General features: G+C 41.5%; 1 protein-coding gene and 2 non-coding genes across 3 annotated transcripts; 1 reads left to right on the top strand and 2 right to left on the bottom strand.

Moving 5' to 3' along the window:
* Window positions 1–92,908: 92,908 nt before the first annotated feature.
* Window positions 92,909–215,136, bottom strand: LOC126181417 (ATP-binding cassette sub-family D member 3). The gene is made up of 15 exons (XM_049924769.1): window positions 214,882–215,136; window positions 206,851–206,890; window positions 181,820–182,007; window positions 181,437–181,506; window positions 160,650–160,676; window positions 160,296–160,366; window positions 153,285–153,465; window positions 141,229–141,441; window positions 140,891–140,960; window positions 133,721–133,818; window positions 129,529–129,742; window positions 114,832–115,046; window positions 110,062–110,337; window positions 97,715–97,876; window positions 92,909–93,958 (listed from the first exon to the last, which is right to left on the bottom strand). Exons 1-15 carry the CDS (start codon window positions 214,992–214,994, stop codon window positions 93,881–93,883), a joined length of 2,016 nt encoding a protein of 671 aa, XP_049780726.1. The 5' UTR covers window positions 214,995–215,136; the 3' UTR covers window positions 92,909–93,880.
* Trnas-cga (transfer RNA serine (anticodon CGA)) lies at window positions 208,095–208,168 on the bottom strand. The gene has a single exon. It is a non-coding gene; the product is annotated as a tRNA-Ser (tRNA).
* On the top strand, window positions 208,308–208,381 carry Trnas-cga (transfer RNA serine (anticodon CGA)). Its single transcript has one exon. It is a non-coding gene; the product is annotated as a tRNA-Ser (tRNA).
* Window positions 215,137–288,358: the final 73,222 nt, after the last annotated feature.

Genomic DNA, 288,358 nt, shown 5'->3' with positions numbered 1-288,358 from the left:
TTGCTTAAGTTGCAGACTTAAAAAAAAAAACTGTTGCCTTTTAAATCTCCACAAATATTACACTCTTCTGCATATTTCAGGTGGCAAGAAATACCAACGTTTGGTTTGGCTTCGATGTACAAAGACTAGAACAGTGAAAACGGTCAGCATCTGTATTACATCTTTGGGCTTAGTTTCTTAGGTGTTCAAGATGTTCCTGATATTTTTGCTGACCGTGAGCATACAACAACAAGGCCTAAAGTTCCCCAAATGTAACGATTGTGTAATTGAAAATTACATTGATGACGAAGAAGATGCGCTGTTTTCACCTCACATTTCGGCAGCAGACTGCGCTTATTTACGGAGAACGACTAAACGCTTGTATAAGCTTCCATTTTAGTTTCAGTGCTTCTTGTGAATCTCCTCACCCAGACAGCTTTAAGTGTGTGATATGTCTGAAACATTCTCAAATTGATACTTTCACAAGAATTAACTCTGCAAAAAACGGTCACATCGCCAAAGAGGACGCAAAAATCAGGAAGAGGTAAGCTTTCCTACAAAAGAAATTAGATTTATTCAGAAATTCATACAAAGCAACAGTGAGCAGAACATAAAATATAGAAGCAATACAATTGTTTTCAGGAAAGATTTTGTATGTGAAATATGTAATAACTTTTTTATCTTTATGTATGATTTGTTACCTTTTATATTTTGTTTACAGGTCTAATATTTGCAATATTCTGTAAGAGCTTTGTAAATAATGGCGGAGTTCGTGCACTTGCTCTTTTCAAATTTCGAAGAGTTTGCCAAGTTTGTGCAGTTGGTCTGGCACGAGCATGTAGAAGTTTCCGAGTTCGTGCGTGAGCAAAGGAGGCGCTTTGGGAAGAGTTGCGGAATTTGAGTGTTCCATTTCCCCCCAGCAGGTACAAGTCGGCGAATTCGGGTAAGCCATCTTTTTTCACTATTTCGTTCTCCTCGACAGCTTTCTTCTCGCTACCTCAGAGTTAATTTATAATGAATGACAGCTTTCCTTGGCCTTCATTCTCTTTTCTGGAGATCAGCTTATTCGTTTTGAAGTGTCCGTGTGATAAAACGAACGACTGAATTAATTGTCTTTTCACGAAAACCGACACCGTGCGAGAAACAGCGTACCCAAATTTCGCTAAAACACATTACATTAACATATGACTGAGATTCAGCCAACAAGTTATATATTTTGGGTGCCCTTACTGATCGGAATTCAATTTACGAGACGCATACTACATAGCTTCTTAAATGCAGAAGTCAAAAATATTTTGTATTTCGTATCACTGCCAGTTTTGGAAGAAACAACATGTTGCCGTATTTTTTACTACCTCCACCCTCTTGTGGTTCTGTGTTAAACATGAATGTCAGTTACATGCTCGAAGAGGTATAAAGCTTGTAGGCGATGTAGTTACTGGCACCTCACAATACAATTCATCACTCATAAGGATTACCAGAAATAACACAATCCAGTCCTAAATACGCCCACAAAGAGAGAGAGGGAGAGAGAGAGAGAGAGGGACATTTCTTCTTGGCTGTCCGGCATACCTGTAATAAAAACAGGGTTGTCACCTTTCGGGGTACAAAAATCGGGACAATTGCTTGCAGGCTCGGGGGAGGTGGGGTGGCTATGGACCATCGAGTGTAGGAAAACAAACAAAACGCTTTTATACTTATTTTATTATTACCATTATTACATAAACATATTTATTTATTATTTTTGCATGAATATTTTTTGTTACTACGAGTCGCTTTCCACAATGTGGCGTCATTTCTGTAGATACTAACAAATTCCGAACATGTTATGTCCGTATTAAACGAAATTTGCAACTCTGATTTTATTAAGTCCACAGTTAACAACAGTTACGGATATTTATCCATTTCATCGTCATTAAAGAAAAAACCCGTTCCAAATATGCATTTGAGGGTGGTTTAGTCAAAGCGCGAGATACAATACCAAATAACATAAAAATTACGATCTTTTGCGGTTTTAATATTTGTACGCATTTTTATTTACACTTTGATTTTGATCGATGTGAGTCAGTATTTTCTTTAAGTCACTATATTCATCAAATAGCTCATCGGTTGAAAATCCTTCATCTGAATCGAATCCTAAAACAGAAGCAGTATCATAATGTTCCTTAAACGTCAACCCACCATTGAGTTACAACGGTTCCGGTTATTTGAATGGATTTGATTCATTTAAATCAAAGTGGCTTTGGATATAAGCAAGTACATTTTGATAAAATAATTTAAAATCTAAAACAATGTTTGACAAGCTTTCTCATCAGCACGGTATCGTTCAATATGTAAATGTGACCCTAAAAAATGTTCATCAATTCTTGTCTGCAAACCTTCTGCCACATTTTCTAAAATTCTATGCAACTGGGCCAAGCGGTTGTCGTGTCCTCCAACGCCAAGATTTTTCATAAATTGTGTACACATTTGCACAAAAATGTAAGTATAGAAACGTCTTACTAAACGTATTGCACGTCGCTTTCATCGTATGTTGTAATGGATATCAATGCATTAATGGCTTTGGGACATTCATTACCAATCGTTATGAAATAGGAAATTTTTGCTGGGTAAATCTTCTGTACAGTTGTTCCAAAGAAAGAAGCCTTGTAGTCACATGGTTATTTAGTTCCGTCCATTCCAATTGCGCAGAGGCTTCAAACTTCTTCAAATGTTCCCTTCTTCTGGTGGGAAATGAGAAATGACTGTAAATTTTGAAAAGCATAGATTCCACATCGAGTTACAATTGATCCATAGCGTGTTTGAATGTATTCGAAACATAAGCCAGGCACCCAACTTTAAATATATTTGGATTTTTATCCTTCAGCGGGGTAAACGCAGACCTACTTTTTCCAAAACTGGCGTTCGTATTATTTGCACTGAATGACGAGACACATGCCATACCCAAATCAAACTTTGAAAGCATGGCTACAACAGCATCGCTTATAGCATCAGCAGTTTCGAATGGACACTAAAAAAAAAATCCAATAATTTTGTTTGACATCCGTCTCCGTGGGATAAATATCGAATACAAATGGGATACATTTTTATACTTCCTTTATTAGATGTATCTGTAGCGATAATGAAGTAAATTTTAGGATATCCGTCACGGCCACAAGATTTGAGAGCAGTCACTGCAATTTCTTTAGCTTTGGGGCCGAGTACATCTTTGACTATACTTTCAGACTTAGTTCTACCACAGGACTTCCTTGGATGAGCATGAAATATTATGTTTAACACAATGATATGTTTCCGTTAATTCAGTTAGGGTTATCATATTAATTTCTGCTCAATTACATTTTGGAAAAAAACTTGTCATTAAGTTCGATGTGCTTCCCGAAAGCTGTTTCTTTTTATATTCATTTTCATTTGCGACATGTTTAAGTCTCTCAGTCCGCCGTGAGATATGGACAAATCCTTATCGCAAACTTTGCATCGTGCGTAAAAAATTGAACTGCCTTTGGCTACCCATGAATTTCTTCGTTACCATTCATCATGAAATTTGCATACACGGTTTGCCTTTTACTTGGGAGTAAACTGAAATATTTTTGCAATTTCTCCATTGGGTTATCATAATTATTGTTACTTTCAGGATCACTCATCGTGGCAAATTGTTTTCTGAAAAGAGAGAAAAACATCGCGCTTTTCCATGCCCAGCCACACCACCATGGTGTCATAAAATAAAGTTCAAAATATTACAAAACTAAACAAATATACGTATAATATTTATATGGCAATCCTGGTAATCCTATCCCTAAAACCATACTTAATCAAAAAGAATAAAACGAAGCTAGATCAATTAACACAAGTCCTAGTGTCACGTTAGTTTAGAAAGATTTGTTACTTTATTAGGTACGTGTAAATGCAAATTACATGTTATTACTTTTAATGCAAGGAGTGCAACATAGGAAGAAACTGATAAGTAAACCATTTGCACTCCGTAAAGCAGACTCCAGGGCAGCATCGCGCACTCTTGTTTAAATCGCCCTGCCTGGGCGGCAGAGCGCCCCAGAGAAATGCGCAGATTTCTTTGTGGAAAAAAATGAGGCCACTGACCAACTATTAGGGTACATGTCAAAACAAAAAGTGCCCTTTCATTCAAATATATTTACAGAAGTATTACAGCAAGAACTCTTCATGGTGTGATATTTTTAAAGGAGCAAAATCGCTACCGCAAAAATGACGGCCTCTCATAAACACTTTTCACGCGGTTTTAAGGAAACTATTCAATATATAAAAAAATTAAACTTAAAACATCTCATATTCAAATATATTAGCTAGATAATGAACCGACAATCTTTTCGTAATTCGTTACGTTTATTGTTCAGGTTTGAAATAAAGTAAGCCATTGCATGTGCTTACAGCGAATTTTTCGTGTTGCTACTAATTTACTTGTGGTCTACTTCAGGTTAAACATTATTCGCTTTGAAATGTAGCTATCATATAAAAGTTTTATTTAGGGTTGACCGTAATGCGTCATCTATTTTCGCTCTCGGGTTATTCGTTTGTGTGTGTGGCATAAGGGCAGCGCGCGGTTCATCCAATGCTGTAACGCAAAAAAATATGGTTCGACAACGGAGAGGAAAAAAAATTTGCAATGTGCAGCCCCACTCACCATTGACGTGGAAAGGGTTAACCTACTTGTTTGAAAAAGCTCCGAAGGCCTGCGAACTGTCAGACATCACTGATCACACACGCAATACTATATACTATATAATGTTTATTGTTATTTATGAAATGATAAATTACGTGTAGTTTTGAGATACTCGCCACAAACAATTAGCAAATCAAACAATGTGAATATAACACAGTTGTAAATTTTCCGAACACACGCAGCATTACAGCAAGAACTCTTCATGGTGTGATATTTTTAAAGGAGCAAAATCGCTACCGCAAAAATGACGGCCTCTCATAAACACTTTTCACGCGGTTTTAAGGAAACTATTCAATATATAAAAAAATTAAACTTAAAACATCTCATATTCAAATATATTAGCTAGATAATGAACTGACAATCTTTTCGTAATTCGTTACGTTTATTGTTCAGGTTTGAAATAAAGTAAGCCATTGCATGTGCTTACAGCGAATTTTTCGTGTTGCTACTAATTTACTTGTGGTCTACTTCAGGTTAAACATTATTCGCTTTGAAATGTAGCTATCATATAAAAGTTTTATTTAGGGTTGACCGTAATGCGTCATCTATTTTCGCTCTCGGGTTATTCGTTTGTGTGTGTGGCATAAGGGCAGCGCGCGGTTCATCCAATGCTGTAATGCAAAAAAATATGGTTCGACAACGGAGAGGAAAAAAAATTTGCAATGTGCAGCCCCACTCACCATTGACGTGGAAAGGGTTAACCTACTTGTTTGAAAAAGCTCCGAAGGCCTGCGAACTGTCAGACATCACTGATCACACACGCAATACTATATACTATATAATGTTTATTGTTATTTATGAAATGATAAATTACGTGTAGTTTTGAGATACTCGCCACAAACAATTAGCAAATCAAACAATGTGAATATAACACAGTTGTAAATTTTCCGAACACACGCAGGTTTTTGTATTGTCTCATCCAAACTGGCCTGTCTATGCAAGTACTGCGTCGAGGCGGGGGTGGTAGGAAGCGCGTGTGGCGGGAGCGGGACGGCAAAATTGAATCGAGTGCGAGTTTCGTGCGTCAACGTAAGACAAACAAATTCGCTGAGACCTTACCAAAATTCAGGACGAAACAGATGTGCTGTCGGGGGGCGAGACAAACCCAAGATAATCTTGACTGTCCCGGCGAAGTAGGGACAGGTGGCAACTCTGGATAAAAAGTATGTTAATAATGCCTTTACAAATTTCTCATTGCTGTATGTAATAGTCTAACAATCATCATTCGAATGGATCATGTGTATATACAGGGTGTTTCAAAAATGACCGGTATATTTGAAACGGCAATAAAAACTAAACGAGCAGCGATAGAAATACACCGTTTGTTGCAATATGCTTGGGACTACAGTACATTTTCAGGCGGACAAACTTTCGAAATGACAGTAGTTACAATTTTCAACAACAGATGGGGCAGGAAGTGATGTGAAAGATATAGAAGACAACGCAGTCTGTGGGTGCGCCATTCTGTACGTCGTCTTTCTGCTGTAAGCGTGTGCTGTTCACAACGTGCAAGTGTGCTGTGGACAACATGATTTATTCCTTAGAACAGAGGATTTTTTGGTGTTGGAATACCACCGCCTAGAACACAGCGTTGTTGCAACAAGACGAAGTTTTCAACGGAGGTTTAATGTAACCAAAGGACCGAAAAGCGATACAATAAAGGATCTGTTTGAAAAATTTCAACGGACTGGGAACGTGACGGATGAACGTGCTGGAAAGGTAGGGCGACCGCGTACGGCAACCACAGAGGGCAACGCGCAGCTAGTGCAGCAGGTGATCCAACAGCGGCCTCGGGTTTCCGTTCGCCGTGTTGCAGCTGCGGTCCAAATGACGCCAACGTCCACGTATCGTCTCATGCGCCAGAGTTTACACCTCTATCCATACAAAATTCAAATGCGGCAACCCCTCAGCGCCGCTACCATTGCTGCACGAGAGACATTCGCTAACGATATAGTGCACAGGATTGATGACGGCGATATGCATGTGGGCAGCATTTGGTTTACTGACGAAGCTTATTTTTACCTGGACGGCTTCGGCAATAAACAGAACTGGCGCATATGGGGAACCGAAAAGCCCCATGTTGCAGTCCCATCGTCCCTGCATCCTCAAAAAGTACTGGTCTGGGCCGCCATTTCTTCCAAAGGAATCATTGGCCCATTTTTCAGATCCGAAACGATTACTGCATCACGCTATCTGGACATTCTTCGTGAATTTGTGGCGGTACAAACTGCCTTAGACGACACTGCGAACACCTCGTGGTTTATGCAAGATGGTGCCCGGCCACATCGCACGGCCGACGTCTTTAATTTCCTGAATGAATATTTCGATGATCATGTGATTGCTTTGGGCTATCCGAAACATACAGGAGGCGGCGTGGATTGGCCTCCCTATTCGCCAGACATGAACCCCTGTGACTTCTTTCTGTGGGGACACTTGAAAGACCAGGTGTACCGCCAGAATCCAGAAACGATAGAACAGCTGAAGCAGTGCATCTCATCTGCATGTGAAGCCATTCCGTCAGACACGTTGTCAAAGGTTTCGGGTAATTTCATTCAGAGACTACGCCATATTATTGCTACGCATGGTGGATATGTGGAAAACATCGTACTATAGAGTTTCCCAGACCGCAGCGCCATCTGTTGTTGACAATTGTAACTATTGTCATTTCGAAAGTTTGTCTGCCTGAAAATGTACTGTTGTCCCAAGCATATTGCAACAAACGGTGTATTTCTATCGCTGCTCGTTTAGTTTTTATTACCGTTTCAAATATACCGGTCATTTTTGAAACACCCTGTAACTTCTTTAAATAGATATGCTTGACATAGTTAACGAATGCTAGGATTATTCAGAAAGAGACTTCCTCTAGCGCTGCAAACAAACACGGTTTCCTGGGAATTTATTGGAACAGCTCCATCTATTGTTGGGCTACTTATCAAAAATTTTCGTAGTATAATTGGGTCACTGTTTAAACCCTGGAGTCAAGCCTTGTATTCCTTATTATTCCTATTATTGCCACCAAAGGCATTTCAGAACACCGTTCAATCCATATATTCAATCTCTATAAAAGTTATTATTGTCAATCAAAGTGATACGAACTTAAATGTCGCAACTCAAGGTCAAACAATAATCATAGTATTACGCAATAGTTACTACAGCGCCACTCAGTGTCAGCTGGCATACGTTGGCAGCAGTGACAAACACAGTGGCAAGCGTCATGAAAACTTACGAATTCTATAGACAAATACCAAGAAGTAGACGGGGGCACTGCCCCAAGAAAAGTTGGACAAGCTATAATAATCTTTTTGTTGTGTTGGCTTATTTTCTGTTATTTTAAATTTAAAATTTTTTTGGACAAGCTATAAAATCTGTGTCGGCTTATTTTCTGTTATTTTAAATAAAAAAAAAAAGACTGGACGCGCTATAAACGTACGTTCTTTAACGATCGCCCAGCACAGACAACCCGGTGAAAATTTCAATCATCAAAAAAATCGCAACTGAATTAAGAAAAGAAATACATATAGAGATACTCTTTCACATGCACCCCAACCCCTTCCGCCTTATGGACGGCCCTCATCTCAACGTAACTTCTGCACAGAACTAAGTGCTCTGAGCGACGAATGGGGAATCGTTCTTGAGTATCAGCATAACATTCATTCATGAAATACCATGTTCCGTGGATCCAGTCAAGAATCAGAATCTTCTGAGATGTTGAACAAGTTAAGCTACGTAGTAACAAAAGACATGGTCACTGCAGCAATGACAAAATAAGACAGTTACAAAAACACTTGTAATTACAAAGGAGATGATTTACCTTACTCGTCGTCGATGTTGTTGTCATGTGACGTGTACGCTACGGGAACAATTCCCTTTTTGCCATTAATTCGCGAAGGTATGCAACTTAGAGCAACGAAGGGAATGACGGAAAACAGATAAAAATGACGATCACAAATAATTGATCATAACGCCCGACACCAGAGTCGCATGATCGATTTCCAATCGCACGCTCGATATGTATCGTTTGGACCCCGTGACTTCGATAGGCAACCATTCCTCGAAATTACCCACGGTTAAGTTTCACTTAGAGCAGCAGCGATGTAATGTGCCGATGACGGCAACGACCGTTAAATGCTGGGAATTAAGTGACGTCCATATTAACGCAAAAGTTTTGTTATAAGATGTACGCTTTACGAGGATAATTAATTTACTGAGCAGACAAGTGTACATACAACAACCTGTTAACCACAGAGCAGGAACAGCATTAATTATTTACTTCACGGCAGATCATTGTCAACATCAGCTCACCACGCCACCGCTGACGTAAGCAAAATTTTACATAAACGAATAATAAACTATTTCTATACTGCTTACATCAGTAAATACAACCTAGTAACACAGGAAGAATGCCACTACTTCTGCTTCCTCAGTTAAATTAAACAGATGCTATTTATCGACTATTGGTAGCTCAACATTTACTTGATTACATTGATAATTTTCAGGAAAAATAAGTTCCTACAACTGTAACAAAACTATATGGAAAATTATATTTATTTGGTTACCAACCGGTTTTCAGCTTATCACGCCATTGCGAGGTGACAACTGAATGTCGCAAACACAGATAAAATGACGTGCAACGTACACGGATATTATTTATGCAGAAGATATAAAAATGATGGCATACAGAGCGTTTAGGCAGGAGAGTATTACTTTTTTATGTCGCGAATAAGTAATTGTATTAACTAAAGAAGAAGATATAAAGGTGAGTTATGTGAAGATATGCGTTCAACAATTAATTAAAAATGTAGTAAAAATTACAACTTCAATCTAGTATTTGTATATTAACCAAATCTTAATTTAACAAGCACTGAAAGACCTAAGTCGAAACAAGGCCACAGGAGTAGACAACATTCCATTAGAACTACTGACAGCCTTGGGAGAGCCAGTCCTGACAAAACTCTACCATCTGGTGAGCAAGATGTATGAGACAGGCGAAATACCCTCAGACTTCAAGAAGAATATAATAATTCCAATCCGAAAGAAAGCAGGTGTTGACAGATGTGAAAATTACCGAACTATCAGTTTAATAAGTCACGGCTGCAAAGTACTAACGCGAATTCTTTACAGACGAATGGGAAAACTGGTAGAAGCCGACCTCGGGGAAGATCAGTTTGGATTCCGTAGAAATGTTGGAACACGTGAGGCAATATTGACCTTACGACTTATCTTAGAAGAAAGATTAAGGAAAGGCAAACCTACGTTTCTACCATTTGTAGACTTAGAGAAAGCTTTTGACAATGTTGACTGGAATACTCTCTTTCAAATTCTGAAGGTGGCAGGGGTAAAATACAGGGAGCGAAAGGCTATTTACAATTTGTACAGAAACCAGATGGCAGTTACAAGAGTCGAGGGGCATGAAAGGGTAGCAGTGGTTGGGAAGGGAGTGAGACAGGGTTGTAGCCTCTCCCCAATGTTATTCAATCTGTATGTTGAGCAAGCAGTAAAGGAAACAAAAGAAAAATTCGGAGTAGGTAATAAAATCCATGGAGAAGAAATAAAAACTTTGAGGTTCGTCGATGACATAGTAATTCTGTCAGAGACAGCAAAGGACTTGGAAGAGCAGTTGAACGGAATTGACAGTGTCTTGAAAGGAGGGTATAAGGTGAACATCAATAAAAGCAAAACAAGGATAATGGAATGTAGTCGAATTAAGTCGGGTGATGCCGAGGGAATTAGATTAGGAAATGAGACACTTAAAGTAGAAATGACTTTTGCTATTTGGGGAGCAAAATAACGGATGATGGTCGAAGTAGAGAGGATATAAAATGTAGACTGGCAATGACAAGGAAAGTGTTTCTGAAGAAGAGAAATTTGTTAACATCGAGTATAGATTTAAGTGTCAGAAAGTCGTTTCTGAAAGTATTTGTATGGAGTGTAGCCATTATGCCAATGAAACGTGGACGATGAATAGTTTAGACAAGAAGAGAATAGAAGCTTTCGAAATGTGGTGCTACAGAAGAATGCTAATGATTAGATGGGTACATCACATAACTAATGAGGAGGTATTGAATAGAATTGGGGAGAATAGGAGTTTGTGGCACAACTTGACCAGAAGAAGAGACCGGTTGTTAGGACATGTTCTAAGGCATCAGGGAATCACAAATTTAGCATTGGAGGGCAACGTGGAGGGTAAAAATCATAGAGGGAGACCAAGAGATGAATACACTAAGCAGATTCAGAAGGATGTAGGCTGCAGTAGGTACTGGGAGATGAAGAAGCTTGCACAGGAGAGCTGCATCAAATCAGTCTGAGGACTGAAGACCACAACAACAACAACAACGATTTAACAAAGAAGAAAAATGATATTGAGTTTGGTTATTTAACACTAATATAATCTTTCCGTTTTTTTCCTTTTTGTTAATAAAATGCAAAACTTCACATTCTGCATCACGTGAGTGGATTTCTGTTAAAAGATGATCGGCAAACGTTGAATCTTTCTTTCCTAATCTGCATCTTCTCTCATGTTCAGATAGCCTAATTGAAACAGCTCTGCCTGACTGACCAATACATACTTTTCTATAGTGCATGCTGTGCCAAGGTTGCACTTGCCCCTGACTACTGGACATAAATTTTGATGTGCCCTTTGGTATTATAAAATGTAGTTTTGCGGTTGCGAGGCTTTAACTTTTTTGTGTGGTTATCTAAAATTTTGCGAACACGTGGGTAGTTTTTGTAACTACTCGCTGGTTCCAATTGGCCATCGTAGGAAGTGGTATAATTTTCGGCTTTGTCTTTTTTCGTAGTACGTCATCAAATAGGGCTAAGATCAGACGAAAGCTTACGGAAAAGTTCTCCACCAGAGTACATAACTCCACTTTGGATTCAAGACAAGGGGACAAAGTATAAATGCTCCTTGCTACCGTGACGTCACCATGACAAGAATCGGCTAACTAAAGGAAACACTACGCGGGCTACAGATGAATCTGACTATGACGAGTAAGGAGATCGTTAAAAACGTGGAGGTTACATACAAATCTAAAGGAGGAAGAAATCTGTGAAAAATTTTTGCAAGAAAGCGAAAACCGACGTTTTCACAAAGCACTACATGCTTACCCATGCCAGTGAAACACAGGTAATGCTAAAATTCCAGCGGCGTTACTTGCTGTGTGCTCAAAAACTTTTACAGAGCTATCTTCGTAGTTGAGAGGAGAAAGAATCAGAACCACAAATTTAAGTTGGCATAAAGATGATACTACCAACGATCACGTAAGATAATCACGTCCGGTATTTGCCACACAAGCCTTTTGCCAACGTGGGGAGTATTTTATGGTTAACCATCTGAAAGAAAGCATATATGATATACGAAACATGCAACTAGATACTCTTCTTCGAGCTGATCGGTAAATGAAGCCATCTTTTGTAAAGTAAACGTTAAAAAGAGCTCGTTTAAAGGATACACACAAACAAAATACCCATGGTATTTAAGGACTCAACTGTGATAGTAACCCCAACACCATCGAAATAATTGGTGTGATGACAAAATGATCTAAAGGTAGCACAAGGTCTCGGTGAGGTTGGAAGGTTTTGTTGATTAATTAATTATTTCAATCATTCATTACGTTCTGCAGGCCCCATCACGAAGGAGAGCTATCGACGAAGAACGAGTCAAGACAAACATTAAGAAGAGAGAAGCAGCTCTTAGAAACTTAATCTGCACACAATATTTACAATAACTTTCGCTATACCGCTTATTACTATTAGTGCCTCATCCAATTTCTTCTCCATACGGGTGTTGATAGCTTCGTGTTGAGATTTGAACGAAAGGAGAGTCTGGACCTCTTCATTGTCTCTCCATGGAGTTGCAGTTGTCACGTCCGAACCAGTCCCTAATTTGCGCAGCTCAGATTCTAATTTGTCCATGGCCGCTGTCGCATAAAAATCCGTGGCTTCACGTATTTTCGTGTCGATGCGCTGCTCTGCGTCATTTTGCCGCTTTTCCACGCTTTCGACCTTCTTGTTCAAACTGACTACTCACTCTCGTCCTTGCTGTTATGTGTGTTTACTCGCTTTCGATGCTTCAGCTGCTGCTCGTCTTGCGAAACTTACTACTATCTTGGCGCTCTCTGCCATCTTCTTAGCATCATGTACAATATTCAAACTTTTGATTGCTTTGGTGTTTACGTAGTTTTTCCTGCAGTTTATTTGCCCATGACATGCGTCCCTCTCGCATCTGATTTACCTGAGCACCGATATTTTTGATGTCCGTCCTCGTCTCGTTATAATTTCGTACTAACTCATTAATTTTCTCCTCCATTCCTCTTAGTCCATTAATCTTTTCCTCCACTCCTTTTGGTCCAGCCTCCATTCCCTTTAGTCTATCAAGTTCTTCTCCATTCCCATAAAAAATGTCATCAGATTGAAATCCTCCTTCTTACCCTCGGTATAGTGATCGGCCGAGCTCATACTTGGTTTCTACGGTGTTGCATCCCCGTCACTGCTTTCTGATACCGCCCCGTCTTCTCTGTCCGGATTTTTAATAATCACCTCTGCTTCGATATGTTGTGGTACGCTCACATGTTCCATCAGGGTGTATACGGGGACAAGGAAAAAAAATTCCCGGATTATTCCCGGATTTCTCCCGGATATCCCGTTTAAAATATATGCTTTTTCCCGGGCGAAAATACAATTTTTCTGTGCTAAGTGACAGTAGGTTTTCCGTAGATTTTCCCTCGGAACTGTAAAACTTGTCAATTCTTTGAATGGTTAACGTTATATTAATCGCGTAGAACTTCCCGGAAAAAAAAAACCGGAGCAGAGAAGTTTTGGAGAGACTTTTAATTAAAAAAAAAAGGAGAGAAGTTTTGGAAAGACCTTTGATTTGCAGCAACATATACGATGCATAATTTCGTATTACGAAAGTATAAATTCGAATTGCACCAAACACAGCGCGTTAGTTCCCGGAGCGTTGCAACCGAGGTTGCGATGTTCTTTTGTAAGCAAGTCATATCTCAAGCCACGAGTTCTCGCCAGCCGATGACATCAGCTATTCAGAGCATAGGACACGTGTTATAGTCAGCCAATAGCAAGATTACTGGTTACATAGCGCGAACACACAAGAGGAAAAGTTAACGGTTTACATTAATGTACACAGTACCGTATATCTACAAGAAAAGCTAAGCTTTCACATATAATATTGGTCTCTAAGATTAACACGCTACAATAGAAGCTAAGCTTTCACATGTAACATTGATCTTTTTTGCGTGTGTTATACTTTAAGATACATCACACAAATGTGCCAGTAAATTTAAAATTATGACATAAATGCCTAGGCTCGAAATTCTTGTAAGTGGCTGGTCCTCAAACTGTTCAGTTTCGAACGCTCTGTGATTTAGATATCCATCCCACTTTCTCACACGAAACATAATTCATCTTGCGTAAAAAGAAATTTACTTTGAAAGTAACGCTTTTCTAACCACCGTTCGCAATACTGTTAGAAATAGGTTCGATTTACCAGTTGCCAGAGAACGCCAGAAAACCCATTATTGGTGCGTGTGCAACTGCAGTGGTGTAGGAAGCCCGCATGTTCGTGTGTATAAAGCACTAAGAGCTTACATTACAGCATAAAAGAAACAGGGCATCAGAGGATACTCCAAGAGCATCGAAATTTCGTAAACCATACTAAAATGCATAATTCGGCTTGAAGTGCAAATAGGCTTTTTCCAGATTCACAATGAAGTAGGTTACATCTGATATTCAGCTTTTCAGTGTGGTTTTTGGGATGTAAATTTTCTTGGAGTACCAGTACTCTACGATCTCATGTTTGGTTCTTTATCATGGCATAATGCCATACATGGCAGAAGATGATAACGTGCATTTGAAATTCATCGAACAGTTGGAACTAGCCAATACTGTAGAATGAAACACATCGTTTCAAATAAAATGATTGCCTCAGCGGAATTTCTTTAGCAAACTTGCAAAAATAACTTCATTCTTCTGCAAAGCGATTAATGCTTGCCTGCTACTGACTTGGAAAGAAAATAAAATCAGAAAACTGAAATTAATAATATATTTTTGCCCTCCGTAATTATCTGAATGTATTTTAATTCACTTGATAGCTCCCGGCCACAGAAATCCGTTTTGTTTTCATTTGACGTAGGAGCTGTACACGAAGAGAAGCGGCGAAATCACTTAACGTAAACACGGGTCACGTGGGGACTAACCCGCTTCGGGACCGATGACCGTAGCAGTCTGGTCCCTTTAATCCCACAAACCAACCAACCAACTAACCCCCACCCCACTACAACTCAGACAACTCTGTGCAAGAGCGAATCTGGCAGCTAGGGCGCGCGAGAAAAAATTTCCTCGTTGCATCTGGTTGCATGCTGCTACTACCGATACAGCTAACAGCCAAACTTCAAGTAGCGGGAAGCGGGAGGAGGTACTGCTTATACGCGAGTCAAATGCGCATGCGCAACAGACCGCTGGCAACTGGTCAAACTAACCTAATATAAACAGTTGTGACGTCATGCTCATAGCAAGCAGTTTTTTGTTACGAAGAATTACAGTCTGCGCCCTACGGCCTTTGATATACTTTTGCTATCTGCAGACGTTTGTGCGTGCACGGTGTTTTGTTGCCGTAAAATGCACATTTCCTTTGCCACTGAAGTTTTATTTTTTCCCCCTAGTTTATATTTTATTGCTGCAGTATCAATTCTGCAGTCGAAATTGCAAAAATTTAACTGAAAGCTAAAACAATGAAAAATTCCCGGAATTCCGAAAAATTCCCGGGTTTTTCCCGGTTTTCTCCCGGATGAAAAAATTCCCGGGTTTTTCCCGGAATTCCCGGTTGTCCCGGGTCGTATACACCCTGTCCATCACACGCGATCTGAACTGTCTGTCCCCTCAAGAAAAGCCATATCGCTTTCGTCTCCCTGATTTCCTTGTTGCACGACATCGTTGTTGCTAACACCGTTCAACTGCAACGCCTCCCCCTACGTTCAAACTGTGCCTCCACCGTTTCATTGCGCTCTTCCTCCATGATGTACACTTTATTTTCCCGCTCCCAGTCTACTTGTCTCCGTGCCTTACTTCTCGTTATCATTCGAATTCTCGATCCACAACAAACTTAAATTATCCGTGCAACACAGGGAGAACCGTATTATCTAACTCACAAGATATACACAGTACAATACAATGACGCAAAAAAAGTAGCAAACCTGTATGCAGTTCGAGACTACGACAATACTACACGAGATTCAGAATCAAACACAACCAAGTACAAAACAAATACAATAGTAAACACTGTCAGTGTGTGAGTGTTATGTTGACGAGTTGTGCAATGGATTGATCTGACAAATACCCTTTGGCTCCCGCAAGAAGTAATTTCCACCCAACACCACTACAGAAGTCAGACAGACGCTCCTAACGTACCAAAAAGAAATGCCTGAAAAACTTTCAGCAATAAATATCTTCTGGAGTCGTCAGCTGTAAGGAAAAGACACAAAACTATTCCATTGTCTTACGTAACTAGTGGGATTCTTGGGTACTGGAGTACTGCTAGTTAGCGTAAGAAAAACATTAAACGAACAGAAAATATTATTTATAGCAAAATTTAAGAAAAATCAAATGAAACTTTTATTTATAAACTGATACACAGATTTCCGGATTATTTTCAGAACAGGAGGTTACCTCTGATGGATAGGAACCCTGTTAATGACATTTATATGACCTCTGATGGATAGGAACCCTGTTAATGACATTTATATGACCTCTGATGGATAGGAACCCTGTTAATGACATTTATATACTAAGTGTGGGAAAGCTCTTTTATCCCTTTTCTTTAAGAATGTTATTTACTCGGCAGGATGGCTGAGAGCCACGCCTACTCAGTTTGAATAATTATCCAACTGAATTTTTCTAAGTACGATCGAGACTGTCACATGAGAAATGTAATGGAGTGACGTGAATGAAGTTTGTTATTTCTAATGGAGGAAAGATGGGGCTCGCCTACGCTGTAGTGCACAATACCGTGAGCTGCGACGACTGCTGCCTGCATCGTTTGCCACTGAAAAATTACAAAACTATCTCTTTCTATCTGGATTCATCTTCACCTATCGAACTCTCACTACACCTTGATGAAGTCAAGGACTCCTATCTGCCCCTAGTCTAACTATTGGCGTGGTACACCGGTCAGATAACCAGTCCACCGTGATGCCACTCAATGTTCGCTTGCAGGCGCTAACTATGAAACGTCCCCTTAGAACAATTTATACACGACTGTGCTTAACCTGACACACAATATTATTTAGCGCAACGCAATCTGACTTTCAAAAATCCCTACAAAAGAATGGCCCTGACTAACATTAAACTATACCTTTCACAAATAACTTACCTCACAAAATTCTTCATTACTCGAACTACTGCAATACAGCGAGCGCCACTATTGCCAGCTAAATAAAAGATTCAAACTACTGAAGGCACTAACTACTGATAGGCATAGTTAGCAAATGAAAGATTTTAATAGAGAACAAACAATGTATTTACCTTAACAGTGTTGAAAAAGCATAATATACATAGCAGTTCATAATATCCATTCTGTACTCAAAAATCCGCCATCTCATTTCCCACATCCACCACTGCTGGCGGCTCACCCCCAACTGCGCAACGCTACGCGCTGTTCACATCCAGCTGTCGCTGCCCAACACTACAATGGCAGACAACAATGCGAACTAGCCACAGGCTGCACACAGCACAGCCAGTGATTTTCATAAGAGCGCTACGTAACGTTGCCAATAAGAAAATATAAACAGCCTACTTACATAGCCCCCATGCTCCCCACAAAAAAATTTTACAAATCGTTTTGGGCAGTGGCCAATAATGATTTGAAAAAAATTTTCATAATTACAATAACAAAGATATCAAATGCACACACTTATTTATACAATGTTGGTAAAAAGCTAAAATTTTCTCACAGTCCATAAAGACAGTCCAGATTGTTCATCACAGTAAAATTTCAGTGTTTTTTTTTTCTAAGTCTGAGCAGTAAAAGACAATGCACACGGAAGTAGTGGATTTCCATGCAGTCTTGAAGAAGTAGTGTTGTCCTTCCAACTGAAAGACAGTGCTGACTCTTGACATGCTGACAGGTAATGGGCCACAACAGAGCAAACCCACAGCAGAGTCATTCGACGTTTTGAAGAAGATTGTTAGGTAGGTCGTCACAGAGCAGACCCACTGTAGTCCTGGTAGAGAATATGGTATTGGTGGGCCACCAGAGGCGCAGACCCACTGCAGTCCTTGTAGAAATAATGGTATTGGTGGGCCATCAAAGATGCAGACCCACTGTAGTCCTTGTAGAGATGGCCAGCAGCCATCTGTTGTGACTGTGCAGGTGCACAATCACCATTGAAGAGTCTTGAGTCCATAACCACCACTTGTGCACTCACAAATTTTTTGGAATTGTCCTTATATGGTATTTGCTTATACAAATTTACACATCGGTACCATATTTCTCTAACACACAAATTACACAGCTATCTGATCATTTAACTGAGAGATAAACACTTTTTTTACTACATCAGTGACAGATGTTTACGTAATTACACAGTTGGATAACTTCACACTTATGAAATTGTATTTTGTTTGTACTTTGTGAAATGCTCATATTATGAAACGTCCACTTAGAACAATTTATACACGACTGTGCTTAACCTGACACACAATATTATTTAGCGCAACGCAATCTGACTTTCAAAAATCCCTACAAAAGAATGGCCCTGACTAACATTAAACTATACCTTTCACAAATAACTTACCTCACAAAATTCTTCATTACTCGAACTACTGCAATACAGCGAGCGCCACTATTGCCAGCTAAATAAAAGATTCAAACTACTGAAGGCACTAACTACTGATAGGCATAGTTAGCAAATGAAAGATTTTAATAGAGAACAAACAATGTATTTACCTTAATAGTGTTGAAAAAGCATAATATACATAGCAGTTCATAATATCCATTCTGTACTCAAAAATCCGCCATCTCATTTCCCACATCCACCACTGCTGGCGGCTCACCTCCAACTGCGCAACGCTACGCGCTGTTCACATCCAGCTGTCGCTGCCCAACACTACAATGGTAGACAACAATGCAAACTAGCCACAGGCTGCACACAGCACAGCCAGTGATTTTCATAAGAGCGCTACGTAACGTTGCCAATAAGAAAATATAAACAGCCTACTTACAACTAATACTCTGTCTGCGTTCGCACTGCACATTAAGTGTCGCGGCCAACATAGTGAACAAACGCTTAATCACGAGCGACTCAATATTGAGTATCACTCCGAATCGCTAGCGACAGAGGTGCTCTCTCAGTGCAGTACTGAGTAGAGACTTTGTTCCTCACACTCTGCGTACACGCACGAGCGCACTTGCTCCTGCTACGTGTTCCCGCTACAAGAGTGCACCGGACCAACGTCCCTCCATGCAAAAAGCGAAAGGGTACATCATCCGCTGTCTTTCCCTCACTCTTCCGGCTCATTGCATCAGAAATAGTCCACCCATCAGCGTTACTCTTACAAACAGGAGAATGGCTAAGCTGACCAATCCGGAAATATATAGCATCTGCGTTAGGCGTTTACTGTCCACTTGTGAGAACTCTGAAACTGTGCACTAGGTCTGTCAAAAAAATGTGTATGCTGGGGCTCTCCCAAACAATAAGGTGAACACGCAGGCCATTATCCCTTTTCTTTGGCAAAAACTGTTTTGGTCCGGGGGCGGTCAGCCGGCCGGCGCAGCTGCGTGCTAACCCACCCTCCTACGGACTTTCCAATGGCTGGTTGCCTCTGCTGAACCAAAACTCCTGTGGCCGTTGTGTCTTGAATGTTTGTGTGCGCCAGCCTCGACTTTTTAATCTCGGTGCGCACTTGCGATTTATTTATTATATTTGCATATCCACTAAATGGAAATATGTAAAACTGACTGTACCCTATCGAGTTTGGGCTCAAATGACACGTGTTGATACCCAAAATACGATAGTGAGGTCGGAATATGTATGAAATGAAGGTCAGCAGACCATGCCACCTTACAACACCACAAAAAAAATACAACGCCGTTAGCAACGACGGGAAAATGGTCGACATGTGACAAAGAAGTCACTGACACAAATACACTGTAAATAAAACAAATAAACACATAAACAACACAATCAGAGAATAAAGTATCTACATCATACTAATAGACCATATTTTTCCTTTTTTTAATTTCATTGTAATGTGGACCTGTGTCGCAAGGACGCTAAATGACATCATCACATAAGTGCCGAGGACCTAGATCCTGGCAGCGGCTCACCAACTGTAAGCTTCCAACTTTCAAGTACAGTCGAGACGTTGATAAAAATGGCAATGGTAATGTTAATCATAACACTGGGAGGAGTTATGGTCTAAATAACAATAGATTTATTTATTCTTAACATCATAAGACAAAAAAAGGCTAAAGAAATGGCACACAAACATTTTTTTCTTTTGGTCAAACGCTTTCAATGATATGCGGTCTATGGTGAACAAAGTGATCAGCTGGGGATCAATACATGACACTAACCAGAGCACTAATCGCTTTACCTGACTTCATACATGTGAATCCGTGGTATGGCCCAAAAACGACACTAAAGTCAAGCATCTGTAATCTACTATTCCATAAAGAAAAATGTGGTTCCAAAGAACAGGGTGCAGAGAAGCATATGTTGGAGCCCTAAGCCGTAGCAGTCAATACTTTACCCTCCTGCTGGTCAGGGCAGCACACCACAAAGCATCCGGCGATTGGAGTCATGGACGGCAGCTGTTTGTTATTAATGGGACGCGCAGAAAAAAAAAATGCAAGTACATGGTCTCGTGTTCGGCTAATTCGGAACACAGATACTTTGCTATGAGCGTCTGAAACGCCGGTGGATTCCAGTGTGCAGGTGGACACATTTGTTGGTCTGCCAAACCAATCTGACTCCGTGCCACGACTATGTGTGACGAAATATGTCAAATGTTTAGATGGCCAACTCAAAACAAATAAGTATGCCCATGCATCACTCGTTGTGTGCATGATGCTAGAAGTAGTACCTCTGATGGTTCGGATGGTGACTGGGACATACTCTAAATGGCACACTAGCAAATGACACAAGTATCACCGTTTAGGTAAAGACCTACAGTTTTTTACTAGCGAAGTGCCAGTGCAAGAGAGTGTTCTTCTCTGTCTCTCAGCTTTCCTCACATAGCACATTTACATGCTTAGAATACACCCACTCTTGCCCAGGCCAGTCACGAGCTGGAGTGTGGCATTCAAAGCCGGGAGACCGCCCTTTGCTCTGCATACCCAGATTTGACCAACCAGCGACTTTAAAACTTAACTGGGAGAAAAAGAAGAAAGATTCAGCTTCGCGGCCTGTTTCCCACGCATTTACACTATGTCTTTGCTAAAAGCTTGACCTGTATGGAACTACAGGTCTCCATAAAAAGATCGTTATCTCCCCTGTTGCGTCCATTTCGAATTTTCAAAGAACGACCATAAACTCGCTAAAAGCCACACGCCTTCACAAACATGTTTTGTAGCAGAGTCTGGGCGCCACTGACCTGTCCCACAGAAATTCGTAAAAAACACACAATCCTCTCAACGGCTTCCTGCGTAACAAGGGCCATTCTCTGCTTTACTGCTCGTCATCAATGTTCTGTCCATAGCTGCAGCAACTCCTCGCCGCTAGTTACACTACCTGGACGCGGCCGCCGGCCGGCCGGCGCCATCCATGTGTCTGCACAACGAGACCGTGGAACTGGGCAGTCCGCAACGCTTTCACCCAGGTTGTGCAGAAAAAACGCACCCCTCGGCCGTCAGGTTCCGTATGCTTTTACTGCAGTCGTTTAAATAGACATCCTCTTCCATTGAATGCAGGTAAGGCTTACTGTTATTCCTTCACTAGAGCACACAAGCAAGAGCGTTAACTACTGACAACCTTTTCATCATGATGTATGAAGTCAGATGCCCTGCAATCTCTCATGGAAGCCAAATGTATCGTGCTAAATTAGCAACGATACAGTTACGATGAAAAATCTGTTGCTTCCTCATTTATATGAAATAGCAAGGGTCTAACTCCTGGTAGTTTCGTAGCTATATGAATAGATTGGTGTTTTCCAAATAAAATAGTTCCCTACATCTCTATCATCAGCGGTATATTTACAATACACTACTATTTGTAGTTCAGCTTCAACAATCAGCACTGTTACTTATGACATACGGTAGTTAAAAGGTACGTTCTACCCACGATTTTACTACCGGATAATTTGCTACAGGTACTGTGTAATAAATATGAGCCAGCAATGATGAACATAAACATCGGGCTACACTACAGTTAGGAAACGAAGATTCGGGTCTAATATCCCGTCGACAGCACGGTGATTAGAGACATTTAGCATTTTACTAAACGCAGGCGCACCTTGAACACAAAAAACAGCGCCATATGACACCACCTCCACCGTACTTCATTGTTGGTACTACACATGATGGTAGGTGGCGTTCTCCAGGCATTTACCAAATCCAAATCCTTCGATGTGATTGTAACAATGTACAGTGCGATTCATTGCTTCAAATAACTCGCTTCCAGTCATCCACTGGCCAGTGGCGCCGCTCTTTGCACCATCTCAAACGTCACTTAGCACTGACTAGAGAACTGTGTGGTTTATGGTCGACAACTCGATCACTGTACCCCCCTGCCCCCCCCCCCCTTTTTTAACTCCTTGCTCAGTCATTGAGCTACCTGACCCGCTAGTAGGACTCCCGAACTCACTAGTGGTTCCTTCAGCGGATTTCATGCGATTTTTCACACCCACACTTCGTAATGCTCAACCATCCCTGTCTGGTCTTGGTTTAATTGCGGTCGTTTCTTCGCACACTTCACAGTCACATCACCAATAGTCGACTTGGGGAGCTTTAGAAGGGTTGTTGAAATGTCTCTTATTGTTTTGTTTCTGAGGTGACATGTAATGATTAGTGCACATTCGAAATCACTGAGCTGTCCTGGCCGACCCATTCTGGTGTTACAGCTTCTCTGCTGACAACAAGACGAAGACGGCGCGAGCTTAACATCCAGTTTCAACACTTGATGTTTTGCCTGCAGTCCTCTTGCGCGGTTTTTATGTCTGGCTCTTACGTGTGGCTGCCATGACTCGTATCAATCTACTGAGAACTCGATACTTCACGCATCGTTTTATACTGGCGGGTGCGCGTCTCATGACGTCTAGTGGTCAATTCCGAATTACGAGGGTCACTCCAAAAGAAATGCACACTATTTTTGTAAAAATACAGTTTTCATTCTGCATGTGTGAAAGTTTTACAGTGTGTAGATACATCCTTCCCGCTTGTTTTTAAACTTAGTTCAACCGGTTCCCGGGAGTGGCGACGTCACAACATGTCTTCAAGATGGCTGTTACTGTTGACGTTCGTCAGAAGCAACGTGCTGTCATAGAACTCTTGTGCTGTGAAAACAAACCAGTGGGAAACATCCATAAGAGGTTTAAAAATGTGTATGGAGATGCTGCTGTCGATCGCAGTACAGTTAGTAGGTGGGCAAGCAGGTTACGTGATGAAAGTGGGCACAGCAATATTGAGGGTTGTCCTCGCAGCGGCAGGCCTCGTACTGCACACACTCTAGACAATGTGCAGAGAGTTAACGAATTGATGACTGCTGACAGACGCATCACAGTGAACGAATTGTCATGCTACGTTGGGATAGGGGAAGGAAGTGTTTTCAGAATACTGAGTGTTGGCGTTAAAAAAGGTTTGTGCCAGGTGGGTTCCCAGGATGTTGCCAGAGGCTCACAAAGAAACAAGAAAAACGGTATGTAGCGAACTTTTGGAACAGTACGAGAATGGTGGAGATGAATTTCTTGGAAAAATGTGACAGGTGATGGAACGTGGCTCCATCATTTTTCACCACAGATGAAGAGGCAATCAATGGTGTGGCATCATGCAAATTCACCCAAGGAAAAAAAAAATAATTCAAAACCACGCCTTCTGCTGGAAAAGTTTTGGCTACGGTGTTTTCGATGCTGAAGGACTGTTGCTTGTGGACTTCATGCCAAGTGGAACCACCATAAATTCTGATGCACATGTGATGACACTGAAGAAACGTCAAGCTCGACTGAGTCGTGCTCGACCACATCGGTAAAAGCAGGATGTTTTGCTGTTGCACGACAATGCACGGCCACATGTCCGTCAAAAAACCATGGAAGCGATCACAAAACCCGGATGTACAACACTGAAACACCCGCCTTACAGTCCTGACCTGGGTCCATGTGACTATCATCTCTTTGGGAAACTGATCTTCGTGGAACAAGGTTTGAAGATGATGACTCCCTTGTGTATGCTGCCAAACAATGGCTCCAACAGGATGGTCCAGAATTTTACCGTGCGGGTATACAGGCGCTGGTTCCAAGATGGCGTAAGGAAGTTGAGAGGGATGGAAATTATGTGGAGAAATTAAAATATTGTTCCTAAAGGATGTATCTACACACTGTAAAGCTTTCAAACATGTAGAATAAAAGATGGATTTAAAAAAAAAATATTGTGCATTTCTTTTGGAGTGACCCTCGTACGTAGGGTGTCCAGATATACACTCCTGGAAATTGAAATAAGAACACCGTGAATTCATTGTCCCAGGAAGGGGAAACTTTATTGACACATTCCTGGGGTCAGATACATCACATGATCACACTGACAGAACCACAGGCACATAGACACAGGCAACAGAGCATGCACAATGTCGGCACTAGTACAGTGTATATCCACCTTTCGCAGCAATGCAGGCTGCTATTCTCCCATGGAGACGATTGTAGAGATGCTGGATGTAGTCCTGTGGAACGGCTTGCCATGCCACTTCCACCTGGCGCCTCAGTTGGACCAGCGTTCGTGCTGGACGTGCAGACCGCGTGAGACGACGTTTCATCCAGTCCCAAACATGCTCAATGGGGGACAGACCCGGAGATCTTGCTGGCCAGGGTAGTTGACTTACACCTTCTAGAGCACGTTGGGTGGCACGGGATACACGCGGACGTGCATTGTCCTGTTGGAACAGCAAGTTCCCTTGCCGGTCTAGGAATGGTAGAACGATGGGTTCGATGACGGTTTGGATGTACCGTGCACTATTCAGTGTCCCCTCGACGATCACCAGTGGTGTACGGCCAGTGTAGGAGATCGCTCCCCACACCATGATGCCGGGTGTTGGCCCTGTGTGCCTCGGTCGTATGCAGTCCTGATTGTGGCGCTCACCTGCACGGCGCCAAACACGCATACGACCATCATTGGCACCAAGGCAGAAGCGACTTTCATCGCTGAAGACGACACGTCTCCATTCGTCCCTCCATTCACGCCTGTCGCGACACCACTGGAGGCGGGCTGCACGATGTTGGGGCGTGAGCGGAAAAAGGCCTAACTGTGTGCGGGACCGTAGCCCAGCTTCATGGAGACGGTTGCGAATGGTCCTCGCCGATACCCCAGGAGCAACAGTGTCCCTAATTTGCTGGGAAGTGGCGGTGCGGTCCCCTACGGCACTGCGTAGGATCCTACGGTCTTGGCGTGCATCCGTGCGTCGCTGCGGTCCGGTCCCAGGTCGACGGGCACGTGCACCTTCCGCCGACCACTGGCGACAACATCGATGTACTGTGGAGACCTCACGCCTCACGTGTTGAGCAATTCGGCGGTACGTCCACCCGGCCTCCAGCATGCCCACTATACGCCCTCGCTCAAAGTCCGTCAACTGCACATACGGTTCACGTCCACGCTGTCGCGGCATGCTACCAGTGTTAAAGACTGCGATGGAGCTCCGTATGCCACGGCAAACTGGCTGACACTGACGGCGGCGGTGCACAAATGCTGCGCAGCTAGCGCCATTCGACGGCCAACACCGCGGTTCCTGGTGTGTCCGCTGTGCCGTGCGTGTGATCATTGCTTGTACAGCCCTCTCGCAGTGTCCGGAGCAAGTATGGTGGGTCTGACACACCAGTGTCAATGTGTTCTTTTTTCCATTTCCAGGAGTGTATTTGATAAGATAGTGTGCATCATTACCATTATATGTGAAATCTGCCATTTGGTTGGTACAGCAATTACTTCTAGCGATGTACTATCGTGGACCATTCTCGCCATTGCTACTCATCTCAAATCGACGTCATAAGGACTGGCAGCCTGCACGAAGCGGGATGAAAATAGCCACTTCTCCAGTGCCAATGATAATGGCTATCAGCAATCAGTAGTCCAAACATTTCTAGATCCGAACTCTGGTCTGGAAGAAGAACACAAGCAACAGTCAAACCGACGCATCCAGATCATTACTTGCGACCTTGGCAGAAATCTCCGAAAAGATAAAACCATTCACAGTAGCTTAGGTCAAGAGCCACACACAAAATAAAGAAACAACTCAAGTTTCCATGGGAACATTGACAGCTTCGTCTTTTTTTCGTCAACACTACCCCACCTATTTAAGCACTCCATCTTCCGACCGCGAGTGCCCTACCGGGACCATCCGGCTGCCGTGTCATCCTCAGAGGAGGATGCGGATAGGAGGGGCGTGGGGTCAGCACACTGCTCTCCCGGTCGTTATGATGGTATTCTTGACCGGAGCCGCTACTATTTGATCGAGTAGCTCCTCAATTGGCATCACGAGGCTGAGTGTATCCCGAAAAATGTCAAGAGCGCATGGCGGCTGGATGGTCACCCAACCAAGAGCCGGCCACGCCCAACAGCGCTTAACTTCAGTGATCCACTGCGGCAAGGCCGTTGCCACCAGCTATTTAACAGTTCCGCAATTTTACGTGAAGGATTACTTGCTCATGCATTAAACCTTAGCACTCACCTACAGAAATCGGAAATGATTAACTACACTGACAGAAATGGCAAGTGTTACATCATGAAGTTTCAGTCTCACTGTCGTGAATACACCCCGTGTTTGTCTTTCCACAGAAGCAAAAAAAAGCTCCGAATGTCATCTTGAGGAATTTTTTGCCACACCTGAGACATGTGCCTTATCAGTTGATGAAGACTTTGACTGGAGGATAGTGTGAAAGTGTACATCTTCTGGATGCACCATTTACATACTATATGACAGGGCAGGCCAGTCAAGCATCTATAAGGCGGTTAGTCTGTGTTGTTGCCCCGGATGATGATTGCACGAATATTTTGTCAGGATTTGTAAGCAGTGGGTCCTTGAGGTACGGCAATACGTGAACACCGAGAAATAAGTTTAAACAGCTTTACTAACAAAGGCTGATTATAAAACACACATTACGCTCACCCATCATCACTGTGTCTGACATCCTAGTTACAGTTGTATCGAAAGGTTCCATGGTGAGCTAAGAAAAGGGACATATTCGCGCCCGAGGCCGTGCTAGTTAATATTGCCTCTGTGAACGGCGGTCAGTCACGTACTCTCCGTCGCAGTGCGACCGGACGCGCGTCTACTGACCAAGCAAATTGTCAGCATTCCAGACAGGTCGGCTGGCGAGCGCGTGTTAACGCACCGTATGGCTGCGCGCAATCCGTAGACCCTTACACATCTGTATAATCCTCTATTTCCACTACAGTGTGGAATGTAAAATCTGGTAACCTGGTCATGAAGGGTAGAAGAACAGGGTTTAAAATGCTCGGCACATACTGGGAAGAATTGTGCCCAGCTTCAGCAGTGTCTATATACAGACCTGTTGCCATACCCAATGACTACACACACCATTACCGGTTAAGTAGGAGGGCTCTAGGTCTGGAAAATCGCTGCTTACCTTTCACCAAGTCCCCTACGGACACAATGACGTCGATAAGACCTCCAGAAACAGAAGTGAGACTCATCACTGAACACGACAGAGTGCTGCTGCTGACTGTGTCTCTACACCATGCGGGGCTCTTTTGCCTGTCGTACGGTGTCAGCAACAAACGCCACATGGCAACTAAAGGTCTCAGTCCAGCTTCCAGTAATCTGTTCCCAATAGTTCGTGGCGGCGGTGTGTCTGTAATCTCTCTCTTGGTTTCAAAGGTTATCTGCCTTTTCTTCAAAGTCAATTGATTGATTTATTACCCCCTCCTCCTCCCCCTGCCCTTCATTTATTGTTCTGCTAAGTGGTGTGCGTCCCTGTGGGAATAATCCATCCTTATAAGAAAGCCTCCCCATCTCTCCCCCTCCTCCCCCCACTACCTCTTCTCCTCCCCACCCGTCTGGGAACGTCCATCGCCAGGACATGCACTCTATCAGGCCTGAGTTCCTCGAAAAAAACCCTCCCACTCTATCTATTTGATTGACTGATTAATTAAATCGATAAATTAATTAACCCCTCCCCCTCTTGGAAACCCCCTAGCCATCCTCCTCTCATCCTCCACCTGGAAATTGGCAGGGAAAAGACCAGTTGATTGGCTGTTTGGCGAAGATTCGACTGCAGTGTATGGAGTGTTGTTTAAACAATTTAGACAACGTGTGGAATATTGTTTATTTAAACAATTTATTGGATACAAGGTGTGCATGGAATATGGGTTATTTATTTATTTAACCAATTTTGCGAGAAATCGATTGCAGTATATGGAATTTTGTTTACACAATTCCTGGTAGACATGACAATGTATAGATTATTGTTTATTTAAACAGTTTATGGGATTCAAAGCAGTGTCTAGAATGTAGTTTATTTATTTAAAGAATTTATCGGGAAATAGACTGTTCATTTAAACGTTTTGAGGGTTACAAGGCAGTATGGAATATTTATACAATTGTGGCGCTTTTTTATTCTGACCGCACAAGGAATACCGTCAGCACAACTCACGGGACATAATGACACTGTTAAAAATTTGTCGATCGCCAAGTACACGCCGTCCTCCGGGTCGACCACACACGCAGGCCCCGCGAACCTGTAGGCCGCAACGTGCACCAGCCGTCTCTGCGACATTCTTCCGGATGTCATGCGAATCCCCAAACAAATGGCGGTAACCCGTTGATATTTGATACCTGAGAATTTCCCGTCGAAACACATGCTCTCTCACTTAAGTAGCCATGACACACACACACGGACACAGATATACAGAAAACAGAGCGAATGCACTGCAACTTCAGAATATGTCGTTGGAGGTGACTGGTTGCGTTCGAGTACAGTGCTGTACTGTACCGTCCAACGAGAAAAATTGTGTAACTGTGGTAGGTGTTGAAACTGTACTACATTTATAAGTAATTTTAGAATACTTGGCGAGTAATGATGTCATGATCGCATGGGCAGAAGAGACCAAAAACCGATAAAATTGCGGAAATTGACGGAAAATTTGTATAAATTGAGGGGAAGTACGCCAAAATGCTGGGAACCTGAGGGGTAATGAGGGGGCACTTACATGTCTTCGGCTTGGTGCAGAAAAATTATTGTACATTGGGACGAGTATGCGATAGCAAGAGAAATACGAGACAGTGTTGACATGGAAGCTTCAGGAACTAGAGAATTTCGTCGATGGGGATGGCATGACAGAAATAGAATGTTCAATATGCATGACCACCTAATATTGAGTAAGAAATTTTCATATGTCGAATCACAAGCCCAAGTGTGACCCCAAAGTTATCGGCAACCACCTTACAGATTTTTATACAGTGTCGTCAGCTAATCAGTGTTGTATTACCAGCTAGGAACTGTAATATACGAGGTGCATTCAAGTTCTAAGGGCTCCGATTTTTTTTCTCCGGACTGGAAAGAGATAGAAACATGCGCATTGTTTTAAAATGAGGCCGCATTCATTGTCAATACGTCCCAGAGATGGCAGCACCGTACGGCAGATGGAATTTTACGGCCAGCGGCGAGAATGAGAACTGTTTTAAATACTTAAAATGGCGACGTTTTCCTTACTTGAACAGCGTGCAATCATTCGTTTTCTGAATTTGCGTGGTGTGAAACCAACTGAAATTCATCGACAGTTGAAGGAGACATTTGGTGCTGGAGTTATGGATGTGTCAAAAGTGCGTTCATGGGTGCGACAGTTTAATGAAGGCAGAACATTGTGTGACAACAAACTGAAACAACCTCGGGCTCGCACAAGCCGGTCTGACGACATGATTGAGAAAGTGGAGAGAATTGTTTTGGGGGATCACCGAATGACTGTTGAACAGATTGGCATTTCTGTGGGTTCTGTGCACACAATCCTGCATGACGACCTAAAAATGCGAAAAGTGTCATCCAGGTGGGTGCTACGAATGCTGACGGACGACCACATGGCTGCCCGTGTGGCATGTTGCCAAGCAATGTTGACGTGCAACGACAGCATGAATGGGACTTTCTTTTCGTCGGTTGTGACAATGGATGAGACGTGGATGCCATTTTTCAATCCAGAAACAAAGCGCCAGTCAGCTCAATGGAAGCACACAGATTCACCACCACCAAAAAAATTTCGGATAACCGCCAGTGCTGAAAAAATGATGGTGTCCATGTTCTGGGACAGCGAGGGCGTAATCCTTACCCATTGCGTTCCAAAGGGCACTACGGTAACAGGTGCATCCTACGAAAATGTTTTGAAGAACAAATTCCTTCCTGCACTGCAACAAAGACGTCCGGGAATGGCTGCGCGTGTGCTGTGTCACCAAGACAACGCATCCGCACATCGAGCTAACGTTACGCAACAGTTTCTTCGTGATAACAACTTTGAAGTGATTCCTCATGCTCCCTACTCACCTGACCTGGCTCCTAGTGACTTTTGGCTTTTTCCAACAATGAAAGACACTCTCCGTGGCTGCACATTCACCAGCCGTGCTGCTATTGCCTCAACGATTTTCCAGTGGTCAAAACAGACTCCTAAAGGAGCCTTCGCCGGTGCCATGGAATAATGGCGTCAGCGTTGTGAAAAATGTGTACGTCTGCAGGGCGATTACGTCGAGAAGTAACGCCAGTTTCATCGATTTCGGGTGAGTAGTTAGAACTTGAATGCTCCTCGTACAACTACAGAATGGGTCGCGTGTTTGACCCAGTGCAGAACTGTTTAGATGTTTTAAACTCTAACATACAGTACTTACAATGTACTTTTCTGTGCTCTTCACCAACCACAACCTTGCGATGTTAGCTAACAAAGAGTTACCGTACGGCAACATTCTACCACATGTCTATTGAGGTAATTATAAGGGGGTTGTTTGTGTTGTTGCCCCAGATGATAATTATATAAAAGATTTGTCAGGATTTGTAAGCGGTGGGTCCTTGAAGTACGGCAATACGTGAACACCGAAAAGTAAGTTTAAACAGTTTTATTAACAAAGGCTGATTATAAAACACTTACCCCACGCGCACCCATCATCATTGTGTCTGACATGCTAGTTACGGTCATATCGAAGGGCTCCATGGTGAGCTAAGAAAAGAGAGATATTCGCGCCCGAGGCCGCGCTAGTTAATACGGCGCGCTGTGGGCGACGGCTGGTGCTTACTCCCTGAGTCGCACCGTGGCCAGACAAACTGGTACTGACCAAGCAAATTCTCAGCGCTCCAGACAGGTCGGCTGGCGAGCGCGTGTTACATACCTTACAGCTGTGTGCAACCCGTAGACCCTTACATCACTCTCCCCAGAGAAAAAGAGCAACCATAGGTGACTCAAAACGACCTCCTGAGCGTTATGAATTTGTGGCATCAGAAGGCATTGCAACATGTCTTTCATTTGCAGACACAATAACGTTCGGTACAGAGAAGGTTGCCTTCAGGATGACAGTTTCATTCATGACAAATGCTGTTGACAGAAGACAAATTAATAAAAGCAATAAAAACACAATACTGACAGTCAAGTAGGCATTAACATTACTGGATGAATCGAAGGACTTAATTCTAATTGCTGCTTCAATGAAGTTTAACTCATTATTCAAATGGTTCAAATGGCTCTGAGCACTATGGGACTTCACTGCTACGGTCATCAGTCCCCTAGAACTTAGAACTACTTAAACCTAACTAACCTAAGGACAGCACACAACACCCAGCCATCACGAGGCAGAGAAAATCCCTGACCCCGCCGGGAATCGAACCCGGGAACCCGGGCGTGGGAAGCGAGAACGCTACCGCACGACCACGAGATGCGGGCTAACTCATTATTGGAAGAAATCAAATTTTCATGGATATCCGTAATTAAATTATTGTCTTCAGAAAAACTTGAAAAGGAATGCTTTCCATATGTTCATATGTCTGAATCATTGTAATAAACAGATAACATTCTCGTTAATGGCAAATGTCCAGTTGCACGAAATGTAGTTGGCAACACACTAGGCATATCAAATAGTTCACATGATAAATCATAATTTGTGGCATTCAAGATTAATCCACTATTATTCAGTTTGAGTGTAAAGGGTAGCTTGGGTGTATCATAATTTTTACATGTAAATGTAACATCAAGGGTGGAGTTAAATGAGAATATTATACCTTCAGAACATCGTTTATGAAATGGATGATAAAGATGTGTTAAAATTCTAGGGCAATCATCTCTTCATAAACAATTCTTTCTCACAGCTGATTACTCTACTATCTAAGGATACTGCCGATTCAGGGCAAATTAACTTATGATTACATTTACACATATGCAAATCATTTTCACTTAAGGACACAAAATATCTTCGATCCTTGCTGATCCGTAGATAATCATTCAGCACGTACTTTACATTAATACCTGTCTGTCTCCATTTCACAGGTTACGTATAAATCTTATACATTTCAAAATTATGCTTTGATCTGGCAATGGGAATGGAAACAGTAACGGTTAATTAATCTTCGATAATTAAGGAGTGTGTGGTGGTTAACTTATAGTAAGGATATAAATTGTAAGAGTTAACAGGGTAAATCATGGTATAAGTTGCATCTAGCTTTCGTTCAATTGATAGTAGGATCTGTAAAAATTGTTCTGGATGTAGTAGTATGCTGCTCAGACAATCATTTGAACTACTTTCTAAGGCTGTTCTTAAGATAAGGGCATCAATTCTAGCATTTGATAAACTATCAGTAATCCTTAACTAAAAAGTGTTTAAATCTAAGTGTGCACTCACAGCATTTAATCCTTGGAATAGTTCTTGGATATTTACATTCGTTTCATTACGAAGTACGTGGAAATGTGAGATAAATTGCTTTACAATCTGTTAAATGAAAACTGCGTTGTTAGTAATGGTTCTTTGTATATTCTTTAATACGATAATTTAATTAGAGAGGTTAGTTGAATCTGTACTGGACTGTTGTTCAAGAGTTAATATTTTGCCTTTAACTTCCAGTAGATCTAGTTATAGTACCAAATATATTACGAAGGATACTCGCTCCAAAATCAAACCAGCCTCGTTTATGTCTAATTAAAGTTTTATGTGGCAAAAGCTTTAAAAAACAGTAAATCTCTTGTTCTTAATTAGCAAATGTAGACTCTAACTGCACTTTGACTGTGATCCAGTTCTTATACCAAGATGTACCCATTTACAAATTTGTATCATTACCCTTAACAGAACGAATTAGATCAATTTTCTTCTTTCCAGAATTGAACTGCTGCTGAATTTCACTCAGATAGTACTTGAGGACAAGTTTTGCATTACTTGTTGAAACTACAATGTCTGATCGTGGTTCAAACGAAACACCTGTACTCTGTGGTACTATTACTACTGCATTAGTAGAATTCGCTTTCATTGCAAACATTAGAATAAAAATGAATATGGTTAATTAGTTATAAATACTAGAGTTAACAATGAACATAAAATAAATGAGTTTCTTGTGGTAAATTGTGGAATAAAAGTTTTAGTTTTTACTTGTGCACTCATGCAATAGCTTCAATACTAAATTTTCACAACACATCCACATAAGCACATGGCTGAAATAAACACACACATTGCACTCTCACACACTACACACTACACAGATTTTAGGAGTGTCTGGAACAGGATCGCTCGAAAAGTGGCGGTGCCTCGGCCTCGAAGTCTGGACTGCGACCTCGCGATTCTCGCTTCCTGGGTTTGAGAACAGCAGGTTTGCCTCTCAGTCGGTCCTCGTCGTCTTGCGAAACTACAGGAAATCTAGCCAGAAATTCCTTTACACAATTGACATGAACGACAATCGAACGAAAGGGAAGTTAAGAGTGACTGACGACAACACCTCCATGATTGGATACGGTCCTTTCCAAATCTTTTTAAACTTTTTGACTTGACTCTTTTTTAACACCACGTTGCTCAGATACACAAGATCTCCAACTCGATACTGTGGTACTGCTGCTTGGCGGTCGTGTTGTCTTGCTTGCTGAAGACAGGGTTGATGATTACGCTGTTTCGCTCCCCTCCATGCTTCCATTAGCTTGCGTGCTACATCCCTTATGTGTTCATTGCTGATTCCAGAAGTCGATCGTGCAAAGTCCAAGGGTGAATGCATTCTTTTTCCGTAGACGATCTCATATGGACTTAGACCAGTTGAGCTGTGGATTTTGGCATTGTAACAACTTACCAAGTACGGTAAACAGACATCCCGATTGTTGTGTTTGCTGCTCACATAATGGCTAACCATTTTAATAATTGTGCTGTGGACTCGCTCGACTCTTCCATTTCCTTCAGGGTGTGCTGGTGTAGTTATTAACTGAGTTATTTACATGAGCTTACAAGTCTGTTTAAGTAATTCACTCATAAAATTCGTTCCTTGATCACTAATTATACTTAATGGTGATCCAAACTTAAGAATCCATTCTTTTACAAAAACTTTAGCTATAGTCTCAGCGCTCTAACAAGGTACTAGTATCATAAGAAGGTATCTAGAGAATTGATCTAATATCGTCAATATGTATTTGTTTACATGTTTAGTCTTAGGCAATGATCCTACGACATCTAGTCCTGCTCGTTCAAATGGTTCACTTGTCTCTGTCAGTTCTTGCAATGGTGCTCTACTTTTTCTACGTTATTCCGTGTGTTACAGGAATCACATTGTGAAACAAACTCGAAAACGTCAGCTTTGCAGCTCGGCCACCAAAATGGTTCAAATGGCTCTGAGCACTATGGGGCTCAACATCTGAGGTCATCAGTCACCTAGAACTTAGAACTACTTAAACCTAGCTAACCTAAGGACATCACACACATCCATACTCGAGGCAGGATTTGAACCTGCGACCGTAGCAGTTATGCGGTTCCAGACTGAAGCGCCTAGAACCGCTCGGCTACAACGGTCGGCTCGGCCACCAAAACATTTGAGTTGTTTTAATGTTTGGTGCTTTTTTACTGCAATGTCCTGATCATAAAGAATCGCGTTGTTCTCTCACGATTTGCCCTTTCATGCTTTCTGGAATAACTAAGCGGTTTCCTTTACTAGTGATTTTGTACAATAATCCATCTATTTTGACAAAACGTTGATCATTTTTTAATAATTTGCATTGTGGATCTTCTTCTTGAGCTGCCTTTAACTCTTCTTCTCGACTTATTGTAACACAAACATTGACTTTTTGACTCATTGCATCAGCATTCACATGTTGTTTACCAGATCGGTGAATAACCTTAAATTGGTAATCACTCAGTCTTAATGCCCATCTTGGTAATCTTGAACTTGCATCCTTTAAGCTCAATAACCATTAAGTGCGGCATGATCTGTAATAACTGTAAATTCTCTTCCTGTTAAGAAACATCTGTTATGTGTTATACCAAAAACCAAAGCACAAAGCTCCTTCTCAGTGGTAGTATAATAACATTCTGCTTTGTTTAATTGCTTGGAAGCAAATGAGATTGGATGTTCATGACCATCAACTTCTTGAGACAAGATTGCACCTAAGGTAAAATTGGATGCGACATTGAAAGAGTAAAAGATTTACTGAAATCAGGATAGGCTAACATTGGGGCTGTGGTTAGACCAGTTTGAAGTTCTTCCATTGCCTTTTTGCACTCTGTTGACCAATTAAATGTGTCTCCTTTCTTCAGTAGCTGTGTCATTGGACGTACTACATTTGCATAACCGGCTATAAATCATCTGTAGAAATTTGAAGATCCCAAGAATGATTGTAGTTCTTTCAAATTCTGTGGTTCAGGAAAATTCTTTGCATCTTCAATTAATTTTGGATCAGGTCGAACACCTTCACTGATTATAACATGATCAAGATAGTTAACTTTACTTGGTGGAAAATGACATTTATCTATTGATAAAGACAGGTTTGCTTTTCTTATACGCTCAAAAACAGCTTGTAGTCTCTCAGTATGCTGCTTCACGTTTTCACCAAAAATTATTACATCATGAAGGTAAACAACTGCTTGTGTTAGGGTGAGCGTAAAACTTAATCCATCAGGCGTTGAAATGTAACTGGAGCATTACGTAGTCCAAACGGCGTACGAAGATACTCCTATACTTCTGTTGTCGTTACAAATGAAGTTTTTGCTTGATCATCTGGATGCAGTGTTAACTGGTGATAACCACTTCTAAATCACATACTGAAAAAATTCATTTGCCCAAGTAATCCAAGGTTTCCACTAAATTTGGTATGGGGTAAATGTCGTGTGTGGTCACAGCATTCAAAGATCGGTAACCGACACAAAAACGGAACTGTGGTTCTCCTGAAATTGATTTCTTTTTTGCAAATTATAACAGGCGAATACCACGGCGGGTCTGAAGGATCTCTTGGTTTTATAATTCTGGCTTCTAATTGTTCTTTAACCATGTCTTCTACCAACTCTCTTTGACTAAATGGTATTCGGTAAGGTTTCTGTGTGACTGGGGCAGCATTCCCTGTTTGAATACGATGCTGAATTAAATGAGTGACAGGTAAATTTGCACGTTTGAAACGTCCCCTTTGAACAATTATACATGACTGTGCTTAAACTGACACACAATATTTTTAGCGCAACGCAATCTGACTTTCAAAAATCCCTACAAAAGAATGGCCCTGACTAACATTAACCTATACCTTTCACAAATCACTTACCTCACAAAAATCTTCATTACTCGAACTACTGCAATACAGCGAGCGCCACTACTGCCAGCTAAATAAAAGATTCAAACTACGGAAGGCACTAACTACTGATAGGGATAGTTAGCAAATGAAAGATTTTAATAGCGAACAAACAATGTATTTACCTTAATAGTCGAAATATATATAGCAGTTCATAACATCCAGTCTCACAAATTTCAAAACTCCGCCATCTCTCTTCCCACATCCAGCACTGCTGGCGGCTCACCTCCAACTGCCAACGCTACACGCTGTTCACAGCCAACTGCCCAACACTACAATGGCAGACAACAATGCAAACCAGCCACAGACTGCACACAGCACAGCCAGTGATTTTCATACAGAGCGCTACGTAACGTTGCCAATAAGAAAACATAAACAGCCTACTTACACGTTCTCGGAATAAATCTGCATACTCCAACAAAACAGGCGCTAAAATCTTCTGTTTATCACCTGTCAAATGTTCTATCTTCTTCCAAATCTTGCGCTTCAGTTCATTATTAAATTCGTCTCCTCGGTGCAGTTTTGCTGTTACAAAAATCTGTGTTTATAACTGCAGCTTTTATTACCTCATCTGGAATCTGTATTACGTCACTTTTACTTACAGTCGACACTTCAGCAACTTTCGTTCCTCGTGGAAAAACAACATCCTCATTGCTCATATTCGTTATTGTAATTTGGACTTTTGGAGTATTCTGTCTCGCCATTGTAGCGACACCTACACTTCTAGCAACATAACAATGCATTTATCCAGTAACTCACTTTTCGCCGGCCTTTGTGGCCGAGCGGTTCTAGGCGCTTCAGTCTGGAACCGCGCGACCGCTACGATCGCAGGTTCGAATACTGCCTCGGGCATGGATGTGCGTGATGTCCTGAGGTTAGTTAGGCGTAAGTAGTTCTAAGTTCTAGGGGACTGATGACCTCAGATGTCAAGTCCCATACTGTTCAGAGCCATTGGAACACACTTTTCTAGGATCGCTCAATTAATAACAAAGTTCCTTCCTTGCATCGGGGTGACTTAAGTTCAACGTAGATTGTCTTTCCTGCTCCCTAGGGAATTTGCTGAGGCTGATCAATTTGAACATCGACTCGGACGGTTTGAACTGATCCATCATTTGGGCGGTCCATTCCCACGTCGTCAGTATTGCTGCTCCTTTGAGTACGATCTGAAGAACGATTTTCCAGGTTGTAGTTGCTACGGCCTAGTCTGATCTTTCTTTCTGCGACAAATATCTCTGCCTCTTTAGCGGACAAGAAATCAAATCCAAGTGCACTGTCATAACACGTTTCGTCATTTGAAACTACTTTGCTGTGTATTTATCTTTATCCTTATTTTCACCTTCATCTTGGCCTTGGCTAAGAATTAATTCTACGTCAACTTCTCCATAGTTGACGTAGCTTTCCTCCGTTTCACCCTCGCACTTTTAATAGCGGCGGTTTCAATTTATCCCGTTTATCTATGCGACTCCACATTAATGAGGTCTATGCTCCTGTGTCAATAAGTAGTTTGATGTTTCTCCCACGATGTATAGCACCTACCACGAATTCATTTCCGGTCTGATTTTCACTGAAACTAACAGGCATCACTGCCTCTGGCAAGGGGCGGACGGAATGGTGGCCCGTACGTCCCCGTACTCGTTCAAAGATCTAGCAGATTGTCTGTTGTTCGCATTACCTTTCGTCTTGTTGCGACTATCTCTCGAAACATGACCCTGCATCCCGCAATGATAGCAGGTTCGATTCACTTTCCAATCCTTACGCTTGTGACCCAGCTTACTGCATCTGTAGCACTGTACTGTTGTTTCTGCATCTCATTCTGTCGTCTTAGTACTTCAACGAAACCAACAGCTGATTCTACTGCTTCCAGAAACGTTTTACATCGTGCCAATCTAACAGACTTGCTTACTTCCTCTCCGTGCAACCCATTAATGAATGTGTCCAAGGCTCTATGGTCGGCTTCGAACAACTGAATGCGTTGATGTTTCGAATTCTGTCTGCAAACTGCTCGATAGATTCGTCTCGTCGCATGCGAAAAATGTGAAGCTGCTCTCTATAAAATCTGATCTCGTTTTTACGTTTATATCACTGAACAACAATCGTTCTAAACTGATTGTAATCTTCTGTTTTCACTAAGTTGGCTCGGCGCTGATGAAATCTTGTGTTGCTCCCTGAATTCTTAATTTGGCAACCACTAGCTTATCGAAATCTGTCCAGGATCCTAACAGGGCGACACCTCCAAGTTTACTAAAAAAACGCTTTCACATCATCTTCGGGTTTCCCGCTAAACACTGGTACTGATGGCAATAATGAAAAATTCTTTATTGCAGTTGTACCTGTACTGCATGAACTATCATTTGACAAGTCTTTCGGAATGTTACGCTTGCTTCTTTCTGTTTTTAACTGCCGAATCTCTTCTTGCAGTTCATTAATAACAGTTTGTAGATCGACAACGTCACTCTGACTGGATTGCGACATTTCGGCTAATTTAACGCCAATGAGTCACTCATTGCCGTTCGTATTCTAACCAAACTGGAGTAGACCAACCTGAATTACAGCTTTGGATGCCCCCGCATAGTCGGAAGATGTTCATGCTGCTGCTGCTGCTCGAAGTTCACATTCTGCTGCACCTCTTCAGGACTGTAGATTTTCCATAATTATCCCCATGCTGACACCACTTCTATAAAGGGGTTGTTTGTGTTGTTACCTCAGATGGTAATTAGACGAAAGATTTGTTCAGGATTTCAAATGGTTCAAATAGCTCTGAGCACTATGGGACTTAACATCTTAGGTCATCAGTCCCCTAGAACTTAGAACTACTTAAACCTAATAACCTAAGGACATCACACACATCCATGCCCGAGGCAGTATTCGAACCTGCGACCGAAGCGGTCGCGCGGTTCCAGACTGAAGCTCATAGAACCGCTCGTTCACTCCGGCCGGCAGAAGTAAATTTAAACAGTTTTATAAACAAAGGGTGATTATAAAAAACGCACGCTACGCGCACCCATCATCACTGTGTCTGACATGCTAGTCACGGTCGTATCGAGAGGCTCCATGGTGAGCTAAGAAAAAGACACACATTCGCGCCCGAAGTCACGCTAGTTAATACAACGCGCTGCAGATGGCGGCCAGTGGTTACTCCCTGCGTCGCACTGCGGCCAGACGCATGTGTACTGACCAAATTGTCAGCATTCGAGATAGGTCGGCTGGCGAGCGCGTGTTACGACGTACTGTATGGCCGTGTGCAACCTGTAGACCCTTACATAATGGTGATACATGCGAGTTGACTGCTTTCTTTGATGCTTTCCTGGAAAACAGAACAATTTGCCTCTAAATAACATGGATCTGCGTTAAAGGGTGATAGAAAGTGGATGAAGTGATCGGTTGCGACGGTTTGTAACGAGGTATGATTTAATGGTAGACTGATGATGCAGTCTAGAGAGAGGGTAGATGTTGCTGCAGGTCATTTATCACGCATTTAACCATTTTTTTCGCTGTTCTCTCGGGGTCCATCAGTTGTGTGTGATGAAACTTGAGATCGATTTATATATAGCTGTGTGTTCTGTGTATGACTTAGAGTGCTATCTACCTGCCATCATTAATAGCAAATGTCTCCATTATCACAGTCAGCAGAGGGCTTCCAACACATTTGTGACGAATCATGTCCATTGATGGAAACCCCGTTTCGACACCCTCTCTAGATGAATGAATATGTATATGAAGTACCTCACTGGACATAAATCAAGTCTTCAGTTTCATAACTGCAGTCATTCTAAGCTTCTGACAGTTGTTTGTCAGGTGCTGCAAATTCTACATATATATTTGCTTGGCAGTTATCCTGTTTAAGGAGTTAGTGCAGCATGGTGTGGAAATTAACATGTCAAACACTGCTGCTGTACCTTTGTCTGTTTCCTTGTAAGAGACATTCTCTGTTGCTGATGATCATTTTATACAACTGATGAACCATAGAACAATTTCTGAACCATAAACGGATGCGAACAGTGCGTGCTATACACCTCCAGAAAGCTATATTGTGCATGTATCACTAAGACTTTATCTTTTTATTTGGTGTAGAAGGAAGTAGTTATATCATCTTAAAGTTTATCACCGCAGTGAGTGGGATAGAAAACTTGCAAGGTGGATGTATGTCATGCATTGGAGTATTAAGAGCATTGCACTCCACATGACTAATATGGCTTTAACATTATAGCATGTTTAAGTGCAGAACTGTGTAGCCATAGGAGTGCAAGTGTTTATGTTCTATGATCATTTCTGTCTTGCAAATACCTTCTTGGTACTGACCCAAGACACTAGAATACTTCTTTAGAATTGACAGCACAGCTGATTTACATAAAATGTTTCAAACTCCATCCATCTGTAGCCCCATCATGCACAAACCACATGTTTCTTCTTAACCATTTGTTATATCATCACAGCACCCTCTTATCTCCTATACATCGATAATGGGCGCTAACCTTCTAGACATTCGCGTATCTGGAGGGATCTTGTGCACTTGGATGGGTGCTATGAGTAAAATTGGTGTGGAACAGTCTTCGCTGAACAGGTTATGGAGTCAGCATGCTCTGTTCCTTCATGAGATGTGGAATATAGTGGGTATAGCACTCTCCTACTTCTGGTCAATTGCAAATTAAATCAGTGACAGTGCTGTAGGGAGGGTTAGTCAAATATAGTGCGGGGTGATCTTTCAATCTCCAGCTTTATCCTAAGAATGCGAGAATGATTTGTGACTCCCGTCCACATAGGGAAAGATGGACAGTCATAATCATTAATTATGCACTATGATTGAAGTACTAGAAATATGTGGATAACATAACTGCATCAGTATAGAAAGCTGTCTAATATACTTTGCTATATATGTTTTGAGAATTAGCCATGAATGGACATACTGCACAGTCATCTATCTAAATTCACAATATAGAATATGGTGCATGCAAAGTAGCGCAGGGGTGGTTTAGTGATGATACTGACAATGGGAAGCATGCTGCTGTGTCATTGGTCGGCATTGAAATTACGGAAAAAGTGGTAAAATTGGAAAAATTGACCACACTATCAACTGTGGTGTTTATTACAGTAAAGTATCCCAATCGACAGTGTCCTTTTCACCTCATATGTCCACTCGTACGCTCTTAATTACCACACAGTGACTGGCTGATACCACTTGTCTGACATGGAGAGAGCCTTGGCAGGAACAAGCATTCTAGGCATGGGCAGCACCAAAACAGTGATCACGTACATAGCTCCAATATAAGGAATCAATGCTCTTTGCCTCTTCAAAGTGGAACCACATCACTGTGAAAGATGAGATTAAATGTAGAGGTCATCACTTCCAGGCAGCTGTTTGGAAATGCTCCACAATGTCGCATGGTGTTCCAGTTTCCATAAACTGCAATGTCTTTCACATTTTTGTCAATAAGAAACATAATCTCTGTCTTTTATTTCAAGTATCCTGTATCTTTTGGGAGCAACATAGTTTACAGCATGCAATATCCAGCTTTCTGTGAGAGTCAATGGATCAAAACACATTAATGTCGGTTTAGCACTGGACGCAGACCTCCAAGTCGTGGTGGAAAAACAAAATGTATGGCGGTGTACAAAGCTCTAGTCATACACTGCTTGGATGTGTTACAGTAGAAAAACAATGTATCAAACTACTTATGAAACGGACCCTCTCTTGTGACTGATAGTCTGTGGGGTAGGATCCTCCTACAGTACAGGTGATGAAACTTCACACTGGTCTGTGCAAGTGATTTCGATTACTGGCCACTTGCTCCAGTGGAGCAGTACCTGTATATCAGTACGATCACGTGGAGAAAGCCGCAGGGAGGGTGAGGCAGAGACTGAGAAACAGTTACAAAATGCAGAGGGACTGTCTAAAACCATGTTGGAGTTTTGCTATGTGGGGTCCTTAGCAGATAGGTTCGAAGAAGGAGGCTCGTTTCCACATATGAGAGTGCCACAGCTATGATTCATCAATGGCTGTAATAATTCGAAGACATTGAAAGGGTCCTGTAGCCACCTTTCATTGCCAACTCTCGTAGAGGTCAAGTCGGCAAAGAGGTTTCCGCTACTTAGGAGAAATCCACCTGCGTTAGGTTGGTGGCGGAAATGGCATCCTGGGGTTTTCCGGTCCACGCGGAGCGTGGAAGAGGCTGGAGAAGCGGGAGGCAGTCTGCCGCCGGTACGGGAAGCGTACACAGCTGTGCTCCAGTCGAAGAAGGGTGAGTTGGACTGACCGCGTGGCGCGTTGTCATATAGAAAGGGGAGCTTTTAGCTTTTGGTCTCGAATTTCGTCTTATAACGATTTACTTGCTGGGTTGCAGCAGGGAATGCAAGGCTTTTGTAGACTTTCAGTTTGATTCCCAATGCAGTCCTGACTTTGATCCGTGAGAGGAACGCGGCACAAAGGAGTTGCATATGTTGAAGTGCCCTCGGTTCAGTGTGAATGTTTATGTGCCTACAACTGTGTGTGTATGCTTCTAATCTTTTCCGGATCTTGGTAATTTTTGTGCATTTGTGAATTTTCTTTGTCTCATGTGATTAAAATTTGGCCACGGTCCATAGAAATTGTCTCCGCGGACCGAGTGGGCACGCGAGTCTGTTATGAAACGTGTAGTATTTCACAAGTAATTGTACACAGTTAGCATGCAACAGCAGTCTATAGATGCACTACATCAATGTTTTAAGGAATAAATAATTTTGCCTTCAATCTTATCTTGTGTACCGATGTTACGTCGCCGCTACCTTCGCCATTTACCTTTTAGTTTTCCTTGTTGGCCCACCTATAGCGTTTCCATGTGTACAGGTGTAGTGATTAGTGTCCCTTTTTTTATCTGAAACAAATGCTCTGGAATAGATCGTGTTTTCACGAATCTTGCTGCAGGCTGCACTTACGCATGGTGTTCACGCCCTCTTTACTTTACTCAATATTTGATTCACGGGAAGAATGCCTGGATCATATTAATAACTACATCCCATTCTTTATCAATGACTTTACAATGAATGTTCTTTTGTGAGTTTTTCTTATTAATAAATTAAGTAATTTTCCGACTCAGTGCTACCTCTTCTTTGTCGTGTGGCTAGAGTTGGTGGCGACCCTATCTTTTATATTGATTTCAGTGTCAAGTAGCATTTTCTTATTCAAAGTGCGCGTGGCTCTTTTAGCTATCAGGATACATTCGAAGGGCGCTTCATGCTTCTTGCACATAGCGTCCTTTTATTCACGCCACTTACAACATCTCTATAGGACCCAATGCAAATGTGTGGTTGAATGGAGATTCTTGATTCCAAATCGCAGACAGTATTTCCACCACAAAGCATAACACTATAGATCTTGAAAGCCAGTGTATTGGTCATAGCATTTTGTACATTTCTTACAACTTCAGTCTAGCATTGCATTTTGTAAGTGATTCCTCACATTGCATACCAAGTGCTGTATGTGATCATTCTCAGTCAACCATCATCCTCCCTCATCTGTAACTCTAGCCGGCCGTTGTGGCCGAGTGGTTCTAGGCGCTTCAGTCTGGAACCGCGCGACCGCTACAGTCGCAGGTTCGAATCCTGCCTCGGGCATGGATGTGTGTGATGTCTATAGGTTAGTTAGGTTTAAGTAGTTCTAAGTTCTAGGGGACTGATGACCTCACATGTTAAGTCTCATAGAGCTCAGAGCCATTTGAACCTGTAACTCTGTAGATATTTCACAGAACCTCTGTTAACACTGTCTATACAGTATTGAGACAGAATACGTTACAAATACTGTTTGTTAGCTTGGCTAATATCTACCAGCGACATGCGGGGCTTGCAAATATGGGTTTAATACTACATTCCTTAGCCAAATCACTTTCTAAATTTGGTGATAAGGGTGACATTATTCGAATTTACGCCACTGGCGATGTACACCCGCACTTTCGATCTGTTAATACACACCCCGCCATTACCGTCAATATTCAGCATCATGGTATTTGTGCAGAAGACCACTTCATTTGGCTTCAAATGGCTCTGAGCACTATGGGACTTAACATCTGAGGTCATCAGTCCCCTAGAACTTAGAACTACTTAAACCTAACTAACCTAAGGACGTCATACCCATCCATGCCCGAGGCAGGATTCGAACCTGCGACCGGAGCGGTCTCGCGGTTCCAGACTGCAGCGCCTAGAAACGCTCGGCCACACCAGCCGGCCCACTTCATTTGGAAACAATAACATCTCCAAAGCATGTATAGCTTTTTTCAACATGGATATCGTTAGTGATACTAGACATGGTCGTTGCGATTGTGTCTTCAACAGCTGGTCGCTTACAAGACGATTGCGTCTTTCTTCCTTAGACACACTGGTACCACTCACAAGAGAAACAAGTGAGGCATTTCCATCCATTACGGATTTTCGCTCAGTATAATTTGGTCCCATCAGCATACAGTTATCGACGAAGTATTGTAATTAGTAGGGGATGCGTGATGAATTCACTGTGATCGGCAGACTTACAAAGTTTGTGTTGGGGTGTAAAGTTACTGTTGTTATTGTTCTGACATGTACAACAAAAATGACTGTCCAGTCATAAGGAGGTATGGATTTGATGAGGGAGACTGCGATTTTATTGCGACGATAGCTTTAAGGGGGATGAAGAATTTTATATGGAAAATAATGTCCAGTCATAAGAAGGATATAGATACTTATATTTCCAGAGCCAAAGCCGTCAGGAGGAGGTATGTCTGATACTTTGCTCATTGTTGAACGTCATCAGACTGGGGCTGCAATCGTAATATTTAATTGTAATTACAGTGATAAATATGTGGCTTGTTTCCTAGGACGACATTGTTTGGTATGCAGGGCTCTCGCAAGCAGCGGGTACAAAGAAAAGTTCCGACCGGCAGGCAATTTGGTTCTTGCCCACAATTGCAGGGGCAGGTCCCAGCGACGGCACTCTGTGGATAGCTGAATAGCCAACTAATACTCAGTATGTGTTGGCAGCCTTCGCGATCGCACGTGTTGGGATATTCTCTGACTTTTATGTGAATGTTTGAGAAGATTCAATATCGATCACTGTCAAGTGTTGACACTCGATGTATTGATAACATTCGAATTCCTACCACTACAGTCATCGCCAGGTGCCCTCCATAGCTGAGTGGTCCTCTCTGGTGGGCCGAGTCCGGCCGCCGACCTGGTGCAATTGCTGAGACATGCATACACTGTGGCAACTGGTGCTGCATGACTCTCTGGTCTTTGGCACTGCATGTGGACATTGGGACATGAATGTTTCAGTGATCTCTATCTAGCCATAACAACTGCTACTATGGAATGGGAAGAGATTTAAGTGTGTGGTGTTTACTGCTTCTCAATAGAGTCCAGTGGACTCAGTCTTGCTGCAGAAAGGTGGCAGTGGTATACATTGTTGTTACTGTCCCAACACCTGGTAGACCCTTCTCCTCCTCCTCCTCCTCCTTCTCTTACGCATTCTTCGTCCTGCTGTAGCTGAAAGGAACAATATAGGGGTTATAAAGCGCTTTAAAAGCCCAGTCGCAACATCAAATTCCCTGTTGATCAATTTATTGTTTCTGATAGTGGTACTGCGAGCACACACAGCCGTTCAACCCACTTGCTGACTGAAACTTCCTGGCAGATTAAAACTGTGTGCTGAACCAAGACTCGAACTTGGGACCTTTGCCTTTTGCGGGCAAGTGCTCTACCATCTGAGCTACCCAAGCACGTCTCATGCCCCATCCTCGCAGCTTTACGTCTTCCAGTATCTCGTCTCCTACCCTCATATCAGCACACTCTCCGCTGCAGAGTGAAAACCTCTTCCTACCAAATGACCTAACTTTGGCCACGCGGGATATCCGTGCAGTCAGAGGCGTCCTGTCACAGTTCACACGGCTCCCTCTGTTGGAGGTTCGAGTTCTCCCTCGGGCATGGGGGTGTGTGTTGCCCTTAGCGTAAGTTAATTTAAGTTAGATTAAGTTGTGCATAAGCTTAGGGACAGATGACCTCAACAGTTTGGTCCCACAGGCTCTTACCACCTTAACTGTGCCAGTGTCCACTAATAGGAGGCAAGGGGGAAAAAAAACTAGTAGGGTATGGAAATGGGGTGGTTGTATGATCGAATATCGCCAAATATTTAAGTCCTAGTATCCACCAATATGAAGCAAGGAAAAAGTGTCCCACACAAATGATATCGATTTAATTAATTTCTCGATCAATGTGATAAGGTATGGGAATATCTCCAAAACATCCACAGCTAGGGGTTTACCAAATAAACACTGTTTTGTTTGCGGTTCAGTATGAATGCAGCCACAGCATGTGCAGGCCTGGCAGTGGCACATGGCTCGATGTGGCCGCTTGAGAGAGAGAGCATATGTTTCGACAGGAATTTCTCAAAGCTAGTGAAAATGAGACGCTGAGTATATGAGAATGACATTGTGGAAGAGAGAGGTAATGACAATGAGAACAGACAGCAGCTGTAGGAAGGAATGAGATATTAGCAGCCAGACAGAGAGAGATGGGACAGAGGAGACAATGACAGACACAAAGACATAATGACAATGAGTTGGGCTAAATGAGTGACTGAGAAAGGGCAGCTGGGACTGTATGGGCATGAGAGACTTGAGAGTGATGGATTAGTGGGTGGGAGTGAGTTACAGTTAGGGAGATTCTGGCAGCTTGAGGTGCGTAGCGTTTTAAGAAAATTCGCGAATATGTTTACATGCCAAAGGTTTTGGGAAAATTTGTAAAGACGCTGAGGAAGGTAGAATGAAGCAGCTGCTACCCCGGTTTTCAATCAGTCTTTTGTGCTCCGATAGGAGAATTTTTCCAACGTGTGTAGATCTTCAGAAAATGCAACGAAAAACATTAAAACCGAATTACAAACAGGGATATTAAAGACCGTATTTCCTCCATCAGACAATACATATTTTAAAATAAAACACGGTATATACCCATGGATCAGCACATGGCACATGTCATGTACGGAAGATGCGTTGTCATTCAAACGAAAATGCCATTTTTTATACGTTCGGAGCGAACCAGAACTCCACCCACAAAATATCTGTTGTTGTCCATGATAATTCCCGAGCATTTTGCTATAAGGAATCTGTGGCCACCAATGGCTTGTTACACAGTAATTATATGTCTTTTAATTTCTTACTCCTTGTATCGGGTATTGCACTGAAAATATCTGCACAACAGTCAAAATGTCGACGGTATGATCTGTTTCCCTTGGTTGGAAACAAACTTGTTCCATTCACTCACTGTACTTGGCGTTGACAACAGTAAGGCCTACTTCACTCTTGGTTCTCAAACTTGTATTCAGTACTGCACGCCCCAGTCTCGGATCAGTTTTCCTGGCAGTGTTAATTGTATGTTAGCAGTGATGCCCAACCGTAAGAACTAGTCTACTGATTAAAAATCAGTCGACATCCATCTCGTCTATCTGTTCCACTGAATGCAATGGAAAAACGGCACAACGACGAAATGGAAAAACGGCACAACGACGATATGCTCAGCTGTTCCCGGAACGACGGCAACCTTATAGCAGCAGTTTTGAATCTCTACATAGGCGTTCACAATTAATGTGATCCTTTCGTGTTACTACGTTTTCAAGCTTTTTCGCTTTTGTGGAAACATTTTCACAAAGATAATTGTAGTAACAAAGTCTGTTCTGTCATAATTACGTTATTATTTCGTTACGCGTCACCGGAAACTGCCGGTCTTTATATCAAAATGCCCAGAAAAAGTCCCTGAAGAAACCCTGAACTTTTTCGGTGGTTTTCTGGTTCATCGTGTATAGGTGGCATGAACTGTCTCCCAATCCTGGCGCTACGTGTGCACATCCTCTATACGGGACTTAAAACCATGAAAACAACTCTCTTGATAACAATAATTGTACATCAACATGTATACTGTGCAAACCACTGTAAGTGCGTGGCAAACGGTACATACCATTGTACTATTAGTAAGGTTTCAGAACGTTCCATTCACGCATGGAGCGCGGCAAGAATGATCACTTAACACCTCACCTGGCGCTGTAATCAGTCTAAACTTGTCTTCGCGATCGCTACCGAACCGATACTTAGGGGGTAGTAGTATATTCCTACATTCATAACTTAAAGACGGTTCTGAAAACTTCGTAACTAGGCTTCCTCGTGATAGTTTGCCTCCATCTTCAAGCGTCTGCCATTTCAGTTCCACCAGAATTCCCTAACACTCTCACACTGGTCAAACGACCATGCCACCGTTAGCGCTGCCTTTCTCTTTATCGTTGAATATCCCCTGTTAGTACTACTTGTAAGCCTCTCACACACTTGAGCAATATTCTAGGACCGGCCGCGCGAGTGTTTTGTATGCAGCCTCCTTTGGTACTGACTGCATTTCCGCAGCATCCAACCAATGAATCGCAGTTTGCCCCTACCACTGAGCCTATGTGATTGCTCCATTTCATACCCCCACAAATTTTTACGTCGAGGAATTTCTCTGAGTTGACCGATTCCAATTGTGACTCGTTGATATTTTAGTCATAGGGTACCAGCTTGTTTTCGTTTTGTTAAGTGCACAGTTTCAAATTTCTGAACATTTAAAGCAAATCTTTTCACTACTTTGAAATATTATCAAGATCTAAGTGAATATCTGCGCAGTTTTTTCTCAGATAGTACTTCTTCATAGATAACCACATCACCTGAGAAAAGTCTAAGGTTACTAAAATGTTGTCTGCAAGTTCATTGTTATGCAACATTAACAACAAGGATCCCAACACACTCGAAGTTACTTGATGACTCTTCTTCCACGATAACTTCTTGCGCCCTCCCTATCAAAACTTTCTCAATCTAGTTACAAATTTCGCCCGATACCCATATGATCGTACGTTTGATAGTAAGTATAGATGTGGTACCGAGTCAAAAGCTTTTCGGAAATCGAAAAATACTGCATCTACCTGACTGCCTCGAGCCATAGCTTTCAGGACGTCAAGTGAAAAATTTAGTTTCATATGGTAGATGTTTCCGGAATCCATTTTGTTTGGCATGGAAGAGTTACCTCATTGCGTCTGAGCTTAGAATGTGTTCTAAGATTCCACAACTAGTGCCTCTTAAGAATACTAGACGTTATTTTGCGGTTCACATCTCATACGCTTCTTGTAGGTGGTTGTGACCTGTGCTTTTTTCCAACCACTGGACACCGCTTTTTGTTCGAGGGTTATGTGATACATTATGGTTATAAAGGAGCCAACTCGGACTGAAATCTGGTATAGAATCTGATAGAGATTCCGTCGGGTGCTGAACCTTTGTTAGATTTTAGCGACTTCAGCTTTTCTATACACCTCTGACACTATTAACAATATCACTTCTCTTTGTAGTGGTTCGAGAATTACACTCTAAGACAAAAAAAGGCGCACCATCAAAAAGGATTATGCGAATGAGACGGAAATCGGTAGACGTGATGTACATACACAGACAAACAAATTATTACAACTTCAGAAAAAATTGATGGTTTATTCAAGAGAGAGAGATTCACAAACTAAGCGAGTTCAAATGGTTCAAATGGCTCTGAGCACTATGCGACTCAACTTCTGAGGCCATCAGTCGCCTAGAACTTAGAACTACTTAAACCTAACTAACCTAAGGACATCACACACGTCCATGCCCGAGGCAGGATTCGAACCTGCGACCATAGCGGTCGCTCGGTTCCAGACTGCAGCGCCTAGAACCGCACGGCCACTCCGACCGGCAAACTGAGCAAGTCAATAACGCGTTGGTCCCCCTCTGGCGCTTATGCAAGCAGTTATTCAGCTTTGCAGTGATTACCAAATTCTGTCCAACTGGCGCGTTAGATCGTCAAAATCTCGATATGGTTGTAGGCCTTGTCCATAATACACCAAACGTTCTCAATTGGAGTGAGATCCGGCGACCTTGCTGGCCAACGTAGAGTATGGAGGCACGAAGACAAACAGCACAAACTCTCGCTGTGTGCGGGCTGCCGTTATCTTGCTGAAATGTAAGCTCGAGGTGGCTTGCCATGCAGGGCAACAATACGGGGCGTAGAATATCGTCGACGTACCAGTGTGCTTTAAGAGGCTGCGGATGACAACCAAGGGGCCCTGCTCTGAAAAGAAATGATACCCCAGAACATGACAACCAGTTGTTGGACCGTATGGCGAGCACAATATACAGGGCTATTACAAATGATTGAAGCGATTTCATAAATTCACTGTAGCTCCATTCATTGACATATGGTCACGACACACTACAGATACGTAGAAAAACTCATAAAGTTTTGTTCGGCTGAAGCCGCACTTCAGGTTTCTGCCGCCAGAGCGCTCGAGAGCGCAGTGAGACAAAATGGCGAAAGGAGCCGAGAAAGCGTATGTCGTGCTTGAAATGCACTCACATCAGTCACTCATAACAGTGCAACGACACTTCAAGATGAAGTTCAACAAAGATCCACCAACTGCTAACTCCATTCGGCGATGGTATGCGCAGTTTAAAGCTTCTGGATGCCTCTGTAAGAGGAAATCAACGGGTCGGCCTGCAGTGAGCGAAGAAACGGTTGAACGCGTGCAGGCAAGTTTCACGCGTAGCCCGCGGAAGTCGACGAATAAAGCAAGCAGGGAGCTAAACATACCACAGCCGACGGTTTGGAAAATCTTACGGAAAAGGCTAAAGCAGAGGCCTTATCATTTACAATTGCTACAAGCCCTGACACCCGATGACAAAGTCAAACGCTTTGAATTTTTGGCGCGGTTGCAACAGCTCATGGAAGAGGATGCGTTCAGTGCGAAACTTGTTTTCAGTGATGAAGCAACATTTTTTCTTAATGATGAAGTGAACAGACACAATGTGCGAATCTGGGTGGTAGAGAATCCTCGCGCATTCGTGCAGCAAATTCGCAATTCACCAAAAGTTAACGTGTCTTGTGCAATCTCACGGTTTAAAGTTTACGGCCCCTTTTTCTTCTGCGAAAAAAACGTTACAGGACACGTGTATCTGGACATGCTGGAAAATTCGCTCATGCCACAACTGGAGACCGACAGCGCCGACTTCATCTTTCAACAGGATGGTGCTCCACCGCACTTCCATCATGATGTTCGGCATTTCTTAAACAGGAGATTGGAAAACCGATGGATCGGTCGTGGTGGAGATCATTATCAGCAATTCATGACATGGCCTCCACGCTCTCCTGACTTAACCCCATGCGATTTATTTCTGTGGGGTTATGTGAAAGATTCAGTGTTTAAACCTCCTCTACCAAAAAACGTGCCAGAACTACAAGCTCGCATCAACGATGCTTTCGAACTCATTGATGGGGACATGCTGCGCCGAGTATGGGAGGAACTTGATTATCGGCTTGATGTCTACCGAATCACTAAAGGGGCACATATCGAACATTTGTGAATGCCTAAAAAAACTTTTTGAGTTTTTGTATGTGTGTGCAAAGCATTGTGAAAATATCTCAAATAATAAAGTTATTGTAGAGCTGTGAAATCGCTTCAACCATTTGTAATAACCCTGTAGTTGTTATCCCATCGCTGTCCGAGGCTTTTCCAGACACATCTTCGGGCTGAAATCTCATTGACAGGAGTAGAGTTGTTTTCAGTGATGTGTTCCTCTTCGAATTCTGCCCTGCTGATCACATGATGCCAACACACGGTGAGAGTTTCTACTGTTTGTCTTCGTGCTTCCAAGCCCTACCTTGACCAGTAAAGTCGCCGGAGCATTTTCCAATTGAGAACGTTTGCAGCAATATGGCCAGGATCCTCCAACCATCTCGGGATTTCGATGATCTCGCGCGCCAATTGGACAGAATTTGGCACGATATCCCGCAGAAGGACACTGAACAAGTCTGTCAATCAATGCCAAGCCATATAAGTGCTTGGATAAGGGCCAGAGGGGCCCCAACGCATCATTGACCTGCTCAATTTGTGAATCATTCTCTTGAATAAACCAAACAATTTTTCTGAAATTGTAATCATTTGTCTGTTTGTACATATACATAACAAATAACGATTTCCGTCGTCCCATTCGGATAATTCCTTCGTGGTGCGTCATTTTTTTTTCTTTTTTTGTCTCAGAGTGTATGCAGGAGCAATACTCCTGGATGTTTCTACACATCATTGTCGTTGTTGTAAGGTGGAAGACACATAAGCATTATAAAATGTATATTAAATAAGATGCTCTAAAAATATATTCATCACAACTAAGGAAACCACATAATTTACATAACAAAAGAACAAAAAGTTTTTAAGGTGACAAATCATAACGATTTTTCATATTAGGACACAGTATGCTTGGTAATGTCACCGATGATAGTAGCACCATAGGGGAGTTACCAAATTTACAAATGATACTGTCATTTACGGTCTAGTTAAGCCACCATTATACAGAAACCGATTGCAAAGTGATTTACACGAAATACTTGGGGCGTTCAAAAATCATTGGCACTGCGTTTTTTTGTATTCGTAGGAACCATTTACTGAACAAACGAATACAAATTATGCTGTTACTAAACATTTTCATTTGAAGGCTTGGACAGCAGCACAAATTAAAACGGAACTGGATGAAGCTCACACTGACTCTGCACCACCATTAAAGATACTCTCTTTTGGAGTAATGAATTTAAATGTATTCTGACAAGTATCTAAGACGAACTGCGCTTCGGCCGTCCATTTAAAATCATCGCGAAGAAAACCATTAACAAAATTCATACTGTGAGATCGCCGAATAAAAATTCGTGTCACTTCTGATATTGTAGAGACCTCAACTGAGTTAGTGGCCGCCCACTGTAACTGAGTGGTCAGCGTCACAGACTGTCAATCCTAAGCGCCAGGGTTCGATTCCCGGCTGGGTCGGAGATTTTCTCCGCTCAGGGACTGGGTGTTGTGTTGTCCTGTCCTAATCATCATCATTTCATCCCCATCGACGCACAGGTCGCCAAAATGGCGTCAACTCGAAAGACCTGCACCAGGCGAACGGTCTACCCGACGGGAGGCCCTAGCCACACGACATTTCATTTTTTCAACTGAGCTAGTGAGTAATATCCTGACGGAGAACTGGCTGTGACGAAACTGTGTGCGAGGGGCGTTCCCGACTGCTCACAGTCGCGCAAAAGCGCAACCGACACCACATTTCAACACAATGTCTGGCGATGTTTAATCGTAATCCACAAGAGTTTTTGCCCTGATTCGTGGCTGTTGATGAAATTTGGATCCATCATTACATACCAGAGTCAAAAGAGAGGGCTAAGACCATATTGTCAGCTGGTAAGGCGACGGCTTTCTTTTTTTTTTGGGGGGGGGGATTCCCACGGAATAATTCTCATATATTACTTGGAAGAAGCAGAACAATAAGTGGACCTTATTATGCTTAATTGTTGGCTCATCTGAATGTTGCGTTGGCTATAAAAATACTAAGGTTGACTTGCAAAAGAAATGCTCTTCACCAGGATAATGCGCCAAAGCACACTTCAGTGATAACAATGGTGAAAGTGCATGAACTGGATTGGCTAAGGTTATCGAGAAAGTTCAAAGAAGGGCAGCTCGTTTTGTACCATCGAGAAAAAGGGGAGAGAGTGTCACGGCTATGGTCGCGAGTTGGTGCGGCAGTCATTAAAACAAAGGTGATATTCGTTGCGGCGAGATCTTTTTTATTAAATTTCAACCTCCAGCTGTCTCCCGTGATTGCGAAAATATTTTGTTGGCGCCCACTTACACAGGGAGAAAAGGTTGCCCTCATAAAATAAGATAAATCAAAGATCGCACGGAAATACACTCCTGGAAATAGAAAAAAGAACACATTGACGCCGGTGTGTCAGACCCACCATACTTGCTCCAGACACTGCGAGAGGGCTGTACAAGCAATGATCACACGCACGGAACAGCGGACACACCAGGAACCGCGGTGTTGGCCGTCGAATGGCGCTAGCTGCGCAGCATTTGTGCACCGCCGCCGTCAGTGTCAGACAGTTTGCCGTGGCATACGGAGCTCCATCGCAGTCTTTAACACTGGTAGCATGCCGCGACAGCGTGGACGTGAACCGTATGTGCAGTTGACGGACTTTGAGCGAGGGCGTATAGTGGGCATGCGGGAGGCCGGGTGGACGTACCGCCGAATTGCTCAACACGTGGGGCGTGAGGTCTCCACAGTACATCGATGTTGTCGCCAGTGGTCGGCGGAAGGTGCACGTGCCCGTCGACCTGGGACCGGACCGCAGCGACGCACGGATGCACGCCAAGACTGTAGGATCCTACGCAGTGCCGTAGGGGACCGCATCGCCACTTCCCAGCAAATTAGGGACACTGTTGCTCCTGGGGTATCGGCGAGGACCATTCGCAACCGTCTCCATGAAGCTGGGCTACGGTCCCGCACACCGTTAGGCCGTCTTCCGCTCACGCCCCAACATCGTGCAGCCCGCCTCCAGTTGTGTCGCGACAGGCGTGAATGGAGGGACGAATGGAGACGTGTCGTCTTCAGCGATGAGAGTCGCTTCTGCCTTGGTGCCAGTGATGGTCGTATGCGTGTTTGGCGCCGTGCAGGTGAGCGCCACAATCAGGACTGCATACGACCGAGGCACACAGGGCCAACACCCGGCATCATGGTGTGGGAAGCGATCTCCTACACTGGCTGTACACCACTGGTGATCGTCGAGGGGACACTGAATAGTGCACGGTACATCCAAACCGTCATCGAACCCATCGTTCTACCACTCCTAGACCGGCAAGGGAACTTGCTGTTCCAACAGGACAATGCACGTCCACATGTATCCCGTGCCACCCAACGTGCTCTAGAAAGTGTAAGTCAACTACCCTGGCCAGCAAGATCTCCGGATCTGTCCCCCATTGAGCATGTTTGGGACTGGATGAAGCGTCGTCTCACGCGGTCTGCACGTCCAGCACGAACACTGGTCCAACTGAGGCGCCAGGTGGAAATGGCATGGCAAGCCGTTCCACAGGACTACATCCAGCATCTCTACGATCGTATCCATGGGAGAATAGCAGCCTGCATTGCTGCGAAAGGTGGATATACACTGTACTAGTGCCGACATTGTGCATGCTCTGTTACCTGTGTCTATGTGCCTGCGGTTCTGTCAGTGTGATCATGTGATGTATCTGACCCCAGGAATGTGTCAATAAAGTTTCCCCTTCCTGGGACAATGAATTCACGGTGTTCTTATTTCAATTTCCAGGAGTGTATTTAGGTGTTCGTCTTTCCCGCACGCTGTTCGATAGTGGAACGGTAGAGAAATAGTGTGAAAATATTTCGACGAATATTCTGCAAGCGCTTAAGTTTGAATTGGAGAGTAGTCGTATACATGTAGATGCACATGTGCATCATAAAAAAGGGAAGTAGGATATAAAAGTTAAGACAAGTGGAAGCAATGTCACATGCGTATGTAAGAGGGAATATCGTATAGAGCATTATGTCGACAACTGGCGGCGCTCTCGCTCTTCCTCCGGCGGTAGGATATTTTGTTCACATTGGTCATTTTCATGGCGGCGTCGACGTGGCTCGGACAGGGCCGCGCAGCACTCCATTTGCCGGCTTAGGGAGCGGATAAGCAAGGTCTCAGTGCGCAGGTAGACTGCGACGCAGAGGGTAGGTGTAGAACTCCTATATAATAGGATGAATCGTCCGCCATGTTCTCCACAACTCTGAGGATTTGGCAATGTTTAACTTGTGGGTGGTTACCTATTTACGCAACTTTTTACAATATGTCTTACAAATATTTGACATTGCATGAGTGAAGTGTAGCGAATGATATTTGAGAAAAGCTATCTACTACCATATATGCCCTAAGAAAACTGACACCTTTCTGTGACATTACCACTTTGAGGCAAATTTATTTTGCACTATTTGAATCCCATCTAAGCTATGGGATAAAGGTATGGGGACCCAGCAGTAAAGGTAACATGAAAAGAATACTTATCCCACAGAAGAAGGCTCTTTGAATTATGGGAAAGAAATGTGCCAGGGAATCCTGCAGGAATTTGTTTAAAGAATTTAAAATGCTAACTATTCATAACCAATATGTACTTAAGATAATCATTATGGCAATAAATAACAACAAAACACTTAATAAAGAAATATATGACCACAACACTAGAGGTAGAGACAGATCCCACAATATCTCTCATAGAACCACGCTTTATGAGAAAAGCCCTCACTATGCAGGCATAAAACTATTGAGTTGCTTCCACCCTAATATCTCCTAATTGCCTATTACAGAACTAAAGAAGGAATTAAAATTATGGCTCTTAAACAATCCTGTATATTCAACAGATGATTTTCTAGATTTAATACACTTGTATGATGGAAGACCCTTCTCCTAAAAATACATGAATCTCAGATCTTAAACTGTGTCACAAATTATAAATCTCAGATCTGAAGGCTGTGTCAAAAATTGTAAATCTTTTAATCTGTGGATTGCAATAGTAAATTGTTTTATGTACAGTCCATATATGTAACATTATTCTCATGACTAAATTTAGGAAAAAATGTGTAGATAATAATACCAGGCAATAATATGTAACTCTGGTAAGTAAGGCTCTGACTTATCCAGAAGACTGGAACAAAAATTTTTTTGTAGTCAGTTGGTGTTTGTTCAAAATAAATAAAAGAACAAAAATTATTGTGTATAGAGGTATTTAGAATGCCGTTTTCATACAACAAAAAAGTTGAAATGTAATATTGCACGGCTATAGAAATGTAGGCTTGGAACTTACATGGTAATTTGTAAACATTAAATGTATTGAATTATGCCTTTTAATAGTTTTTGTCCATGTATTGGCACTTGCAAAAGTGGTGTTAATTTTTAATCACAAGTAGGTATTTTAAGAAACATTTTGTTAATTTTTGTAAACGAGTACGTGAGTAATTCCCCCCCCCCCCCACCACCACCACCACAAACACACCCCAAACACCAACTGGAAAATTAGTGTATCTGAAATTTAGACTGTTATTAAATGTCTCTATCGTTAACACGAAAATAAGACAGAAAATGTGTTGCTTGTTGAATTGTGATCAAAACTTTATTCTTTGAAGGTTATGTTACTTGTGCAGGTTCCCTTACAATCACCATCCGCCATAAAATATCTTAATTACACTCGCCCTACCGTACCTATATAAAACGGCATTACCGATAATGACATATAAATACTTCACAATAAATGTTCCTTTCTACTTTGTCAATTGCGAAAATATCTCAGGATTCAAATGGTTCAAATGGCTCTAAGCACGATGGGAGTTAACATATGAGGTCATCAGTCCCCTGGACTTAGAACTTCTTAAATCTAACTAACCTAAGGACATCACACGCATCCATGCCCGAGGTAGGATTTGAATCTGTGACCATAGCAGCAGCGCGGTTCCGGACTGAAGTACCTAGAACCGCTCGGCCACAACGGCCGACTCATATCTCAGGAATAGAAAAATTTGGAGACAACTGATCCAGTGTAGTTTTCGGAAAGAAACTCAGTTGAGCCCCAGCACCAGGTTTGTAAACAGGTTCTGTTAGGGGTAAGAATTTTCGCGCATACAAGCTGGGACATGAAGAAAGTGAGCGTTAACTATTTCTGGGACACTATACAATTCCCGAGACGTCGACTTGGTTGATATTTTTTACAAAGCCATGTGACGTAAGAATAACATTGAGAAACTTTTAGATGGCGAGTTGCCACGCAAACGTTTCGCGGCGAGGCGAGGTGTGAGCCACGCTGGGACGGGTACGCATGGCTGAACACATCCCGCACGGTCCATTACAAACGCTAGGCGGCAAGGAACCTGTGCTATTCTGTCATTAGCAGTAAAGACAAGTGTTGCCTTGAGGTGTCTCGAGTATGAGACAGATATGAACGCACCTTGGAGTTCTGTGACGTCGATATAACCGTGACTGTATACTCAGAATTAGAGACAACTTTCCCATGCGTCTGGTGGCGGCTCGTGGCTGTGCGTGCCCACTGGAGTGTTGGTGCTCCCTCCCATTCGTGTCGGCCGCATCGACAACACGCGCGTGTGGCCCAGCTTGGAGCGCCTGCACTCTGTAAATAAGTCTTCGCGCATGTCCGATCACATCATCATTGGCATCTAGGTGAACATGTATTGCGATAGGAATTTCTCTGGTGTCAAGTATGAAAAGGCTGTCGCCGCCTCATGCCTGAGGGTACCTGTGTGTAGTTTGACAGCTGACGGCTGAGTCACTTCGCGGGTGGCCTGGGGGTGGCGGAGGGTGCTTGCATGTTTTGATTGCATTATTTTGCGAGAAGGTCTGTAGGCTGCGTTATGCGTTCACAGGTTACGAGTACTGAGTGTGTCTACACATCACTGTGCTTCATTATTTAGGATGAGTTTGCCAGTGTGTGCCGAAATTATTTCGTTAATTTTGGAGTTGTTTGCGTGTCTTGCGAGCGTTATTTAGAAGTAGTTTACAGGTCTGTGGGCTGTGTGACATGGCCCCAAGCACATCAGGGCTAGTGTTTTGTATCAGTGTGATAAATGTACTCCATCCCTACATAAAATGTTCCAAAATAGAGTGCACTCCTTCCTTACTCTATACAGCAGCCCTGCGCAGGCTGAGTCATTTTCGCGCCATTTTCCCCCTACAGACCACCATCTTGGATTATGTCACAAGAGGGATGACAGTACCATCTGGTGACAGACTGTGTACTCAGTCAGTTGGAGTCTAGATCTCGTGGTGGAGAGACTGCCTGCAAAATAGACTTGTGTCCAGAGTCGTTTTCCCGCCATCCTCCCCCCCCCCCCCCCACCATCTCGGATTACATCATGAAATGGACGACAGCACCTTCCGGTGGCAGTATTGTGTACTAGGCCAGTTTGAGTCTAGATCTCATGGTGGAGACATTGCCTGCAAAATAAAAACTTATGTCCGGCACAGGCAGAGTTGTTTTCCCGCCATTTACCCCCATTATCTTGGATTATGTCACGAAACAGACAACAGCGCCTTCTGCTGGTGGTACTGTGTACTAGGTCCAGACCTTGTGGTGAACACACTGTTTGATGCCATCTTGGATAACGGTACTTCCGTCATCACCTGACGTTACGGTAGCACCCTCTGGTGGTGGCGCTGTGTACTAAGTCATTTGGAGTCCAGACCTCGTGGTGAACACTCTGTTTGCCGCCATCTCGGATTACATCACAGATGAGAGCGCCCTCTGGTGGTGGTGATGTGTACTATGTCAGTTGGAGTTCAGACCTCGTGGTGAATACACTGGTAGGCCGTACTGCTTGAAATTTTTTAAATAAAGACTTATCTCCAAGTCCATTTCCCATGAATCCTTAGCAGGAGGTGGCGGTCGGTCGACTGAGGTTAGTACAAGCGTCCTTTCTTTTTGCGCCATTTTCGTAGATTAGCAGCAAAACCCCAAGTGACCTTTGTTTACTGCCAAAATTCAAACTTGGCGCCAGTTCATAGGAGGAAGTAATGGGCGAGTGACTTAGGTTAGTGGCGGTAACCCAAGTGGCCTACCTCCCTGCAATTTTCCTTGCGTAGTACAGATAACTGTGGTGTGATGTATTATCCTGCTGGAATTTTAACTTCCTGCCATTTTTTGGCGGAAGGTGGGCATGGCACTTTCCCACCAAAATTCAAACTTCTCGCCAAAAGCCGCCATCTTGAATGACGTCATGGCTGCCATCTTGGATGACGTCATGCACTATTGCCAAGTCTACATGACGCCATATTGGATGACATCATCACTGCCATTTTGGATACATCTGGCAACAATGCAGGCTTTGCTGGTGTCCCCTTTGTCCCAATGCTTGCGAGAAGTACATCACCTCCATTTCCCTATCCTTTCAATATACACTTAAATGTTCACCAAAAATCTCACTGCTATCGATTTCGGGTTTCAACCAGCTTTCTGTACCTAATATTATGTGAACTCCACAGCTTTTCAAGAGTGCCTCAAACTCTGGCATGTTGTAGCGAATCCTTCAGCAGCTTGTCATTAGGATTTTAATACTCTTACCTGTGGGATGCACTTCTTTCGATCTTACAGTGATACTTTTGGGTTTCCTACAGATATTGTTATTTGGATTAGCCAGAGAGTCACCTAATCTAAAAAATCCTTGTGTCCACCCCACACACAGTCAACTGCCAGCTGCCTTAGTAACAGCCTCTAATGTGTAGTGCATACCTGACCTATATAGGGGAACTCTATAGTTCTCAACCCTATGGGCCAAGTTCAGGAAGTCGCAGCCTAGCTTTTCACAGAACCTTCGGAGTCAGCTCTTCAACTCGACTCGGAACTGAAATGCCACGACCAGTTCTAAGGACAAGGCTGCAAATTGTGCGCTTTGTTGAAACTCCATGTGCAAGGCTGGTCTTCTCAATCTGCTCCTCCAGTCGCTGGAATAGCCCAAGAATGACCTTGGGGCCCAGACGACAGGCATCATTCGTTCCAACGTGCACGACAATCAGCAGCTGGCTGCATCCTGTTCTCTCAATGGCTCCTGGAATAGCATCTTCAACATGCTGAATGAGGCCCCCAGGCAGAAGCACTGAGTGCAGCTGGTGTTCTTTCCTGTCCCTTGCTGCCATTTACCTAAGGATTTCCGTCATTTGCTGTACGTTTGAACTGCCAACACTTAATATTTCCCTACCCTTTTGTGATGCCTCCTTCTGACTCTGGACAAAACAGGTTTCTCCGAAACAGGGGAAATGAGTCCCACTAGTTCAGTTTTAGTTTCAGTGCAAGACAGCACCTCAGACTGTTGGTTAGGGGTATCGGTACAACACTCTGAGTCCTCCCTCGTCCCCATCCACCTTGTAAAGGACGCCTGTATCTACCACTGACACGCCACTCGCAGCCAAGTAAACGGGTATAGCAAAGGATCCACAGGAGAGGATAGTACATGAGGTACCTCTGGTATAGGTATCACAGGAACTTGACTCTGTTTCAACATAACGATTCGCAGCAGCTGCCAATCGTTTGACAGTAATGAGTGTGATTTCCAGCTTCTTACGAACGTCAACAACTCATCACGTGTTTGAGAACAGCCGTTGCATTTTGTCCGGTGCAATGTATTACAAGGCAGTGAACAAATAACCTCAAACTAAGCCCGCCGTTTATCTATTAATCTGTGAAACTAAAAAATTGCTAACTCTGAAGAAGATACACAAAAACGAGGTTTCTATTAAGGCAACACAAAAACCTGTGGTAAAAATTACTAGTTTCCTAAAACGTTTTGATGTTAGTTGTAGTTGTTACAAACTCTAAAACAGAGTTAATATACGATAAATGCAGACAATTTATAGGGCTACTCCTCTTTAAGGGAAAACTAGATGTAACACAATATGTTAGCTAGAACATCTGCTACAGTTACTAAATCAAAAACGCCGATGTGCTACAAACTGCTCACAGTTTATGTAAAGGACAGAAAATTCTCAAAAACGCACGTTTATTTGCGTTGATATGCAATGTAATTCACGGGTGATGTATTCTTTGACTTAACTGTAAACCACAAACGCTGATTTGCGACGAAATAAATTACGTATCCAAAACACTTGTAACTGTAACTTACGAAAATATAGCGTCCGGAAATTCTCAAACTAACTTGTTCTTCACGTAATTGCACAATGAAATAAGAGAACGATTGTTTTGAACTAAGATAGGCCTACTATTCTGAATTTTTTTTTGAAAAAAGAGCACATTTAGTTGAAGCGTACCGTACAATTGACGATAGCAGTACTAGGTTATCTCGGCACTAGCGAATGTTCGAAATTTCACAATATAATACAAACGGGTATTGATACAATCAATGCAAGATCACGCAGAAGTGACGCGAACAGTAAAATATACGAATCTAGAACTTTTTTTCGGCTGTTATAAATAAAGATGCGTACGGTATTTCACGGAGTTTTCACTTAGCTGATTCACTGAACACTTCCGTGCCGAAGAACACTGCAGCGTAAGTTTATCTTGATCAAAATTGCTAAAATGTGCAGCAACGTCAACCTTCAATGTAGTAATTTTTTTAGGGGATGACGTGCCTTCCAGGGGCTTTTTCAGGGGACTGAAGACGTCTCAAAGAGGTGAGATTTGGTTATAAAAAAGATGATACAATACACAGGATGTTCGGACCTTTAGGCACACAATTGTAAGTGCCATCTTAGTAAACGGCTTACGTTCCACAGCAGACAACTGCGTCGCGCTTCGATATTGGTGAGGATGCCGCGAAAAACGATGCACAGCCGTCTGTATTGTATCCAAAGTGGAGTTTACCGGTGTTTACAGTTAACGACTGCTTGTCGTAGGATTACTCGTAACAGAAATCTGGAGACATGCATTTAATATACGTGCAACAGAACTGGTCAAGTTTTTTCACAAAGAATGATTTGCACATTAGAATTTGTGCAGCTGAAAATTGCTCGCATATGAGAAATTAATTATTGAACTGTATGAAGAAAAACGTAACTTATTTACAAACTACGGCTTGCGCACATTTTATTCAACAAGTAAACATCACTACCGATATTTAGATTTAGGTTATGCCTGCCATCAGTGGCGATGATGTGGAGCAGACGAATAGCGAAATTCTGCATGACCTGCTGAGGTGTTGGAACATTGATGCTGCTGATCACCTCCTGAGTGACTGTTTTCAGCTCAGTAATGGTTTTTGTGGTTATTACTTTACACCTTGTCTTTAATATAGCCCAACAAAAAGGAGTTGCATGTGTTCAGATCCGGCGAATATGGCGGCTAATCGAGGCCCATGCCAGTGGCCTCTGGGCACCCCAGAGCCAGAATGCGGTCCCCAAAGTGCTCCTCCTGGACATTAAACACTCTCCTGCTTCGATGGGGGCGAGCTTCGTCTTGCATGAACCTCATCTTGTCGAAATCAGGTTAACTTTGAATAATCGTGATGAAATCATCTTCCAAAACCTTCATGTACCATTCGGTTGTCACTGTGCCACCAGGGAATATCGCACCAATTATTTCGTGACACACAGAGTGTGAGGATCAAGAGACTTCTCGATCGCAGCATGCAAATTCTCAGTCCCCCCAAAATGCACCAATTTTGCTTATCGATGAACCCAGCCAAATGAAAGTGGGCTTCATCGCTAAACCAAACCATATTCACATCAAATCCTGTTCGTCAGTTCTGTGGACAACAGTGTTCACGAAACACAGCCGCTGTTCCATGGCTCTGGGGCTTAACGACTGATGGGTTTGAATTTTGTATGGGAAGAGATGAAGGCCTTCAAAAACAATTTGTCACAGTGTCTCCCAGCTGTTGTGCAGCTCATCTGATCGATTTCCTGAGGCTGGTTTGAAACCCAGCGCATGTCTTTTCGATCTTTTCAGGCATTTTCGCCATTTTTGGACCATCGACATTGCCAACACTGTCATCACGAAAACTACCCATTCTCTCAAACTTGCGAATCAAATTCTTGATTTTAGCACACTTGGACTGGTTGTCTTCAGCTTGAACTTGGTCGCAAACTTCCTTTGAGTCGCAGTTGGGCAGTTATTGCTCACGTAGTAGGCCTTCACCTGCACTATACACTCATGCACGCTGCACCGTGACATTTTCACATGCAAATGACCATTAACAACAAGGCACGAGTGCATGCGCGTACTAATTCTCACCATGCCCCACGGCCAACCATGCAATTTGAACATCCTAACGCAAACCTTTAAGAAGTTATGACGATTTTATTTTATGTAGTTCAACAACTGTCATCCTCTACATTTACATACGTACTCCACAAGCCAACATATGGTGCATGCCAGAGGGTACAATATATCATTTCCTTTCCTGTTCCACTCGAAAATAGACCGAGGGAAAAACGACTGTATAAAAGTCTTTGCACGAGTCCTAATTGCTCGTGCTCCTTACCCAGAATGTATGTTGGGAGCAGTAGAATCGTTTTGCAGTCGACTTCAAATGCAGGTCCTCTCAGTTTCCACAATAGTGCCTGGAGGAAACAGCATCATCTTCCCTTTAGGGATTCCCATTTGAGTCCATGAAACATCTCCATAATACTTGTGTGCTGATATAACTTAACGCTAACAAATCTAGCAGTATGCCTCTGAATTGTTTTGATGTCTTTTTTAATCTGACACACGAACAGTACTGCCACTTGCTTGGAGCTTATCCTAGGGTTTGTCTAAATATCCTGTAGAACCTCATCCTCCAAATCAGGTGTAGCACAGTCGGCTGCCTGCACGTTCATCTGCTTGAAAGGACCCATGATCACACAAACACCCAAAAAAGGTCTTCAAAGGTTGTGCGATACTGTTGGTGTCTGTGAGGGTACTTGTTTCAGTACAGCCACGCTGCCTCTCCACCATGTCCATCTGCTTGGCTGTACACAAGCACCATCTCAGCTTGATCCTGACATGAATACTGGTCCATTCTGCTGCTTACAGTACGCTGTGTCAATCATACAACCTGCAACACAAAAGGCACACATGGCACATGGTCAGAATTGTCATTCATCAGTGCCATCTACTGTGGCAACAATGCAGTTTAGGACACATGTTGACAGGACCTTTATTCTTCCATTTTCTGTCACAAATCTGTCCCTACAGTTTGACAGTTTTGTTAGTGTTCACCCTATATAGAGAATAAGGGTGGTTCTAAGCAGTAGGGTAAATATCAAATTAATTATGAAAATGAATTAATTTATCAATTAATTACCCCCTTCCCCCTGACAATGTCAAGGATTTTCCCTGGCAGGCACATGTCCTTTTCCTCCACCACCCCTGTGAGAAATCACTGCCCCACCCCTCCCCCTCTCGATATTTGTTGTTGAACATGAACTGCTTCTGTTCAGGCCCGAGTCATCTGAATAGTCCTCTACTTCATAAAATTGATTGACTAATCAGTTAAATCGAGATCCTCTTCTGTGGGACAATTTTCCTTGCATCCTAATGGTGGATACTGCTCCCTTCTGGAAATATTGATTAATTAGCTATTTGATGGAAATCTGTTGAAATGTATGGAATATTGTTTAAACAATTTGTGGTAGACAAGGCAGTATGTGGAATATTTTTTATTTAAACAATTTTAGTGGACAAGGCAGTGTGTCGAATACTGCTTGTTTAAACAATTTCTGGGAGACAAGACAGTGTATGGAATATTGTTTATTTATTTATTAAACTATTTGTAGGACATAAGTTAGCATATGGAATATTGTTTATTTAAACAATTTGTGAGTAACAAGACAATATGTTGAATATACGAGCAATATGTGGCACTTTCTTCTTATCATCGTCAACATCAATATAAAATATCCAACACATGTAATTACACTGTCACAAATTGCTCTAAATATATCTGGTGAAAAAAAAAAACTTTCCGATTCCCCACATATGCATCTTCATGCAAGCTGTCTGCAGAAAAGCAGGTGATGGCAGGGTTGCGGCTACACACACGGAGCAGCACTGCACACGTCACCAGCTGGGGATTGCCACAGCCACAGGTCCGTGCTAATCCACCGAACAAAAGCATCACCCAGACTCACTTCCTGTCTCTTTCTTTCTCAAGTGGTTACTTCCTGTTTCTGCGTGACCCTACCTGTCCACACCTGTAGACCGAGGTGTCCCAAAATACTGCATTCTGATTGGTTCCTGCCAAATTAGTGGGCAGAACTTGAATCTATTTAAGCCATACCCCCTCCACTTCTGGTCACATTCTGATATCATCCACAGTTGGGTGAGCCCAATTGTATCCTTCCTCACGCGTTAATAGTCTGTTCGTTTCATCGTCTTTCAGCTAACGTGAATTGTTCTGCAGAGTCCTCGAGCAGCAGCAGCTCCAGTGACAGCAAATGTCCGAGGCAGCCACAGGAATCGGACTAACTATGTAAGATCAGATCCAAATCAACAGCAATAAGTTTTCACAACTCTTTCATCAGAATTACATAGTAATGGTATTAAATACATTTTGTCTTATTGTTTCAGCATATATTTACCAAATTGTGGATGAGCTGGAGATGGAGAGGCTGCAGCAGCAGCAGCAACAACAGCATTGTAAGTAGTATATATTATCTTCTTCATGTACATAAGCTGCTGCTTTTATTTAGTGGTCAGTGAGTCTTTGCTGTTGTACATGATTTCGAGGTTCAAAATCGATAACTTTAATTTTTTCAATAAGAATTTCGTAGTGGTATTGAATACATATTGTCGTATTGTCTCAGTAAAAATCCAGCATATACCTGATGCCTTGGCTGTTGAAAGTCAGCAAGCAGCCTCAACAGCAGCAGCAGCAGCAGCAGCACTGCAAGTCGTGTGTGTGTGTGTGTGTGTGTATATATATTCTTCATAGTACTGTGTATAAGTAACATGTTGCTCTTTGACTAAAATCTCATAGTATACAAAATACGCTGCATATTCTTTGTTGTTGTTGTTGTTGTAGGTGATTTCCTGGCAGAAGAAGAAGAAGAGGGAGGGGCATGTGCTGAGTATAAGCAGATCCCATGTAAGTGCATATTCTAAAAAAAATTCTTTTACTAGTATGTTTGTGTGTGTATATGTTCTTATTAAAAATTAATATGTCATTGTAAGGGATATGAGTGAGATGGACGTCTTTACCCCAATTCAGGCAAATATCAAATGCCAGAGTGGGTGGAGGAGATGGAGAGAGACCTTTGTTGGCACGAGGAGATGTTGGATGACATGGTGGAGATGCCATGAAGCCAGAGAAAAACATGTAATTTATATACATGTATTATTCATTCTACTTACAAATAATAATTAGTGTTCTTTCTTTCCTTACAGCAGCTGTTGATGTCTGGAATGTCGCACTTAATTGTTTTCATGATTCTCCCTTCTCCAGTAGCTGCGTCTGAGTGACAGCCACTGCAGTATGCTATGGCAGAGGTACTGGGGATAGCGAAACCTATATTATTGAAGTGGGATCCGGTGAGGCACGCATCACCAGCAAGGGCACGTTTAGTCGCCATGTGGCTAGCTGCCACCACCATCGTCACCACCACCACTGCCGCCCCGCCACCGCTGCCCCAGCACTGCTCTGGCATCCGTGGGTCGTTGAAGAGGAACGGGCCCCCACCTCATGGGGAAGTGGTTCGAGGCTACAGCTGCAGCCACAGCCACAACCAGGCTTCTCTCACTGGCCCAGTGCTGCAGTGTCTCCTCCCCCACGTCCTAGCCTGAATCGACAATGACCTCGTAAGGTACATGCACCTCGATGCGTAACCCTCAGCACCTCACTGCAACTGCCTTCATCGATGTGGTGGAGCTCGTCATCCAGTTTTAGTATTAGTAATAGTGATAATCCTGTGGCTAGTGGCAGTTCCCTCTCCCATCCTTTTAGTGTTGGACGTCAGATCAGTGACACCATATCGCAATTAGAACACTCGGTGATTGCAGACACCTTTGAGGGCAAATTTCATTCACTAGTATCAAGATTCTGGCAGGATGGTACTGTAACCTCAAAGCATGCCTTCCTGTTGTGGAAACAGAGATCCTCATGGTTGCTAATGATCCACAGTGTCCCACCATTGAATATGGTACAGTGCTATGCAGTGAACTGTTGCACCCCGCCAAAGATACCATTGGTGTTGAAGATACATGTCTTCATTATGTTTGGGGGAATAATGGTATGATATTGTGGAGGACCTCAATTGCCAAGAGATTTTGTGAGTCCACCATGAGTGCTACAATAGAGTGGTTTTCTGGGATGGAAGTTAGAGAGTCAGCTAAAGCTCTCAGATGAAAAGTACATCTGGATCTCCATACATATAACTATGATCTGGTAAATGGAGGGTCAAGCTATCTCGAGCTTCCTAAGGATATGACAACCAAGTAGGCATGCATGAACATCAAAAATGAAAAGGGTCAGGCTTGTTTTGTGTAGTCTATCCTGGCTTGTGAAAGAAGTTACGAGAAACATACACAGATTACAACTTGATATGGAAAAAAACGAAACACTCATGGGTGTTATAACTTTGAGAGTATTGAGTTCCCTGTTAAGATCCAAGTACAGAATACCGGTATATCGGTTCGTGTTTATGACCTGGAGAAACGCAAGTCAGAGGAGCAGAATGAGCAGGATAAATATATAGTCATTGCACCCCTCCATTTCTCAAAATTTGCTGGTGAGCATAAGCTACATATAAATATGTTGCTATTCTCCAATGAGTAAAAGAAGGATAAAGGCAATTATTATGTTTGGGTAAAAGACATGTCCTGACTTCTTTCCTCCCAACTGAGTAAACACAGGCATAAAAAGTATATCTGCTTAAGATGCCTCAATCCCTTTGGAACAAGTGAGTATTTAGCAAAGCACCTAGTAGATTGCACTTCCAAAGACCCAGTACATGTTATTATGCCTACTGAAGACAACAAATTCATAAAGTTCAAAAATGCTCACCATCAGGAGTGATGCTGATTTGTGGTGTACACCGACTTTGAATGCCTCCTCACTCCTGTGACCCACTGTGAAGCTGACGCCACAGCCTCACATACTATGTTCACAGCAAAACTCGTACCATACGCAACTGCATTCCAAGTTGTATCATCCCATGACTCAAGTCTTAACCACTAAATTTCTTATGTCAGAGATAATCCTGCAGTTTGGCTGCTCACTGAGATCGCAAAACCTTCATGGAAAACTGATGAGCTTTACAGCACCAACATTCCCATGATGAAATTGAAGGAGAATGAAGATTTGTACAAGGCTGTGGTTGACTGTTATATTTATTAGTCACTGTTAGACTGGAAAGTGGAAACTGCTCACAGGGAATACTGCCATCTTACGGGGAAGCTCTGTAGTGCAGCTCACAATATGTGCAACTTTAAGTATCAATCACCACGACAAATACCTGTTTTGTTCCATAATTTAAATGGATATGACACTCACTTTCTTGTTGAGACTTGGCTAGTTTCATTTTGGAGGAAAATCAGGTCAGTGTTCTACCTGAGAATGTTGAGAAATGTATTTCATTCTCCAAAGGAATGACACCAAGAATTATGCTCTGCTTCCCCGACTTGCTACATTTTATGCGTGCACCACCCCAGAACCCCATTGAATATCCACCTCAGGAGGATATGCACATCACTTGAGCTGCAGTTCACAATGAGGAACAGTTCCAACTTGTGACTAGGAAGGGGCTCTTCCCATACGTGCATCTGGATCATATGGCCAAACTTAGTGAAACCAGACTACCCAACATAACTGCATTCTCAAGCAATCTTACAGGCAATGCCATATTAAATGCAGAGTATGAGCATGCTGTGAATGTCTGGCAGGAATTCATCTCCACTTTAGGGGAGTACGCACAGCTTTACATGGACACAGACATGCACTTGCTTGCAGATGTTTTCATGAAATTCTGGAGTCTATGCATGACCACATATTCTCTTGATCCTGCCTTTTATTACACAGCACCCAGGTTTGGTGTGGGATGCAGTACTCAAGAAAATGAAGTGGAGTATTGAATTATTGAAGAATCCTAACATGCTTCTTTTCTTTGAGTAAGGGATATGTGGGAGACAAAGGCACACTAAGGCAAATAACCTACGAATGGGTGACAGTTTTAATGCATACCCTGATCTAGTTATATTATGAACTTGGATGTAAATAACTTACATTGGCATGCCATGCAAAATCACTGCTGATTGGTGAGTTTTGATGGGTGTCCGAAGACAAATGCGAGAGATTGAGGGCATGATGGCTGATTCTGATGTGGGGTATGTGGTGGAGGCAAAACTGACATACCCTGGTAGTTTGCATGATGAAAATGCCGATTTGCCACTATGTCCAGAGCAACTAAATCCATGAGGCGGCTCCAAACCAAAACTGATGCTGGGGAATAAGTGGAGAAATGTTATTAATTATCGTAATCTCCAGCATTGTCTCAGTGTGGGGTTGGAGCTGGTTAAAATCACCTGGGCTATTTCCTTGATATATTGATTTGAATAAGAGACAGAAAGCTTCCATAATATGCAACTCTGAGAAAGATTTTTATAAATTAGTGAATAGCTCCATTTAGTCAAAACAATGGAGAATTTGAAGGAATGGTGTAAAATTTTGATTAGAACCAAATGAGATGGGCATTGGAGCATAAGAAAATGCATCACAAGATCAAATTTTAGGCAGGTCACCATATTCAATGAGAACTTTGTTGCTGTGGTGTTAGCAAAGATTGCAATAGAGTTCTCAAAACCTATTTATGTGGGGATGTGCTTACTAGGCCTATCCAACGTCCACATGTACCAATTCCACTATGAGTTTGTGAAAACTCATTTTGCATGTCCAAAGTTACTTTATGTGGATGCAGATAGCTTCATCTATTGGGCAAAGAACTGTGATCCATTTGAAATAATGAGATACTATGGTGAAGAATTCAATGCATCTGGATACACTACCTATAATCCTTACAGTGTTGTTCCACAGAACAAAAATATTATTGGACTTACAAAAGACAAGGTGAACAGGTTACCAATTCTGTGAGCAAAAATATATATGTATCACACATTGGAAGGGGCCACCCAGAGATGGGCTAGAGCGAGCGTTGTGTGGCATCAAGAGCCCTCTCAATCGGAGACTATTTGCAGCACCTGTATAGTGATGCACGCGGTGCTCCATTACAGCCACCTCACATGGTGTGGCAAGCTAGTATTCGACTGAGTGGACATAAGGTGTCACTGTACTGCAGTCTAAAATTAGCCTGTGACCCAATGATGATAAAAGGGTCATTTGTGATGACGGGATTGAAACTCACCCATACTTACACTATTCAGTTTTTAATATTTTTTGTGGAATCTAAAATTTAAAAACCTCTCTCACACCGGCCTGATTTAGCTTCACTGATCAGGATAGTAAAAACATGCGTATATTAAGGGAATTTTCATTGACAAAGCAGGCTTATCACATTCACACAGTTCAATACTGTTCTATCCTGATTAAATTTAGCTTAACTTAAATTCCATAAGGCAGTGAAGCAATTTCGAAGTCTCGGTGCGACAAAAATTGTCAGTCGATCTCCTGGAAACATTTGTAATAATTATTAATTTTCGGTGATCACATGGGGAAGACCGGAGATCTGCTGGTAAGACCGTGTTAGCCTATTTATTTGAAGTAACTGGATATCTTGAGCATACAAAATGGCAGGTTTGTCCAGTGTAAATCAGACGTTCCCCACTGATCCCGTGCAACACAGCGTAGTAAGCAGACACTGTCAATAATAAACAGTTAAATAATACGCGAACACACTTACTTTAGTTTAGTTCATGTATTAAATTCCTTCTCATACAGAATCTCATCAAGATGGCGACTAGCCCAACAATACATACATATACATCCTCCTTTCACGACTAATCAGCAAGAAGTCCTCATTCTTTTCATAAGAGAAAACATAGATAGCAAAGAAGCTATTCCATGGAGTAAATGGTCGCTCCAAGGAATAATTGGGCTTGAAACTACTTTGCATTGATAATCGGTAAGATAAGAAGAGATATTTCGAGATATGTACTGAGTTATATAATTTATAAAATTTCTGAAAATATCGCAGAGAGACCACTGCAAGAGACATTACAAGTTGTTGCAAGAGAAGGGGTGGGAGCCCTCATTGAGTGAGGGAGAGAATGAGACTGGTTGCAAATGTGACTGAATAGTATGGTCATTTTATCTTAGTGTAAGGAAGTGTGTGTGTGTCTGTGTGTGTGTGTTTTGTCTGTTGTGTAAATACTTATTTATGCACACTGTGTGCTGTTTTCACCCATGTAAATATATTTGCACACCATGCGTACTAACTGTAAATGTATACAACTGTCACAAAACAAACTTACCTTGCACATCGGAGAAAAAACAAATGTGAATCTTGTATCTTGTGTGTGTGTGTGTGTGTGTGTGTGTGTGTGTGTGTGTGTGTGTGTGAGTGTGCCATGTACATTTGTAAATAAAATAGTTTAGTTTCACCTTCCACTAGCTGTCCAAGTCAGACAAGTCAGATTAGTTTTTAAGTGTATGTTGTTCATCAGAATTATTGTTCATCCATGTAACTGGAGCTGTTGGGACCGTGTAATTTAGCTGTAGTAAAAGTATCTCTGCATTAGTTTTTAAGTGTACATACACTGAAGAGCCAAAGAAACTGTTACACCTCCCTAATACCGTGTTAGGCTCCCGTGAGCATGCAGAAGTGCCGCAACTAATGTCTGAAGTAGTGCTGGAAGGAAATGGTATCATGAATCCTGCATGGCTGTCGATAAATCCGTAAGAGTATGAGGGGGTGGAGATCTCTTCTGAGCAGCATGTTGCAAGGCATACCAGATATGCTCAATAATGTTCATGTCTGGGGAGTTTGGTGACCAGCAGAAGCAGTTAAACCCAGAAGCGTGTTCCTGGAGCCACTCTGCAGCAATTCTGGATGTGTGGGGTGTTGCATTGTCCTGTTGGAATTGCCCAAGTCTGTTGGAAAGCACAATGGACATGAATGGATGCAGGTGATCAGACAGGATGTTTACATATGTGGCCCTCTCAGGGTTGTATCTAGACGTATCAGGGACCCATATCACTCCAACTGCACATGCCCCACACCATTACACAGCCTCCACCAGCTTGAACAGTCCCCTGTTGACATGCAGGATCCATGCATTAATGAGGTTGTCTCCATACCCGTACATGTCCATCCGCTCAATAAAATTTGAACAAGACTCGTCTGACCACACAACATGTTTCCAGTCATCAACAGTCCAATGTCAGTGTTGATGGGCCCAGGCAAGGCGCAGAGCTTTGTGTTGTGCAGTCATCAAGGATACACGAATGGGCCTTTGGATCTGAAAGCCCATATCAATGATGTTTTGTTGAATGGTTCGCACGCTGACGCTTGTTGATGGCCCAGCATTCAAATCTGCAGCAATTTGTGGAAGGGTTGCACTTCTGTTATGGTAAATGATTCTCTTCAGTCGTCATTTGACTAGTTCTTGCAAGATCTTTTTCCAGCCACAGCGACTTCAGAGACTTGATGTTTTACCGGATTCCTGATATTCATGGTACAATCCTGCAATGGTTGCACAGGAAAATCCCACTTCATCGCTACCTCGGAGATGCTGTGTCCCATCGCTCATGCACTGGCTGTAACACCATGTTCAAACTCACTTAAATCTTGATAACCTGCCATTGTAGCAGTAGTAACTGATGTAAGAACTGCACCAGACACTTGTTGTCTTATATAGGCATTGCCGACTGCAGTGTTGTATCCTGCCATTTTACATACCTCTGTATTTGAATATGCATGCCTATACCAGTTTCTTTGGTGCTTCAGTGTAGTTCATGGCCTGTCCAAATTGTTACTGTATAATGACCGGTAACTAATGCTATTGTTACTGCAATTTAGTTGTAGTAAAACTATTTCTCTGAAAAGTGTAAATATTTCAAGCAGTAAATATTATTTTTATTTGTCAATGTTAAAAGAAAAGTATTAAGTAGAAAAGAATCAAATTGTAATTTCAGGAACTGAATTGTATTTGAAGAACTGAATTGTAATATTGTGCTTTACATATTGGGTTTGGGAGTAGGTAGCACGTAACTGCAACCCCTTCCAGAGACATAGTAAAAATGTCTAAAACTATATCTCCTGATCTTGAGGAGAACCACAGAAATAGTATCTGGGCAACTTTTTGTGTACTATCAAAGTGTGAGCAGGGTAAGATCAGTAAAAAAGTATACAGAATTTAAGGTTAAAATGTTCAGTTATTTCTCATCCAACTTAAAAGTAATTTTACATTTTCATAAGCAGATACAACACTATTTTCAGACGTCTTCTCATTCTTCCCGAGTCAATGAAGAGCAGGGCACCTGTGAAATTCCAAATCTTGAATAACAGCATACTTGAAAATTCGATGCATCCATGTGACTTCTCCTGCGCCATGACATAGATGATGGTATCCATGTTGTCGAATAATCAAAGTGACATTGTCATATCTTTATAGGGTATACCAGGACCATCCCAGTGAATTCCATGGTAGAAATGTGTTAACTACTCTGCACTCTTCTGTGTTTTAGCACATTGTCTCCTTGAAAGACCTTGGAGATGCAATGCTTGCTGAGGATGTCTCTATTATACCATTATCTGCTATGTATGAATGCAACATGTTTAAATATGAGCGGTTTGTACTCATCATCGTAGAAACCCTGAACATTTACAGTGATGTTCACAGCTTGAGATGACATTATGAAATGCTCCGGGTGTGACGCAGCAGCTGTTCATTTATATAGCTTGCTGCACAGCACCAGTAATAGTTAACCACACGGTCATTTACAACTAGAGCATATGTTGCTGTATGTCTGGGGAAACTTGTGAAAGATTCAAATTCAATTTGCACATCTATAGGTCCTGATTTTATTATGTCTTTCTGTTTTGAGCAATCTATTATGATGATTGGTGCAGCACCTTGAATTTCTGTGGGCTGAGTAGACATCCCTCAACATCATAGGCAGAATCATGGAACTTTGCATTGGGCTGAGTAGACATCCCTCAACATCATAGGCAGAATCATGGAACTTTGCATATATGTCAAATGCTAGACTGTATACGTTTTCATCCCACTGCAGGTGTAAATTGTCATATGTATAAAATTCTGAAGTCAAGTAGACTCTGACATTAGTTAACTTGCAGTTGTCAAATTTGATGGAATTTTTTGCTGTATTCCCCTTTCTATTGGTCTGAAATGCAAGTATGAATCTGTTTGTCTCCAATTGAACAAAGGGCTTAATAGCCCATGCTTGTCTGGTTGCCATCAGTAGCACTGGGTGTTCAAAAAGCTCCCTTGAAGAGAAACTTAAAGGTAGATGCACACCTGGATTCAGAACTTTTTAAAAGCTTCAATTGCTCCTCATCTGCTTCAGTGATGTGAGGCTTTTTTCATATTATTTTATTGATGACAATCTTGTCCTCCTCTTGGTGTCCTTGAATGTGTGGGTTGTTATCCATTGTACTCTGTATCAGAATAAGCTCCTCTTTAGCTTTCACAATAATTCGTTGCATCTCTTCAAAGTACCCCATGAGCAGTTTTAGAGGTACACATGTAGTAAATCTCATGTACTCCTCTGCTGTTCTATCCACTGGCACATCATGTATTTTCTAAATCAGTCAAATCTGATGATGAAGCAGAGAGATATGTTTTAAGAGTTGATAATACGCCTACATTATGTGTACGGTCAATCTCAACCCTGTTAAGTTGATAACATATTTCTTGAAACAACAGTGCAAAAGCATTATGCATGAGCTTGACTTCACTGTGGGAGAACCATCCTTTTTCTTAAATGCTCCATCCAAATATATAAAACACTTGCATGGGAGGTTCACAATGTCTTGGTGTTGAATGATGATCCTAATTTCATGGTTCTGTTAAGTGTGGTTGAAGCATAAGGTTTATACAAGAAGTATTCCTGGCATATGATTCACACATCATGTTCTACTTGGGCCATTATATTGAGCGATGTCATTGTGGGGCTTTAAGAAACTCATAGTTTGCATGTTTTGAGGTTCTGCTGCAAAGTGCAGTGCTGTGAGTTGGTGGTGGTTGCAGGTCACCAATGAGTCAAAATAGTAGATGTTATCTGTATTTTTCTTAACATACACCATCCACTGGGTTACAGGTCCCCAGCTACATCTCAATTCACAATTCTGCATTCTCTTTATTTCCACATAGTCTTTGTTAATGTAGCCTGTATATACACACCACCGAATCTTGAAACACTGAATATTTTCCTAATAAACTTGAGAAAATCTGTGTTTGTAAGATGTCTGTTCAGGAGGGTGGCTAATGGGTTTTTCTTCTTATATGTACATGAAGAGACTTAACCTTTCTTATGTGGATTCAGGTTTTCCAATAGCTACTGCTTGTATTATGCAGTTATGTCTTCTTGCTTCCTCTAGTTGCTCCTGGGAGTTTTGTGCATTCTTGGCTGCCTTGGCAATAGCTGCAGCACCTCCAGCCAGATAAACTTGCTGAGAGATTTGCGAGGGCAGGGATGAGGAAGGGAATGATTCCACCTGATGTCTTGGATATTGGTAGAACATGGGTGCTTTAATTGGTCCTTTATGTTTCAGAGTGCTTTTAGCTGCATGCATTACTGCCAGGACGCTATTTTTAAATGCTTTGGCTCCATCTTCTTCTTCTTCTTCTTCTTCTTTGGTGCACAATGTGCAGCATTCATAACTTGTTTGAAATGCATCCCCAAACCTAACTTAATTTTACCAAGCATCATTTTTTCAACTGCAACTGCTGCAAGGCACTGGCCTAAATTGATATCCCTTCTTGCATGTATTGCCTTGGCTTTATCGGCTAAAATTTGATCTGCGAGACATCCTGGGAGAATTTTATTTGCTACATAGGCAATGTCATGTTCCACACACACCTCGTTGGCAGATTAATCCCCTTATCACCTCGTGCTAACCATTTTTGAAGCTTTGTGCCAGGTCCACAATAGTTGTATCTGGGAACGTATAATTTGACTGGCAGTTTGTCGAGAATACCAGCACCTCCTCTAATGTGTCTCCTATCACGCATGCTACACTAATGTGATGGTTGCAGTCTGTGCATCCCATTAAACAGCAAACTGTCAGCATCAATCCAGCTATTTTGTGTTGCGGGAAAACCAAGCCATTTAACTAGTCCTCTATTCCTTCAGTGTCTTATGACCCTCTCTATGAGAAACACATCCAGTTCCAAGCTTTTCTCTAACTCTTCTGTGTAAAAGCATCCAGAAATTTCATTACCACCTCTATCTTTTAAGAGGTACATTCTAGAATTCATTCTTTGCACTTTGGAAACTGTAAACATCTCAGTTGATCAGTTTGGTAGGCATGACTTCTCAACTGTCATCTTTTGTTTCAAAATATGCACTAAATCACTCACATTAAACTTTTGTGTGCTTGGATCCAGCATTTGAATGTGATTGTGTACCGTATTCATGAGTCTGTTATCATGAATATAAATTGGTCTCATTTCTACTGAGCTGTGCTTGGTTCGATTATAATGTGCACTTCTTCATGGGAGGATATGTATCCATCTATATGAACCATGAGGATTAAATCACATTCACATTTGACTTTTTATTGTTCTGTTCAAATTTTCCATGATACTCACCTTTAGATGAGTGAATGTTGAGTGGTGATGTATTCCATACTACTGCATCACGGTCTTGCAATATCTATTGTGAAACTCATCACCATGATCTGTTTTATGGCAGTCCAGACAATGTTTTTGTTACTGTCTGCAACAAACTCTCAAACACCTCTGCTACATATCTCACCATTTTTGTTCTCACAGGTAATGCCCAGGCAAATTTTGAGTATGTATCAATTACCATTAAAATTTACTTGAAACCATTATTCATGAGTGAATGTTCCCTCATAACTACAAGATCCACGTGCTATAGGCCATCCAAATCTTTAATCATAACATGGATACAAGGGTATGTTTTGCATGCTAGTTTGTGCAGTTCTCGAACTACTGCCTCCATATACCTCTTTCTTTAAGGTCTGAAATTACTGAAATAACTTCATTTGAATGAGCTGTATTACCAGTGGCAGCTGACACCATGAGCACTAGTAGCCTTTTTCACCCTCTAATACAGGCTTTATAACAGTATTGTATTTCACACTTCTTTTGGCTTTTTGGTTTCCAATTTGCTTTCTTATGTAGCTCGATCAAATGCAGCATTTCACTACACATTTCTAGATCTTTGGGCAAATATTTTAAGGTTTTTGAGGGACTTACGAAAATAATGTTAAGTAGACCTGGTGTTCTATATGTTAAACTTATGAACTGTGTGCCAAGCACATAAGGCTTCATCTTACTGACTCTGAATATTCTATCTATCACAGCAATGCAGTGATGGTTAATGAAATCAGTGGTAGCATCCTGGTCATCATTGTGCAATTTTGCCAAGAGCTGACCAAGAGATACAGTAACTGGCTTAAAGGTTTCTCTCAGTGTTTGGTCCCACTCCAGATGTCCTAACCCTAGCAAGCATAATTTCTCTTGAACAGCCTTCCGTGCCTCAATGGCTTTTCGCTTAGCTGACATCTTGTTACATACTAACCAGAGTTCTGTGCAGGGTACACCTTACATACATTCCTTTCTACTGCATTGACCTTTACAGTTAAGTTGTTTACTTTGTTTTCAATTACATTAATCCTATCATTTAATGCACTGATCTCCCTCAGAAGGGATTCACAGTATGTCAGTGGATCCTTGCATTCACTCTCAACTCTACTTTTGAGAGCCTGGATTTTGCCATCCATGTATAAACTCTCAGGTTAAGTGGTCAACACAAATGCTAACTTGTCCATGGTGCAATATATACTGATGTAGTCACCCCTTTTCATAGCATTATATATATAACCTCCTGAAAGTTTCATCTATACCTACCATCATTCAGTTTTCTTGTTTTATCAATAACAAGAAACCTGTACTGCATGTGATACCAGCAATCCTCACATATATTTACAAATTCTTTGAATGACATATCAGTTCCTACAAGCACTTGGTTTTAACATGCTTCAACACATTATCAATCTCCATCAAAACATGCCGGTCACTGTATGCTGCTTCTATGCCTATATTCAGATGTTTTGATCCACTAGCAGTTAACTTATATGTAGAGCTGAATAGTAGAAACAGCACACTGAGAGCATCAATTGATATCTTTCCATTCACAGCCTGTCCATGCAGTATCACTGGAGTGTTCCTTGGTTCAATGGACGGTGCGTATGTTGGAGTCCAGTACGGCCCTTTAATGACTATATCCATATTTATCTGTTGAGTATCCTGTCCCAACATGCTGACCTGTTCCTCTAGAGGCTCACAGTCTGCTGCTGCTTCTGCAGGTCCTGACAAGCTGGATTTTGTCTCCACTGATAGTGGACACAGAGGAGGACCCATTACATATGGTAACAGCCCAATAGACAGACAGACGGATGCACATGTATTATTAAGCAAGGGGAACTTACTGTTTGCTTCTTACTCCTATTATGCTGCTTGGGAATGCTGCACGATCCCAGCTGCTTTTGCTGTTCATGCTTCATGATATGGCCACTGACTGTTGCTAGTGAGGTACTGCATTTGCCTAATATCCTCTAGATCATGATCCAGGCCCGGATCTAGGGGGAGGTAAACCAGGCTCTCTGCTTTGGGCGGCAATTACGAAGGGTGCCAAATTCATATTCTTGAAGAAAAAAAACCTTGTTTCACAAAGCACCTAGCATTCAGCACGCGTTGGTCTATTGATTATTCCTACGATTTTGAAACATACTGCAGTTTGTTTTTTGAACATTTTTGACACATTCTAAGTTGATTTCTGAACTAATAATATGTTGATTTTTGAATATTTGCATAGCATACATGTTGTCTCTGTCAGGGGAATTCCCATTGCATCTAGAAATAAAAAAAAAAATTCCTGCAGACGAGAGGGGATGGGGCTGTATGATCTGAGCCTAATAAACCCGAATGGGTTAACACCAATTGCTGTTTGTTTATGTGGTTGATTGGGTGTGCAAATGTTCAGCATTGTTATAATTACTAGCAAAATTCATAGATTCAGACTATTGGAGTGGAAATAAATGACCAACAGGAATAACAGGCACAAAAGATTACATATTATATTCTCAGCGTATCCGGGAAAGTGAAATTTTGACAGAAAATTTTGGCCATAATCTTCCAGTTGTACAGTCCCCAGTTAGCAGCTGCATAAGTTCTGTTCTTGGAATAGTGTGGAAAACACGTTGTATGAACATGTAATGATGCCCAAACAGAGAATAAACATAGGGTAACTGAACCAGTGATTCTCGCAGGGTTAGTGAAGTTAACTGGAGAATAAGTTTTGACAATGGCAGGAGTAGTTATAGAATAAATAACGACAAGATTCATTGTTAGAACGAGGAAGTAGACGATACAGGGACATCACACAAATTATATGGAAGAATATGATGATTTCAAGTTTATATAAAAATTTTGTAGCACTACTTTTTGATCTCATACTTGCTAAACTGGAGTGTGAATGAAATGTGAAACTATATCCCAACATAAAACATTTTGCTTGTAGTAGTCCTAATAAGCATTTGATACTGGTACTGCACAAATTGTATTCTGTCGTGCTATTTATGTAAATGAGGTGCATAAAAATGACCATTTGTGCGAAAACAGTCTCGCTTATTTGGGATGTGTTAAAATTGCTGAAATATTAGAAAGACCTATTTTGTTTTATCTAGCAGTGGCAGAATAGACATAATGAAATCAAGAAACCGCACCAGTCTGGGTGCTATTCGTATTAACAACTTTTTCAGTATTAGACTATGACATTTCAATTTTTCATGCAGCAAAACATTTGACAAACTTTGATGTGATAATAGAGTCATTAGAGAAAAGTAAGCTCACCATGTAAAGCTGAAGCAAGATTAGAGGGGAAAAAATGATGAGGCCTAAAGACAGAAGAAATGTGTACTGTCTTGTTTGTGTCTTGTCTTTACTTGTTTTACGTTTTCTATATTTAATTTTATGTTATACAGAAGAGAAAGTTATTAGTTAATAGACAATAAACAGTGCATATTTCCTGCAGAGTTCTTATTCTCCTGGTCGCAAATAACCCCACCCAGTATTAATTGTGAGTTTTTATTTATGGGGGTAGCATGTCAAAACGGCTGACAGGGAGCAGGAGAGGAACCACAGATCATTTTAATTTCCACTGTCCTAAAGATGTTTGAATTCATTTTAATTTCCACTGTCCTGAAGATAGGTTTGAATTCCACAGAGTGAAATACAGTGACATACAATAGAAGAATGGTGTGTGAAGAGGTGTGGCACTGCGTTTTGGCACACTTAACACCAAATAGCATGTCTTACATTTCCTCGAACATTCATGTTTTATATATAAATCTCTTCAGAAAGATGTGAACTGCAAAACGAACATACATTTGAAAAATTGTTTTTCTTTTTTAAGAATTTTTGACGTCCTATTTCAAACCTCGAGAGCACTTTTTTTAAGTTTTTGCCCCAGTTCAAAAATAATGTAGATCCGGAGCTGTCATGATCATGTGACCAGAAATTTATTAACCAGTCAATGTATTGACTTCAGCAGTATTTCTGGATTGAATCCCAGTAAGTTGCCTTGAAGAGATTTCTGGCATGTGCCAGTGTCCAGCAAGGGAATGCCAGGGGATTTCCCAGATATCCACTGCTCTGTTTATGAATTAGTGCAGCCCATTCCAGCTGTGACCCGTGGCACATGTGGACCCAGCAATGGCGCAAGACAGGAAGTGAGTCTGGCTGACGCTGTTCAAGGGATTCTGGTCTGTGGTGGTTGCTGGCTGCTGGTTTGTTGCACAAGCCCAGTATATGGCTCCAGAAGCCAGGATATGTTTAAGTGATCCATGAGTGTTTCATGATGGTATTCCTTGTGCAACCAGAAAAAAGCATCACAAATTGTTTAAATATTCCATATAATGCCTCGTGTCCACAAATTGTTTAAACAATATTTCACACACTGCCTTGTATCCCACAAATTGTTTAAATTAATAAACAAACAATACTCCACACATCACTTTGTCTATCTGAAATTGTTTAAACAATATTCCATACATTGCAATCAGTTTCCCACCAAATGGCCAGTTGAGTCTATCAATCAATCAATATTTCCATAAGGGGCAGTATTTACCAATAGGATGCAAGGAAAACAGTCTCACACAAGAGGTTCTTGATTTAATTGATTAGTCACTCAGTTTGATAGAGTGGGGGGGGGGGGGGCCTTATGTGGCCTGACCAGAAACAGCTTGTGTTCAATGACAGAACACCAAGAGGGGGAGGGGAAAAGTGTGCCAGACCTGAACAACAGAGTAAAGGAGGGGGAGGGGTGGGGCAGTGATTTCCCAGAGGGGTGGTGGGTTTCCCAGAGGAGTGGTGGGGGAAGGGGACACCTGCTGGCTGGGGAAGACCCATGACATCATCTAGGTAAGGGGGTAATTAACTGATCAATTAATTAATCTGCATTATTAATTTGATATAAAATGCAGATGTATTGGCCTTACCCTACTACTGTCCTATCACACTTGCCTGGGGCACTCCTGATGATACACGTGTCTTTGATGAACACTTGTTGTCGAGGACAATGTACTGGGTACTATTATTTAAGAAGTCTTCAAGCCTGTCACTTATCTGCAAACCTAAACCATATGTTTGGACCTTCGCCAACAGTCTGCAATGGAGCACTATGTCAAACTTTCTGTCTGCTGCCCTCAATCCATGGTTCGTAGGATATCACATGAAAAATGGGCAAACAGTTTCACATGAGTGCTGCTTTGTTAATCTGTGTTTATTTGTGGATAGAAGCTTTACTATCCCAAGGAAATTTATTATATTTGAATTCAGAATGTGTTCAAGAATTCTGCAGGCACAGAGATGTTAAGGATATTGGTCTGTAATTTTGTGGGTCTATTCTTTTGCCTTTCTTATGTTTAAGAATCACCTGCACATTTTTCCAGTTGCATGGGACTTTGACTGGGCTAGAGATTCGCATTACATGCAAGCTAAGCAAGGGGCCAATGCCACAGAGTACTGTCTGTGAAACTGAATTGGGATTCCATCTAGACCTGGTGACCCTCCCCGCACTGAAAGCTGCTTCTCTACACCATGGATGCATATTTGTATGTCCTCCATGTGGGAATCTGTATGACAGTCAAACTTATGTCTGTATGCTGCTCTTGTATGATTGCTGTCCTCTATTACCACCCCAGACTGATTGACGAGTGATGGGATATAAGTCTTCAATCCGCTTAATGATTTTACATATGTACCCTTGATCTTATGGAGGCACAAATTTATACTAACTTTTGCCTGTCAACATTTCTGTGTTCTATTTTGAACCGAGAGTGGAACAATCTATGTTTCCTCAACATTTCGCAAATTTGGTTATTAAACCTCTCCATCCTTCACTTACTTGGTGCATAGGTCTCCAGAGCACAATTTACATTCAACTTTGCTCATAATTCCTCTACGTCTATTATATTGGAGCTAAATGATGTCAGTTCATTGTCTAAGTGAGATACTAACAACTGCTTATCTGTTTTATCTAGTAAAAATACTCATCCAGCCTTCTTGACAAATTTATTAACTTCAGTAACCATCGTTACTATGAAATGATGATCAGTCAGTACCCGTCTCCACACTGGCACTGTCGATGAGGTCAGGCCTGTTGGTAGCTACAACATCGAAGATATTTCCATTGTTTATGGGTTGTCTAAATAGTTGTTCATGGCAATTTTCAAAAAAAATGTGTTCAAAAGGACTTCACCAGGCTGTCTGTCTGTACAACCTGCAGTGAATCCACAGAAGTTCTGGTCTATACTGAGTAGATTGAAGTTGCCTCCAACTAATGCTGCACGATCTGGGTGTTTCCACGCTACTGAGTGTAGACTTTCCTTGAATGATTCTACAACTGTTATGGCAGAATCAGGTGGCTGGTAAAAAACATCTACTCATGTCCAGATAACTTCAGTCACAGACAATTTTGACCTCAATAGACACAATATTTTTGTTGACTGCAATGAACACTCCATCTCCTATAGTAGGTATTGGAGGTCAGTTCACAGACAACAAAAGATACCCCCCCACCCCCACGACATCATCAAAGACGTAATGGGTTTTACCCATCCCCACCTGACAAAGGTGGATTTTCCTTTGTGTTGACTGGCGGCAATTCAAACTTTAACAGGAAATTCAAAATATTAGTGGGAAATACAGAAAACAGTCCAAGTCTGCTAGTGTGTTCCATGTGGGAATAGAATGGTTGTCCTAAGTATGAATTGGCAGGAAATTTAAAATGGTACAGTGTCATGCTGGCTGAATTGAAATATTGGGACAGGCTCTATGATTTCAGTACTTGGAATATGAGCACTAGCCTAACTATGATGTCAGAAGCAAGGTAGCTGACCTGAAACACTATATAGTGACTGGAGTATACTGGCACAGAGTTGGAATACTGGTGCTGGTGCTATGACATCCACTCAGACCTGCTGTGCTGTTTATAATAGTTTGGAATTGTTGCACACTGGCCCAGAGCTGAATTACTGGGATGGGTTCTATGACACCACAATTCTAGTTCTGGAATAATGGCACTATGACATCTGAGGTGAAGAATGTTTGCACAGGTCTAATCCTGCAACAAGTTTTCCCAGGCTACTGTTCACTCAGAGATCGCTGCATATTGTTTTGCCTGTTTCAATCTCTCCACATCAGAAGGGATTTAAACAAATACCTTACAACAGAGCATAGGGAACACTGGAATTGAGAAGTGCCAGAGAGTTGCTCCAGCCAAGTTTACTCAATAGGGAATGTGTCAGGACAGTTACTATTGAGAAACGCCCGATAGTTGCTCCAACCAAGTCTACTCAATATAGAATGTGTCAGGATAGTACCCATCAGAAACACCAGAGAGTTGCTCCAGTCAAGTCGACTCAGTAGGGAGTGAGAAAGGAATACTTCCACTGGGAAGCACCAGAGTCGCCCCAATCAAGTCTACTCAGTAGGGAATGTAAGAGGAATGCTGGGGCATTAGTGGGAAGCATCACACATGCAAGGGTTCATTTATATTTTAAATTACTTCATTGTCATCTTAAGCACAGAGTAGACTGTGAACCCCTGACTTGTTAAATATACTTGTTATCAGTAGAATAACTTAATTTTTTACTAAGAACCAGGAGTTTGCAACTCTGATCTTTTATGGCTTTCATTGCACCTTTGAACACATGTGTAAGATGATAAGTATCTTGTTACAGGAGACCTTGTAGGTAATGAATAACAAGATATTAACTTCTGGTCATTGGTATTTCTTGACAGAGTGGTTGGCGCAGAAGACTTTACCTGTGAAGACTCCAAGCACATCTTTAACTCTATTGGAACAACACGATGCCAAGGCAGGTACCTCATGCAAATAATAAAATACACGAAACAGGACTTGTCCCCTAATAAATCCTCTTACTTTGAATGCCTGTAATTCTACCAAAACACTTCTTCATTTATATTCAAATTTAGTGACAGACTTCACTTCCACTCATCGCAATTATTTATTTCAAACTATGACTACAAAATATCTGGAAAATCTCGTACCTTCGCAACGTACTTACTCCCTCTGGATGTAAATTGAAAAGCCAAGAGATGCACATTTATCCTCCTGATGGTAGACACTTATGTGCAGGGAAAGTATATTTTTTATGAGAGTAACGGACTACCCCATATTCGTACATAACACTTCCAGATGAAAAATTGAACTGCCGTGACCAACAGAGTGCAGCACCAGCTGATCGTTGGTGACTGGAGCTATCATTAGAGCACGGCACATGTTGCTAGCTCCATGTAAACGAAGGAATATGAACACAATAACTCAAGAGCGCTGTCAGAAACCTAACAGGGACCATGTGGTGAAAGCAGGAGCACTCTGTAAATACTTGTGGATCATGCACTTTGGTGTGCTGGTGATTGAGGCCTGCAAACAGAAATGCTGAATGGCCAGCACCACTACTGTACCCAAATCTATCAAAAACTGGTAGCTGACCGCAGCCAGCCGAATTTTACGTGCTGGTATACATTACAGCATTGATGCTGTGCTACACAAGAAGAGAATGTTCCTGCTGGCACTGACACATTTTCCTTTAATGCATATGGAGATCTAACTAAAGTATCATTACTAGATCTAAATAAGTGTACACTCACTCTCCAGGTGTGATCTTATGCACGCTACAATAAATGTTGTACCAACAGGCCTCACCTCACTGTCTCAGTTACAAACAAACTAAAATAATTTTTTGAAAGAGTCGTGTAGTACTGAAAATGATGAAAAGTTGCACCTACACAAGTGCAAACTCTCCCTCTCCAGATGAATTTGCGGGGATAACAATGTGATTACAGAGCTCCAACCATGATGTTCTCCAACTTTTAGAGGATGAAACTACTACTTTGTACATAAAATAAAATGTCGATTCAGTCTGACACAGACCATTTTACAGATTCCAGAGGGGTACATCATTCCTATACTGTTTGTGTAACATTTATGACATGAGTACATCCACAACCAAATGTAATCTAAATAACCCACACATATGTCCTGCTTGGAAACTGAAAATTAAGAGATGCACATTTATCCTCTAGCATGGTGGATTCTTGTGCAGCAGTTCAAAGACCAAATAAATAGACCGATATACTATGCCTGTAAAATTCACACTTAATTTGCATGGAATGGCACACAGCATGATCCAACACTTTTCACTGTTGAGATACTGTGTCACATGGATTGAACAAGCTCTTGATAGGTTGAAGGGATGGGATACATGTTGTTGTTACTCTGTCTCAGAAAAGCTTTAGTACGTTTGCCAAAACTAAGCTGCTGACTAGTGATACAGACCTTCAGTTGTGCGCTTGACAATACTTTGCGTGGTACATTTGAAATTTCTGCTATAACTTCAAATTTGCAGAACAGGCATAGTTCCGCTATCTTTGTGTTCCAATAAATATTTTACAGCAAAACCAAAGAGCACATGGGAACTGTAGAACAATACTAATCTAAGTGATTTTTCTTTATCAGAGCTTTTTGCATGGCTTAATGGGAGAAAATATAAATTTTGTAGCCACATTGATCCACATGCAAAAACCACTGTCTTCTGTAAGAATATCTCAATCTCCCACCTTGGAATTGATCTTCCCTGAATAATACACTCTGTCACACTGATCCATATGAGAAACCATGCTCGAATAGTTATGCCTCCAAGCTACGGCTCTGATTTAGTGTGAAAGCTAAAGTGATCCAAGTGCAAAATATGATTACAATTGTAATTTATAGTTTGGAGTGTTCATAGCCTTTTATATTAAAATTAAAACAGGTGCAAAACAAGTGGACAGACATCTTTACATCTCAGGTATGGACCTCATGCGTGGCTGTCAGAAATGTAAATCTTTCATGTTTCAAGACGTGACTGGCAAGTTCCTGGATTCTGAAAGCCTATCAGATCATGATAAAGATTACCAAACTGTTTTTAGAGATGATGCAAAGATATCACAAACACAAAAAATGAAATACTTCAAGGGCTCAATCCTTAAGCATTACTGTGATGACTATACAGAAGAGTACAAAGTAATTGACTTCAAACCTTATGAAGCAGATTTGCAGACATTTCTGCCAAGCCTTCAAAATTGCATGTCTGCACAGGCTAGGGCAGCAAAGCCAATACCACACAAAAAGATGTAAGATATAACAAAACGGTCTTAAATTTGTTCACCAGTTCATCATCCGTTCTACCTATCAGTTCATGTGTACTCAGATGAAAAAGTGGCAGTGAGGCCTAGGACAATGAAAATGTGCTACTCTCTGGATATGGAGACAAAATAATAAAAAGATTTCAATAAAACATTTTTTTAAATTTTTCTAACATATTAGTCAACATTTCATTGAGGATTAAACCAAAACCCAAACATGTTTCCCCAGTTTTCTCAAAATTATGTCATTTTGATACTGTTGCTACTTAAGATATGTCCTCTTCATAGCGATCCATATTGCAGAGTACAAGTCACACTGGTTCACCACAATTGAATGACTATAGATTTCTATCCACTACTCACCACTAGCACCCAGGCTTACTACCCATCATGAATGAAGTCTCTGCTATGAGTTTGTAACACATTATTCATCATCTGACTTGCATACAAGATTGTCAGTATTAAACCAGTCATCCATCTAAATGTATGTTGTTTGACAGCAGCAGGTATCAAGCCAACATGCAGACAAGTGCCCCGATGCAGCTCCCAACACATTGGAGTGGAAATCAAGTAGAATCAAGCAGCAGAAATAAAGTTAGCATGCAGACAAGCTCCCTGTTTATGATCTGTGACACAGCACTTTACTTCTATGCTCTTCATGTAACTGGTCACCATATTTCATTGCTGAACTGCTGACTACTGCTACAACATCTGAATCACTAAATGTAGTAGGATCTAAAAAAACACTATATCATCAGTATCTGTTGCATTATGTGCTTATCAAAACAGTCTACATCTACTTTATTAAGATTAAGATATTTCCTTCTGATGGCCTAGAAACTGTAAGTTCTATTATCTGTCATGACCAACTGTTGTAGCACTGCTTAAAACAGCTGTTCAACACAATATTCACTAACCTGAAGGGCCTGCGACATGTCTACATTTTTTGTATATACAGCCACTCTCCCTTTCCTCTTACTGATTCTATGGAAGTATGATACTAGCTTCTCTCTGTCAAGATGTATCTGATATTAGTGATGTTCTGGTAAGCACAACATCTGCTAACATTCCACCTGCATGGGTAAGAACATCAGCCTTTTTAGTTATGAGGCTTCTTGAGGAACGATACTAAATGAAAATACTTTAAGATCCATGACTTTCTCCAAGCAGTAATATTTTATTTTGCTAGTAGCTATTTCACATGTAGCTAGATTTATTCTGCAGTTCTGTCTTTTGGACTAATCGATACTAAAAAGAAGTTCCAGGAAACACATTGTAAATCACAGCAGTGATGGGACTAGATGCTTCTGGTAATTTGTTGTGGAAATAGTGTCTTGACAGTAGTATTCAGGTGTAAAATATGTCTCAGTGGTGCAGCCGAATGTGTGGCAATGCATCAGTCACACTCAAGTATAAACACGTCTCTCCTGAGTGATTCTCCAAGTTCTATATTACAACAATGCATTTAATTTACCCTTGCAAAGTCAATTTTTTATCTGGTTTCTTCTTAAAGGCTATGTTATTCTCAGCAGATTCCATTAATATCTCATTTTTGTTCTCATACTGGCTTACACACTGTTTGACTGAAATATCATTCTTTGTTCTTTTCTGTGCAAATCTTCCATCATCATATTGTTCTTTCATTTGTCAGACTCTGTACACTTTGTACAGCTCTTCAACCTCCTCTTCAGAATGTATGTTGGTGTGCAGACTTGAATGATTACCACTTTTTTTTGTTTTAAAACAAGTTTTGGCGTTTGTCTGAGATCTCTCTAATATATGTAGTATTGTTTTATTTTCTTATTTACTCATACAGTAAAGTCTACACTTGAATTTGCATTCAACCCTCTACCTGTTTAGCAGACCTGATTAAAATTCTATTTGCTCTTTATTTTTTCTGCACTTTTAATATTCCTACTATATCATGTTCGATATAATTTACTTTTTTATTTCGACACCAATAAGTATCTTGTGATCCTAAGGTCTTGAAACTTCCTAAATAAATAATAGTTGAGCTTCTGGAGTCCATGTTAGTGTCTATTTAACCAAACTTGATGTAGAATGGTGTGGGTGCAGAAGTAACACTACGTTGGGTTCCCTTAGTCCAATGTTTCCTATACTTTTCAGTATGGACAGAAATGGTAGTAAGACCTCTGACAATCCTAACCATAGTACAATAACCTGACAGAGCCCAAAACTTTGAAAACAAAAGTGACCAGAGCTAAGCTACAACAGATTTACTCACAGCAGTTTAAACCTAGGGCTGAGTATTTCCAAATCCTCTGATCCTGGGGTCAACACCTACCAGTTTACAAGCTGATCAGATGCCAACAATACGATCATTTACCAGTCAATCAGCATGCATGCGACACACAATGCATCTGTGTCTAGTGTGGTTTGGTGAGGAACGCATCCTTGTATGTTCTCCACAAAGCTATACCTCAAGATGGTTGCTGTTTGTTCAAGAACAGCTTTCCAATGTTAATTTCTGGATTGGATAGTGGGATGTACTCTGGTCGGTTCCCTTACACTCACTGAATTGTACTTAATGACGGTAAATAGCCATGTTTCACTTTTGAGATATAAAAGAACACAAACATCAATTTGGACTGTAAATATATAAATTCAGTAGACAGCAAAGAATCACACTAGGCAAAAAAATTAGTCACTTCCAGGAGGCATCCCACTAAAGCTGTACAGCACCGTCTATAGTGGTGATAATGGCCTTTGTTTGGCAAAGAAGAGAATTGAGAAGTTCCTTCAGACATGCCTTGTCCAGCCGAAGTCACTCATCTAATTAGATCCCACACAGCTACCAAATTGTGGGGTTGTTTATTCTATGTTTCACCCACTAATCCAAATCTCCCAGAAATTTTCTGTGGGATTAAGGAAACCTGATTTAGCAGGCTAGTTGTAATACAATAATGTGCCAGAGTGTTCATGAAATCAGGAACATAAGCATACACATCACTTCAATGTTACGGCTCAAGTCGATTGCCAAGGGTCACATGACGACCTGCTACCAGTTCTTCAAACAACAGTAGTCTAAACCAACCTGTGTGGCCTCTTAAGCAGAGCCAGTTTGTCACATGAAGCACTGGAAAAATACCCTATGATCATTGTAAACTGATCCCACAAACCTTTCGAATCCTAATCTGACTTCGGGCCTACAGAGTGACTGTATCACTACAATAATAGGACATTCAGGACTTTAATATTTAAATGTATAGTAGGGCAGATCACTACTCATTTATTAGCAAAGGTACTGAGTAGCAGACAGGCATGTGGAAAAATGTTTATCCTTTGTATTGTCTATTCCATTTGCTTTCTTTCTTTCTTTTCCTAACTGCCAGTCTGACGTACAATAGCTCCAATATTTAGTCAGTAGAGATGTATCTTCACATAGGTACCGAATGACCGTACTATCTAACTTTCAAACAGAAGTTTTCCAACATAAAATTATCCCAAAAGAATAGAATTACCCACCTTCTGCTTGCTTGTGGTAGTATTGTTGATTACATAAGTTTTGTTAACCACCAGCCACACAAATACTGTATCAAAATTATAATAAAATTTGAAGTCCTTTTGGCATCTTTGATTTATGTCAAATGTAAAGAACAGGACGCAAATTATCGATTTAGAAACTGGCAATCACACTTACATAAAAAATAAAATATTTTTTTTATTTGTAGCATACATATAAACACAGCCACACATATAATATTCTCTTTATATAAAATGGAATACTATGAAAAAATTATGCTGTCTTCAAGAGACAACAGTGCAGTGAAATGATATTTTCAACATCAATTTGATGTATCACAATTTGCAATTTATATATTACATGATGCTGATTTCCATAAACTTAATCAAATGTTGGAAACAAAACAATTTTTATAAATAAAATATATCTGTACAAAGATATTGCATAAAATTAACAAAAATAATAAATGTCAACAGAATCATGATAATTTACATAGTTCACTTATCAATGAGAAAATACACAACAACTGTTTGACTAAAACATTAAGGATCACAGCATCAAATACATCACATTAAACTTTGTTCTGCTGTATAAAAAGCACTAAAGACATATCAGAAATACCCCAGTCATCTGAATGACAGGGGGAAAAAAAGGCACACAATCTGATGATGGTTATCACTATGCAGTATTTCTCTGATGAAAAAAAAATCAGATTTCAGTGTACATAATCCTACTAACAGCAAATATGTCAATGATGTCTGCATTAATAAGTACCATTCTGGATAAAATCCGTCATATTAAAATTAGATGACATCACAACATTATGAGCCACATAAAAATAAGATTTCTGCCAATGATCAAACTTGCCCTTATAAAATATATGCTGCCCATTTCACTAAAAATGGTACTGGTCAGTGTAAGTGGTGTTTCTTTTTTGTTTTATTTTTTAAATCAACAATGTCAGGTAGTCATGGTAAGACCTGTGTCATAGTTTAACTCCAGGCAGCAACTGTGATAAAAATAAAAGTGAGTTCCAACTTTGTAACTGAATAAAAACTGAATTTGTGCTAAGAATACTTTTAAGTTTTAAAAGCACATGCCCTTCAGACAGCACTAAATTATCTAGTTTTGTTTGTCCTAAAACACACAATGCATCCTTTCACTGTTCATTTAAAACAGGCAAATGATGTTACACAATGAGGATGAAAGTAAAATAAGATGGCCTGTCAGTATAACTAATGAGCAAATTGGCACACCTAGCCTGCATTGTGAGCTGGGTAGCTATACAATCTCTAGCCAATTTTTTAATAAAAAATAAAAAATAAAAACACAGAATGGAAGTCCAAATTATAAAGTGTAGCAACTGCAAACCAATAAAAAAGTTTACACTGTGCAATATATCTAACAACAAATTGATTCCTTGTGGCAAGAAAATGCTCCGAATCCGTGGTGCAAATACTCTTACTTTAACAAAATCTCCATTCTCTCTTTAGATAACAACTGAGTTTGGCTGATAGCCCACTGAAATTCTATGCATAATCTTTTGAAGACAATTGACTGAGATGCAAAGTCTGTTTAATTTTTAAACAGATGCAAGATTTTATGTATGTATTACAAAATAAACCTTGAGGAATGAATGTAACACAGTACATAATGTTTCTCAATTGTGATAGTTAATACAACTTATTTTACCAATCATTAACTGTTTCAAAGGTAAACTCCTACAGCTTCTGTTCTCTTCTATTTACTATACCTTGACATTCCCCTATCACCATCCCTCTGCCAAGGAGAATATTCTTCAAGTTCAATTAGCACAACAGGAAAATACTGTAGCAATGTTACAAATAGAACAGGAAATCAGAAAGAGGAGAGCTTCAGTTATACAATGTGTATTAAAACTGAACTGAGCACTGAAAATGCATTTTCACTCTGAAAGTATCCTTTTCTCTTTTCTTCTCATTTAAAAAAAAAATATGGCAAGAAAGATGGCTACAATTACAAATGAGAAGAGCTGATCCTGTTGACACCTTTCTGTCCATCTGCACGCCCATGTTCAAAGTATACTGTCCCAACAACATACGTAATGAGCTCACTTCTTGTTCCTCAAGAATTTTTTCTTGTACATTCTAAAAGTTTAGAAACATTTGTTCCATATTGTAAATATGTTGTACTATCTTTGTTTTAGTGTTATCAGTCAGCTGAACGAAACCTTTCACTCCATAATACTTATTAGTTTCCTCATTAACAATGAATTTATAGCACGATGATTCTATCATTAAAGGGATTCACAATTATGCCAGTTCTTCCAAGCAAAACAACTATCCAAGATACTGCTGAATGAAGACTGATATAGAAGGCAACAGTTAAACAGCTGTTGAGAGTTATTTTACCCAAGCTATTTTTTTTATTTTGATCAGGTTCAGTTCTCCAACAGATGAAAGTGAAGTAGACACAATTAAGTAATTTCTGTAACAGAGTTTTTCCTTTGCATAGTTTCCTATTGGCACTCTTTGTATCCAAAGTTACACATCCAAACCAGGTCAAAACGTTTCATCACCAGTTTGGTGCATCCTTTCATGACCCAAATTCTTGTGTATCCTCTTCAATTGGCTTAAATTCAAACGATCCTCTGCCATCCATGTGTAAGTAATACTGAAAAATTAAAATGGCAAATGACAACAATTTTATTCCATTTACATTAGACACATAAGTGAAATCTGAATAAGGAGAGCTGGTAATTTTTATTACTGTTGTTGTTTTAGAGCATTAAATAACGATATCAGTGTCCTTGAATGAAATGAATTGACAAGTGCAATGAAAATCTATTACAAAAAACATTTTTTAAAACCCAGCTGTAACAACAAACAAGGATTCATTCAAGATTATCCATATAATTTTGATAAAACACAACAAAGTAACTAGATAAGATCAAGGATAAAATAACAATTCAGACAGAGTTAAAAAGGGGACAGATTACTGTGGCTAGGTGACTACTTAAAAATAATGGCCTAATGGGTGACCAAGCCACTCTGCAACACATTTTGGGAATGAGTCCTGATGACATACAAAACCTTACTCTTCTGACTACAAGTTAAAATACAGAGCAGGTCGCATGGAAGACCACAGTCTATTCTCAAGCCATCAAATAAAACACACACAGTTAAAATACATTGTGCAGACACCCATGTTCCACACTGTTGCCACATTGGTAGCTCTTCATGACAGAGGAGAAAGTTGTGTGTCACTGGGCAATGTACCAATCATGTAAGAACCTCTACTTCAGTTAGTCATGACCAGAAGCAGGTAGCCCATGGTCACACTGAAGGTTTCACAAATAGCAGCTTATTACTCCTCACTTCCAGTGATTGAGCCTCCGATCAACAAATAGTCTTACGTGGTGACAGCCTGCAGGAGGACTGAACAATGATCAGAAGGTGGAAGGGAGCAAGTCTTCTTGGCAGCGCATCAGTGGCCTGGAACCCAGCAGAAAACTTTCCTGCCTTTGCAAGTGAAAGAGAGCACACTGCACTTCTTATACTATTCTACTGGCTTCGTGCCTCTGACTAATAGCAAGAACAACATATTTGGAATGTTGCTCCAGTACCCTCATGATAGCAAACAACTCCACATAATTGGTAACTGCTCTGGGAATCTTACTCTAAGGGCAAAGTCAGGTAACAGGATGGAGCTGCTGATAGAATACCCATCTTTGTTCAGACTAATAAATGCAGAAGGTGATTTAAAATCCCGAAACATTTAAATTTACAAATATAATCTGGTGTACAACTCTTTTGTACAAAAAGTAACTTCAGCCTCTTTAGTACCCATGGAGATCCCCTACTCCACCCCTCACTTTGTACCCTAATGACCTCCACCTCTAATAACTGAAGACTCTTCCTCACATGGATCCCAATGGCCATGTTGCCCACTGAAGGTTGCAGAACAGATGTTCTTGTGGTGGCTGGATCAGAGGAGACCAGAAAGAGCCCAGTATGCTTTATGTAGCACAAAGAGAAGATATCTGAATGGAAAATGGACGTTCACCAGCCTCTGCCACAACCTAGGAACTGGACTTGGGTGATAAGCCTAATGCCCCCTTGGTCAATCATAGCCAGCATTTTGAGATATGAAGGTCTCACAAACCCATAAATCATAAAAAAAGAGTCAGTGTGTGTGCAGCTGTAATAATACTCAATGTAGAAAAAACAACAGATGTGCAGTTAAATATGACTTTTTTTCTTTAATCAAATTAATTAAATAATTACCTCAAAGTTATTAGAGTCAAAGTGCAATTATCAATGCACTAGAACGAGGGAAAGACTTAATCATGACATAGATAAGGAACCATCCTAGAATTTGCTTGCACCTTTTAAAAGAAATGAAGGCAATAAATAAATAAATAAATAAAAAAATAAAAATTAGCTTGTATAGGGATTTTAAGCCAACAAATTTTTGTAAAAAAGAGGGAAGCATCTTAATCAGAGCCTTGTTACAAATTTCACCACATAGGTCCATGCACAGATTGGTATTAAATTCAATTACACACAAGAGCCATGCACATATCTAAGGTATTTTTAAATTACAAAGCAGTGTAAGACAAATAAGTCATAGAAAAATAATGATAAATTCAAAACATCACTACATGTGCTTTCCTCAGGACAAGAAATAGTTTATAAAGAATTTTTATTTGGCTTCATTGTGAACTAACAAGATATAATCTGTGAAAAGGCTTACACTTGCTGCTTAACAACTGATGGGGGAAAAAGTGATTTCAACATTTGGCACTGTGTTGCAACAATGTATCTGGTGTAAGCTGTCACCAACACACTAGTTGGCAAACAAGAATCCAGAAGATCGATTAGAAGGTGCTGGATCAAGTGTGCCTATCACGAGGGAGGCCAGAGACACACCCACAAGCAACAGGCCCCCAACGCCCTCTTGACACCATGTGTTTAGGTCGCCGTTGCTGACCAGGCCTGCCTGCCCGCCTGTCCGCCAGGTAAGCCACTGTTCCACACTTTTTTTTTTTTTTTTTTTTCCAGTCCAAGTTCAAGAACAAGTGGTAGTCATAAGGTGCAAGATTGGGACTGTATGTTGGGTGATGAAACTGCTCCCAACCGAACTGTTTAAGGTTTTGAGTGACATCAGCAGAATGGGGATACATTGTCATGAAGCAACACAATGCCTTGATTGAGCATTCCGTGCCTTTTGTTTTGAATCATATGCCAAAATTTTCTTAACATTTCATAGTATCATACAACATTGATGTTTTCATCTTTGGGATGGAATTCAACAAGCAGAATGCCCTGTCTGTCACAGAACACAATGCACATAACATTTTTGCTGATAATATTGTCAAGAATCTTTGTTTTTTCTGGGGAGTGCCTCCACTCCAACTGTTTTGATTCTGGAGAGACATGGCCAGTCAAAATTCTGTTTAAGGATTCATCTCCCTCATCACTGTATTGGGTAAGTAATGTAAAAGCACTGTGAAGTCACTTTGTTTTGTGGACACTTTTTAAGAATTTTTGGAATGTAATGGGGAAACAATTTGCGAAAATTTAAGTGCTTTGTGACAATATCATGCAAAACAGTTTTTGAAATTTGTGGAAACTCATCATAAAGCATTCTTATTGTCAACTGCTTGTTTTCATGAATCTTCTCATTCAGTTTCTCAGCCAAAAAATCATGGGGAACAGAAGGCAGCCCACACTGTGCTTCATCATGAACATTGGTTTGTCCATCGTCGAATTGAATCACCCCCTTTCTCATCATTCCATCAGTCATCACATTTTCACCAAAAATCTTTACAAGTTGACAATGAATTTCAGCTGGCTCAACAATCTTTGTATTTAAAAACTGTATTACAGAATGTACTTCACAGTCAACAGGCTCAGAGATTATCTTCAAAGCCGGCCGCGGTGGTCTAGCGGTTCTGGCGCTGCAGTCCGGAACCGCGGGACTGCTACGGTCGCAGGTTCGAATCCTGCCTCGGGCATGGGTGTGTGTGATGTCCTTAGGTTAGTTAGGTTTAAGTAGTTCTAAGTTCTAGGGGACTTATGACCTAAGATGTTGAGTCCCATAGTGCTCAGAGCCATTTGAACCATTATCTTCAAACATTTTGAACGGTCACTAAGAAATGTAAACACAACAACCAGCTGTAATGGCATCAGTGGTAAGACAATGAACCAGAGAGATGAGTGTGAATGCATGGAACTGCAACACTGATGCTTTGGAGTGGAGGGGGCGGGGGTGTGGGGGTGGAGTGAAATGGTACTTACTTTCCAGACTTGCCTTGTATAGTGTTTATGGTTCTTTTATCAGTTACGCGAGAGATTTTGTTTTAAATAGTCACTGTCACCTATCTGCGCCAGAACTCTGATAGACTGATATGATCAGTAGATATACCTCATGGTGCTGCCAGAGCGATTTCCTGTGGCTAACAGTAAACAGTGTGATGCCAGTTTCTCTGCAATACCGGTACATAGATCCTTCAACATCCACACTGACAGCTGATGTGCACTCATCCAGTATGGCAAATTGGGGAGCATGATAGAAAAGACGAGCCATCTGAAATAACAATAGAAAATCTGTGAAACATGAATCAGTAAAATATATATATCACTCAGTTTCATAATTTACCAAGTAAGAAATTAAGTACTGTTGAAATACCTGTGCTTAGTACAAATAACACGAGAGTGGACAAATAACACAAATTACTTCAAAAGATTTGCAGCTTTTGAAACCACAGTTTTATTTTCTAGAGTTACAGGAAATGCTGACGCAATGAAAGCTGTCAATGAAGAACGTAAACACAAAGTTCACAGAAAATCATAGTTCGAGAAAAAGTGTACTGCAGTTTTTAGTTTTTTTTTGAAAATTATGCCTGTTTTGTTTTGCTTTATGATTGTTTGTTGTTGTGGCCTTCAGTCCTGAGACTGGTTTGATGCAGCTCTCCATGCTACTCTATCCTGTGCAAGCTTCTTCATCTCCCAGTACCTACTGCAACCTACATCCTTCTGAATCTGCTTAGTGTATTCATCTCTTGGTCTCCCTCTACGATTTTTACCCTCCACTCTGCCCTCCAATACTAAATTGGTGATCCCTTGATGCCTCAGAACATGTCCTACCAACCAATCCCTTCTTCTGGTCAAGTTGTGCCACAAACTATTCTTCTCCCCAATCCTATTCAATACTTCCTCATTAGTTATGTGATCTACCCATCTAATCTTCAGCATTCTTCTGTAGCACCACATTTCGAAAGCTTCTATTCTCTTCTTGTCCAAACTATTTATCGCCCATATTTCACTTCCATACATGGCTACACTCCATACAAATACTTTCAGAAATGACTTCCTGACACTTAAATCTATACTCGATGTTAACAAATTTCTCTTCTTCAGAAACGCTTTCCTTGCCATTGCCAGTCTACATTTTATATCCTCTCTACTTCGACCATCATCAGTTATTTTGCTCCCCAAATAGCAAAACTCCTTTACTACTTTAAGTGTCTCATTTCCTAATCTAATTCCCTCGGCATCACCCGACTTAATTCGACTACATTCCATTATCCTCGTTTTGCTTTTGTGGATGTTCATCTTATATCCTCCTTTCAAAACACTGTACATTCCATTCAACTGCTCTTCCAAGTCCTTTGCTGTCTCTGACAGAATTACAATGTCATCGGCAAACCTCCATGGATTTTAATACCTACTCCGAAATTTTCTTTTGTTTCCTTTACTTCTTGCTCAATACACAGATTGAATAACATCGGGGAGAGGCTACAACCCTGTCTCACTCCCTTCCCAACCACTGCTTCCCTTTCATGCCTCTCAACTCATCATTGCCATCTGGTTTCTGTACAAATTGTAAATAGCCTTTCGCTCCCTGTATTTTACCCCTGCCACCTTTAGAATTTGAAAGAGAGTATTCCAGTCAACATTGTCAAAAGCTTTCTCTAAGTCTACAAATGCTAGAAACGTAGGTTTGCCTTTCCTTAATCTAGCTTATAAGATAAGTCGTAGGGTCAGTATTGCCTCACGTGTTCCGATGTTTCTACGGAATCCAAATAGATCTTCCCCGAGGACGGCTTCTACTATTTTTTCCATTCATCTGTAAAGAATTGGCGTTAGTATTCTGCAGCCGTGACTTATTAAACTGATAGTTCTGTAATTTTCACATCTGTCAACACCTGCTTTCTTTGGGATTGGAATTATTATATTTCACCTGTCTCATACATCTTGCTAACCAGATGTAGAGTTTTGTCAGGACTGGCTCTCCCAAGGCTGTCAGTAGTTCTAATGGAATGTTTTCTACTCCCGGGGCCTTGTTTCCACATAGGTCTTTCAGTGCTCTGTCAAACTCCTCACACAGTATTATATCTCCTATTTCATCTTCATCTCCATCCTCTTCCATTTCCATAATATTGTCCTCAAGTACATCGCCCTTGTATAGACCCTCTATATACTCCTTCCACCTTTCTGCTTTCCCTTCTTTGCTTAGAACTGGGTTTCCATCTGAGCTCTTGATGTTCATACAAGTGGTTCTCTTATCTCCAAAGGTCTCTTTAATTTTCCTGTAGGCATTATCTATCTTACCCCTAGTTAGATTAGCCTCTATATCCTTACATTTGTCCTCTAGCCATCCTTGCTTAGCCATTTTGCACTTCCTGTCGATCTCATTTTTGAGAAGTTTGTATTCCTTTTTGCCTGCTTCATTTACTGCATTTTTATATTTTCTCCTTTCATCAATTAAATTCAATGTTTCTTCTGTTACCCAAGGATTTCTACTAGCCCTCGTCTTTTTAACTCCTTGATCCTCTGCTGCCTTCACTACTTCATCCCTCAAAGCTACCCATTCTTCTTCTACTGTATTTCTTTCCCCTATTCCTGTCAATTGTTCCCTTATGCTCTCCCTGAAACTCTGTACAACCTCTGGTTCTTTCAGTTTATCCAGGTCCCATCTCCTTAAATTCCCGCCTTTTTGCAGTTTCTTCAGTTTTAATCTACAGGTCATAACCAATAGATTGTGGTCAGAGTCCACATCTGCCCCTGTAAATGTCTTACAATTTACAACCTGGTTCCTAAATCTCTGTCTTACCATTATATAATCTATCTGATACCTTTTAGTATCTCCAGGGTTCTTCCCTGTATACAACCTTCTTTCATGATTCTTAAACCAAGTGTTAGCTATGATTATGTTGTGCTCTGTGCAAAATTCTACCAGGCGGCTTTCTCTTTCATTTCTTAGCCCCAATCCATATTCACCTACTACGTTTCCTTCTCTCCCTTTTCCTACTGACGAATTCCAGTCACCCATGACTATTAAATTTTCATCTCCCTTGACTATATGAATAATTTCTTTTATTTCATCATACATTTCTTCAATTTCTTCGTCATCTGCAGAGCTAGTTGGCATATAAACTTGTACTACTGTAGTAGGTGTGGGCTTCGTATCTATCTTGGCCACAACAACGTGTTCACTATGCTGTTTGTAGTAGCTTACCCGCATTCCTATTTTCCTATTCATTATTAAACCTACTCCTGCATTACCCTTATTTGATTTTGTGTTTATAACCCTGTAGTCACCTGACCAAAAGTCTTGTTCCTCCTGCCACCGAAGTTCGCTAATTCCCACTATATCTAACTTTAACCTATCGATTTCCCTTTTTAAATTTCTAACCTACCTGCCCGATTAAGGGATCTGACATTCCACGCTCCGATCCGTAGAGAGCCACTTTTCTTTCTCCTGATAACGACATCCTCTTGAGTAGTCCCCACCCGGAGATCCGAATGGGGGACTATTTTACCTCCAGAATATTTTACCCAAGAGGACACCATCCCCTGCTGCATGCCCTCTGGAAAAATGATGGCTGTAGTTTCCCCTTGCTTTCAGCCGTTCGCAGTACCAGCACAGCAAGGCCGTTTTGGTTATTGTTACAAGGCCAGATCAGTCAATCATCCAGACTGTTGCCCCTGCAACTACTGAAAAGGCTGCTGCCCCTCTTCAGGAACCACATGTTTGTCTGGCCTCTCAACAGATACCCCTCCGTTGTGGTTGTACCTACGGTACGGCTATCTGTATCGCTGAGGCACGCAAGCCTCCCCACCAACGGCAAGGTCCATGGTTCATGTGGGGGGGGGGGGGGGGGGGGGGCTTTATGATTATCAGTCAGCTTTATGATTATCAGTCAGCATTTCTCCAACATTACAGTAAAAAACATTTGGTGAAATATTAAATAAATTCCATCACATGCCTTAAAAATAATATATTTTATTAACCAAAATACACAGTCTGAAAAAGGGCATCTATACATGGTGCATAACCAGTGAAATTTAAGTCTGGATTAGACAAAGATGCATACAAAGGGGTATAGTAAATTATTGTCAAATAAACAAAATTAAGATCCAGAACATAAAAAGAAAGAAAATACCTTCACAAGGAAATTAATGGTGCAAAAATGTTGGTAAAACATAGGGGGAAAGAATATAAACAAATAGATTACGAACTAAAAATCTAGCAATAGTGAATGGAAAATGCAAAAATTTTCTTCTTCTCCGCAGGACGTAAAAGTGAAACGTTGCTACATATACAAATTTAATTGTGAGAATGAAGGCAAATAAATATTGAAGTAAACAATTTGCATTTTTGTGATACATGCTTAGGGGACAGGGAACTGAGCATGCAATTATTTGGAGAAATTCATATCACTTGCCTGTCCCAGCAGCAAAAATGAACTTTTGACATCTTTGATACAGCTGGACATCACATTTTTCAGGATTAACACAAATCTGATTGGCTTACTCATATATTCAATTCTTAACAACTTGTGACAGAGCATGACTGTTGCAGTTTGATCTTGGATTTGAACCAACCATGAGCACAGCTATGGAAGATTGAGACATACGGTGTGCCTTGCTGAAAAATGTATTACCTAACTGCACTACTAGGGAATTTTTTAATATCTGAGCACAATATTCTTTATTTGTGATGAGAGCTTTGTAAAATGCTTTCAATAACTCTCAGTAATTCCAGATGATAAGGCAAGCATGTCACCAATTACTTACTGTAATGACCTCTTATATAGCCTTTAAGGATTTCCATTTGAATATCAGATATGTTTTCCCCATTTACATATCCTAGAAACAACCTGGCCTCATTGTTGCTTACTAACTTACCAACACAGTAAAAAATCTTTCATTGTTACGACTTCTGGAACGTTTGCACTCTTGCCGGTTTATTCATTAGTTAAATTGTCTATGATCATATACAAGTTTTTTTTTGTACATTTCACTTAGATAAGCAAAGTTCCAAGCCATCCCTCATTACAGAAAACAAGAAACTTCTGACTAAGACTCCTACATAATATTCTTTGGTGAGGGCATGCACTTATGATTCACAGCTCCCTCCCTTCCTACAGAGATAATATTTTCACAACAAGGAACTGTATTGTTATGTCTATGAATAAAATGAAAATGCAACTCTTCTACACAGCCTGGCAAAGTGTCATTTTGTAAATGGCAGCTCTCTCTCCATGCACAGGGATACTACATTGCTCTTCTCACCGGAGTTTATCCCACAAATGCTTAAATTTATTACATGCACTTGCTTCCAAAAAATAAGCTTGGAGCCACTGTGAACTGTGTGATTTTTTGGCTTAAAGCAGTAACTGGAGGCATAGCAGAATTCCTCCCACTGAAAAATTTAAGAAAACCCAACTGCTATAAAAATGCAATGATGCATGATGTCAGATTCACTACATCTTGTAGAAATTTACATTATTAAAGTTGTGCTATAATGATACATGGCTGTGACAATTGCAAAATTTCATGGAGCCCAAACTGTAACACAAACAAACAAACTGCACGTGAAATGGGGCTGTTGATAAAATATCGATATTGTTCCCACAAAATATCAATATACAGGGTGAGTCACCTAACGTTACCGCTGGATACATTTCGTAAACCACATCAAATACTGATGAACCGATTCTACAGACCAAACGTGAGGAGGGGGGGCTAGTGTAATTGTTTAATACAAACCATAAAAAAATGCATGGAAGTATGTTTTTTAACACAAACCTACGTTTTTTAAAATTCCACCCCATTAGTTTTGTTAGCACATCTGAACATATAAACAAATACGTAATCAGTGCCGTTTGTTGCATTGTAAAATGTTAATTACATCCGGAGATATTGTAACCTAAAGTTGACGCTTGAGTACCACTCCTCCGCTGTTCAATCGTGTGTATCGGAGAACGGTGATGGGACATGTGCGTCAGTGAAAAAGACCAATAAAAAGGTGTTAGCATGTGGACGTAATGTGCTGTTCCAGTCTCTTCTGTACCTAAGGTCCATCACCGTTCCCTTTGGATCCCTATGTAATTCGGTGCTCCCCGATACACACGATCGAACAGTGGAGGAGTGGTACTCAAGCGTCAACTTTAGGTCATAATATCTCCAGATGTAATTAACATTTTACAATGCAACAAACGGCACTGATTATGTATTTGTTTATATGTTTCGATGTGCTAACAAAACTAATGGGGTTCCATTTAAAAAAAAACGTAAGTTTGTGTTAAAAAACATACTTCCGTGCATTTTTTATGGTTTGTATTAACCAATTACACTAGCCCCTCTCCTCACGTTCGGTCCGTGGAATCTATTTGTCAGTATTTGATGTGGTTTATGAAATATATCCAGCGGTAATGTTAGGTGACTCACCCTGTATATTGAGGTATTTTTTTCCTGATACATCAATATTGAAATGGTAATATCGAGTGCTGATATTTTTATCTTACTTTTTTTTTTGGTGAATATTTGAAGTAGTTCTTTTGCAAGTGTAGTAGAACATAATTCTACTTTTACTGTGAGAAGGTGCCTTACTACTTTTTGAGCTTTCATCGTGTCCAGTCTTTCTCTTTAACTATGTGAACCAAGTATAGGTGGCACAAAGAATAAGTCTGATTGCACCGGGGGTGGGGGGGTTGGGGGAGAGGTGAGGGGAGGTGGTTGGCGTGAATGGAACAACAAGTTTTTCGATGTGAAGAAATAGCACACCAGTTGCTTAAATTAAAAAAATAATTAACACAATTAGTTTGCTGTTTATTCATATTGGCATTCTTCAAAAACAGCTGCTGAAAATATTGAACAAAAATCTAAATGAAAAGATTAGTCCCTGCGGTGGGTGGAGATGTGCGAGAGGAAGTGCTGACGTAATCAGTGCTACCTCAGCAGGAACTGCAACATTTTATTTCACCACACAATTTTTACATTACCACTGCTGGGTCACTGGAATTTGCAGAAATGAAAAAACACGGAAGTTGATTAAGTGTTTTGGACAAATCCAATATGGACACTATTTATTATGCCACTTACATGCAGTTAGCATAGTTAGCAACGTGGTTATCGCCAAGCGCAAACAAGCATTGTTTTCCTTTCTATTCTTGCTCTAAAGGGGATAAGCAGGCTGCTAGCTGCTTGATGTAAAGAATATCTAACAATAAATCAATACTTAAACATACAGCTCTAAAAAGGCAGTATATTTACAATGTGCAGCCGATCTATTTATAGGCCGGTACACAGATATTTTTTCTGCCGCTATATCGATACTTTTTTTGATATATCTACTGTGTCATCTGAACAAGACACAGCCAGGGCAAAAGCATCACAGGCGCAAAGATGCGAGCTTCGCCTCGGCCAATTGCCAGCCGTGTACAAATCGCCAATGACTGGACGACAATGGACAGAAGCCTACTCAGAAGATAGAAGAGCAGCTCTTGCCCACGTTGTTATAGATCATCATCCAGGGCTGATTTAGACAGGCAATGTCATTTTGTGACCTCTTAGAAGTGAACAGACAGTAGTTGTAAATTGTATTTGGTATGTACTGTGAAGTCTGCCTACGATTATTTGCATTTAGCCATTGAGGGCCTTCCTTTTTGTGTTACTGTACAAGCAGTGCTGCAGACTTAATCCTTCAACTAGTCACAAAATAAGTAAACCTTTTAAACTAATTTGTATGACTGTTACTAATTTGCTGGAGCGTTGTAGAACCTTCATTCTCCTACCCTATTACTTGACCCTAGGGCATAGCTGTGTAATAGTGGCAGGGAGAAATTGTCTTAATGGTGTACTGCACCAGAAGCCATTTCACATACTCACAAACGCTGCCTACCTTAACAACAGTGGCCACTCGGCCTCCACAGCAGTAGTGACGAGGCCTTTACATAACTGGCGGCGATGATCTACAAATATATTGATACACCGTATTCCTGATATTTTTAAAACTATCAACAGACCTTGTGTGAAACATCTCTATGTTTTACATTGTGAACTGGTGGCATAAACACATTGAGTCATAATTCAGAGAAAACATTTCAGGTATAATGCCACACACTGAGCCAGACAACAAAAATTGTTTTTTGCTTGTTCATACGTCAAGAAATGAAATGTAACTAAATTTAATAAAAGTAAGAAACGTGATGCGAGATTTTGAGGGTTCTGTGCACTTGCATGAGCCAGGAGGGTACACAACACACACACACACACACACACACACACACACACACACACACACACACACACCAGTGCTGCCTGATACAAATTAGGACTTTGGTGTATCATGTAATGCATCTGTGGAAGATCTAAATATCCAAATTTCAGCCACTTCAGTACTACATTGTTGACTAACTTACTGGTACTTTATTTCGTAAGCAATAAATTCATGAGGAAAAAATAACAGTTTCTAAGTTATTGTGCTTAGTACACTTAATGTTTTTCCCTGTTTATGACTCAGCTTATACAAAGGTGCACCAAAATGTTAGATAGGAGTTATTCAGCTACGCGCCTTACAGCCTTAAATGAGCAAACAATTATTTCTCAGCATCTCCCACAGGCATCTGCACCTACGAGCTGATAATACAAAATTGGCAGATTATGTTGATGCAGTGAATATAACTGATTAAATACTGATTTCGAAAGGCACCCTGGACTAATAGCTGCTTCATACATAAAGTGCACTGCCAAATGGCTAGCTGAGCACAGATATAAATAAAGAAAAAAGCCAACCACCTTTAAAAAAAAAGACTCTTACTACACTCATCCTATCACCACCTGCAATGGAAGGAAGGAAGGAAGAGAGGGAGGGAGGTACGAAGGAAGGAAGGCTAGTGTTTAATGTCCTGAGGACAATGAGCCATCAGGGAAGCAGCACAAGCTCAAATTGGGGAAGTAAACTCAACTGTGACTTTCAAAGTAACCATCGTGGCACATGCTTTAAGCAATTTCGAGAAAGCACAGAAAATTCAAATCTTGATGGTCATACTGTGATTTTAAGTACTGTTGCCCTCAACTTAATAGAGGGCAAGACCTTAGCTAATTGTAGAGATTTCCTCTTGTCAACACACGAAGTACAGTGAACTAAAATGTGGTACACTAGGAATGGTATTCTATTAGGAAAGGAAAACTTGTTACTTGTAGGTCTGGTCAACATGTAAGTATTAGGAAGATGCTTCGTGAACTCAAATGGGAATCTCTGGAGGGAAGAAACTCTTTTTGTGAAACAAAACCAAGAAAATTTAGAGAACTGGCATTTGAAGTTGACTGGACACCAATTCTACTGCCGCCAATGTACAATTCGAGTAAAGACCATGAAGATAAGACAAGGCAGTCGAATGAAAATGAGACAGGTGGAAAAAAATAAGTAATTTTTTAATACTTCAAAAATAATCATCATCACTGTTAGTTTATTTATCCCCACTGTGAGACAAGATGGTCAGTGCCTTCCTGGTAAAGAAAAAAATTGCGGTTGCCTACAGACCACATGTTGCCAAGATTGTTTAGAGTATGCTGCAGATGTTTTGCTGGGAAGCCATTACACATCCTCCATACAGTTCCAAATCCTCCCCATTTCCATATTTTTGGAGTCCTGAAGAAAGACTTCCATGGCCAGAAATTCGTTTCAGATGAAGAGGTGCAAGTCTGGGTACAATCAAGGTACTATAGGCAACAGCAAACATTTTTCCCTGAAGGTACTGACCATCTTGCCTTGCAGTGGGATAAATGAATTAATAGTTATGGCGATTATTTTTGAAATAATAAGCAGTCTTCCACCTGTCTCAAGTTCACCTGTCTGCCTCTTATAGGTAGTTGTTTTTCCCTCACTCTATTAGCAAGTGGAACAGGAAAGGTAAGGACTAGTAGTGATACAAGGTACCCTCTGCCATGCATCATATGGCACTTAAGTATGTATGTTTATGCAGATGAAGCTGTCAGCATTGCATATTGAAGAGGCCTCTGGTGGTTTAACTCATGTCAATACACAGTGACCTATTCGGACGGCGGGTGACAGTTACTTCACCACATCTTTGACTGGAGAGAACTTTGTTTTGGGTATGTTGTTGATGTGACTGATTGCAGTTTGTTACAAGTCACTTTCTGCCACTAGGTCTCCCAATGACACACAACATTAACAGCAATGCCTCCAATCTTTTGAAGAAAATGGCTGACGATAGAATAATGACTTAATTTAACTGATTAAATCTTGTCAACTGCTCTCAGTTTGTGTTGTGTAAAGGACTCTCCATATAGTGCTAGCAGAGCTAAACAAGAAAAATATTTCCTGTTGGTATATTCTGCGACCTTGCAGAGCCTTCGATTGGGTGGATTACAACTTAAGTCTTTGCATGACACTATTTTAGGAGGATACAGATTGCTACTTACCATAAGGACGATTCTAAGTTGCAAACAGGAAAATTAAAAGGCACTTAGCCAAAGCCTTCATCATAAAAAGAGAAACACACACCATTCATTTCCACAAGGAATCACACCTCACACACAACAACTGCCAACTCCGGCAGCTCTTGCCCAAGCGCCTGGAGTTGGCAGTCATGTTTGTGCCAGGTGTGCTTCCTCGTGTGGCTGAATGGTGTATGTTCCTCTTTTTCTGACAAAGGCTGTGTCTGAAAGCTTATGTGTAAGTGCCTTTTAACTGTGCCTGTCCTTAATATGTCATCTTTATGGTAAGCAGCAATCTATCTGTTCCTACATTGTTGAGATTCCACCGGGAGTTCCCACTGTTTAATTCTGCATCATATGATTACTTTCCAATATGCCTTTTCTTCCTGACAAAAGAGTAATTACCAACATCCTTCATTCATGTGCACTATTGATGCACATGGACACTTTATGCAGCTGATTAATATAAACTGGAAGGGGGCAGGGGCAGGGGGAGTTTGATTGCAACATAAAGAAGGAGTTGTGCAACAAAAACGAATGTTTTTACATCTGAAAGGTGATGTAAATTCAAATTTCACACCAGCTGCATAAGAGTGGCCATAGTAGTACCATTATGAGGATGCAAATTAAATCTGCTTTACATGCGCATTGTAGTTACCTTTTATTGGATGTGTTGAGTCAGTGTTAGTCAAGAATGCCTTTAAGGTGGTAAATACACCATTATCAACACAGTGCTGAGTTTGAATGAGGTCATGTAATAGTGCTATGAAAAGATGGATGTTCCTTCTGCGCTACAGCAGAAATAAGTGGCAGGAATGTAGCCCTGTATGTGACTGCTGGCATTGGTGGTCATGAGAATGTATGGTTGCAAGAAGACCAGGCTCTGGATGGCCACATGGCTCTACCCAGAAGGAATACCACTGTGTTTGACATGGGGCTCTGGTGCATCATACTACATCTGCAGCAGCAATTTGGGAAATAGTAGGCACTACAGTGACAACTAACTGCTACAAATCAGTTACAAGGACAGCTCTGTACCAGACACCATGTAGTGTGCATTCATGACCCCAAACCATCACCATTTGTGTCTTCAGTATTGTGAAGCAATAGCTCATTGGAGGGCAGGGTGGAGGTCTGTTGTTTTTTCTGATGAAAGTTGGTTCTACTCGATGCCAGTGACGGTCATTTGTTGGATAGGAGGAGGCCAGTTGAGGGTCTGCAACCAAACTGTCTGCATGCTAGACACACTGGACCTAAATCTGGACTTATGATCTGAGATGTGGTTTTGTATGGCAGCAAGGGCACTATTGTGTTTATCTCACGCATCTTGACTACAGATTTGTACATCAGCCTGGTGATTTGACCTATTGTGCTGCCACTCGTAACTGCATTCCAAGGGGTATTTTCCAACAGCAAATTGCTTGCCCACATACTGCCACTGAACCAAACAGGCTCTATAGTGAGTCAACATGTTGCCTTGGTCTGCTCAAATCACCAGATCTGTCACCAATTTAGCACATCTGATGACAAGTCCAGCGTCATTGACAACCAGCAAAGTGAAACTGGCATGGAACTCCATCCCACAAACTCACACCCAGAACATATAAGACAATGCAGGCATGTAACATTCTAGCAGTTACACAGTTTATTAATGTACTAGCATTTTACATTTGCAATGGCATATACCATGCGTACATCAACCTTTGATCTTGCAATGTTAATCACTTACGTATGTTACCTAGGCAAATGTATTCCCAAAGTTTCATTTATCTACATTAATTATTTTTTGGCGTTACAATTTTTTTCCATCAGTGCAGTTCTTAAGAAATGGAATACAATTTGTACTACTCAGTTTTGAGGATTATACAGAACCGTGCTTATGAAGAGTGTGTGTATATGTGTCCACACACACATGCGTGCGTGCGCACGCACACACACTAGCCGTTATATCGTCTTTATTTACCCTTTGACCTAGAACTTTAATTACTGTAAGAAACAAGGAAAAATTAACATAATTACCGCAATTCTCTGTTTCTCTCCTCCTGAGAGCACATCAATCCAGTCAGCAATAGCATCCCACCCACCCTCACGAGTGAGCAGATATGAAAGCTGGACACGTTCCAGATGGCGTTCTAGGTCAGCGTCAGTTTTACCTCTCCGCCGCATCTCTTCTTGTGTGTGTGGGTATATCACTTGATCTCGTAGAGTTCCCAGTGTCATGTACGGCCGCTGAGGTATGTAGAAGAGCTTTCCACGTGGTGGCTTTGTCAGTGTTCCTCCAAACAGTGGCCAAAGCTGGCAAATATTTTAGGACAAACAATACAATATCATTATCACAAACAATACAGATATGATCTAAATTTACAATATGATGGTCACTTTGAAATTTTGCAAAAAGAGTAAAGGAAAGAAAGAAAGAAAGAAAGGGTAAAGCAAATCCCCAATTCCCCAAGAACACTAGCTTCACCTCTTCTTGTTTGAGCACCCTTCAAGCGCATTCAAACAATGCCAACAGATATTGTTTTTTTTGGGGGGAAGATCAGAAAATCTAGTGTGGCCAGAGCTATGGTTTAAGGTGACTTTGGAAGCGCAATTCTAGACTCCTCACAAAATCATTTGCTCTGATGAACAGTAAGCAAGCATGTGTACTGCTGAAGGACAAGATCCCACATATCTTTTATTTACCCACTGGGTTCTTTGTACGGTTGAGAATGTCATGGTTCAGCATACAAATCTGTACTAGTTGCCCAAACTTCTTCAAGTGATACTAGAGCAACAGGTGAGTCCCTGTGATCCAAGGTTCTGAGTGACCTGCCCTCCCTTTTTCACCAATCCCTTTCTCATCACCAAAGAAGGAACCAATATTTGCAAAAGCCAGCATAGTACTGAGTGCTTCTATGGGCGTGTCTCAACAATACTACATGCTTCACATACTGATGATAAATAAGTACTTGCTAGCAATTCTGTCTCAATTTTGTAATTGAATGGTTTCACATAATTCCTGACCAACAGAAATTGCATGTAACAATTAAAAAAGTGTAATCAAATGAAACCTTACATATATTCCAATGCTAGGCAGATTATTTTATATACACACTACTATTATTTATAGAAACAGATATGACACAGTATTAAGGGAAAAAGGTGTGTCAGCTGAATAACTGCTCTCTATCTGATGAATCTGTCATTTGTCCTTATTTGTATCTACTACTATGACATTAAAAGTTATATTTTCTATGCCAGTAAACTTACTGCAGACAATTTTTTTCTACATAGCTCTTCACATGCAAAATTAGTACTGCAGGTTAATTCACTAACACAAGTGCCAACTACTCTATTATTGCTACTAATGATTCAAAGCGTATGTATTTTAAAAACTGTTTTGGAAAGTGTGAGCTAACATCTATGGAATCTTGTGTGAGAGGTAAACGTTTTCTTCTGGAACTTCAGTTTCCCCTACACTTCAGTAATCCATTAAGAGTTAGTGAAAGACTCCAAAGTCTGAAAACATTAGAATTATTTTCTAGTGCTTTTTCTACTACTTTGAGCAGACACAATTACATTAACTTCAACTTGCAAAGAAAGCTCAGTGCAGTTAAACCTCTCCTGCCAGTTCAGTTATGCCTATGTCATTCTATCTATCTGTCAGTATCATCTCCATGCTCAATGATCCTGGTATGCTCTGACAAGGAATGTGTAGTAGATTGCAATTACTGCCTATCACAAGCTGAATAACTTACAATAATGCATTTGACATTTTAGTGATATAGCATGACAATTTTTGTTGTTACTTTATTTCATTCATATTGTTTGCCGAAGTGACATTTTAAATTTCATCATTTTATGTTGTTTAATGTGCTGAGATATTAGCAGTCCCAATCTGCTAGTAATAGTATGCAAACTATTAGGTTTGAGACCACAGTGTAGTTACAATGCTAATGAATATTTGATATAAAACCACGTTTAGGTATGAAGTATTTGTTAGTTTGCTCTACTTCTTTATGCAGAATTAAATTTTTTGCTTGAGTATGGATTGTAAAAACAACAATATTTTAAAATGCATATTGAAAATGCTGGACAGTATGATTAAAGGGAACAGGAAGGAAGATATATACAGACTGGCCATTCCATAAATCTAACTTATAGGATGTGGGATCATCCTGCACACTGCCAAATTAACACTGCCATGGAAGAAGAAACTTAAGGCTTATTGTTTAACACAATGCCAGTGATGATGTCATGAGCACTAGTTCAGAGTGGACGAGGATGGAAATGAAACCAGTGTAGTCCTTTTTTGGAGGTACTGTCCTGAAAGTCACCTTTTTTGTGGGATCCATGCGGATGTGTAGCCAGTGAGTGGGCAGGGGTGGGAGGGTGGGGGTGAGGCGGACAGCTATCAAATTAACACAGCAAATGGCTGGCCACCTTCAGGTAGGGAAATTGTTAGCACTGCCACCAGATACACAAAAGTACAAGAAATTATCATAGCTTTCCATAGTATTAGTTTATTTCTTGGGGTGGTGAGGGATATTCTGAAGAAAGTTAGAAAGGAGGTTGTATCCCTTGGACCCCAGGATGAGAGGAATTTACGTGTGTGTGTGCACATGCATGTGGTGTCGCAGAACTCTGCAAACTGAACGATCCTACACTGACTCAGAAACTTCATCACCTAATCTCAGATATAAGGGAGACTGAGGAAATACCATTATTAGACTGGAAATGTGCTCTGATCCACCCATTACATAAAAAGGGTGACAAGAGCGACAATGACTACAGAGGAATCTACCTACTCCCAGTGGCATACGAACTCCTCTCTGAAGTACTTCTAAACACAATAGAACCCAAGGCGATTCCACTACTTGGTGATTACCAGACTGGATTCTGAAAAGGGCGATCATGTGCAGAACAGATCTGGAGCCTAAAGGCAGTACTACAAATGAGAAAATGCAGGAATACAGTGATTACATTCATCGATTACAGGAAAACTTATGACTGACCACAAAACTCTTTGAAACCCTGGAAAAATTTGGGATCTACCAAAATACCTGGAAAGTCATAGAACACACTTACAAGAACAACTTCCAAAGCAACATACACAGCTGCAACAATTGTGATTGGCGTCACTCCAAAATTAGAGAAACAGGAATGAAAAAATCTTAGGAACGTTTATAAAGCAGTCAACAAAAATGGCATTTGGATGAAGAGACCTCAGAATGAACTCTATCAACAGCCCAACACAGTAACTGAAGAAATCAGGAAATGCAAAGCAAAGATATATATACACATCCATAGGATAGAGAACACCAGAACAGAAAAGAAAAGAAACTACTCAACATCATAACGAAGAGTAAATGTAGCACGGAGCAGCTAAAGGAGGCCCAGAGTGACATGCAACAGATCAACATAGGAAATCTCTAAGACCACAATGAATGGCAGAGTAAAATCATGAATGTGAAGTTCGAGCAAAGATCAACATAAAAATCCGGTAAAAAGTGGACAGATGAACAGAAGACAGAACATTCTGAGAGGATGAAAAATTTCTGGAAAAGGAAGAGTGAAAACATCCAAAAATAAAATCATGATATTCCTGAGCATATTTTTCTGTTGATACAATTAACTTCTTAACATAAAGTCATGAGTTATCTCTTTTTTATTATTTTGACAGAAATTTAAAATCCTGAATACACTAGGGCAACTTATAAACAAAGCATGGAAAAAATAAAACCCTGCATATGTGAGTTTCAGTGCCGCAGTAAGTGATCAGCCACTACAAGGCATCTGCTCCTACATTTGTAGACTGGCAGTGACATTTAATGTCACCTTTAGTCTCTGGGGCTTTCAGTACTTAACAAAACACACACTTTCCGCCTCTGGCCTGTAATGTTCTTTAGGCAGTAGTTCCAAAAAATGGATTCCAAGTTCGAGATTGAATTAAGTCGCTCAGAAAGTGAAGAAAAACGATGTTACTTCAGTGACTGAAAGTGATGACAATTTGTCAGATGATCAACAAGTGCTCATAAGTGGTATCAGATAAATATATCCACTGTGCTCCAGCCAGCTCCAAGATTTCTGTTCACAGGAAACTGTGAAATATATGGTGTGACTTAATACCTACACAGAAACTAAAAATAACTAAGTTTCAGGATACTTTAGTTGAAGTCCAGCACTTGAGTGTACTCAGAACTTTATCAACCTTAAAAAATTTGTAGCTCATTGTTTGAGCTTTAACAGCTATATTTATACGTCTACATGTAATTTCATTCATTAAAGAAAACTGAAATTAATACATTTTTTGAGAACATAATTTGTAAAAAAAAAAAAAAGTTAACTGGTTAACCACATTTTTGGATAATCTCTCTCTCTTTTTAATTGAGCCCTTTTAAATAATCTCCACACTCACTATTTTTTTTCCTTCCACTATCTTCACAGCCAGTCAGGTTTTTATTTTCCTTTTCCATCATTCTATTATAGTTTAGTACTTCTCTTGTAGTGTTTCTTCATAGTTTGTCCTATCTCACTGGCATTTTCTATGCAAACACATTCTACTTTATCTGTTCTCTCTTAAATCTAGCTTACAAGCCATTTTTTCTGTCACTTCTTAAATTCTCAGAAATCTATCATCTGTCTGGTGTTTCACTGAAGCTTTCCCTTCTGTAATGTTCTACCAAGTCTCCTGAGTGATTTTCTACCTAGCCATAGAAGGCAATTTCTTTTTATGTCCAATGAAATAGTCTGCTGTCATCCCTGTTTCCTTCACATGTGAACAACGTTAATGAGAAAAGCACTTACCTCACCAAGTACCCTAAATAGTGAGCTCTTGCCACAGCCATTTGGACCACACACTAAAACATTCATGCCTGATCGTACTTCAAAGGTTAACTCTTCAACAAGCATGTCTCCATTGGGGGTAACTAAAGGCACTCTGTCAAATCGTATAATATTGTCCTGGAAAATTATTCTTCCTGATCCTGGTATAAGTGGCATCTTAGGCTTCATTACATTCTCTGGAATATAGAAAGGTCATTATTACTTAAGTACATAAAATGTTTAGAATACACTGCATATGACAAAACACGTCAAATTCCTGCTTATATTTGAGACTTATGAAGCATATTGTTCATGTGTGTAAAACATCTACCTTAGCAAGCAATCTTTGTGCAAACTTTAGATCTAATACAACAAATGTAAAGATAATACAGACAAATGAAAAGAAAACAGTGACTTCACAACTAATCATCTCTATTCTGACAAATAATAGGTAGTACATGAGCCATACATACAATCTTAATTCTTCAATACTACATTGGTGTTGCAAGTTAATCACCCACAGGACAATATTCCTCTTGCTCAGTATATGAAAGTCTATCTTTTTATACACTTTCATGATTTCATTGTACCGTAAAACTGGTAGAAAAGAGTGAAAATCCCAAATATTAAGATAAAAAACCAGACACGACATGATTTTATCGCCAGTAAAATTTGATAAGTATTGGTCACGAGCCCACTAAACATTACATCCCACCCCATTACTCCAGGGCTTCACAACTCACCAATTTTGAGCGAGAGCACCTGCACATGCTTAGATTCTTGCTCGCAAGCAGAACAGTTGCTGTGTGGTGGAAAGCGAAGGGAATGTGCGCATATTATGTAGTTGTGACAACATGAGAGAAGTGCCAACTCAAACTGGAGAGGGTCAATTTTGATGTGCCAAGAATCTTATCTCGTTACACAAAAAGATGGCTTTGCAAAATATTTAGTTCATCATAAGGCAATGAGTACCTTCAGGAGGTTCAGTTTATATCATATCTTACTGCAATGAAGAATACGAAAATGGAAAATGTGAAGGCCCTGAGCATGAACAAGAACTTTTAAAACTGGAAAGGAAGCTCTCCAAAGGGGACAAAAAAGAGGGGGGGGAAATGAAGCGAGTGTGCCATTCAGATGAGCAAGAAAACTGTACTACTTTTAGCAAAGTCCTTGCACCCTTTCATGGGTGGTAATTTAATAAAAGAATGCTTGGTAGTAGCAACTGAACATCAGTATCATCATAACACGTGTCAGTCTTGAGTCCCATAAAGGTTATGGCAGATGATGTTCAGAGTCACATTGCAAAATATTTGTAATGAGTTTGTTGCATAATCATTAACACTCTTTGAAAGTATGGATATCACTGGTACATAGTTGCATGTAACATGTTTAATGATGGAGCACCAGTTATTTTGGGAAAAAACTCACAATTCCTAGTGCAACAGAACGGGAAATGAAAAAGCTTCCAGTGCCCAATATGCACTGACCTGCAGCTTGAAGTAATTGATCAGCAGTGTGACAGAGAATACATAGACTTTCTAGATTTCTCCAGGCATTTCACTCAGATTTGACTCCCTTGTTTACACATCTCTCTGTGATATTGGGAGGGGGTACAGTGCTCACTGCTTGCAGGTCAATGCCTTACTCGTGGAACACATTTGCTGTGAAGCTCTGTCCTACTCCTTCATTCTGAACAATGGGATGATACTCTTAGGACTGATACACAATGAAAAATCATACATTTATGAAGATGTACTTATGAGCAATCACATCTATATGATGTAATGTCATGTTTACTAATTGCTAATTAACATCAGTTAGACAATCATATGAAATGAATGAAGTTTTCTTGGCAAGGCACAAAGTTCGTTGAGAATTCTGTACAACTAAAATCAAGGAATTTTAAAGTTTTAATTATTTCAGCGTATTCTGTTATTTGTGACCTATTGCATTTCAGTAATATTATGAACATGTTTTTCAGATTTAAATGACTTCTCTTGAGTGGCAAAACACTGGTAACAGTCTCAGAGTTACAACAGAATTTAGACTTTCACCAACACTGAGGTTAATATACAGGGTGATCCATCTGAAGTTTCAGATGAGATTATCTCAAAAACTATACATCAGGTAAAAATAGTGGGTAGGACAAGTTCGTAAGCTCAAAGGAGGACATCAAATGATACTACACGTGACCCGTAGCCCCCACCCCCTTGGGTGGGGCGGGGGCAATTTCTAAATCTTAAATGGAAACCCCTATTTTTTATTTCAGATTTGGATTCTCCAGAAAAAAGTAATCAAGTTTTGTCTGAAACATTTTTTAAACCATTGACATATGGCACTGAAATCTATAAAAAAGTAAAATTGGGGAAGAATTCTGATTTATTTAGAATTATCTGAGAAACATGCATCAAATTGATAAAAAATGTGCACCAAATCTCTCATTACCCCAAATTAAGCTATTTTTGTACAAAATGTACTGTATACTACTTTTAGCATTACCCAGGAACAACGACATGGACGTAGTATAATGATGTTCCCATGAGGTGCTTAATTAATGAAATTAGCCATGAAGAAATTGTTCAAAATTATCCCCATTTTATTCAATACATAAAGTCAATCGTCTGCGAAAGCTGTCCACAGTTTTGAGAAGAACATCCCATGGTAAGGCTGCGCATGCTCTTCGAATGCGTTGCCCCATATCATTTCAGGTTGTGGGCTATCTTTCATAAACAATATTTTTTAAATTAACCCACAAGGAAAAAGAATCAGGAGATGTTAGGTCTGGTGAACGTGGAGGCCACTGAATTTATCTGCCACGTCCTATCCACCGACCAGGGTACTGTAAATTTAAAACGTTCTACATATTTTTAGCATACTGTATTTACTTGAATCTAAGCCGCACTTTTTCTCCGGTTTTTGTAAATCAAAAGACCACATGCGGCTTAGAATCGAGTACAAAGTAAGCTGAAGTTCTGAAAAATGTTGGTAGGTGCCGCCACAATTAACTTCTGCCGTCAAATATATGTAGCGCTACACAGGCACGCTTTGCAGGCACAAAGATAAATACTGGCGCCAAAACCTCTGTGTCAGTAAATAAATTGTGAAATAAATACTAACAAAGAGATAGAGGGGCTGGCCAGTACTTACCTCAGCTCAGTACAGCCGATAGATACACATAAAACAGAACCGAAAATTTACATTCCTAGTTTTCGGAACAAATATTCCTTCATCAGGGAGGAGAGAGGGGAAAGAAAGGGAAGAAGGGAAAGGAGATTCAGTTACTCACAACCCAGGCTATGAAGCAACAGGGAAAGGAAAATAGGGAAGGTAGCAAGGATGGAGGCATGGTTGTCAGAGGGAAGCCAAAGATATTCTACTGTAAGTACTGTGCCAGCTTCAAACCAAAGAGGATGCATACAGAAGTAAAGAGGTATATAGTATAAAGATAAACACAACTATGTAGGATGAAAAGATGCGTGAATGACTAAAGAGGAAAGGGAAAGAGGAGAAGACTGAAGAGTAAATGGGAGTGAGGTTGTTTAACGTAGGTTCAGTCCAGGGGGATGGCGGGATGAAAGGATGTGTTGGAGTGCAAGTTCCCATCTCCGCAGTTCAGAGGGACTGGTGTTGGGTGGGAGAAGCCAAATGGCACATACGGTGTAGCAGGTTCCTAGGTCCCTAGAATTATGCTGAAGGGCATGTTCCGCTACTGGGTATTGGGCATCTCCTAGGCGGACAGTTCGTCTGTGTCCGTTCATGCGCTCAGCCAGTTTAGTTGTTGTCATGCCGATGTAAAAGGCTGTGCAGTGCAGGCATGTCAGTTGATAAATGACATGTGTAGTTTCACACGTGGCCCTGCCTTGAATTGTGTATGTTTTACCAGTAGCGGGGCTGGAGTAGGTGGTTGTGGGGGGATGCATGGGGCAGGTTTTGCAGCGGGGTCGGTTACAGGGGTAGGAACCGCTGGGTAGAGAAGGTGGTCTGGGAATATTGTAGGGTTTAACAAGGATGTTACGGAGGTTAGGGGGGCGACGAAAGGCAACTCTGGGTGGTGTGGGGAGAATTTTGTCAAGGGATGATCTCATTTCAGGGGTTGACTTGAGAAAGTCATATCCCTGGCGGAGTAATTTGTTGATGTTTTCGAGGCCAGGATAATATTGGGTGACAAGGGGGATGCTTCTGTGTGGTCTGGGGGTAGGAACATTGTTGTTGGACGGGGAAGAATGTATTGCTCGGGAGATCTGTTTGTGGACAAGGTCTGCAGGATAGTTGCGGGAGAGGAAAGCACTGGTCAGGTTATTGGTGTAATTGTTGAGGGATTCATCACTGGAGCAGATGCGTTTGCCACGAATACCTAGGCTGTAGGGAAGGGAGCGTTTGATGTGGAATGGATGGCAGCTATCGAAGTGAAGGTACTGTTGTTTGTTTGTGGGTTTGATATGGACAGAGGTGTGGATGTGAGATTCAACAAGATGAAGGTCAACATCCAGGAAGGTGGCTTGGGTTTTGGAGAAGGACCAGGTGAAATTCAGATTCGAAAAGGAGTTGAGGTTATGGAGGAAATTAAGGAGTGTTTCTTCACCATGAGTCCAGACCACAAAGATGTCATCTATAAACCTATACCAGGCCAGGGGAAGCAGCTGTTGGGTCTTCAGGAAAGCCTCCTCCATGCGGCCCATGAAGAGGTTGGCATAGGACGGAGCCATCCTGGTTCCCATGGCCGTTCCCCTGATTTGTTTGTAGGTCTGGCCTTCAAAAGTGAAGTAGTTATGGGTGAGGATGAAGTTGGTAAGTGTGATAAGGAACGAGGTTTTTGGAAGATCTTCGGGTGGGCGTTGGGAGAGGTAGTGCTCAAGGGCAGAGAGACCATGGGTATGTGGGATGTTTGTGTAAAGGGATGTAGCATCTATGGTGACAAGAAAGGTTTCAGGTGGGAGAGGAGTGGGAATGGATTTGAGGCGTTCTAGGAAGTGGTTTGTGTCTTTGATGTAGGATGGGAGTCTGCGGGTGATAGGTTGGAGGTGCTGGTCTACCAGAGCTGAGATACGTTCGGTTGGGGCTTTGAAGCCTGCTACAATGGGACGGCCAGGATGGTTCTCTTTGTGGATTTTGGGTAATAGGTAGAAGGTAGGGGTACGTGGCTCAGGTGGAATGAGTAAGTCTATGGAAGCCGTTGTGAGGCCTTGTGAGGGACCTTGGATTTTTAGGATTTTTTGCAGCTCAGTCTGGATGGAGGGAATGGGATCCTGGGTAACAGCTTTGTAGGTTGAGGTGTCGGAGAGTTGACGCAGTCCTTCTGCCACATACTCCACACGGTCAAGTACGACAGTTGTGGAGCCTTTATCCGCCGGGAGGATGACAATAGAGCGGTCTATTTTCAGCTCCTTAATGGCACGGGATTCAGCTGGGGTGATGTTGGGGGTTGTCGGGATGTTCTTCAAGAAGGACTGGGAGGCAACACTGGATGTGAGGAATTCCTGAAATGTCTGCAAGGGATGGTTTTGGGGGAGGGGAGGAGGATCCCTTTGGGAAGGCAGTCGGAACTGTTCTAGACAGGGTTCAACACTGGGTCTAGTAATTGGGGGCTGTGTTTGGGTAGTGAAGTGATATTTCCAGTTGAGGTTCCGGGTGAATGAGAGGAGATCTTTAACCAGGGCAGTGTGGTTGAATTTAGGCGTGGGGCTAAAGGTTAAGCCTTTTGATAGAACAGATGTCTCTGGAGGAGAGAGGGATCTGGATGAGAGGTTTAGGACTGAATTGGGACTAGTGATATGTGGCATTTGACTGTGGTTATAGTTGAGATTTGGTCTGTGTGGGGTATGTGCTGGGATGGGGAGATTGAGTAGGGTGGCTAGGCTAGGTTTGTTGGCTATGAGAGGGGTTCGTTGAAGGTTCTGTTGTGGTTGGTGTTTGTGAGGGATAGGGAGAGGGACCCCACTTCTTAGGTGTTGCACTAGCACTGTGGATAGTTTTTTCAGGTGGTGTGTGGCATGGAACTCAAGTTTGCAGCTGGCTTCTAGGATGATGTTCCTGAGTGTGTTCTCCAAGCAAGGGTTTGAGAGGTGAAGGACTTTGAAGAGAGATAGGAGCTGTTGGGAGTGGTGGTTACATGAAGTAGTGTAGAGATTCAGGACAAGTTGGGTAAGGGCTAAGGATTGAAGGTTCTGGAAGTCCAGGAGAGACTGGTGGAAGGAGGAATTGCACCCGGAGATGGGAACTTTTAAGGTAAGCCCTTTAGGGATAATTCCAAAGGTTAAGCAGGACTGGAGGAAAAGTATGTGGGATTGCAGTTTGGCTACAGTGAATGCATGTTTCCGGAATGAATGTAAATAATGTGTTATAGGATTAGGGTACATAGTGGGTAACTGGTGGGTAGGGAAATTAAATAACTAAAGTTGAAATAGTAATCATAAGAAGGAATAAAACGGGGAGGGAAAGGACGAGAAAGAAAGAAAGAAATTGTGTAGGTAATGTTCAATACCAAAGGAAGACCACTAAATAAGAAAAATACGGAAAAAGTTGACCAGACCAAGCAAGTATGTCCAGATCAGGGGAAAAGAACACACGTTGCTCAAAAACAGAGATAGCGAGTGGCGAAAAAATATCGCGCGTGCCGCAAAAGCGATCGCGCGTGCCGCAAAAGCGATCGCGCGTGCCGCAAAAGCGATCGCGCGTGCCGCAAAAGCGATCGCGCGTGCCGCAAAAGCGATCGCGCGTGCCGCAAAAAAGATCGCGCGTGCCGCAAAAAAGATCGCGCGTGCCGCAAAAAAGATCGCGCGTGCCGCAAAAAAGATCGCGCGTGCCGCAAAAAAGATCGCGCGTGCCGCAAAAAAGATCGCGAGTGCCGCAAAAAAGATCGCGAGTGCCGCAAAAAAGATCGCGAGTGCCGCAAAAAAGATCGCGAGTGCCGCAAAAAAGATCGCGAGTGCCGCAAAAAAGATCGCGAGTGCCGCAAAAAAGATCGCGAGTGCCGCAAAAAAGATCGCGAGTGCCGCAAAAAAGATCGCGAGTGCCGCAAAAAAGATCGCGAGTGCCGCAGAATGTCCCAAAAAATTTTTTTGTGGCAGAGAAAGATAGCCAATGGCACAAAAATATCGCCAGCAACAAGAAATCGACGGAAATGAATGATACTGGTAGGTGTGGAAGAGATTGTTGGCAGTGATTGTTGGCTGGGAAACAGCGAATAACGAACGTTAAAACTATGGAATGTTGAATAAATAAATAAAAAAAGAGGACTATAAACGGAACAAGATAATAGGAGGAAGATGAAACTAGCACAGTTGGTGACGAAAATATTTATTTATGTATATACAAAACACTGAAGAAGAGAAAGTGTTAAGATGACAGACGTAAGTGATAGCTAACAAAAGGGACAAAACAATGAAGGATGTGGACCATATAGGTGATCTAAATGATTAATGGAAAATCTCATATAAAGATGTGAAATAAATACTAACAAAGAGATAGAGGGGCTGGCCAGTACTTACCTCAGCTCAGTACAGCCGATAGATACACATAAAACAGAACCGAAAATTTACATTCCTAGCTTTCGGAACAAATGTTCCTTCATCAGGGAGGAGAGAGGGGAAAGAAAGGGAAGAAGGGAAAGGAGATTCAGTTACTCACAACCCAGGCTATGAAGCAACAGGGAAAGGAAAATAGGGAAGGTAGCAAGGATGGAGGCATGGTTGTCAGAGGGAAGCCAAAGATATTCTACTGTAAGTACTGTGCCAGCTTCAAACCAAAGAGGATGCATACAGAAGTAAAGAGGTATATAGTATAAAGATAAACACAACTATGTAGGATGAAAAGATGCGTGAATGACTAAAGAGGAAAGGGAAAGAGGAGAAGACTGAAGAGTAAATGGGAGTGAGGTTGTTTAACGTAGGTTCAGTCCAGGGGGATGGCGGGATGAAAGGATGTGTTGGAGTGCAAGTTCCCATCTCCGCAGTTCAGAGGGACTGGTGTTGGGTGGGAGAAGCCAAATGGCACATACGGTGTAGCAGGTTCCTAGGTCCCTAGAATTATGCTGAAGGGCATGTTCCGCTACTGGGTATTGGGCATCTCCTAGGCGGACAGTTCGTCTGTGTCCGTTCATGCGCTCAGCCAGTTTAGTTGTTGTCATGCCGATGTAAAAGGCTGTGCAGTGCAGGCATGTCAGTTGATAAATGACATGTGTAGTTTCACACGTGGCCCTGCCTTGAATTGTGTATGTTTTACCAGTAGCGGGGCTGGAGTAGGTGGTTGTGGGGGGATGCATGGGGCAGGTTCTGTTTTATGTGTATCTATCGGCTGTACTGAGCTGAGGTAAGTACTGGCCAGCCCCTCTATCTCTTTGTTAGTATTTATTTCACATCTTTATATGAGATTTTCCATTAATCATTCAGTAAATAAATTTAAAGAATAAAAGGTGGAAGACGAGCTTTTTTTCTCTGCCCTGAGTTTTGACCACTGCATTTTCATACATTGTCCAACAAAGTAAATACAAATTTCGTATTGTTCATCTTCGAATGAAGCAGAATTTCAATGTACTATGAAAATCCGACTGGTAAGACTGTTTGGGATGTTTGTCAATATGGCCAACTCTACGTTCTGAATTCTTTCCTACCTGTGAGAAGAGATGGTTCCTAATAGGAACTTTTATGAATTGTGAATCGCATGCATTATTCTCTTCACCATAAGAATAATACGAATATAAACATTTTGCCATGTATTCTTTCGTGTTTGCTGCTATCTCATTTAAATCCTGTCTGCCTAATGAACTACACAACTAGAGTGAGACAACAGCAAACGCGGAAGAACATACATATAATGTCATGCTTATATTCGTATTATTCTTATGCCTAATAGTGATGCAGTCAGAAATGAAGCAAGGCAATTTACTAGATTTTTAAATCTAACATGACTAATTTCTGTGCAGAATGTAATGTACTGAAGAGGCATCTGCAAAGATTTTCAAACAGTGAAAAATTTTCGCTAAACTCTCATTCAGAACATCTTCTATCATACGCAGTCTATTATTTGGTTCTTGTTGATCATTATCAAAGAAAGCAGAAGTGTAAGTAACAACAAATAGCAGTCTCTTGCCATTGTTTCGCTAATGAGATGATTCCTCTCTCTTTTTTTAAAAAATTGTAAGCAGTGGTAGCGTGCACAAAAGCAAGCCATGTCGCGGGCAGCGACAGACCTTAAACACTCATTATCAGAATGCGACAAACAATGCAGGACACAGTACAGTAATGCATTTTCAGCTTAGAGTGACGTAAACCCCTATAACAAAGAGAACGGCACTTATCAGATCAAAGAAAAAGAAGCAATCAATTCAAACAAGACGAAGCCCGTGAAAAAGGCAGGGTACCCGTATAAATAAGGATGGAGCGCCTGATGCATAGCAATGGCTACCTGGCAAAGCTTAACTGCTAAGCTTACAACTCTAACCAAAGTGCTATAGCTGTATCGTCATTCAGTCGACCTAAATTGTGTCTCAGATTACAATGGACCAACTTTGTTTCAATTTGGAGATGCGGCCTAAAACTTTTCTCTCCCCTTGAATTTCGAGTCTCAAATTTCAGGTGCAGTTTAGATTCGAGAAAATTTTTTTTCCTTGATTTCGAGTCTAATTTTTCAGGTGTGGCTTAGATTCGAGTGCGGCTTGGATTCTAGTAAATACGGTAATGGGGCGCTGCTCTGTCCTGTTGGAACCACATTCCGTGCCTAGTTTCTAAATGAACATCTTCCATTAGCTCCAACAAATCATTGTGGAGAAGTTGTAAATAAGGTTCCCAGTAACATTTCGGTCAAAAAATACAGTCCTATCAAGCAACCGTTTAATATTCCACACCAGACCATTAACGACCATTTGTGTTGATTGTCAATGGGCCTGTGCCAGTGTGGATTGACAGGGGACCAATAATGACAATCCTGGTGATTTAATAGCCATTGTTTTTGAATGTGGCTTCATCGGTGACCATCACGTACCTTAAAAAAAATCACTGTCACCTCTTATTTTCAAGGCCAATTGCCAGAAATGCATGCGTATTTGCATATCTTTCAGCATTAATGCCTGTGTCAGTGTGATACGATACGCATGAGATTTGTGTGTCTTCAGAATCCTCAAAACAGCTGATTTCAGTATTCCAGTTTGTCTCTGAATCGCACGACTACTAATTTTGGGATATAGTTGAACACAGGTGAGAATGGTAACGGTACGAGCATCATTTTCATTTTCATTGTATTCGCGACGACAAGATGGATGGTGCATGTATCCATTTCGAGCTATTTCGAATAATGTTTTCGCTTGGATGTTGTCTGTTTGGGAAATGATCTGCATACAAACGTGCAGTTGCATGGTAATTGATATGGCATTCACCTAATATTAACATCATAGCAACAGTCTCTGTAGGAGGATAGTGAGCCATGTTTTACTAAAGAATAATTTACTTTCATCAGTTGATGTCTATGGTTTACAATCTGAAAGTGAAGTGACATCTGATCACATGGCACCGACCTTCATACTGAGCCATAGTTCACAGAACGGCCATGGTAGCGCTACAGTCAGATGAGTAATGCAATTGTGAAGAGTTCCCTAACGAGATTTTAATACCATTCCGCCTCCCTCCATCAAAAACTGTGGTGGGTAGGATACATTTTGTAATTAAAAAATATAAAAAAAAAGCTTAATTTGGCATAATGAAAGAATAGGAGCACATTTTGTATTAATTTGATGCGTCTTTCTCTGATCATTCTAAAGAAATCAGAGTTCTTCTCCAATTTTAATTTTTCTCGATTTCAGCGCCATCTGTCAATGGTTTAAAAATGTTTCAGATAACACTTTATTACTTTTTTCTGGACAATCCGAATCTGAAATAAAAAATGGAGGTTTCCATTTAAGATTTAGATGTTGCCCCCCACCCCACCCATGGGGGTGGGGGCTACGGGTCACGTGTAGTATCATTTGATGTCCCCCTTTGAACTTACAAACTTGTCTTACCCACTATTTTTACCCAATGCATAGTTTTTGAGATAATCTCATCTGCGACTTCAGATGGACCACCCTGTATATACTGCAAAAATAAATTTTTGTAAACTGGAAAATCGCAAGGTGTCCACACTTTGTTCAGCAAAGTAAATGTCATTTATGTTCAGTCATTCTGATCTGTGATTCTAATACATTACACTTTTTGTACTTTCGCAACTGATTTACTGCTGATGCTATGCTCGACTGACATTAGGTTTCCTTACCTATGTACTTGTATTTTTTATATTCATTTATGGTAGCTGTGTCACATGTTGCTACACAATGTATCAACTTTTTGTAATCATTCCTAGATTTTATAGCATTTCCCTGGAGGAAGAAAAAAAGAGGACAATGAAATCCATGAACGATCTTAGGTGGCTGCCAATTTGTGTGTAGTGTCAATAAGATACTCTAAAATGACACCATCATGTTATATCCTCTACAACAATGATGCACTGAGTTTGGATGGTCAAAATCTCAATATTCTGTTAGCATAACATCAGTAGTAAATCTATTAAGCCAGTAGAGTGAGACTATTAATTAGAATTGCTGGTTAAAGTAACTGAAGATAAAAAAGTGGACACTCTCACAGAACAGTTTTGAAGAAATTTATACATTAATTACACAGCTGGTTTAACTCCCTCATGACTAATGACTAATAGCTGCTGGTAAACCTTTCGCGATGTGAGGTCGTGGTCCAAGAAACTCTTCCGTTCCTGACGTTTCGTCCAGGATTGTGCTGGACACCTTCAGAGGCAGTCCTCCGCTGGGTCTTGCCGACCTGGCAAGACCCAATGGAGGAGTGCCTCTGTAGATGTGAAGTGCAGTCCTGGACGAAACGTCAGGAATGGAGAAGTGTCTTTGACCACGACCTCACATCCCGAAAGGTTTACCCGTAGCTATATCATCCAGTTGTGAAAGCCTTCATTCTGTAATGACTGTAATGCCTGTGATCCTCTGAAAGATCAAACTGCATCAGTGAATACCAGTGTGGTAAACTGATAAAAGAGATAAGCATAAAAAAGGGTTTACCATGGTATGTGAACTTCACACGTGCTGTTGGAAGCTCAGCCTGTCTTGACACTAACTGTCTCTGCTTTGTTAGGTCCTCCAACGCTTTACTTCGTTCTTCTTAGAACTACTCAGCATGGAATGACATTTCGTTTAAAAGTTCAATGTGACACTGTTTCGTTCGGCATTTGGGTATGGCATTTTTCAGCCAGCCTAGCCATCTTCGGGTCATCATAGTTGTACTGTTTATCCTTTGCGACTTCCTTGTGGCATAAAGGAATTTCAACAGTACAGTGACTGTTGCTATGGAACATACACTCAAAAAGAGCAATCTAGTAACTCATCATCACAAGCTTTTAAAAACTGTGGGAATCACAGTTCTTTTTTGAAGAGAATTATCAAGTCCTTTAAGCCGTCACAATCACCAGGCACAGTAAATTTGCTATAGAATGGCACTACAACACCATGCACAGAGAAGTTACACATTTATTTGTTGATAGAAGAGCAGGCAAGCTGGTGAACCTAAAAAGATGCAGTGCTGTCCAGTGAGCTGATTCCAACATGAGTACCCTATACAATTCATTTTGTTTGCACTGTTTAGCTTTGTATGTATTTGTATATTTACTTCAACTGCAGACCACAAAATTTTATACTATGTTATTAATTTCAGTTAGTAATGACGATCTACAGACCTGAGAACCAACAGATTTCTAATCATATTGAGCCAACATATTTAAATATAGTACAGTCAGTGTGATCAGAAAATTGTGTGTACTCAGACCTGAAGATGGTCATTACTGACCGAAATTAATAACCTGGTATAAATTTTTTTGATTAATAACTGGAATAAATATATAAATGCCTTCCTGGCTCACTGTGGTTTTCTGCTGTGACTATTTTGCAACTCTTGTATGTATTTGCTTGTAGAAATCCACTGTATTTACAGTCCATTGTACTGTTTCCTCTTTTTAGCCAGCAACCAACTATAGTGGCCTGTCTTTGAAAGTAAGATGCAACATAGTGTTCCAAATTGCCAGACCAAATAAACTGTTCAGCAATAGTGAATTTATCAAAGAGAAAATGGAATTTTGTACACACATTCAAGTAACTCACAGAATGTACTTTCTGCTAAATTTGAAAGCTGGAGCACATGATGAAATTGGTAGTACAAATAATAAATTTTTTCATGTCACATGGGTTCTTACATCTTCTGTTTCTACAGTTTTTAATGGAATTAAATGAAGAGTGTGGAGATGTTACCAGTTACTGTGAAATATGTTGGTTAATTTGAGGGGCATGTTGGGAATGATTTTTCAATTTAAGCCCCACTGTTGTTCAGTTTCCGAAGGAAAAAGGTAAGTAGGAACCAATATTGGCAGATCAAGAATGGATTGCAGATAATGTGTGTTTAGTGGACATGACTGCACACTTTTACACACTCTTAGTAGAATGTAGCAAGATGAGAAGCAACTATTTGTGTTTTGATGGGAAAAGTGAAAGCAGTTAAAAAGAAAATGCACTGTGGGGCAAGATAACTTCTGACAAACATCACCAACCATTTCCCTAAGCTCTCAGGTGTGAAGTTTGGAGAATTCATTGTGGTGTTGGAAGAAATATAGAAGAACAGTTTTCTGAACTGTTTTTAGGACACTGGCACCCTCATATTCATTTTTACCTCTTTTTGTATGTGTTTGCTGTTGTAGTTGAAAGCACCCTTTTGTATTTGCATATGGAACTTATCCCATTTGAAAGACCAATTCCTTCATGTTTCACCTGTGTAGGAGTTCTATAAGGTTTCCCTCTGGAAGAGTTTCCCCGTCTCTATAATGTGGTTGCAAAAGTTATTTCAATGTTCACAGCCTTATATGTGTGCACAATGCTTTTTTCAATTATGAAACTATATAAGTCATGATTGCATGGCAACCCAACTGATGAAAATTTACAGAATTGTGTGTTTGTCCTTGTGCTGACAGTCTGGCACAAACTTTGTTATAACTTCAGTGAACCAAAAATAACAACATAATGATGAAAATTTGCACTGTGTCACCCATGCTGTCCAGAAATGTAGCCACTGCAATGTTTGTAGAATAGTTCCAGATACTAAAATTTATTTCTTTACAACGTAGTTATAATCACTTATTCCATCCCTAACAATGTGCTGTACACTAGTTGTTTTTGCCTCTGTTTCTATATCAAAGCTTGAATAAAGAAAGAATTTTACAGGGAACAATGAAGTGTACACAATATTGCTGGTGTAACATAGTTGCAAAACTATGTTAATTTTTCTTAATTTTTGTAGGTGTATCCCCTCATAAGAGTAACAGTCGAATACCGCTCTTTTATTATGTGCTGTACAGAGCTTCAAATTTTCAAATTTCCTAATATAGCCTAACACAAAACCAAGCTGCATGCAAGTCATTCTATTTTCCTTGTGCGACTGCACTGCCATCTAACACAGCGTATTCACTAAAAGTGATACAAGGTAATAGGGGAAGTGACACACACACACACACACACACACACACACACACACACACACACACACACACCCCTTAGGGATGTGAGTGTTATCCATTAACTTGCAATGCAATTCATACATTTCTTGAACCTAGTGCTTACACTACAGTTTCAAATAATGTCAATGAACTTACTAATGAGACCATTGTCATCCCTTTCTGGAGTCTTGCGAGAGTCTGAGACCATTGTACGCTCATAATGTCCTTGGTTCAGGTCTTTAAGTACACCCATGATTTCTGTAACTCTTGCTGTGAAGCCTGCTAACCTTGTCATTTCTCTGCCAGCCAGAACCAGACGTCCTATGGCTTCAGCAAGTTTTACAAGCATCCGCCCATAAGTGTAGTACAGCTGTTGAGAAAAATTACCTAGTCAGAATAAAACTTTACAGTTTCCAAGCTGTTCTTAAAACACATATTTATTATACAGATACAATCTTTAACAAATATTTGGATCCTTAGCTGAAAAACCAATTAGATAATCAGGATCTACTTCAGGATCATTCTATGTCAAATCAGCACTATTTTGAATGAAAATTTACCTTAACCTCTTAGATTTCCATGAAATTTGGTGTACTTAGTGTCCCTACATAGTTGTGAATGAAAACTGTAAATTGTTTGGTATTTAATTAAAAATTAATTAAGACTTGAATTTTCAAATGTTCATTAAAAATTGCTACAACCCGGATTAGTAAATTGCCATTTTCTCAAGAACCAGATAAGATACAGATCTGCAAAATGTGTCATTTTAAAGCTCTTTAGACGGGCTTTCGTTTGGTATGCAACATGGTGTTTAAAAATGAAAATTATTTTGCAGAGGTAAAAATCACCCTGCATAAAGGGTGTATAGTAGATTTTAGCTAATATAATGCAGCAAATAAGATCTAGACAAGATATCAAAATTTATTTAAAATTGAGAGCAGAATGATATCTTGCTTCATTCTCAAGGTTCTGGTTTTTATATTCGACAGACAGTAATGCATGGTGTGGATCGGGAATCATGTGATCATCAAAATCATCATATTTCATAAATAGTTCAAGATACTGAAACAAGCTTTTTTGCAAATGACAGCACACAAAGAGAGACGTACATTGTATGATAAACACCCGACAATTTTTATTCAGCTAGATCTAAGAGTAGGTCATCCGCAGCAGAAAGAGGATCGGCAGAATGGCACAAGTAAACATGATAGAAACAAAGATGTGTCGATCTAGTTATACCATAGAAATTGCTCACTTTTCTATATACGATAATTTGCCTCAATTAACCTCACAAACAGCTCTATCTGAAAGTTCTAGGTCATAATTACACCATACTTGAGCACTTTTCTTGCTTTTATACGTTCTCGGCAATGTCCGAATCAACCAACACAGTACACATTTTTGTAAAAACCATTGTTATTTTATAACTTTACACAAAAACCTCAAAAAACTTGTACAGTGACTGTCTCAGTACTATAGGCTACTGATCTTATTGATAACTGCAGTTACAATACTTTTCCACTGGTCGCAACGACAGAAAGTTTCTACTTGATAATACTGTGTGAGCTTTCAACATTGAGGCTGTTCCTCAATGAATTTTCCTAGGTAAACATTCAACACCAAATAAAAGTCTCTGAATGCAGCAAACACAACCTCATGCTTAAAATAATTGGGACGTGGAGGCGAAAATTAGCGGCAATTCATTGCAAAGCAGCAGGAAAAAGCCAATAGATCATACTACTTGACAACACTGCAGTGCCCAAAATCACCCTGTTTGAGGAAGTAAACTTAAAGCATGGCTGGTCCCCTAGATCAGTTTCGTCACATATTGGCTTTGTTTGGAATACGTTGTGTCGACTGTCCTCTTTTTCGATTACTGCCAAAGCCAATAACCTAGCAGTTATTGTATCATAATTGTGTGGTGAAGATAAATGTTGCAAGTTGTGTTGGCAACACCGATTGTGGATTACATTGGCATTTCCTCTTTCACATCTCCCCTCTCCACAACAGTCTAAGTTAACTGCATCGCCACCCACAGTGAGAACAATCTCAAGAATGTAGAATCAAGGTAAGCCTTGGTAGGAAGAAACAAATTGAGGGAATTTTTAGCGTTAATCTTTTGGATTTTTCACAGGAGCTAGGAAATTATGGCATAGAAACATGGGGTTGGGTCGTTTGGGGGAGGAGACCAGAGCGAAGTCATCAGTCTCATCGGATTAGGGAAGGACGGAGAAGGAAGTCGATCGTGCCCTTTCAAAGGAACCATCCTGGCATTTGCCTGGAGAGATTTAGGGAAAACACGGAAAACCTAAATCAGGATGGCCAGACGTGGGATTGAACCGTTGTCCTCTTGTAGAATCAGAAAAGTGTAAAATCAGGGAACATAAAATCCAATGTCCACTGCAGTGATTTAATTTTTTCTCCAAATTCCAGATGTTGCTGGTTTAAGACATTATGATAACAAGCTGGCAAAAAGTGACTTGTAATTTTACATTGCTTCAATCCTTTAGGATGAGTGAACCATAGTTGGCAAACAAAAAGACTGAGAACTCTTTCAGAATGGATATGTAAACTTTTTCCTGGAATGCCAAAAACTACAAAAATTTGTGACAGCTGTAGGAAAAAACTTGATATACTTTGGAAAGAGCAGGAGGCTGAAATAGATGCTGACAACAAAATGGGGTCAGACTCCAATCAAGATCCCATTTTTACTTCTCAGGCACAGGTTTTCCAGTCCCTTAACACTTGTCTTCAAGAGTTAGGAGATCCTCCTGTAAACACAAGAAATATAGCATCTAGGAGATATTCTGCAGGAAAGAGAAAAAGAATCTATTCTTTTATGAACAGGAATTTTTGTGTCAACACAGAGTCTTCTGAAAGTGATACTAAAGTATCAGAAAATACAGTTTTAAACAATCTGAAGACCAACTTCATACATTTAAGCAGCAGAAAGAAACAAAAATCATGATTTTAACATTCCTGCCTGAATCACATAGTGTAGGGAAGATAACGTAGGAATTCAATGTCCCAAACTACATGGTTCAGCAAGCAAAGCAGCTATTACAGAGCAGAGGCATTTTGGAAAAATCCAGATCAAAGACCAGGGAAAAGTCTGAGAGTATAAACTGTCCACACCATTCGGTCATTTTATGAGAGCAACAACATAAGCAGGGCCATGCCTGGAATAAAGCATTGTGTTTCAATGAAGGACAGTGGAGGTCAGAAAATTAATGCTTCAGAGACTTGTTCTTTGTAATTTAAAAAGTTTTTTTTTCCAAATTTATGAAGGTGTGGCCTAAAAACTGTATTCCAGCAGGCCCCTGTGGTACACACACAGCGTGTGTATGTGCCATTCACCAAAATTTGAAATTGATGATTGAAAATGCTAGGCTGAACTCTGTAACAAGTGGAGAAATATAGACATATAAACATTGTCTTGCGAAGGTTCTGTGCAATCCAATATCAATAGATTGTCATTTGGGAGACAGTAATTTATGTCCGGGAATAAGGAAATCAACACCATACTTCAGAAGGCATTCGAAGAAAAGCTGATGGGCAATGTCACCTTCCAACAGTGGATTTCTGTGGACAGGTGTAAATTAGGAACATCGCAAAAATTGGTGAAAGATTCCATCAATTTATTTTGCTGTCTATCTTGGTCCATCATGACTTTATTGCAGAATAACAAAATTCACTTATGAAACACATTAGAGAAAGCCTACAAGATTCACAGTTTGTTGTGTGTGATTTTTCAGAGAACTACTCATTTTTGATGCAGAATGAGGGCCAAAGCTATCACTGGACAAGTCAGGAAGCCACTGTTCATCAATTTGTTGTGACCTACAAAGGAGAAACAGAGCATCTCAGTTATGTTGTTTCGGACTGTCTTGAAAACATAACACTGTGGCTGTCTACTGCTTCCAGAAAAAGTTCACTGAATTCTTTGAGAAAGCACTTTCAACCTAAAAAAAAATGTACTACTTTTCTGGAGTGTAGATTCCAGTTATCTCTCTCTACCATCCTCTTATTTTACTACACCAGCATGGACACTTTACCTCTATTTCTAGTATCCACCCCCCTGTCCCCCCTCCATGCTACTTTCATGGCTGGCTGCTACTCACAGCCTCTTCGATGTGACTAGCAGTGATCTGTCATCATATTCATAATTATATTCCAGCCTGGATTTTCCAATAATTTATTCTGACTTACTCAGCTCACTTTACAATACTGCATGCCTCCTACAGGGGCATGCATAATAGCTAGTGAGCATGGAAGTAACCACCCATCTCCCTGAAAAGTAATAATTACACACTTAAATGGGCCAGCAGCAGTACTGTGTATTACTCACTCTAAATCTTTCTTGCTCTCCACAGATAGCGAGCTCTGGATGATTACGGTCCAAAAATGGCAGGCTCACTGCAAAAAAGCCAACTACTGTGGCACAATCTGAAACAGAATGAATAGTACATGCAATGGATTGCTGCACAATATCAACATAGGTTATGCAGATTTGGGGGGGGGGGGGGGGGAAACTAGTTATAAGCTGATAGCTTTCCACATGGGCTGTTTCTGTACACAGATGATGAATTCTAGTTAGCTGGTAAACTGGCATGAGGGCCCAGTAGACAGTGTGCGGCTGTTGGCCAAAGGCAGATACCACTTGCAGAAAACAGGATTTACCTCTGGGAAAAAACTTTGGAGACCAGTATTCTGGAGGCGGGAAGTGGCTTCTGTTCTGAGCTGGCCAATGATGATGATGGAGAATATTCATACTGAGGGACTATGTAACTAAAGGTGGCACATAAAATAAATAGTAGGCAAGTACTAACACGGGGCACAAAATGAAAGAATTACTAATAACAATACCTGTACTTTGGAACAACTGTCTTAGAAGATAGGCCATATAAAGTGTGCTGGCACTTATAAAATTTATATCTTCATTAATATTAATCAGATTGTGACAGAAAACATCATTGGTTAGCTTTTGTTACATCTGAATACATAATGAGAAAGAGGAGACAATTTCCTTTCAAACCACAACCCAACATTTTTGAAGCATTTTGTTATTTACATACATCCCATTGTACTATAAATTATACAGTCTAGAACAATATTTAATAGCGTATGTCTGGGGTACAAATCAACACAGAATCTACCACTTTAGCTTCCTTTTCTTGTTTCATTTGCACACATGTGATGGCATATATTATAGTAATGAGTTCTGAATAATTTCAATAATTTACATTGTACTTGTGAGAGACTTTCTGAGGTCGATTTGTGCCATCAGAGGCCAGGAAAACAAGTCTACAGAAGAACAGAAAGCCAGGTATGCAGGTATTGTATTTTACAGACTATAAAAGACATCTTAATTGTTAAGTAATTTTCTTAAAAAATAAGAATTTTTAGTAGATTGAAAACCAGATTTTACAATCTAGTTTATAAAACTGAACTGATGTTTAAAATCCCTGACAATAATAATAATAATAATAATAATAATAATAATAATAATAATGATGATGATGATGATTGTTGTCCTCTTCATATATAAGATGGTCTTCCCTGCCACCAAGAGCATTACTTATGCCACACTTCTTGAAATATTTAACAATAATGTCTTCTCTCACTCTAGACCAAGACTGTGTTATTCACTGACACACTTGTTTGATGGTAGGTCGTTTTAAAGCTCCCTTTGGCGTGAATTCATGTCGAGTTTCACCCATCATCCATTTGTTCCATTCCTCTCCCATATACACTTTAAATGGTTTATTTATTGAGACATCAGGAGGTTGCAATTGTGAAATAAGTCCTTCTGGAATACTAGCAAGCTCAAATGACTACTAAATTGATCTGCCATAAGAAGAGAACTCTTCTTCAATAAAGCACCTTTCCTTCTCTCCCACACTCTGTTAATCCATAATTTTGTACCAGCCTCGTCCAGCCAACCCCGTCATGTATGTGAACAACACCACCTGGTTGTACTTCAGAAGGTTTTGGTATTGTTTTGCTATTGAAAATGATAGTTGGATTAAGGTTAGTGCCATCAGCAAAACATGAAAGGATAACAGTGTAGTGCATTTTTTCCATGTCCACTTGTTTTTATAGTTACAATTTTAGCATCTTTCATGGAAACAGTTCTGTTACTCGACAAATCAAATGTCAGAGAAGCTTTGTCCATATTCGCCATTTGGCTCAGTTCCACACTGGTTTTCTTTCAATTTTGAATAATAAAGCAACGGAAAGATAATCTCTCTTCTTCATCTGAGATATTTTGGTTTTGGTTTGCATGCTAAGTCCATGATGCTTCATAAACCTGTAGCACCAAACAACTCCATCCTCAAAGTCTGTCAGGTTCCATTGAAGCGCTAGCTTACAAGCATGTAATTACATCATTTTTGTATTAATGCCAATGTCATTTTGATGGTGACCTTGAATCCATTTCAATACATCATCATCTAGTTCTGGTCATTTTGCATTCAGTTCTCTACTTGCATATTTAGTCTTCTTCATTTTTTCCAGTTCATCTTTACGAGTCCACCAGTTGCAAATGGTTTTTTTCTGTCAGAGGAAGACAGAAACACCACTCAGCTGCTCTGTTTCCATGTTGTTATGCATTTGCTATTACTTTCAATTTACAGCTCACATCATATGAATACGTTTATTTTTTCCATTACGAAAGTAGCTACTAAGAAAAATATTGTACTGTTGACACAGGTCACTTTCAATTCAAGTTCACTGGCACTGCATACTGCACTGAAGCGTCATAGGCTAGACAGTGTTTTGTGTTTGTGATGGTGGGGCAGCAGGAAGAGAGTGTTAGCAAGCTTGTGAATCCCCACAACTGATGTTCGTCACATCAGTGCATTGCTGTTGCTAGATGGATCCAATGTTGCCAGATGGAGATAGATTTCCTGTGGCATTAAATATACGGCCATTTTTACGACTAGTGGGAATTTTAAATCAAACACTGAACATTTTTATATTAGTTTCAAGTATAAGATGCACCTGGATCTTGGAGGCAATTTTTCACAGAAAAAAGTGTGCCTTACAGTCAGTAAAATATGGTAGTGATTGCCAGTGTGGCAATTAGCATGGGAGCATGGTGGTGATCTGTCATGTGATAAGAACAGTTGGTGGTTTGGTTTGGTAGAAGTGATGGAGTTTCATGTAGCATTATCCACGTTTAACAGTAGCTTGAGTGGCAGATCAGTTGCTCTAGAATTGGACAGAAGATAGAGCTATTTAACATCACTAGAGAATTATTAATGGCTTGTGGAGTGATCTGGGTTACACGGTACAACAGCTTGCTTAATGCCCGTTTGCAGCGTACCTGCTCTGTCGCTCAAGTTCATTTGTTTCAAAGGAATATGTAATTAAGCTCGACTTTAATTTAACATCATAATCTTTTGTTTTAATAAGATGATCTCTTTTATCTCCTACATCAATTTTTGAATTGGTCTACATCTACTGTAATTTCAGAGACTATGCTGCAGACATGCACTTTAAGGAAAAACGTGGTTATCGTGGTGCACAACTATCTCCAAGAGCCACAGTACTCAGTGTATCTAACTACTCCACCAACTGTAGTAAGTTTCATGATTTTACCTTACTTCTGTTAGAGGTAAAGCATCAGAACACACCGATGTGAGTAGCAGATGAAATATCACATTATTTTCAGGTACGATGATCTCTGCAACATATGAAGACGTACTGTGTGGGTACAAAGCTAGTACATAGTGACAAGTCTACTGTATGTCTGAAATGGGACACTTATAAAACTTTGCCCTGTATTCACAGAGGTATTTTCTGAAGAGTTATGAGGTAACATATTTGTATCAAATGACAGGTACACTGATAGCCAAAGTATTGTGATCACTGCCCACCATGATATTGGATGCTGCCTGATGGTGTTGTGGGTATGTGATGCGGTAACAAAAGTATGTAAGCAGAGTAGATATGGTTGAGGGATCACACTAGCAAAGACAGTGCTATAATGGGGAAATCCACGGAGATAAGTTACTGACAAAGGGCAGATTATTATTATGCGGAGCCTGTGAACAAATATCTCAAAAACAGTGAAGCTGGTTGAATGTTCATGTGCTCCTGTTGTGAGAATCTATGGAAAGAGGTAGGGCAGTGAAACTACCATTAGGTGCTAAATGTTTTAATTTCCATGACTCTTCACAGAAAGTTGGGTACGGAGGCCTTCTGCTCTGTAAAGTAGGATAGATGGTGATCTTTGGTACCTCTGCCGAAAGGGCAGAATTCTGGTGGACACAGAAGTGTTTTGGAGCACACTGTTCATCATACATCATTGGACACGGGGCTCTGCAGCAGACCACCCCTACATGTTCACATGTTGACCCAACGACATCATCATCAATTGCAATTTCAGTGGGCACAGGACAATCAGGATTTGACCATCAATCAGTAGAAATGTATCAGCTCTTTGGGTGAATCACATTTTTACTACACTCTGTTGATACTTGTCTCCACAAACATACTCATTGAGGTGAATGGTGGCTCAAAACATGAAGCACACCATGGACACAGGCTGGTGGAAGCAATATTATGCTGTTGGAGACATTCTCCTGTGCTTATCACCACCCGCATCCCTTCATGCTAGATGTCTTCTCCGATGGCGATGTCATCTTTCAGCAGTATAGCTGTCTTTGTTTTGGAACCAGAACCACGCTGCAGTGGTTTGAGGGGCATTATAGTGAACTAATGTTGATGTTGTGGTGACCAAATTTTTCTGATGTAAATCCTATGGAGCCGAAAAATCACCACCACTGATGATGCTTTACCTCAATAAAGCAAAATGCATCTGGTGAAAAAAATCATGCATTTTTGTAGTTGCAACGACAGATCAAAAATATCCTCATTAATTATAAAGCAACTAAGGACACTATGGCCACACAAATGAAGAATTACATCCTATGGAACACACCTGGGTCGCTATTGGGCACCATCACCACATACACAAATCGCGGCCCATAATTTGAATGAATTACAAGAACTTTGCATAGACATCTAATGCCATGCATTTCCAGCTAACAACGAACAGTCGGATCGCTGATATGTAGAATCAGTGCTGTATTTCATTCCAAAGACAGACAGACCAGCTATTAAGTTGGTGGTCATATAGTTTTGGCTCACCAGCGTATAAAAATTTGTAATACATTTTCAAAAACATTGATAAAAAACAAAATTTTTTTTTTACAATTGCAGAAATTGCTTAAGATGATACAGACAAAAGCTATCCACCTCAACAACCATTTTTAACACAAAAATCATAAAGTAGTATCAAATAAAAACAGTAAAGACGGTACAATCTGTTCTTGATGAAAAGATTTTAGTCAAGTATATTCATGATGTAAATCAATAAACAATATTACAAAAGCCAACAGAACATGTCAGATTGAGAGTTAATGTTAGATATTCCATTGATATCAATCTCCTGGGAGAGTAAGCACTAGCTCGGTGGGGGTAAAAAATTGGCTGCATCCATGTTGAATGAGCCATCTAGGTATCCATAGAAGGACTTGAATACAAAATAATTTAATGGGTACTTCATTTGCCACGCGGCTGGTGTTACAAGACTGACATGCAAAACACCCTTATCATCGTTAATTTTTATTCAATTGATAAAAAATCTTCATAGTGTTTACCAGTTTTCAGAAACAAGAGAGCCATACTGTTCCCCGAATTACTCTTTTCATGAGTACATTATCCTATTACAACTTTATGATAACTGGACCAATAATAAATATTGGGACGTATAGAACAACAGTGTAAATCTACAAAAGATTTGTAAATTATTGTAAAAATTCAATTTGAATAATTTACGGTTGCTGACAGCTGGCTGCAAACATTAAAAAAAATAATAATAAAAAAAATTGCAAATCCATGCACTATATGTTTTAAAAATACGAATATTTGATTATAGACCCTGTGAATTACAACAGAAATAATTTACATCATTCAAACGTGTAACAATGTAACAACATGCATTAATTAAAATAAAAATAAATAAATAATGAACATGGAGAAAGCAGCTGACAGACTTTGCACCATAAAAGGAAATTAATGTTGCCAATAGAGGAATATCACGTAACTGACTGCGTCTATTTGGAATGTAAATGCAAAAATGAATGCAGCCATAGCACACTGTTTTTTGCTAGTTACGTCTCTCTTCCTGTTGATAAACAGTTCTTGAACCAAAGCTTTAGATGATGAAAATTAATATTTCCTAAGATGATATTTTCACCGAGAAATAAATCTTTACTGAAGCAGCATACAAAAGTGGAGATTTGTTTCCAACACTGATTGCCAAGTTTCCACAACTACACCAATCACTGATCCTCTGCAAGTCTTCCTGCATTTTTCTACAGGCTTCTGGCACTTTTTAATCCTGTTAGAATTACACAGTATTCTATCTGCTTGATTTTAATTGGAAAGAATTGAAAATTCATTATTTTCATGGCAGCAGTGGGTGCACTCAGTGTCAACTGACAAAATAATGGAAAGTCAGTTACGTGGTTTTGTTTCTTCAATAATAATACACAGAAATATATCTGAAGTGCATTTTTTTCATAGTACTTGGATGAGAAGCTTCAAGAAACAGGACATTCAATGTATTTAAGAAGACTGACAAGAAGTGTCTAAGACTGCTCAACTCTTAGAGCTATACACAGAATTGCTGAAAAATCCGAACTTCTGAAAAACCTAAAATATCAGATACTAAAAGGAAAATACCCATTCTCTCACAAAAATTATACCAATACAACAATAAGAATATTTTTTTCACTCCAAATGTCATCAACTAGGCGACAGTGAAAGCAGAATTCAAAGTGTGAGATTACCTTGAGTTAAATTGTGTCTAGCACTACTACTATTTTGTAAGGGTACAAAATACTACAGTTAAGAAAAAAAGATTAATGATATTACTACATTAATGGTTGTACTCATAGCTGCTGTAACAAGTATTATATTTTACAGTTGCTTGTGACATAGACAAAGCTCCCAAAATGAACATATACAGTCTAACCGTCAACAGAGTATCATAGTTTCTGTTAATGATCACACTTCTTAAGACACAATTTACTCATGTCTTCAATTGTGCCCTACTTCCATAACATTTTATCTATTGATTTTACTATTCAACGTACTGTCACCTGACTATTGGTAGCTTAAATACTTCTCTTTACTACTTTCGAACTGACCCAAACACTGGCAGCACAATATTGACTTTACTCTCCATTTTCCTAAGGTTCCTGTAATACACACCTTTTTGGCTCTCTTCCCACTCATATGTTACCTGATCCTTCACTTGTTCTCTTACTTCCCTGCCACATTTTTCGTTAGTGCTTAACTTTGTTTAGCTACACTACAGCCACCTTCACTCAGAAATTTTATCAGTACTTTTTTAAGCCAATCATAAAAGTGAAATTGTTTCAGCTATGATTGAAAGCTTATGTTACAAAGATTTAAAACATAAACTATAAAAAGAATCACATACATTTTGCGACAAGATTGTCAATGGTTCCCATCAGCACTCTGAACTCCAAGAACTTCCTCATATGATTAACCTGAAATGAACAATCATCCATTTTGCTGTTAACATAATAAAAACTATTTCATCAAATTTTAACAAAAAATCAATCCAACTTGGTTTGTTTCTTCCAATTAGTTCACTTTATTTGCAATCAACGTAAAAAAGTTGTGCAGTATATAGTCAAAGAAAACAACATCCACTGATATCACGAAATGAAGCTACAGCACTCAAGAATGTAGACTTCCATTGTAATTAGAATCACAAGACAAAATAAAGAGTCAATTACTGACACATTAACTTACCAATTTTTGAAATGATGCCAATAAAGTAAGCTTCTCACGACTATTGCCTTGATAGAAAGCTACTTCTTCAGAATTTGTAATTAGTCTTGAGTTGATATATCTGAATTCACCTTCAAGCTTCTGTTCAGTAACTGTCATGCGGCCCATTGGTCGCCTAAGGTGCGTGAGAATGAAGCCCGATACAACTAGGTAAGCAATTAGCATCACTGGAGTCTGGAAAATCAGAGACATATGTACAATAAAATTATGCTTATGACATTCTGAAACATTGTCTCCAATGCTCTTGCTATCAATTGCAATATTATGTAACATATTCAATAGCACACTGACAGAGTGTCCTTGCAAGGCTCCTAAAAGCAAACAGAGCATTTATTGCACACGAAACAATAGTTAAGTAATAAATGTAGGACCATCAAAGGATTTTTCACAAATGCCATTGTCTTAACACTGCTGAATCATTTTAGGGGACTGATGTGTAAGTTGTAACTGAAGTTAACCAATCAAATGCTCATTTACAAAAATTTTTCTCATTCAAACATACTTTCAATCCCCCTCACTGTTATTACTTTGTAATTTTTGCATGATTTAGAGGTCAACATGAAATGTCTTTTTAAAGATATAATTTATACTGCTAAATAATCTAGACATGTAAATGAGAAATACTTAACCTATCATGGAGAAAGAATCCAGATGGAATATGTGGTGAAACAGCACCAAGTTCGTGATGGTCATGTTGTATAGCATGCTCTGCAACAGGATATTGTGTGCTGCCTGTACACACCCTCTGCCTATGCCCATTCACCCTGACTGACAACTGGGTGGTAGTCACGTCAATGTAAAAGGCTGAACGGTGTTTGTGTAACAGCTGGTATATGACGTGTGTCATTTCCCCCCAGACACCAGTTTCTCAGAACTCCACAGGTGGGAAATAGCAATACAATATATCCTTGGTTCTCGCCATCCACCTGACCTTAATTTACATTAATTCCTTCTGTCTCAGCATATATTAACAGTAGCTACTCCTTTCCTCACTCAATTTCAGTTTTCTACACCTTTCATTTTCTGACTTGTCTATTTTTCGCCATCTCCCCTCCCACCTCTGTTACATACAATGCACTTGGCGTTTCACTCTTATTAACTCGTGTGATGCTTGAGTAGTAATCTCTGTCTTGCATATTACCCTATCTTCCACCTTGAAGCTCTCAGGTTTTCAAATCTCATCTGGTGCAGTCCCCTTCAGTCAGTTTTTCCTTCTCATCCCATCTCTGGTATGTCTCCCCTGACCCGGAGCCCTGAGTGACTTTTTTTTCTAAATGGTACCCCTTTCTCTAAACCTCTCTAGTCCTTCTCCTTCAACTCTTCTGCCAGAAGAAAGAGCCACTGGGGCTCCGAAAGCTTGTGAAAATTAAATCCTTTTTGTTGTTGTTGTTGTTGGTGTGTGTGTGTGTGTGTGTGTGTGTGTGTGTGTGTGTGTGTGTGTGTGTGTGTTTTCCCTTGCCGCCACTTGGTGAGTAGATTTTTTTATGTGTCTATTTACATTATATTATCAGTAATGATTATTTTTGTTGTTATATATATGACCTGAGATTGAACATCTCACAACAATGCAACATCACAAACCTTCCATTACACACTCAAGAATGATCGTACCTCAGCTGGTAGGTATTGTGTATCTGCTTTTCTTTCACATTTGTAGGTGCTAAAACTAGTATACATAAAGTGTGGTACACAATTCTGTCCAAGTGTTCTGGTGTTAAAGTACTCCCAATGTACTTCAGTTGAACTTCTCAACAAATCAATTTCTTGTAATCTTTCTCTTCTCAGGTTCCACTGATTAGTGACAACAGCTTCTTGTAACAACTTGACAGCCTTTTCCTTTTAATTGTGTATCCACTTCATCTCCCCCCACCCCCAATTAAATATCGTTTCTAACTTCTACAAAGGGTCCCATTTTTACCAAAGGAGTTATGGAAACCTAAAATCAAGTCCAGTTGCTGTTGTGAACTTTACTGGGTTCCCTACCAGTTTTGGCCTTTATATTATATATCACATTTCTAGAAGTATTCAGAACCACTTGAAACTGACCTAAAGGGCTGAACTGGTAGTGAACTCTGTTTTCAACAGCAAGTGGAGCAATTTTTCATTAAAAATTGAAAATACCTTCCATTCCTACCATACGCAGGTTGATAAAGGGTAGGATTTTGTCAGATACAATCAGTGATTAAATTATACAGCATATGTGTATGTGAGAGCTGAAACTGTATGATGGACTAGGACATAACTTCACACCCCTGCCTTTCATGAGCTGTACATTACGAATCATTCAATATGAAAAAGCCTCACAAAAGAATAGAATTTGACTTAACAGTCTCAGGATTGTTGATAATGAATTCAACGCCTGAAAGAAAAGGAGTGTACAACCTAACATAACCTGTGACAAGTCAATATTTTGATTTGATATTCGAGTCTTACTGGGATAGTTCAATTTGTAGCACATTGCTGGTGAAAGCCAGTGATCCTGATTAGAAGGCTGGTATAGCACACAGTTATAGCTTAACACATACATTCACTGGAACATATACTGTGCCCAGAGTAAATAATTCTCGACACTACATACATTTAAAACCACTCAATGCTAACCCATTATATAGGCACAGGCAGAGAGAGTGGGGGATGTGGCTCTTACTAAAATCTGGATTAACAACATATGTACATGTAACATAAAACTATTAATATAATGCCACAATAGTCACTGTTAACTTCAGGCTTCTTACACCATTAGGGCCCTTCCTATGAGAACAATTTCCTTTGGTGCATGAACATCTAAGTTCTAGCAGGAACAACCTGTAATCAGTATGAGACTTGTGCAAAATGCAGCAGGGAGTTATGCACATGATTACGGCATCCTACAGAACTGTGCCAATCAAAGCAATTGTGCTGTTTATTGGATTGTAACCAACTGACCAACAAATACCCAAGCAGGGAGTGATGTCTGATGCTCCATAAGTGGACACAAAAAGCTGAGGCTACTTCTGCTAAAAATCAACACTAGCAGGAATTGTACAAATGAATAACCAAGGAATGCAATAAACATGGGGAAAGCAAATAATGCAAGAGTCCATCACCTAATAAGAAATGATGTGGACTGTGCAAGAGTCATACTTGTTATTAGTGAGGGTTGAAGTCGATAGTATATGTTTCCTCATTAACCAGAATCCCCCAAACCCATTACACTTGGCTAAAACAAACTAGTTTTTTCATCACAAATGCATATGCTGTGCTGTCATGATACCATAGTATATGGTGTTTCAATGCAACAATAATGATGTAAGTGCTGAGCTGGGAAAGGACTTTACCAATGGCAAAAGCTTGTAAAACAATTTACACCAAAGTAGACCCTAAACAGTGTGAAGTTTTAAGTATGCTAAAACAATAGGTCTTCAAATGAAAGCTTTGCAAATTAATATTGCATAATGGTCAAATATATTTGTTGTAAGATCAAATGAGGTGAGACTTCACATTTTTCATCTTAATTCAATATTTATTTTATTATCTTTCACACGGCAAAAAACAGTGAAGTATCGGTGCCAGTGGAACACAGTATCTAGTATAGCTTCTCCCATAAGCAAGTGAAATGTCACTAAAATGTTTTAGTCTTGTGTATTGTTTCTTTTAGTGTTAACTGTACTGTGAAAATTACTGAAGTATCATTAGTGCAGAAATACAGTATCTAGTACTTTCTTTAATGGGACTGTAATGCACATTGGCATTTTTTAGGCTAGGCAACATGAACAGTCACCAGATGACATACAGGTAGTGAAATCAGACCACATTCACCATTAAAATTTTAGTTGCCTTAAAGCCGAAGTAGAAAGCTCCAAGATATTTAGCAATTAATAGAACATATGAGAGATTAGACTCCATGAGAGGTGAACTGTTCATTGCAGTTGACAAAAATATTGTGTACTGAGGCCGAATTAGAGTGCGATAATGAGGTTATCTGGTCACTTATAACAGAACAGGTCTCCTGTAGGTAAAACCAAGTCAAACTGTTAGATGTTTTACTGGCCACCCTGTTCCATTCTTATAGTTCTAGAGTCATCCGAAGAAAGCCAACAGTCAGTAGTGTGGAAATATTTAGATCATGCAATACTAGTTGGAGGCAACTTTAACATACAGGGTATTGACTATGATGTCTAAGGATTCATTGCAGGGGGTACAGGCAGACAGTGTTGTGAAGTACTTTTGAACACATTTCCTGCAGACTGTCTTCAGGAGCTGGTTTGACATCCCACATACAATGGAAATATTTTAGATCCTGTAGCTGTAAATAGGCTTGACCTTATCTATGGCATCAGGATAGTAGATAGTGTCAGAAGTTCCATGCGGCTTTTTGCGGATGATGCTGTAGTATACAGAGAAGTTGCAGCATTAAAAAATTGTAGCAAAATGTAGGAAGATCTGCAGCGGATAGGCACTTGGTGCAGGGAGTGGCAACTGACCCTTAACATAGACAAATGTAATGTATTGCGAATACATAGAAAGAAGGATCCTTTATTGTATGATTATATGATAGCGGAACAAACACTGGTAGCAGTTACTTCTGTAAAATATCTGGGAGTATGCGTGCGGAACGATTTGAAGTGGAATGATCATATAAAATTAATTGTTGATAAGGGGTGGGTACCAGATTGAGATTCATTGGGAGAGTCCTTAGAAAATGTAGTCCAACAAAGGAGGTAGCTTACAAAACACTCGTTCGACCTATACTCGAGTATTGCTCATCAGTTTGGGATCCGTATCAGATCAAGTTGACGGAGGAGATAGAGAAGATCCAAAGAAGAGCGGCGTGTTTCGTCACAGGGTTATTTGGCAAGCGTGATAGTGTTACGGAGATGTTTAGCAAACTCAAGTGGCAGACTCTGCAAGAGAGGCACTCTGCATAGCAGTGTAGCTTGCTGTCCAGGTATCGAGAGGGTGCGTTTCTGGATGAGGTATCGAATATATTGCTTCCCCCTACTTATACCTCCCGAGGAGATCACGAATGTAAAATTAGAGAGATTCGAGCGCGCACAGAGGCTTTCCGGCAGAAAGGGAGGTAATGACAGTGGCACGTAAAGTGCCCTCCGCCACACCCCATTGAGTGGCTTGCGGAGTATAAATGTAGACTGTAACGTCTCTTAGCAGAAGACGTATTATATGTGGTAAAAAAGAAAAGGAGAAAAGAATAATTGAACTGGATGATTGTAATTGCGTGGACAACGATTGTGTGAACTTTATGTAATAAAGAGAAAGCATTATGTGTCATGTTTTGTTCTTGTATAGAATTATGTACTGATTTTTTTTTAATAATATCTGTGTCGGCGAGTACTGAAACCGCCACAGATGATACTTATTAAATATCAAACAAAGATGAGAATATGTGACTAGTATAAGTAGTAATGACCGAACATTAATTTCTCTGTCGTCTTCTTGGAGTTACGTGAGTAGGAAGAGCCTGTGATGTTATATTGTACTCTTGCGTAGCATTCTTTTGTCAAGATTGAGAGAAGGACGCCATCAGACATTGATTTGTAAAGGTGTGTAATAATTTAATCTGTTTAAATGTTTTGAATAGAGTTACTTAGTGAAAACTTGCATTATGATTTGTAATAAGCTTGTCTGGTATTTTATCCCATCCCTTTAAGACATTTTCAGTTATTTAAATATTATTCGTGGTGCAGAGCTGCACTACGAACGAACGAGCCGCTGCCGTGGCGCATTCAAACTGCATTAAATGAAACCAATTATACCGCAAAGAAGCAGGCAGGTAACAGTGAACTAAAATTATTTCTTTCAGCTTTCGGAATTGCAGAGCAGAGCAGAGCAGCAGATTTTGATGTGTTTTACAGGTTGACGCAGGCTGCTGATAATATATTATTAACAGTGCAAAAAGATAATTTACCTTCATAACATAAAAGAAATCTTGCTGTGCGTAGTTCTGGTCTGGCAAACCTTATTGTAAAAACATCTTTTTCTATGATAATAGTCTGATGTTCTCATGTTAGTCATGGTACTTATTGGTGTCTTACTGTTAACAAAAATCCACTGCAAAATTTTGATGTTGAACAATCACTGCGTACTGAAACATCAGTATTGATAACGAAATAATTTTCATTAACCTTTTCAATAACTGTAAAGTAAGGAAGATATGTTGAACTTTATGGTGAGTTACAGTAACGAAAAAATGATCCTTTAATAGAAAGCCAGATCCAGAATAATAAGAACATAATATATTTTGTTTTGTTGAAAATTAATTATCCAAAGAAAGTCACAGCACAGCATCACAAAGGTATTTCGGGGCTCTTTTCGTAGCAACATATTTTATCTCATATATTAGTTGTTACACAAGTAATAATAAAACAAAGCAAATAGAGAGCCACCGAAAAGATGTAGATGTAGGATACAGACTGGGATTAGTGACAATGATACCATAGCGAGTATTGTTACTAAACTTAATAAATCAGTCACGAAGGCTAGGAGATTATATTTGCCAGAAAGAACAGATAAGCAGTTGCCAGAATCCCATTTAGACAATGGATGAGCATCACTTAGTTCCAGTATGACAGACAGTGAGCAATTATGGTCAAAGTTTAAATGGATTGTAAATTGTGCTCTGGAGAATTAAGTGCCAGGTATGTGGATTAAGGATGGAAAAGATCCATCATGGCTTAACAATGAAATCTGAAAAATGCTAAGGAGGCAAAGACTCTGTCAAAACAGAACTTGCAAATAACAATGGGCAGAAGTTAGTAGACATACGTCCGTCTGTAAAAAGATCAATGCCTGAAACATACAGCATCTACCACCGTCATACTTTCATGAAAGATCTTGGTGAGAAGCCGAGGAAATTCTGGTCCTACATAAATTGACTACGCAGTTCTAAGGCTTCTATCCAGTCAGTCTTTGACCAGTTTGGTGTGGCAGTAGAATATAGAAAAAAGTAAGCCAAAGGTTTAAATTTCACATTTAAGAAATTGTTCACGTGGAAAAATCATATTAACATACAGTCACAGACTCCTGTATGGAGGACACTGTAATATGCACCCATGGAATAGAGAAGCAACTGAGAGTGGAAAATGATTGAGTTGGCAGGCTAATATGGAATCCCAATTGGGTTTAACAAAGAGTAGTCTACGGCATTGATGCGAAGTCCCAAGAGCCTAGAAAAAAGTGCTCATGATTTCCGTACATGAGAAGGGTAAAAGAATGGACCCAGATACTTACACACCAATATCCTTAACATTGGTTTGCTATAGAATTCTTGAACATATTCCCAGTTCGAATATAACACATTTCCTTGAGATGTAAAAGTTCCTGTCCACAAATAAGCATTGTTCTAAAAAGTATCACTGATGCGAAACTCTGATGCCTGTTTCTCACAGGATATCCTGTGAACCATTGATAAAGGCAACAGGAAGAATCCATATTACTTGATTTCTGAAAAGCATTTGACATGGTACCCCACTAAAAACTTAATGAAGGTACAAACATACGGAATACATTCCCAGGCTCAGAAACTTCTTAAATAATGGAACCCAGCAAACTGTCCTCGATGGCAAGTGTTAATTGGAAATAAGAGTATTGCCAAGAGTGCCCTAGGGAAGTTTGATATGACTGTTGCTATTTTTTTTTATATATCTGGCAGAATGTGGAGCAAAATCTGTAGCTGTTTGCTGATGATGCTGTGGTTACTGGGCACCACACACTGAAGTTTGAATAGTTTGGCTCGAGCCCCCACATGCTATGAAAATACATACACTCCTGGAAATTGAAATAAGAACACCGTGAATTCATTGTCCCAGGAAGGGGAAACTTTATTGACACATTCCTGGGGTCAGATACATCACATGATCACACTGGCAGAACCACAGGCACATAGACACAGGCAACAGAGCATGCACAATGTCGGCACTAGTACAGTGTATATCCACCTTTCGCAGCAATGCAGGCTGCTATTCTCCCATGGAGACGATCGTAGAGATGCTGGATGTAGTCCTGTGGAACGGCTTGCCATGCCATTTCCACCTGGCGCCTCAGTTGGACCAGCGTTTGTGCTGGACGTGCAGACCGCGTGAGACGACGCTTCATCCAGTCCCAAACATGCTCAATGGGGGACAGATCCGGAGATCTTGCTGGCCAGGGTAGTTGACTTACACCTTCTAGAGCACGTTGGGTGGCACGGGATACATGCGGACGTGCATTGTCCTGTTGGAACAGCGAGTTCCCTTGGCGGTCTAGGAATGGTAGAACGATGGGTTCGATGACGGTTTGGATGTACCGTGCACTATTCAGTGTCCCCTCGACGATCACCAGTGGTGTACGGCCAGTGTAGGAGATCGCTCCCCACACCATGATGCCGGGTGTTGGCCCTGTGTGCCTCGGTCGTATGCAGTCCTGATTGTGGCGCTCACCTGCACGGCGCCAAACACGCATACGACCTACATTGGCACCAAGGCAGAAGCGACTCTCATCGCTGAAGACGACACGTCTCCATTCGTCCCTCCATTCACGCCTGTCGCGACACCACTGGAGGCGGGCTGCACGATGTTGGGGCGTGAGCGGAAGACGGCCTAACGGTGTGCGGGACCGTAGCCCAGCTTCATGGAGACGGTTGCGAATGGTCCTCGCCGATACCCCAGGAGCAACAGTGTCCCTAATTTGCTGGGAAGTGGCGGTGCGGTCCCCTACGGCACTGCGTAGGATCCTACGGTCTTGGCGTGCATCCGTGCGTCGCTGCGGTCCGGTCCCAGGTCGACGGGCACGTGCACCTTCCGCCGACCACTGGCGACAACATCGATGTACTGTGGAGACCTCACGCCCCACGTGTTGAGCAATTCGGCGGTACGTCCACCCGGCCTCCCGCATGCCCACTATACGCCCTCGCTCAAAGTCCGTCAACTGCACATACGGTTCACGTCCACGCTGTCGCGGCATGCTACCAGTGTTAAAGACTGCGATGGAGCTCCGTATGCCACGGCAAACTGGCTGACACTGACGGCGGCGGTGCACAAATGCTGCGCAGCTAGCGCCATTCGACGGCCAACACCGCGGTTCCTGGTGTGTCCGCTGTGCCGTGCGTGTGATCATTGCTTGTACAGTCCTCTCGCAGTGTCCGGAGCAAGTATGGTGAGTCTGACACACCGGTGTCAATGTGTTCTTTTTTCCATTTCCAGGAGTGTATTTTGTTACACTCAGCTTAATTGAGTGGCCAGAGATGTGGCTGGTCTCAATGTTTGTCAACGTTTTTTGTCACAGGGTGCCAGCTCACACCTGTCGTAAACTCAATTTTAAAGCTGAAATAAAATATAACACAATGCAGGCAGGTATTCCAGTGAAATTTAAAATATTGAGTCACCCACGTTGATTTATAATTTGAAAAGGTAGTTCATTTTTCTTCAATATATTAAGTAAACACTTAAAATGCAGTCTGAGGGACTTTTACATAAGGACGGATGTTAATAACTGGTGCTACAACAGTTCACTAAAAAATTCATTTGTCGCAATCACGACACTCAACAGTCTGTTCACAGTTCACAAAATACACTTTTATCTGGTGTCCTAATCCACTATATTGCGCTCCACTTTATCACTTTTGAACATCGCTGCATACATACTTTTCCCCGAATGTGGCTACCAACACACTGCTACCCCCAGATGAACGGCACATCCGGCTCTTAGCATCACTCAGAACCAACTCCCCTGTCATCAAGGATGGCCGCCCTATTCACACTTAAAATGACTAACTCAAAACAATGTTTGACAAAAAGAATTACAAATATTCTAAAACTAAACACAAAAACAAACATGATACATTGAAAAATATGGAAAATTTCCACGCAATAACAATTTAAGGTCCAATTTTCTGTATCTGCCACTGTTTTTTCACAAATAATATTCTTGTGACGTGATATCGCTTTTCCCGGATTTTTTACGCTAAACATAAATAAATAAATAAATAAAAATACATAATTACTCAACTACCTCTTTAAACTTTAGAATGCTGCTGGCTGCTAGTTTCATCTCTTTAAATTTATTTATTACCAAAAACACGGTTTCTCTCAGTCGAATCCCATATTCTGCCCTCTCATTCAAAAATGGTACAGATTATGCTAAATCGGCAATGATTGCTCGATGCAGCTCTTACAGCTGCATCCATAGACACACTGTTTATATTTATCAGCCAAAGTATTGTCGAGATATTAGCTTTTGAACTTTCATAAATTTACAGTTTTTAAGACAACAACAACTTTTAAACTATTATATATTTTTGTGGCACGTCTAGATAATTTAGCTTTACATATTTTTTCTGTCCATGTGTGCCAACTCGCACCTCTGTGTCACTTAGTTTTTTTTATCAACTTTTATCTGGCATACAAATATCTCCAAGTGTGCTGACTTGGCCATATGCACCTCTGACAAGCGCTCGTGTTTTTCCAAGGCCGCGTAAACGCTAGCTGCTCGCCACAGCTCCATAGCAACTGCCAGCCACGTGCTCTGCGGCGAGAAACTGCTGCTCTAATCTCAACCCCACAGCTTGTATGGTCACATGGTGTACAGAAAAGTGTCATCAGTGACTGACTGAAGAAGGATACATGATGACTTAGACAAAATTTCTAGTTGGTGTGATGAATGGTAGCTAGCTCTAAACACAGACAGATGCATATGATTAGCAAAAACAAACCTATAATGTTCAAATCGACATTGGTAGTGTGATTGGCACAGTCACAAAGATTAAATATCTAGACATAACACTACATAATGATATGAAATGGAACAAGCATGTAAGGGTTGCAGTAGGGAAGGCGAATGATCGACTTCAGTTTATTGGAAGAATTTTATAAAAGTCTGGTTTACCTTAAAGGAGACAGCATACAATATACTAGTGTGACCCATTCTTGAGTACTGCTTGAGTGCCTGGTATCCCCACCAGGTCTGATTAAAGGAAGACATCAAAGCAATTCAGAGGCAGCCTGCCCTATTTGTTACCGGTAGGTTTGAAAAATATTCATGTATTGCAGACATGCTTCAGGAGTTTAAATGGAAATCCTTGGTGTAAGGTGACATCTTTTCTAAGGAATGCTATTGAGAGAATGTGGAGAACCGGCATTTGAAGCCGACTGCAGGAAGATTCTACTGTCGACAATGTATATTTCACGTAAGGACCATGAAGATAAAAGAAATTAGGGCCTATTTGATGGCATATAGACAGTTGTTTTTCCCTCGCTGTATTTGCAAGTGATACAGGAAAGTAAACGATTAGTAGTGGTAGAGTGTAACCTCTACCAAGCACTATATGGTGGCTTGCAGAATATGTACTTGGATATTGATTATATGGTGGCTTGCAGAATATGTATTTGGATATTGATTATATGGTGGCTTGTAGAATATGTATTTAGATGTAGATAACTTAAGGTGACATCTAAACTTTAAATCTAAATGATTTTTTATGACTACTTTAAACCCTAATACTAGACCAATATTAATTATCAAGTTGTGCAACAATACATGTATGTGCTCTAATTATAATTTTATCAACACTCAGGAGGGAAGAGAGAAAGCTGTCAAAATTTCTGAAAGAAGCAGATCACTCTAGCAAATTTTATTCATAAAAAACTTTGAACAAAAAAGAAATGAAGTAAGATGTGTATGTTACAGTACAGGAGTAGAAGGTAGCGCATATGCGGATAGTATGTGCATGTGACTAAGAAACTAAGCGACAGGTAATTGTGAGCAGGGACACAGTAAGGGCAAAAGGCATTATACAGTTTGGTTGGGCACTGGAATAGTGCTTTGTAAACTGGAGAATCTTCGAAATATTTCTCATACTGACAAAAGGAAGAGGATATGAAAGAGCTGGTGAAGGCTGGAACGGCACTGAGTGACAAAGAGTTGTCCATTTTTAGCTACCTTAATAATTATCTAGGGACCAGAGGGGGGTGTGAGGATGGTAGGGAGGGAGGGAGAGAGAGAGAGAGAGAGAGAGAGAGATATTCAAATATATGAATGTCACATACCTGTGGCCCCAATGACACTGTCAGACGATATACATATATAAATATGTCCAGCATGGGTTTGCATGTATTTGAATACAAGTCTGTAAATGTATCACAGAACTTGTCCACATCTGTTGTTAGGAGCTGATCTGCATTTGCAATACGATTATCCAGATTACTCATTTTGTAATATGTAAAGCCCCTGTACGAAGAAAACAAAAATAAAGAAACTGTTTGAATAATTACATGACACGTAACCAAAATGCTATATAAATGCAGATAAGAGGAAATTTAGAGCTAAAAGTGTGTTTTTCAATTCTGTTTTTTAGTTCACTGTCAGGTTGAGTAGAGAACTTTAATCTATTTTCCTTTTGGGTAGCTTGTACACTCCAAGAGGCTGATGACCTATATTCTGTACAAACTCTGGATCAGTAGTAATTTCCTTTCTTCCTTCCTTTTCTACCAAATAATGTTTCAAATTACACTGATAGAATAACTGCCACTCGAGGAACAAACCAGTAATTCCAAATCCGAAGCTACATTTACCCTCTTTCCCTCAAATCACATGCAAAGTACAGGTTAACAATTATGTTTCCATTTCAATGAAGTTCCTTATCCTTATGACTGTAACATAATAGAAACAGGTAGGTGTTTGCAGCAAATTCTCACCAGTGTTAATATATGTGAGGCATCATCAACATCAAATATACATGCTAAGTAATTTTTTTTCTTTCTTTTTTTTTTTTCCTTCTGGGTGGATGGAGGGGGGGGGGGGAGGAGGGGTTGCAGGAAGAGTAGGGAAAAAAAGGGAGAAAGAAAGAAAAATGTGGAACAAGAGCAATTGGCAAAAAGATTAAAACTGAGGTAAAAAAATGTACTGCAGTAGCTATACTTTGAAGATCTTAAGCAGAGCTATGCTTGCAATAGTAATAGCAATAGACCAATGTAGACAGGACTTAAGGTAAAGAAAAGAAATGTATTTTGACAATCACCCACATAAAAGGTAGGTTATCACAGCAATAATCACACTTCCATGTTTATGAAAACTGCAACACAGACTAAAATTAACTGTATATCAGAAATTAGGTGTGCCTGATGGCTGAAAATAGGGCAGGAATTGAAATTCAAGCTGCCTGTAATGTTACATAGAAGCCAATTGCATTACAAATTGCAAAAGACTGCCTAAAAAAGTAAAGAACACTCAAAATTTTGTTACTGAAAAAAGTTCACTTCCTGGCACTCAGTTCTAAGCTACTTGATGTGGTAAACTGGTCGCAAAAATGGAACACCAGCAAGAAATACCTTGATGTTAGTGAGATCAGTATAATGTCTTCATGTAGCAGTAGGTTACTCAACAGGCTAAAATGTAAACAAGCAATGTTGCAGTTGGTGGTTCAAATTCTGCTTTACAAGAATTACTGTATCCTTTTGTTTTTTTCAGTAGAGCCCCCCCCCCCCCCCCCTCCCGTTCCCACATACTATGGACCCCGCAGAGGTGGCGTGGCTTTCGTGCCTCAACAATATAGATAGTTGTACTGTATGCGCAACTATAACAGAGATGTGTCAGTGAGGTCAGACTAACCCATGGTTTCTAAAAAGGGGCAGTAGCCTTTTCAGTAGTTGCAGGGGCAACTGTCTGGTGATCAACAGATCTGGCCTTGCACGATTAGTCAACAACGTCTTATTATCTGGTACTGTGAACTCAAAGCAAAGCAAGAGTACAACTATTATATTTCTGAGGGTATGTAGCTTTACTGTATGGTTTAATGATAACAGGATCCTCTCTGGTAATATATTCTTGAGATAAAATAGTCCACATTTCAGATCTGCGGACAGTGACTACATGGGGGGATGTTGTCACCCACGAAAACTGCATGCATCCTAGGGATCTGAGTGTGGAATGTTAGATCCTTTCATAGAGTAGGTAGGTTAGAAAATTTAAAAAGGTAAATGGCTAGGTTGAAGTGAAATATTTTGGGGAATAGTGAAGTGCAATTACAGGAAGAACACAATTTCAGGTCAGGGAAGTACAGGGGTTTAATATAAAAATAAGGGTAATGCAGGAATTAGTAAGGAGATAGAAATGCAGAGGTTCTTCTGAGTTTCAGAGGTAGCATTAAGCACTAATTAACTGAAACGGAGATAAAATACAATAAAAGAGGAATGGGTAGCTTTGTTAGATAAAATAATGAAGCCAACAGAGGCCCAAATAGGTAAAAATACAAGATGTAGTAGAAATCCTTAGGTGGCACAGAAGTTATTGAATTTAGTTTGTTGTTGTTGTTGTTGTTGTTGTTGTTGTTGTTGTTGTGGTCTTCAGTCCTGAGACTGGTTTGATGCAGCTCTCCATGCTACTCTATCCTGTGCAAGCTTCTTCATCTCCCAGTACCTACCGCAGCCTACATCCTTCTGAATCTGCTTACTGTATTCATCTCTTTGTCTCCCTCTATGATTTTTACACTCCACGCTGCCCTCCAATACTAAACTGGTGATCCCTTGATGCCTCAGAATATGTCCTACCAAGCAATCTCTTCTTCTTGTCAAGTTGTACCACAAATTTCTCTTCTCCCCAATTCTATTCAATACCACCTCATTAGTTATGTGTTCTACCCATATAATCTTCAGTATTCTTCTGTAGCACTACATTTCATAAAGCTTCTATTCTCTTCTTGTCCAAATTATTTATCATCCATGTTTCACTTCCATACATGGCTACACTCTATACAAATACTGTCAGAAATGACTTCCTGATACTTAAATCTATACTCGATGTTAACAAATTTCTCTTCTTCAGAAACGCTTTCCTTGCCATTGCCAGTCTACATTTTATATCCTCTCTACTTCGACCATCATCAGTTATTTTGCTCCCCAAATAGCAGAACTCCTTTACTATTTTAAGTGTCTCATTTCCTAATCTAATTCCCTCAGCATCACCCGACTTAATCCGACTACAGTCCATTATCCTCATTTTGCTTTTGTTGATGTTCATCTTATATCCTCCTTTCAAGACACTATCCATTCCGTTCAACTGCTCTTCCAAGTCTTTTGCTGTCTCTGACAGAATTACAATGTCATCGGCAAACCTCAAAGTTTTTATTTCTTCTCCATGGATTTTAATACCTACTCCAAACTTTTCTTTTGTTTCCTTTACTGCTTGCTCAATATACAGATTGAACAACATCGGGGAGAGGCTACAACCCTGTCTCACTCCCTTGCCAACCATTGCTTCCCTTTGATGTCCCTCGACTCTTATTACTGCCATCTGGTTTCTGTATAAATTGTAAATAGCTTTTCGCTCCCTGTATTTTACCCTGCCACCTTCAGAATTTGAAAGAGAGTATTCCAGTCAACATTGTCAAAAGCTTTCTCTAAGTTTACAAATGCTAGGAATGTGGGTTTGCCTTTCCTTAATCTAGCTTCTAAGATAAGTCGTAGGGTCAGTATTGCCTCACGTGTTCCAATATTTCTATGGAATCCAAACTGATCTTCCCCGAGTTCGGCTTCTAATAGTTTTTTCCATTCTTCTGTAAAGAATTTGTGTTAGTATTTTGCAGCCGTGACTTATTAAACTGATAGTTTGGTAATTTTCAAATCTGTCAACACCTGCTTTCTTTGGGATTGGAATTATTATAATCTTCTTGAAGTCTGAGGGTATTTCGCCTGTCTCATACATCTTGTTCACCAGATGGTAGAGTTTTGTCAGGACTGGCTCTCCCAAGGCTGTCAGTAGTTCTAATGGAATGTTGTCTACTCCCGGAGCTTTGTTGCGACTCAGGTCTTTCAGTGCTCTGTCAAACTCTTCACGCAGTATCACATCTCCTATTTCATCTTCATTTCCATCCTCTTCCATTTCCATAATATTGTCCTCAAAAACATCGCCCTTGTATAGACCCTCCATATACTCCTTCCACCTTTCTGCTTTCCCTTCTTTGCTTAGAACTGGGTTTCCATCTGAGCTCTTGATATTCATACAAGTGGCTCTCTTTTCTCGAAAGGTCTCTTTAATTTTCCTGTACGTAGTATCTATCTTGCCCCTAGTGAGATAAGCCTCTACATCCTTACATTTATCCTCTAGCCATCCCTGCTTAGCCATTTTGCACTTCCTGTCCATTTCATTTTTGAGACGTTTGTATTCCTTTTTGCCTGCTTCATTTACTGCATTTTTGTATTTTCTCCTTTCATCAATTTAATTCAGTATCTCTTCTGTTACCGAAGGATTTCTACTAGCCCTCATCTTTTTACCTACTTGATCCTCTGCTGCCTTCACTATTTCATCCCTCAAAGCTACCCATTCTTCTTCTATTGTATTTCTTTCCCCCATTCTTATCAACTGTTCCCTTATGCTCTCCCTGAAACTCTGTACAACCTCTGGTTCTTTCAGTTTATCCAGGTCCCATCTCCTTAAATTCCCACCATTTTGCAGTTTCTTCAGTTTTAATCTACAGTTCATAACCAATAGATTGTGGTCAGAGTCCACATCTGCCCCTGGAAATGTCTTACAATTTAAAACCTGGTTCCTGAATCTCTGTCTTACCATTATATAATCTATATGAAACCTGTCAGTATCTCCAGGCTTCTACCATGTATACAATCTTCTTTTATGATTCTTGAACCAAGTGTTAGCTATGATTATGTTGTGCTCTGTGCAAAATTCTACTAGGCGGCTTCCTCTTTCATTTCTTAGCCCCAATCCATATTCACCTACTACGTTTCCTTCTCTCCCTTTTCCTACTGACGAATTCTAGTCACCCATGACTATTAAATTTTCATCTCCCTTGACTATATGAATAATTTCTTTTATTTCATCATACATTTCTTCAATTTCTTCGTCATCTGCAGAGCTAGTTGGCATATAAACTTGTACTACTGTAGTAGGTGTGGGCTTCGTATCTATCTTGGCCACAACAATGTGTTCACTATGCTGTTTGTAGTAGCTTACCCGCATTCCTATTTTCCTATACATTATTAAACCTACTCCTGCATTACCCCTATTTGATTTTGTGTTTATAACCCTGTAGTCACCTGACAAGAAGTCTTGTTCCTCCTGCCACCCAACTTCACTAATTCCCACTATATCTAACTTTAACCTATCCATTTCCCTTTTAAATTTTCTAACCTAGCTGCCCGATTAAGGGATCTGACATACCACGCTCCGATCTGTAGAACGCCAGTTTTCTTTCTCCTGATAACGACATCCTCTCGAGTAGTCCCCGCCCGGAGATCCGAATGGGGGACTATTTTACCTCCAGAATGTTTTACCCAAGAGGACGCCATCATCATTTAACCATACAGTAAAGCTGCATGCCCTCGGGAAAAATTACGGCCGTAGTTTCCCCTTGCTTTCAGCCGTTTGCAGTACCGGCACAGCAAGGCCGTTTTGGTTAGTGTTACAAGGCCAGATCAGTCAATCATCTAGACTGTTGCCCCTGCAACTACTGAAAAGGCTGCTGCCCCTCTTCAGGAACCATACGTTTGTCTGGCCTCTCAACAGATACCCCTCCGTTGTGGTTGCACCTACGGTACGGCTATCTGTATCGCTGAGGCACGCAAGCCTCTCCACCAACGGCAAGGTCCATGGTTAGTTTATGAAAAGAGAAAATATAAAAAATGCAACAAATGAAGCAGGGAAAAGAGAATATATGTGTTTAAAAAATGAGATTGACAGAAAGTGCAAAATGACCAAGCAGGAATGTCAAAGATGAATGAAAGGCTGTAGAAGCATGAATAACTAGAGAAAAAATAAATGCCTACAATAAAATTAAAGAGACCTCTGGAGAAAAGATAAGCAACTGTATGAATATCAAATGCTCCGATAGAAAGCCAGCGCTAAGCAAAGTAAACAAAGATGAACTGAGACACATTGCACAGTGAGAAGAATTGGACAGTGCTCTGAAACATACAAGTTGATGCAGTGGCCCTGGAGTAGATATTCTCTCAGAATTGTTGAGTCCCTTGGGAGGGCCAACCACGACTAAATTATTCCATCTGGTATGTATGGTACATGTTGAGTCAGAATGAGAAAATAGGATGGTGGGAATAGATGCATAAAAAAAACTAATTAAAGTTATCTGAACTAAGAAGTAATTACTTGGCTCGCATATTCACATAAACCTTAACTGAATAATACATCAACTGATGCAGAACTAAAAATAGGGCAGCAGTACATGGACATCACACTATGTCAGTTTGAAATGGAAGAGACACAAACATTCCATTCTGTGATTCAGCGTGCCAAGAACAGCATTAATATGCTCATTTCTATCTCAGGGTTTTGTATCTATCAAAACTGATATAACAGCATGCAGGCTGTCAGTAAACCTTGCAACATACTGCTAAACAGACTGGATCACACCCGTTGCAGTCCTATAGCGATCAAGAAAACATTGCTGAGTCTGTAGTGTTTATCAAACCAATGCAGACAAAACTGAAAGTTGAAGTAGAAGTCATCTGTTGATTACAATGTGCAGTCCAGAATCTGATTATCATTGTCGCGCCTCTGTTGTGATCCACTGTTGCAGAAAATGCGCTTACATGCCCTGTATGAGCAGAAATCTCATAGTACCAAAACTTACTTCCTACCAACCAATCATTCTGTTTGGTTTGAACTCACTCATACACTGACAGAGCACCATTACTCACTGAAGAGGCATACTGGCACTTGTTCTCACATTTTAATGGATATCTTGGCTTTTCACTAGTTGAACTTGACATAACACTGATCTTTATAGTCAAACAAGTTAAAGTGCTGCCAGTGTTACGTGCATGCCATGATCTGAATCACTTACTGCTTATCCACAAAGCCACCAAGTTTCAAGCAATCCAGGCCATTCTTTCAGAGTGTGCCCTTTTCACAAATGGTGGTGCAGAAAAAAATCAATTCACACTGGCAGATATCTACAAATACATGACCTTAGTTGTGAATACTCTACATAAAAATGGCAACTTTTCTGTCTGCATCACATATTGATGTAATACTGAATAGAATATGACACTGAAATTTTCTAACAGTATAGAGATCAAAAATAAACATACCTGAGGTACTGATCATACAGGTGATGTGTTAGCCGTGTTCTTAAACGCAGCTTCAGCTCTCCAATTCCATACTGCAATGGAATACATTTTGATCAAGAAAGATTTTACATTTACAAAGTATATCGGCACATTATCGAACAGTCAATTACAAGAAACAAAAAAAAAAAAATTTGAATGAAAATCTCACTGTTAAAGAATCTTCAAGTTTTTCACAAATGGTTAATAAACAGTTTTGTTTCAGTTCACCTGAGGATGAGTGGCTGCATGTATTGCAGTAATTAAAACTTATTACAGAACTTTTTGTATCCTTTTTCATATAAAAAATTTCATAGGCACTGAAGCCAGCACACATACCTTAAGAATGTTGTTGACGACGGATATCTGAAAAAGAAACATTTATTAGAACTTGCTTAAATGTTCTGGCCCTTCAAGATGTGATTGAAAATATACTAATAGGGAACTTCTGATAGTATGTAAATAATTTAGGAGTAATGGAGACCACTCACCAAACAGCAGAAGTGCTGAGAAGTTGACGAGCAAACACAAAAGAGAAAAAAATCTTGCTATCTTCTGGAATTAATCTTTTCTCAGGCTAGAGTACACACAGAAAAAACAGGCCTGTGCCCCTTCGTAGAACCCAAAACTCCTAACCCCTTACCTGGCTCATGTTCATGTTCATAGATGATATCATGATTTGCACTCGGGACTGAGAGACAGTCCTGTCCTCCACAACTTCAACACCTTCTCTCTCATCTGCTTCACTTTGTGCTCCTCAACCCGATGTGCTGCGTTCCTGGACATTGACCTCTACCTCCCTGACGTCTTCATCCACACCTCTGTCCATGTGAAACCCACTAACCATCAACAATACCTCTGTTTCAACAGTTGTCATCCCTTCCGCACAAAAAATCCTCCCATATGGCCTGGCCACCTGTGGAATGCATATGTGCAGAGACAGGATCTCTAATGCCTAGTATTCCAAAGGTCTCACAAGGGCCTTCACAGACGGGCACTAACCCCATTCCCTCCCCCCCCCCCCTCCCCCTCCAACCTAGCTGCAGAAAGACTTCCCATGCCAAACCTCAAACACCCTTAATCCTCCCAGCACTCCCCGGAATCAGCTTCAAAGGAGTGCCACTCTCATGACCCAATAACCTGTGGACTGCAACAAGTGAACCACATCCTTCATCAGGGCTTTGACTATTTATCATCATGCCCTGAAATGAGAGACATTCTGCCCAAGATATTTCTCTCCTAAAGTGCTATTGCATCGTGTACTCACTCACCCTATACAACATCCTAGTCCACCCCTATGCCACTCCCAACCCCTGCCTCATCCCTGTGGAAGACCTGCCTGATGCAACCACCCAGCACTTCCTACCCCAATCCAGTCACAGCCTTATCCTGTCCCATCAGAGACAGGGCAACTTCTGAAAGCAGCCGTGTCATATAACAATTCCACTGCAATCACTGCAAAGCTTTTTCTATCCCTATGACTAGTAACCCACTGTCCACCAGACTAAATGGCGACTGTCAAACTGTGACAGGCACAACATGCAGGTTATCACAACATGCACGAGTTCAAAGGTTGTTTCACAATCTGGACCATCTGGATCCTTCCCTCCCCCACCAGCTTTTCTCAACTATGGAGATGTGAGTCATCCTTGCAACACATCTTTTGCTCAAGTAATCCTCCTGGTCTCAGTCTCCATTAACTGAGACTGCCAGAAGACACCATGTAGAGGAACAGATAAACGTGGGTGCGAGCATGTGCAAGTGCACACACATGTGCATGTGTGTACTAGCTCGTGAAAGGACTGATTCAAAAAGCTAGCAAGTTTCTTTTCTCAATACTTCAGCTATTCAATGAATGGTTTCCTTTACTCCTAAATTATTTACACTGTGAACGATTAAGTCCTCATATTTTACATAGCAGTCTACTGCATATAAAAAAACGAAAACAGACAATACATTTATTTATTATTGTAAACATAAATAAATATTTTATTTTTCTATAATAGAACTGAAGTTGTAGACACCTTAACATGAAACAGTTAAGTAATTCTTACATAACACTATATAATGTATTCTCCACAAACTTCTAAGACTGACATGTTTCATATCCTGTGAGATATTTACAGCATGGATCATTAGAACATGAAATAAAAAAAAACTAAAAATAAATAAAATAAAGAAAGGCAGTTTTTCATGAGAACTCAAGGCAAGTACACACTGATATGAAACTATGTTATTAAAATAGTTAAATGAAAATTGATAGATTGTTAAATGAAAGTTTATATATATAGAATAAATCTTTCACAATCTCATCAAAAGTATCCAAACACCTATTTGTGGACTTCAGTAAGGGGTGTGTTCATTCCTTACATTTATGATGGCTTAAACTCTGCTGAATTCCCATTCTTTCTCAAGAGTCAAAATCAAAGAAGGTAGTGATGTCAGATGCCAGGGTCTGGAGTGAAGTCGACATTCTAATTCATTCCAAAAGTATTCCATTGAGTTCAGGTTGAGACTCCAAGCAGGCCATTAAATATCAAGAATATTATTGTAAATAAACCAGTGCCTCACAGATGCTGCTTTGTGACAGGATGCTGATACAATCAATCATCGTCTCAGAACAATTCCTCTACGGTGCACAGTACATAATGTAGTAACATGTGTTTATATCCTTTGCATTTACCTTTCTCTTATGCACAATAATGAAAGCACATCCTAACCAAGAAAAGCATCCTCATACCATAACACCACATCCTCCCTACCTCACTGTTGGCACTACAAACGATGGCAGGTAATACTCTCCAGGCATTCACCAAACCCAAACCCTTCCATCGGACTGATACAGGGAATAATGTAATTGATCACTCCAAGTCCCTCATTCCCAGTCATCCACTGTCCAGTGGTGGTCCCTCTGCACCACATCAAGTGTTGCTTGCCACCAACTACAGAAACAAGGAACTGCCTGACCATTGTATCCCATTCTTTGAACTCCCTATGCCCAGATGTCGTGCTAGCTGGACTGCTGGTAGTACTTTGGAAGTCAAGAGTGATTCCTTCTGTTGATTTCATGTGATTTTCTACAACCCCTCTCCATGCTGTGCGGAGTGTAGACCCTATCCATGAAGCCTACCTGGTATTGGTTTACCTGTGGTTGCTCCTTTGTATTTCCACTTCACAGTCACATTAGCAGTTGACACGGTTGCTGCCAGTTCATATGGGTGGCTGGTGGAAGTTGTTTAGGCTGCTGGCAGAGCAGAGCTCACAATTTGCAGCATTGTACCCAGAATTGATAATGGTTGTTTTGTTTGGAATCAAGTTGAGGGTCTCAACCAGAGAGTCCGCCAGTTCTTTGGTGATATTCACTGTGTTATAGCCTGGAGAACTGTACGACTCCTCTTAAGTCAGAGGTGCACTACACACAGCAAGCAGCTATTCTCATAGCAGACTACCTTTGGAGTGCATCTGGAGGTTTTTTAGGCCAAGCGATAATTTTAGGTCCTTTTATACATGCTCACTATTTGAAACACACTGGGAGTGATATTATATCTAGTGCAAAGCTAAGCCACTTTGATTGACAGAATTTTAACAGCAAATTGCAGAAGCTTTCATAACTAAGTTCCTGAAGTTACTGTTACCTTAGCAAATGACCTTCCTGAGAACCTTAGAGAATTCTCATTCTATGTAAAATCATTAAGAGGATCAATGGCTTCTATCTAGTCACTCATCGGTCAGTCTGGTGTGGCAACAGAAGGAAGCAAAAGGAAAATCGAAGTTTTAAATGTTGTGTTCAGGAAATCCAGGATGAAAGAGGATCGTACAACATGTAATCGTTTGATTATTGCACAGATTCCTGTATGGAGAACATAGTAATAGGCATCCCTGTGGTGCAGAAGCAACTGAATGAGTTGAAAACAAGTCACCAGGTTTGGGTGGACTCCAACTTTGGTTTCACAGGCATTGGTGCCTTACTTAGCTAACATTTTTCATGAAGCACTTGCCTAGCACAAAGTCGCAATTGACTGGAAAAAAAGTGTTCTTCACTCCTCTATATAAGACAGGTAAAAGAATATATCTGAAAAGTTACATACAAATGCTCTAAACACTGTTTTTCTGTAGAACTCTTGAGCAAAGTCTAAGTTCGAATATAACATATTTTTCTTGAGACAGAAAACCTTCTGTCCACAAATCAGTATGGGTTTAGAAGAGACTGATTTATATTATAGAGCAGTGGTTCCTAACCTGAGGGTGATTAGCTTCCGAGGGGTAAAATGAAATTTTCTGACTGGTAAAACATTAAACAATTTGATTCTGTTTCAGTCTCAAAACTAAAATATTTTCAAACGATCATTACTATTATCACAATTTTGTAAGATTCTAATATTGATTATATAAGTTATCAATAATCACTTTTTTCAATTAATAGCATTAATAGGGTGGAAGTCCTCCCACAACACACACATGTTGTGCTTTGTCCCATAATTACTAATGATAAAAGTCTACACAAACAAACACACACACACACACACACACACACACACACACAAAACAAATGTTCAATCTCTCAAGAAAATTTCTTCTCCCGGTTGTAGATAATATCTTCAGTAGTACAGAAATTGCTTCATTATGCACTTCAAAATTAAAAAAAAAAAATAAAAAAAAATTGAATTAATTGACAGCACGACATAGCAGTAACTACATAAGGGCTACAATAAAGCTGTACACAGTATTCCAATTTCTGCCAGTTCAGAAGTAAGGTGTACAGTAATTGAGTAATTTGCAAACAGTAAGTCTAGTGAACACATCTGAACTTGTTTGAGTTTCAATGAGGTTTAAGTGCACAGGTCAAGCAAGTGCCCCACAATGGAGAGGAGTCATGCAGGGAAAGTATATTTTGTAACTAATGTCTATCTTCACTGTGTATAGTCAGCTTTCTTATCTGAGAACACACACACACACACACACACACACACACACACACACACACACACACACACTCTCTCTCTCTCTCTCTCTCTCTCTCTCTCTCTCTCTCTCTAAACACCATTCATCTTTTGTCGTCATCATCTTCTGAGTAACTACTGCATCCTACATCCTTCTGAATCTGCTTACTGTAGTCATCTCTTCATTTCACTTTACGATTTTTATCTTCCACGCTTCCCTCCAGTACTAAATTGGCTCAGAATAAGTCCTACTGACCAACCACTTCTTCGAGTAGGTTATACCACAAATTTCTATTCTCTCCAATTCTATTCACTACCTCTTCATTAGTTACATGATCTACCCATCTAATCTTCAGCATTCTTCTGTAACACCACATTTCAAAAGTTTCTATTCTGTTTTAGTCAAAACTGTTTATTATCCATGTTTCACTTACATATATGGCGACACGCCATACAAATACTTTCAGAAGACTTAAATCTATACCTGATGTTAATAGATTTCTCTTCTTCAGAAATGCTTTTCTTCCCATTGCCAATCTACATTTTACATACACTCTACTTTGACCATCTACAGTTATTTTGCTGCCCGAATAGCAAAACTCATCTACTACTTTAAGTACCTCATTTCCTAATACAATTCCCTCAGCATCACCTGACTTAGATCGACTACACTCCATTATCCTCATTTTGCTCTTGATGTTCATATTATGTCCTCTTTTCCAGACACTGTCCATTCCAATCAACTGCTCTGTCTCTAACAGAATTACAGTATCATTGGCAAACAAAGATTTTCTTTCTTCTCCCTGAGCTTTAATTCCTACTCAAAATTTTACTTTTGTTTCCTTTACTGCTTGCTCAATATACAGATTGAATAGCATCAGGGAGAGGCTACAATCCTGTCTCACTCCCTTCCCAACCACTGCTTCCCTTTCATGCCTCTCAACTCATCATTGCCATCTGGTTTCTGTACAAATTGTAAATAGCCTTTTGCTCCCTATATTTGGCCCCTGCCACCTTCAGAATTTGAAAGAGAGTATTGCAGTGAACATTGTCAAAAGCTTTCTCGAAGTCTACAAATATTAGAAAAGTAGGTTTACCTTTCCTTCATCTATCTTCTACGATAAGTTGTAGGGTCAGTATTGCCTCACATCTTCGAACATTTCCACGGAATCCAAACTGATCTTCCCTGAGGATGGCTTCTATCAGTTTTTCCATTCGTCTGTAAAGAATGTGTGTCAATATTTTGCAGCCGTGACTTATTAAACTGCTAGTTTGGTAATTTTCACACATGTCGACACATGCTTTCTTTGGGATTGGAGTTGTTATATTCTTCTTGAAGTCTGAGGGTATTTCGCCAGTCTCATACATCTCGCTCACCAGATGGCAGCGTTTTGTCAGGGATGGCTCTCCCAAGGCTATCAGTAGTTCCAGTGGAATGTTGTCCTGGGCCTTATTTCAACTTAGATCTTTCAGTGCTCTGTCAAATGCTTCACACAGTACCATTCCTCCCATTTCATCTTCATCTACGTCCTCTTCCATTTCCATAATACTGTATTGCCCTCAAGTACACTGCCCTTGCATAGACCCCCCCCCCCCTCATATACTCCTTCCACCTTTCTGCTTTCCCTTCTTTGCTTAGAACTGGGTTTCTATCTGAGCTCTTTATATTCATGCAGGTGATTCTCTTTTCCCCAAAGGTCTCTCTAATTTTTCTGTAGGTAGTATCTATCTTGCCCCCCTAGTGACATACGCTTCTACATCCTTAAATCTGTCCTCTAGCCATTCCTGTTTAGACATTTTTTAGATTTTTGTATTGCCGTTCACCTGTTTCATTTACTGCATTTTTATGTTTTCTCCTTTCATCAACTAAATTCAGTATCTCTTATGTTACCCAAGGATTTCTACTAGCCCTCATCTTTTCCCTACTTGATCCTCTGCTGCCTTCACTATTTCATCTCTCAAAGCTACCCATTCTTCTTCTACTGTATTCCATTCCCCTGTCCTTGTCTATTGTTCCCTAATGCTCCCTCTGAAACTCTCTACAGCATCTGGTTCTTTTAGTTTATCCAGGTCACACTTCTCCTTAAGAAACTGCCTTTTTGCAGTTTATTCAGTTTGAATCTGCAATTCATAACCAATTAATTGTGGTCAGAGTCCACATCTGCCCCTGGAAATGTCTTAAAATTCAAAACCTGGTTCCAAAATCTATGTCTTACCATTATACTATCAACCTGAAACCTTCCGCTGTGTCCAGGTCTCTTCCACATATACAACCTTCTTTCGTGATTCTTAAACCAAGTGTTAGCTATGATTAAGTTATGCTCTGTGCAAAATTCTACCAGGTGGCTTCCTCTTTCGTTCCTTTCCCTAAATCCATATTAACCTACTACTTTTCCTTCTCTACATTTTTCTACTATCGTATTCCAGTCCCCATGACTTAAATCTTTGTCTCCCTTAACTATCCAAATAATTTCTTTTATCTCATTATACATTTTCCCAGTATCCACCTCATCTGCAGAGCTATGGAGCTAATTGGCATATAAACTTTTACTACTGTGGTGGGTGTGGGCCTCGTGTCTACCTTGGCTAGAATAATGCATTCACTATGTTGTTCATAGTAGCTTATCCGCATTCCTATTTTTTTTATTCATTATTAACCCTACTCCTGCAATACCTCTATTTGTTTATAAAGCTGTATTCACTTGACCAGAAGTCCAGTTCCTCCTGCCACTGCACTCCACTAATTCCCACTACATCTAACTTTTTAAATTTTCTAACATACATGCCTGATTAAGGGATCTGACTTTCCATGGTCTGATTTGTAGAATGCCAGTTTTGTTTCTCCTGATAATGACATCCTCCTGAGTAGGCCCCGCCCGGAGATCCAAATGGGGGATTATTTTACCACCAGAATATTTTACCCAAGAGAATGCCATCATCATATAGTTGAGCTGCACTCCCTTGGGAAAAATTACAGCTGTAATTTCACCTTGCTTTTGGTCATTTGCAGTACCAGCACAGCAAGGCTTTTTTGGTTGATGTTGCAAGACCAGATCAGTCAATCATCCAGACTATTGCCCCTGCAACTACTGAAAAGGCTGCTGCCTTCTTCAGGAACCACATGTCTGTCTGGCCTCTCAAAAGATACCCTTCTGTTGTGGTTGCACCTAAAATACAGCTCTCTGTATCGCTGAGCTATGTAAGCCTCCCCCCTAATGGCAAGGTCCACGGTTCATGAGGGGGGATTCATCTTTTATCACTTTAAAAATAAAACTGTTCCAAGAAAAGTCTTTCATTCTGCAATTTATTTAGCTGCTAAGATTGATGACAGTGTGTGTGTGTGGGGGGCGGGGGGGGGGGGGGGGGGAGGAGGATCCAACAGACAGCAGTGTCTAAGAAAGGTGGGGAACCACTGTTGTAGAGGGACCTGCCCTGTGTGCCTGGCTAGCAGAGTTTCATGTGTAGCACCCTGTTTCCGAGAAAGTTTTATTCATGTCTCATATACCCATAATGTTAATAATATCTTGACCAAGCGAGTGTAGTGCAGTGGGTAAGGTTGACACCAGTATGCCGACGGGACAGGTTCCAATCCTGCCTGTGTACTTCTATTTTTTTTTTTAATTTTATCACATAGAATATCGTTAAATAGTGTATGCCATGCAAACTCATTCAAAGATAGTCATTAAATCAATCATTACAGTCCACTTTCTTCAAATTGCAGAAACATCTTTTTTCGTATCATTAACATCAATTGCCATGCTAGAACAGAATTCTGGATGTATTTGTTGTAGAAGTAACTGAAACACAAATTCATAGAGCATTATGCACATTTAATGAAATCTAGTGCCTTGCAACACACGGGTTTTTCAGAAGTGGTACTGGAAAACAGTTAAAAAAAAATCCTAAAAGACTGCTGTTTATTTGATCAAGTTTGATGCAGACCATGGGTATTTGATCATTCCTGTGAAAACAGGTGCAAAAATTGAATCAGAATTAAAGAATGTTTTTCATGGAATCTGCCCTCAAAGCTATTTCTTTATTTGTCTCTAGGAATTTTTATTTTCTTTTTTCATCAAAATTTTAACTACCTGTAAAAATAATCATCACAGGGAAGGCAAAGTGGAACACATTTGGGTGACAGAATTTTTAGACCTGAAGGTGCATGCTTTTGTTTCATCTACAAATATTTTATCTTAAAGTTTCTGATTAGTCTGCCTTCCTCACATATGTAAAATGTAAAGAAATTTTCCTTATCTCACATATGGGAAATTCTTCATATAGCACTTTTGTGAACCTCCCCGATTTTGTGCAGGCCACAATTGCTTTTTTAATTTATGAATCAACTCATCAACTCTTTTTTGAAGTCTGACTACATTCCCTTGATGGTTCTTGCCTATGTAAGAAAACCAAAGGGAATCCCTTTCCTGATGCAGTTATCGGTACTGTTCTGTGCAGGGATGACTAATCTTTTTCCTATCTTTCTTATGGACAGGGACAGTTTTTGCTCATTTTTCTGCAAGACAACTCTTTTATATCGATTGGTACTGGCAGCCCAAACAATCTGTGTTAATTGCATAATCAAGCTCAAAATCAGCTGAATATCCTATTTAATGATATTCTGTATTATGAAATTGGGGGGGGGGGGGGGGGGGGAGGGGAAGAAGTTACATAGGCAGGAGGTAGGATTGAACCCATACCACAAGTGTGGTAGCTGTGATCCTTAGCTACTGTGCTACACTCACTTAGCTGAAATATGATTAACGTTACAGAAATAGGAGTCAAGCATAAGAATTCAACTTCTATTTTTTTGGGAACTAGGAGTCACCTTATATAAAGCCATCAGCCAGGTACTGAGTACAAGTCTCTACAACATTCCCAAAACTCCTCAAAATCTATGTTTAACAGGTCTGATGGCTCCTTGTCAGCTTTCCCTTTTCTCACATGATATCTTGCAAACTATGTATGAACAGAAACAGGCAGATTCTGTATTCCTAGATTTCCAGAAAGTGTTTGCCACCATACCCCACTGCCTATTATAAACAAAAATCTGAGCATACCAAATAGGTTCCCTAACATGTCAGTTACTCAGAAACTTTTTAAGTAATAGGCCCCAGTACGTTGTCCTGGGCAGCATGTATTCATCAGAGACAAAGGCATCAGCAGTAATGCCTCACATATAAGACCGCTCTTGTACTGATGGATAGTGTGAACAGTAATCTGTGGACACTATGCTGATGACACAGAATTATACTGAGACTTATCACTGAAGGACTGTACAAGGATACATGATGACAGACATAATTTCTGTTGCATGTGGTGAATGACAGCTTGCTCTGTAGTAGGGACAGCAAATGGGGAACTTCTGTTTAAAGGTGAGTTACACTTCTGCGAAATACTTCCTGTAAAGAAGACTGTGTACAGAATGCCAGTGCAGCCCATTCTTGAGCACTGCTAGAGTGCTTGGGATCCCCGGCAGGTGAAAGACATTGAAGTAATTCAGAAGCGTGCTGCTTAATTTTTTTTACTGATAGATCTGATCAAAGGCAAGTGTTCCGAAGGGAAACGACATTCTTTTTGTGAAATTCTACTGAGAAAATTTACAGAACTGGCATTTGCAGATGGCTGCAAAACGATTCTACCACCACCAACATAAACTTTGTTTGTGGACTGCATAGACAAGATAAGAGAAATTAGAGCTTCTTTGGAGTTGTATAGGAAGTAACTACACCCTCACTCCATTTGTGAGTGAAACAGCAATTGAAACGATACCGGTACTAAGGGTGTGACGACATTTGCCTTCTTTTATTTCTTTGTCGATTGTCCTCGGTGTCGACATACTGGCTGAAAAATGGGGTGTGGAAGTCAAACACGGACTACTTTAAATGATGTAGCTGACAGATGCACAGTTTGGTGTCACACTTATTTCACTGTTAAGTTGATGTGTTACCGTCGTTATAACCTACACAGGTTCCTCATCTGAAACTCTGCCGTGGACTGAATGTCTCATGTCCAAAAACTGGGCCTTTCTATATCCTCACAATAATACGTACTGAAACTACGCGCTGTTCTAAGTTTACTTTACAGAAATTACAATTAAAACTTAACTCATTTAACTGTATACTTGAAAATTTTCGTCTTTTTAACAATTTTTTCTACTACTAGGGTTAAGCTGAATTATTTGTTTTAATCATGAAATTAACATATATCACTACACAAACAATACTTTTGACAACACTGTTAATTATTTTGGAATTAATTAAGGGTTGGCTTTGCTAACAAGTTTTTGAATCCTTCAAGAATATTATTAGTTGTTCCTCCAAGTGTTTACAATTAGCACAGAATTTATATTTGTTAATATGTCAACAACAGAATTTAAGTTACGAGGCACTTACTGATTTTGCCCTATAATGAAAGATACTAACTAGTAACAGTCAAAATAAATTAGAAAATCAATTTCATAGCTTAAAGTAAGGACGAAATTAGATGTGATGTTATTATTCTTTAAAACTGAGGGGCAACCTCCCTCTTTTAAGAAAATGCAGATTATGCTCACATATGTTAATGGTAATTAGTTAAAAGTGAAACAATGAAGTCTAAGGAGGACGATGGCAAAACAAAAGGGGAAGTAAAATATCCCAGCTTGCTTCATCACAAGGGCACAAGGCACTCTTTGCCATGCACCATACTGTGGCTTGCAGAGTACGTATGCAGATGTACATATAAAACATGTGATGCACTGACACAACTGAAAAGGCTGACAACAGCATCTACATTCTCGACAACAGTGCCACGAGCTGTGCTACGCGCAGTGTAGAGTAGTGGTTAGCATCGCTGGCTGGTGTGCTGTGGGTTATCAGTTAACATCTGATAACCAGAAAATATTTATCTTTTCTAGAAGGTCTAGAAATTTCATATTCATGTAATGTTTGTGTATTCCGTAACACTCAATCGTTGTATAAATAGCAACACTCTCCATCCTGGAGGCATTCTGTTCTGTTTTACATTGATGCCTGTAATAAATGTGCTTTCAGTGCTAAATGTTTTACTTCATTAGCAACCCTGCTTTCAGATTTGGACTATTGTGGTTATGGTGTCACAGTCTTTGGTGGAGACATCGGGTACTTCAAAACATCTGTATCACCAAGCTCCTGAGTACATCACTCTTATATTCAGGAAACTACTGGATTCACAAACAGTAATAAGTTCATTGCACATCATGCATACATCAGCATTTTCTCAAGATGCCAGTCAGGACCTGACAAAATGGCTGAAAGAATTTGACAGTCACCAAATACAACAGGTGCGGTGACCTTATGTATTCGGCAAATGTGCACTGTTACTGTGATAATACAGCACAGCAATGCTTCATGAAAAATAGTGATAAGGTCTATAGCTGGGAGAAATTCCAGACCAAACTGAAGAAGACATTTGGTAAAAATCAGCAGCAATAACAACTGAATAACAGGGCCCAACATCATGGGGGAATAACACAGTCTTACATACAGAATGTTCTGGGCCTATGCCACATTGTGAATTTGAATGTGACAGAAGCCAAAAAAAATCTCACATTTCATGAAAGGAGCCACACAAGACATGTACCAAGCTCTTGTCACAATACAGATATTCATCATGTGATGCCAGCAAATCAAGAAAATGCAACAGAAAGAGTCTGATGAAAGAGGTATGGCTGACCGCCAGTTGTGGTACCTATTTTAGTTGTGGAAGTCCACTATGACCTCTCGTTTCTCATATGGCAAGTAGTAAGAGAAAAGATACAGCAGTTTATGGCAACCAGAAATGTCAGACTACATACACAAGAGACAGCAGCCACGAATGTCAAGCTGATACGTCAGCAGGTAAGAGGCTGTTTAAGAAGACGTGTATAGATTTTTAACACCAAAAAGTTGGATGCACAATGAAGAATGGACTCTGCAAACTCGCCTTAGGCCGCATATGTCAAATTACCACCCAGCATCTGACTAACACAAGTATAATCAACACCTCCACTCTGCAGAAGAGAACATGTTTGCTGCATGGAGAACAATATGTTGGTATGTTTCCAATGTGGATGCCTTGGAAATGTTGTATGCTACTGCAGAAAAAGGTGAGTGACACACCGCAAGATGTCAAACATCACAACAGTCCTATTCACACCAGTGACCTGCAGATTACAGTCTACCTATAGGACGAAGTCCATTATGTACCCTGGACAAGGTCACTCCCAAAGATGCTGTGGCAGCTCCCTGATGCCATCCAAAGATACCAGACATACACTTAGTTACCAAATTCACGAAAACTAAGAGAGGTGACCCTCTCGAGATAAAGCCCTCACAGATGAAAATCCTTCATGAATGACAGTTATGAAGATGTCAGGAAGTCTCACTGACTTCATCAACAGCCAACATGTCCAAGCACAAGTCAACTCGAGGGTTTCTTTTCCTGTAAAGTCAATAGCTTATGATGTCACTAAAGAAAACTATGTTTCATGAGATGAAAGTGATTGTGCTAAAAGTCTCAAATGGGAAATATGTCAATCCAACAGGAAGAGCATTGAAAGAATAAGTGTCACTGACAGGAGACAGCCATTTGCAATTGTTATTTTAATAGAATGTAGTCTATGTTATTGCCAGATGGGACTTCTAGCAGGTGTCATGAGTAGTCATGGACTGTGGAAAATCAGAGCTCTGAATTGACAAATCTATTTCAACAAGCCCACATAACAAAGGTTGAAGGTATTATTCAGCTGTCATGAACAAGACAAGTTCCATTCAGCGATCTTGATGCTCAGTTAAACTGTAAAGCTTCTGTTGATTGCAGGAAGCTACTCAAGCTCACAAATGAAACCTACATTCCAGTGACAATCATATGCTTTGTATGCGATCCAGGAGAACTTTGGATCACTAGATTTCACGAGCAGCCACAACTGATCTCCAAAATATGAGGTGGGATCAAAAAGTAATGAGAATTTTTGTTTTTCTTAAAGAGTCTTTATACATCCATGTCCACTTTATCCCTTTCAAATTAATACAGACATTACATATTTGTGCCAGCACCTTTTCCAATCTTTGAAGTACTTCTGGAAATCACTTTTTGTTATGGTGTTCAGCTCCTTTGGTGATTCTGTTTTGTCTCATCAATGGTGGCGAAACAACATCCTTTTGTTGTTCTCTTCACCCTTGTGAGTAGAAAGAAGTTGCTGGAGGCCTTTTCCTGTGAAGGCAAGACAACAGTTTTTGTTTTTGCTAAAAAAAACCATAAACAAGCATTGATGTGCGAGTGGGAGCATCATCATGACAATTTTTTTTCCCCCAGACTGCTTCACACAAATAGCACAGAACTTCCCAGTACTACTCTTTATTGACCTTATGACCAAAAGGCAGGAACTCATGATGCACTATCCCATTGTAATCTAAGAAAACAGCAAAAAAAAAATCTTCGTATGTGATCAAACTTGTCAAATTTTCTTTGGCTTTGGCTATTCAGGCAGTTTCCATTTGGACAGCTGGGCCTTGGTTTTGATGTCATACCTGTAGACCAATGTTTCAACTCCTGTTATTTCTGGATCATTGTCGACTTTACTCAGCAATTCCTGAGCAATGTCTATGTGACATCGTTTGCTGCTACATGTTTCATGCTCAAAACATCCAAAAATATTGCTTGGTATGAGCCAAAAGATATACTGATATCATCAACAACCTCTCTTTTAGTGATTTGGTGATTTTCCAGAACCATTTTCTTTACTTCTTCCACACTGTCATCAGTAATTAATATGCTACAGCATCCAGTGCAGTGGTCGCCTTCAACGTCTTCTCGACCCTCTTTGAAATGTTTGTACCACTCGTGAACTATTTTACTTGTAGTGGATTCAAGAAAAGCCACTTTCAACATATCTAATGCGGTGCTGCACTTCATTCCATTTTTGAAGCAAAATGTTTTATGCACCCTTTTTGAAAGTAAAAATTTGCCATGCATTCGAAAATACATACAACCTTTTCTGTCAACTGTAAATTAAATATCTGAAACAGCTGAAGATGCAAACACACATCAGGAACAAATCTATCAACAAGATAAAGAAAATTTTGAAAACTGAATGTACAAAGCCTGCAAAATTAAAAAAATCCCATCTTTTTTCTTTTATCACACCTCACATATGCGTATGAGTAGTGGAGCTAATCCAAGATGGGCAGTTCACTGCCATCGATGAAGAGTTGTGCTCTATTAGCATTATGGATAATACAGTGGAGGAAGTTACTACTGAACTGTCAATAGAATATTGTCAGACTGAGTAACATCAGTGAGTTTTAGAAATATTGCGCCAATTTTTGGATGCTTTCAAACTTTAAGCACAGGAAAGACAGACCACAAGCAGCTGAGTGCAAAACACTGTATCAACACTGGGGATAATTCATGAATTAGCCAGGACTCTTACACCGTGTCACTAGCTGAATGATGAATAATTTGGGAGGAAGTAGAAAAGATTTTGCAAGAGAACGTCATTAAACTCTGTCCTCTCCTGTGGTCCTTGTGAAGGAGGATGGCAGATGGTGTTACTGTGTAGACTACTGATTACTAAACAAAATCACAAAAAAGATGTCTACTAACTGCGACACATTAACGACCTCCTCCCCCCCCCCCCCTCTCTAGAGTGCTTGAAAGGGGCAAAGTGTTTCTCAAGTATGGACAGTTACTGACAAATCAACACTGACAAGGTCGACTGGAAAAACATTGCCTGCATAACTTCTGCTGGCCTCTGAGATTAAAGTTTTGCTCTCTTGACTGTGCGATGTTCCAACCATCTTCAAAAGTATGATGGACAAACAGCTTTGTTACTTTAAATGGACGACATATCTCTGCTATCTGGATGACACTTTTTTTTAAGAAATTTGAAGAACATATAAGTTGCCTGAAAACCATGTTGAATTATATTCAGACCAAAGGCATTCACCGGAATCTGCAAAAGTGCATTTTTGTCAACCAAGAAATAAAAATCTTGAGGCAACTACTTAATAGTGATAACTGTCATGATCCAGAGAAAAACCAAGGACAGGTACAAATTTTCCAATGCACCGGCAGATTAGTGACGTGAGAAGCTTTCTCGGATTGTGCTCGTCTTACCGGTGAGTCATAAAGGGCCTCTGTACCAAAGCAGATTCCTTGCAAAAACTATTGCAGGGAGATGCCAAATGTTCTGGTATGAGGTGCAAGAAAGATCCTTCCTTCTCTTAAGGAGGCACTCTAATCATCTTCAGTCCTCGCATTCTACTATCAGAAGGCTGTGACAACAGACTGATGCTAGCAGTTACAAGACAGTTGGCAGTTCTAGGGCACTTATCCCAGGCAGGGCTGAGAAAGCAAAAGCTTGTATGTCCAAAATAATCTCCAAGTCAGAGATGGACTACTCCACACCCAAGAAAGAATGCCTTGTAGTTGTCTAAGCCATAAACAAGTTCTGGCCTTCTTTATTTGGCAAATCACTCTCCATTGTGATATACAACAATTCTCTTTGCTGGCTGACCAGCCTGAAAAACACTTCGGTTCGAATGGTGAGATGGGCACTGAGGCTCCAGGAATACAATATCACAATGATATAAAAAACAGACACAAACAGAAGAGCACTGACTGCCTTTCAAGGAATCCTTTAGCAGAACACAGCAGTGTGGAGGAAATCTCTGTCATTACTGAATTAAATGATACTGCTGCTTGTGACATTCACCTAATTTGTTTCTTTGTTGATAGTCCTTTGTGTTGACATACTGTCTTGTTATAATTGCTGAAAAATGTGGGGTGGAAGTTCCACAGTCAGTACTGTAAATGACATAGCCAACAGTTACTCAGTTGTGTTTCAGTTCTTTATTTTCACTGTTCACAACCCCCCAATATTACACAGTTATATGGCCAGTTCACTATTGGTAATTTGTTGATAAGCCTCATTAATAGACTGCACGCAAACATCAGCATACTGCTACAATACTTCGCTGTTGAATATCTACGAGAGTAAAAACCTAACCACACAGTTCACACCTCTTCCAGAATAATACTGTATATGTGACACTTTCTCAAAACAATTGAACAGACGCTGTCATTGTTTTAACACACGACCTATTTGTGTTGCACTAATTCCACTGTTCAGTTGACGTATTACTCTAACTGATACAGACTTCCCATCTGAAAATCAGCTGTGGACCGACTGTTTTGGGACCAAAAATCGAGCCTTTATATATCCTCACAATAATAGGTACTGAAACTATACATTGTTTGATGTTTAAGTTACAGAAATTACAATTAAAACATAACTCATTCAATTAACTGAATACATTGAAAAATTGGTTCTTTTTAACATTATCTTCTACCATAAAGGTTAGACTGAATTATTTGTTTAAATAATGAAATTAACAGATATAGTTATGCAAACAATGCTTTTGACAAATCTGATAATTATTTTGGAATTAATTAAGGGCTGGCTTTGCTGTATGTTTTCGAATAGAGCCAAATAAATACTTTAAGAATCCCAATAGTTCTTCTTCCAAATATTTATAACTATTACAGAATTTATATTTGTTTGTAAGTCAACAACAGAAATTAAGTCATGAAACAATTACTGGTTTCACCATATGACAAAAGATATTAACTAGGAATAGTCAAAATAAATCAGGAAATTAATTACAGACACAAAGCTAAGCACAAAATTAGATCTGGTGCTATATTTCATAAGACAGAGGACCAACCTTTCACTTTTATGAAAATGTAGATTATACTAATGTATGTTAATTGTAATTAGTAAAAAATTAATTAATTAATTTAAGGATCCAGATGGCAAAACAGGAGAGGAAGTAAAGAGGTCTCAGCTTGCTTCATCACATGCTGAAGACAGAAATCCAATACTGCATAAAACTATAGAATCCTTGAAGAAGGAAGAACTAACCAAAAGAATTCCAATTAGTAAATGGAACACTGTATAAGAGGAACTATGGTCCAATGCATTGGAAACAGTTGCTCATCATCCCAGCTCATTTACAGGCAGCTATCCTGAAGTATTTCCATGAACATCCAACCTCAGATCAGCTGGGATCCACAAACATTACACAGAGCAACACCCAGGTATCACCAGACGAATCTCTACTGATCTGTTAGATGACATATTTTTGTCTTGTTTTGTTTTGTTTTGTTTTAGGGCACAAAAACAACTAGGATCATATGTGCCCATGTTGGAACAGCAGAACATCAAGAGACAACTAAAAACAGGGACGTGGAGAAAGGTCTATAAAATACACCATAGAGAAATGGAGGTCCTGAACTAAAAATTAAATGGCCTTTGCCATATTGCTGTGACGGATAAAAGGTAAAATGCAGTCAACAGCCCGCACGTCATTCACTAAATTGGCTGATAACTCAGATGGCAAACACAAATGAGAACGCAAGTGGTTAAAAAAAAGGGCAGACCGTCAAAGGTTGGGCGCAATGAGCACAAAGTGGTGGGTGAGCAGCATTTGTTAAATGGCAATGGCTAAAAAACAGTGCCCGATACGCAACCTAGCTAAAATATTCTCCTCATAGCGACAGGGCTGAGAGGAGGTCATCCAAGCAGCTGAGAGAGGCTCAATAACTTGAGTTTGTTCTCATGAAGGGAGGGCTAGTGGTGATGTCAAAGTGACACCACCTGCTGACAAACAGCTACACAATGTAAAACTAGCAGGCTGAGGTATGAGGACTGCAGCCTTGGCAGCAGCGTCAGCGGCCTAGTTTCCTGTCAGACCATAGACACTGTGTGATCCATTGTCAGGAATTTCAGTGACTGAAGAAAGTGCCCCAATTACCTCCCAAGCACCAAACACAAATTCCCCCTGGAGCAGCACCATTGCACCAGACTGGTGTCTAGCTCTTGAGGAGGTTTCCACTTTCCAAAGTCTACAAATGGTAATCAGTGGATAACAGTCTGCACTGACTACCTCACCTGCTATGTTGGCACCAAAGCTGTGGTGACAGCTGAAGCTCCAGAACTTGCAAGGTCCTTTGCAGAAGACATAGTTTTGAAGCACAGACCAACCCTCTGATGATCTGTCACTATGGGAAAGTTTTCCAGTCAAAATTAGAAGTAGAGGTAATTCACACTGCAATGTCACCCACAGGATGATAACTGCCTATGAGCTCTGCACACAAATAGCCTCATAGGATGCTTTAATAAGGCATTTGTAGATATGCTCACGTTGCATAATGCAACTGCAATACAAACCAAGAGACTACAGGTTTTACAATTTTTTTCTACTACAAAATTGTGAGGATGAAACAACAATTTATACACTATTCCCATTTCAACTGGATGACACTCAGGATAACTACGTGAAACAGCTCATCTCGAGGAACAAAGATGAGAGACAACAGCAGGCTCGCATGCAGTCCTTAGACATCCAAGAGAAGGACAGAGTATTGCAACACTAAGCTCTGGCCAATGAAGACTTGGTATGGACTTTTACAACTGTAAGGTAATAAGTGTGGTAACTGGAAAAGTTACTAAAGCACTATTTTGTGCCCTATCTTACCCTTTATTGCTTGTCAGATGTCATACACAAAGTTGAGGATAATAGGCATGGAGATGTTGTCCATGTCCTCCACATGAAGACATACTTCAGTCATGGACAGATGGACAACGGGGGCTTCTCATCCAAGAAAACTGGAGGCTCACTTGATGATCACGAAGCTTCAATGGGAGTGGTTACATTTGATGCTCATCATGGTGAATAGTACGTGACAACATGAGCAGAATGTGAGGATCCACCAACAATACCAAAAAATAATTAGTTCACAGTAATGAAATTTTGGCAATACATTTGTCTAGGTAACATATTTAAATGATTAACACTGCAGGAACACAGGTTAATTTAAGTGTGAGATAAGCCATTGCAAATTTGAAATGCTGGTATGTTAATAACCCAGTGTAACTACCGGAATGTTGAATGCAAGCATGCAGACGTGCATGCTATGTGTTGTACAGATGCCAGATATCAGTTCGTGGGATGGAGTTTCATACCTGTTGCACCTGATATGTTAATAGGAACAGTTAATGCTGGCTGTGGATGATGCCATGGTTGTCCCATATGTGCTAGATTAGAGACAGATATCATGACTCAGCAGGCCAAGGCAACATGTCGACACACTGTAGAGCATGCTCGGTCACAACAGCTGTATGTGGGTGAGAGTTATCCTGTTGGAAAACACCACGTGGAATGATGATTATGAATAGCAGCACAAATGGTTGAATCATCAGACTGACATGGGATAATCAGGAGAGTGCTCCTGTTGTCAAACAAAATCGCATACCAGACCACAATTGCAAGTATAGGTTCAACAATGTGTCTAGTATGCAGACAGTGGTTGTAGGGTCTCAACTGGTGCCCTCCCAACAACACACGACCATCACCGGCACTGAGGCAGAACCAGCTATCACCAGAAAACAAAATAGACCTCCACCCTGCCCTCCAATGAGCTCTACTAGCAGCAAACTTCTGCAGCTGGCATGAAATTTAAATAGATATCATATTTCAGATATAGAAACACAACTACCAACTTTCGTTTATGCTGCCCTCTCCTTGGTGTTGCATTTTTTTCTCCTGTGAATGTAGATCTATGATGCTGCAGTCAGTCAAATGAGATTTCTGAAACAGAGGGCCGCTGTTTTCCTGGGGACAGAGCAATGCAATTGGGAATAGCAGTCATTGTCTAAAGTGCCATGGGTCACCAGTTAATATTTATTATTCAATAAATATCATTTCTACAAGGTTCTCGAAATTTCTTGTATTGGCATATTATGCAATACTCAAAGTCTGCATGACTAGTAGCACTCTCCATCCAAGAGCAACAGTGAGAAGTATTCATCCCTACTATTTGTCCTGTGAATTTTTGCTATTTTGTTAAAAAACAAGTTCCTGGTCTGCGTGTAATTCTTACCTAATTTCCCAATTCATCTAATTACATGCTGTAATTTTATGCTTTTACTAGGTGACAAGTTTTCTGCTTAAATGCCTGACAGTTTCTTTTGAAATTTTCACTAGATTGACAACTGAAACTAAGGATCTTCTAAATAATTCTCTGTCTCGCTCTCTCTTGCCCCCCCCCCCCCCCCTCCAGTCCCTCACAACCATACATGCACTCTGTACCAAAAATAAACAGCAGCAGCTCTAATGATACTTACCAGAGGTATGGCTGCAACATATTTTAAGAGCCTCTGAATGAATTTCTTCTTATCCATGTTAATAATAGCGCTGGAAAATGAGAAAAACAAGTGTCACATGAGAAATACTTATTTCTGATAATATTACAAAAAACAACTGATGGATGGAATGTTTTTCTTGTGAAACTTGCCCAATGATATAACGCACAAGCGCAAATGCACTTTGAATGTAATATTCAGAAGAGGAAGGGGAAATGATACATTAAAACAATATATTTCTTACTGTATATTTATGGTGACTAATCATTACCATCAACAGTGTGTTGTTACCGGGTAACCTTTATGTGACTCTTATAAAACAGTTAACAATAAAATCTACAGTCATAATGTTAGGTTAAACATACCTTTCAATGAAGGTTCCATTCTGTATCATCCATAAGTCACAATATGTTCTTGCAATTAATGAGGCAGCTACAAGCAGTAGGAAACCAAATTCTGTGCTAAATACACCTGGTACAACTATTCCTAAAATCTCACGAAGTTGGCGAAAAAAAGCGGCATTGACGTGGGCTTTGACAGTGTTTTTTGACTTCTGCAAATAAAAGCAATACGTTATTATTGTTCTTCAGATCAAATTTATAAATAAGGATTTGTTAAACATCATAAAATTAATTAGCAGCGTTATAGTTGAAGGTCTTATTTCATTTTGGAGTGTTTATAGGAATAAGATGATATGTGAGACTCACTATACTTGGAATGCTGTTTTTCCTTCTCTTTACATTGTAGCAGATAATGTTCATCACAACAGCAATACCTTATATGATTGAATGCACCAAAATGAGCATTCCACATTAAATTCATTGCAATTCTTTGCACACTTTTATCAATACCTAATTCAAGTGTTTTGTTCATTTTCCACATTATTTTTCTTCTTTTTTGGCCATTCAACATTTACTTTTTGGTTGATACATATACCGGGTGATCAAAAAGTCAGTATCAATTTGAAAACAGAAGAAATTACGGAATAATGTAGATAGAGAAGTACAAATTGACACACATGCTTGGAATGACATGGGATTTTATTAGAACCAAAAAAATACAAAAGTTTAAAAAATGTCCAACAGATGGCGCTGCATTTGATCAGAATAGCAATAATTAGCATAATAAAGTAAGACAAAGCAAAGCTGATGTTCTTTACATGAAATGCTCAATATGTCCACTATCATTTCTCAACAATAGCTGTAGCTGAGGAATAATGTCGTGAACAGCACTGTAAAGCATGTCCGGAGTTATGATGGGGCATTGGCGTCGGATGTTGTCTTTCAGCATCCCTAGAGATGTCGGTCGATCGCGATACACTTGCGCCTTCAGGTAACCCCAAAGTCAATAATCGCACAGACTGAGGTCTGGGGACCTGGGAGGCCAAGCATGACGAAAATGGCGACTGAGCACATGATCATCACCAAATGACACGAGCAAGAGATCTTTCACGCGTCTAGCAATATGGGGTGGAGCGCCATCCTGCATAAACATCGTACGTTCCAGCAGGTGTTTACTAGCCAGGCTGGGGATGATGTGATTCTGTAACATATCGGTGTACCTCTCACCCGTCACGGTAGCAGTTTTACTGTCCAGCACCATCTTTGGACTTTTGTGAACTTCCCCCCCCCCCCCCATAAAACCCCAGGTCATTCCAAGCATGTGTGTCAAATTTTACCTCTTATAGCGTCCCCAGTGAAATAATACGAAAAGACTTAAAAAACAGTATTTATAAAGAAGAGACAATTAAAAATTGAATAATATACTTTTTCTCATGTACCCGTATTACAATAATTTCTCTGTGTAAGTTTCGAGGGCAAAGAAATATAACAAAATGATCTAAAGAGACGACAAGATACACTCTTTTGTTAATTTTTTAGTCGTCTTCACTTCTTCTCTTGTCTTGGTTGCATGTAGAAGGACATCTTGTGAGTGCTGGCAAATGTAAGCATATTTGTACTAATTAAGGAAATAATATATTGATTTAATATTATTGTTCACTTTTAATTTGTAAGAGGTGATCCTGATTTCATGTCCACCTTCCTTTGAATTAACCTGCATTCGAGTAATTTACAGTTCAACAATCGCAGCAGCCGATGCAGCCAACGACGGCATTACGTGGCGATATTAACTTATAAAAAATTAGTGGAAGCGAAAAACTCGCCTGCTATTAACATAATATACATTTTTCTCCACAGCTGCCCGACGCTGCAGAAAATACGTAGCTTTAAGATTCTTATTTTCAGTACAACAGCTGAGAGCCAGAGCCAGGACTCCGACTACAATGCAATGGTTAACAGAGGTAAGAAGGAATACTCTCGCGTGTGTGTGGGTCGCAATTGTAATTAATAACTACAGATTTTTTGCTTTAAAGTGAACTGACTAGCCGAGGAAATTAATATGAAAAGTTTATTCCATTGTTCAACTTATATGTTCAAGCTTTAAGATTCAGTGAGTCTAACATTCATTAAGGTAAAAAAATAATTTATACTGAAGATTAATATTGTTAAAAAAAAAAGGGGAGAACTTCACAAAAGCATTTAATTGTACATCAAAATAAAATGAAATATCATTTTTATTAAGGCCCACCATGTAAGTCGAATCAACATAATAATAATAATAATAATAATAATAATAATAAACCCCGTGGAGGCCCGGGAAAAGAATAGGCCTCCGGTATGTTCTGCCAGTCGTAAAAGGCGACGAAAAGAACAAACCACTAATAGGGCTAACCCCCCTTTTAGTGTGATTACTTGGTTCAGGACAGAACTAAAGAAGCCTCGGACAAGCGCCGTCATGGTCGGGGACAACGCTTGAACCCTATGCCCGCCCACAATGGTAACGACACTGCTAGCCAACTGGAAAATGATTTAAATCCAAATAGAGGTGTTTTGCAGGATATGCTTCCTGCAACCACCCTAGAAGGAAAACAAAGACAGAGGATGAGATGGTCAGATGAAGTTAATCGACACCTCACGTTCTGTTACTACCAAGCAACAAACCTAGGAACCAACACAACTGGATACAGATCACAAGTATACACAACATTTATTACCAGATACCCGGAATTAAAATTTTTAACAAAACAACGACTAGCTGATCAGATCCGTGTAATAATAAAAAATAACAGGATACCCCAGCCAGAATTAGAAATCATCAAACAACAAGTACAACAAATACTGGAACAAAATAATGTGCAATCAGAAGAAGAAGAAGAAAATACAGTAATGGACTCAAAACATCCCAGAGCAAACAAACAAAGACCAACACGCATCAATTAAACAATCAGAGGAAAACGAAATCTTAAGACAGCCACCAGAACAAGCACAAATAGAACACGAAGAGACACACGTGTTAGATATAGAAGAGAAATTTCAGCTGACATATATAGAATACAAAGACACAAATACAGACATTAGACCATTCTTGCATAGACCGCCAAATAACCCACAAGTCGAAACAACAATAAAAACTATCAACACAATCATACACAACAAAATAAATGAAAACACAACTATGGAAGAGTTACAACTACTGGTTTATATAGGAGCACTCACTACACTAAATATACACACTAGGCAGAGATCAGAACAAACCAACACACAGAAGAAACCCACAAAACCAGCATGGCAACACAGGCTACAGATCAGAATAGAAAAACTGAGAAAAGACATCGGACAGCTAACACAATTTATAAGAAATGAAATATCAGACAAAAAACGAAAAAGGTTAGGTAAAATCTCTCAACAAGAAGCAATAGAGCAATTAGATGAAAAAAAGCAGAAATTACAAGCATTGGCCAAACGACTTGGAAGATACAAAAAAAGTGAAAATAGAAGGAAACAAAACCAAACATTCAACACAAACCAAAAGAGATTTTACCAAACAATGGATAACACACACATTAAAATAGACAATCCACCAAACATAACAGACATGGAACACTTCTGGAGCAACATATGGTCAAACCCGGTACAACATAACAGGCATGCACGGTGGATACAAGCAGAAACAGACACATACAAGATGATACCACAAATGTCTGAAGTGATAATTTTGCAACATGAAGTCACCCGAGCAATTAATTCTACACACAATTGGAAAGCCCCTGGAAATGATAAAATAGCAAATTACTGGCTAAAGAAGTTCACCTCAACACATTCACATCTAACTAAATTATTTAACAGTTACATTGCAGACCCATACACATTCCCTGATACACTTGCACATGGAATAACCTATCTGAAACCTAAAGATCAAGCAGACACAGCAAACCCAGCTAAATATCGCCCCATAACATGCCTACCAACAATATACAAAATATTAACTTCAGTCATCACACAGAAATTAATGACACATACAACACAGAACAAAATTATAAATGAAGAACAAAAGGGCTGCTGCAAAGGAGCACGAGGATGTAAAGAGCAACTGATAATAGATACAGAGGTGACATATCAAGCTAAAACTAAACAAAGGTCCCTACACTATGCATACATTGATTACCAAAAAGCCTTTGATAGTGTACCCCACTCATGGTTACTACAGATATTGGAAATATACAAAGTAGATCCTAAATTGATACAGTTTCTAAACATAGTAATGAAAAACTGGAAAACCACACTTAATATCCAAACAAATTCAGATAACATCACATCACAGCCAATACAGATTAAGCGTGGAATATACCAAGGAGACTCATTAAGTCCTTTCTGGTTCTGTCTTGCTCTGAACCCACTATCCAACATGCTAAATAATACAAATTATGGATACAATATTACTGGAACATACCCACACAAAATCACACATTTGCTATACATGGATGATCTAAAACTACTGGCAGCAACAAATCAACAACTCAACCAATTACTAAAGATAACAGAAGTATTCAGCAATGATATAAATATGGCTTTTGGAACAGACAAATGTAAGAAAAATAGCATAGTCAAGGGAAAACCCACTAAACAAGAAGATTACATATTGGATAACCACAGCGACTGCATAGAAGCGATGGAAAAAACAGATGCCTATAAATATCTAGGATACAGACAAAAAATAGGAATAGATAATACAAATATTAAAGAAGAACTAAAAGAAAAATATAGACGAAGACTAACAAAAATACTGAAAACAGAATTGACAGCAAGAAACAAGACAAAAGCTATAAATACTTATGCTATACCAGTATTGACCTACTCATTTGGAGTAGTGAAATGGAGTGACACAGACCTAGAAGCACTCAATACACTTACACGATCACAATGCCACAAATATAGAATACATCACATACATTCAGCAACAGAAAGATTCACATTAAGCAGAATGGAAGGTGGAAGGGGATTTATAGATACAAAAAACCTACATTATGGACAGGTAGACAATTTAAGAAAATTCTTTCTAGAACGAGCAGAAACTAGCAAAATACACAAAGCAATCACTAATATAAATACATCAGCTACACCATTGCAATTTCATAACCACTTCTACAATCCTTTAGATCACATAACATCAACAGATACAAAGAAAGTAAATTGGAAAAAGAAAACACTACATGGCAAGCACCCGTATCATCTAACACAGCCACACATAGATCAAGACGCATCCAACACATGGCTAAGAAAAGGCAATATATACAGTGAGACGGATTCATGATTGCAATACAGGATCAAACAATAAACACCAGATATTACAGCAAGCATATTATTAAAGATCCCAATACCACAACAGATAAATGCAGACTTTGCAAACAACAAATAGAAACAGTAGATCACATCACAAGCGGATGTACAATACTAGCAAATACAGAATACCCCAGAAGACATGACAATGTAGCAAAAATAATACATCAACAACTTGCCATAAAACATAAACTAATAAAACAACTCGTTCCCACATACAAGTACACACCACAAAATGCACTGGAGAATGATGAATACAAATCATACTGGAACAGAACGATTATAACAGATAAAACAACACCACATAACAAACCTGACATCATACTCACCAATAAAAAGAAGAAATTAACACAACTAATTGAGATATCCATACCCAACACAACAAATATACAGAAGAAAACAGGAGAAAAAATTGAAAAATACATCCAACTGGCTGAGGAAGTCAAGGACATGTGGCATCAGGATAAAGTTGACATTATACCAATTATACTATCAACAACAGGAGTCATACCACACAATATCCACCAGTACATCAATGCAATACAGCTACATCCAAACATATATATATACAACTACAAAAATCTGTAATTATTGATACATGTTCAATGACCCGTAAGTTCCTAAATGCAATATAACATATACCGTACAGTTAAAAGGAAGTCACGCTTGATCAAGGTCCGCGTCACTGTCCATTTTTGACCAGACATAATGTCTGAGAATAGAAAGAAATAACAACAATAATAATAATAATAATATATTAAATTACGACGGCCAACAGACGCGAGACAATCTACATTATTCCGTGGTTTATTAAGTTTTCAAATTTATACTGACTTTTTGATCACCTGGTATAATTAGGATTAAAACAATGTGGAGGACTAAGTTGAAGTATTGAGAAGGTTGTGAAAGCAGCAACTGAGATGTTAAAAAATAGAGAAGCCCCAAACAAAGAAACTTTTGAATCTTATTCAGTTTTATAACTCAAAATTCAACCAAAATCAGCTTTAAAACAACATTGAGAAGGCAGCAATGATTGTGTGCAATGTGCTATTCCAAGTTAAAAGACCTGAGATCAGGTTGGGTAGAAGACATGGATTAACTGAAAAGTTCGATACTACTTCGTAAACTCACAACCTTTTTACCTAACATAGACATCTGCCAACACTACAAATGAGTATGTCACCCTATCTAAGGTTTTGTATTCATACTGATTGGTTTTGCTTATTCATAACTGAACTTCCACTTTCCGGTCTACCCTAGACCTTGTGCTACACTACTAATCAGTTAGTCACCACAACCTACATTCTGAAAACCAATGTAGCTGCAGAAGAAATATTGACAGTGGGCCATTATCTTTCTGTTTGAACACATATGGTGCAACATGTCACATCATCATTATATTACAGAAAGAAGCTGATATCTGACATTGGTGGGTTCAGTTGACACTACTTTAGGCACAACAGCAGTCACACAATGAATTTCATTCCAACTGTCCATTACAAACAATGGTACAAACCTTTCAGCATACCACAATATGTGAAGAAGATGGCCTAGGAAAAAAGCTGGAACAGAATCTGATTCTATGGTGACCATTTCTCTTCACAAACAAGTGCAGTATCTATCTGAAATTCAACACTCATTGTACAAGGGTGTGGAAGAGGTCACGGACTCTCATCTAAGGCAAGCAGACCAAGGTTCAAGCAACTATCAAGGTTCATGTGAGGACAGTATAGTATTGTGATTGTCCAGGCCTACAGTCAACAATTTTGCCAATGGCTATGTCTTTCAGGATAATAATCCAAGAGCACATTGTGCCCACTTGATGAATACCTTACTCCTGGAGGCAGAAATCCACCAAATGGAACAGACTGCAATATCTGCTGAATAAAAGTGGGCAGTACAGCAAGGCACGTGACTCCAGGACCCAACCCAACCACTGACCTACCATACGTTCCAGCAGCTTACAAAGAATGTTGGTGAGGCTGATGTCTACCAACTTCTGGCCAAGATGTCAAGGAAAGGATTAAAAAAAACTTCTGTGTGGCTTATTCTTTCAAGTATTCGACTGCCTGCTCCCCTTGAATATAACCCCACACATAATAACTTGCACAGGGTTGGCTGGTTGGTTGGTTTAAAGGTGGGAGAAGGGATCAGACTATGAGGTCATCGGTCCCTTGTTCCTAATAAAACAATTCCACAAGTGTGAGAATAAAACAGACGAAACATATAACACAAAACAGAAGGAAAGGAAAAGTCACAAGAATGAAGGGAAGGCAACGATCACTAAAAGGAACAAATGAGGACAAGAAAACAACAGAGGCACTAGAAACAGATGAGAGTAAAACATGAAAGCAGATTACAGTAGCTGGCCAACCACGAGAATAAAAAGGGAAAGCCAGCCACTCTGCAATACATTAAAACCTCCACCCAAAAAGCACTAGGATGGAGGACACAGAGACAAAGGATATGCGCTAAAACCTAGATAGAAGTATAAAACCCACTCTCACGGATAAAACATAAAACTAAAGCTGCTGTGGAGGCACTGTCGCCCAACACCGAAGGTAGCGTGCTGGGAAAGTTAAAAGCCTGCCGCAGATCGGCTAAAAGTGGGCAGTCCAGCAACACTCCCATAGTGAATTCAGGATTGGACAAGGGGTCTGAAGAGCTACATCAGCGTAGAGCAATTGGTGTTGCTCAGGCAACGCAGGGCATTGAGGTGCTGCCAGCACTACTGCTTAAGCTGAAGAAGATGAGGGAGTCAAGTCAATCAAGCGTCGAAAACCAGTCCTAGGAAATGATGTGTCTCCACTGCAGTGAGTGGATCATTGTTAAGGTAAAGTGCGGGTTCCGGATGAACGGTACGATGCCGACAGAAGTGCATGACACAGGACTTTCCAGCTAAAAACTGGAAGCCGTGGGCTAGAGCCCATGACTGCACCTTGTGGACAGCTCCCTGGAGGTGCCGCTCAGCAACAACAGTACTGGAGCAGCAGTACAAAAGGCAGAAGTCGTATGCATACAGAGAAGGTGAGACAGAGGGCTCGACAGCTGCTGCTAGACCGTTAATGGGCACTAAAAATAGACACACACTCAATACAGAGCCCTGCGGGACTCCATTCTCCTGGATATGGATGGAACTATGGGAGTCACCAACTTGGACAAAAAAGAGGGCAATCAGGTGTGGCATCTGGAAAAAGTTGTTCGGAAGTCAGACTCGATGGACATAAGATTATCAGTGCGGCCCTAGCAGAAGCCACCCTGACATGGAGCCAGCAAGCCATGTGACTCCAGGACCCAAACCAACCGCCGACATACCATACATTCCAGCAGCTTACAAAGAACGTTGGTGAGGCTGATGGGTCGATAGCTATCCACATCAAGCGGGTTTTTACCGGTTTTGGGCACCGGAATGATGATGCTCTCCTGCCACTGCGATGGAAAGATGCCATTGCGCCAGATCCAGTTGAAGATAATGAGATGATGTCACTTGTAGTCAGATGAGAGATGTTTATCATCTGGCTGTGGATGCAATCAGGCCCAGGAGCTGTGTTGGGGCAATGTGGAAGGACACTGAGGAGCTCCCACTCTGCAAATGGGGTGTTATAGGATTCACTGCAGCGTGTGGTGAATGAGAGGATATTCCCTTCCAGCTGCCATTTGAGTGTGCGAAAGGCTGGGGGGTAATTCTCCAATGCAGAGGCTCGAGCAAAGTGCTCGGCAATCGCGTTTGCGTTGGTACATAACTCATCACTTATGGTAACACCGGGGACAGCTGTTGGGGCCTGGTACCCGAAAAGATGTTTGATCTTTGCCCAGACTTGGGAAGCCACGGTGGAGACATATCTCTCCCAACACTCCTCCTTCCGTTGTTTGATGAGGTAGCGAACATGGGCATGGAGCCATTTAAAGGCTATGAGGAGCTCAAGGGAAGGGTGCCACTTATGCTGCTGTAGAGCTCACCGACGCTCCTTAATTGCTTCAGTGACTTCCAGCGACCACCAAGGGACTGCCTTACACCTCGGGCACCCTAAAGAGCAAGGAATCGCATTTTCTGCCACAGAAACAATTGTGCTAGTCACCTGCTCAACCATCACATCAATGTTACAGTGTGGGGGAGATTCAGCACTAACAGCAGAGGTGAAAGTTCCCCTGTCCACCTTGTTCAAAGCCCATCTGGGCAGGCGTCAGTGCACCTGATGCTGGGTCAGTGACAGGAAGATGGGGAAGTAGTCACTACCGCACAGGTTGTCATGTGCTCTCCAGTGGATAGATGGGAGAAGTCCTGGGTTGTGAATTGATAAATCAATGGCTGAGTAACTACCATGAGCCACACTGAAATGTATGGTGGCTCCAGTATTTAAGAGGCAGAGGTCAAATTGCGAAAATAAAGTTTCGACATCTCTGCCTCGGCCAGTAAGCATGGTACTACCCCACAAGGGGTTATGGGCATTAAAATCTCCCAGGAGTAAGAAAGGTTTAGGGAGTTGATCAATCAGTGCAGCTAATACATTCAGGGGTACTGCTCCATCTGCAGGAAAATATGCATTGCAGACAGTTATTTCCTGTGTCGTCCTTATTCTGACAGAAACAGCTTCAAGAGGGGTTTGAAGGGGCACATGTTTACTATAGATTGAGTTTAGGACATAAACGCAAACTCCACCTGACTCTTTATTATAGTCGCTACGGTTCCTGTAATATCCCTTATAGCCACGGAAGGCAGGGGTATGCATTGCTGGGAACCAGGTTTCCTGGAGGGCAATGCAGATTGCAGGTGTAAAACTTAACAGTTTCCATAGCTCAGCTGGGCAGTGGAAAGAAAACGCCACAATTCCACTGGAGGATGACATCGTGAGACTGGGAAGGCATGGAACATTCAATGAGGCAGTTTACACATCAGAGTCACCTGCTGCCACCGATTTATCGCTTGAACAGCCTATATCCATTGTGTCTGAGGGTCTGGCGAGATCTAGATCCTCAGCGGATGCCAAAATCTCCACCCCATCCTCAGCCGCAGAGCTTGTAGGTGGCGGTGGTGTGGGTGCCACCACAATTTCCTTGGTCTTAGGGGTTTCCTTTTTGTATTTCTCTTGCTGCTCCTTGGGTTTCCCTGGCTGGGAGGACTTCATTGACTCGGTCTCTGGGACTGAGGGTGAGTGTGAGGCCCTACAACCAGCTGCTTTTGGGCTCTTCAGCCACTGGCGGGTGTCATCTTTCCCACTAGAAGAAACCTGGGGAGGGAGTGACCCAAGGGACCCCTTCCTAGTGAGAGAAGCCAAAGAAGACTTACACTTCTTCAGCTTAGAAATGGGGGAGAGACGTCCCTGATGTTTGGGGTGGGGGGGGGGGGGGGGGTAGGTGGGGGTGTTTGCTCCCAAAGTAGGTGGTGCAGCAGCAACAGGGAGGGAAATACCCCCCACCATCAAGGGGGCAGGTGTAGACTTCTAGCTCTGAGAGGTGACCTGGGTTGGCGGAGCTGATGGTGCCAGAACTGTCGTAACGGCGGCGTTAAGACAATGTCGCACGCACAGGATGCAGGCGTTCAAATTTTCTCTTAGCCTCAGTGTAGGTCAGTCTGTCCAGAGTCTTGTACTCCATGATTTTCCTTTCTTTCTGGAGAATCCTAGAGTCAAGCGAGCAAGGCAAATGGTGCTCTCCGCAGTTGACGCAGATGGGAGGCGGGCCACACGGAGAATTGGGATGTGATGGGCATCCGCAATCTCGGCTTGCGACACTAGAGGAACAGCATGAAGACATCTGGCCAAACTTCCAGCACTAAAAGCACTGCATCGGGGCAGGGATATAGGGCTTTACATCACACCGGTAGACCATCAACTTGACCTTCTTGGGCAATGTGTCGCCCTCAAAGGCCAAGATGAAGGCACCGGTGGCAACCCGATTATCCTTCGGACCCTGGTGGACACGCTGGACGAAATTTACACCTTGCCACTCTAATTGGCACGCAGCTCATCGTAGGACTGTAAAATAAGGTCTCTGTGAAATATGATACCCTGGAGCATATTTAAGCTCTTATGGGGTGTGATGGTTACAGAAACATCTCCCAGATTGTCACAAGCGAGTAACTCCCAAGACTGGCCAGAGGTTGCTGTTTTGATCAAGACTGACCCAGATCTCATTTTGGACAAGCCCTCCACCTCCCTGAACTTGTCCTCTAAATGCTCAACAAAAAACTGAGGCTTCATCGTCATGAAAGATTCTCCATCAGCTCTCAAACATACAAGGTGCCAGGGCAAATAAGATCTGCTGCCATCCTTAGCCTGACGTTCCTCCTGTGGTGTGGCCAGGGAGGGAAACAATTTGGGGTCATACTTCTGTGCGTTGAATTGAGCTCGTGATCGCTTAGATACTGCTGGTGTTTCACCACCAGCAAGAGATGATGGCCTACGCTTCATCACGTGTCATCTGCCATGATGGCACCCACTCCGAGCAGGGGCCCTCCTCATGGGCGCCACCCAGCTGCAGCAAAAGCCACCTGGCAGGTTGGCCATTGCCGAGAGTCCCGATGCCCCATGGTGATGGGCATCTACCCCTTGGCATAAGTGGTGAATTAACAGTGCAGGCATCAGTAGAGCTATCCCTGTGTGGTCAGGGGGCTACAACCAACAGGGTACATGGCAGCCCCACCACAACGGACTGGCTACCGTGCTGGATATCAGGTGCAAAGAAGTCCATGGTCATCGTCGACGCAGAAATCTATACTGCATAGTGCATGGTGGGAAATGCACCCATGAAAGTATCCTTGCCCAAAAGATGGAGAATGGGCAGGATTGCAATGTGTCAACGAGAAAGTGGGCTAAAGATCTCAATGCACGATGGACACGATGCACCTTGTAAGGCACCCTTCCCCAACTGGCTCGCTCTTAGGGAAAATTTTGAAGAAGGGAGGTCAAACCCTACAGGGGTCCATCACATAAAGGCCAAAACATGTGAAACTCCTTTTAGTTACCTCGCACAACATGCAGGAATACCTCGGGCCTATTCTACCCCCTGGACCCACAGGGGGGACTTGCACAGGGAGCAAAATCAGTATTGTGGTGCTTGGATGAAGATGTGTTCAAAGAAATCTCTCTCTCTCTCTCTCTCTCTCTCTCTCTCTCTCTCTCTCACACACACACACACACACACACACACACACACACACACACACAATATAAAGAGGGAAAAATTCCACATGTTAAAATTATATATATATATATATATATATATATATATATATATATATATATATATATATATATATATATAGAGGGAAACATTCCACGTGGGAAAAATATATTTAAAAAGAAAGATGATGAGACTTACCAAACAAAAGCGCTGGCAGGTCGATAGACACACAAACAAACGCAAACATACACACAAAATTCAAGCTTTCGCAACAAACTGTTGCCTCATCAGGAAAGAGAGAAGGAGAGGGAAAGACGAAAGGATGTGGGTTTTAAGGGAGAGGGTAAGGAGTCATTCCAGTCCCGGGAGCGGAAAGACTTACCTTAGGGGGAAAAAAGGACGGGTATACACTCGCACACACACACACACACACACACACACACACACACATATCCATCCACACATACACAGACACAAGCAGACATTTGTAAAGGCAAAGAGTTTGGGCAGAGATGTCAGTCGGGACGGAAGTACAGAGGCAAAGATGATGTTGAAAGACAGGTGAGGAATGAGCGGCGGCAGATTGAAATTAGAAATTAGCGGAGATTGAGGCCTGGTGGATAGCGAGAAGAGAGGATATGCTGAAGGGCAAGTTCCCATCTCCGGAGTTCTGACAGGTTGGTGTTAGTGGGAAGTATCCAGATAACCCGGACGGTGTAACACTGTGCCAAGATGTGCTGGCCGTGCACCAAGGCATGTTTAGCCACAGGGTGATCCTCATTACCAACAAACACTGTCTGCCTGTGTCCATTCATGCAAATGGACAGTTTGTTGCTGGTCATTCCCACATAGAACGCTTCACAGTGTAGGCAGGTCAGTTGGTAAATCACGTGGGTGCTTTCACACGTGGCTCTGCCTTTGATCGTGTACACCTTCCGGGTTACAGGACTGGAATAGGTGGTAGTGGGAGGGTGCATGGGACAGGTTTTACACCAGGGGCGGTTACAGGGGTAGGAGCCAGAGGGTAGGGAAGGTGGTTTGGGGATTTCATAGGGATGAACTAAGAGGTTACGAAGGTTAGGTGGACGGTGGAAAGACACTCTTGGTGGAGTGGGGAGGATTTCATGAAGGATGGATCCCTGAAATGAGCAACTTCCGTCCCGACTGACATCTCTGCCCAAACTCTTTGCCTTTACAAATGTCTGCTTGTGTCTGTGTATGTGTGGATGGATATGTGTGTGTGTGTGTGTGTGCGCGAGTGTATACCCGTCCTTTTTCCCCCTAAGGTAAGTCTTTCCGCTCCCGGGACTGGAATGACTCCTTACCCTCTCCCTTAAAACCCACATCCTTTCGTCTTTCCCTCTCCTTCTCTCTTTCCTGATGAGGCAACAGTTTGTTGCGAAAGCTTGAATTTTGTGTGTATGTTTGCGTTTGTTTGTGTGTCTATCGACCTGCCAGCGCTTTTGTTTGGTAAGTCTCATCATCTTTCTTTATATATATATATATATATATATATATATATATATATATATATATATATATATATACGGAGACAATCACAGAAAAGATTAGAAAACGCAGACTACAATTCTATGGACACCTATACAGAATGCCATCACACAGGCTGACCAAACAGATCTTTGACTGGGTAACCACTAGAAACAACAAATGGGTGGCAGAGGTAGAAAACGACCTGAACCAGCTCAACGTAACAGCAGACACAATAAACGACAGAATAAAGTTCAGAAACATCATTAAGAAAAGTAAACTACATGAGATACAATGCGACAAACGAACAGGCATAAAATGGACCGAAGAACGAAAGCAAGATCACAGCCAGAAGATGAAAGAAATATGGGCAACCAAAAAGGCAATCAAGATGAAGCCGAAGACACGAAGCCGACAAGAAGCATGGACAGAGGACCGGAAACAGAAACACAGCGAGCGAATGAGGGAAGTTTGGGCAGCAAGGAAGGCCGCAAAAGGAACTGGCCATGTAGTTTAGTCCAAATGCGCTCTTTAAGGGCAAAACACCAATAATAATAATAATAATATAAAAGATGCTGTAACTTACCAAACAGGAAAGCACTGGTAGATAGACATAATAAAAAACACATAAATTTGTGCGTGTGTTTTTTATTGTGTCCATCTACCAGCGCTTTCCCATTTGGTAAATTACAGCAGAGAGAGCGAGAGAGAGAGAGAGAGAGAGAGAGAGAGAGAGACTAGTACGGTGGGTGATTTAAGTCAATAGAAAATTAGAAGTAAGATAACCAGACAGTGGAAGGAAGTGTGAAAGGCATGTGACACAGACATTTATTAACGAAATATTCCATAACAATGAGGAAATGCTGGAAAGGCGGAGTTGGTGGTAGGGGATATCCATGCATCTTGGGGATTGCCCATTTTGTACCTGGTCATGAACAATATCCAGTGTATCCAATAGAGATTAAGAAGCAAAATCGTGATGTATGTGACTATGGACATCTTGAATAGCCAAAGCATATTATCATGGAATGTGTAATGCATGGTTATATGACAGAGCAAGAACGTTGAATATTAACAGATAAAATCATACATGGCATAATCAGGGACAGGGTACTGTATGATGTCTTGCAGATACTACACCAAAAAGTGTGGTGGTGGTTGTTGGGATGTTTAAGGGGGACTAAACAGCGAAGGTCATCAGTCCCCCATTCCAAAATCAGGCGAGCCGAAAATCTACGGAGCAGGTAAAAACCAAAGGGGGAGGAGACGACCCCCCAGGCGCTAAAAGAACACAAATGGAGCAACAAACATTACAGACAAGAACAGGACAGAGGAACACCAGACAGAAAGAAGCAGAAGAAAGGAAGACGGCCGGAGACTGGTTGACTGACCACGAGAACAAAAAAGGGAAAGAGCCAACCATCTCACGGCACACCAGAACAGCAACAGACACAAGGACAAAAGACACAGAAAAGGAAAGGTGCAGGACCTCCCTAAATCGAACCATAAAACGGACTACCACGGATAAAATTTAAAACGGCATCAGCCATGGAGGCATCGTCAGATAAAACCAAAGCCAAAGTGCCCGGGAGATTAAAAGATTGCCGGAGTGTGCGCAGTCGAGGACACTCCAGCAAAATGTGGCCGACCGTCAGCCGGGACCCACACCGACACAAGGGGGGATCCTCCTGACGCAACAGATGGCCGTGCGTCAGGTATGTATGGCCGATGCGCAGCCGACACAGGACTACCGAGTCCCTGCGAGAAGCCCGCAGGGAGGAACGCCACACATCGGTCGTCCCCTTGACAGCCCGCAGTTTATTCGGGGCTGTCATGCCACGCCACTCAGCAGCCCACATCCCAATCAGCTTACGGCGCAACACCATCTGCCGGTCGCGAGCCGTAAGGCCGACCTCCAAAGCCGGGGCATCGATCGCCCCTTTGGCCAGCCTGTCTACACGTTCGTTCCCTGGGATGCCAACATGACCGGGCGTCCAAACCAGGACCACCGAACGACCAGAACGGGCAATGGCGGAAACAGTCTCCTGAATGGAGGACACCAGAGGAGAGGAGGGATAGCAGCGGTCGATGGCCTGAAGGCTGCTCAGGGAGTCACTGCAGATGACGACGGACCTACCTGAGCAGAAACGCATATGCTCAAGAGCGCGCAATATGGCCACCAGCTCTGCAGTAAATATACTGCAGCCAGCCGGCAAGGAGCGTTGCTCAACATGAGCAGCATGAGCAAAAGAGTAGGCAGTGCGACCATCAACCAGGGAACCATCAGTGTAGACAGTCTCACAGTCCGAAAATGAGGCGAGGAGAGCAAGAAAACTGCGACGGAGGGCCACAGGCGGAACCGAGTCCTTGGGTCCCTGTGCCAAGTCCAGACGGACGGACGGCCGGGACAAACACCAGGGAGGCGTAGGTGCACGGACCCGGAAGGGAGGCGGAAGAGGGAATGAACCCAATTCCGACAGCAGGGACTGAACGCGGACAGCGACGGAAAGCCCAGACCTAGGTCGCCGTTCGGGCAGATGGAGGACCATAGCAGGGAAAAGCAGGCGACGATGGGGATGATCTGGCGAGCAATGAATGTGGACAGCATAGTCGACGAGCAGACGATGGCGGCGAATCCGCAGCGGGGGAACCCCGGCCTCCACCAGTAGACTATCCACGGGGCTGGTGCGAAAAGCGCCAGTGGCAAGCCTAACCCCACAGTGGTGTATGGGGTCTAACAACTTCAACACTGAGGGGGACGCAGACCCATAGGCCAGGCTCCCATAATCAAGCCGGGACTGCACAAGGGCTCGGTACAACCGCAGCAGCGTGCAGCGATCTGCACCCCAAGACGTGTGGCTAAGGCAGCGGAGGGCGTTGAGGTGCCGCCAGCATTTTTGCTTCAGCTGAGTAACATGAGGAACCCATGTGAGCCGGGCATCAAACACGAGTCCCAAGAAGCGGCAAGTGTCCACCACTTCAAGCAGGTGGCCGTCGAGGTAAAGTTCAGGATGAGGGTGGACCGTCCGACGCCTGCAGAAGTGCATAACTCGAGTCTTGGGTGCAGAGAACTGAAAACCGTGAGTCAGAGCCCATGATGCTGCCTTGCGAACGGCGACTTGCAGCCTGCGTTCGGCGACTCCCGTAGTCGTGGAGCTAAATGAGATGCAGAAGTCGTCGGCATACAAAGAAGGAGACACCGACGACCCCACTGCTGCAGCCAGACCATTAATGGCCACTAAAAATAAGGAGACGCTCAACACCGAGCCCTGCGGGACCCCATTTTCCTGTATGTAAGAGGAACTAGAGGTGGCACCGACTTGCACCCGGAAAGAGCGGCGCAATAAAAAGCTTTGAATAAAAGCCGGGAGCCGACCACGAAGACCCCACTCATGCAATGTGGCGAGGATGTGATGCCTCCATGTGGTGTCATACGCCTTCCGCAGATCGAAAAACACAGCAACGAGATGCTGACGTCGGGCAAAGGCCATACGGACAGCAGATTCCAGACGCACCAAATTGTCCACTGCAGACCGGCCCCGACGGAAGCCACCCTGGGATGGAGCGAGGAGACCGCGCGACTCAAGGACCCAACACAAACGCCGCCCCACCATACGTTCGAGCAATTTGCACAAAACGTTGGTGAGGGTAATGGGACGATAGCTGTCCACCGCCAGTGGGTCCGCACCGGGCTTCAAGATGGGGACAATAACACCCTCTCGCCATTGCGACGGGAACACGCCTTCACTCCAAATGCGATTAAATATCGCGAGAATGTGTCTCTGGCAGTCCCTGGAGAGATGCTTCAGCATCTGTGCGTGGATGCAGTCCGGTCCTGGTGCTGTATCAGGGCAATCGGCGAGGGCAGCGAGGAATTCCCTCTCGCTGAAAGGAGCATTGTAAGTTTCAGAACGACGCGTGTGGAACGATAATGGCGTCTGCTCGGCCCGCTCCTTGAGAGAGCGAAAGGCGGGGGGATAAGTTGCAGTCGCAGAGCTCGTAGCGAAGTGCGCAGCAAGGTGTTCAGCAATGGCGGCAGCGTCCGTGCACACAGCGCCGTCCAAAGAGATCCCAGGGACACCCGTAGGGGTCTGGTGTCCATAAATCCGCCGTATCCGGGACCACACGAGCGAGGGGGAAACACGGGAGCCCAAGGAGGAAACATACCGCTCCCAGCACTCCTGCTTACGCCGTGCAATAAGACGGCGGGCGAAGGCACGGAGCCTCTTAAAGGCGATGAGGGTCTCCAGAGACGGGTGCCGCCTATGACGCTGGAGAGCCCGCCTATGGTCGCGAATAGCCTCAGCAATCTCCGGCGACCACCAGGGGACAGCCTTCCTCCGAGGGAGGCCAGAAGAACGGGGGATGGAAGCCTCGGCCGCTGAAATGATGGACGTGGTTAAAACACGAACCACCTCGTCAATGTCACCCTGTGGGGGAGACTCAATGGTTGCAGCGGAAGTAAAAGCTGGCCAGTCAGCCCTGTGGAGAGCCCAGCGGGGCAAGCGCCCAGAAGAATGACACTGGGGCAGTGACAAATAGATGGGAAAATGGTCACTACCACACAGGTCAGGGTGCACTCTCCAGTGGAGGGATGGGAGAAGGCCAGGGCTGCAAATAGAGAGATCGATGGCCGAGAACGAGCCATGGGCCACACTGAAATGCGTGGGAGCACCGGTGTTCAAGAGGCTAAGGTCGAGCTGAGCCAACACATGCTCCACGGCCCGACCGCAAACATCGGAGACAGTCCCACCCCATAGAGGGTTGTGGGCATTGAAATCACCCAGCAGCAAAAAAGGTGGCGGTAGTTCGGCTATCAGAGCAGCCAGGACATGCTGTGCGACAACACCATCAGGTGGAAGGTAAATACTGCAGACGGTGATAGCCTGTGGCGTCCACACCCGAACAGCGACAGCCTCTAAAGCTGTTTGTAGAGGTACAAACTCGCTGTGAAGAGAGTTAAGGACATAGATGCAGACGCCACCAGACACCCTTTCATAAGCTGCTCGGTTCTTAAAATAACCCCGATACCCACGGAGGGCGGGGGTTCGCAGTGCTGGAAACCAAGTTTCCTGCAGAGCAATGCAAAGGAAAGGATGATGGCTGAGAAGTTGGCGGAGCTCAGCTAGATGGTGGAAAAAACCGCTGCAGTTCCACTGGAGGATGGTATTAGCCATGGATGGGAAAGGCGTGAAGGGACTGGGGAGGCAGATTACGCCTCCGGGGCCCCTGCTGCTACTGAGTCACCACCTGGACAACAGCTGTCTATTGCATCCGAGGGACTGGCGAGATCCATGTCCTCAGCGGATGCCAGGATCTCCACCTCATCTTCGGACGCAGAGGGAGAAGGTTGCGGTGGGACAGGTGCCACCGCAATTTCAGGATGCTTGGGAGCCTTTTTCTTCGACTGCTTTGCGCGCTGAGCCTTAGGTGGTTCTGGCTGGGAGGGCCTCACTGGGTCAGTCTCTGGGACTGAAGACGACCGTGACGCCCTACGACCAGCGACCGGTGGTTGTTTGACAACCTTGCGGGTGTCCGCTTTGGCACTGGGCAAAGCCTGGGATGGGAGGGCCCCAAGGGACCCCTTCCGAGCGAGAGGAGCCGAAGAAGGCTCACGCTTCTCCGGCTGTGAAGGGGGAACAGATGTCCCCAGTGGTTGGGGTAGTGTTGCTCCTGAAATAGATGGAGCAGGAGCAACAGGGAGTGAAGTGCCCCCCACAACCAAGGGGGCCGGTGAATGCTGACCGAGCTGAGATCGAACTGGTGTTGCAGCAGCGGCATAACTAGTTGGCATTGGCACAGGATGTAGCCGCTCAAATTTCCGCCTTGCCTCGGTGTAGGACAGGCGGTCCAGGGTCTTATATTCCATTATCTTCCTTTCTTTCTGGAAGATCCTACAGTCCGGCGAGCAGGGGGAATGGTGTTCTCCGCAGTTAACACAGATAGGAGGCGGGGCACATGGAGTATCAGGATGCGAAGGACGTCCACAATCCCGACACGTGATGCTGGAAGTACAGCGAGATGACATGTGCCCGAACTTCCAGCATTTAAAACACCGCATCGGAGGAGGGATATATGGCTTCACATCACAACGGTAAACCATCACCTTGACCTTTTCGGGTAAAACATCACCTTCGAAGGCCAAGATGAAGGCACCGGTGGCTACCTGATTATCCCTCGGACCCCGATGGACGCGCCGGACGAAGTGAACACCTCGTCGTTCGAGGTTGGCGCGTAATTCATCGTCGGACTGCAGAAGAAGATCCCTGTGGAATATAATACCCTGGACCATGTTCAGACTCTTATGCGGTGTGATGTTAACTGAAACATCCCCCAACTTGTCACAATTGAGCAACCTCCGTGACTGGGCAGAGGATGCCGTTTTGATGAGCACAGAACCAGAGCGCATCTTGGACAAGCCCTCCACCTCCCCGAACTTGTCCTCTAAATGCTCCACAAAAAACTGGGGCTTGGTTGACATAAACGATTCCCCATCAACTCGCGTACACACAAGGAACCGGGGTGAATAGTCTCCACTGCCTTCTTTTGCCATACGTTCCTCCCATGGAGTGGCCAGGGAGGGAAATGATCGTGGATCGTATTTCCTGCCGTTGAGGTTAGACCTCGATCGCTTAGAGACTGCTGGTGGTGGCCCACCAGCGAGAGATGATGTACCACGCTTCATTGCGGGTCATCCGCCCTGATGCCACCTACTCCGACCAAGGGCCCTCCCCACGGGCGCCACCCAGCCGCAGCAATAGCCACCTGGCAGGATGGCCATTGCTGGGAGTCCTGATGCCCCAGGGAGATGGGCATCTACTCCTTGGCATACGTGGGGAGTGAACGGCGCAGGCATCAGTAGAGCGATCCCTGTGTTGTCAGGGGGCTACAACCAAGAGGGTACATGGCGGCCCCACCACAACGGGCTGGCTACCGTGCTGGATCTTAGGTGCAAAAACGGCCAAGGTCGTCGTCGCAGTTAAAAGAAACACTGCAGAGTGCAGTGTGGTAATCGCCCAAGAGATCGAAAACGAGCGGGACACCAGTGCAACGACGAGAAAGACGGCTAAAGGTCTAATTGCACGACGGATACAGTGCACCATGTAAGGCGCCCTTCCCCAATTGGCTCGCTCTTCGGAATAATTTAGAAAGATGGAGGTCAAACCCGAGAGGGGACCATCACATAAGGCCGAAACATGTGAGACTCCTTTTAGTCGCCTCTTACGACAGGCAGGAATACCGCGGGCCTATTCTAACCCCCGAACCCGCAGGGGGGACCAAAAAGTGTCACTGCACATATTGGAATTGCATCCGTCAGTAGGACAAAGCAATGTGAGAGGTGGGACACAAAGGACATTAAATAAACATAAAAAATAAACAAGACATAATATAGTAAGTATGTCACAGGAACAGAACAGCGAATGAAATGATTAATCTGAATTCAAGTATTAACAGAGATTCCATAATAAAATTATAGAACACCTTTCCTGTAGCAGTGACCACAGTTTGCCACAGCCAGAAGATGAAAAATCTCACATATGATGTAAAATAAATAAAATAGAACTAGACTGGATTAATGTTGGGCACTTTAATTCCTTGAAAACTAGTCTAATACCAATCAGAAGGATATAGGATGCAATACTTTTCTTCCTGAAGTCCCTCAATAATGATGGCAAGTACTGGATTGAAGTGCTTTAGATGCCTGCATATTTGAAACTTCCTGGCAGATTAAAACTGTGTGCCCGACCGAGACTCGAACTCGGGACCTTTGCCTTTCGCGGGCAAGTGCTCTACCAACTGAGCTACCGAAGCACGACTCACGCCCGGTACTCACAGCTTTACTTCTGCCAGTACCTCGTCTCCTACCTTCCAAACTTTACAGAAGCTCTCCTGCGAACCTTGCAGAACTAGCACTCCTGAAAGAAAGTTGTTTGAATATTGTCAAAAATTTTGCACCTTTGGTTAACAGTTAACCAACCAATGCTATTGGCTCCTTCCAATCGTCCAGTATCATAATTGTGTACAATGTTTTAGCAAGACACCTTTGGCATGATGTGTACACAAATATAAATCCTAGCATTTTGGAATTGAATCTCAAATAATCTAATTCTTAACATTTAGAACATACTGTTTACACACAACAACAACAAAAAAAAAGAGTACTACTCTGGAGGCTACTGAAGGATTTTTCTGTAACAGAAAGTCAAATGATGCACATAAAATTATTTTATCAGATATTTCCTTCTCTAATTTGTTCTCAATGAACATGTACTGTACAGTAGGAATGTTCTGTTTATGACCAATGTTTTACGTCTATCAGGTCCAACCCCCTAACTTTATTGGAAAGCATGTATTTGCACAATGGAAGACTGAGAGCTCCCTATCTTTATGTTGCTCTGAACCATATTGTTAGCATAATAATATAGGAAAAATTATCTTCTACTCAGCTTGGAATTACAGATTAATTTGGTAACTGCCAATAACTTGTGATTTTATTATTTCATCACAACAAGAAACAGCCGAATTACCTGGGATAAAACATCAATTTTAAATGACAAATTTAAGACATTATGAACTTGAAGATATTTGAGGGAAAACTACATTCATAATCAACCATGTCATTTAACTTCTTTTAATTATTTTATGAACTACTTACTACAAATTCTTGGGAATATAACACAAATCTTAATTTCTCAAAACTACGAGAAGAAAAGTAGCAACTCACCATATAGCGGAATGCTAAGTCACAGATAGGCACAAAAAAAACTTGGCCTTCGTCAACACACACACACACACACACACACACACACACACACACACACACACACACAGAGAGAGAGAGAGAGAGAGAGAGAGAGAGAGAGAGAGAGAGAGAGAGAGAGAGAGAGATAGATATGTTGACGAAAGCCAATGGCTTAAAGCTTTAATTATGAGTCTTTTTGTTGCGCCTATCTGCGACTCAGCATCTCAACTATATGGTGAGTAGCTACTTTCCTTCTCATAATATTGTTACGTACCATCCTGGATTTTCCATTGTTTGAAATCTTATTTTATTATATATTTTATAAATAATCACACTACATACTGCAAACTAACTACTATGACCAAACACACAGATAACTAAGCATAAGAAACAAAGGCAACTTTCCTTTTCTAACAGAAAAGTTTCTGGTTCAGTTTTTGTAGTGAGTCACAGTGTCATCAAAATGGCAGTCATGACTACCAAGTACTAGCCACAATAGCTAGACCTATTGGTCATTAAGAAATTACAGTATCACAGTTGTCAACTCACAGACTCCACAGTTGCAAGTTTATAAAGAACAAGCTATCATACTTCATCCTAATGATGACATCAGTTGCTAATTAATGGGAAGACAATCACAAGATTGTTACTAGAAACACTTCATCTGTCTCTGACACTATTAATAAGAAGAGGGGTCATGCAATGGTTGAAGAAAGTATCAGTGTGACAGACAGAGATAGATAGTTGGTTGCATGTTCCATTGATCAATCGCATGATACGGTAGCAGTTACGATGTGGAACATGTCAAGTGCATAAGAAATACGGAGTTAAAGATAAATATTTCTATTATTTGCCCCATTCCCTTAAATGGCACAAAATGCATATACTATATTTATTGATTTCTGAAGACACTTTAATACCTGTAGTAACCCAACGTTTCTTTGAAAAGTGTGTGGTGTTACATTTAGTAATTTTCTTTGGGAAACAATGTTCAAAAAGGGATATAAATTTATACAGTAATATGTTGCATTTACCATTAGCATTTGGCTCATTGTATACGTCTCCCCAATTAACATTTCTTAAGCTTTCTCCTTAAGTGCTCTATAGGTACCGAGTTGAGAGACCTCACACTTCTACTTAATGGTTTCCGAACTGTATACTCTGTTAGATTTTGTAAGTTAATCAGTTGTGCATCATGGTCTGACAATCCATTTACCACAGGGAAAGCAAGTGTTTGTTTTACATCCTCTTTCTGTACAAATACATTATCTATTAGCGTGCTACTGTCTTGATCTATATGTGTAGGAAAATTGATCACTGATTCTAAGTTATATGTTATATGTTTTTAATAACATTGCTAGTACACTTTTCCTATCAGAATTACTTAGAAAGTTTACACTGAAATCACCACAGATAACTTCTTCTTTTTGTCTGACAGACAGCATAATGAGGAGTCAAACTTTTTTTATGAACAGCTCCCAGTTTCCTAATGGGGACCTGTACACTGTTGCTACTATCCATACTACATTATCTATCTGAAGTTCACACGCACAAACCTTACAGTGCTGATCAACACAAAATTTGCTTACTTCTACAGTTTTGCATTTATACCCTTGTTTTATGAAAATGGAAACTCCTCTTTTATCCATCCTAGATCTACAAGTGTAAGATGATAAATTATACTCACTTATACTGACACTATCCATGCCCACAGTTACACAGTGTTCAGACAGATATATTCTATCAATCTCACTCTTATTTTTGAGATCATCTAAACACACTAATAGCTCATCTACTTTATTTTTTATTCTCCTGATATTTTGATGAAGTAAGTTGATACTGCCCTTAGCTTTACCCCTATTTACTGTACATGAAGTTTGTTTTATTCTATTTATCTAGATTGTCATCTGTCTGGACTTCAACTTTAACCTAAAAAACCTGTCTGCCTGGACCCATTAACCACAGGGATCACCCCTTGTGTGACTGTGGAACCCCTTACAGTTTCTGTTAATAGAGAAGCTAACTTATTTTTTCCTGCCCTATTCAGGTGAAGGCCATGTATACTGTAGTCCCATTTTATTTAATCTGAATGGTGGATGTAACAGACTTTAGTGTCTTTCAGTAATAAACAAATTTAGAAGTTCCAGAGGGGCAAGTGACAGGAGAACAAACAATATTATACAACCATTTATTGTAGTTTTGCCTTGTCAAACAAGAATTATTGATGATCAGTAATTGTGTCCTTAGAGGGGATATTGTTTTGGTTATCTTCAACACCATGATTAGTTTCTTCCTTTAAATCACTATCACAAAAATGACAATAATATTATCAAAAAACACGTAAACCCACAAAGCTTTTACTCACCTCTCCAACAAAGTATTGAATTTGAGCTTGCTGCGTGTTTCTGAAACAAAAAGAAAGCAAGGCTTTGCTTAATGGTACACTAAACACAGTACAGTTCTTTAAAGGGAGGTATCTGCAATCTCCATCATCCTAAAGGGTACATTATTATTATTTCTATTTACAGCTCTTTGCAGTACCATGTTTCCTGAAGGGAGATAACACAATGCTACATGTGAACCCAATTTTCAGGGCAAGTTCAAATTTGTATAATCTAATTCATCACTAAAACTGAACAATACTGCTTTAAAAAAAAAAAGTTTGTTTTGGTTTGAGAAATGCAATGTTAAGATTGAGCACACGTGCCGAAAATTAAAAATAGAATACTGAAGCAGAGAAGGGACAAGACCACATAACTATGACTTTGCTGAAGTAAATTTTCTAAATAGTTTGTGAAGTCTTCAACTTGTGAAACACAAAGAGTAGTTTTTCATAACAAAATTATGAAAGTTCATCACAAAACAGCATGACAAGATAACACTGCAGTAGACCTATACTATTTCAAGAGACAGTATTAAGTAAATTCAAAAGTGAGTCCTAATGTCAAATACACCACGTGGTCAATAAATTTTTATCTTTTGAAAAAAGAATTTAGTCAGTCTGGTAAGCTACTTATTGGAGTAGTGGCCTAATAAAAATGGCAAACTACTGATCAACACCTTTAACTTTGGTTTCAGTTACTGAAGGAAAGCAGAAGCTGTCCACAACCCAATGGTTGACCTGTACATGTCAATTGCTTTACAAGGCATGGTCTTACTGACAGTGGTATGCCCTTGCCTACCATCAACCTCTGAAGGGGTTATCCTCAAGCAGTTTACTAAGGACTCAAAAAATTCAACTTCGCATTTTTCATGTACAAAAATAATTGCCCGAGGTGGCAAGTGACATAACCTGTGACCAGCTGAATACTGAAACCCAAATATCTGAATTTGTAATCTGGTATTTGTAGAATACTGAAGCCCAAATATCTGGATTTGTAATCTGGCATTTGTAGGAAAATAATGCTAGTTCTGAAAAGTGTGAAGAGCTGATCAAATACTTATTCAGGATTGCAAGTAAAGTGTAGATGCATTAAAGAGTAACCGTGGTCACAATCAAACAGCAGCAAACAAACATTATTCCAACTAAACTACAATTTCCAGAATAAGATTTTCAATCTGCAGCGGAGTGTGCGCTGATATGAAACTTCCTGGCAGATTAAAACTGTGTGCACCGACCGAGACTCGAACTCGGGACCTTTGCCTTTCGCGGGCAAGTGCTCTACCATCTGAGCTACCGAAGCACGACTCACGCCCGATCCTCACAGCTTTACTCCTGCCAGTATCTCGTCTCCTACCTTCCAAACTTTACAGAAGCTCTCCTGGAAGGTAGGAGACGAGATACTGGCAGAAGTAAAGCTGTGAGGATCGGGCGTGAGTCGTGCTTCGGTAGCTCAGATGGTAGAGCACTTGCCCGCGAAAGGCAAAGGTCCCGAGTTCGAGTCTCGGTCGGTGCACACAGTTTTAATCTGCCAGGGAGTGTTAAACTACAATTCTCCTGTTATGATCATGATTAATTTTAAAAAGCAGAACAGGTGTAAGATTGCAAGAAAGCGTGCATGACAAATAAGCGAAGATAAATACAATCTCCTTCCCATGCGTATAAGATAGTATGCGTATCTTCTACAAAATATTCAGGCACAATTCATAACATGCAAATCACACATAATATATGTTTCTTTTGGCTAAATAAGCAATAAGTAAATAAATTGCCAGAATCCTGAAAACCACAATAGCACAGATGGTAGGCTAAAAACAACCCCGCATCATTTACACATAAAGTACCAAGCGCTTATTCGTATCTGTCAAGTTACTTGTGGGGAACGGCACCAACTGTATTTCTTTTATCTAAAAGTTTTAATTGCAGTCAAAGACTAACAGAAAATATTTGAGTCGTTAAACTGATTTTGACTTACATGATTTTCAATAGCCCACAAACAATTCTTGGCATAAGGCTGCTAAGTGCAAAGAATCATTCGTACACTATTGAATACGGCTGATAGTCAAAATCAAGTTAGCTAGTGAAATATTTTGTTTGAATATTTTATTCTAATGATATTTATTGTTTGGTTCTCTTTTCATTCATTTTTACAGCACACTGATCTATACACATGATAAGTATCTCAAAGTCCTTGAACACTCAAAAATCTTTACTCATGAATGCAAATACTTTAAGATTAAAGGAGACCACTCACTGAAAATTACAAGCATCAAGCCACTGGCAGACACAGGAAAAGTCTGAAAGCTAGCAAGCTTTCCTTTTTTTGTGTGTGCCTATTCACAACTCAATGCTTCTGCTTTTTGGCGAGTGGTATCCTTTAATCCTACAGTATTTACACTCTACAAGAACTTTTTTAGTCATGAATGAAATGTTCTCATCAAAATAACTGCTCCAACATTAAAACGGCACGCACATTAAGCAACACAGTGATTTCTATATACTAAAATACTAAATGGATTCAGGAGTAACAGATCCTGTCCAGACCAAGTTCTGAACCTTTAACAAATAATTAGATATATGACAATATTTAATAAAGATTGCACTTATAATTGTTGTTTTTCAGAAAGGCGTATGATTCAATGGAAAAACTCCCTCCTCACAACACTGAAGGAAATTGCAGTAAAGAGGAAAACTCCTGAAATAACTACACAAATTCTTACAAACACAATATCTAAAGTTAAATTTCTTGGAACAACTTCTAGTTCCTTCCAAATTATATTAGGAGTCAGGCAAGGAGACAGTCTGTCCCCTTTGTCATTCAGCTGGTCACTAGAGAAAGAAAAACAAATTTTTAATATCTGTATAAAGCTGGGTAGATTGAAAGAAGCAATTAATTCTTTGACTTTTGCTGATAATGTAACCTTTTTTAAGAAAAAAGAAGACGAACTTCTGAAGAAAACAACTGAGAAGTCTGATCTACAAACATCATTTGTAGACAGACTAAATGATCAATGGAGGTAACTTGCCTTAAAACAGGCTGCTGGATGCCTTGTATCAAGACTCTTATGTCACAGGTCCTATGAATTCCGCTACTGAACAGAACAAATGCTCCAGTAAAAATGCTCTTAAGGTTTTACAATAAAGTGAGAATTATTATATGAATTTTAATTTATATGGATGGCTACTGTAAATTTGTATAACACTATTTTTAGTGGAAGTTTTGAAAGCTGATGTCCTTACTGACTGACATGAAACTCTCCCTTGTACCTTGTATCACCCTCATGGATACTGAAGTTTTTATTTTGGTCTTTTTAATTCTTTCTAACATATTTACTAACTTTTAATCTATACATACGGGGAAATAGGAAGATTGACGACTTCTGAAAAATGGGTTTGCAAGAATCTGTTTGTCAAGCATGGTGCATTGCTTTTACAGTTCTGTTCGGAATTAAGGAAAGGAAACTGCATGGAATATTACCCCAGGAAATAATACTGTACAGTATGATGCTGCGGAATTGGGCACAGTAGACAGTTGGTACAGATGCAAAACTTGCTTTAACAGATAGTAAATACAGACTATAACATATTTTATTCAGCTTCTTTGCTTAAATGCACATAACATTTGAAGTCATTTTGAAACCATATACACACTGAAACTTTGTTTTCAGAGATGACATTTTGTTGGCATTTAATGTCACATTAGTGTTGCATACATAAACTTTTAAACACAAATTTAGGAATTATATTTTCTTTTAGTAGCTTATCCTCCTCCAACCATCCATTTAGTTGCGTTGTAGTTTTATTTACAGCTGCTCGCAGTTGACTTGGGTGTTTTGTATAGTAAGAATGCTTTTACTGTCTGCCTAGGTTATATATGAGGATTGGTTTAAGAATGGACTCTTGAACATACACCCCCCCCCCTTGTCTCTCTCTCTCTCTCTCATATATATAATTTCTGCATCTGAGGAACGTCATCTTAGTATTTTCCTTTAGTTTAGGTTGTTTTATGTTTCCTTTTTGTGAAGTATGATGTGAACCATTTTAGCACTGCCTGTAATGCCATATACTTGGAGCTTCAACTGTGTTGCACTTCAGAATGTCAATGACATTACTTGAGTTTTAAAAAATGACAGTTTTACTTTGTTTTTGTCTGCTATTTCTAGGGCATTTAGCATAAAATCATATGTAGCACTAGCTGTTGACTTATCTCTCCTGAATGCATGCTAAGTATCACTGAAAATTTAGTTTTGTCTAAAAACTTCATTAACCCATTAAACATTACTTTTTCTATGATTTTCCAAATTCTGATAGTGAAGCATCTGGTATACAGTTCTCTCTCTTTGCTTTGTCTCCTTTCTCATGAACAGGGTCCATTTTACAGATTTTTTAGACAGATCAGAAAAGCGTGTCAGAAAAGATAAATTGACTATATCTGGAAGAGGCATTGAAATGTTTGTAATACGCTGCCTTACAAATGATGTTATCTACAACAATGCAAATCATCAATTATTGATATAATCAGATAGACAGAAAAATTTGTGCACTAAGTGGCAGAAGGGGAACACACATAACACAAGTCTTTCCTTCTCATCCCATCCGGTAAGTCTCCCGGACCTGAGGTTCTGGGGGACTTTTCTGAACTGCATCCCTTTCCCTAAATTTCTCCAGTCCTTTTTATTTACTCCTCTTCCATCCCCCTCAACTCTTCTCCCAGAGGAATGAGCCAAAGGCTCCAAAAGCCTATAAAAATTAAATCTGCGTGTGTGTTTTCCCCTGCTGTCACTTGGTGAGTAAATGATGTTATCTGAATACCACCAATTTCTGATGACATTTTCTTAAAATGTTGATGCAACATGGACGATTTCATCCCAAATTGTTCTGCAAATACAGATTGAAGAGGAAAAAAAGAGAGCCATTTGTCTTTCTGTTGGCTCTATCATCTCATGTCACGGAATATTGTTTGTAACAATACTAGAGAAGGAAAGTTGCTACTCACCATATAGCAGAGATGCTGAATTGCGATAGGCACAACAAAAAGATTTGCACAATTGTAGCTATCTGCCATTAAGGCCTTTGTCAGCAGTAGACACACATACACACACACTCACACAAACACAACTTGCACACTTGCGGTTTCAGTTCTCTGGGACTGCAGACATATGTGTGCAAGTTGCATTTGCACGAGTGTGTGTGTGTGTGTGTGTGTGTGTGTGTGTATGTCTACTGCTGACAAAGGCCTTAATGGCCAAAAGTTACAATTGTGTGAATCTTTTTGTTGTGCCTATCACAACTCAGCATCTCCGCTGTATGGGAGTAGCAATTTTCCTTCTCTGGTATTGTTAAATTCCATCCTGGATTTTGCATTGTTTGAATATTGTTTGTGATATCTGCATAGTAACAACTGAACAGATTTTCATTATGTTGACGCCCAATAACAGACTTGTTCTCATGATTGAGTGTGATATTTTCCATTATAGGGGGTACTTTATTTGCTTCCTTCTTCATTACTTCCCATACTGCTTGGCTTTTATTTGGCGACTCTTATGAAATTACCATAGAACCCTTTTTTGGTCTGGCATGTCACCCTTCTGTAAATCTGAATGTAACTGTTCAGGGGAAAGGATATATTATTGTATCTCTGTATTTGAGGAATATATTTTCTTGCACTTGAGATTTTGATAATAGTTAGATATCTGTTAGATTTTGGAGTTGTGCTTCTTATTACTTGTGCTTTGAGAAGCAAAGCAGTTTCAAAGTAATCACTGAAGATGCTAAAGAATTTCTCAAACTGTCTGTTGAAGCCATCAATTCGCACAACCTCTTCCACATTTCTGTTTGATTATATAGAAAGATTCAACTCTGTGTTGTGTATACTGAACCTTCTTGCTGTTGCAGTTTTATTTTTTATTTTTATGAGCTATATAGGGTGGGCAGTACATTGTTTGGGAGTGAGACTTGTATTTGTATATTATTCACAAATACCTCATCCAGGAAAGCTGAAAGGAAATAAACAGACCAGAGGTCCTGAAATTCAGAGTTTTTAGGAAGATAAAACAAACAGGAGAACAACTGAGTCATATGGTCAACTGAGGCGAAATGATCTCATTCTGAGAAAATAATAAAGAGTTTTGGAGAAGAATGAAGGAAAAAGATGGTCCTTAGTTGACCTCAGAGATAGAGAGAGGGGGGAGGCAGGAATATACACTGCAAATAACTACTGATGCACATAATGTCATTGTTTGTCTAGAACCTCTGTGTGTGATCAATGAAGATTTGAACAGTTATATTCTTTGTTAGTGAACTTAGGTATCTCTTGCACAGTGAAGGGAGACTAACTGGTGACAATGGAAAAAAAAAGGAAATAGATATTGCAGAAAATACGGGGGAAAAAGATGGCAATCGCGGGACGCCAATCATAAAAGCACTACACAGCCAAAATTCAAGGCCCACATGACAGTATTAAGAACACAATAATATTTGTTAATATGAGGTCGTGTCGAAGTTTTGTGTCTGAATATGAAAATAGTTTAATGGAAAATACCACGATGGACGCCTGTAATTATAAATTAATTGTGTTACCCCAAATTGTTGTATATTGCACGTAGACACAATATACTAAAAAATTATTTACTGTACCAAAGAAAAAAATAAATACAAAATGCAGAAAGAAATGAAAAAGCAGCATGGAAAGATTTTTATTGGAGTCCACAAGTCATTGGAGGCAACTCTTCAGTCATGACACACAAAAAATGTCTGGTGTATGCTTGTGTATACAAAATAACTACAGTTTACATTTTTCCATAAAAAACATGCCTTTTTCATGTTTCTGGGAACTTCCTATTACCACTGTTGGCTAAAAGAAGATATTTGTCATTGATTGAAAATTCGAATCTACCTAAGACATGATTCAGTGTCAATACACAATAGCAGCATCATGTCTTATTGAAGCTATTACGGTATCCTCGTCTTGATTGTATCATTGTTCTTGTTTACATAATAATCCTCACTCAGTCTTCCCAGTCTTGCATGGTGAATGGTTGATATTGAAATATGAAGGTGCAAAACAACAGTGACGCATTACACACTATACATGTAAATTTCGTGACAGCCAAGTGATGCACAGCAAGGCACCTGAGCTTCTGAACATTGCATTAATTATCTTGCAGTGTACGGTCGATCACTGATTAACAGCGACGTAAATAAATGCAATTTTTTTCATGGACAAAGAAAACATGTCACCTAACCTTCCTGACAATAGTGAAGCGTAAGTATCATACCAAAATCAGTCAATCTAAAAGACACTACGAACGATGAGAATGTGTCAGTACAATGAGAAGGGAAAAATGTTTCCCCCCAGTCTGGCCTACATGCACAAGAATAAGTCACCTTAGTGATTCGTTACAAATCTTTCAATTGAATGATCTTACTAATTTACCGATTTACGTTCTTACATAGTAATCTAGAATAATTTAATGAGCAATTATATAATAAAATTAAAATACTGTCGAAAAATAAGAAAGGCGTCTTCGGAACTAGTACTGCAATAACTTGGCGTGTCTTCACATAACAGTGGTACCCATGTACTCGCGCACGTAGCAGAAATGGCAAAACAGAAATAAATTTCAACTGAACTACACAGTAAATAATGAACGACGTGTGTAAAATGTAAACTGGCACATCCTGGCAAAACTCTCTACACTGCTACTTTTTGTGTTTCGCGGCTGTCATTGCTGAGCCGCTGCCGTACTTCAAAAACTAAGCATTTCGCGTCCTCTACGCTTGTCCACTGCGATACGTAATAAATATCACGGCGCTACAGATGCATCACGAGATGCCGTAATGCGCTCTCTAAATAGTTCGCCCGAGACATCACCGCAATGTATAACATTGTCTTGTCTGAGACGATGTACTATTGTGAAACAAAAGCAGTAAAGCATGTAGTGACAGCTGCAGTGATACAAATTGTAATATCAACATTTTATGACATGTGATGCTGCTGGGATACAACAATATTACCTTTGCGCTCTTAGATTTTTATTCCTTGTTTGGATTAACCAAATGATGACTGAGGCAGAAGCAATTCCTACTGCGGCATTCTTCGATACGAATTTACTCATCGTCGGAGCCATTGTGAACAACTGAAGCAGCACAGGTCAGTAAGATATCATACGATGTTGCACAAAATACCACACACACAACTTTGAAAACACACTGTCATCTGCCACACATCTCCGACCGCTGCCGAGTCCTACTGACGCAGCCAATGTCTGGACTCCGGCTCTGAAGTCTATCACGTAATCGATAGAAGCGTCGAGCAGAGTAACATCGATAGTCGACACTACTCGCAAGTACAGTATGGCGGACGATTTCGATATTTTCTCGGCAATGTAAGTGAATTTTTTTTCACTTTACAGAAATCTTTGCCAGATACAGGAGAAGAAATAAGTTGATATCTGTGTTTCCCTACAATTAGCTCAGTTTGAAAACAGTCTGTTACATTAAATCATATCCTGAGACGCTGTAGTAGTGAAATGCAATTTAAATTCTTACACACAGTGACGTCGGGATAGCTTTCTGTGTCTGATCTAGCTTTACTATTAGAGCGACTTTCTTTGATAGAATTCATGGCAGTTGATGTGAAAGCTCAATCTTGATTTTCGCTCTGCCATTTTGTCTCTTTCCACCTTTCTTACCGTGCTACATGCACTCGCTTTAAGTTCGAGGATGTGATCGTATGCGTTGAAATCGGAAATAAACAAGTGCCAGTTGTGTGTTGCGTCCTTTGCCAGGTAGACCACGTATTAAACGCGCATACAAAGTTGACACTAGGCACGGTGGCTGATGGGAGCGCTGTAAATGAGAAATGCCTTTACGGTCGCTCCCATCAGCAACCGCGCCGAGTGTCAACTTCGTTTGCGTGAATTCACATTTTATTGGAGATACTGATGCGATGTAATCCATAGAATTTTTGCAGCACAGTATTGATGGGATGTTGAATGCTGTCACCGTACGTAAAGCCTAAGATATGATCAGTCTCTTGCTCAGTCCACTCAGATTGACACAAAGCTTGGTTGGTTGGGTGATTTGGGGGAGGGGACCAAACAGCAGGGTCATCGGTCCCATATTGTTAGGGAGGGATGGGGAAGAAAGTCGGCCGTGCCCTTTCAAAGGAACCATCGCAGCATTTAGCTGGAGTGATTTAGGGAAATCACGGGAAACCTAAATCAAGATGACCGAACGCGGATTTGAATCGTCGCCCTCTCGAATGCGAGTCTAGTGAGCTAACCACTGTGACACGTCGCTCGGCCTCAAAGCTTGCATGATGGTCACAGCTTCTGCGATGTTTTGAGAGAGGCAGTATCACTGCTCTACTTACGAATCAGGATAAAATAAGGTGTTAACCTCATATGGTCGATCTATTATTTTCTGCGCATCGGTGAATAATTTACTATCATCTGACCAATGCAATTGCACGGTTGTCTTGAATAAACGGCTAAATCACTTTGAGGTTATAGCTCACTTTTCGTTCTTGTTTGCTTTCAATACTCTCATCACGTAACGATGAAAAAGAAGAAAATTGTGTTTGCATGAGGCATAACCTTCTCCAAAATCTGTGTGGTTAATGTTTGTTCGGAGAGAGAAACGGTAGTTGGTCTGACGAACTTCCTGCATCTCAGGTAACTGCAAAATTGAGGGAGACAGTCCGGAATCTAGATTCTTTGCGATATAAATTTTTACGCTATGAACTGGTGCCAAATATAAAGAGATATCTATCCTGCTTCGGAGAGCAGAGAGTTTCTGCGTTGAAAGCATTGCTCTGACACAGAGTCAGCGCAGCCGTATTGTATAAACAATAAAATCACGGTTAAAGTGCAGTTATAGTGTCGGTGGTTGTTTGCGAAACGTGTACATGTTGATAACCGTCACAATGAATCATTGGAAATGAAGATGGCCAGATTCCCGCTATAAACAAATCTGTGTTCTGTCTGCGCTTTCAGCAATATACTCGTGACAGGTAGTTGCATCGACGACTGTAAGTGGTCATTCAGACAAATACGGTTGTTGTTCGTTTCATTAGCAGTAATTTAAGTTGGCGTATTAAGTTGCTGCCTAACCACAAACTGGGAAATAGTCATACGTTTTCAGAAAACAGTGAAGCAACTATAGCAAGCAGGGACAATCAGAACGATCAATGTTGGTTTCACTCGTAATAATGTAAGCTATACTGTTAGGTTCCTGCTTAATCAAATAGTCGAAAATAGTCACATGTTGCACTTTCTCATTTATTTTACGCTGTAAAAGTATCTTAGCTCATCCCGTGCTTTCAGAAATGTAGTCGCTAAATGCTGTAAATAATGCGACATCTTTTTAAAGGGAAAGTAGCCTTAACACATGATGTTTTAAACTGCCATAATGTATCATCAATCATAAAGACAGTAACGCCGTCTATGGAAAAAAATGTATTTCAAGATAGTCTATATACAAATAATTTTGCATAGACCGATGTTCCGGATAAGTACTAAATGTTCCCTTCTGTGAAACGTACGATAACACTTAATCGTTTCAGTACGGTAATCTCATTGTTTTATTTGCGATCGTTTTTCCAGTGCAGCTGTCGAGCAGATAAAAATAAAAATCCAGTGTGGCGAGCAATAGCCATTCTTATCTACAAGATGAGTAAAGGGGAAAGCAAACGGTTTAGAAAACATAAAGCACTACCGTTTTTCAAAACAAAACGAAGAAAGTACTTAACAACAATTTGTACAGAGTAAAGGAACATTTTGGGACTTATCCAAAAGAAAGAGAAAGAATTTGCATTACTAAAGCAGTATCCTGGGAAATGACCCCTATATACTCGTAGTGTGTCAATGAAAAGTAAACTCTTTCGTTTTGCCTGTGTTTTCATTAAAATAATATACGTGCTAGATTTTTTGTTGCTGGAATTGTAAATATACACTTACGTATCCAGCATTGATCTAAACAGCGACCAAAAGATGAATGGATAACTAACTAACTAACTAACTAAATAAATGCCCTAAACCAAATTCCAATTGCTAACCGTGGTAAGTCCGTCCGATGAAGATACTTAACTTGTATTTTTCCTCAGTAAATTTGCGAGAGGAATATTTTTGTTTATAACGTGTTCTCTACATCACATCGCATTATGTGTAAAGTGTCAACTGAACAAAATCGAAAGCTTCTTGAATAAATATACTATATTTATCTGATTACATACAGGCAATTTAAAGTTTGTAGCTAACTGCTTATTTCTGTAGCAAAATTCAGCAGTGGTGAAAAATATTTTGTCAACGTTATTCGTAAGCCTCGGGGTTTAACTCTTCGCCGCCGGCCGAAGCGGCCGAGCGGTTCTAGGCGCTACAGTCTGGAACCGCGCGAACACTACGGTCGCAGGTTCGAATCCTGCCTCGGGCATGGATGTGTGTGATGTCCTTAGGTTAGTTAGGTTTAAGTAGTTCTAAGTTCTAGGGGACTGATGACTTCAGAAGTTAAGTCCCATAGTGCTCAGAGCCATTTGAACCATTTAACCCTTCGCCGTTCTGTTCTTCTTTGATCAGCCTCATTTACACAACCAAAAGCACTGCTGTTTATACTCTCTTGCATGCATCCATGTGAAACATTTCTGGCAAGTACAAGGCAAAGGTCCCACGTTCGAGTGCCTGTCTAGCACATAGTTTTATCTGTCAGAAAGTTTCGAGTACAGGGTACTCCAGAAAGAGTAATCTGATTTCACAAAATTATATCTTCTATATGAATGAAGATAGCAGCTTGAGGTAATTTTTAACTTAAGCATCTAAATTAAAAGTTTGCCACGTGACAGTTGGAAGTCGGCAGGTCATAGGAACTGTGGGTGTTCCCTGGAACAGATGACTTGCTCGTTCGTTTATTGCCTGTTGTGCCCCGTTTTTTTCACAATTGCGAGAACATATCGAAATTTTCGTTATAAAAAGGACAGAGCACAATCGCACTGGCCTCTGCATGAGAGAAAAGAGCATTTCTGAACAATCTTCCCCCCTCCCCTCTTTCTCTCTCTCGTGTGGTGGCTACTCCGCCGTGTGCATATGTTTTACTTGACGCCATTTAGGCGACTGGCATGTCGCTGACGAAGGCAACCCAACACCCAGTCCCCGAGCGGATAAAATCCCCGACCCAGCCGGGAATCGAACCCAGCATCCAGTTACGCTGACCCCGCAACTACCGAGCCGCCTTAAGGATGGATTGGACGTAAAGCCGTCCTCACATGGGACGTGTTTCTCACCGCGAAGCACGCCATACGTGGTGTCCATCGTAGTTGCTGCACCCTATGACCTGCTACATCTCACGGAACGTGCTCCGTGCTCCTCATCTTGATTTGTGACCTCAGCGTTCTCCAGCGGCAATTTCCGGCTGCATTTCGCGCGTAAACCATACAGTTTCTTTATGAGAATTCACGCACATACAACAGCTCCGTTAATTTAGTCAGCGACAACCGAAGAAGGGCGGAGAAAATCGCGAAGATTTTGCGCTTGTCGTTGGCTTCAACAGCGGATTGCTGGCAAAGGAACACTTCGTAATGCTGAACAACGATCTGAGATATATACTAGCAGAAGTCATTCATTAACTCAATTGAATGTTCATCCCACTCTCGATTTTAAATTGAATACAATTAAAGTATAGAGTCTAATGTCAGTCTGTGAGGGCTTAATATCCATATTCTTGATGTTGCATTGACTACCACCACTCTGAAATAACGTACTGTATCACATAGATTTCAAGATCGAGATTCATTTCGTAATTTAATCTGAATGGAAGAGGAGACATTTCGAAGCTGTTGACCTTCATTGAAAAAGATATTTGCCGGTAAGACACCTGAAGCAGTCCATCACATCAAGAGATAGGTATGAATACGGTATTTTACACAAAGTTTCATAATAGTAAAAACTTGCAGTGTGTGTTGAAACGATATACTTTCGTTGCACACAACATATTAAAAACAGCAAATACAGAAAGCTTTTAATTATCGATATGTAGTTTCCTGTCGTTTTATTATAACAAATCGTAAGTAAAATGTTTCTGATGCTTTCAGACAACTTATCTTCATACGACGTTCTCTGTGATAAAGAAAACCCACCAAATACGAAGCTTTACTGAACACAATATGGCATTTCTTCAGTTAGACTTATAATGTAAAAACGATGTCAATCTTATTGGCCACGTTCCTCCCCAAGAGGCAAAAATCTGACATGCCTGAGTCTTTGTTGGCCACGTTCCTCTACAAGAGGCAAAAATCTGACATGCCAGTGTCTTTATTTGACGCATCTTAGTTTAGTGGAAAGTGGATTTCCATGCTGTGACGTCACCTGTTTCTCGTCCACGTGCGTTTTCAAGACCTGTGAGTGGAGGGCTCAAGGGGGCGTACGGATCTCGCATCCCGCCATTGGCTTCTGTGGTCGCCTGACCTCATTGTACGTGATTTTTTTTTCTTTCGTGGGGTTTGTGAAAGACTGTACCTACTTGCGTTCTCTTCCAACAACTATGAGCGAACTGCGATGCTCTGCAGCAACTCCAGAAATTGTCGCAAAGGTAATTAAAGTTTTTGATCCTAGGCGTAATCGTAGAAAGTACCCTAAGGTTGTATGTGCGTTTATTTGAAAGGTAGATGCTTGAGAAATCGGGTAATTATTTTGAAAACGAAAACTTCGTATCATATGCGCAAGTCAAAATGTTCACAAGTTTCTGTCTTCATTCGAGCAAAAGACAGTCTTGCGAAGTCAGATGAATCTTTTTGAAACACCCTGCAGTTTACAGACCGGGGTGTTTTGAGAGGGGTAGGACGTCCAACGGGCCGACTTGGAGCAGGAGGACATTTTAATTTCCGTTGTCTATACAAATAAATTCATAAAACTTTGTCAACATGACCAGGAAGGATTCAGGATTCACACTCATAACAGTGGAAGTTCAAAAACATAGCAAAATAATTTTTTTTTTACATGTGAAATTTCATCATTTTTTTCATTACTCTTGGCTGCATTTGTTGCTGTAGGTACACTTTTCTTCGTAAGTAAGAGAGATTCTTCTACGTATTTTGCACAGGATGCAAACCATACTTACAGGTGTATGAAGCTCTAGAATCTATTTAATTTGTGAAAAAATGAATGAGCTGTTACATTTTGAACTTCATATTTAGAAAAATCTCAAATTTTACAGTTGATTATCTCAATTTTTACTACAGTTTTAATAGATCCTGAATCCTTCTTGTTCATCCTGACGAAGTTTTATGAATGTATTTGTAAAAGTATAGACAGTGAAAATTAAAATGGCCTGTGGTGCATCTCCTGCTCCAAGTCGGCCCGTTTGACGTCCTATCCCCTGAAGGCAGTGGCCAATCACTTTCATTAAGCACTTAGGCGTTCCGTGTGCTTTCTAGCTCATACGTATTTATACTATCTGGTCAAAAGTAACCGGACAACCAAATGTAATGCGCAACTGACCACTAAATGTCACGAGAGACGGACCCGCCGTCATAAAAAGGAGGCGGCGAGTATTGTGTCGTCAGCAGAGAAGTGGTAACAGGAGAATGGGGCAGACGGGAGAGCTCAGTGACTTAAGACGTGGGTCTCGGTATGACACCTAAATAAACAATCCCATCAGGGACTTTTCTACTTTGTAAAGCAGCCCAAGTCGACTGTTGGCGGTGTGACTGTGACTTGGAACGGCGGAGGAACACCGGCAGCTAAACCAAGACTAGGCAGACTTGATGTACTGAAGGACAGGGACCGTCCAGCATTTCGAAGGATGGCCCTAAAAAATCGCGTAGAATCAGCAGAAGGAATCGCTTTTGAGTTCCAAGGCTACCACAATGACCGCGCGCGGGGTGTTAAAAAGTGTGTGGTACTATTGTCCAGCAGCTCCTCGTAAACCACACATTTGTGTAGTCAGTAGCAAGCGAGGCATGGCGTGGCGTAAAATGCGACGCCACTGGACAGCGGATGAGAGGAAGTGAAAGATGTGGACTGATGAATCACGCTATAACCTGTGGCAATCCAGTGGAAGCTCTGAATTTGGCGCATGCCTGGAGAACGTTACGTGACATCATGTTCATTGCCAATAGTAAAGTACAGAATGGAAGGTAGTGTTGCAGTTTGGAGGTGTTTTTCGTGGTTAAAGTGTGGTTCTCTCATCGCGACTAAGAAAACGCTGAATGTCTAAGGATATGAACTCATTTTACAGCATTATGTACTGCGCACAGTGTAGATACTATCGGAGACGATGATTGTTTGTATTAGCATGACAATGTATCCTGCCATAAAGGCGTATTTCTCAGGCAATTGTTGGTGGGCTACAGCATTCGTGAATGGGCTCGGCAGCCGAGTTCCGACCTGCACCCAGTCGAACACATTTGGGATGAGTTGGAACGTCGACTTCATCCAGATCTCAGCGTCAAACCTTCTCTGGTTTCGCCTCTTCTACATCAGCACTGATACTCCACAATCCACCGTACGGTGCGTGGCGGTGGGTCCCCTCTACGGGAAAGCCATTATTTCCTTTTCTGTTCCACTCGCAAATGTAGCGACGAAAAACGACTGTCTATATGCCTCAGTATGAACCCCAACTTCTCGAATTTTATATTCCTGTATATGCTGGTGACAGTAGAATCGCAAGTGTCCCCAGGGGAGTTAAAGCCTTCCCAAAGACGAAGGGTGACACAAACCTTATTATTACTCACTAGTAATGGCCTTGACATTGTAGACTGAACGCCGTGTTGGAGACCTTTTTTATAAAGGAAACAGAAGAATGTCAAGAAAATGGGTCAGCTACGTCTTATAAATCGTCTAGAACATGACGTTGGAGGGTTCTATGGAACAGTCCGGTTACAACATTCATATTTCGCATGTACATTAGGTTGCAACCGCGAAGTTGATACCATAACCAGGCTAGCACAGTTTTGATACTGAAGGTCAGAGCCATAATTAAGTAGGTCTTCCTGGTAACGACATCCACATTTTCCTGACGAAGGCCCAAGATTGTTGTATTGGCCCAGGAGACACCAAGGGGGCCCCACAGCAGCGATTACGACGTACAGCACAAACACACTGCTGGCCATCTCGTTTCCCCCTTCAAGCTAGACGAGTTTCGTTCTTTGTAGTTTTTACATTTGATGCTTATTTCGTGAGGTATTTGGCCCGATCACTATCAATGGACCACCCTGTATGTGTAACGACACACATTTCATCGACGCAACGGTAAGTAATGTACCAGAAGTGGTAGTTAGTAAAATGCGGTGATTGCTGGTATTAAATATTGAGGCCATTTGAAAATGGGCAGAGGCAGAGGCTGGCCGATAATGTAGTAGATGATGCAATGAAGTTCATCCGTATCAAAAAATTCTTACAGTTACGTTAGAGATCAGAAATGGTTTTGGAAAAGAGTGCACCATCCCATACTGCTTCAGCTCTGTCAACTCTGTGCGAAAGTTCATCAGTCGTAGCGGCTGGCGAATGGTGGCGCGTCAGCCAACCAGTAACCAGGTGTCTCCAGTGGGTCAGAAACTTAAAGCACGTGTTGGCCAGGGCAACAGTCAGACAACATTTGTGCCGATGTAGATCAGGACAGCACTATCATCATGTGGTTCGCGTTATCGTGTCGAAAGATAACGTCAGGGAGACGCGAAAATGACGCACTACCATCGGCCTTAACAATTCAGAAATGTAGCGCCTGCTGTCCAAATTACCGTCTATGCGATCCTAGCCTGCTTTTCTCGAACAGCACCAAGGAGACCCCCTACTTTGATGGTTTGATACCACCATCCTACCGATGGATCGCAATCAACAGTGACACTGGCCTTCACATCATGAGACATTGCAGAGAGATTTAGAATTTAATATACTATATAATGGAGGTTTGAAGTTTAATCCAGGCCATTGGCCCGAAGCTTGGTGATCAGGAACTTTAAGTCTGTCACCATCTCATCTTCTCGTGCCAGTCAAATACTGCTGGTGCAAATTTCTTCCACAGCCAGTATTCGAACCGACTACTTCCGAGTCGGGCGCCCTCGGATAGTTGGGGGTTAGCTACCTCCGCTGCGGCTGTAGATATCTTACTGGGGTACTTCAGCGCTTAATGCTCAGTTTTTAGGAAACAGTACTTTATTGGATAGTTAATTAATGAACTTCTCAAACTTTCCGCAGGGAAAAATCATATTTCCCGTGTTAGTTGCCGTATTCTGCTATATCCCAGCAAGAGCTATTAAATGAGACCACTTTCGTCGCCCTAGTTACCGCGTACCTTGTCCATTAGTAATTTGTTATATTTGCAGCCCAGGATACGAATTTGGGGCAGTCAGTCATTGTGATGCGGTTGCAAGTTAATTACGTCGTTTTGTTTGTGAGACAGTTTGGTCCTTCACATAAAAGTTGATGCCACTTAAATTTAATTAATTAGCGTTCCACGAAATTATAAACTAAGAATGTGTAATCACACATCTTCCTTTCACTTGTGCACATACATTAGGTAGAATCAGTTAACAAACTTATCAGAAGTTTTACTGTGCTGGACTCTCTTTCTGACTCAGTTCGATACTGATATTCCAGCTCAGCACTGGGATTCTGCGTCCCTACCACGGCGAGGTCATCAGGGAACCATTAACATAATCTTACGCTGCAGAGATTGTTAATGGCGACATCAGTTTGTGGGAAAACGTGCATGGAACCTGAAAACACAGATTCTTTTGTCATCGTTTTAACTAGATATCAAGACTTTGAAGCTCGTAGTTGTTGGACAGATTTTAATGTCCCGTCGACTACGACACCACTGCAGGCGAAATGTAATCTCACGTTTTGGGAAGGAAATCGGCCGTGTCCTTTCTAAAGAGACAGTCCCAGATTTTATATTAATCTGTTTAGTGAAACTGTGGAAAAATTAAAATGAGAGTGGCTGAATGAGCGTAAGAAGGTCTCCACGCCCCCCCTCCTCCGCGCCGCCACTGGGGTGCGGTTCCAGGGTGCAAACCGCTGCGCCGCCTATTTTACACTGCTGGAGTGACGCTGTCATGGCCAAACCAATGGTCTCTGTACTACCTGTCTACCTGGATGTACAGTTCTGGTCGCTCAGCATACAACTTCGGCGCGCCTGCACCTTCCTGTCGTCTACTTAGGTCAAAGAGCTGCCATCGTCATGATTGAAGATTACTTACTTATTTCTGGTTATGAAGCTTACATCATTTTCTGTATCGGTGTCTCAACTAAAGTACTATCACATCTATGCAATACAGCAAAACTTTATTACAAGGCGCCCAGATTATCTTTCAAGCTCATAAACAGCGACGGACAGACGAGGGCGGCTCCTCCCTCCCCATCCCCTCATAAAAAAATGAAATAAAAAATAAAAAAAAACTTTCCAACTCGAATTCACCAAACATACGGTATCACTCAAAATCGAAAGTGCACAAGACATTTGTCGAGAAATCTCAAACTATTCCGTTATTCATAGCAAACTAACATGAATTCTCCTCTATCGCCCCCTCTCCCCCCACCCCCCACCCCCCCTCCCACAACACTTAGGTCCTGGCTACAGTGTTGATTCTTCCCATCACATAAATTAATTATTTCACAGTCTTCCTTTTTTTTGTTCCTGTAAATGGTGACAGAAAATTTAATACTCCGAAAATACTTCGTGTAGTTTGTATCTTTACTGTATGTGTCCTGCAGGAAATTGAGAAGAAGTTGCAACGTTCTTCTCGAAATCCTCTGACTGTCATCTTACAGATGTATCTCAGATGTGTCAAAACAGACGATATGTAATATTCAGAAGTGCAGGAAACGTAATATTCAATGACATATTGAGAAAAATATTCAGTCGCATTTGCAGTACGCGTGTCTGTAACAGTGAAAGGCAACATAAATCTATGTCAACTGTGTAAAAATGCATTTTGTTGTAGACTGAGATGTAAGCACAGTTCTACACTTTGATATCAGTTTATATTTCGTAAGTACATGCTTAGTTCATTCGTAACTGTTTTCATTGCCAGGAGCTAGTCTGAGCAAAGGGTGTCAGTCTTGTTCAAGAGGCATCGGCACAGTTTGCGACACTTGCTTTTAAAAACTACACGTAATTAAAGGTCTGAATGATACAGCACCTAATTTAGCGATCCTTACTGCACCTCATGGCGTCGTTTCGTACGACAATAGAGCTTTATGAGTAAATCTTAGGTGAAATAAAGCACAATCAAATTTCTGTCAGCTTACGGATCACACTGAAGTTCTTAAATGATACAGCAGAACTAACACCATGCTTTTCGCACTAGTTTTGAAATACACTATGTGATCAAAAGTTTCCGGACACCTGGCTGAAAATGACTTACAAGTTCGTGGCGCCCTCCATCGGTAATGCTGGAATTCAGTATGGTGTTGGCCCACTCTTAGCCTTGATGACAGCTTCCACTCTCGCAGGCATACGTTCAATTAGGTGCTAGAAGGTTTCTTGGGGAATGGCAGCCCACTCTTCACGGAGTGAAGTTCAATAGTGGGAAGCAAGATGGTGCTTAAAACATCAATGTACGCCTGTGCTGTGATAGTGCCACGCAAAACAACAAGGGGTGCAAGCCCCCTCCATGAAAAACACGGCCACACCATAACACCACTGCCTCCGAATTTTACTGTTGGCACTACACACTCTGGCAGATGACGTTCACCTGGCATTCGCCATACCCACACCCTGTCACCGGATAGCCACATTGTGTACCGTGTTCATCACTCCACACGAGATTTTTCCACTGTTCAATCGTCCAATGTTTACGCTCCTTAAACCAAGCGAGGCGTCGTTTGGCATTTACCGGCGTGATGTGTGGCTTATGAGCAGCCGCTCGACCACGAAATCCAAGTTTTCTCACCTCCCGCCTAACTGTCATAGTACTTGCAGTGGATCCTGATGCAGTTTGGAATTCCTATGTGATGGTATGGATAGATGTCTGTTGCCTATTACACATTACGACCCTCTTCAGCCGCCGGCCGCTGTGGCCGAGCGGTTCTAGGCGCTATAGTTTGGAACCGCGCGACCGCTACGGTCGCAGGTGCGAATCCAGCCTCGGGCATGGGTGTGTGTGATGTCCTTGGGTTAGTTAGGTTTAAGTAGTCCTAAGTTCTAGGGGACTGATGACCTTAGAAGTTAAGTCCCATAGTGCTCAGAGCCATTTTGAACTTCTTCAACTGTCGGCGGTCTCTGTCAATCAACAGACGAAGTCGGCCTGTACGCTTTTGTGCTGTGCGTGTCCCTTCACGTTTCCACTTCACTACCATATCGGAAACAGTGGACCTGGGGATGTTTAGGAGTGTGGAAATTTCGCATACAGACGTATGACACAAATGACACCCAATCAACTGACCATGTTCGAACTTCTTGAGTTCCGCGGAGCGCCCCATTCTACTCTCTCACGATGGCTGATGACTACTAAGGTCGCTGATATCGAGTACCTGGCAGTAGGTGGCAACACAACGCACATAATATAAAAAACGTATGTTTTGGGGGTGTCCGGATACTTCTGATCACATAGTGTAGTTTACACTATCTCGTCAAAACTATTCGGACACTTAATGCGGGTATTAATATGAGAGGTGTCCACCCTCCGTCTGTATTATGGCTTGATCTCCGCAGGGAACACTTTCATTCTTCCTCACGAGCCGAAACCAATGGTGATGCTGGGCGCTGGGATCTGGAGCGATGTCGGCGTTCTGGCTCATCCTAAAGGTATTCCACTGGTTTCAGACTGGGATTCTGGACCGGCCAGTCTATTTGAAGAATGTTATTGTTCACAGACCACTGCATCACAGATGCTGCTTTACGTCAGGTTGAATTACCATGCTGATACCAACAATTAGTGTTTCCTAACTGTTCCTCTACTGTATGCAGCGCAGAATGCTGTAAAATGTGTTCATATTCTTCCACATTTAGCGTTTTCTTAAGCGCAATATGGGAACCATACCGTGACCGCAGACAACACTTCTATACGGAACCCCACCTCCTCCGAACTTCACTGGTGGCGCTACAAATGCCGGCAGATAACGTCGTCCAGGCATTTGTCGAACCCAAACCCTTCCACTGAATTGCCACACTGTATGGCGTTATCCATGACTCTAAATGACTCGTTTCCAGTTACCAACAGTCCAATGGCGCCGCTCTTTACACCATGAAGTGTCGCTAAACAGAAAGGTGTGCATTTTGGGGAGTCGCTCTACCATTGCACCCCATTCTTTTTAGCTCTCTGTGCACAGTCACCGTACTTACTGGACAGCTGGTAGGACTTTGGAACTCATGAGTGATTCTTTTCGCCGATTTCATCGAATTTTTACAACTACCATCCGCAACACTCGACGATCTCTGTCTGTTAGTACGTGGGGTCTTGCTTTAGGTATGATTGTTCTTTTGCATTGCCACTTCACAACCATATCGCCAACAATCGACTTGCGCTAGTGTAGAAGTGATGAAATATCCCTGATGGATGTATTACCACAGATCTTACATGATCTGTGGCGTTACTCAGGCGACATCCAATGACTACCAATCTCATCTGAATAAAGCAACCACCAGGTTGGACATTCACAGCTAAATCAAGAAACAGAAACGTTTCATTTTCATCTGTGGCTTTCAAGAAAGGAGGAAGTGAGTTAGACACTCTGTATGCACAGCTAGGTTGGATACTATCGATCAGATAGTATATTTTCTACTTCTACAGAAATCTGGAATATCCACTGTAATACAGGGTCTATGTTCTTTTGCACACTAGTGGTACTTCATGGCCGCAGTGTAGTAGTTAAGCACGAATCAAAGTTCAAGAATCTTTCATTGACACCTTCAAACAGCCATAGTAATAGGGTAAATTGGGTTCTGGGGCATTAGTGCAGGCTGCATACATTTAGGGCAAGCATAGATTCAGGGCAAACCTATTGTTATGCTAACTGATTTATGACCCCCTGGGTGTCGATTTATAACCCCCTAGGGATAATCTACCCTTCTGAGAACTCCCCACCCCTACTCCTTCCCCTCTTCCCCCATCCCTCTGGAAAATCCTCAACCCTGCCACTCCTCCTCTCTGATACAAGCACACCTTCTACACTCCTGGAAATTGAAATAAGAACACCGTGAATTCATTGTCCCAGGAAGGGGAAACTTTATTGACACATTCCTGGGGTCAGATACATCACATGATCACACTGACAGAACCACAGGCACATAGACACAGGCAACAGAGCATGCACAATGTCGGCACTAGTACAGTGTATATCCACCTTTCGCAGCAATGCAGGCTGCTATTCTCCCATGGAGACGATCGTAGAGATGCTGGATGTAGTCCTGTGGAACGGCTTGCCATGCCATTTCCACCTGGCGCCTCAGTTGGACCAGCGTTCGTGCTGGACGTGCAGACTGCGTGAGACGACACTTCATCCAGTCCCAAACATGCTCAATGGGGGACAGATCCGGAGATCTTGCTGGCCAGGGTAGTTGACTTACACCTTCTAGAGTACGTTGGGTGGCACGGGATACATGCGGACGTGCATTGTCCTGTTGGAACAGCAAGTTCCCTTGCCGGTCTAGGAATGGTAGAACGATGGGTTCGATGACGGTTTGGATGTACCGTGCACTATTCAGTGTCCCCTCGACGATCACCAGTGGTGTACGGCCAGTGTAGGAGATCGCTCCCCACACCATGATGCCGGGTGTTGGCCCTGTGTGCCTCGGTCGTATGCAGTCCTGATTGTGGCGCTCACCTGCACGGCGCCAAACACGCATATGACCATCAGTGGCACCAAGACAGGAGCGACTCTCATCGCTGAAGACGACACGTCTCCATTCGTCCCTCCATTCACGCCTGTCGCGACACCACTGGAGGCGGGCTGCACGATGTTGGGGCGTGAGCGGAAGACGGCCTAACGGTGTGCGGGACCATAGCCCAGCTTCATGGAGACGGTTGCGAATAGTCCTCGCCGATACCCCAGGAGCAACAGTGTCCCTAATTTGCTGGGAAGTGGCGGTGCGGTCCCCTACGGCACTGCGTAGGATCCTACGGTCTTGGCGTGCATCCGTGCGTCGCTGCGATCCGGTCCCAGGTCGACGGGCACGTGCACCTTCCGCCGACCACTGGCGACAACATCGATGTACTGTGGAGACCTCACGCCCCACGTGTTGAGCAATTCGGCGGTACGTCCACCCGGCCTCCCGCATGCCCACTATACGCCCTCGCTCAAAGTCCGTCAACTGCACATACGGTTCACGTCCACGCTGTCGTGGCATGCTACCAGTGTTAAAGACTGCGATGGAGCTCCGTATGCCACGGCAAACTGGCTGACACTGACGGCGGCGGTGCACAAATGCTGCGCAGCTAGCGCCATTCGACGGCCAACACCGCGGTTCCTGGTGTGTCCGCTGTGCCGTGCGTGTGATCATTGCTTGTACAGCCCTCTCGCAGTGTCCGGAGCAAGTATGGTGGGTCTGACACACCGGTGTCAATGTGTTCTTTTTTCCATTTCCAGGAGTGTATGTAAGGTATCATGACTAATGAGTCTGAGACTGTAGATCAGCACAGACTGAGCATTTCCTGCCAATTTCCAGATGGAGGAGAGAGGGTGGGATAGGGGAGGGAAGGGGGTGAGGGAGGGGAGGGGGTGAGGGAGAGGAGAAGGTGAGAGAGAGGAGTCAAGGGCTGGGGTATCTGCTAGAGGGGTTCAGGTAATTAATTGACCAATTTAATTGATTAGTCAATTAATTTGATATCAAAAGTGTGCTTGTATCAGCGAGGAGGAGGAGGAGATTTGCAGGGTTCTCAGAGAGTAAGGAGAGGAGGGGAAGGGGGAGGGATAGGGGATTTCAGAGTACAGATTATCCCAATGGTATCATGAATCAACACCCAGGGGGCCATAAATCAATTAGCATAACAATAGGTTTTTCTATGGATGTATGCTTGCCTTGAATGTATGCAACCTGCACTAACAAAATGCACCAGAACTTCCTTTACTCTACTACACCTGACAGCCAGGAGCTATGGTCTGGGGTACCATTTCTCTTCATAGCATGACCCCTTTAGTTGTCATCTGTGACACCTTACAACACAGCGGTAAGTTGACGATATTCTATGCCCCGTTCTGTTGCCCTTCATGGCACACCATCCTAGGCAAACATTTCAGCAAGATAATGCCCATCTGGAGATGATGAGGATTTCTACTGTTCGTCTTTGTGCTTGTCAAACCCTGTCATGGCCAGAAAGGTCGCCAGATGTCTTGCTAGTCAAGAACGTTTGGTGCATTAAGAGCAGCCCCCCCCCCCCCCAACTAGCTTGGGGTTTTGGCGATCTAATACGTCAATTAGACAGGATTTGGCACGATATCCATCAGGAGGACATGCAACAGCTCTGTCTATCAATGACAAGCCAAATAACTGCTTGTATAAGCGCCAGAGGTGGACCAACCAATTATTGACTTGCTCAATTTGTGAATCTCTTCCTCTTGAATAAATTATTCAGTTTATCTGAAATTTTTAATCATTTGTTTGTCTGTACATATACATCACATCTATCGATTTTCATCCCGATTGGATAATTCCTTCATGATGCATTTTTTCTTTTTTTGTCTTAGAGTGTATTTAAATTGTGACAACAGACCATGAAAGTTGTTCTTGTGGTGACCAGATGCTACCACTATCGTAATGTCCACACTGTTGGTTATATCCTCTTGTTAAATGTTGCGTATTTTGAATATATGAAGATATTAGCTGCAGATTTTTTTCTTTCCTTCCTTTAGAGAGTATAGGGGAAATGAAGAGAGGGCTACTAAATCCCACACTGTGTCATTGAGAGCTGTGTGGAATAGAGGCTGATTGCTTTGAACAATAGAGATAAACAGGTCCTGAATTCTATGCTTCACACTTCAGTGTTTCATGTAGTCCGAGTTGAAATGGACTTATAAATAATTTAACAGTTGTTGATAACTGAGTGTAATTGCTACCATCAAAATAAAAGTACTACTTTGCAGAAAAACTCGAAATCGACAGAAGGTAGTATATCATTTTTAACAGAGAGAGATCTTAGGACGTAAAAGTAACTTCGGGCTTATCCCGAGGGAGTGTTACAGGACGATTACTTTTCACAATATATAAAGGGTGATTCCAAAGTTACTGAGACACTTTATTGGTGTAATGTATGCATCGAAATAAGAGTAAAACGTTAAATAAATTTTTGCCTGAAATTGATTTATGTTTGAGTTATGATGTATAATGTCTTTTGTTTTGGGGTTACATCATGGGCCGGTACAGGCTTTTGGCGTGACGTGTTGGCCTGTATATCGACTGATGTTGCTTGGCACACATTTCAACATTGCTCAGTTGATTCTGGCATGAAATGCCTAGTTTACTGGACTTCGCTGTGGTTCATTGCACTATATGGCACTGTTGTAGGTGTAGCGGCACAAGCAGTACTATGTGCATTCATCCTGTAGGTAGTTCATAGACTGCAGTCGTTGTGTACGGTACGATGGCGTACTCAAAAGGTGAATATGCGGATATGCACCTCTGTTATGGCGTAGCAAAAGGCAATGCAGAAACAGCAAGATGATAATGCACGGAAATGTTTCCAAACAATCAGACTTTCACAGCTGTGGACAAGCTATTAAGGGAATATGTTGTGTCTAGACAAGACAGCCTAGACACAATGAGAGGGAGCCGAAAGGCACGCGCTTAAACTCACGCAGGCTGGCGTGAGGTCTGAAACAGGATACGTAATGAATGCTATAAAGAAAAGTACGTAGCTTCTGGTATACTTAACTTTAATCCACATTTGTAGAACATCGCTCTTGATGATACATTAATAGAATCTCAATATCTATACTGGTAATGGCGCCTTGCTAGGTCGTAGCAAATGTAGCTGAAGGCTATGCTAACTATCGTCTCGGCAAATGAGAGCGTAGTTGTCAGTCCTTGCAAAGTCGGCTGTACAACTGGGGCGAGTGCTAGTCAGTGTCTCTAGACCTGCCGTGTGGCGGCGCTCGGTCTGCCATCACTGACTGTGGCGACACGCGGGTCCGTCGTATACTAGCGGACCGCGGCCGATTTAAAAGCTACCACCTAGCAAGTGTGGTGTCTGGCGGTGACACCACAGAATATGTCACGGTTAGATCAGCCTCGGCTGGATGGAGTGGGTGTTGCGAATATCCTGGAAATGGTAAAGGAAGATTCAATGATACTTTACTGACACATAAGTGACACTGAAAGGGTTCCTCAGTCAACTATATGGCGCCTGGGTTTCGAGACAGCAATTCCATTCATTCTCATTTCACATGCAGGAAGTACAGGAGATGACATCTGTGGACTACGCTGGACGCCAGAATGTCTGTCAGAGTTCACTCGAGCGCCATGCTGCTGATCCATTGTTCGGTCGTTGGGTACTGTTTATGGATGAGAGCCTCTTTACCCATGCAGGTACTGGGAACACTCATACGAGAATCCTTGTGTAACTACAGTAAGAGAATATCAACATCGTTTTGCAGTGAACATTTGGTGTGGTATGGTGGACAATCGGTTACTCGAGCCACATGTTATTCCACAGCACCTGAGTGGCAGAGAGTATAGACAGTTTTTGGTATATAAACAGGGTGACCTTGTTCATGATGTCCCACTTGCTACACGAAACAACTTATGGTTTATGCATGATGGTACCCGTGCACATTCCAGTCAGGAGGCAAGAGAGTATTTCAGTGTTGATTATCCTGATGAGCGGATATATCGTGCAGGACTAGATGCTTGGAGTTCTAGCCTTGGGGCCATCTCAAGGAGCTCATGTATAGTGTTGCAACTGACAATATAGGACAACTACAGCAGCGAACTGAAAATAGGTGCACAACTATGCATAGTCATATGAACATAGTATGCAACTTTCTGAGAGCGGAAATATGTCGAGCACGTCCCTGTCTTCGTCTGCATGGACATCATTTTGAACATGTCCTCGGGTATTAGTTGTATAAATAACCTAGAGGATACCGTCGGTAGCTCCGTGAGGCTTTTCGTGGATGATGCACACAGACATGCCGCAATGCTAGAAAATTATAGCGAAATCCAGGAAGACCTGCAAAGGATCGACAGTTGATGCAGGCATCGATAGTTGACACTTAACATCAACAAACGTATAGTATTGAGCATAAGTAGGCAGAACGACCCGCTATAGTGTGGATTCCAGAACAATCATTACAAGGAGCCACACGCCTTAAATATCAAGAAGTATGCGTTCGGAACGATTTAAAGTGGACCAACCATGTGAAACTAATAACACGTAAGGCAGGTGCCGGACTAAGATACACTGGAAAATCCTCAGGAAGTGTACTCTACCCATAAAGGACATAGCTTACAAAATCCTCGTTCTACCAATATTTTAATATTACTCATCAAGCTGGAGTGTGTACCAGTTAGGATTGACAAAGGAAATAGAGAAGATCCAAAGTAGAGCAGCTCATTTCGTTACAAATTAATTCAGCAAGTGCTTAAATATCATGGAGATGATCAACCATCTCCAGCGGCAAACACTGCAAGAAAGGTGTTCTGCGCCATGGTGTGCTTTACTGTTAAAAATCCGAGAGAGCACATTTCTAGAAGAACTACTCAATATATATCTTTCTCCTACCCATATCTTGCGGAAACACCATGAAGGTAAAAAGGAGAGATTCGAGCTCAAATAGAGGCTCACCAAGAATCGTTCTTACTACGAATCGTTAAGGACTGGAACAGGAAAGGGGGCGAACTGACACTTACTCTTCACCACACACTATGAAGCGACTTCTGCAATGTAGATGTAGAAATTAAAGAACGAATACTTTCGGTAACTATAATGTGGCTCTTACTATATGGAACTATTGTTCAGCTATGCATGTTTGCTGTTGCTGATACAAATGGTGTGTGTGCCTGAAGTGTCATTTTTTCAGGTGGCAGAAGACTTGAGGTCCCGAAGGCAGAAAAAGTGTGTGGGTATAGGTCGTGTAGGGTACGGTGACCGATGCGTAGAACCAGTTATCGTCCAGAGAGCTGGACGAATTCATTGTTTGGAAGGGGAGGCCGACAAGGGTTTGCCGCCTTTCGGCCGGTCGGCGATAACAGAATCCACGCGCACCTCCTCCGATCTTTCTCAAACGGTGTTGCAGAAACTAGCCGGTAAAAAGACTTGCTTTTACTTTACTTGTAGCTTTATATGCCAGGTTCATTAAGATGAGCCCATCATTTCGTTAATGGTCATAGTTACTGTGATATTTATGTGGAACTAAGACATTGGACGAAATTCGAATGAATGAAAAATAGGGGTCGCTATGATTTTGCACATATTACATTATATGTTGCTTTGTATCAAATTAAGCTAACATATTGAATTTTTCTTTAGACTTGGATGGAGGTCTCTATATGTCACCAACCTTGATAAAATTGATCTGATGTAGTGCACTCATTTGCGATCGCACCACGCCAGCTGAAAGCTAGACTGAAATATCCACAACATTCCACATATTTCATAAATGGTTTGAGATATGGAAATGAATTTTTGGCAAATGATAGCACACAAAGAGGAGAGTATTTTGCCATATGATTATTATCAAAACTTCATTATCTACCGTGGAGCTACCGTGCTTGGGTAGCTCAGATGGTAGAGCACTTGCCTGCGAAAGGCAAAGGTCCCGAGTTCGAGTCTCGGTCCGGCACACAGTTTTAATCTGCCAGGAAGTTTCATAAAATGGTTCAAATGGCTCTGAGCACTATGGGACTTAACATCTGTGGTCATCAGTCCCCTAGAACTTAGATCTGCTTAAACCTACCTAACCTAAGGACATCACACACATCCATGCCCGAGGCAGGATTCGAACCTGCGACAGTAGCGGTCACGCGGTTCCAGACTGAAGCGCCTAGAACCGCACGGCCACACCAGCCGGCCAGGAAGTTTCATATAAGCGCACACTCCGCTGCAGAGTAAAAGTCTCATTCTGGAAATATACGCAGGCTGTGTCTAAGCCATGTCTCCGCTATATCCTTTCTTTGAGGAGGGCTAGTTCTGCAAGGTTCACATGAGAGCTTCTGTAAAGTTTGGAAGGTAGGAGACGAGATACTGGCAGAAGTAAAGCTGTGTGGACGGGGCGTGAGTCGTGCTTGGGTAGCTCAGATAGTAGAGCACTTGCCTGCGAAAGGCAAAGGTCCCGAGTTCGAGTCTCGGTCCCGCACACAGTTTTAATCTGCCAGGAAGTTTCATTAAATGGTTCAAATGGCTCTGAGCACTATGGGACTTAACATCTGTGGTCATCTGTCCCCTAGAACTTAGATCTGCTTAAACCTACCTAACCTAAGGACATCACACACATCCATGCCCGAGGCAGGATTCGAACCTGCGACCGTAGCGGTCACGCGTTTCAAGACTGAAGCGCCTAGAACCGCACGGCCACACTGGCCGGCCAGGAAGTTTCATATAAGCGCACACTCCGCTGCAGAGTAAAAGTCACATTCTGGAAATATACCCAGGCTATGGCTAAGCCATGTCTCCGCTGTATCCTTTCTTTGAGGAGTGCTAGTTCTGCAAGGTTCTCATGAGAGCTTCTGTAAAGTTTGGAAGGTAGGAGACGAGATACTGACAGAAGTAAAGCTGTGAGAAGGGGGCGTGAGTCGTGCTTGGGTAGCTCAGATGGTAGAGCACTTGCCTGCGAAAGGCAAAGGTCCCGAGTTCGAGTCACGGTCCAGCACACACCTTAAATATGCCAGGAAGTTTCGTTACGCCTAGAGTGATTTTGATGGACAAACAAAGATTTCAGTCCAGCGATATCTACTCATCTTCCATTAAGTTGTCTCCTCGCTCACTTCTTCTATCGTTGATCCAATATATTACTTCCTCCGTGCATCTGCAATCAAATTCCCTGACCACATCTTCTGCCGTTTTCCATTTCATTTATTATTAAACTCATAATTACATTTTACCCTCTGGTCTGTTCCCTGATCCAGATAATGATGCCCAACATGCATCATTCTATGACTGCTAAACATCTCTCAGTCGTTGAAAGTTTTCACACTGAAAGTCTTTAAAACTGTTATCATAGGCTGATTTTAAACTTCTTAGTTTTGTGACCTGTTGAGTTTACAAAAACAATGCAACTGATTTTAACTCCCATGTTGTTTTCTTTTTCTGCCAATCCAGTCGTCTTCAGTTATAGCAATAATTTAAAAAATAAATTATCTAGTTGTATTATTCGTCTGACATATTTTCGTCCGTAGCTCGTGGTCGTGCGGTAGCGTTCTCGTTTCCCGCGCCCGGGTTGCCGGGTTCGATTCCCGGAGGGGTCAGGGATTTTCTCTGCCTTGTGATGACTGGGTGTTGTGTGATGTCCTTAGGTTAGTTAGGTTTAAGTAGTTCTAAGTTCTAGGGGACTGATGACCACAGATATTAAGTCCCATAGTGCTTAGAGCCATTTGAACCATTTTTTTGCTTGCCACCCATGCAGCGGGCCCGGGTTCGATTCCCGGCCGGTTTGGGGATTTTTCTCCGCTCGGGGACTGGGTGTTGTGTTGCCGTCATCATCATTTGATCCTCATCACCGGCGCGCAAGTCGCCCAATGTGGCGTCGACTGAAATAAGACTTCTATTTGACGGCCGCACTTCCCTGGATGGTGCCTGCCGGCCATCGATGCCATAGGCATCCATTTTTTTATCTGCACTATACACACTGTCACCAGCAAAACGAAGGGCCGGCCGCTGTGGCCGCGGTTCTAGGCTCTTCAGTCTGGAACCGCGTGACCGCTACTGTCGCAGGTTCGAATCCTGCCTCCGGCATGGATGTGTGTGATGTCCTTAGGTTAGTTAGGTTTAAGTAGTTCTAAGTTCTAGGGGACTGATGACCTCAGATGTTAAGTCCCATAGTGCTCAGAGCCATTTGAGCCAAAACGAAGGGCGTTTATGTGTTTTCCACTAATACGAATTCGTTTTGCGTTTTTCCAATTTAGTGATTTAAAAACTTGGTGTAGGAGTGTTGAGATTAGTTTTGGCGCTTCGGAGTCGCCTTGCGTGGTCCGTCTCTCAATTCCAAATTGCTAGCCTCATAAAAACTAGTGGAAGTTGCAGCACTGAGAACTGTATCCAAAAACTTATAACGATTCAGTACCTCGTCACTTAAAAGCTGTTAATACATAATTTTTTGAAACGGAATCAAAAACTTTCTGAAAAACTATAAATTCCTAACAAAGTGGCAATTCATATTCACTGCTCCGTTATTTAATTCCACACATGAACTGAAAATGGTCCATTGGAATCCATCGACTTCTAAAGCCATTTTGTCACTTTGCCTGATTAAACACTAAGTTTTATTAACGGGCTCGCCCAAGGTAGCGCCCTGCCCTCCCCACAGTCCCCTCTCCTACTCATCCCATACACAAATGTCCAGATTACACGACCTTCTTCCTGCACGCCTACGATCTCTTTATTACAGCTCAAGGAAATATTTTTGAGGAGATAGAACAAATACTGAAAGCGCTCCAAGCACCAAGTCCGAATACTACAGAAAAAATTACCTTAAGCGGAGTCCCTCAAAGACAGAAGTCAGCGCCTTCCATGTTCGCCCAAAATAAGCAAATTGTAAGGTGAATGTAGCCCCGAAAGGCGCCACCCTGGAACACACAGATAAACATACATACTTGGGTGTCGTCCTGGGCCTGTCATTGGCGTGCAACTATCACTTCGAGCAGACTCGTGAACAATTCGGCCCAAGAAATAACATATTGAGAAAATTAACTGATGGAAAATGGAGCGTTCGGCCAAAGATGCTGACAACGACAGCTCGGGCGGACACAGTGCTTCTACACGGCAGAATATGCCTTCCCTGTGTGTAAATGCCAAAATGGTCAACTTGAGCTTAAATCAAACATGACGACTAACAACTGGTAGCATGAAACCCACGCTGGTCGCTAAACTACTGTATACAAAGCGACTGGGTTTACGGACATACCCTCTCGAAGAGCCGGTCTCGAACACACTATGACCCTTAGCAACACCTGTTATGAATCCACTTCTCATTTGACGTTTCCTGTGGATCTTCAAGACTTAAACGTCGCAAGATATTATTGAACAATGAACTTACCGAACCTCTAAATGACTACCGTCCGAGATGTCCAGAGACGAGAATCTGAGATGGAAGACGTGGAGGAGCCTGAAACGCATCAGAATGAGCGCAGCACAAGTCGAGGAAAACCTGAGCAAGGGGAGCCTTCCTGACGAATATGACTACGGAATACGACGGTGCGATACATCTTCTCAGCTGCAGTAGGAGGGAAGCAAAGAACCACTGGACGTAGCCCTATTTTGCGGTGAATAATTTTGATCTCCGGACACGGAAAAGTAAAGTACACTACTGGACATTAAAATTGCGACACCAAGAAGAAATGTAGATGATAAACCGGTATTCATTGGACAAATATTTTATACTAGAACTCACATGTGATTACATTTTCACGCAATTTGGGTGCATACATCCTGAGAAATCAGTACCCAGAACAACTACCTTTGGTCGTAATAACGGCCTTGATATGCCTGGGCATTGAGTCAAACAGAGCTTGGATGGCGTGTACAGGTACAGCAGCCCATGCAGCTTCAACACGATACCACAGTTCATCAAGAGTAGTGACTGGCGTATTGTGACGAGCCAGTTGCTCGGCTACCATTGACCAGACGTTTTCAGTTGGTGAGAGATCTGGAGAATGTGCCGGCCAGGGCAGCAGTCGAACACTTTCTGTATCCAGAAAGTCCCGTACAGGACCTGCAACATGGGGGTCGTGCATTATCCTGCTGAAATGTAGGGTTTCGCAGGGATCGAATGAACGGTAGAGCCACGGGTCGTAACTCATCTGAAATGTAACGTCCACTGTTCAAAGTGCCGTTGTAAGAGGTCCATGATTAAGGAATTTGTTGCTAGCGCACTCGAGCAGATGTAATTTCGATGGATTGCTCACGCGCTGCCTGCGATATGTAAGCTATAAGAGAATCTGAGACCAAAGAGCAGTGTTGACTGCAGTATGAACTGTGTAGTAGTAGCGAGCAGTCTGGTGTATCGTGTTGGCTGGGCCGGTCGTGGTGGAGCGTGGGCGGAGCCTGAGCGTTGTAGTATAAGGTAAAAGCAGCCTCGCACATATGTAGTATTGTTATATCAAGTCCAATGTAAATGTTTTTTTTTTTTTTTAAATCTCTTAATAATAATCTTTCTCATGGAAAGTAACTTTTGACAATCATTCATTTCAATTTAAAGAATTTACTAATTTCTCCAATCCTTGGTCATCCCGATTATTGAAAAGAAAAATCAGTTGTTTCTTTTTATACATGACAAATCTATCGGCCAGCATTGCACTAAGCTGCGCCAAAAAAATTTCTTATAGGAGCAGATATATACGCGTTATACGGCGACCTAATTAAGGTAAGATTTTTCAATTTATTCAGGGCCATGACGCAGCACTGCTGACGTCCAAAATTTACCAATTTAAATTCACAGTCAATTACTGAATGGTTATAAGTGAGTCGCAATTTTATTGAGAGATTAGTCGCATTTTATTATTGATAAAAGACAGCGTTACTTGTTCCGAGCAAATGGAAATGACATTCCTTTATTCTCATGTGTACTGCGGCCCATTGTCTTGTGCATTATCGTTATTCAAGAGGCCGCTGACATACCTATTAAAGATTATAATCTTGTAGGTCATCGAAAACGAATTTATGTTAGTGTGACGTTTTTCGCTAAAAATTAAAAACTGCTGTTGCCTGAGTGACTTAAAATGAATTACGCAACGTGTGTTATATTCTCCGTAATGAAACGTCAATGTTTTAGTAAATATGCATCAATTTTGTCAGACTCATAGGTTATAGAGAGGAATTTGTTAGTGCATACGAACACTATGAGGCAAAACCTTTCGTCCTACAAGAGCGTTTCTTCCAGTCATAGCTCGCTGGAAGACAGAAATTTAAGACTAGCACTAAAACGTTATCTCTGCCGCTAGAGAGCCATACAGGAAACTGCAAGGTATTGCTCTCCATAGCCCTTGCTCTTTCTTAATTTTTACTTTACACGAAGCAGCAAACGAATTATTAAGCAACAATTTCCTCTTCAAAACGTTTCTGGGACGTTTTTTTTAACTAGGAATAGACATCCTTTTAATGAGAGCACAGTTTTAGATTCATGTGTGCAGAATATTCAATGATGGAAATATTCGGACTTGGTGCTTGGAGCGCGTTTCAGTATTTGTTCTACCTCTTCAAAAATATTTGCCACGCGGGGTAGCCGCGCGGTCTTGGGCATCTTGTCACGGTCCCCGCGGCTCCCCACCCATCGGAAGTTCGAGTCCTCCCTCGGGCATGGACGTGGGTGTTGTCCATAGCGTAAGTTAGTTTAAGTTAGATTAAGTAGTATGTAAGATTAGGGACCGATGACCTAAGCAGTCGGTCCCATAAAATTTTACCACAAACCACCAAAAATCTTCCTTTGGAAATACTCGGACTTGGTGCTTGGAGCGCGTTTCAGTCTCTGTTCTACCTCCTCAGAAACAAGAGACTGTTACAAATCAAATTATATTTATGTAAAGCTTTACTAGGAGCATTTTTAATGTGCTTTTTCTCTGCTAGTAATCTTAATCTAGGTTTACAGTATTTGACACGCTACTTTTGCTTTATGTATATCTATTCATACTACGACTACTCCAATACTTCCACGGCTGACTACGCGCTACTTTTGTGCAGTTTTCCAAAGGCATCTTTCTTCCATTTTCAATTGGCTGACCCTTTCCTGTCACAGAAAAATACCACAAGTTTCCGTTATGTTTAATTTTAACTGATTTTTGGTCAAATGTTTGAGCATAACGAAAACAAGGCTTCCTATAAATTACGCAACGGATTTTTGTCCGAATTTTCATAGCGGTGTAATTGCTTGACAGTATTCAGAGTAATAAAGAAAAAATTAGTGATTGGAGTTGACATTTTTGTCCGGATTTTCATAGACAAACGAAGAATGGGAAATGGATGAATGGGATATCAAACTGACCAGCGCGAGGCCTAGTTTTCAAACACCTTGTGTGATCTACCGACTGACCTATCAAGTACAACTCACGGTTCCCTCCCATCCCCCACCCTCACACTTCTACTTTCGTCAGTACCTCATCTCCTACCTTCCGAACTTCACAGAAATTCTCCTGCATACATTGTGAGATTAGCACCTCCGGAACAATAAATATAAGCTTGGACTGTAGGAAATGAGCTACTGGCGGAAGGAAGTAAATCTATGAGTCGTGCTTTGATAGACTAGTCGGTAGAGCAGTTGCCCGCGGAAGGCAAAGGTCCCAGGTTTGTGTCTCGGTCCGGCACACAGTTTAATCTGCCAGGAAGCTTCGAATCCGCGCACATCTGCTGCAGAGTGAAAATTCATCCCGAAAAAAATTTAATTGCTTGAAAGTAATCAGGGAATTACGACAAATTCACCAGACTAATATCCTTTAGTACACTTCAAAATTCTAAGTTAAACAGTGATTCTCAGGATACTTCAATAGAGGATCCTTCAAATATAGGAAAGAGAATGCGTGTGGTGCAAGAAGTAATGTCTCCCTTACGAGATCTGTCAACAATATTGTTCTTGCTCACTCAGTTTTCCCCATGAAAAACATCAATGTAAGAAAGAGATTAAATTGGAGCCGTAAATCAGAGGGCAGTTCCAATCGAACTGCAAATTTACTTAATGCTTCTTCCAGGTAACCAATGTGCGAGAGTCCAGCTGCTACGGTTCTTTCTTTATGATTTTAAATATTTAAATACTTGGTTTTGCAAAACAGTGTCAAGCATATTTTTGCATCAATGTTCGAACTACTGTACATGATTTCGGGCAACACCCAAAGGCGCGTCAAATGCTTTTCCAACGTACTTTATTTCTTACTTATGGACAATTCATTTCACAAAAAATTTGATCGTTTTTTCTACATTTTTATATTTTAATGTTTAGTACAGAGAGCATGAAATTGATATATGTAAATATCGATCGGTATTCTATTATTTACTATTTACTTTGGTGTTTGACAATGATATAATTGCTTCAGTTACAACAACTATAACTACCGCTACATAAACAGGATGGTCACAAACAGTCTGAAAATCTTGTAAGGGTGTTGTTGGGTACATTGTGCTGAAAAATAACTCTCGATCAGGAGTAGTTGTCTCAGAAAGGATAGGAATCGCTGTCTTGTGGCGACAGGCGAGCTCTGTCTCCAACAAATAATTCACGAGTGTGCGTTACAGCACAGATAGACAGGTGTGACGCCATTCCGCTGACTGAAGATGCATCGATGTCTGCATTTCTTATTCAAGCAGACTGTCTTGCTTATGAATTCAATTTGAACTGTCTTTCAATTGAATCACATGAACCTTCGCGTCAGTGACGACCTCCTTCTTCTCATCGTCATGTCATGAATAATTATAGAAAATTTCATCAATACATATCACCGTCGCGAAAGTATGTATTCATATATTATAGAGAAGTGTCAACAACAGATTTTCCTCTGTAGAACCCATCACATGATTTCGAATAACACAGAATTACGTAAATCACGTGATGTCCTTGCTTCTACTCCATAAATTACACACAAGGATTAGAGAAAAAAAGTATGATCATTAATAATTTTTTTTGTTTCTCGTACATTTTAAATTTTAACCAAATGTTTCTTCTTCGTGATGCGTTTTATTCTTGAGTGACATTATTTGACATACATTACATCCTCAGTAGTGTCAAAACCCTCATAATGGTTCGTTTCAACTAATTTTGATAAGGAATGGTTTTGCTACAAGGACAGTGGTTAATCTTTGATATAATCTTCCTACTAAGTTCTGATGCAGCGAAATCATAAATCGTTTCTTTTCTTCCTGAAGTGTGGTAGGTGATCGTTGCTGTAGTTTTGAATGAACTGCTCTGCCACACAGACACTGTTCTTCATCCTAAAGATGCCAGATGCAGGTCAGATTGAGACTTTCAACAGGGCAGGCCAACAAATTCATTTGAATTTCCTAGAGCCACAGTTTCTTCTTGCTTAATGGATAAGGGGCATCACCGCTCTGACAGATGCATGTTTGATTCTAAAATGTCAGCACAGGGAGATAACAGTTTCGTCATTTAGACTGTCTTCGGAAACATCCAATTTCATTGAACCATAAAGCTAAATTAATCGTACGAATTGAAACCAGCTCCTTGCCATCACGTGGCCTCTGTCGAATTTCAGTGTCACCACTACACACCCAAGAAAATACTGCTCACCATCATGAACTGTGACACGCCTCTTCGAAAAACATACGTTCACTACTGTCAGTCCAACTAGAGCGCTTGTATTAAATAATCTCGATGCTCAAGCTGCGTCTTGGGGTTTGAACTCGTCAGGAGCATACTCACTGCCAGCATTGATGTGTGTCTTTTTTTGTAGAAGTGATCTGGCTTTGTTGGGAAGACGTCAGCTTGGGGCAGGATTTACAAGCGTAAATATGGAATATGTGCAATGAAGATGAAAATAACATTTACACTCGTGTTTGTTAATGTCCAGCTGATATCAAAGAAATGTGTGAAATTTATTTTGATATCGAAATATCAGTGCAGGGCAACAGAACTATGTGAAAATTTAATTTTGAACGGAAATATGTGTAGCTCAAGCTACACGATGCGAAATTCAGACTAGCCGGTGCATCGAACAGTTCGTCTGCGAGATATCAGCCCGTTTTCAAGAAATTTACATACGCCTTGTGACTGCAGAACAAAAGGACTCATATTAAAATGTTGGCCCTGAATATTGCTAATCTTTATGTGTAGCCTTGCAAACAGTCACTGTACCAGAACTATTACTGTAATTACACAGCAAATGACATAATCATTAACGCATCTGACTTTCTGATAACACTACTCGAAAATTCACAAGACAGCACTTTCCTGAAATTTTCTGCGTGTATTAAGCCTCTGAACTGACATGATACTATTTTTAGAAGTACACTCTGACAATCACTGTATCTTGCAGTGGACGTGGACTTTGATGGTAAATTAAATTTGTTGACCTACCTGTGCGCGCGGAACGTTCGTCTGCTCTGCAACTTGTCGCTGTTAGGAATCACGATGTGACTTAAAATTCAAATTTCATTTGCCGTAGTTGCAATGTACAACGCAAGACGGTACCTTACCAGATTTCATGAAATGCTTATCAGCACACAACTCGCGATGTGCAATGCGAGTGGCAGACAGTCATGAAAGTGAAAATGAAAATGGGGAACTAATCTTAACGACTGATCAATGAGAACAAAGACTCCAAGTTAACTATGCTTCATTAAGCCGTGACAACAATACACGTTTTCATAAAGTTCTCACACCGAGACAAGTTAGCAAATCTATTTCCAAATAACTCTCCCATGTACAACCGCCTTTCTTGAAACTTGTTTCAACTATAAACAAGGCCAAGGGCTTAATTATAAAATTTCTTCAGCAAAGTATTAATCATACGCAATGTTCTAACAATAAGAAACTACACAGCTACAAATATAAACAAGTTGGATTACCTTAAAAGTTGGCTTTTGTCATTCTTCCATTAATATAACCTCATTTGCATAATATCTTTCCTCAAAACAAATTACTGCAAAATCCTTTTCAAATAATACTGCTTCCACTAAACGGCAGGACAACTTCAATCGTTTTTAAACCAAGTACATTGCCAGACCCTCTAGCACACACTGCCTGTGCTACTTCCTGACTTACTCTGATCAACATCTCTGGTCTCCAACATAGTTTTACAAGGAAACCGGTTCCCAGAGCTCCTGAAGATAGACGTTGACTGTGGATATTGTATCACACAGTCCCTGTTGTCTGTTCGGAGATGTCACTAAACCCGCCCAAAGATGTAAACAACCATGAAACAGCAGCGCCTATTACCAGTGCCTATTACCAGTTCTAGTCATTCCACCAGGAAGGACGTATACGGCTCATGTTGTCTGTAGTTCAACCATGCCTAGACGGTCAATACCGCGGTTCGATCGTCTCTGTGCCAGGAAGGACTCTCAACAAAGGAAGTGTCCAGAAGTCTCAGAGTGAACCAAAGCGATGTTGTTCGGACATGGAGGAGATACAGAGACAGGAATTGTCGATGACATGCCTCGCTCAGGCCGCCCAAGGGCTATTACTGCAGTGGGTGACCGCTACCTACGTATTATGGCTCGGAGGAACCCTGACAGCATCGCCACCATGTTGAATAATGCTTTTCTTGCAGCCACAGGACGTCGTGTTACGACTCAAACTGTGCGTAATAGCCTGCGTGATGCGCAACTTCACTCCCGATGTCCGTGGCAAGGTACATCTTTGCAACCACGACACCATGCAGCGTGGTATAGATGGGCCCAACAACATGCCGAATGGACCGCTCAGGATTGGCATCACGTGCTCTTCACCGATGAGTGTCGCATATGCCTTCAATCAGACAATTGTCGGAGATGTGCTCGGAGGCAACCCGGTCAGCGAGTGCAGCAAGGTGGAGGTTCCCTGCTGTTTTGGGGTGGCATTATGTGGGGCCCATGTACGCCACTGGTGGTCATGGAAGGCACCTTAATGGCTGTACGATGCATGAATGCCATCCTTCCACCGATAGCGCAATCGTATCGGCAGCGTAATGGTGAGGCATTCGTCTTCATGGACGACAATTCGCGCCCCCATCGTGCACATATTGTGAATGACTTCCTTCAGTATAACGACATCGCTCGACTAGAGTGGCCAGTATGTTCTCCAGACATGAACCCTATCGAACATGCCTGGGATAGATTGATAAGGGCTGTTTGTGGACGACGTGACCCACCAACCACTCTGAGGGATCTATGCCGAATCGCCGTTGAGCAGTGGGACAATCTGGACCAACAGTGGCTTGATGAACTTGTGGATAGTATGCCACGACAAATACAGGCATGCATCAATGTAAGAGGACGTGCTACTGGGTATTAGAGGTACCGTGTCTACAGCAATCAGGACCACCACCTCTGAAGGTCCCGCTATATGATGGTACAACATGCAATGTGTGGTTTTCATGAGCAATAAAAAGGGCGGGAATTATGTTTATGTTGATCTCTATTCCAGTTTTCTGTACAGGTTCCGGAACTCTCGGAACCGAGGTGAAGCAAAACTGTTTTTGATGTGTGTAATTGTATCGATATTACAGAGGGTGAGTACATTTGTCAAGTTCGCAGCTTAATTCACGCTTATGGCCAGAACTTCCAAAGAACCGTCATGGCAAGTAGGACAGCCCTCTGTCAAAGAGAGTACAGCCAACACTTCCTCTTATACAAGTAGCAAGTCCCACAGCGCGGTGGTGACATCATCGTAATTAGGCCGCTACAATCGGGTGCTTACATAAGACAGCCGCATGTGCTTCGTCCGTCAAACACTTACTAAAAATAACACTTGCAATTCCTCTCTCTCTGTAGCTTAAGTGGCTATGGCGATTTAGCGGGTAGAACCCTAGAATCGAAACCTGGAACTCCGAGATTCAATCCCTGATAGGGCAGGGATCTTTTTCCTCGTTCCAGGCCTTCCAGTACAGCCCAGGTCCGCTCAGCCTGCTAGCAAATGAGTGTCGGGAATCTTTCCGGGAGGATTATCAGCGATGGGCCCAGTCACTGACTTGTGCCACAGACTTTACATTTACTGTACCTTTTTTATGTAGTTTGAACTCATGTTTAGTAAACATCTTGTACTGTCCCTCCGTGCTATTCTGACATTGTGGCACATATTACACACTAGATTTTTTAAAAAATGTTGATGTCTTAAAAGCCATGTAATGCTGACTGGTGTGGTTACCAGCACAATTTCGGTAGTTTAAGGGTGCAGAATCCTGAATATCTATCACAAGAATTTACATGATTTCTGTAAAAAAAATCAGATTCTTATCATTATTCAACAATAAACACATGTGAAGACGGTGAAAACAGCAGAAGAAATGCAAATCTTTGAGAACTTCTCATGGAACCGCCTACTTTACAGTTGACAAGTTTCTCTTCATTACACTTCTGCTTTTATGAATGTGGTTAATTTTATTAATGCGACGAGCTATTCAGAAGGAATTTTCTTACGTTTTGGACACCATGTACCTAAAATCCGAAAAGGAACATATTTTCCCCAATGATTTCACTGTTAAGGCAAGTATTTCTCTCACGTTAACCGGTCTTAAAAGTCCATTTTCTATCCTTGACTACATCCCATCTAATACTAAAAATGTTTTGCAAGAGTCACACTTCATCTTCAGAGCTGGTCCAGCACAGTACACTGAGAAATATGTGCAAATGGACAATGATAACAACTATTTCAGAGTAAATCCCAATTTATTCAACATCTGTGGATACTTCATAGAAATTGTTAATGTGTACTGCCCGTGTAGGTAATAGGCCCAGAACAGAAAAGTTACATGTGTCGTTCATTGAAAATAAAAACTCATACCGTGAATGCCAATTACAATCATCATAAAAACTTCACGTTAAACTTGAATTAAGGAAGACACAAGTCTTTCGTAAACCATAAATTGAAACACATACGCATTGGGACAATATAATGGAACGACAAACACTCCAAGCTTACTTTTGAGCTTCGTGGCCGAGCGGTTGTAGGCACTTCAGTCTGCAACCGCGCCGCTGCTACGGTCACAGGTTCGAATCCTGCCTCGGGCATGGATGTGTGTGATGTCCATAGATTAGTTAGGTTTAAGTAGTTCTAAGTCTACGGGACTGATGACCTCAGATGTTAAGTCCCATAGTGCTTGGAGCCATTTGAACCATTTTGTTACTTTTGAATATTATGCAGTTTAAAAATTATTGGGCTTTATGGCACCTACATATTTTTTCGCGAAGACCATAATCAACTTAGGCGAATGAAAAAACTGCGATTCTTTGCTCATTGTCAATGTTTCCTCTTCAAAATTCCTCTGTTCGTATTTAATCGACACAGAACGAGAAATTGCTTTTCGTGAAGACGCTATTAAAATACCCTCGATACTGCATGACCAATTATCAGCGCCGATATTTAAGGAAATAGTGCGTTATGCGTGGTTTGATTCCAAATTATCGGCTGAAAGAGAGGTTTCTGAGAATGTTAACGAGGTTTGTTTTTCCACGGAAAACCTCAAAAGACCTTGCGTATGCGGAAACATGCATGTATTCAATGCAGCTGGTGTCGTTCAACTTTATGTTTTCCATGTTTTTACGAAAAATGCCATCCTGCAACTTGTAATGTCGAAAGCGACGATTAATTGTACATCTTTCGAAAGCCGTCTGTGGCGGTCAAAACTTGCAGGTAACAAGTCGTTTCGGGCTCCTTCGAGGTATAAGGAATTTCTCAAATCATGGACAAGCATACATTTTTAGTAACACTTTATGCGTTTGGTACTAGTCTATAGTTATGAATGTTATATTATTTGTGATAATATAAATTTGTACACTGCCAGATAACATTGTAAATTTAATAAAAGTCCATCCGATTACATGTATTTTTCCATTATATCAATTGTAACATAAACAGTAAAGAAAATGACTGTGTTGAAAATAAAAAAATAAAAACTGACGAACGCGACTAGATCCAGCGATCACGCGGCTTGAACGCTAACCACTCGGCTGCGGCCGCTTCATGGTAAAAATGGCCAAGCACAGGTATATATTTGACGACCGAAATTATCTTGCGATTTTCTCAATAACGGTTGAGAAGTACGCACTACTCCTTACACATTTAGTTGTCCTCATGGAGTACTACGAGTGTACGAAGTTTGCAGTAAATCCGGGTTCCAAACGTCGTGGCCTCCCCTTGTTAGCCCAACACCTTTCGAACAGCATCAATGGAACCGGGGCAGATCCCCATCCACGGTGTCACATGTCCTTACTCCACGAAACACAGCTTAAGGTTTGGAATTTCATTCAGGACATTAGCGAAAAGTCTGGTTGTCAGGAATTTACATGCCACCACCAAGCCTCTGATCTCCACGTTTTGTGGTGTGGCGATAACGTGTAACACCTTGTGACCTACTCTTGGTTTCACCGGCCTTCAAGCACTCTTTGTACGCGCGCAAGGCGGCAGCACGCAAGCAGCCGACCAGATTCGTCGTTTCCGCGATACTCGTTCCTGGTTGTCGGTGCATAACTGTCTGCTCTTTGTCAAAACCCGTTTATGTGAGTCGATTTCCCCCATTTAAGCTATCGTCACTAGAACGATCCCCCATTCGCCTCTGCTGCACGCTTTTCTTAGCCGCGTCGCGTCCCCGCAACGCCAACAGTCGTCATTCAGTCTCGCAGTGGGCGCGGTGCCCATCATGTTTTGGCTCATCAGTCTATAATACTCCTTAATTTTTCCATTTTAGGGATGTGAAGACTTTCTCTGCGGTTGATGAGAATAGTTTTCGTGTACGGAATCTACTTTTCTTCTTTTAATTATAAATTTTTCTCTGTGCTGATGAAGTCTAATGAAAGTTGGTGACCAGTCGTAGATCGCGACGTCTCCCCGACGCTTCCGGTGTATCGCGGAGTGCGTGCCACGACTTTTCACAGGTACCATCGCGGCAAATCTGTGTAACTTAACAATATTTCGACGTCAAAGATATGCACGCACAGACACACACAAATATGTAAACTTCACCCACGTGGGGCGCTCAAAAAGTAATGGCATACGTTTCCTTTCTCAGCCAGTTTCGGTTGAAAAAATGTGGAATTTGTTGTGGGACATCGCCAATATTCCCGCTTCAGTCCCTAGAGTTTCATGAAGTTCCGATAGCTGGCTGCGCTACACGTAGCGTTCTAAACGGGGTCTGTAACGGGGATGTGTTCCAAGCAGCTCTCCGACTGTCGTTGAGTTTCTTTTGGCTGAAAAACCAGAGAGTCGCAGATATTCATAGGCGCTTGCAGAATGTCTACGGAGCCTGGCAGTTAACAAAGCACGGTGAGTCGTTGGGCGAGAGGTCTGTCATCATCGCAACAAGGTCACGCAAAACTGTCCGATCTTCTGCGAGCTGCGACGCTTGCAATGTAGGAACGTGTGAACAATCTCATTCGAGGTGATCGACGGATCACAATCAAACTCGTGGCTGCAAAACTGAATCTCTGTGATGGTAATGTTCAGACACAGTTCCACAGTTGGGGTATTTAAAGATGTGTGTCCCGTGGGTTTCTCGCCACCTAACAGAAGACCATGAAGAGCAGCGAAGGACAATCTCTGAGGAGCTGCTTGCGCGCTACGAGGCTGATCGTGAAAATTTTTGTCCAACTTTGCCACAAAAGTTCATTGGCCTGTTCTTCTTCATCCACACTACAGCCCGGGTATCGCACCTCCGGTCCTCCATCTGTTTGGCTCAATGCACCCTGCATGAACCTTTATGTGGATGTTGGGGAGGTTATTGATTCAGCAAGGCGTTGGCTCTGACGTCGACCAGTAGGGTCGTACCATGCGAGCGTACAGGCGTACTAAAGGCCGTCACATTGAACGGAGATTATGTTAAAAAGAAGGGTTTTGTATCCAAACGAGTGTGCATTAATATGGTGTATTATAATCCTGAATAAAGCCAACTTGCCCTCATAAAAATATATGTTACATTACTTACTTAACGCCCCACATAATTTGGCTAAAGTTGCCCCATGTTCACATAGATACAAAACAAGGGTTGCGATGATTTTGGCTATATACTTTCCGCTACTCCGCAAGGTCACACACGTGCTACAAAGAGGGTGGGAGACGTGTGACAGGAGGGAATGCATGCGTGTGACCTTGAAAACCGGGTGATAGTAGATAGCTGACACACATTTTGTACCTATATGAAGCTTACATATTTTGAAAAATAACAGAAACATGTGGAAGTATTATAAGTTAATGCCTTTAGATAGTTTTTGATAAATAATCGAATACTTATGAACATGGCACAATATTCAGGTCCTTTGGATACTTTTGAACATGGCACAAATTCAGACTGTTCGGGCCGCGCGGGGTAGCCGTACGGTCTATGGCGCCTTGTCACGGTTCGCGCGGCTCGCCCTGTCGGAGGTCGAGTCCTCCCTCGGGCATGGGTGTGTGTGTTGTCCTTAGCGTAAGTTAGTTTATGCTAGATTAAGTAGTCGGTAAGCCTAGGGACCGATGACCTCAGCAGTTTGGTCCCACAGTCCTTACCACAATTTTCCATTTCCAGACTGTTTGGATGATTTTCAACATGGAGCTAATATTCGCTATTTAAGTGAAACATATGTATCCTGATAAATAATATAGAAGTGGAAATACTGTGAGCTGCACCCTTTACGTATTTTTTCACAAATAATCGAATACTAATGAACACTAAGCAAACTGCAGATTGTTCGGGGACTTTTGAATGTAGAGTCACAGTATTTTCAATATCTTTATGTATTTTTGCTGCTGCGTACATACATTTAAGATGAAATTTGTTGAAGAAAGAGAATTTTTGGTGATTAGGCAGAATTTTTGCCGATAGGGTACTACAGACAAAATACCTGCTCCCAGTATCTAGGCAACCCACGTGTGTGATCTCATGCAAACGATACTGAACCGCATGTGTACTGTCATGAGGTTTCGAGTTCAGTCAAAGTGGCCTGGATAGTATGTTGCCATACTAATTGCACTGATGACTGAAATAGGCGAGAGACATTAGAAACTTACCTTGCAGAGCATTCATGAAAGGTATGAAAAGCCAACAACTAATTCTCTTTCAGGAAGTAAATGAAATAGAAATACCCATCTAATAGAATAAAGCTGTACCATTGACTAATTTTGCAAATTATGACGTCAATCGTAGTCCTCACTCAGGCTTGCCCTTTGTATTTTGAAGGTCGTGTAGTGGGTAAACTACTCAGCAGACTGTGAGAGAACGCCTGGCGCGTTTGTATCTCAGAGTGCGCAAGCGACCAGGTGACAGAGCAGACACTGCGTTTCAGCGCGTCTCCAGCAGCAGGCTCCTGACATTCTGCTGTGCCTCGTTGCCAGACTAGGAGCAGCTGTCCGTGACAAAGCGGCATAAGAAAAAGTGCGAGACTCGTCCTCGACCTCGGTCGGGATTTAAGCCGGTTATCTCTCGTTCAGAGTTCAGCTAGCTCCACGCTCGACTATTTTCGCTCCTTAGAGCCTCTGGCGGTCACAACAGAGTTAAGTACTCACATAGCAGGTGTGACCTTTGACTCGTTGTGATCTAGGGCTAAGCTGTGCAGGGACCAGTGAGAGATGCCGGAAGTGAAAGGCAAATCTCCCGATGGAAGATTGCCTGGTGGACCTAATGTGATACTTGTATTCTATATGTATAAATGGGTTAACTGCCACCTTGTCTCCACTTTATTGCTGTTTCATCCGTCTCGCACCATATAAGCGTATGTTTATGGGGGGCGGAGGGGGGGGGGGGGAGAGGAGACTGAAGGGGTCTTGGTGTTAGCGATAAAAACATTTCGCTCTAGAGCCTAACCGTATAAAATACGTAAAATCGCTGTAACACAATTGCAAAGGTGAAACATTTACATGTGTTTTAGGATTTTCGTCGACGGTGTTAAAAACGTATGTTGTTGACAGTTTCCTCTATTTTAAATTAAAAACCGATGCCATAGGAAGGGGGAAGATAATGAAAAGAAACACTGCACGTTCATTTAAATTGGAAGGAGCTGCATCGGGAAAGGATAGAATTACTAGGCGTATCGTTAGGGGTACCATACGATCGTAGGGTGCAGGTGTAAACAAAGAGGCCTGGAGGACTGTAGTGTGGAGGAGAGGGTAGTTGTGGTTGGGGGTTGATGGAACGAAAGAGAAATGGAGTTAGGGGAGTGGAATGTGGGCCCCGCGGTGGTATAATGAGGAAATGCATAGGATAGGCGAAGTGGGTGGGAGGAGCACTGATGTGGGATAAGATATGTAGGAAGGAGCTGGAGCTGATAGGACTTCATTTACTGGAAGAAGGAGTCAGTTGAAAATATGTAGGGAATGGAATGAAGTGTTTGTAGGTGTAGAGTTGGTGGCAGGTGGCAGTCGGTTTACACACGTCTGCGTACCAGGATAGGAAATTACAGGGGAAACAATAGGGCTGTTGAAGTCTAGTTTGCCAACACCATAGGTAAGATGTACAGAGGTTCAATGTAAGGGTGGAAATTTGATTAGGGGGAGAGAAATGACCCATGTGGGTGAAGGTATGGGTGCAGAAGGCAATGCAGAATGCGTGGCACTTTTGGATTGAATGACAGAATTTTTCTGGAGTTGATATCTAGATGCCGGCCGCGGTGGTCTAGCGGTTCTGGCGCTGCAGTCCGGAACCGCGGGACTGCTACGGTCGCAGGTTCGAATCCTGCCTCGGGCATGGGTGTGTGTGATGTCCTTAGGTTAGTTAGGTTTAAGTAGCTCTAAGTTCTAGGGGACTGATGACCTCAGAAGTTAAGTCCCATAGTGCTAAGAGCCATTTTGATATCTAGACAACATTGGTGTAGAAGAGGATAGTTTGGTGAGGAGCATTTATTAGGCAGTTTAGTACTTTTAGTAGTTTCAGTCTAGTGGTGTGTTCCTTTTGATTTTTAGGCAGCTAGGGCAAAACGCCTCTTATTCCAGAAGGTAATTTATCGTAAATTTCTACAACAGTGAACACCCTATCTGATAAAACACGACACCTATCGTATCAGTCTTTAAAAAGGATAGCACGGGAATGTGTTATATACACAGGGCGAACAGAAATTAAAACGACAAACTGCATTCCTGACTGGAAATGGAGGAAACAGGTCCTGTGAACATGTGTCCCGAAATGCGTCGTTGCGACGCTAGATGGCGCTGACGAATGACATTTCCTCTGACCACGTGCCGTGTGTACCTTGTGTGTTGCAAGTCATAGGGATAATGGCGGTTGTCATGCAGGATAAACATAATCGTACACTACTGGCCATTAAAATTGCTACACCACGAAGATGACGTGCTAGAGACGCGAAATTTAACCGACGGGAAGAAGATGCTGTGATATGCAAATAATTAGCTTTTCAGAGCATTCACACAAGGTTGGCGCCGGTGGTGACACCTACAACGTGCTGACATGAGGAAAGTTTCCAACCGATTTCTCATACACAAACAGCAGTTGACCGGCGTTGCCTGGTGAAACGTTGTTGCGATGCCTCGTGTGAGGAGGAGAAATGCGTACCATCACGTTTCCCACTTTGATAAATGTCGGATTGTAGCCTATTGCGATTGCGGATTATCGTATCGCGACATTGCTGCTCGCGTTGGTCGAGACCCAATGACTGTTAGCAGAATATGGAATCGGTGGGTTCAGGACGGTAATACGGAACGCCGTGCTGGATCCCAACGGCCTCGTATCACTAGTAGTCGAGATGACAGGCATCTTATCCGCATGGCTGTAACGGATCGTGCAGCCACTTCTCGACCCCTGAGTCAACAGATCGGGACGTTAGCAAGACAAGAACCATCTGCACGAACACTTCGATGACGTTTACAGCAGCATGGACTATCAGCTCGGAGACCATGGCTGTGGTTACCCTTGACGCTGCATCACAGACAGGAGAGCCTGCGATGGTGTACTCAACAACGAACCTGGGTTCTGTTTACAGCATCATGATGGTCGCATCCGTGTTTGGCGACATCGCGGTGAACGCACATTGGAAGCGTGTATTCGTCATCGCCATACTGGCGTTTCACCCGGCGTGATGGTATGGGGTGCCATTGGTTACACGTCTCGGTCACCTCTTGTTCGCATTGACGGCACTTTGAACAGTGGACGTTACATTTCAGATGTGTTACGACCCGTGGCTCTACCCTTCATTCGATCCCTGCGAAACCCTACATTTCAGCAGGATAATGCACGACCGCATTTTGCAAGTCGTGTACGGGCCTTTCTGGATACAGAAAGTGTTCGACTGCTGCCCTGGCCAGCATATTCTCCAGATCTCTCACCAATTGAAAATGTCTGGTCAATGGTGGCCGAGCAACTGGCTCGTCACAATACGCCAGTCACTACTCTTGATGAACTGTGGTATCGTGTTGAAGCTGGATGGGCAGCTGTACCTGTACACGCCATCCAAGCTCTGTTTGACTCAATGCCCAGGCGTGTCAAGGCCGTTATTACGGCCAGAGGTGATTGTTCTGGGTACTGATTTCTCAGGATCTATGCACCCAAATTGCGTGAAAATGTAATTACATGTCAGTTCTAGTATAAAATATTTGTCCAATGAATACCCGTTTCTCATCTGCATTTCTTTTTGGTGTAGCAATTTCAATGGCCCGTAGTGTACTTTGGCTTACACAGTGTTGGCGGGCCACTAACCTGGAGCTTATGCTAGGGTAAACATCCTGTAGATTTCGGTCCTCCAAATCTGGTGTGCGCACAGTCCGCTGCCTCCCTGCACGTTCGCCCATCTGAGAGGACCCATGATCTCGCAAACGCCCAAAGGCCTTGAAAAGTTGTGTGATGTGGTTGGCGTCTGTGAGGGTACATGCTTTGGCCTAGCCATGCTGCCTCTCGACCGTTTCCATCTGCTTGCCCATACACAAACACCATCTCGGCTTGTTCCCGACATGAATACCGGACCATCCTGCTGCTTACAGTACGCTGCATCAATCACATAGCCTGCAACACTGAAGCAACACACGGCACGTGGTCAGAGGAACTGTCAGTCGTCAGCGCCATCGACGGTGCCGAAGATGCATTTCCGCATACAAGTTCATAGAACCTTTTTCCCGCCATTTCGAGTCAGGAATCAGTCCCTGCAGTTCGTCAGTTTCATTGATGTTCATCCTGTGTCTAAATTTTTTCTTGTTATGCTCATGACGATGTACTTTTTGGATACCTATAAACAATACTGGTAGAATCAATAATGGTTCTGCAAATGACAATCGCATGAGAACGGGCTTTTCTACGTTCTCGATGGAAATGGAAATGAGCGAATGGCATCACTGGCCCCTATTTAATTCGATGCCACATTGGGCGAATTGCGCGCCGGTGATGAGGATGAAATGATGAGGACAACACAACACCCAGTCCCTGAGCGGGGAAAAATCTCCAACCCGACTGGGAATCGAACCCGGGCCGACTTGCATGGGAGGCGAGCACGGTACCACCCAGCTAAGCAGGCGGACTACGTTACCGATGTCCAGAATGTTGTAAGACAGCAGAGCACAGATACATCAGTATTTCTTAACTTCCGGAAAATCTTCAATACAATTTTTAACTCATATCACAGCTGCTGGATAGAGGTCTTGTGCACACTTTTCCTTGCGTTATGATCTTTAGCTATCCAGGTCGCTCCTAAATTTTTCTACTAGTTAGGGACCCAGTGACGAAAACTAAAACTATTTTATATTAGTTGATGATTTAACACGTTTGTAAGGGTAACACCGGTCGCCTTAAACGACAATCGATGCTAACACTATACTTATGCGAGGAATTTTTAAGTAGTTGTGACCGTCAGATAACCTAATGGATACAGAACAATCAAACTTGGCATGGTTTCCAAAACACTCTGTAAGGGGTTCATTACTTTTCGTTAGTGCACTTGAGCAGATGTAATTTCGATGGATTGCTCACGCGCTGCCTGCGGTATGGAATACCTATGCTACAATAGAATCGCAGGTCAGAGCAGTGTTGGCAGTAAGTCGAGTTAAGTAGCTCGCAGAGAGCAGTCGTGTTTTGTAGCTCGCACAGAGCACTTGAGTTATGGAGTTCGGACAGGGCAGCCCAGCGGTTGACTTGTGTTGGGCCGGTCGTGCAGAACGATGGCAGTGCCTGAGCGATGTAGTATAAGGTAAATAAATAAATAAATAAATAAATAAATAAATAAATAAATATATATAAAATTGTGACTTGTTGCCGCGCGCATATGTTAATTGCCACAACTAATTTAACCACAGATGTAATGTTAAAGTCATATGTAATTCCTTGCAGAAATGTTTCAATAATAACTTTTGTTCTGATGAAAACTTTTGCCATTCATTTCTCTGAGTTTAAAGGTTTTACGTATTTCTCCAGTGCATACTCATGTTGATTAAGCAAAAGAAAATCAGTTGTTTTCCTACAAATGAAATCTAGTGGCCAGCATTGCCCTGGGCTGCGCCAAAAATTTCTTATAGGAGCAGATATGTAGATAGCGTTATCCGACGACATCATTGTGAGGTAAGAATTTTTCAGTTTATTCAGGATGATTTCACAGGGCCATGACTCAGCGCTGCTGACGTAAAAATTTATTAATCTCCGTTTGCAGTCAGTCTTTAATGGAAAGTCACATTAAAACTTGAAATTTTATTATTGGAAAGAAATTTTTCTATTGCGAACTTAAACGAGATTTTTCTGTTGGGAGGTTATACTAAATGTGAATATTATAATTTTGGGAGGTTATACTAAATGTGAATATTATAATTATTTTTCTGTTGGGAGGTTTCAACTCCAGCAGAGTATAACCAATAGTAAACGGTGGGTCAGCAGCAGACGTTCTCCCAGCACAAAAGCAAAATGTAACATTACATATTAAAACCGGTCGCCAGCCTAATTAGGAATTCTTGTATCAAGCAAAATGATAAAACAGAAGGCAGTGCTAAGGTTAACCTACCCTTCCTTGATACACGCACTAAACTCTTTCCTTATATCTGTTCATACTACAACACAGTAAGCTAACCTTGCTGATAAATGTGCTACTAAAAAAAAAATGGCCAATGAGATAGTGAATAGTGACATACGCCTCCCAAAAACACTTAACGTAAATGAACTAGGTGTAACAGTTTATAAAACCAATTACCGACACACATGAAACAAATAGTAATACTGAACAGGGAAAAGCTTGAAATGATTCTGAATTAAAATAAGAGGGTCTGCTAAGGATCATAATCTATAACTTCTTTGCTTAGTACAGGGTCTCTATGCCTGTGCATTAACCAACTTGCATTAGAAAAGATAACAGTAAATAGTTCTCTCTTAAACTCGGACTGAAACAATTAAACAGAAGGCAAATCTAACTAGACTGGCTCTGAAGGAGCCTTTGCATTGCTTCATTAACTAACAACCCTAGTATATGAGGACCCTTAAACTTTCATGGTTTGAAGAACTATGCTCATTAACAAAACTATATCAGTATGTATGAGAAATGGTACAGTAAGTATTCTTCTCGTTAATTATTAATCAAATAAAGCGCAACAAACTATAACTCTTAAAATAACAAATGTGCTTTCACAGGCAGTCTTTTGACTAACTCAAAAGATATAATTGGCTGCACAACATTAAATTCAAGTTCAAACACTTTCTCATAATAAATTGGTCCACTCAGAATTAAATTCACTAGGATAGGATTCCTGTCCAGGTTTGTGAATTGGGATAATCACGGGTGTAAGACAGCCACAATTATTATTATAAAAAGATAACGGCTTGTGTAGCCACAGCACCAGTTGACAGAGTGAGTTTTAGTGGTGGGATAAAATGTCCCCTCCGGGAATAAAAGTGTGTGGATGTCGATCTGGTGGGGTGTTTGGCATCTAATAAACACCAAATACGCCACGCAAGTGTCCAGACGTCGAACGATGGACTACAGTGAAACCAGTTGTCGTCTGTGTCGTCCACTCCACAGCAGGTGCAGAGGGACGAGTCGGCTAGATGGATGCGATGCAGTCGATATCGGTTAGCTTGTTTGTCATTCACTGTGATATACCACTCTGATTGGACATCGGATTCGAGAAAGCGGGATTTGGACAGCTTTCCATATGTGCCGCCACGTATACTGAGGACACTTAATTTCTATGGGGTTGGGCAGGTGGCATTGTTGTTAGCACTTGGTAGTCTGTTTTGGTCTGTAACAACCGTGTAAGGGGTGAACACCGCTAGATATAACTGCAGTCCAGGAAAAATCGCCAGATATGATAAAAGGGGGATGGAGTGTTCGTGACCTAAACTGGGACAGACAATGAGAGCGGCGCAAAGTCTTGTAATAGCAGTCTAGTGAGGCTTTGGAGGCAACGAGTTAGGAGTTGATGTACAGCGCCGTTACTTTGGTCGGCACATGTATTAGTCCAACACCACCATGATCCCATGGTAGTGCAAGGGAGTCATACTGCACTTTGAATAACATCCCTGAGCTGACGAAGGAGCCCAGTGCCATCAACAGACGTCGGGCCAGGAGAGTTGCGACCAGAAATACCTGAGCCACGTGTGGTATATGGGAAGCATGACAGATGTTCCCATATAGGGACCGTTGGATTATGTCGAGGGATTGTAGCCAGTGATCTGCAAAGCTAGCTCTGATAGTCTGCAGCAAACGCCTACCATTAATAACTGCTGATTGTCAGAGATTGGGTGCAAATTCAATGCCAAGACATCGAAACACAGAGGCGATGCTAAGGGGGGCGACGCTTTTCTCTGGTAGGACCTCACTAATGAGTAAGACCTTGGATTTGGACAGTTTGAGGGAGCTGCCCAGTAGCCCGCCGTAAGTCGCCACCCATGTCAGGGCTGCTCGAACTTCATCCTCAATGCACAGGTAAAGAAAGAGGTCGTCGGCATAGGACATGCTACAGAAAAGGTGAGCTTGTAACGTCATACCTTCCAAACGTTAGCGCAGTCCCTGGAGCAGCAGTTCCAAAGCGAAAGCATATAAAATCGTGGACCAGCCTTGCCAGACAGACCGAGCTACGACATTGGGGACGTGAGGCGGCCATTGTACATGGTTCTGGAGATCGCGCCGCTCGAAACGCGCAAAATGACAAAATGATAAAACCGCCTGGGAAACCCATATGTTGAAGAACTGGCCGCAAATAGCGGTGGTCTACATGGTCGAAAATAGTGGGACAAAATTTGTTTTGGTGCATTTTGTTAGTGCGGGTTGCTTACATCAGAGGCAGGTATTCACTCAGAGGCAAATCTATTGTTCTCCTTTGATTGACAGGTATTTAACCCATTGTTCTCCTTTAATTGACAGGTACTTAACCTATTGTTCTGCTAAAAGGATCCTTCCTATTCATTGACATGTCCTTAACGTATTGTTCCCTCAGCCCCTCCCACTCCCCTCCCCCAGGAAACCTCCAACACACCCTGTATCCTTCACCGCTGCAGGTACACTTTTGATATGAATTTGATTAACTATTTAATTAAACCTAACCTCCTCCCCTCCCCCACCTCTCCCCAAGAAAATGGTAGAAGTTCAAATTTTGGTGGGAAAAAAGGTCACTTGGGCTACCTCCATTAACCTAAGTCATCCAACCGCCACTTTTTCCTAGGCGTGGCTGGATAGGATGGACCAAAGTCTTTGTTTTGCAAACAGTGTTTATTTAAACAATTTGAGGCAGTAGCTCCATCCAATGTGTCCACCATGGAGTTTCAAGTCCAATTGACATAGAACACAATACTGCCACCTGCCACCAGAGGGGAAGACAGAGAACCATCTGCCTCTAAACTTACATGCATCTGTGTTAAAGGATAATAGAGAGTGGATGGGGTGATCGATGGAGATGGAGCTGTAATGAGGTACGATTTAATGGCAGACTTACGGTGTATTCTAGAGAGGAAGATGTTGGTGCAGGTTATTTGACCATTTCTTCCGCTGTTCTGTCAGGATGCATCTGTCACATGACATAGACAGCGTTCGACTCATATACAACCACGTGTTCTGTATGTGATTTAGAGAACTGTCTACTTGAGAACGTTAACAGCAAACTTCTTGGTCATCAGAGGACTTCCATCTCATGTGTGATGAAACGTGGCCATCCTGTTTCAATCCATTCCTCTAAACAAACGAAGATTTATGGGACATACTCCACCCCCCTATTGCATCTTGGGTGTAAAATCGAGACTTCAGTTTCATAACTATGATGATTCTACGTTAGCGATAGGTGTTTTTGAGACACTGCAATCCCCATGTATAGATCTGCTTGACAGATGTGCTGTTTACAGAGTTAGTGGTGGCATGACTTGTGATTTCACATATCGGACGCTGCTGCTATGCGTTTATCTGTTTCCTTGTAAGAGGTATTCTCCGTTACTAATGATCATTTTATACAGGACTGATGTGCGCATACCATAATTTCGGAACCATGATCGGATGTGAACAGTGGATGCTAGACATCTCTGGAAAGCTATACTGTGCATGTATCACACAGAGCCAAGTTTTTAAGGAAGTAGTTTTTTCGCTTTACAATGTGTTACCATAGTTTATCGTAGAGAAACCTGCAAGAAGGATGTATGTCACGCTGGATATATATTTCTTACATTGGAATGTTAACAGCACTGCATTCCACATGACTGATAGGTAGGAAACTCAAGCAATCTAATATTATAGCCTGTTTTAAGTGCAAAATTGTGTAGCCTTAGGAGTGCGTGTGTTTATGTTCTCTCTTACCAATACTCTACTGGTACAGATCCCAGACACTAGAACAATACTTTAAAATTGATATCATAGATGATTTTCGTAAAATGCTTCGAACTCGATCTGTCTAGAGCTCTATCATGCATAAAAAGCACCTATTTCTTGTTCTCCTTAACCGTCTGCTATTACATCACAACACTTTCAAATCTGTTACTATACACCGATAAGGAGTGCTAACCTCCTCGACATGGGCGCATCTGGAGAAATCTTATGCACTTGGATGGGCAAGGACTCGGCAAGCTCCATTCACTCACGAGATAGGGAATGTAGCGGTCTACTTCTGGTCGGCTACAGACTAAATCAGTAACAGTGCTCCGGGGCGGGTGGTCAAAGACACTGCGAGGGGGTCTTCCAGTCTCTAATTTTATCCGAAGACTGTGATAATGGTCTGTGACTCCCATCCGCATAGAGAAAGATCGTAAATTAAGCTCTATGCTCGAGGTGCTAGAAACATGTAGTGTGCTGTCTGGTATACTTTGATGATGTTATGTTCAAGAATTAACAATGAATGGACGTACTGCACAGTCATCTATCTACATTTGCAATGATACTCGCAAAGTAGAGAAGGGGCAGTTTAGCAATGATACTGAAATTATGAAACATGCTGTCACATCATTGCTCAGTGTTGAAATTACTGTGAAATTGCTAAAATTTGTTCGCACTATCAACTGTGATGCTTCTAATTACAGTACATTGACGGTGTCTTTTCCATCCCATCCATCCACTGGAACACTGTTGGTTATCACATAATGATTGACTGACATCGGTTGTTTAAGATGGAGGAAGAGTTTTGGTGGAGGGGCAACACCTTCTGGGAATGGCTAGCACTGAAGCAGTGATAGTGTACATGACTATGATATGAGGAATCAGTCGAAATGGAACGCAGAGCTATCAGCTATTCCGTCATTGTAATAGATGAGTTTAAATGTAGAGGTCGTCAATCATCTTTGGACAGTAGTTTGGAAATGCTCCGCAATGTCGCCAAACTTTTCCAGTTTCCTTATGTTGTAACTATCTTTTATTTAAAATCATAAAGGTTGTGTGGTGTGTTATGGCAGCAGCAGTAACAACATGATTTACACCGTGCGACGTCTAGTTTTCTGTGAGAAGCAATGGATCAGAATGTGTTAACGTCAGTTTAGAACCTGACACAGACCTTGAAGTTGAGACAGAAAAAACGAAATGTATCGCATTGTACAAAGTGTGTTACAGCAGACGAAAACAATGTCTCAGACTACGACACAGGGTTACAGGGATCGTCTCTTGCGACTTACAGTATAGCCTGTGGGATACAGTCATCATCCTACAGTACAGGCGATGCAACTTTACACTGGTCTGTGCATTGCATCAATACCTGTATATTGAATAGAATGGCTATGTCCAGTCGTAAGGAAGGTATTGATTTGACGTGGAATACTGTGATAGCAAAGGGAAAAGTATGTCAAGTCATTAAGATGGTACAGATATTTCTATTTCCAGAGCCACATTTGTCTTAAGGGTGTATTTCCGATACTTCTCTCATTGTCGAATGCCATCCAACTGAGACCGTAATGATAACATTTAATTGTAAGTATAGCGATCAAATATGTATGTGACTGGTTTCCTATGATAATTCTGTGTAGGGATGTGTGGCGCGCCAGCTGTGGCCTGTGGCGGATTGATTCACGTTTCCAGCTAACGGTAGGAGGCGTTCGAATGGAGAGGCCTGTTGGGGTGCAGGAAAGTGGCTGACTTAACCGCGTCGTCCTCTAGACGGCCGAATAGCGAATTAATACCTAGTATGTGCTGGACAGCTTACGTTATCACGTCGAAATTTGAAAAGATTTAATATGGACACGTGTATGCGCTGGACCATTATTCCCTCCCATGTAAATTGTCCGATTGACTGCTTCTTTACGTTTCCCGCATTTATTTAGGTGAGAGAACATCGATTGTGGTGTGCACATGTAACAGGTGAAAGACGGGTTGCAGACATGTTTGCTGGTTCTCTAGACATGAGAAACCCCTTAGCTGACTTTGTAAATTATAGGGATGATTTGGAATCTGTTACATCACCGACATCAGTATCTGTGAGTAGAAATATCAGTTTCCTCTATTTTTTTCAAGTTTTCACGTAAAGGTCTTCACAGACGGGATAAGTTTCTAGTTACTCAGTGGTTTACAGCATGCTCCACCTCGCTAAATTTTCGGGTTTCTTGAGAAATAATTTCTAGTCTATATCTCTGGAATTATGTTACATGAGCAATACTGCCATGCAAGTGATATTGATATGTGCTTGACATAGAGAAATATCATGCAAATGGTATAATAAACTGGCAAACTATGTGAAAATATATGTGTTCTTGTAATCCCAGAGTATGGAGATTGGTGCAGAAAACAAGCAAGGAAGCAGGTCGGGACCAAAAAAGTTGATGCCTTTGTGCCGCGGGGAACCGACCCAGCCTTTGTACAACAGTCTTTGTAGTATACATCTGAGTGTCTGGAGGTCGATAGCTATATAAATGATGCAAAAGGGACGATTTTGTATGACACAGGATAAAAATTGTATGTTTACTACATCGACACGGTACCTGGTGATCTATTGCAGGGTTGGAGATCGGTTTCAAACTCTAATATTCAAGCTTCCATTGGTAGAGCAACGTAATTGAGCAAGTGTCTTTCTGTATTTTACTACCTGTAGGTCGCTTTTGCAGGGTTTAACTGTCAGAGCAACATGGTGATCTGTACAAAATAGTTTTGCTGCTGAAAACCTCGCCTGCAGAAAGAAAGAAAAGGTGGACAGTGATTCCACACTGGCATCATCAGTAATTTGGAGGGTAAATTCAGTAAGAGCCGATCAGAATGCTCCATTCATTCGCAAGACATCCTTTGTGCTGGGATGTAGGAGCCTCTACATAGTGGCGAGAATGTTCATTGTTTCTGAGACGTAAGTTGAAAGCAGGACGTCGCGATTTCTAGGAAAGTTTAATGTTCCACAAGTGCTAGTGGATTTCATGGCTATGTGTTGTCGCACAGTATCGCTGAGACGATTTTATCACTGCTTAATAGACATTGTGATTACAATAAAACCTCTCTATAATTATATTATCTATGTAATTTTAAATGAACCGGACCGGCAACCTTTTGTTTTCTCTCTTCCTGTTCAACCATTGTCCAGTACGGTTGCAATAATCTGTGTTATGTAGAGATTCTGTTTTTTGTAATCATTTTGAATAATAATAACTATTTAATTTCATTGTGTTTATCATTACGACTAATCATACTAATCCTCAGCTTTTTTCGTGAATTTGATTAGTAAATGTGGCTTCCTTTGTGTGGGGATGTCTGTTGGTGAATGACCGCATATTAACAGCACCAATCAGTGTAACATGTTCAGTTTGCTTTCAAAATAGAGCCTGCATCTAAAATTTCACTTTATGCAAAATGAAGTGCGATAGCTTGTAAGTGTAACTCATATTCCAACAGACAATCCCGGTAGAGAAGCCTAGTTAAAGAAATATGAATCAAATCATGATAGTGGTAATGAAATTCCAAAAATAAAATCAAATACAAAATTTGAAAAAAATTAAAACCAATAATAAAACCACCGCCATATAAGGTAACACATGGTGGATGGGGTGCCTCATTAGGACCATCAGGAAGAATGAAATCAGTTTTATTCTGGGCTATTTTCGTAAACAGTTCCTGTTAGGACAAGAATTTCATACAGACAAGCTGAGACATCATGAAAGCTCCTACAAAAGCGACCGTTAACTATTTCTACAGCCCTTTACCATTTCCCAGAGGTAGACTTGGCTTTTATTTACATAGACATTTGATATCAGTATAACTTTGAGAACCTTTTAGCTGCGCCTGCACATCTCTCGCTTGACACTGGACTTGCGGGTAGACATCAGTCACAGTAAACACGTGTGTGGCCAGAGACATCTCACATGTCCCATTAGTATCGCTAGGAACAATGCACCCTGTGCTGTTCTGTGAAGCATTGCAACAAATTTCTATAGCACGACCTGTAACGTCAGTACAGCATTGGGAACCATTCAGCTGCATCTGTGAGGGTGAGTCGCTCGGCGATTAGGTCTTCACTGGACCAGAGGTAGAGAGGCATCGCGCCAGCAACAGTAAACACATGCAGGTCTGGAGGGTGGTTTGGCTCTTGTTTACATAGATGTGATTTCAGTATAACACTCGATGAATTCTAACTGTATACGCGAAAATAGACGTGACTTTCACCTACTGGCTGAATGTGGTAGTGGCCTGAGAACAATTGCTCATGCCCCTGCATTCATCTGTCCGGCGGTGTCTTGCGCCGGCTTCGGCGAGTGCGCACATTGAAGCCTCTGATATGTTGCGCTTGATAATAGTTCGAAAGCGTTTTTTACATGCAATGATTGTTTGTGCACTGCATTGTTTTCGGCTGTTTAAGCGTTGTGAGCATGTTTGCAGAGTCTTTTAGATGCATTATTTTTTGATAATGTGTGAGTTGTACGCATGTCTGTTCATCAGTGTACTGCATTATTTCGGCAATTCACGAGTAGTTTGCAGGCCTGTAGGATATGTACTGCATTATTTCGACAGTATACAATTAGCAAGTGTGTCTGCAGAGCGTTTTACATGCATTACTTTGACAATTTTCGAGTTGTTTTCGTGTCTGTAGACTGTGCAATGCATTATTTCGACAGTGAGCGTGTCTGCAGAGCGTTTTACCTGCATTATTTCGGTTTTCTACGAGTAGTTTGCAGGTTTGTGTGCTGCATTATTTTGGTAATTTAGAAGTAGTTTGCAGGTCTGTAGCCTGTTAAATGCATTATTTCGACAGTGTGCGTGTTTGCAGAGCCTTTTACATCTATTATTTTCATAATTTACGAGTAGTTTGCAGGTCTGTAGGCTGTGTATTGTGATCCCACACATGTCAGAGCGAGTGTTTTGTATCAGTATAATAAATGAACTATGTGAAATCCATTCCTAAATAAATTGTTCCAAAATAAATGAAGCAGACTCGTTCCTCTCTCCAGCAGCCCAGTGTGGGCTGAGTCATTTTCTGAACATTTTTCCCCCAGAGCGCCATGGATGAAAGCGCCCTCTGGTGGCAGTACTGTGTACTAGGTCAGTTGGACTCCGGACCTTATGGTGGACACACTGGATGGAGCTACTGCCTCAAATTGTTTAAATAATCACTGCGTGAAAAGTAATGATTTGGGTGCATCCTATCCAGCAGTCCAGCACAGGCTGCGTCCTTTCCCTGGCAATTCCTAGTGGAGGTAGCCCAAGTGACCTATTTTCCCGCCATTTTCTTAGGTTAGTGGAGGTTTCCCAAGTGACCTTTTTTCCCACCAAAATTTGAACTTTCCACCAATTTCTTGGGGAGAGGTGGGGGGAGGGGATTGGAGGAGGTTAGGTTTAATTAAATAGTTTATGAAATTTATATCAAAAGTATACCTGTGGCAGTGAGGGAAAGGGGTTGGGTTGGAGATTTCCTGAGGGAGGGGAATGGTAGGGTGTGGGGGAACAATAGGTTAAGGACCTGTTGATCAAAAGGAAGGATCCTTTTAGCAGAACAGTAGGTTAAGTACCTGCCAATCAAAGGAGAACAATAGGTTAAATGCCTGTCAATCAAAGAAGAACAATAGGTTTGCCTCTGAGTGCATACCTGCCCCTGATGTAAGCAACCCACACTAAGAAAATGCACCAAAACGAACTTTTTCCCTCTACTGTCGAAGGCCTGGTTAAAGTCCAGCGATGCCGAGGCACCAGGGAGAAGTTGGTGACGAGCAACGACTTCATGTCTCTGTAACAACAAAGGGCCATATGGATACTGTTGTCGCCTCCAAGGAAAGTCTGGTCACTGGAGGTGATATAACATGTGACCTTCTTGAGTCGTTATGCCAGCAGACACGTAAATATTTTTTCATCGCTGTTCAGAAACGTCACTGATCAATAATCATGGACGCTCGATCGCCTGTGCAGTTTGTGAACGGATATAATGATGCCCTCGAGACAGATGTTAGGGACGACTGTCGTCGGGGACTTTAGTTTTTGCGCTATGGTCGTCCATGTAGAAGCCAATAAATAATTAAAACTTTTGTAAAATTCGATGAGGAGACCATCGGGCCCTGGGAATCTGTTATCAGATCCAACCTTGATAGCATCGAGTAGTTCATCTGTGGTCACGTCCTCTTGGAGTTCATGCGCTACCTCTGCTGGCAGAGTGCCTGTAGTAAGTTGTGCGACCTCTGTGATCAGTTGCACAGAATGCAGTACTGCTGCATACAATCCGGCGAAATTATTGCGGAGAGCATGGCCAACAGTTTGTTGGGTCTCATGCTGGAGGCCTTCCGCATCTCTTAGGATATGGATCAGAGCCCCTGCATCTTCGTTGTCGTTCCTGGAGGAGGTGGTACATTAATGGATGTTCTTGAGGTACATGATTAGAGGTCCGAGATTAGACTACCTTGCCCTTCAGGTGGTGGCACATGATCAAGGCGATCTGCGCCTTTGTTTGGTGTACCACCATCTGCCTGGCTGGCGAAAAAGGCATCGTCGCACAGTCACGAAGAATTGAATAATAAAAGTGCAACGCCATGTCTCGACTGCCTTACCATAGCTCATCAATGATTTACAGGTGGTCAGGTTTGCGCAAGAGAGCCACCAAGGCAAGGTGGAGTTATAGGCGTCATGACGACTCCAGCAACGCGCCCATGCATCCTCGACCATATGGCGGCTGTCTGGTGAGGGCAGGTAAGTGACATTGAATTCCTACAGATCTCGACTACGCCACACAGGCTGTCGGGCGAGAGTGACGTCGCAGATGTATGTTTCACGGTCTGAAAAGGCCATGGGCCAGACGCCTGCATGTCCGGTGCCATCAACAAGTGGGCAATTGAGGTTGATGCGGTCTATGCAGCTTGATGAATGAGCAGTGTAAAATATGTAACCCAGTCGGGTTCCGTGGAGCTTTGTCCAGGTGTCAATGAGTCGTAGGTAATCAATGACCGTCGAGTGAGCCACACAAGGTGAATGCCGCGGGGGTTGGTCAGCGGGTCCTTGCGTCAAGCTGAATTCTCCACCGAGCACCAGATCGTTGTGTGGGCCTGTATAGATTGGTGTGACCCCCTTGGTGAAGAATGTATGTCAGTCATGATGGTAGCTAGAGCCAGACAGTTCATAGATATTAATGATATGCGCGCCAATTAGGGTGAGGGCCATACCGCGTGCTTTTGGGAAGTATGCAACATCCTCTGCAGGGAGCCTATCGTGTAGGAAGATGGTGACGCCACTACCTGTGTCAGAGGCGTGAGAAACGTAGGTAGTGTATCTGGTGGCCACTTGGAAGTCGGCGACGAACACCTCCTGTAGGAGTGCAATGTCAACATCCGCAGAGCAGATGGTTTCTCGGAACATGGCCAGTTTGTGAGGGGCTTGGATGCTGGCAAGATTCATTGCGGCGACACGATATTGCTGTGTACGGTCCCTTGCAGTTGATGCAGAATGCCTGGTGGAAGCTTCTTGCAGGTGTAGACCCAGCAGGTCTGCTGCAGTGGCCATGATTACTGGCAGGGCGCCGGCTCAGACGCCTCCATTGTACGCTCTCGCTCGGACACGCTGGTGGTCTGATCCGCTCCTTCTCCAACATCGTCGGCCCAGGATGCTTACGCCGAAGACGTGTGACAATCGCTTACTGTCGGAACGGACGAAGCAGGCGTTGTTACAATCGCTGCGGGGGATCTGGCAACACTGAGTTCGAGTTCTGGATTGTGAGAGGTTTCTTCACAGTAGGGGCATCAGGAGTGGTCGTACTATGTGACTGGACGCAATATGGAAGGTCGCCATCAGTCATCCAGTCGTCATCTCGCGAGATCATCTGAAGGAGAGCGTCGTAGGAGGGTGTTCATCGGCGTTTCTTGCACTTCCTGGGCGACCGCTGTTTCCTAATGAGTTGTTCCAAATCAGAATGTGGTCGCCCATCATCCGACGCTATACCCGTCTGGGTAAACGCAGCAGTCGGCACGACATCTAGTTCGACGTCCACGGTTCGGGCAGGGTCGTCCGCCGCGGTCCTCTGTTTCCTGTGCGAGCACTGGGGGTGACGCCGTGCTGGTTTCGTCGGCGTGTTGTGGTGCGGTGGGTGGCATTGACAAGGCTTCAGGCGTATCCTGAAGTGACGTGGCTGGGCTGGGCTGGGCTCTAACGTTGCGGAGGTGAGAGGTAGGGACGTGAATGTCGATGCCGGGGTCACTTCACCCAGCGGTGTCTGTATCAAACGTCAGCGTAAACATTCGGACGGGACATGTCGTTCCTGGCCACATCCAGAGCACGTTTGTGGCTGGCCGTCGTACATGACGATGGCCCGCACACCGCGAATCATCAGATATGATGGAACATGTTTCGTCAGCTCAGTTTTGATCTGCCGGACGTCATTTGACACTGGATAGGTCGTAAATGTTTGTCACTTCTCCGCGAGGTGACCCAAGACGTTTCAATATGGCTGGAAAGCGGCAATGACCGCCTCCTGAGGCACCTCGAACAGGAGCTGAGACACGCAAAGTTCGGAGACCGAATCCCGCGTGGTCCACTGTGACTCCACTGAAGTGTCCATCAGAGTGTTTAAATTTTAGTCCGGCGGTGTGTCGTTGGACAACTTCAGCATATAGCGCCTCCGTCGACATCTTGATGTATACAACACTTCCTATTAAGGAAAAATGTATTCCGATTACGTCCAGGGGTTCTAACACGTATCTTCTCGAATGAACTGTTCAACTTCAAAAGTTCTTGGACGTGGATGTTCGACCTGAAACGTTACTTTGATCGTCGCACGGCGGTAAGAGTGCCCTATGAGGTACGGTAGTTGTGGACTCTATATACGCGAGTACGGCGGCGCGGAAGTGAACAACGCCGAGAGTGGAGCACTTGGCCTGCGCGGGGCAGTTCCGCACGCTTCCGCGGCTAGAGAGCCGACTCTCACTCATTGATCGTGTTAGACAGAACGTGACAAGTCAATGGACGCAGTTTTCAGTCTCTACTGTACTTGAAGTAATTGTGTTGTGTTAATGTTGTCGTCTCGTGATAATAAAAAATTAAAACTTATTTGTGTTACTTTTTGTCCTCACAGAAAAACGTTAGAAAAAGTGTTTTCATTGTCCCATGCAACCTCCCAGAGTTTGTTAGTTTAATTAATTTCCTTCCAGAGAGATAACTCACTCCGCTGGTTTAAAAAATCGTCGCAGATAATTATGATATTAGAGTAAAATATTTGTTTTGGTGTCCCGCGCAACTTCCCAGCGTTTGTCGGTTTAAATAACTTTCAAAATGGTTCAAATGGCTCTGAGCACTATGGGACTTAACATCTATGGTTATCAGTCCCCTAGAACTTAGAACTACTTAAACCTAACTAACCTAAGGACAGCACACAACACCCAGCCATCACGAGGCAGAGAAAATCCCTGACCCCGCTGGGAATCGAACCCGGGAACCCGGGCGTGGGAAGCGAGAACGCTACCGCACGACCACGAGATACGGGCAAAATAACTTTCACCCTGTATGGGAACAACCTGGTTGATACATCCGTAGTTTGCAGACGACACAGATATATGCCGCAAGATAGTGTCGTTTAGGAAACTGTTACGAAGGAAGACGTGCAGATGATAATTGCTTATTGCAACTACTAGAGTTTGTCTCGCGACATAAGCAGATGTTACGCAGTGCATGTAGATAAACGGAAAAGTTGTTGGCTTGCACGAGCGCTGATAAGTCAGTCAACGAATATCTAGGGTTATCCGTCCGAAGAAATTTAAAGAGGAACGGCCAAACAATTTTAGTTGGAAGCTAGATGCCAGACTGACAGTGAGACGCACTTAAGGGTGCTTGCTATAAGAGAGTACGGCTTATCCACCATAAAGGTCACTTACTTTCGTCACGCCGGTAGTCTGGAACTCATACTGAGTTGGGTACACGAAAGAGATTAATAACAATCAACAAGAACAGCAGGATTCGTTACTCGTTTGACTGCACAGTGCGAGAAGGTCGCAGAAGTGATCAGCCATCTCCAGCAGGAGCGGCCACAAAAACTAAGTTATCACAGAAGCGCTTACTACTAACGTTACAAGATGAGTTAGGATATCACTGGAGTTGAGTAACATCTAAAATCGATAAAAATGTAACAGGGCTCCAAGATCCAGTTGTGCCCTGTCAGATTGTGTACACAATTTTGCACCTGAGCTGACGCGTAGAAACCTTGAATAAAACTGAAAGAAAAAGATCATTCCCGTCTAAGAGAAGGACAGCAGAAGTGATACGCAAAACTGCTGACCTATCTTATTGATGTCAATGTGTTATAGAACCTGAGAACATACTCTCAGCTCAGACATAATGAAGTATCTGGAAAAGACTGGCCTAATCCATGCCGGCCAGCATTGATTCTGAAAACTAGTGCCTTTTCTCACATGGCGTCTTGAAAGTCACGGATCAAGGAAATTAGAAGGGCACAGTATTTCTTGACTTCCGAAAAGCATTTGACTCGGTAGTACATCAATGATTATTTCCAGAGGTACGATTATATACGTGACTGGACTGACGATCATTACTAAATAAGTTGGCACATTGCGAATATGTTTGACATCAGCCGTTTGGGGCCCCTGGACTCTAACCCGAATTTATCGCTATTGCCAGCGATCGCCTACACCATTTCCGCTATCGAGCACGCCTCCAGGACTGATCCACAATTCGTATGTCACGTAGTCACAGTGATCGCACAATTCGTGATTTCCGCACAGCGGGAAAAATACTCTTGACGGAAAGAAATCGAACACCAAAAAATGATTCTGTAGAATACTGTGTAAGTAGGCTGTTTAGATTTTTATATGGGTAATGCCACGTAGCGCTCTATATGAAAATCACTGGCTGTGCTGTGTGCAGCCTGTGGCTAGTTTGCATTGTTGTCTGCCATTGTTGTCATGAACTGCTATAGCTGGATGTGAACAGCGCGTAGCGTTGCGCAGTTGGAGGTGAGCCGCCAGCAGTGGTGGATGTGGGGAGAGAGATGGCGGAGTTTTGAAAAATGTCATGAACTGCTGTATATATTATGAATATTGAGGTAAATACATTGTTTGTTCTCTATTAGAATCTTTCATTTGCTAAGACTATCAGTAGTTAGTGCCTTCAGTAGTTTGAATCTTTTATTTAGCTGGCAGTAGTGGCGCTCGTTGTATTGCAGTAGCTTGAGTAACGAAGATTTTTGTGAGGTAAGTGATTTGTGAAAGGTATAGTTTAATGTTAGTCAGGGCCATTCCTTTGTAGGGATTTTTTGAAAGTCAGATTGCGTTGCGCTAAATAATATTGTGTGTCAGGTGAAGCACAGTCTGTCAGGTTAAGCACCGTCTTGTATAATTGTTCTAAGGGGACGTTTCAACTGAAATTTCTGGAATACATCTGTCTGTGTAGCGTATTTAAGGGATTAATGCTGCAAGATTACAGTTTAACATAAGCGCGAGGTAGGCCATAGCAAATGTGAAATGCTGGTAATTAATAACCAGTGTAACCGCCAGAACGTTAAATGAAAACGTGCATGGGTTGTGTTGTACAGGTGTCGGATGTCAGTTTTTGGGCTGGTGGAGTTAAATACCTGTTGCATTTGGTTGGTCAATAAAGGGACGGTTAATTCCGTCTGCAGACGACGCTGCAGTTGTCGTTCGGTGATGTCTCATATGTGTTCGTTTGGAGACAGATCTGGTGATCGAGCAGGCCAAGGCAACATGTCGGCAATCTGTAGGGCGTGTTGGGTTACAACGGCGGTGTATAGGCGAGCGTTATCCTGTTGGAAAACACCCCCTGGAATACTGTTCATGAGTGTCAGCACAACAGGTTGAATCACTAGACTCACGTACAAGTGTGAGTCTTTGTACGTGGGATAACCATGAGAGTGCTCCTGCTGTCATACGAAATAGCATTCCTCACCATAGCTCCATGTGTAGGTTCAGTGTGTCCAACACGCAGACACGATGGTTTCAAGCCCTCAATTGGCCTCCTTTCAACCAACACACGGCCACCATTGGCACCGAAGCAGAACCAGCTTTCAACAGAAAACACAACAGACCTCCATCCCGCCCTCCAATGAGCTCTCGTTTGACACCACTTAACTCGCAAATGGCAGTGGTTTGGAGTCAGTGGAATGCACGCTACAGTCGTCTGGCACGGAGTTGTCCTTAAAGTAACCGATTTGTAACAGTTCATTGTGTCACAGTGGCCCCAATTGCCGCTCAAATTTCTGCTATAGATGTAGTCCTATGCGCCAGAGACATACTCCGAAGACGACGGTCTTCCCTCTCGGTATTGCCACTTGGCCGTCTGGAGCCCGATCTCCTTGTGACCGTACATTCTCGTGATCACCGCGGCCAGCAGCAATTTACAGTGGTTACATTCCTGCCAAGTCTTCCTGCAGTATCGCATAAGGAACATCCAGAGTCTCGTAGCTCTATCACACGACCTCGTTGAAATTCAGTGAGGTATTGATAATGGCGTATTTATCGCGTTAAATGCATTCTTGACTAACCTCAACTCACCGTGTCCAATCTTAACTAACGATCACGATTGTTACAGCGTGTATTTGAAGCAAATCTGATTTGCATCCTCATAGTGGTGCTACTAGAGCCAGTCTTATGCGACTGGCTCGAAATTTGGCAGACATCATCTTTCAGATGTAGAAATATGCGTACTAACTTTCGTTTATGGCGCACAATTCCTTCTTGTTCCTGCGACTTTTTTCCGTCATTGTATTACATCGACATTTTAGCCCGTCGATATATGGATACTTCATTGGTGGTGACAATGTCTGTGTTTATACAGTGCCTGAATCTTCATTACACGATGTCCTTCAGACATGCACGAATTTGCGTTTCTTAGTTGAGAGGACACAGCGTAGTATCTGGGATGGAGAGACATTGGCAGAAGTAGAAGTAACTTCAGGTGTACCCCAGGGAAGTGTGTTGTGACCCTTGTTGTTCATCTTGGATATTAATGACTGGACAGAAAATATTAATAATAATCTCACACTTTTTCACAGATGCTACGATTATATATAACGAAGTACTGTCTGCAAAGACGTGTACAGATTGAAACGTCCCCTTTGAACAATTTTACATGTGAAACGTCCACTTAGAACAATTATACAAGCCTGTGCTTAACCTGACACACAATATTATTTAGCGCAACGCAATCTGACTTTCAATAACCCCTACAAAACAATGGCCCTGACTAACTTTAACCTATACCTTTTACAAATCACTTACCTCACAAAAATCTTCGCTACTCAAGCTACTGCAAAACAGCGAGCGCCACTACTGCCAGCTAAATAAAAGATTCAAACCACTGAAGGTACTAACTACTGATAGGGATAGTTAGCAAATGAAAGATATTAATAGAGAACAAACAATGTATTTACCTTAATATTCATAATTGACATTCAGTCTTACAGATTATCAAAACTCCGCCATCTCTCTCCCCACGTCCACCACTGCTGGCGGCTCACCTCCAACTGCCCAACGCAATCTGCTGTTCACATCCAGCTATAGCAGTTCATGACAACAATGGCAGGCAACAATGCAAACTAGCCACATACTGCACACAGCACAGCCAGTGATTTTCATACAGAGAGCGCTACGTAACGTTGCCAATAAAAACGTTGCCAATAAGAAAACATAAACAGCAAACTTACATAAAGAAAACATAAACAGCCTACTTACAAGATATTCAGTCAGATCTTGACACGATTCAAGACTGCTGCAAAATTGGCAGCCTGCTTTAAATGTACAGAAATGTAAAATTATGCCTTTCAGAAAACGAAAAAACGTAGTATCATATAGCTCCAAATCCGTTATTCAAAACTGGAATCAGTGAAGTCTTACAAATAACTAGGTACAATAATCTACAGAAATATGAAATAGGATAATCAAATAGGCTCAGTCGTAGGTAAGGCAGGTGGCGGACTTTGGTTCATTAGTAGAGTACCGGAAGTGTGCAGAAAGTCTACAAACGAGAACGGTATATTTATTTACCAATGACAGCTTTCGCCTGATTCAGGCATCTTGAGACTGGATGAATATTAGATGGTGTTAGGTATCAAACTGAGTACACCAGAACGTCTCAGAAAATAATTGTCCTCGTCAAATATTTGGAAACACTCCACATGCCTCAACAAGAACACCTCACAGTGTTTCCAAATATGTGACTAAGGCAATTATTTGCTGGGACGTTCTGTATGCTCGGTATCCCATGTATCTATCACCATCTAATGATCAGCCAGTCTGAAGATCCCTGAGTTGGGCGAAATGCGTAATTGGCAAATGAATAATAAATACATCCCTGCAACCAAGATTGACCGTTTCATCATAGTATATTACTGGTTGCTGTACCATCCCTGCCATGTGTTGGAAAATGTTGATCACAGTTTTTTTTTTCACGGAAATGTTGAAAAACCTGAATTGTCAGGCTCTTGAAGATAGACGCAAATCATTCCACGGAAGAATACTTATAAAATTTCGGGAACAAGTATTAAGTGAAGAGTCTAAAAATATTCTTCAGCCTGCTACGTATCATTCACGTAGCGACTGTGAACGCAAAATTAAACTAATTACAGCACACGCAGAAGCATTTAAGCAGTCATTCTTCCCGCGCTCCGTACCCGATTGGAACGGAAAGAAATCCTAACATATCGTACTTTGCAAGTGCCCTTTATTAGGCTCTTCAAAATGGTTTGCAGATGAAGATGTAGACTGTACGCATTCTACATCTTTCTCTGTAGCGTATATCTAATTTTTCTGAGGCTTTCAAACACGTTGCCAACGGCCTTTTCAGCGGTATGTTTCCCTTGTCTGTGGTCACGAAGCATAGGTCCGGGTTATATCCTCGTCTCCATGCTGCCGAACAGAAGGAATCTCTATCCTTTGTGTCAAATACAAGGTACATATTGTTTTCATCCGCCCAGTTTGCAAGGGACTCACCACTGTCATCGTTCTCTTTGTATTTCCATTGGGTGTGATTACTGTTGTAGTCGCCTACATAGACGGATTGGTGTTGTAATAGTGGTAGGTCTTGTGGTGGCCATGAGACTGTAGGAGGTTCGTATGTGTTATTTAAGGTGTACCCTCCGATTTGAATAACCACTTCGTGTATGTTGTTGTTGGTAGATGTTGAATGCAACTGAACATTTTCGATATTGGAACTCACACAAGTTGCCACACCATAAGCGTGGTGGTATGTGGTACCAACTAAGTCGTATCCGTATATTTTACCTCTTTTTCTTAGTTGTTCCTCGTTCTCTGTGTGTGTTTCCTGAATGGCAGCGATGTCAATGATATTATCGTTTAGAACCTTTTGCAGGACATCACTCTTAGCCCTGCTGATTCCTTCTATATTTCGCTGGCAAATCCTGATGCAAGGTCCCAGTTTTCCTGTCAGCTGGCCACGAGAATGACCGATGGGTTTCGTCTGTGCCATTTCGATTAGGATATGCTATTAAATAGCCAGGAGATCAATATGATTATTTGGCTGCCAGTTAGCGCTAGTTCATGTAGTTCATGTCTATAATTAGACACTATCCAGGGTGCACGTGTAGTAGTCTACTACGGACGCGAACTAGCCTTACAACACAAACGGCTACGTATAGAATGGTGTTGTGACCAGCAAGCATGTACTGCTCTTGATTGGCGTCGCATTGTGTTGGGAGACATATCGCCGTTCTGCACAACCCTGGATGACCACCGTCGGCGAGTACGGCGACGACCTAGGGTGAGGTTCATTCTTCCAATGTTTTGGAGAGGCACAGCGATATTAGTCCTGGCGTCATGGCGTGGGGAGTCATCGGGCATGGCTTCAGGTCACTGCTGCTAGTTGAGGGAACTCTGTCCGCGCGATGGTACGTCGCAGCCATCCTCTGTCTTCATGTCTTATCTCTCACACGATAGTGTCGTGGTGCGTTCTTCAACGGATAATGCTTCTCACACGACAGTATCGTGGTGCGTTCAACGGACAATGCTTCTCACACGACAGTATCGTGGTGCGTTCTTCAACGGACAATGCTCTTCAGCACATGACACGTGTCTCTTGTTAGTATCCACTTGGTAGCTGTACTCCCGTGGTCTGCAAGATCCCTAAGTCTGTCCCCAATAGAACATACAGGGAACAGGCAAAAATGTGAACACCAGTACTTACTTGGGAATGGTTTATTAATATTTTGCCCGTAATACAGCTGAGACTCTACTTGGAATACTGGCATATAATGATTGTATAGTCTTCACTGGAATGTTACGCCACTCTTCGATAAGAACCTCTTCCAACTCCTCTAGTGACGAGGGAGGCGGAAATCTGCTCCGAAGTCTGCGCTCCAATACCGCCCACATGGGTTCGGCAATGTTCAAGTCCGGGGACTGTGCTGGCCAGGGAAGACGCTGCAGTTCAGTTGCATGATCCTCATACCACGATTGTACTGTGCTGGCTGTGTGAATGGGTGCATTATCGTTCTGTAATATTGAATAATTGTCGGGGAATAAGATTTGAATCATGAGGTGCATCTGATCACCTAAAATGTTCACATAATCGTTGGCTGTAGTACGGTCTTTGATAGTAATGATGGGACCAGCAGAATACCATGATGTGGCTGCCCACACCATCACGCTTCCACCTGCATGCTTAGCCGTTGGAATCAAGCAATCAGGATGGTGGGCTTATTCTGGCGTTCTCCATTCGTAAACCTGGCCCTATGTTGGGAATAACGAAAACGTTGACTCGTCGGGCCATATGACGTGTTTACACTGATCAGCCGTCCAGGATTTATGCTCCTGACACTATGTTTTCGCTTCTCTGGCGTTGGTTGATTTCGGTATAGCAGATCGTCCACGAATATTCGCGTTATGGAATTCTCGGCGGAAAGTGTCGATATATACGGGGTCTCGAAGATGGCTATTGAGCTCTTCAGTCACTTTAGCCGCCGTAGTTTTGTGTTGTTTTGACACAATTCGTGTTAGCGTACGACATTCTCAGTCATTTAGTTTTGATTTGCGCCCACTATTAAGTTTACAGGATGATGTCTTTCCACGTTTTGTGTAGGCTGTCATGAGTCTTGAAACAGTTGGTCTAGAAACTTTCAATAAGTTATCTGTCTTGGCTCGAGCTAATCGGGCTCCCACAATCTGCTCTCTTTGGAACCCTGTTAGGTCTTTCATTGCACGTCGACTCGGCTCTGAATGCAAATACGAAGTGTGCATTACTCGTAAACAGCCTACACTGATGCCTAGTCCGTAATGAAGTAATGAACACGCAGAGTACAGCGCGACCGTCAAACACAACCATTGCATTGCTACCGCTGTTCACATTATTTTGCCTGTCCCCTGTACGTACGACCGCCTCGGACGTCGACTCCCTCTCAGTCCCAGTGTTCAGGATATAAAGGAGCACTTGCCTCAGGAGAGGATACAACGGCTTTTGAAACTCTTCCCAACTCAGTCAGTGCATCCATCCAGGCCAGACGAGGTGCAACTTCATATTGGTGATGGGCTCTTGCTTCCAACTTCTTTGTGAATTTGATACGATTTTGTAATCACTGAAACAACGTCACACACCATATCAACATGTTAAGTTTCATTTCGTTTCCTTCTCCCCTTCTACGTACTTCACTTTTTTGTCAGACTGTGTTCAAACTTAATCATGTATATAGATAGGTTCTAATGAGTGAGTTTGCGAGTATAAAAATATGTGACAAAAATGGCAGTATCTTTTGATTCCGTTGACTTAGAAGCTTAAATTTTTTACACCGCCGAGGGACCGTAGACCTTAGTATTTTACATTTATTTGAGCTTCATGCCTCTATCTGTTCCTGAGAAAAAGGGGTCTTGACAGGCGGACAGACGGTCAGACAGGCAGGCAAACAAGTTGATATTATAAGGGTTCCGTTTTTACCGACTGAGGTACCGAAGCGTGAAAACGTGTCACTTCTCCCACGCAGTTCTAACCGGCCGTGTAACATTAACATCCGGAAGTTACGTAATCGATTATTACAGGTGATTTCACCGAAGGCGGACTTGAGTTACAGGCCACGCGAAGCATAGGCGAGGAGTCAAGTTCAACACGATTATGTCGCAATCGTAATCCCAATATCATGTGTCACCTTGTACATAAAATGAAGCAATCACTCGCCTAGACGTCAGAAAGCTCAGTAAGATATACTGTCAGTTTCATTAAACATTCAATAATATTCAGAGGAGTATTAGTTATGATTTTACTTTGCCGAGTCTACATGGCTAACACAGACAAACTGGAGCCTTCGCTAACTCCCATAGACATTTACCAATGACGCCTAATAAGCCCCGAAATGCAACACTATCATGATTTAAAAATAGTGACCATTACATTACATGTCCCCATGGTACGAAAATATAAACATCTATTACGGAATCGTACAAATTCTTGATAATAAATATTGAATCTAACGGGAATTTGGAGGTTAAAGGCGGGGACAATCGAAAAACACAACCGCAAAATCAGGAAAATACTAAAATACAAAAAATAAAACAACCAAAAAAATATGATACGATGGGAAGAATCATAGACGTAGAAAAACACAGAATTACTGCGAATCAATTAGTACTGGTATCGAAAACACCACATGACCTCTACAGCTGAACTAAAAAGTCAATACCATTACAGCAAGTAAAAGACTGATACCAATACAGGAAATAAAAAAGTGATAAGAATACATAAAGCCAAAAAACTATACATATACAGACAGCCCAAAATCGCGATGATTAACGAAACGTGGTATAGATAACCCATATCACTCAACTGATAAGCCCGGTACCAATAGAGAAAGCCAAAAACCGGAACAAATATAAAAAGCCAAACAGCGATACCAGTACAGATAGGTATTTAACAAGCAGGAACAATAACTTACGTCACTGTCACACAATGCAAAATGAGCATGGATCATTCAGTCCAAGTAGCTCACCAGGCAACAATTTTATAATTGAAAGGAAGATGTATTCCTAAGAACCTCCAAGTTTGCGTGAATTGTAATCACTATTTTAGTACGTTACGAGGACAACCAACGATAATGTTTAAAGTCTGACTGATTAGGGTACCGCGGTTTGGTAGCCGCGTGGTCTTGGGTGTCATGCCACAGTTCGCGCGGCTTCCCCCGTCGGAGGTTCGAGTCCTCCCTCGGGCATGGGAGTGAGTTTTGTCCTTAGCGTAAGTTAGTTTAAGTAAGAGTAAGCAGCGTGTAAGCCTATGGACCGATGACCTCAGCAGTTTGGTCCCATAGGAACTTATCACCACTGATTAGGTTCATAAGCTTGCTAGCTCTGTTGAAGTAGTTGGACTTGTACATTTAATCACGCGATCGTGATTCACAGCAACCTCTACATACCTAATATAAACTACAAACACAGCATGAGCTGACACTACTAGCGTCCCAAACAAAACAAACTAAAGCTGTGCGCACGTATGACGTCACTCTTCGCAGCACAACTTGCCGTGTCTAAAGTGACTAGATCGCTCTGTGAACTTAAAATTCGATTGAACATTTGTGGGGCGTTGTAGACTAGAAGGACTCCAGTCTTAACGCCGTCACCACTGACCATTAACATCTTTCAGTGTGCAGTTGTCCAGACTGCGAAGTGAAAAAGACACATCAAACGCTCTACTGGCGTTCTGCATGATGCTGGCAAAGGGAACCCTGAAACAGTAAGTGCCATACCTTGACACACCAGCCAGCCGTACCCCTGAGTCACGTATCGCATTGTTGCCAGGGCATCTTTCAATACACACACTACCACGGCAGCTCACATTGTACCCTGAATCTCTACGTCCCCTTAAATTATGAACACTTAGGGTCGAGTAGTGTTAGATTCACATAATATGCATGTGGATACTGCAGACTTGTAGAAGGAAAATCGGTAACCCCTGTAACGTAACTGAGATCTGGATGACAAATGTGACAATACCGCAGAATTCCGAGAAATATGCCTCCCATATGATACCTGCTGAGAAGTATTAACCAAGAGTGACGCTCGTAAATGGTTTAACATAGTGATGGGCCTATATTTTCATTTAGAGACTTTTTATCATTGAACTTCTTCAGTTCAAACTTTTATTTGTGGTGCACCACTATTCGTATGCGAAACTTTTATAGTGAAGGCTATTTGGTCAAAGGAAACAAAGGGTCTGCTTTGTAAAATTACGCTGTTTTCGCGTCAGAATTATGGGCGCTTTGATGTAGACGCCACGGTTTTTTCCTCGTGTGCTAACTTTTTATCTCAAAAAGCGTTTACGCCCAACAAACTCAGTTATTTTATTTTTTGTTGTGTGCACTGTCTGATGAGAAGCATTCAGATGTCACTATGTAGTACGGAACTGAATGCTAGGAGAGGCGAAACCTGCCAATATAACACGAGTCGGGAAGTTTTGTGTCTTAAGCAGAAAAGCAGAAACAGCAGACTGGATCGGTCGAGAGAGAGATAGGTTTTCTGTAATTCCTCTAAATCGCTCCAGGCAAATGGCGGAATAGTTCCCTTCAAAAGAGCACGGTGTAACGGATCAAAATTATTTTCATAGGTTTTGCTGTCGTCACGATATAATTTCATTGTTTCAATCTAGTGTAATAGTAGCCAAGAAGTAAGATAAGTCAAGGAAAAGGACGTGATATTTATCATTTCATTGCAGATTCGTGTTGATGTATATGTCCTAGAAAAATGCGTACTGTGTCCAGGCATGCAAGTATTCGCACAGAGACGGCAAAGGTCATCCGTGCATGTCATTTAGTACACGTTTACAAGTGTCGTGATCAATACCTACCTGGCGCATAACTGTATCGATTATTTCGTCAGTGTGGAATTTTCCGGGATTTTAGTGAGAGAGTGTAGGAGTTGTTTTTAAATGCGAGGACTGAATGGTGCTATAACTAGTCTAGGGCATGATAAATGTAATTGTTTTCTGAATTTTGTCGGTATCGGTCTCTTTATGTTCTGTATGATATTTAACGAAAGGTCAAGTGATTTGAAAGCATGATTTGTGGGTCGTTAAAATACGACGATACTTAAGTTATGACTTCAGTAATTTTGTCTAAAGTGGTCCGTGTTTTGTTGTCTATGATACTAATTAGTACACACACCAGTCGATTTGGGTTTTACAGTTGATTAGGTGATGTACACTATGTGATCAAAAGTATCCGGACACTCCCCAAAACATACCTTTTTTTACATTAGGTGCATTGTGCTGCCACGTACTGCCAGGTACTCCATATCAGCGACCTCAGTAGTCATTAGACATCGTGAGAGAGCAGAACGGGGTGCTCCGCGGAACTAACGGACTTCGAACATGGTCAGGTGATTGGGTGTCACTTGCGTCATACGTCTGTACGCGAGATTTCCACACTCCTAAACATCCCTAGGTCCACTGTTTCCGATGTGATAGTGAATTTGAATCGTGAAAGGACACGTAGAGCACAAAAGCGTACAGGCCGACCTAGTCTGTTGACTGACAGCGACAGCCGACAGTTGAAGAGGGTCGTAATATGTAATAGGCAGACAACTATCCAGACCATCACATAGGAATTCCAAACTGCATCAGGATACACTGAAAGTACTATGACAGGCGGGAGGTGAGAAAACTTGGGGTTCATGGTCGAGCGCCTGCTCATAAGCCACACATCACGTTGGTAAATACCAAACGACGCCTCGGTGTGTGTTAAGGAGCGTAAACATAGGACGATTGAACAGTGGAAAAACGTTGTGTGGGGTGACGAATCACGATACACAAGGTGGCGATCCGATGACAGGGTGTGGGTATGGCGAATGCCCGATGAACGTCATCTGTCAGCGTGTGTAGTGCCAACAGTAAAATTCGGAGGCGGTGGTGTTTTTTATGGTGTGGTCGTGTTTTTCGTGGAGGGGGCTTGCACCCGTTGTTGTTTTGCGTGGCACTATCACAGCACAGGTCTACATTGATGTTTTAAGCTCCTTCTTGCTTCCCACTGTTGAATAGCAATTCGGGGATGGCGATTGCATCTTTCAACACGATCGAGCACCTGTGCATAGTGCACGGCATGTGGCGGAGTGATTAGACGACAATAACATCCGTATAATGGATTGGCCTGCACAGAGTCCTGACCTGAATCCTACAGCACACTTCTGAGATGTTTGGGAACGCCGACTTCGTGTCATGCCTCACCGACCGACATTGATACCTCTCCTCAGTGCAGCACTCCGTGAAGAATGGGCTGCCATTCCCCAAGAAATCTTCCAGCACCTGACTGAACGTATGTCTGCGAGAGTGGAAGCTGTCATCAAGGCTAAGGGTGGGCCAACACCATATTGAATTCCAGCATGGCCGATGGTGGGCGCCACGAAGTTTAAGTCATTTTCAGCCACGTGTCTGGATACTTGTGATCACATAGTGTATATGAAGGCGCACTCCAAGGTAGCTGAGTGTCAGCTGTGACTGTATTTTGGCGGCAAGAATTAAAATTTGTGCCACAGCCAGGGCATGAACCCAGGTCTCCTACTTCCTATAGAGGTGTTCTAGCCATTAGACCACTGTAGCAGAATAGGTGACATAACTGCACAGACTACTCTAGTCCAGTGCCCCTTCTAACACACCTTAGCACATCTATCTAGCTAGCGGGAGACCTGGGTTCGAGTCCTATCCATGTCACAAATTTTAATTCAATCTTCAGTTTCTATAATTATCGAAGATATAATTGAGACTCATATGTCTACAGGAAAATTTAATTCTATCAGTTCAATAAAACCGACATGTAGCTATGATTATACTAAACATTCGTGGGTGTCATAACAAATAATCAGAGGTGGTGTCTAAAGAAATTTATTTACATGTTATTGGTAACAATTTGTACATATGGATGTCAGTATATATTACAAAAATACTTTAATTCTGAAACTTATGAACACTTTAGGGATTTATATATAACTGGTAGTATATAAATCTTAAAATCTTAACTATCGTGATGCTGAAGGTCGCATTTAATATTTTAGTCATTTAGTGGAATATTAGTACATGCTAACTTACTTATCTATACAATACACATACTGAGTTAATTCTTCACAAAAGAAAATTATTGATACCCTAGAGTCAGAATAATTTAAATAAAACAAATTAATATTAATTACTATGTTATTTACAGTTGAATAGTAATTCAAAGTATATTAAAATTACACTAATGAGTGTTATAGTCAAGCAGATGCTTCATTAATAGTGAGTTAGCTTGTGCACTCGCTCCATTACATTTTGATGGTTTTGTTTGGTGAATAAGCTTGAACTAAATAAGATTCATTTAATCGAAAGTCTGCTATAGTGCTGGGAGCTGGAAATACCAATTTAATCAAGCACACAATTACTTATTGGTTACATAGTTGCTCGTACAGTGTTTGTAAGAATCTGTGCTCTTCTGAGAAGTTGGATAGAATACTACTGCTGCTTTCCAAGAATTATTACCAATTTTACTTTATTTATATTTTTTCCGAGACGGGGCAGTGCCCATACATTTTAACAGGGCTAGTTCAGTGGCAGATTTAAAATTTTTTGCACCCCTCCAGAAATACGTTTGAAATAATAACTATACTGTTTTTGAATCACAATGAATGTGCTCTGAGTTGCTAGTAAAAAATCACATTGTAACACGAAATTTTTAAAACTAATATGAAGAAATAAACACAACTCACCAGTCAACAAAATTTGTGTCTGGCTTTGATGGCAGCAAACTAGTTAATCATATCTTCACAACTGTGAATTCCATCAGTTAGCAGGTCAGCTTTGGTGTTAAGAATGGAAAAGGCATTCTATTTTTCCTCAGGCAAGACAGAATGCAAGTATGATTTAAGCCTTTTAAAAGCCGAAAACGAGCGTTTTGCTGGACATTTTGTAAGTGGATAGATAGAATCATTCTAAGAGAAATATTAACAATCGGAAACATGTACTATAACCGTTCCTTTCGTAGAAATACACTCATTTCGACTGGTGCATCACTAATCTCACAAGACTTTAAACGTGCTGCGAAATGTACATTTTCACTTGGGAAGGAAAGTTCTAAATCAGTTTCATACGAAGCCTGGGGTTTTGTTAGGCGTTCGGGAATAACGTCTGGTGAACTTTTCCTAAGTTTACTGGAAGCTATGAAGGAGTCTAACAGAGTTTTATAACTACCCTTTCTCCTCGCTAATTCAGCTTGTAAATTGTCGAGTATTGGGAAAAATGTTTCGACTCTAAATTGATTCCTACCAGTCAGAAGAAATTCTCAGGTGTCCACTTCTTCGTCAACATGAAGTTTGCACTTTCTTGATCTTTTATAGATACATTCGTGGTCCATATCAGTCATAATCTCCATGGATTTATTTTCCTAACATGCCAAGAACAGAGTTAATAAATCCTACAAGCGACTCAAATAATTTGTGCACTATTTCAACATCGATGTTTGCACTTTGCAGTTTCACGTTTACGTATTAAATCTCTGAACCTCTGGAGTATGTCCTTCCAAACTGTCATCATGAATACTGTTTCTAGTCTACTGAGTTGATTCAGTAGAGCTGAAACTCATTTCGCGCAAGTGGTTTGTCACAGATAGTTTTGGTAACATGTGCGAAGACATTGATCACGCTCTCCCAATTTTCATTTGGTCTTACACATGCTTACTCTCTTGCTGACCAACATGTTTTTGATAAACTTTGAACTGTTTTACGAAGATTTCATGAAAGAGAACGGTTGATCCCAGCGTTGTGTAGAACCAGAGAAAAGATTATTAACATTTTGCATTAAATTGAAAAATGAACTTGCTTCCTAACAACCGCTTGCTACACTAGTGCCGACTAAATTCAAGGAATGTGCTGCACATGTAAATAATGCGCTTTCGTACTTCTTTCTTTTATGTGTGCCTGCAAACCAGTGTAGACTCGTGACAAATTGCTTGCATTGTCGCGTGGCCGGCTTCTACCGTCAGTAATATCAGCGAAATTTGTAGACAGGACTTTCAGTATGGCTTGGGTTATGTTTACAGACTTGTATACTGCGTTTAGTAAAAACAGAAGGTAACGTTCAACAGACTCGCCATTCTCTTCGCATATGCTAATACGAAAGGTAACTGATCAATTTGTGAAATATCCGCAGTAGAATCTACTATTACAGAAATGTTTGGCGTCTTTGATATCACTTATGACAATTCTTTTTATTCGTTCAGAAAGCTGTTCTAGTCTTTCATCACAATTGTTGAAGATTTCCATATCGTTCAGTGTGTTGTGCGACAAAAGGCTCGAATCGGCTATAAGTTCAAGAGACTTTATGAACTGACCATTATGTAATCAACGGAATTTTTCAACTTGTCCACGTAGGGGAAGTCCTGAACCTGTTAGCATTTCTATACGGCTGCAAACATCTTTTTCAAGACACTGCGCCAGTATGTTTTTTCTGTCTCACCATATGACTCGAAATGGTTTTCTACAGTTCCAAGTGAGTTTTTTGTTTGTTTTGAAAGTGATAACTCAAATTTTGTATTCCACTGAATTTTCATGGTGAGATACAATATTAGAAATATTTCTCCAACGTGAAATACCAATAGCAGCAATAGCAGTCTTTCCTCCAACCGTTTGCATGGTGCACAAAAAATAGCACCAGTGCTACAGGAGTATACTAAGTAATCACGTAACGCTGATTCACCTATTAAAAATTTACGATAAAATCAATTTTTATTCAAATATCTGGTTTTACCGCCTATGACCTCTGCCAATCATAAAAATCATCGTTACAGTTTTGAATAATGCCACGGTGTAAAAGAATGTCGGTTGTTGATTCATTCCGCAGGATCATCACGAAGATGTTTTTGTAATATCTAATTCGATACTTACGATTTTGTGGGACTCGAATTCAGGAACAATTTGTTTCTCTTCATTTTGAACTATTGTTTCATTCGCATTTACTTCTTTTACTATAGCTATAATGCTAGACCTATTATCAGTACCGCTTGATTTGAAGTCGAACCAGCAACGCTTTTTGTGAAAAATTTGTCTACTCTGCCAACCGCTTTTAGAAAATGAACTTCTCATT

Source organism: Schistocerca cancellata, chromosome 1, assembly GCF_023864275.1.
Source record: "Schistocerca cancellata isolate TAMUIC-IGC-003103 chromosome 1, iqSchCanc2.1, whole genome shotgun sequence".
NCBI classification, from domain to species: domain Eukaryota; kingdom Metazoa; phylum Arthropoda; class Insecta; order Orthoptera; family Acrididae; genus Schistocerca; species Schistocerca cancellata.
This window is presented reverse-complemented; position numbering and strand designations above follow the sequence as displayed.

Bases quoted from the DNA above. Each gene is read 5' to 3' on its own strand.
- LOC126181417 (XM_049924769.1), bottom strand. From the start codon at position 214,994: ATGGCTCCGACGATGAGTAAATTCGTATCGAAGAATGCCGCAGTAGGA. The intron at 153,466-160,295 runs GTATGTTTATTT...TTCTTCGTACAG, and splicing joins CTGTATGATCAGTACCTCAG to GGGCTTTACATATTACAAAA. The intron at 93,959-97,714 runs GTATATCTACTG...TTAATTTTTCAG, and splicing joins CGCTCTGGCAGCACCATGAG to TATTACTTACACATGGATGG.